The following is a 288,358-nucleotide window of genomic DNA, read 5'->3' as shown; positions in this document are numbered from 1 at the left end:
AAATCGTCGATGAAAACCAACAAACGATACCTAGTTGATAGCTGAAAGTCATAGTAAGAATGTCGATAGATTCTATCATCTAGTATAAAATTTGTAGTAAAAAATGTTACAGTTCACTAAAGTACGTTGAAATCTAATCCGCAAGAACCGAATTGACGATAATGAAATCGGATAGTTTATTTATGTTCTCAGTCGTATTCATTACCAACTATTGGCAAAACTTATATCATAAAATGTGTGAAAAAATCAATTTATCACTATTAGATGAATTGATCTGATCTTTTCGATATCAAATTTGAGCTGAGCGACTCCAAATTCACTTATAATATATGGCTATGGGACGAAATTCTCTAAAAATATAAATTGCGGATGAAGAGAATATAGGTCAAAGGGAAGGGAGGGGGCGGGGTTGGCGTAGAAAGAAGTGGTGTGAGTGGAATTTGAGAGGGGGCTGATGGAGTATGCAACACCCAACCGCATATTATACCCTCCATTTGAGAATTGGTTTTGTGAAAATCGGTTCAGTCATCACCGAGTAATCGATGTGACTAATTCTGGAATACGTCCAGAACCCGAAAATTCCGGAACTGTCGATAGTGGACAGTATATTCAAAGAATCTTTTATTGGCCATCAGTGATAAAGACTTGCAAATAGAAATGGATTTTTAACCTTTGAAGTATTACGATAGGAAATACCTATGTGGTCGCAATTGTAACCCGTCAGGGTAACAATTTAGCACTGGGTGGAAATATACCTATTTGTGCGTACTCTCTCCGTAGAGTGTATTGTTATTGCAACATAACTCACCGCTGCTCATTATGCTCGTTCATGTTTTTGATGTAAATTTCGTTTAAATAATAGTCCATGAACGTTGTTATTAGTCCAGATAGGTGTAGTAATTTTTCTTGTGTATTTGTAAATAAATAGCATAGGGTTTAGTTAGGTTACCGCTCTCCTTTCGCTGCAAAAGTGGTCTGACTATGCTGTGCTATAGCGATGACAGCTATGCGGCGGTGCGTTTTTTTGGTGCTTGTTTGTTGTGGTCGAGTGCGGAAGGCGGCCATCGTAAAAGAGTAGAAAGTGACGAACCACGGCGATAGACAGACGTTCGCCAGATTACGTGTTTTGTTTTCGGGACAGTTTCCCGCCACAATAGTGAAGTGCGCGAGTGCGACGGTAAAATCGCCCGTCGAGATTGCCGGCCCGTGGTTCGGGCACAGTGAAGTGTACGGTGTCGGTTCGCCAATAGGGGTAAGCTAAGTGTAAAGGAGTGCTTTCGCTTCCCCGGCTAAATAATAAGGAACCACAACACCGACCTTTCTCGCTATAGAGGATAAGTCGAACGAGCCTAGCTCTCCTCTATAGCTAATAGCCAAGGAGAACGAAGCAGGGCGGACAAAGGTTCCCCCTGGGAAGTTTACTGCGGTAACTTCCGGGATCGTTTACGGCGAGTAGACGATCCGGCGATTCGTCGCCAACGTCGCTAGGGAGGTTCCAACAAAGGAGCCAAGCTCACCTCCCTAGCTAAACGCCAAGGACCGCTGCCGGAGCAGCCAACGACCAAAGGAGAACGCGGCCGTTGTTGTCCCGGCCGGTCGGAGGAAACCGCCCGCCTTTCCGCCCGCAGCAGTGAGCCACTAGCAGCAGCAGTGAAGTGGAGAGTTTGAGGACAATAAAGTCGGTAAATTTAGTAATTTATTTTGTTTGTTTACTTTTGTTTTTTTGTTGTTACGAAAATCCGAAATTCTGTAGAGGCACCTAGGCCGCCCTGAAAAGAAGGGTACGCCGGGCAAATAAGAACCCGAGTAGTGGGCAAACCCCTACTTACATTTGGCGCACAGCGCAAAACACACTGAAAAAAATATTTTCCTATTTTGGAAAATATTTTTTTCTTCCGGAGTGTGGGGTGCTTCTACTAAATCTAGGATTTTCGTAGAACAGTCGGTGAGGTTTCTTCCGCAATATTGTTCCGCGGTCGTATTATTTATTTATTTACATTTGTTGGCGTATTTTTTCGATTTTTTGTTTTTTTCCTTTTTATTTTTGTCCGAATTTGTGGATTGCGTTGTTTGTGTTTGGTCTGCCGGACGAGTAGTTTGAAGGTTGTTGTCATTTATTCGGTTGCGGTGGCCAATCGCCTTGTATTCTCAATCCGGTTTGAGACATTTTTGGAGCAGCTTGATTTCCTGAAATTTTAAGGGAATCGTTAGTGGGCGAAAAATCAGAAATAATACCGTGTCAGTACTTACATGCTTTGTGTCTTGGTGATTTATTCCAATATAGCGCAAGTTATGATGGCGTTGGAGAAATTCAACCAAGCGTGTGTGTTCATGCGCGTCGATCATTTACATTTCGATGAGCTGGATTTTGAGTTGCTATCTCGAAGCATTTTTATCTCTCCTGATTCGGATCTTTCGGGTGTCCAGCGGCAGCGGCGTCTTCGGGGAATTTTGTCGCATGAGCGGTCGTCTCGGAGGGAATTAGTTCGCAATTTCCGGGGTGACGTGGGTGAAGAAAAGGAGATCTGCCTTGGTAAATTACTAACAATCAAGGAAGATCTCCAGTACCGGTGCCCAAACAAGGAGATTTACCGAACACGGTTGCTTCATTTGGGGTCTAGGCTCCAGGTTATCCGAAATTATGCGGCAGGGGAGGTCAACCAGGAAATTTCGGGGTTGCTGGAGGAAGTTCTAGCAGTTTATGCCAGTCATTTTAACGACGAACAGGCAGCACTTCCTCCCGACAACCAAGAAGGGGAGGATGGAGAGATTTTGGGAGATTTGCTGAGTACAGACGTACCTGCGATTCCACAGGGATCCAATCCTTCCGATAACCAAGGATCTCTTTCTAAACAGCTCGTAGGGGACGACCTGTTGCGTGTCTTGTGCGAGATGAGGGACGAGATTCGACAATTGCGACAGCAATCCGACGATAATAGAGCCCTAGCGTCTCAGGGGTCTGATGCTTTTTCAAAAGCTACTGAAACGCTAATGGGTGGGATTGCTTCACTGACAACCATTTCGTCAGTTTTAAGAAAGACGGTTCAAGAAGTTGTCTCACTTCGTGAATCCGTCAGTGAACTTCGGGCACTAGTACATAAGAAGGAAAGTGCACCCGAGATGGATCTGCAGACCGATCTGGAAGATTTGCGTTTGATGGACGTACCCGATTCATTTGATGAACCAGAGATTCCTCGCCCAACACTGGCGCCCAGTCCCGATCAATTTGTGTTGAAGCGAGGATTCTCGGGTCAACAAAATATACGCCCATCACTTCCAATCGAGAAACCGAAACAGAATACCGAATTCACACCCGTACCAAACTCAGAACCAGCCTCACGTTCCTGAATGGACCGAACAGCGGACGGGACCATCCTATCCGAACTTTTCAATATCTACCAACGCGGGAAACGGATCGATGGCAGCCCCAAGGAATTACTCGCGTAACCCGCAACGCGTCGCTGACTGGAAAATTCGGAAGTATACTGGAACTGATGAAGGAACGGGACTAAATGAATTCTTGGACACCGTAGCGAGTTACGCTGCGTGTGAGCAAATGTGCGAAGACGAACTTTTCAATTCTGCGATGCATTTGTTCACTGGCAATGCTTTGACCTGGTATCAGGCTATGCGTGCGCAAAACCGGTTGTTTAACTGGAACCATCTTGTTTGCGAGCTCAAGGTAAATTTTGTTCATCCTGAACTTGATGCTACGCTCAAAATGAAGGCTCTCCAGCGCCGGCAGATGCGTAACGAATCTTTCCAGGAATATTTCCTGGAAATGGAGAAAATATTTCGTGCTATGACGGTTCCAATGGCACCGAGCGAAAAACTCGACGTGCTCAAGCGGAACCTGAAAGCCGACTATAAACAAATGCTTATCCTCAGGCCAGTGAACACGCTCTCAGAATTGATGAGTCTTGGTAAATCGATCGACGCCTCCAAGACGCCGATTTATAGGAAAGTTTTCGGTTCTTCTCGGGAAGTTGCTGCTTATTCTGATAATCCACCACAAAACAAACAAAAACAAAACAATCAAAACCAAAAGAGAAGTGGACAGAATAACGGCAACGCAAAATCCAAAACGTTTTGGAGCAAGAATGCCAAACCGGCAGGTCTTGATTCAAACAAGCCTCCTGACAACCAGAAAAAGAAACAGCAAGGGAATCAGGATGGCAAGAATCTCGAGGGAAGCAATCAAAAACCGATCGAACCACCGCAGAAACCTATGATGTGCCTAGAATATTTGGTGGAAAAGCATCGTCCTCCAGTGCTCGGCGTCTGCTACAATTGTGGCGACAAAGGACACGAATATGAGGAATGCCGGAAACCAAGGCGGGTCTTCTGCATAGTGTGCGGATTTAAAGGTTTTGATGTTTCTCGTTGCCCTTACTGCCTAAAAAACGGGATCAGAACCAACTGAAGTCGCAGTTGGCAGTAAAACAGCGCTCCAAACAACAACTCATTATTAACCCCCAGATTTACGACAGTTTTCGACCGGCTCGTGATGAGGACTATGATAATTCGTTGTCTGTCGAAACCATCGTCCTTGACGACCCGTTCGATAACCGTCCATTTGCAATTGTCGCAGTGTACGGCAAATCCTTCAAAGCCTTGCTCGACAGTGGTAGTAACGCCACAATTATAACTAAAAAGCTATACCGAAAGTTTTCGAAAAGTCCCTTGAAAAGGTTGGAACGACCATTCGAACTACGTTCTGCAAATGGTCAATCCTTACCAATCATTGGACAAGCGTATCTCCCGTATACTTTTCAAAATTTGACAAAGGTCCTATGCACTCTTGTAGTAGAGCATCTGACCGTCAACTCCATTCTAGGTATGGACTTTTAGCGCGCCTTTGGGATTTCTCCTGATATACAAAACTGTGCTCTGTTGAACTCAGGTCAGGAATCAGAAGACGATGAAGAAGATGAAGTACCGCGTGAGTCGATACTCACTTCGGAACAGTTAGCGCGCGTAGAAGAAGTAAAGAAGTGTTTCCAGGCAGTAGAGCCCGGAAAGCTAAGCCCAACCTCATTCACAGAGCACAGGATTGTCATCAAAGATGAATTCCAAGGTGCGGCACCCGTTTGCCGATATCCTTATCACATGAGCCCAAAGAAACTGTCAAAGGTCTGGGAAGAGGTTGACCGATGGCGGTCTATGGGAATTATCGAGGAGTCTGATTCGGATTGGTCGCTTAATATTGTGGCGGTCACGAAACCAGACGACTCAATTCGCCTTTGTCTAGACGCTAGGCCCACCCTGGGCGAATATTGGGCGGCTTACCCAAGGCGAAGTACCTGTCTACTATAGACTTGAAGGAGGCCTTTCTCCAGGTACCCCTGGCCAAGGATAGTCGCAAATATACCGCGTTCAGTGTTCCCGGCAGGGGTATGTTCCAATTTACTCGTCTACCATTTGGTCTCGTCAACAGCCCCGCTACTCTGGCGCGACTGATGGACCAGGTTCTAGGACGAGGTAAATGGGAACCTTACGTTTTCGTCTACCTAGATGACATCATCGTGGTAAGCGAAACGTTCGAGCATCACATACAGTTGCTCAAAGCAGTGGCCGATTGTCTAGCAAGAGCCAACCTAACCATCAATTTGGAAAAATCCCGTTTTGGAGTCCCCGAACTAAAGTTTCTTGGTTATTTGTTGAATCGGGACGGACTCAAGGTCAATCCTGACAAAATTCAGCCGATTCTCGACTACGAGAGACCGGTTACCGTGACGAAACTTCGTCGTTTCCTCGGTATGTGCGGTTATTACCGCCGCTTCATTGATCGGTTCAGTGAGGTCACTGCTCCCTTGACCGATCTGCTCAAAACGAAAACCAAGAGCTTAGTTTCGAACTCCGAGGCAGAACTCGCGTTCCTTAAAATTAAGGAACTTCTAGTCACTCCTCCAGTTTTAGTCCCACCAGACTTCTCCAAAGAATTCATTCTTCAGACAGACGCTAGTGACGTAGCAGTCGCTGCTGTTCTGGTTCAGGAGTATCCCGAGGGTGAGAAAGTAGTTGCTTACTTTTCGCATAAACTGACCACTCCCCAAAGGAACTATCATGCAACTGAGAAGGAAGGTCTGGCGGTGATAATGGCGGTTGAACACTTCCGAGGTTACTTGGAAGGTTATCATTTCCGACTGGTCACTGATTCGTCAGCGATTACATGGATACTGAAGACTAAATGGAAAACCAGTTCACGTTTGAGTCGTTGGAGTTTAGAATTACAACTCTACGACATGTCTATTGAGCACCGGAAAGGCAAGGACAATGTCGTTCCTGATGCGTTATCCCGGGCCGTAGCAGCCGTTTCAGCTTTGTCCACCTCAGACTGGTACTGTTCCATGAAGTCAAAAGTTATCCAAAATCCTGACGACTATGCCGACTTCAAAGTAGAAAATGATCAACTTTTTAAGTATGTCAACTCGAAAGTTGTTCCGTGCGACTCGCGGTTCAGTTGGAAACTCGTCCCAGCACCCGAGTTCCGTCAAGATTTGATTCAACGTACCCACGAAAATTTGCTTCACGTGGGATACGATAAAACGATCCACGAAGTGCAGTTACGATATTACTGGCCTCGTATGGGATCTGAAGTACGAAAGTTTATTCGAGAATGCGGGACGTGCAAGGAAATCAAAGCTCCTTTCGTCCCAGTCCAGCCCGAAATGGGTCAGTCACGTGCGACTAATGCACCATGGCGAATGGTTTCTGTGGACTATATTGGTCCTCTTCCAAAAAGCAAACATGGCAATCAACACTTGCTTGTCGTCCTCGACGTCTTCAGCAAGTACGTCATGTTAACCCCCGTTCGCATAATCGCTAGTACATCACTCTGTACGATACTACGCGAACAGTGGTTCAATCGCCATGGTAGCCCGGAAATTCTGCTAAGCGACAATGCCTCCACTTTCACCTCGAAGGAGTTCAGTCAATTCATAAAAGAAACCAACGTCAAACATTGGCTGAATTCCCGCTATCATTCGCAGGCTAACCCAGTGGAGCGAACAAATCGCTCGATAAACACCGCAATCCGGGCATATGCTCGAACCGAGCAGCGCAATTGGGATGTCCATATTACCGATGTGGAGCGCATCCTAAATACTACCGTTCATTCCTCCACTGGGTTTAGTCCTCATTTCATTATACACGGGTGTGAAATGACATCTGCCGATGACTTCAGCAGGATTTCCGGTGAGGGTGACCTAGAAACAAGACACCAACAGATAGACAAAATCCGGGAGATTGTGGTCAAAAATTTGGCAAAGGCAAGCGAGGGCATTCGACATCAGTACAACTTGCGTCATCGAAAGTTCTCCAAACCTTTTGAAACGGGACAAATGGTGTACCGTCGAAACATGAAGTTGTCGAATGCACTCGAGTCGTACAATGCTAAACTTGGATCACAATACTTACCGGCTAAAATTGTCTCAAAAAAGGGTGTATCCTCCTACGAGCTGGAGGATTTAACAGGTAAAAACCTTGGAGTTTGGCCAGCAAATCTCCTTAAACCAACATAAAAAAACTTTTTTGTGCCGTCTGTGGACTGACGGTATGCTTTTATATGGATTACTCACTTGGGAGTTTTCCAAAAGCAGCCGTCAGTTCCCGACGGCAACAACACGGACTTTGGTCCGAATAAAAAAACAATAAACATTTCTCCGTCTTCTCTATCTTTATTGTGGAAGACCAACTCTACCGCGAGAAGGTTCTTCAACACCTTCCTGCAATTTTTCAGAGCCACATTCACGCAGTGTGGTAAACAAACATCCGACAAACATATATGAACTGGCACCGGTGACGGTTACGGTGGGTAGAATCCTCTACTTAAAACAAAAACAAGTACACTACACCGTACCGTCATTCGGTCAACGGTTGCATTAACCTGACACTTTCTGCAGTGTTCAGCAAACAAAACAATTCTTTTGCGCCCCACTCGCGCAGTGAGGTAATCAAACAACTACAGTAAACGTATGCCCCGGGACCTGGCACGGCAGCGGCGAAGTGGAATTCCCACACTTTAAAACATATAAATTTTACACCGTGCGAGTTTTTAGGGTCCCGGCCGCATCAAATACATCACTTTCCGCCGTGTTCGGCAAACCAAATTATTCAAAAACCCCTCTTCATGGGGAACACTCGCACCTACGGGTGTACAAAATTATATATAATTTCTTCTTGTTTGGGGGCACCGGAACTTTAAAAAAACATATTCACCTATTCCTACTTCGATAGGGACACACACAAACACTAGCGCGACTAATTCCCGACCGAAATAAAACACGAAATCGCGCGGAATCGTTTCAAAAATCGCGAATGAAAACAATTTGCTACCGCCGATTTCGCGTATTGTTTTGTTTTGATGATGATACCATCATCAATTTTGACAGTTTCCCCGATGTTCGCATCAATGCTCGGCATCATGCAGGTGTAGCCCGATTTGGATCAGAGTGGTGTAAGTGGAAGAGCGAATGGGGTAGAACGATACCGTGTCTTCGATTTCGGGTCGATAGATAAAGTTTTATTTCGCATAATTTTGGGTTTGTGGTTAAACCTGGGATGGTTCGTTTGATTCCAGCGGGAATCATTTTGATATTTTTAAAATTATGCGAAAGACATTCTTTGGTCCCTCTCAAACGTTTCTTTTGCCCTGTACGAAGCGTTTAGAGGCGAAAAGGGACGAATATACAATTTTTTTGTCCGGAATGTCTGTGAGTGGGAGAAACGATGACGTGTTAAGCGGTATGGTATGAGTGAATGTATGAGTGTGGAATCGAACAGAGTGAATGAATGCATGTGTGAATGATAAGATAAAATTGTTTTGGGGTTAATTCGAAGTGCTTATCGGAATGTGAATGATCGAGAAGGCCAGTGATTGAGGATGAATGAATGGGACTGTGTGAATGTATTTGGATTGAATCCCCAACACAAGTGTGTAGTACTGGTATCGTAAGGACACGTAAGACATTTCTGGACAGTCGATGAAAAAGAACAATATAATGCCGACAACCGTTCCCCTGCAAGTTGAAACATTGAAAATTGTCAATGCCACTTGCAGAATTTTGGGAATATCGAGTTGTTACCGATCTTGTTTTCGGATTGGATTTAGGGTTCAACCCATAACCAGAGCTTTCACCATTCATTCAAATTCAATCCGAACGAACCACAATACAGTTCAGTAAAACGCTTGCCTTCACCCCTACCGAATGAATTACCGCTATGGATACCGAAGCAACAACACGAGGAAACAGAAACAGGAACGAATATATCCACACACGCTTGCATAAGCACGTATCATTATAATGATGAACAGTTGTGAGTATCATTGAGAGAGAGGATATCAGTATTCTCTTCTCTCTTGAATAGTGGTTCCTCTTTGCTTGGTTGATTATTTAGTGAAATTCGTTCAAGAACATACAAGCTGTTGAACCATTCAGATTCATTGTGTAATGCTGAATCTGAATATAAAACTCTTCTGGCCATATTAGCGGTTTTCAGCGTCTTTCGCTACGTCAGTTAAGAACATATGGCTTGTGGAGCGGACATTAGGCAACAGGTACCGCTTATTTGATTCTGCTGAGGTTTGAGGGGAAAAAAATTGAACTTGTGTTCACGAAGCATTATAAATTTAGGGAAATCGTAGATATTCAAACATCGATATGCATTTATCAGTTTTTTGGATGTTGGTTCCTCAGATGATTCAGCCCAACACATATAGGTTCATTTTTTTCTAACATTATATCTCTAGCTTACGAATATTTGGAATTTTATAATCGTGAACCAATACGAAGTGGTTACAAGCTTGGTTATAAGTTATTCGCATTTAACAAGGATAATATATGTTTACAACTATGATGTACTACATTCTTTTCCTAAATATTGTACAGACAGGTTAAATGTTAACAAATATAATATTCACTACAAATTCGATGAGCAAGATTTATGACTCCTGATTAAATTGGATACCTACTAACGGAGCGTTTAAAATGTACGTCATATTGTGGAATATTTAATAATCAAAAAATTACTTCGAGCTTCGTCTAAAGTTGAGCAGGAATAGCATAATTACATATGCCTTTTAATCTTTGGGAAGAAATTAGTATCCCGCTTTAATGCTTTAGTAATCTGAACAGATTAGTTCGCTGCAATTATTCCGAGCTTGGCGAATAAAGTTTTATTCGGAATATCCTCCAAATGAATCTTGACAGTTGACTTTAATGCCTTAATTCTAAGTTACCCGAGATTTTTATTGCAACCAGGCAACCAAAAATGTTTTCAAATTTTATATAAATGAAAAAAATCACAACAATATTTTTTTCCTATTCCATCAACATTACTATCCTATCATTCAAAATTTGTCAACTGGTTAATAAAAACTAGACACAATTTAACAAATTGCGTTCATTGACATTTAAATCAAACATGATTTACGAAATTCATAGTCATGTGAAATTAAAATTAAATCTGAAACATTTTTGATGCTCGTATATGTCAGGAGCAGAACACGTAAATTTTTACGATTTTTCTAGTTCTGTGTAATACTAAAAAAACCCCTGAGTTGAACTTGAACAACGACTGGCTTATGAATATTTAAAAATATATTGTATTCCATAAGACAAATTGTTTTTGGTTTAATAATTGAATGTCTTCCAAAACTCGTTGAAATGTAATATGCAAAAGTATTCTGCGTGTTAATGATTTTTTCAGAATTGATAATTTACTTTTTAAAAAGTTACAAAAGTTTTTCTGTGATCGTTTTTTCTGGTCAAGTCTACCCACCGCGGGAGCCTTGACCAAGGCTTGGGGAGCTTAACCAAGAGAATTTTAAAATATCAGAACAAAAACCAATGGCATATAACATGCTGTTATCTTTTCTTCCCATATTGTTGAGGTTCTTAGTATTAGTTAAAAATATAAAACGATTGTATTTCATGAGCTTTGATTTTTTTAATGCATTGCTTTTTTGGATTAACTGCACTGATTACATTGCAGGTTCACGTGTCACAAAATCAGCCTAAAAATCATTAGTGTATCTATCTGTGGTGTCCTTGAACGATTGATTGAAAAGAATTTCTCCTCTTTTTGGAAACGGGAACGATTTTTCCAAAAAACACCACCAAACAAATCCATAACATTAATATGAAAATTTTGACGAAAAAATGGAATCGTTCAAGGACACGGCAGTTAAATTACGAACAAGCAAAAATAAAGTTTTGAAATGCGTTGCAAACTCTTTCGGCACTCGTAGTCACCGCAAATATCGTGATAATCGCGTTTAAAGATTCAAATATAAGCATAAGGGAGCAAGATGAAAAACGAAATGAAGAAGATGAAAAATTAGCTGATGGGATCGAAACAAATATAAAAATATAAAAAAAATTAAGTACCAAATGGAACACGTTATTAATAATTGTTGAATTTCGTGCTTGGTAAAGTCTCCCCATGTTCCCTTAACCCTATTTGTATTTTCACAATTCGACAGATTCAATAGGTTGAAGACAAAACTAAAAAATATTGCATATGAAAAGCGCACAGAACATGTAGGGTGATGAGCCTATTTTCACCATACTAAGCAAGGTGCCTCACTAATTCGGTAATTTCTTGCCTTACAATCAATGGAATGCGTGAAAATTGACATCAACCGCTTTGCTTCGTTGTTAAGAACCAATATAATAACACAAATGCGTTGAAAACAGTAAAATTCTCGTGTTTGAGCACAATGAAAACTCGAATCGAGTGCCCCTATTGTTGCGCTACCATTTGACTCAATGCGTTGAACAAAGATGGCAGACACTGCTCTAACCAACGGCTTCACATGGGTAGGGTGATAATAGAAACATGGCGCAAATAGGCTCATCACCCTACCTATCTCGAAAAAAATAATAAAAGACAACAAACACATTCTCATTATGAGCGCTGTTCTCCGGGGCAGCTGGGCGGCATCATTTTTCGTACCTACATTCGCACCCATCAAGCAAAGAGAATCTGGGTGCCTATGTACAGCTTGCTATGGAGAACGAATGATGCATAGCAGTTGATATCTCTTCGAATGGGAGAGAGAATGAGCAACGGGTACTATTACGCTATGCTCGAAGATTTTTCGAATCGTTGGATATTTAATTTTGCCAAGAAAATTTGTCCAGATTCTGCTCCTGCGCAGAAAATCACTCGCGATGCTCCCACAAGTAACGATTTCATAGATTCGCCTTTGACAATGATGGAATTCTCAATTGCACTCCTCTCATGCAACAATAATGCTCCGGGACTAGACAGAATTAAATTCAACTTGGTGAAGAATCTGCCTGACCTAGCAAAAAGACGCTTGTTGAATTTATTCAATAAGCTTCTTGAGCAGAACATTGTCCCGCACGACTGGAGACAAGTGAGAGTTATCGCTATTCCAAAACCGGGAAAGCCAGCCTCCGATCATAACTCGTATCGACCGATTGCAATGCTATCCTGCATCAGGAAATTGTTGGAAAAAATTATCCTACGACGTCTCGACAATTGGGTCGAGGCGAACGGCTTGCTATCAGATACCCAGTTTGGTTTTCGGAGGGGAAAGGGAACGAATGATTGTCTGGCGCTACTTTCGTCAGAAATCCAACTCGCTTACGCAAAAAAAGAACAAATGGCGTCTGTGTTCTTAGACATAAAAGGAGCATTCGACTCAGTCTCCATTGATGTTCTCTCGGAGAAGCTACATCAATGTGGTCTTTCACCGATATTAAATAATTATTTATACAATTTATTGTCAGAAAAGCACATGCATTTTTCATATGGCGATTTGGCGACACTCAGAATAAGTTACATGGGCCTCCCACAAGGCTCTTGTCTAAGCCCCCTTCTCTATAATTTTTACGTGAATGACATTGATAATTGTATTGTCAGCCCATGCACCTTAAGACAACTTGCAGATGATGGGGTGGTTTCTGCCACAGGACCAAAAGCTATAAATTTACAACAACCATTGCAAGATAGCTTGGATAATTTATCAATTTGGGCTTTAAAGCTGGGCATCGATTTCTCTACGGAGAAAACAGAGTTGGTCGTTTTCTCAAGGAAGCGTGATCCAGCTCAGCTTCAGCTTCAGTTGGTTGGTAGAACGATAGCCCAAGTCCTGATTTTTAAATACCTTGGAATTTGGTTCGATTCTAAAGGCACATGGGGAGGCCACATTAGGTATCTAATAACGAAATGCCAACAAAGGATAAATTTTCTGCGAACAATAACTGGATCATGGTGGGGTTCTCATCCAAGTGACATGATAAGATTGTATCAAACAACAATACTTTCAGTAATGGAATATGGGTGCATCTGTTTCCGTTCAGCTGCGAACACTCACATTATTAAACTGGAACGGATACAGTATCGCTGTTTACGAATTGCCTTAGGTTGCATGCAGTCGACCCATACAATGAGTCTTGAAGTACTAGCGGGAGTTCTTCCTTTAAAAGACCGATTCTGGGATCTCTCTTCTCGTTTACTTATTCGATGTGAGGTTATGAACCCACTGGTAATTGAAAATTTTGAAAGACTTGTCGAGCTTCAACCCCAAACCAGATTCATGACAGTGTATTTCAATCACATGTCACAAGAAATAACGCCTGCTAGGTATGCTCCCACATACGTCAATATACTAGATATTCCTGAATCCACTTTATTCTTCGACACGTCCATGCAAGCAGAGATTCGTTGAATTCCGGATCATCTACGCTCGCGGGAGATCCCTAAAATATTCACAAGTAAATATCAACACATAGACTGCCTTAAAATGTTTTACACTGATGGGTCACGAATCAGTGAGGCCACTGGTTTCGGTATTTTCAACAATAATTTTTCAATTTCTCTCAAACTTGCAGAACCCGCCTCTGTTTATATAGCGGAACTAGCAGCAGTTCACTATAGTTTTCAAATAATTAATACTTTACCCCCGAACCATTACTTTATCCTCACTGATAGTCTCAGCACAATTGCAGCTCTACGCTCAAAGAGGATTGATAATCACGATCCATTCTTTTTGGGGAAGATACGAGAATCTCTGAGTAACCTGACAAGAAAATGTTATAAATTTACCCTAGTGTGGCTCCCCGCCCATTGCTCTATTGCGGGCAATGAGAAAGCTGATAATTTAGCCAAGATTGGTGCACTAGATGGTGAAATATATGAAAGACCCATCGCTTACAATGAATTTTATAGCGCTTCTCGACAGAGGACACTTGCTAGTTGGCAAACATCTTGGGACAATGGAGATATGGGACGATGGCTACACTCAATTATCCCTAAAGTATCAACGAAGGCATGGTTCAAAGGATTGGATGTAAGTCGGGACTTCATCCGTGTGATGTCTAGGCTCATGTCCAATCATTATACTTTAGATGCGCATCTCCGTCGTATTGGGCTCGCTGAGGGTAATCATTGTGCTTGTGGAGAGGGTTACCATGACATTGAGCATGTTGTTTGGTCCTGCACTGAATATCGTGAAGCCAGATCACAATTAGTAGATTCTTTACAAGTCCGAGGTAGACCAATCCATGTTCCTGTTAGAGACATCCTGGCGTATCGCGATCCTCTATACATGGAACTTATCTATCATTTTCTAAAAACAGCGTCTGTCAAAATTTAATTAAATACATCTCCTCATACTCTCATCCAAGGCTAATCATTCACCAATTAAGGTGTCCTAGAATATTTAGTTTTTAAATTCAGACAATAACAGAAAAAAAGTAAATAAATACACCCGAAAATACTAGATCATTATGAAATACAACAATGTAAGGAAAAAAGCAAACAATAAAGTGATTTCAGTGTTAGTTTTAGACAAAGTACTAGTATAGTTAAAATTAGTCTTAAGGATTTTTGTAACGTGCTATGTAAAAAAAGAAACTGGCGTAAAAAGCTTTTGCAAATGCCGTGTCAAATAAACGTATGGAAAAAAAAAATACGCTATGCTCATATACCTACACTATAGAACAGCAATGATTCACCAGCCTCGGTGGTGGTGAACCAAAGCCGTCAACTCCGCAGCTCAGTGGTGAATGGTTCAATAGGGTGTATGTTCGTGAAGCGAAGAACGAATGAAGAGTGTTCGTTCTTTTTCAGCTGATTCGTTTTCCAAGCTCTGCCCATAACCGAATAATGACAATGGCTGACAACCTCTCGCTTCGCGTACGCTGTCAGTATTATCAGACCAAACACAGGCAAACTTTTCACCAATGAGGACATCCGGTCGATTATTTTTTTTGATGAATTTTGATAAATTGCGGAAGAAATAATTAGGTGTAGTTAGTTTTTCTTTGTTTATTTATTTATTTATTCATTGCGTATTATTATTGTATCGGTGTTAGGTGTTAGGTTAGAAAAAAATTGTTGCCAATTTTTTTCCACCCGGTGTGGGCGAGATTGTAACCCGTCAGGGTAACAATTTAGCACTGGGTGGAAATATACCTATTTGTGCGTACTCTCTCCGTAGAGTGTATTGTTATTGCAACATAACTCACCGCTGCTCATTATGCTCGTTCATGTTTTTGATGTAAATTTCGTTTAAATAATAGTCCATGAACGTTGTTATTAGTCCAGATAGGTGTAGTAATTTTTCTTGTGTATTTGTAAATAAATAGCATAGGGTTTAGTTAGGTTACCGCTCTCCTTTCGCTGCAAAAGTGGTCTGACTATGCTGTGCTATAGCGATGACAGCTATGCGGCGGTGCGTTTTTTGGTGCTTGTTTGTTGTGGTCGAGTGCGGAAGGCGGCCATCGTAAAAGAGTAGAAAGTGACGAACCACGGCGATAGACAGACGTCCGCCAGATTACGTGTTTTGTTTTCGGGACAGTTTCCCGCCACAATAGTGAAGTGCGCGAGTGCGACGGTAAAAGGAGAACGAAGCAGGGCGGACAAAGGTTCCCCCTGGGAAGTTTACTGCGGTAACTTCCGGGATCGTTTACGGCGAGTAGACGATCCGGCGATTCGTCGCCAACGTCGCTAGGGAGGTTCCAACAAAGGAGCCAAGCTCACCTCCCTAGCTAAACGCCAAGGACCGCTGCCGGAGCAGCCAACGACCAAAGGAGAACGCGGCCGTTGTTGTCCCGGCCGGTCGGAGGAAACCGCCCGCCTTTCCGCCCGCAGCAGTGAGCCACCAGCAGCAGCAGTGAAGTGGAGAGTTTGAGGACAATAAAGTCGGTAAATTTAGTAATTTATTTTGTTTGTTTACATTTGTTTTTTTGTTGTTACGAAAATCCGAAATTCTGTAGAGGCACCTAGGCCGCCCTGAAAAGAAGGGTACGCCGGGCAAATAAGAACCCGAGTAGTGGGCAAACCCCTACTTACACAATAAACAACCTGAAACTCCGGAACCCAATGGCAGATACGAAAGAAATTCAATAACAGTCCATGGGAGTATTGTATCCTTCATTTGAAACCAAGTTTATAAAAATCGGTCAAGAATTCCCTGAGAAAAAGGTGTGAGATTAACTTACGAACATGGAAAGTACCTGGGGGCATCAAGAACCGTCATAGGTGGCCACTGTGGTCAAAGCTGCTTAGAATGATCATTAGTGATCTAGACCCGCAAATACGAGTTATGTTGCACCCTTTTTAATATGTATTACACCATTTGGACATCGTGGTGTTCTATTTTATATGGGAATTTGCTGGGTGACCGCACTCTTCAACTCGTAACTCCGGAACCGGAAATCCGATCGACAAAAAATTCAATAGCAGCTTATGGGAGCCTTATAGATATGCAACCCATTGAAAAAATGTTATATATCAAACAAAGAATCAGTAATTAGTAACGTTCGATTTGTGGGATAATATTAGCAATTAGTTGAATAATGAGAATGTTATTAAGGTCCAAAGTATACGGAACGCATCCGTTTTTAAAATATTGAAGGGACATTCGGTATAGTAAAGAAAGACGCAAGTCCTGAGTTAAAATAACTCTTCTTTAAAGTTCTATTTATTGTGAAGAAGTGTTTTTTTTTTTAGATTTTCATCTAGCTTAGACCCCTCAGTGCATCCTTCACCTTTTTACTCCTCAAGTGTATGTAGCTTCTTTAATAAATTAACATACAAATCAAACTCCATCAGACCAAAACTCCTAGAATTATTAGGAATAAATGCTTAGCCAAAAAAAGATTTATCACGATAAATATTGATGCTTATGATTTAGAATATTTAAGTTATTTGTGTACCATGCGTCGCACGTACATGCAACTAAACTGCCCCACATCATGCAACATAAGTTGCAAATAGCATTCAACCACGCTAATAACTCTCGCGAAAGTAGGCCCTTTTCACTGCATTCGCGATAGGTGGACAGCTAAAGCGGAAGCGAATGTGCTCGCCATTAAATGTAGCATGTGCAATGCCTGATGTCCTTATTTTCCGTCTAGATTCAATGTTGACCCATCTCCAACCCAGACTGGGCATGGCGCGTGCGTGATAGAGCAGATAGGATGTTGGCTACAGGAAACAGCAGAAATGTTCGTTCTCAATATGGTTTTATCCACTGCAGTACCCCCTGCTGCTGCTGCACTATAGGGAGCTTGATCAACCGTGGCTGACACTCAGTCTGGCCGGGGCAGGATGCAATAACGTAATCAGGATTTTTTGTTCTGTTCGCCACTAACGATGGAATGTGTGAGTGTTACGGCAAAATGAATTTTATGTGAAAAGGAAACGTCGAATGAATTAGCGATAAAAAAGGGGTCGTTCGTGTTTGTTTTTTTCTGTCGGTTATAGGATACGTTAGAAAAGGGCTACAGGGCCATGAGTCATAATTTTAACTTCAATTTGATATTTTTCACGAAATGCGTTTGAATAATAACCTAGTACTGGTTTTAAAGAAAATAGTTTTGTCTGCTCGACTATCTATGAAAGCTGTCTTTCAATGTTCTTTCTCTGGGCAGTCTAAATAAACCGTGTAGTGTCGGTAGTGGTTGTTTCAACCGGCTATGAATTAAACTACGGACTACCGGTTCCGGTGGTAAAACCCACCAAACAAGAAACCCCAATTCCACAGTATCATGCGACTCGTGCTATTCTTCAGGGGGTTTGAAATATTCTCAATAGCGAACGGAGCATAGAAAACGCTGGGCGAACTCCCCAGTATGTTGCATTACGCATCGGAACGAATTTTTTTCACTGATGATCGGTGTCATTTTGCCGGATTTTCCGGTAATTGGTGAGACTTTCGGGTGATGGTCGTTCGGTTAAGTATTGCTGGATTTCGATTATTGAATTGGGATGTGTACAGACGAACCTACCCAGAGGCCGGAATTGAGCAATTGGGTTCCTGATCTCATGTTGTGGAAGGCGACTGAAAACAAGAGTCGGAAAGTCAAGGTGTAGTTCCATGACGAGAACTTAATGGCTAAAGGGTCTAAAATATGCCAGTTGCGCGCGGAGCATTTTATATGTTGCCTCTACTGTGTTATTCGAATCTCTTAAGCAATGGACTGTTATTTTCTTCGCGAATCGTGGGAATCAAATTATGGTCGTGTCCCATTTAAACCGGACATCGCTCATTATATGCGTTTACATCCCAACGAACTTGGTGTACTCTAGTTATTGTTCAATATATGTTGGAAATGAAATGTACAGTTTTCTCTTCAACAATAATGGTTAGAATAGCACAAATCAATCTCCAGCAGAAACGTACACTGAAAAAAATCCAAACGTTAATTAGATTTGCTTCAAACCGCTTAAAATTCATATGAAGAAGAAATGTTATTATCACGCGCACACATACCTTCTATGTGTCAACTGTATAAACTATGTATGCACACACATAAGTTATATGTGCATATTGTTATAGAATGGGGTTTTATGTGCCTAATAGTTATGAAATGTGAATGTAAGATTAATATTTCTTGTAAATACACACATTAGGTTTATGTGCCAGCAAATAGTGTCTATATGCCTCCGGTAATTGCAAAAATCTATGTGTAAAATCAATAGGCATAACGTTTACTTTTTTGAGTGTACAGCAACTATGATTCATTCGTTATCGAGTACTCAGTCGAGATAGAAGTCTTTTGTTGTCGGTCCGTACACTCTATAGCTCCGCGTTCAAGATTATTCGCACACTCTACGCCTAGTTGAGGTTTCAGTATTTTCTCCCTTCTTTTGTGTTTCTGTTTCTCAGTACCGTTAGCCGGTCAGTGACAAGTGAAGCAGTGTTCTTCTAGTAAGCCGTCTGGATACCGTTACCTACACAAGTTAAGTATTAGTTTACGTTACCCCTTCTTGTTTGTCTTAATAACGTGCACTGGGCAATAGGCCCTTGTAAAAATGACAATCTCAAGGTGAGATGGACGTCGAAACAAAATCGGCTCCCCGGCTCAAAGTATATCCGAGCTCGGCCATCGGGTCATTTGTGATCTTCTTTCAGACCAAAGGAAAAAAGTGTTTGAATCTGTTGCAGATTTCTCGAGTTCTGACGGATCGGTATTCGGCCGTGACAGAAATATCGAAAATTCGCCCTGATAAGCTTCGGGTGGTTGTTAACAGTTCAACTCATGCAAACGATATTGCTGGCTACGAGCCCTTTACTAGGGAGTACAGGGTGTATATTCCAGCTAGCAGGGTTGAAGTCAGTGGGGTCGTTTCCGATTCGAGTCTGAATTGCGAGGACCTGCTAAAATATGGGACTGGCTGTTTCAAAGACCCCATGCTTAAGCTAGTGAAGATATTGGAATGCAAACGTTTGCATTCAGCATCAGTCGCAGTTGACGGCAAGAAAATATACGTCAACTCAGACTCTTATCGGGTGACCTTCGCCGGCTCTGTCCTACCCAATTACCTCCTCTTTGACAAGGTTCGTTTACCTGTTCGCCCCTTTGTGCTGCGGGTCATGAACTGTACTAATTGCAAACAATTGGGATACACAGCCTCCCATTGTAGCAATAAATCCCGTTGTGGGAAATGCGGCGGGAATCATGCCGATGATTCCTGTGGTAGAGATGTCGAAAAGTGTCTCTACTGTGGGGGAAACCCACATGATCTCCCTTCATGTCCCGCGTACAAACAGCGCGAGGAGAATCTTAAGCGTTACCTTCAGGGACGCTCTAAGCGATCTTTTGCAGAAATGCTTAAGATAGCTACGCCACCTGTCTCTACGAACATCTATACCAACTTGTCTACTGACGACGGCGACTGTGATGAACCCCATCAGAGAACATCTTCTGCTGTGCCTAGAAGCAATAGAAAAAGGAGGAACATTTCTTCTCCCAAGCTTTGTCGTAAAGGCCAGAAGGTGTCTCTTCATGGCCCCCCTAAAATAACTACTCAAGGAAGTACTGGTGCAAAACCGAAGCAAGTCGCTCCCGGTCTCAGTAACCTGAGCTCAGAAAAGGAGTTCCCAGCACTTCCAGGAACATCAAAAACCCCAAGTGTTCCCATATTTCAGCAAGACAAAGAAAACAGCGCCGGCTTAATAAATTTCTCTGACATTATGAACCGGATTCTTACAGCTTTAAATATTTCTGACCCCCTTAAAAGCATCTTGATAAGCTTTCTCCCCGCAGTAAAAACATTTTTGATGCAGTTCACTGCGAAATGGCCCCTCCTTTCAGCGATTGTATCCTTCGATGGCTAATTCATCGAACGAGGTCACGGATTTTATCACTGTTCTACAGTGGAATTGCAGAAGCATTATCCCGAAAATCGATTCGTTTAAAATCTTACTAAATAATTTGAAATACGATGCTGTTGACGCAACCTACATCAGCTCAGCCAGGCAACCCTATGAAGAGACGACAGCAGATCAGTGCGCCAGTCTATGGTGAATTATATAAGTCGAGAGCGGAGGAAGAAGGAACAAAACAAACCAGAAATTATACCATCGTCTTTAAATCATCTAGATACCACGTGAATTAAAACTTAAGCTAAGAGTAATAAAATTAAATTAAAATTGTTTGAATTGTTGGAGTCAAAATATAGGAGAACTAAAACTGTAAGTGAATGAAATGTGGAAAATTTATAAATAATTGTTAATAAAACTTACAGCTAAAAAGCGATTAAAAGCTAAAAGAGCAGTTCGTTTTATTCAACCTGAGGACAATTTCCAACAATGCATTTGCCCTATGCGAGACATGGCTCACTTCAGAAATAACCATACACTTCCACGATTTTAATATTATTCGCTTGGATCCAAAAGACTCTTACGGAGAAGCACTTTTGGGGATCAAAAAGTGCTATTCTTTCAATGGGATCGACCTCCCCTCGACACCAGGCATTGAAGTTGTCGATTGCCAATCCAGAATTAAAGGCAAAGACCTTTGCGTTGCTTCCACCTACATCCCCCTAGAGCCTCAGTTAGCCACCGACGGCTTTGCGATATTGCGGAACTCCTTCCCGCACCGAGGCTAGTTTTAGGTGACTTCAACTCCCACGGCACGGCATGGGGTTGCCTTCATGACGATAATCGATCTACCCTACTCCATGAGCTTTGCGACAACTTCAATATGACCATGTTGCATACGGGGGAAATGACATGGATTCCTGCCCCTCCAGCGCGTCCGAGCGCCTTAGACCTGTCCCTCTGCTCGACATCGCTGCGGTTAGATTGCATGTGGAAGGTAGTCTCTGATCCCCACGGCAGCGACCATCTGCCAATCGTAATTAATATTGCTAACGGTTCAGGGCCACCGCATACAATCAATGTTTCGTATGACCTCACACGAAATATTGATTGGAAGAGCTACGCATCCGCGATATCCGACAAAATCGAGTGCACTCAAGAGCTTCCTCCGGAGGAAGAGTACAGGTTCCTGGCTGACTTGATTCTCGATACCGCGATTCAAGCTCAGACTAAACGCGTACCAGACGCGAACTCACGCGGGCGTCCTCCCAATCCATGGTGGGACAAAGAGTGCTCAGACGTGTACGCGGAGAAGGCCGCTGCGTATAAGACCTTCCGGGACGATGGGCTGCCAGCTAGCTACCGACAGTACGCGATGGCGGAAACGCGCATGAAGAGTTTGATGAAAGCCAAAAAACGTAGCTACTGGCGCCGGTTCGTCGACGGACTAACGAGAGAAACATCGATGAGCACTCTTTGGAGACCGCCCCGTCGTTTACGAAACCGAAACAGTACTAACGAGAGCGTGGAATATTCAAACCGTTGGATATTCAATTTTGCCAAGAAGATTTGTCCGGATTCCGCCCCGACACAGAAGATCTACCGCGCCGCGTCCCCTCACGATAACGCGAACGAAACACCATTTTCGATGGTGGAGTTCTCACTTGCTCTCTTGTCATGTAACAATAAAGCCAGACAGAATCAAATTTAACTTGTTAAAGAATCTGTCAGACTCTGTCAAGAGACGCTTGTTGAATTTATTTAATAAGTTTCTTGAGGGTAATATTGTCCCTCATGACTGGAGGCAAGTGAAGGTCATCGCCAATCAAAAACCAGGAAAACCAGCCTCCGACCACAATTCGTATCGACCGATTGCGATGCTGTCCTGTATCCGAAAGTTGTTCGAGAAAATGATCTTGTTTCGCCTCGACAATTGGGTTGAAGCAAATGGCTTACTGTCAGATACACACTTTGGTTTCCGCAAAGGCAAAGGCACGAACGACTGTCTTGCGTTGCTCTCAATAGAAATTCAAATGGCATATGCTATGCAAAGAGCAGATGGCATCAGTTTTCCTAGATATAAAGGGGGCTTTTGATTCAGTTTCTATCACAATTCTTTCTGAGAAGCTGCACCAGCATGGTCTTTCACCGATTATAAACAACTTTTTGCTAAACTTGCTGTCCGAAAAACATATGCATTTTTCGCATGGTGATTTATCGACATCAATAATTAGCTACATGGGTCTTCCCCAGGGCTCATGTCTAAGCCCCCTTCTCTATAACTTTTACGTGAATGACATTGACGAATGTCTTGTCAATTCCTGCACGCTAAGGCAGCTTGCAGATGACGGCGTGGTCTCTATTACAGGACCCAAAGCCGTCGATCTGCAAGGACCGTTGCAAAATACCTTGGACAATTTGTCTGCTTGGGCCCTCCAGCTGGGCATCGAGTTCTCCACGGAGAAAACTGAGCTAGTCGTATTTTCAAGGAAGCGTGAACCAGCGCAACTACAGTTTCAATTAATGGGTCAAACTATTGCTCAGGTTTCAACTTTCAAATATCTCGGGGTCTGGTTCGACTGTAAAGGAACCTGGGGATGTCACATTAGGTATCTGAAACAGAAGTGCCAACAAAGGATCAACTTTCTCCGTACAATAACCGGAACATGGTGGGGAGCCCACCCAGGAGACCTGATCAGGCTGTACCAAACAACGATATTGTCGGTGATGGAGTACGGGAGTTTCTGTTTCCGCTCCGCTGCAAACATACATTTCATCAAACTAGAGCGAATCCAATATTGTTGTTTGCGTATTGCTTTGGGTTGCATGCACTCGACACATACAATGAGTCTAGAAGTTCTGGCGGGCGTCCTTCCGTTGAAAAATAGATTCTGGGAACTCTCATTTCGATTGCTCATCCGATGCGATATCTTGAACCCGTTAGTAATTGCAAATTTCGAAAGGCTTGTCGAGCTCTATTCTCAAACCCGATTTATGTCCTTGTACTTCGACTACATGGCTCAAAATATCAACCCTTCTTCATATTGTCCCAACCGTGTCAATCTCTTTCATGCTTCTGATTCAACTGTATTCTTCGACACATCCATGAAAGACGAGATTCGTGGAATCCCGGATCACATACGTCCGCAAGTGATCCCAAGCATCTTTCATAGTAAATTTCGAGAAATCGATTGCAACAAGATGTTTTACACCGACGGGTCAAGCCTCGACGGCTCCACTGGCTTCGGTATATTCAATCAAAACCTCACCGCCTCATTCAAACTCAATGATCCTGCTTACGTCGCAGAACTTGCTGCTATTCAGTATACCCTTGGGATCATTGATGCTTTGCCCACCGATCATTACTTTATTGTCTCGGATAGCCTCAGCTCAATCGAGGCTCTCCGTTCAATGAAACCTAGAAAGCACATTCCATATTTTCTGGGGAAAATCTGGGATCGCCTGCGTGCTTTGTCTGTAAGATCGTACAAGATTACCTTAGTTTGGGTTCCCTCGCATTGCTCCAGCGGACTCTTTAGCTAAGGCGGGCGCTTTACAAGGTGACATATATGAAAGACCAATTAGCTTCAGCGAATTTTTCAGTATTACTTCAGTATTGGCAAACTTCATGGAGCAATGGTGGACTGGGAAGGTGGCTACATTCGATAATCCCTAAGGTATCGACGAAACCTTGGTTCAGGGGGATGGATGTAGGTCGGGATTTCATTCGCGTGATGTCTCGGATCATGTCCAATCACTACACGCTGGACGCACATCTCCGGCGTATTGGGCTCGTGGATAGCGGTATCTGCGCTTGTGGCAACGGTTATCACGAGATCGAACATGTTGTCTGGGCATGCGCCGAGTACTGTTCTGTCAGATCTCAACTATTCGATTCCCTTCGGGCCCGAGGAAGATCACCCAATGTCCCGGTTCGAGATGTACTAGCAAGCCGCGATATTCTCTACATGTCCCTTATATACACGTTCCTCAAAACCATCAATATCCAAATTTAAATGCCCCTATCTTTTCACTTATCATTCCCAGAAGTGCCCTCTTCTGCCTACCGTACTCCAACGATGGTCTGATACGACTCCAAGACGAGACAAAACATCTGTCGAATGAACCAACAACACGAAACCTACAGTACAACATCACACGCGCAACGCGGTGTGTTTCCGATCCGTATCCGAGCCGTACTACGAAATCGTCTGGAGGAACCCCTGACGGCTCGAGGAAAACCACCCGGCGTCCCAGTAGTTGATGCATCCGTTCGAATCTGTAATCCTGGCCGTTGATTCCTGATACCAGAAACTAAAACTTTATGTCTCCCCCCCCCCCCCTCTGCCAGCCTTGTCCACCCTCTCTCCCATGTCTCTGATACACAAATGTAGGACTTCGCCTCCCCCCTTGAATATCTTCCCAAAATTAGGTGCCCCCCTATCTTCTAGTTTTAGTTGATCAATATTTAATCTCGTTAAGAAATGCCCAACAGTACCAACAGTAATAGCCCTAATTAATCCCCCCCCCCCCCAATCTTAATAAAATTGAATCACTCCTAGTCAATAAGCTTGTAAAATGTTCCCCTTAGTTAATATTTAATTGCTCCAAAAATCTCCATTCTAAAAATCATAAAGTGCATTGCTATACAAAGAACACACAAAATGACCCCCCCCCCCCTAATCTTACGAATATCATATTATCCCCTCTTGTATATGTATAAGTTAGCTGTAAAATTCCTTTAGTTTCATTATATAAAAACAAAATTATATTAAATGTGTAATCTCCTAGTTTTAAGCAATTCAAAATATAAAACAAAGAAAAATGGCACCTTTAAGCTAACGTAAACGTGCCTTATCAACTAAACGAATTGAATAAAAAAAAAGCAACTATTATTCTATTTTGATTAATGCAGGAAGGTAAAGGTTTCATAGCATACTTCCATACATCCATAAAGGAAACTTCTGTATTGGAAAGTTACTTAACACAACCTTTATTGATTACAAGAAGACTGGCATGATTATTTCACGTGAAATTAGTCGTGCATGCATTCTTGTAAATAAGGGAATTTGAAAAACCCTTTGAAATCACCATAGGTTGCAGCGGACCTTACGGGTGACCATCAATTTTGTATGTTATCAATATGTTATTTTCAGTTTGTTAGGAAACAAGACTAGAAACTTTAATATGTACTCGGAATATATTTTTTTTCGCGGACCCCCAGCAACGTCTTCACTGTCCCCTAGGGGTCCGAGGATCCCAGGTTGAGAATCACTAAACTAGACGACATTGATCACGTCGTGGAGACGACAAACTCGTACATAGTAGCATCCTAGAAGCTTGTCTGCTTCAGAGCTGCAAATTTTAAACAGGTTGTTTTGAGCTTGAAGGAACGAATCTTAACTCCTGCCCTACTACGTTCAATTCACAGTTGTTCCTTCGCAGTGTTCATTCAAACAGCCGATCTGCCTAATCATTTTCCATTTATTTTCAATTTCATTGACCGTGTGAATATCTTTCTACTGGGATATTGACTAAAATTACTCTGAACATGCTTCTTACTGTAACAATGTTCATGTTAGCATGAAAACGCAAAACATGCCAACATTAAAAAGAGAAAATTTAGAATAGGACGTAAGTAACAGAGAGAGATTCTCTTTGGGGTCTTTCTCTTCTGTTCATCACTCGGCCATTTCTACATTCTCTACTCTACTCTTTGCATAATATTCTAGTAAAAACCGTCGGCTTTAGATATGTACTGGAAAATTAGCACAAAGTGTTATAATGACGTCGTAATAATCGAAAGAGAAATTAAACAAAGAGAGGCTCTCAATGTTACTTACGTCCTATTCTAAATTTTCTCCAGATTTAACTTAAACTGGCCTGTACAGAAGCAGATGACAACTATGGTTGATGAATGAAAACGCATCAACTTAAAATGAAGACGTACGGTTTAGTAATGAAAATCCCGCAAACTTGAAAGTGAATGATTAAGGGAGGCTTTGAATTTGAATCATGGTTGGGTTCGATTGAACTGAAAGTTGACATTTGAAAATAAAAATTTTCACCTCTGGTCCGCTTCGTACTGTTAAATCGACTAGGGAAATCCTTTGGTGGAGGGCTGAGATTGTAAGAATGAAAAATAATATGAGAAGAGCTTGGAGTTGGCGTTAGCATGATGATTCCGGGACTATCAGGTCAGCTTTTAATGCATATAAGAAATATCTTAGAACTGCTGAACCTATGCACTAAGGTCTCTAGTCAGAAAGAGGCTAGCAGGTTAAATAAAAATCTCTCAAAATGGAAAGATTTTCAAAGGAACACTTCGGTTAACGAAAAAATGTTCTTAATTGCCTCTTCGACACATACTTTTCGGATTTAATGCCACTTTAGTTAGTCACGTTCTGTACAAAACCCCTTAATTACTCGGCTTTAAAATTTTTCATTCGTCAGGTCGAATCGAATGTTAAATTGCATTTTATTTAAAAGTAGAATAAAAATTAAGCCTCAAAATAGTCAAGTTAAAATTATGACATCCAGAAGCATCGCTTCTAAGACCCAAAGAAATCAAAAGTCTCTTTTTTGTCGTTTTATCAGTGAATGAATCGAAAGCCTGAAAGCGTTCGACTAGAGAACTGTAACTAGCTGTTCCTCTGAAACCCCTTGCCTTTTTAGGGTTAAACACATTCAAGCATTCGCATATGACCCCCGATGTTGTACTCGGTTCAGTTTACGTTCGAAGCCAAATGGGCTGGCTAACGAACACCATCAGTTTACTTCCATCGTCAAAGAGGTGAGGCTCAGTAATTAGCGGGAACGAATCGCGAACGTGCTTCAGTCAGATGATTTAAAATCGGTTTTCCCGTGTGTTTATGCTAGTTTCAACCCATTATAAAAATTATAATTGGTTAAGGTAAGGGCATCTTGAAAATATTGATTATGTAGAAATCAAAAAGTATTGACATATTGAAGCAGTCTTGTCAATATTATATTGACGATATTCTTGTCACGAGCGGACCACATACAGACAGCAATATTGCCAATAAACCAATTATTGATCAATATATTGATTGTGTAAGGGCATTTTGAATATATTGATCCTGTAGAATTCAATTGCGATTGACGTATTGAAGCTGTCTTGTCAATATGTTTAAATGATCATATTTTTGTCTTGTGTAGAGTCCACTTCGTGTATGGTCTGCTTTAGGGTACACTGAGTATACGTCATCAGTGAATTGATTCATTACCAATGCACCGATTTACACTCGAAATACATCAACTGTCTCATTCCACAGTACCCTTCGAGCACGAACAGTGAACCGTCACTCACAGCGCTAGCGCATCTGCTATGAAAAGTATACGAAACGAGGGATACCTTCTTGCGAGAAGCAGCTTCTTACGCCGTACAAAATTTTAGCACATTTTGAAACTCTAAAAAACCCACCAGGAAAAGTTATTTTGAAAAGGGTGTTGTGGTCAAAACAATTTCGATCACCTTTGGCCCATTTGGAAACACAAAGGGTCCTTTTCAGAATCAACCAATCATATTCTAGTGCGGATGAATTGAAATTTTCTTTTTTCATTGCGCTACAACCTCCCCGCTCCCTTCTCTTCTTTCGGCTGGAATTATTATCAATATTGTTGATGCTGTGCGGCGGGGGCACTAGTTTTCATTTTAGTTGTAGTCAATGCATGTACTTTCGAGTATTGCTTGTGCAGGATCAGAGATAGGACTAAGCATGCCATTTCATATTTTTCTGCTTTGAAATCTCCCAAAACAACAATCGTCAATCAATTACATGTGACGAAAAAGTGCTTTTCTTTAATACAGTAATGTTTCGATTATATCACGGTCGGTCTGTATTTTAGCGTGATATATTCAAAACAAAACAAAAAATTACATTCAAGCATTAATCTATGTATTTATATTAACAAAAAGTATTAAAAAGTTAAAGTTAGTCAAAAAGAATACATCATAGTAGGGTAATGAGCCTATTTTTGCCATGTTTCTATTATCACACTACCCATTTGAAGTCGTTGGTTGGAGCAGCGTCCGCCATCTTTGTTCAACGCATTGGGTCAAACGGATAATTTTTTCCCACACAGTTTCACTTTTCGTATCCCGTACTGTTTATTAAAATTGTTGAACCACCCAAAACTAAACTTGAAAAAATCTGGCGCGTTAAGGTATTTGCCCTTGACTTGACCATTAAATCAGGGTATTCGGAGGGCCTACGATTCAGTTCTCGTTGTTTCAACATCCATAGAAATAGTCCCATATCCAATCGTTGATGTTGTTCTTGCAAAAGAAAAGTATTCACATTAATTCAAGAGAAAACGCATATCTCGGCATACCTACCATATCTTGCGTAACTTGTTTTTTCATTATTTTGTTAGATTTTCCTGCGGATAAATGCGGAATATAAAAGAAGTCGATTTTTTTACCCGCTGCACAAGACGCCTCTTTAAGGACACGGCAAATAAGTTACGAAGAATTCAAAACAAAAATTGGAATCAGCCGAAAAATGTTTGGCCTATCCTAGTCATTGCAACAACGCTTTTGGTAAAACATGATTTTGAGATTATTTACGTTTAAAGCTTCGCGCCACGCCCTCTGCCCACGGTGAACAGCACCATAACTTTGCTTCTACTACTTAGGCCTCTATAAAAATTTAAGATATATTCTAAAGAATCTATACTTTAAGATAAAAGAATAAAAAAAAGTTTGACTTTTTGACCGACCTCATCATATATAAACCCTTAACGCAATAGTCCGAAACCCAATAATAGGCTCATTACCCTACATGTAAATCAGCAAATCAATTGTAAAAATATCTTAAAAGTGCCAGGACACAACCTGTGGCTTAATTGGATCAAAACGTAGTGTGCCTTGTTTGTTTTTCAAAAAGCGTGATATAATCGAGATAAAACCGTGATATAATCGAGGGTGATATAAACGAGTACTGATATAAACGCATAGTGATATAATCGAAACATTACTGTAAATGTATTTGATGAAGTGTATTCTGCAACAAGCAACATTTTATCAATTTTTAGCGCTGATTAGGCTTATTTTGCTTGATAAATAAAAAAACGCCAACGTAGAAAGTAGAAGACATATTGCGTACTAAGCATATCTTAGACGAATACTTTTTTCGAATGATCCAGTGATTAATTTGAAATCTACAATATACAACACATGGTAAAACTATAACCGGTTGAAGATCTATACCGTCACCAATCATGTCATGCTGACTGAGGTCAGTAGCATTCAACGATCTTTGAATTCAAACCCATTTCCAGACCTCCAAAATTTTCATAATGAATAATCCGAAGATTTCCCAAACATGTTATTTGAAATCTAAAAATTTCCCAATCATGTTATTTGGAATCGTGCAATTCCGTTGAATAGTTAGATTTGAAATAACATGTCCAAAGTGTAGTTACGACTCTGCGTTTATGTTACAGACATTACCCACCCATAATTTTATAATTTTCTCAATTCAATTTGATTCAGTCTTCCATGCGTTTCATACCAAACGTAAGCAAATAAAGTATAATTATCCGTCTAAATCAAACAGAATGAAAGTGAATGCAACCAAGCCGGAGAAGGTGTTGTTAATATGAATGGTTGACATTTACAAAGCATAAGTCTAGAGAAACACTGTATCGCGTGACTGCCACCGAAATAAATCATATCCTCCCTCGAAATGCACCATTTATCACTGGCAAACTACAATGCCGCCGTGGCACCGATTACGTCTACCATTCGAAGATAGAGAAAGTCCACTCAAGCTTCCGAAAAAGGACATATGTCGAGGATAACAGGCATGTATACGGGTATTGTCTGTATGTGGCACATTTGTTGCAGAACTGAATCCATTTGTGAATCTCGCGACAATCCTATAAGCAATGAAATAAAAAAACAGGTATTTAAAGTCCAAGCATAAAAACAACAAATTCTGAGATATGTCTAGTCTAATATTTATATATATATATATATATATATATATATATATATATATATATATATATATATATATATATATATATATATATATATATATATATATATATATATATATATATATATATATATATATATATATATATATATATATATATATATATATATATATATATATATATATATATATATATATATATATATATATATATATATATATATATATATAAATATATATATATACAGGGTGTTTGGTTCATGGTTAAGAATCTCTCGGGGGATGATAGACTGCCATATTTGGAGAAAAAAATTGTTCTACACATACCATCAAATCTCAACCGTTACAGATTTATTGAACTTTTTGTGTAAAAAACTTATTTGTCTTGAAATACCCCTAACTTTAAAAGTATACTTCGTATTTTAAATATTTTAATTCCATTCGAAAGGTGAGAAAATTTCCTATTGAATGGTGTTATCGTATCTTTTAAGTAAATAGTTTTAAATACCTTTTAGCTGTAAAGTAGTTAAAAGTTAGTGTTTTTGAGGAGGTTTTTGCTAATTTTCTCGAAAAAATGAAGTATGATTATAGCAATATCCATTATCCAAAAGTTGGGTTTTAGGACAATTCATAATTTGTTCTTGGACGTCATATTTCTATCTCTTCTCATTTCTTTGTAATTTTTTTTTATATATATATATATATATATATATATATATATATATATATATATATATATATATATATATATATATATATATATATATATATATATATATATATATATATATATATATATATATATATATATATATATATATATATATATATATATATATATATATATATATATAATATCCAAAATACTCCGTGCGCAACTGGAATATTTTAGACAATCCAGCCATTAAGTCTTACACACCTAAAAAAATTCTGTAAGTTGACACATCTTCTGACCATGATATAAATATACGAGCATCAAAATGACATTGTCTTACGTTTGATAGAATAAAGTGAACAGACGATCCGGATGAGGCGGGACAGTCCTGGATTTGAAAATATTGTCCCGCATTGTAAAACGTTCCGGAAAGTGTGCCGCTCGCCGCATTTACAAAAAAGTTTAATTCCAAAATACCCCTATTGTTCTTTCATATTGTTCAAAGCACACACAAAAGTTTTGAGTTGCGCTGCCTACACTCCGAACTGTGAGGTGAATGCGAAAATTGAGCCAATTTATTCTGATTGTCTGATCGCCCTTTTCGAAACGGTTCTGAGTGTCAAACAAGTTGTGAAAATGTTTGGAAACGTACGTCGTTGATAAGTTTCTTAAACGCGTCCCTGAAAACATCGGGTTGCTTTGACTTAGGGAATCCTGGCAGCAGGAGTCCACTGGTTCAATTCGATCGGATGCTACACGGCCAGGTTTGCCCGGGGCTAGTTGGCGGTTGGGGTAAGTCGACGGAATCCCTTTTCCTCCGCTTCTATTAGACCAAGTCGTTGAGTTTTTATCACGTCACGTCTTCCTTCGGAAGGGAAATAAAGCCGTTGGTCCCCGGTCCATGAGGTGAAGGATCGATATCTAATCCAGATAGTGTAGTCCCTCTCTGGCGTCGGTAAAGAAGACGTAAAATCCAACTTCCATACTAACTAACAAATATCTCCTCCTCCCGTGATACTTGTGGAGTGCACAGTAGTATATACGGCCTCTAGCAAAAGCAAGTATCAGACTAACATTCCTTCCCTTTCCTTGTGTGAACTACGTTCAGGCCTAGCCGGTGCCGATATTGATCAATAAAATAGTTTAGGATTACCAGGAGTTGGGCATTGAAAGTTGTTTCGCTATTCCCAAGCATAATTATCTACTGATTCTCTGTGCAACTTCAGCTAGTCCAGATCGATAACGGAGTAGCAGCCAGGGGTGGTATCTCAAGCTCAAGCTTTAAGGTGATTTTCAATCTATTTCTCGAATGATTATATTTTTCGATAGTGCGAGAAAACAGCTCTCAGTATTCGTATAGATATAACATCTATCCATGAACAAAAATTATTTTTAAAATAGTTTTCTTTATAAAATATGCGGTTGGGGTATGCTGGTGGTGAAGTACGCGGGGCAAGTTGGTGGTACTATTTAAGGTTTATATTTATATTACTGGAATTCACTCCAAAGTAAGAAAATCTTTTTCTCGTGTATCTAATCAATGCAGAGGATATTTACTTCGGCCAATTGCCTTAAGAATTTCGAAAATTTGCTTTTGAATATGGAGTACGCGTAGAAGTCAAAATGCCGGGATATTGAGACTGAAATATAATACAGTATGTCCCACATTTATACGTCAACCCATTTTTCAGAATAACTTTTTACTATTCAAACAAACTACAACAAATTTTCAGCGTTTATTTTGAAGCTTAATCAACGATGTGGCTCGAAATTTAGAAGCACTGGTACGTTTTGTTCGTTTGTTATGGAAGTTCAAGTGAAAAAGTGGTGTCCCATATTTATATGTTCACCGTACTGGATAACTTTTTCTGTTTAAACAAGCTGCACCAGATTTTCGGCATTTGTTTTAAAGCTTAATCAACGATAATTCTAGAAATTTGGAAACTCTGGCGCATCTTGTTCGTTATGACAATTATATATATTATATTTTCTCAGAATAACTTTTTTATTCATTTAAACAAACTGTGCCAAATTTACTGAGTTTATTTTAAAGCCTAAACAACAATATTTCTTAAAATTTGCAAACTTTGGTGCGTTTTGTTAGTTATGACAGTTTAAGTGAAAAAAGTTGTTCCTGCATTTAAACGTTCGCTAAGAAATAAATATATTTTTTTCCTAAAAAATGCTTTATTCAAGTAATTATTCAATTATAATTAACACTACATGTAGTTGTCTATCGAATTCCCATCATTACAAATTTCATTCGCTTCGGCATTTAATCATAAAGATTTTCTACATTTTTTGCTCTGAGCTTGTCATAAGTTGATTTGATTGCTTTCTTGTACTTCGCAAGTGAAGAATACTGCTGTGCGTTGTCATACACATCGCAAATTACAATACTCGAAATATTTTCAGTCGGATTCACGTCAGGAGGAAGCAGTATTTGAGCAAAAAATATAGAGAATCGTAACAATTAAATGCAAAGCGAATGAAACTTATATTTAAAAAAAGATGGGAATTCAACTCATAAATGTGGTGTTGATAAATACTCGAATAAAGTTTATTTTTGGGAAAACGTGTATTTTCCTTAGTGACCGTATAAAGGTAGGGCACCACTTTTTTACTTAAACTGCCATAACAAACGATCAAAACGCACCAGACTTTCCAAATTTCGAGAAACATCGTTGAACTCAGAAAATTTGGTGCAGTATGTTTAGATGGAAAAAAAGTTATTCTGAGAAAATCGAGAGAAAAGATATATGTGGGACACATTAATCGTTTAATCTCCCATAACAAACGAACAAAACGCACCAGGGTTTCCAAATTTCGAGAAACATCGTTGATTAAGCTTTAAATCTAACCCTGGAAATTTTGTAAAGTTTGTTTGAAAATAAAAAAGTTGTTCTGAAAAAATAGGGTGAATGTATAAATGTGGGACACACTGTAGCAAATGTCGGTTAATAGGGGAGACCGGGGCTAGTTGGCGGTGTTCACAGTTTTCAATTTTTACCGCTTTGATGTAGGTAAATCTTGCAAAATAGAACACGCGGCATGAAAGAGCAGACTGTTGGAAACATCTCTGATTTTTTTAAAAAAGTTTGAAGTATTTTCTCCTTTTTAGAGACAAAAATAAGTGACGCGGAAAACCCGCAAACTTACCCCGGCCCCGGGGTAAGTTGGCGGTATTATGCACCATATTATATTTATTTATTTATAATTAATATCAACAGACACAGTGTGGTCCTAATGATAATTTCTTAATCTATTTAAAAAGTCAAATTGTAATCTGCTACGTGGAATGTGAAGATCGAACTCGGATGACACTCTGTTGAAGGTCCGCTGCAAACCAATGATGGCACCGTTTACTCCATAGTTAGTCCGGCGAAGAGGTAATCGGAGGAATAAATTATTGCGAAGGGCGCGAGGGCGAACGTTCATGTTTATCGCACTGAGAAGCTCGGGCAGTCAATTCGATCTTGCAAAATATCCGAAATCGTCATAGCACGGAATTGATCCTGCCGCACTTGCAATGTATCGAGTCCAAAAAGCAAACCCCGGCTTTCGTAACTTGGCAGCTGGTGAGGGTTGCTCCAAGGCAATCGACGAAGGGCAAACCGAACAAATCTGCACTGTACTGTCTCAATTCGATGGACACCGTTAAGATAATGAGGATTCCACACAATTTAACAATATTCCAGAGTTGATCGAACGAGTGAGCAGTAGAGAGATTTCAAGCAGTAAATATCTGAAAAGTGCTTAGATATTTTCATTATGAACCCCAAACAGCGTAATGCCTTTGCGACAATATAGCTGATATGCTGTTTAAACGTCAGTTGTTCATCGAGAAAAACTCCGAGATCTTTGACACAATTCGCTCTGTCAATCATGGATTCAGTTAGACAGTAATCGAATCGAATTGGCTTTTTTTCCTCGAGAACGTAATGACCGTACATTTCTTGGGGTTTAGGGTCATTCGGTTGATCTCGCACCATTCCGCAAAGGTTACCAGTTGGCGTTGAAGGAAAGCTGCATCATCAGTGTTCCGGATTCTATGGTATAACTTGAGGTCGTCGGCGAAAGACAACCGTGGTCCTTCTAAACAAAAGTTGACGTCGTTGAAATTCAGAAGAAAAATCAATGGACCAAGATGGCTGCCTTGCGGAATACCAGATGAAGCGAAGAACTCTTCGGATACACAATCACCTATCTTGACTGCTAGACGACGATCACTGAGATACGATTGCATCCAACGGAGAATATTAGTACCAAAGCCATGTCTATCCAACTTTGCCACTGCAATAGCGTGATTAATCTTGTCAAAAGCAGCTGAAAGGTCCATGTAGCTAACGTCAGTTTGAAGGCCGTCCGACATGGCATCTGTCACATATGTTGTGAACGACAGAAGATTTGTAGATGTTGAGCGTTTCGGCATAAATCCATGCTGAGTATCGGAGATATACTGTTTGCAGTGGCTGAAGATGGGTTCCAACACAGCCATTTCAAACAGCTTAGGAACTGCGCTTAGCGTTGTGATACCGCGGTGGTTGTCGACTTCCTTTTTATCGCCTTTTTGTGAACTGGAAACATGAAGGAGGATTTCCAGAGTTCGGGAAATACTCCGGTTGTTAGCGACAATCGAAATAGATGACAAAGAGGTTCAATTAGACCGGCAGAGCATTTTTTTAGAATAATAGTTGGTATACCATCTGGGCCTGTCGAGGTTGAAGCTTTCATTTTACCAATGGCCAGTTGTACCATATTATTGTCGATATTGATAGAGTTCAAAGACTGGTATGATTGAGGTACATTGAGAGCTGCGCGTGAAACCTGGGTCGGTGTCAGTTTCTCGTTGGAAAAAACACTCACAAACTTTTCAGAGAATAGTTGGCAAATCTTGGTATGTGAGGATATGCCAAAAACTAAGCAATCAAATGGAGATTCAATTACATCAAGGGTCCTTTTGGAACGTGCTGAAGGTCTTTTCCAGAAAACTGTATATTAACCGACAAACGCTATTATATTTCAGTTTCAATACCCCGGCATTTTGACTTTGACGCTTACTCCCTATTCAAAAGCAAATTTTCGAAATTTTTCGTGCAATTGGCCGGAATAAATGTCTCCTACATTGGTGAGAAACACAAGAAAACGATTTTCTTACTTTGGAGTGAATTCCAGAAATAAAATTTTTTGATGACTTTTTTGCACTGTTAATAGTACCGCCAACTTGCCCCGCGTGCAACACCGCCAACTTACCCCAACCGCATTTTTATTAAAAACTATTTAAAAAATAACTTTTGTTTGTGGATAGATGTAATATCTAGACGGATACTGAAAGCTCTTTTCACGCGCTATCGAAAAATATAATCATTCGGGAAATAGATTGAAAATCACCCTAAATACCGCAAAGTATTTAAAATTTAGAAAATTTACTTGGTATGCTCGAAAACACAATATCGCCCACAATTTCAACAAAACAAAACACATCGGATAATGTGTTTCACATTACTTGAGGTACACAACGAGAGGCAACGCTTTATGTCTAACAGAAATGGAGAAAAGGGGCTTCCGCCAACTTACACCAACCGCCAACTAACCCCGGGCTCCCATATATAGTTTTTTGAAAAGACATTCTGCACGTTCCTGAAATGAATGAATCTCCCTTTGATAGTTCATTTTCTGGCGTATCCATACAAACCATCAACTTACCCCGGGCCGGGGTTAGTTGGCGGGTTTTCCGTGTCATATATTTTTGTCTATAAAAACAAAGACATATGTTACTATGTTTTAATTGCCGCAAGGTTCTACTGTATCGATTTTGTTGGCTATTTTCGGCAAATTTGAGACTAAGAGAAACGAAAGCAATGAAATTGATAGACGGATTGGTATTCTAGAGCGAATCAATTATAAACTTATAAACCCAAGATTTTTTATTGATACGAACGGAAAACTAGGACTAGGCAGGCTCATACGGACATGATCGAAAGGAAATGTGAAGAATTCTTTGCCTTCTGCTAAGTAGGAGTTGGGCGTTGCACCCAAGTCTACCGCATGGTCTATGGTAGAACATAACTCATCATCATGTTTTACCGCCGACGCCGGCGTCGAATCAAGATTGAACATGAAATATAAAAAACTAAAAATTGGCGTAAAGTCGCCATCACAGAGGAGCTACTTTGCGCCAAAAAGTTTTTCCAACATCATGTTAACTTCTTGATTTATTGTTATGGAGTATGCTCGTTATTTATGTGTGAATGCAAATGAATGTCGTGCTCGTAAAAACAAAAGGGTATGTTCAAGAACTGCGTGCCACGCATCCAATAACTTTGTTTTGTAGAGTCAATAAGTCCTACAATGAAAACCAACAAGCCGAGAAAAAACGCTCTTCATGATATACTTTTTCAATGAGCCTTATAAATTAGACAACCATGTTTCAGAATTTTTCTGAAAGTAGTTTTAATTGTGTTCCAAAGTACAAAGGCTTTTCCAACAGAAACGCAAATGGTACTGTTATAAATATAACAATCAGGTCAATTCATCCATCTTCAATACGATATCCATTTCCAATATACTGTGTTACCGTTTGGGTACTTTACCCTATGCAGCTATGGGAAGTGAGTAGTAAGAGCGTGAGAGAGGCACAGGTCATACTGCTGTTCATTACAAATGAGCGCAGATCGATGAGTGCTTATCTGCCATAAAAACACTAGTAACCGGTTATAATTAGTTACATATATACACATATGATGTTGAGAAGAAATAATTAAATAAATGTATTTCGAAAATTATTACTTTTGTAGTTAGGTTAATGTTAATTTTTGTAAATTATAAGAAAAAGATAAAATACTCCACTATAATATATGCGACTAACGGTCAATTTAAAAATCCTAGAACAAAATTTGTTAAACAGTACACTTAAGATTACAACACAAAACACATACATTCACTGACTGATCTGCCGGAAAAGGAGGAAAATACGAGAAGTTGTGGAAAAAGGGAAGAAAAGAGAGGGAATTGGTTAAGGATAGGTGGCTACTGGATTAAGAATTTCATAAGGTTCACTTTACGACCGAACAGCCCAGTGATCAGATGGAAAGTTTAACTGAAAAAGTTAGTGAGTAAAAGAGTAAGGCAATATTCGGAAATCAAAAGTTATTTATAATAAAAGCGTGAAAGCATTTAAAATTATACAAGAATCAGGTATGTCAAAAACAGACTACACTCATGTACCCAGTAGCATAATCTCATTAAAGTAGTAGCCTAACTTTACACCATCCGCCAATTTCCCTCTAACCAGGATCCATTCGGTTTCTTTTACGAAACCTTCGAGAAGTGCCGCACGAGTGGAAATCCCGTGCCTTAAAAGCCCAGGAAACAATACGAGGTCAGGACCTTTCATAACGACCACGCGGGTCCAGACAACCGCTACCCTTGTGGGAAAGGTAATCGCCGCACGTGGAAAACCAAATCCACACATCCAAACGACCAGCTCAAGGAACGCTTCATACGGTCGCTACCGAGTTCATCCGTCGAGTATCCAGCAGCATCGAGCGTGTGTTCATTCGCCCCGTATGCTCAAATAGTCGACCACCCATCCACCCAACAGGTCGAACACCGTCGAAGGTCGGGAAATCGTCACCAGCTGCAGATCCAGTCATTGTCGGCCGGCCCCAAATACACACACACCCATTGTAGGTAATAAAATTTAAGTTGGATTGATTCGAGTCGCGTTCTTGTCGTTCTGATTGGTGTCCCTATAGCCGACCTTGAGAGTCCCGTCTCTCACGCTCGAGCTTGCCTGTGCAAAAGAGGCCGTTGAGAGCCCACCCCAGACGGTCCCCGTGGCTTGACCAGGGACCAGGGGTTTTGTCGAAGTCCGTCTGACCAAGAGGTAACAACTGAGGACCATTTTGTTTAGTACACACTAAAATTTTTTCGCTGAAGGTCAACAAAATTTGGCTGAATTTTCATCAGTTGAAAGTTTCAGTAATCTAAAATGCCGAAAGTTCAGCAATTTGCATTGAATCCATTTGACACATTCACTTTGCCGAAAATCAGCAATTGAGATTGTCAAATTGACAGCACAATCACCAACTTCTCAGTATTTCAGGCTTGATTACTGTGAATTCGGTACTCGCGCTGTCAATTTGACAATTTCAATTTCTGAATTTTTAGTAAAATGTATCTATTAAATAGTTTAAATTCAAATTGCTGAAACTTTCAGCTGATGAATATTTGGGAAAATTTTGGTAAAATCGACACCAAATTTTGGTGTGTAAGGTTTTAGCAATAAGGTCAGAAGCCTACACTGCAGAACTATTCCCTGCTGCACTTTCTGTCATTCCACAACAAATTGCTTCAATACACATATTTTAAATACTTCTAGAAACGATAGCGTTTTTATATGCTTACTCCATTGCAACTACACTACTCAACTTGCATATTATCGATTGCAGTTATTTTTCAAAACAGTCAAACTAAAAAAACTCATCAAAATCTGCTTTGAATTACAATCAAATCCAAAAATAAGAGTAAATTTTAGATCACATGTACAGGTTGTGTAATATAGACTTAAGTAGGGGAGACTGAAGAGACTTGATCCCCGGGGAGATTTGATCCCATCATTGTAACTCAAAGGCGGATCAGAATACATTAATCGAATATACTAGAAAGTTGCGTAGTTTTATCTAAACATAAGTTTCTTTAACACAAAAAAAATAAATTGGACATGTGTTACCGAATTTTTACCGATTTAAAGAAAAAATCTCAGAAGAACTGAAGAAGATTTATTTTCCAAATTTTCAAACTTTTATACAATTGATAAAGTCACCCACTGCATACTAAACTTTTGCATACAGAAATACAGGAGAATGTCAATTCTATGAATACGCTATGATTGAGCTGATTTTTTTTGTTCAACTATATTTGTACTAAAGTTTGCTGAAATAGATGCTATGGGTTCACTTGATCCCTTCAAATTCGTGGAGATTTGATCCCCTTCGCCATGCTTCATACACACTACTGAAAATAACCAAGTCATTGTTGCCATAAAACAAAGTCATTGTTGCCATAAAATAACAAAAAAAAACTGTCAAAAATGAACGCTTCATCATACAAAAACTTAACTGTAAATGTTTACTACAGCATACGTAGCAACCATGCATCCCACATTTGAGGTTCCTCAAACATAATAACGACAGATTTCATATCATTGCACAGAGATTTGGGGAATTCGTAATAAAAATCAGGTAAGAGATGGGTAATATGTAGTAACACAAATAGTAATATCTAATCACAACAATTTAATCAATACCACAATACATTTATAACATTGAATGGGGTTAGGTACCTATTTTTGCCCTATTATGGAGGTTACCACATTATTTCATAATTTATTTTATTATTTCAGCTTCTTTGCTTTGTTATTAGAAGTCATTTTTTTATTTCGATTATGGAGGTTTTAGCCTTAAGGTCAATCGGCTCTTATTAAGACCCAATATAATAACAAAATTGTCTTGAGAATGGTGAAAATCTTCTGTTTAAGCGCAGCAAAAACTCTAATCGAGTACACCAATTATCGCAACACCATTTGAGCCAATGCGTTGAGCAAAGATGGCAGACGCTGTTCTAACCAAAGGCTTCAGATTGTTAGGATGATAATAGAAACAGGGTAAAAATAGGCTTATTACCCTACACGCTCTTTTAAACACGTTTTCAAAAAATAATCAAGTGTCCCCAAATTAGGGATCGAGTCTCCACTAATAAAAGAATTTTCCATTTTTTTGTTGTTTTCCAAAAATGCTCATAGCTCATGTCCAGTATAATATTTCCATGTAATTTTTTCATGATTATCAGTCAACCCTTGAAACAATATAAAACTACAAAAAATACATAGTTTTTTTATCATTCCACGGAGTATAATTGAAAAATAAAAAAGGGGATCAAGTCTCCTCAGTCTCCCCTAAAGCTTGGAGTAAAGTAGCCTCAATTTTAGATAAAATGGACATATGGTCACCAATTAACAAAAAATCAAAAATACGGACAAAAAGTACAAACACAAATACTTGCATTACATTGTCAGGTCAATTTTACGTAATCTATATCATCTTATTTAAAAATTTGACTAGTATATCACACTTTCCCAAGAGAAGTTAAGTTACAATGTTTTTTGCGTATATTTTATATTTCAGTTTTATCGCCTGCTACGATTACTTGCAAGCATTTTATTAAACCTATATCCAATTTTTATATTTGTGTTGAACCAGCGAATAATAGTATGTGTTGCTTTTGTCAAAATATAACTTTAATTTGAACTAGAAGCTCAAATATCATTCTTTAATTTTGCCGTAAAGTAGCCCCCGTGGCGTAAAGTAACCCCTGATGACGGAAATTCGCGGATAGTTTTAATCGCTCCTGCAAACTACTGCATTGTTATTATATGTGGTCGTGTTTTGTTGTCCACAACCTTATAATTTTACATTTTTTTGTTTCTTAAAAACTAATTTGTTTAAAATGTTGAAATTTTCAAGCTTTTCTTAAGTACGTTTATTGTGTTTTGGATTCTTCAATTTAAAATTTTATTTCCAAAAACATCATGACACATGAATTATCGTGCAAGCGATTAGACGAAGGGCTTAGGAATAAATATCTACATTGGAATTGAGATATAGGAATGATTAAAATTTTTATTCTCATCGATTTTTTCATTCAAATTTAATTAAAGGAATCTCCACATAGCTTTCTAGAAGAATCCAAATAAAAATATCATGCGAAACCCTCTCGATCATGAACAAGCGCATAAAACGTTGATCACTTAACTGAACCCTCGTTTAAACGACGGCTCCGATGACGAGGCGACACAACTGTGGCTGATGATTGTTCATGTGTGGTGCGTGGGTGACAAGTTTGTAGGTATGTATAGACACAAGACCGGTTTCCGATGTGAAGAATCACAAAGTTTGTCTTCTAGTGAGACCTGATCGGGGCAGTGTGTTTGCGTGTTGTTTTCCTTATTCAGTCTTTTCTCTCTCCTGGCGACACGGTGGTCGTGAGGAGGCGTTATAGTTAAATAACCTTGCAACCATGTCTGTCAGAAGAAGGAAAAATGACTAACTATGGTCATCGATTGGAACCATCTGTTTATCAAACGATCGTTTTCGTTGATCAACAGTTGACATTGCCAGTTTGGGACGGGTTTAGATATTAATACGCCCTCGTGATGTTTTGTGTGCACCAAATTCAAAACAAAAAGCTTTTGAAAAGGGCAGTTATTTTGAGATAAATCTTGAGCAAATATTTAAATTGTCTAGACCTCAAAAAGCTAAAAGTTTCAATATCAAATAACGGAAAGCATTATCACCAACGTCGCCATTCCTAGCCGTAGTCTGTCAATTATGCAACGAAGAATACTAAAACCTGGCATGCATTTTTTATAGTTTCAGTATGTTATTCCCGGGTGAACCGGCGCCGACACGCCTTTGGTGGTTGGCACACATCGCGGGAGTCATTCAACCCTACCGAACTGAAACGCAATTACGAACAAAAATCTAGATATGGATATGGAATACACACTCCTTGATTATTATTACAAAATCGATACACCCCGTAAAGCGTAGTGAAGCGTAGTTACTGAGGCGGCATTGTTTCATATCCATCAGTTACTGGTTGCCTGTGTTATGGTAGCGCATTTCCCTGCTCAGATATAAGGTGGGTCTGACAGCAACCCGAAAAATAAACGATTATTTGATAGAAATAGGTAAACATATTCATGAACTACATTAGTTTTGACATACCCAGAGATAATTTGGCATCGCGAATGGTGTGTGTCGGTGGAGACTGGAAATAAATACATAATTTCTTGGCATTGAGGACGATTGCTGATTGTTTCTGAATTTCATTTCATTTCATTGATTGCTCTGGGGACCTTGGGAAGCAATTATGTCTTCTATTCTAGATGGCTTGTTTTCTTTTTTACTTAAAACGCCAAAAGTAAATAGAGTATCCAATGTAGCACACCTGCACTGTAAGCACCAAGAACTGCCATTTCGAGAAAAGCTAGCTTCTAAAACGCGTTTAGCCAACGCAATGTTTTGTAGCTAGTGACGCGATATTCTGCAGTCAGATTTAGTGATACAATACAATTACTCAATTAACGCAAATAATCGATGAAACCCTAAAAAAATCGAAAAATCAACGATCAGTTGCGTTTCGGCTTCGCCTCAACAGAAACCGACACTAACTTATTGTCGGAATAGATTAGCGCCGGCTTGACGCAAATCCCTTAAAACTAAAACACACTTTGTGTTTCAATCGAACGACTGATCAAACGTGATATCCCGTTCGAGCAGAAGTTCTGTTTATGCCGATGAGACACAGTGAAGCCGAAACTTGTCTTGGCTTAGCAGGCCTATGCGAAATAAGGATTTGTGCCCTCCTGTACAAAGACTGGTTTTACCAACAAATTTTCACCCTAGTGAGAAATTTTGGTTTTTACCACATTTTCCTCCTTAGGGTGAAATATAGCATAGTGCAACGATCGGGGCTTTTATTAATTCAAGTAAATCAATTAATTGATGTCTATTAATCGACCATAATAAGCATATAGGGTTAGCCAGCGACAAATATGTAATTATATTTCGAGAAAACTGCTAAATAAGTGGGCAAGCATTTAAAAATATCAAGCGACCGTATTGCCTTTCTCATATGAGTTTGAGCTTGTGCGACCACCCCTGGCTGCTACTCTGTTATCGATCGGGACTAGCTGAAGTTGCACAGGGAATCAGTAGAGGGAGTAGCGAAACATCTTTCAATGTGCATCTCCTGGTAATCCTAAAGTGTTTTTGATCAATACCGGCGCCGACCAGGCCCGAACGTAGATCGCGGAAGGAAAGGGAAGGAATTATTAGTCCGATACTTGCTTTTGCTAGAGGTCGTATATACTACTGCGCACTCCATAAGTATCACGAGAGGAGGATATGTGTTAGTAAGTATAGAAGTTGGATTCTACTTCTTCTTTATCGACGCCAGAGAGGTGACTCCACTATCTGGACGAGATATCGATCCATCAACTCATGCACCGGGGACCAACGACTTTACTTCTCTTCCGAAGGAAGACGTGACCACAGATTTTTACACCTCAGAAAAATCTCAACGACCTCGGCTGGAATTGAACCCAGGCCAATTGGAATGAGTGGCGGTCACGCGCACCACTCAACCACCGGCGCCGTCCGTATTGCCTTTCTCATATGTGTCGGATTTTCGACTTTTTAACCGAGGCCCGCAGAGCCGAATCTCTTATACCATTCGACTCAGTTCGTCGAGTTCGGAAAATGTCTGTATGTATGTGCGTGTGTGTGTGAGTGTTTGTGTGCGTGTTTTTTAGAGAGCATTGAAAAAGTTTCAAGAAAACCCTAAGACGGGAAAAAATGTACAAAAAACCAAATGTCCCAGGCAACGAGTTTGGGCTGACCCTGATTTCTCCCCAGCACTACCTTACGGCATTACTTTCTGGAGAGGTTTTTATGTGCATAGCACCTACTCTAATTCTACTACCTAGTAGTTAGGTCCTTCCGTAGGGTTACACCCCCACTCCTCGACACATCACCAGTACTCCACCATCCACACAGACTGGCGATTTCTGCATGGCAGTCGGAGAGCTGGCTGGGAGTCGAGACTTAATGCTCCTCCCCTACGAAGGGCGGCACACTTCAGATTGTCTAATTCACCGAGCCCTTGCGTTCCCTTATGCCATTCAGCACCACGACTTGGCTCCCTTGTGCCAGTTAGCACCGCAACTCCCTTCTCGTACAATTCAACGCCATTTACTCGTAGAGTTCCCGACTTGTTCGCGAACTACTCGGTCTAGTCCCCGACGGTGGACCTAGCCTACTCCGACGGAGAATTCCCCGTCGAGAGAAGTTCTCCCGAAACCGAGCCAACCAGCCAGGTGGAGCAGGGCGTCCGGTTCGCTGGCGCCCTGACGACCCGCGACTGGTGGTGTCTAGTCGCGGTCTACTCAGTCTAGTCCCCGGCAGTGTATCTAGCTTACGCCGACGGAAAATTCTCCGGCGAAGGAAGTTCTCCCGATACCGATTCTTCTTTGGTTTTAGCACCACAATTTCTTGAGCCCTTTTGCTCCCTCTCGTTCCATTTCGCTCTACTTTCCCGATGAACCATTCAGCACCCGCCCTTACTTGTTCGCGAACTACTCGGTCTAGTCCCCGACAATGGGTCTATCCTACTCCGGCGAAGAAATCCCCGACGAGGGAGATTCTCCCTAAACCGAACGGTAGATTTCTCCTGATACCGATGCGCGTTTCCGTGAGCCATTTAGCTCTCCGCGTCGTCCCGATCTACTCGATCTAGTCCCCGGCGGTGGATCTAGCCTACTCACGAGCTACCCGGTAGAATGTCGAGGTCGATTCTGGTGAAGCTTGACGTCCGGTTCACAGGCGCCTGAACGAACCAAAGTCGGTGCTACCTGGTCCCCGGCAGTGGACCTAGTCTACACAGTCGGACAGGTCTCCGACTGCGGAATTCCTCTCGAATTCCAATTTTTGGCTTCTTGTTGGTCCCTTCGCCACTTACACTGGAACTCGGAGAGTTTGCTCGTAACCACTCTGTTAACAGCGTCCTAGGTATGCTCGTCGTGGCGCATCTCTTCGATGATATTGTCACACCAGGTATATCCCTACGAGCTTCTTCGAACCTAGGGCATTCGAAGACCACGTGACCATACTCCGGGCAAAGGGGTGACGAAGCATATCCAAAGCAATGCAAGTACTTCCTGAAGCATCCGTGTGTGTATGTATGTACATACGTATATATGTGCGTGTCAAACAATCGCACCGATTTTTCTCAGAGATGGCTGGACCGATTTGCACAAACTTAGTCTCAACTGAAAGGTACAACCTTCCATCGGTCGCTAATGATTTTTTATTGATACGACTGTAGTGCTGAAGAAACGTTAGCAAATAAGTTGTGATGACGAAGAAACCTTATGGCAATGTTGGCGTCTGCGTTGATAGGGATGCGCTGGATTCTAAGCTCGTTGATACATTCATTCATGAAATGAACAAATTTCATATTTTCTGGCTTTGAAATATCAATGTAAAAATCTCTCGAAACGACCATCGGAATCTTTTTCCTAGCGTACAGAAATGAACACGCTTAGCGAAAAACTAGGGGCGGGTAATGTTCGGGACATAACCACGATGATCATATTCTTAAAATTCTGCTTGTATCTCTTTCAAATGGCTAAATTTTACGCATTAATTTCGATTCACCGGGCTCAGCGAAATTTTCCTGGGGATCCCGTTCGTTAGTATAGTCAGCAAAACAATTTTATTGCCGAATTCTCCGCATTGAATACAGGTCAATAATTACATATAATGATTTCAACAAGCAGACAATGTACTTGTATGACAGGTGGGAGTGTTCTGAAGTGTTTTAGTGGAGGTAACAACATAAAATCGTGTATTGGACATTTTACAATGATTTTCCTTAACCCTGCAAAACCACGGGGTTGGCAGCAGAGGGTTAAGTTGTTTGGAAGAGATGACAGTTAATATATGATAACTAAAAATATAAAATTGTTCTATAAATTGCAAAGTTATTGCGGCGTTGACATGAAAATTTGTCATTTCATTCATATAGGAACAATAATTGAAATTATGTCAATTTATGCTTTGCAAGATTTGAAATAACTTCGAAGTGTGGTCACGACATCCCTGTTATGTCATATACATTACCAACCCAACTTTTTCCATTTTGCATTCGTCCTAATAAGGACGGTTTGTAGATAACTATGTTGATACAAGACGAGAATCTTTTGAAGCAATTCAAACCTTGCCGACGATTGTTTTTACTGCGTACACACATATGATCATTCCCCTTTCGCAGCTCACACCGAATGAGCACGCTTTGCATCAAGGCGTTCCTATTTATAAACTTTTCGATGCAGATGAAAGGCCCTCCTTTTGTGCGATAAATGAAAATATTTTCATCATTCGTTTTGGTGTAGCTTTCGCTTAGTGGTAGAATTGCACATTCACAGATTTTCTTGGAAGGATTTGCAAAAACCTGTTAATAAGGTTCAAAATGTACGTAACGCTTTCGCTAATATGCACTACTATCGCTTTCTCGCTCGTTCTCATTCCGTGCATGAGCCTTTCCTTTCCGTCAGGTTTCTAATGGCATAACTAAAACGAATATGCCGGCTTTCCCCCACCAACTACTCTCGTCAAGCAACCCAATACGAATAATCATAGGAACAAACATGTAGTGGACCTATATTTAAAACTTTTCATCATTTTATTGTTCGGTTGGTGCACCATATTGCCGGCTCTGAGCGGGATGGGCTGAAAATTTTCACTTTTCCGAGTCGTTTTCGAAAGATTTTTCAAAACACTATTTTTCCGTTGATAATAAAGTACAAATATTTTCGACAAAATGCCGAAGAAATTGATTAAATCCATTCAGTACAACAAAAGATATAAGCGTTCAAAATCTTACATCTTTTTCTTTCGAAATTTTGAAAAAGGGCCCCTATTTTGAAAGGTAAGTCGTTAGTCACGACAAAATGGACTTTTGCGTTTTATCGAATATATGATGCTCGTATAGCGATTTGTAAGAATCTGGCATTTACATTTACGTGAACGAAAAGTCACAAGGATGGAACATGCTTTGTAAAACCCTCTTCAAATATCTTAAAATATAAAAATCGAATATAAACATCTAGCGTAAAAATCGTACAGAGATCTTTCAGCATGAGAATCGCTGAGAAAGTTCTCTCTCTCGAAAAATTCGGCAAAGATGAACCTCCAGTATAATTCGCTGGCAGAAAAATCCGTATATCGATACATTCAAGATTTAAAATCGGATAAAGAAGAGTCCTTTGTAACAACCGGATATATTTTTACGGTTTTTATACTGAAGGTTTTTTTAGTTGACTCTTACATCCTGTCCGATTTTTACATTCTAATATATTTAAAACGGATTTTACGAAAAAAAAGTTCTGTTGTTGCGACTTTTATTTTCGGTCACTCATTTACTCCGCAACCAAAAAATTCAGCTCGTGATATGATACATCAAAGAATAGTTATACTATATAGTTACCCTGACTAATAAAAATCACAATAATCGTGTGATGCCCAAGCAACTTTTATTGTGCTTGTTACTCATTTTAGAAGTTGTTTCACTTTTAATGAAGTTAGATAGGTATTCAATCAAAATTTAGTAAATACCTACTAAATTCGGTGAAAAGTAAAAGTGAGTAATATGCAGAAAGAGATAGCACAGCAATCAGAACTCTCACAAATTGCAATCCGAATTCTTTCGGCTGGGGGTGGATTCGCAGTAAGAAACGCAATCGACTTAGCACGTGTTGGAAAGCTATTTAACTACAAAATTGGTAAAGAAATGTGAGATCAGCGATAAGACAATTATTAAATCGACTAAGACTTATCAGAATTTGAAAATTTAAACCATCAGTGGAAACTAATTTACACCAAACCCAACCTATCAATGTAAAACCTTGAAGAACAGCAAACATTAACGTCCTCACTTTGCTTCCTCGTGAGATTTATGGTTTGTAACGTCAGTTAAAATAAGCGTGGAGGCTGTACTACCCCCGTAGAAATCTGACAAAGAAATAAGAACTGAATCTATCAGCAAAATATCTTTAAGACTATTCAACGGTTTACTCTAGGTAGCTAGGAGTAAGCTAGACCGTTACGTAACATTGGGTGGGTGGGCAAAGAAATTTGTGACAATGTTACATGGGGGAAAACGGCGAGTATATTTTGGGCAATTTTTGCGTTACGTAATTTATGAATATGTAGCGCGGCCGTGTTCCCGGTTCTGGCAAAATAATCCTTTGACACGACAAACTTACTGGAGGACGCTTCACGGCATGTGCCACCGATTACTCCTTGACGGGTTATCTGAGCGGAGGACACAGTTGAAGCGGATCACTCTCCCATATGTCACAATTTTTCGTTTCCCCTCTCCACCCCTAAAAGCGTTAGGTAATTTATAAATGGTCCCATAGCGGTACCTTCCGAGCCGTTGCTCGGCCGGAATGACATTTGATCTTTGCGACATACGTTCGGACCTGGCTGGTGCTGGTATTAATCAATAAATAACTTTGGATTATCAGGAGTTGTACATTGAATGATGATTTGTTACTCCCAGGCATTCACCTTTATTCTAGTTTACGACGAATGCGAGATTCGATCGAAAGTGGTTTGAATTCCCGTTTACGACAGCAAAATCAAATGGGCTTACTATTCGTTCGAATCGCTTTCGAACGAATCTCGTATTCGTCGTAAACAAGAATAAGGGTGATTGTCATCTATTGATTTCTGGGCAATTTCTGTTAGTCTCGATCAATAACGGAGTAGCAACCAGGGCTGGTCGCACAAGCTCTACGTTGAACGAATTTGTGGCACTGAGTCAGCATCTGGAAAACTCTTGACCGCTATCGTATCTCTCTCAAAAAACAACAGAAACCCGTTGTCTTGCACATCGACGTCAATCAATAGAACCTAAACGAACAAAGTGGAACATCTGAACATTTGTTATTGTACCGAAATCTCAACACACGGTACTCTAAATAAAATATATTAAACATACCCCAAAGTTAGACTGCCCGAAATCGCAAGTCAGTCCCATGTTCTATGGGATTCCCTATCTACATGGGACTGACTTGCGATTATAGGCAGTGGACTCCCAGAGAAAAATTAATGGAGTAGTCGGATGGAATAACTATCAACAAATAAGTTTAGATTTCTAAGATTTTCACCCTTATTCTTGTTTACGACGAATGGGATATTCGTTCGAAAGTGGTTTGTATTCCCGTTTACGACAGCAAAATCAAATGGGACTATTGGATCGAATCGCTTTCGAACGAATCTCGCATTCGTCGTAAACAAGAATAAGGGTGTTTATACTTCCATCATTTCCAGGCGCTTCAGTCACAAATGCGGATTTTTTAAATTTTCCCCTTCCATAGCAAAATAAATATTAAGCTAGTCAAATTCTTGATCATAAATTCGCATGTTTAAATATCAATAGTTAAAGCACATTTTGTTTTCCATCCAATTGTTTAAATAGTTTTCAGCATTTAATTTTCTTAATGGATACCCAAATGAACATTAGAAACGACCGCATAGTAACTTGCACAAACCAAGCGACCGTTTGGCATAGGTAGGTACAACTTTTAAAATAAATAAAATCCGACACAGGATGAAAAATGGAACGTGAAACAAAGAGATCGAGTGAAAGAAGCAATGAAAGGGACTCAAAGAGCACACTTTGAAGATCGATTTGTCGATTCGGGAAGGTAATGTTTGGGATAGCAAATAATGAAACACAATGGAAAACAAATTGATTGGGTTTTTTTTAAATTTGTTCACTTTTATTTTTCTTTTGCTGAGCTGGCAGTGGTTACAAATTTGCGACTTTTATCCTGCTGCTTTTGTTTTAGTTGTTGAGTGTTTTAGGTTTGCATGCGACTTCCTGTTCTTCACTTTTGTCTCATGTTTTCTAGTAGCTTTTCACTCTGTGATTGACACTTTTCGTGGTTCTTTCCGGGAAAAGAACGTTGCGTTCTCTCTTATCTGGTTTCGTATAGTGATAGGGAGAGGAAATCAGTGGAAGGAAAACGGTAAAGAGCACAGGAACAGAGACTTGGAATGAGAGAAGAGTTTCTAGGGAGAGGATTAAGTAAGGAGGTCAGGTCGATGGATTTGTGTTTGAGAGCTTGATTTAATTTTCATCAACTTCAGCCTCCTGTTCTTCGTCGAATTCGGCATCCTCATCGGCGGTAGCCTCCTGGTATTGCTGATATTCGGACACCAGATCGTTCATGTTGCTCTCGGCTTCAGTGAACTCCATTTCGTCCATACCCTCGCCAGTGTACCAATGCAAGAAAGCCTTACGACGGAACATAGCGGTGAACTGCTCGGAGATACGCTTGAACAACTCCTGGATGGCGGTCGAGTTTCCGATGAAGGTGGCAGACATCTTCAATCCTCGTGGAGGAATATCACAGACGGCGGTCTTGACGTTGTTCGGAATCCATTCGACGAAGTAACTGCTGTTCTTGTTCTGAATGTTCAGCATCTGTTCGTCGACTTCCTTCATCGACATGCGGCCACGGAAGACGGCGGCAACAGTCAGGTATCGTCCGTGTCGTGGGTCGCATGCCGCCATCATGTTCTTAGCATCAAACATCTGCTGGGTCAGTTCTGGAACGGTCAGAGCACGGTACTGTTGCGAGCCACGGGAGGTAAGTGGAGCGAAGCCAGGCATGAAGAAATGCAGACGCGGGAATGGTACCATATTGACGGCCAGTTTTCGCAGATCGGCGTTCAGTTGACCAGGGAAACGCAGGCAGGTGGTAACTCCGGACATTGTCAGCGAGACAAGATGATTCAGATCGCCGTAGGTAGGAGTCGTGAGTTTCAGGGTGCGGAAGCAGATGTCATAGAGGGCTTCATTGTCGATGCAGTACGTTTCATCGGTGTTCTCGACCAGCTGATGCACGGATAGCGTGGCGTTGTACGGTTCCACAACGGTGTCTGATACTTTGGGCGAGGGGACAACTGAGTATGTGTTCATAATTCTGTCGGGGTATTCCTCGCGGATTTTTGAGATTAACAGTGTTCCCATACCGGATCCGGTACCACCTCCGAGCGAGTGAGTCAGCTGGAATCCCTGCAGGCAGTCGCATGATTCGGCCTCCTTGCGCACCACGTCCAACACTGAATCAACCAGTTCGGCACCTTCAGTGTAATGTCCCTTGGCCCAGTTGTTGCCGGCACCAGACTGTCCGAAAACAAAATTATCCGGGCGGAAGATCTGTCCGAATGGGCCCGAGCGGACTGAATCCATGGTGCCTGGTTCCAGATCGACTAGCACGGCACGTGGTACATATTTACCGCCAGACGCTTCGTTGTAGTACACGTTGATGCGCTCCAGCTGCAGGTCAGAGTCACCATGGTATGCGCCGGTGGCGTCGATTCCGTGCTCATCGGAGATGATTTCCCAAAACTGGAAAAGAAAAAAGGTAGAAGAGGAAGAGTTAGTAATGTTAAGTTTTTTTTATCGATGTAATATCGAAAAACGAAGTAAAAAATTGAAAAACTGTGGTCTATTTTACCCTGATGGAATCCCCGATTGCTGGCCTCGTTGATGAAAATTTTCTCTTTTTTTCGTTAACTTTTAAGTTTTCCCAATTCTCGATAGACTATTTTTATTGCACAGATACCTATTAAATTATTATTAATATTTAAGGACGTTTCTGAATCGGCTGGTGTGATTGAAATCTGTCGAGGAATAGCGGAGTTACGTGCAAATCTTACATATTTTCGCTATATAGGAGGTATTTTAGATTTTGTAATGACACCTAGCACCAGTAAATGTTCCAAAAGGATGTACTTATACATCTGGAAAAATTATTTCATGGAATCGGCGTAACAAATAGCAACAGTAAAGTTTAAAGAAGTAATATTTTTGCAACTTATGCTTGATGAACATGATAAAAACATTATGTTTTCATGGAAGCTTTCTATAAATTATATTTTACCTCTTGATAGGTACAGAGAGCTTCAACTATTCTATGGATGTTAGGGCGAGAATGTTCCTTAAAAAAATGACCATCAAAATAACAAATTCATAAAAACCAAAAGATAATGCTGGGAAATTATACCATCGGTGTTGTGATGATTCATCGTCACATCCTTTTCCACAGCCTTGATATAAAAAAAACACGCGACCATCGAGCCGTAAAGGGGACATTCTTAAATCATAGAGGTGGGGTTCCTGGCCCGGATTCACTTGCTCGTGCGATGAGTCATGAATTTTTCATGTTTTCTCCGAACCACCTTTATCCACCCCCTCTCAATATAATTATATGTGATCCTAACAAGGGGGATCCGGTTTGGTCGATGAATGTCCTCTCGTATACCTTCTACCGTCGTCGAAAAATGCGCATCAAAATAGACGGTAACATTCATAGGATCCGTACATTGCGCATGCTCGAAGCTTTTCTTCCTTACTGCACCACAGACAGACTGGGCGGACAGGAATGGGCCTACTGTTGCCATGGAATCGAAGAAAATAGGCCGATGAACCGAGCCCAATCAGACCTTGGATGAGTCATCACAGTGCCATTGTAAGAGAAAAACTAAACTATGGAGTCGCACATCCTTTGTTCCCCAACCCATTACTACTATGGAACTTACTAGCTACTCGGTTTTGGTCAGTAAGAACAGATTTTCTTATCGTTGATTTAATATCAGTTGATTCAAGATTGAAGACGACGAATTGAAACTAAATGATTGAAAAACATGTTCCTTGAGCCCACAACCCAGACGCTAGAAAAAACAGGGGTGGGTGGCCAAGGTAACAGAAAAAAACGAGCACGCCATCGAGACATGCTTTTGAGGACACGATTAGTAATACGAGCCGCAATGGTTCTGCGCCAGACGAATGAAATAATGTAAAACTCACTCCCATGACCATAAATGGAGGAAATGAGCGGATGCATAGAACGGTCTCGACTACTGTTCCTCGAGCACATTATTTATTCAGCAGCAGTACTTTGCGAAAATCATTGGTCGGCAGCAGCGAGCTGTTGGGTCGATGCAGATGATGTCATCGGATGATTCGCACACGCAGTTTGCCATGACGACGGCCAGCAAATGTTTGCAATATTATCATCTTTCCCATATTTAGCACACATCGAAGTATGCGTGCTTAGTAAGGGTGTGTGCACGAGTACCACAGCATTTTAATAGTGACCAACAAAATGCCCCGTAATATGACACTGAGTGACTACAGTAAAGCACACCTCCACCATTCCATCTAACATTTGTCATTTCATACAGTTTTAATTGCCTTACCATCGCAATAAAAAGCAGGTTGTCGCCGGCGGATTACGTAGGCAACAACGTTTTTGCCTTTCTCAATAGAAAGGTATTGCAATTGCTCTGAAAACCGACTTTTTAACGGAGGCCCGGAGGGCCGAGTGACATATACCATTCGATTCAGTTCGTCGAGTTCGGCAAATGTCTGTGTGTGTATGTATGTGTGTATGTATGTATGTGTGTGTATGTGTGTGTGTATGTGACCAAAAATGTCACTCATTTTTCTCAGAGATGGCTGAACCGATTTTGACAAACTTAGTCTCAAATGAAAGGTGCAACGTTGCCATAGGCTGCTATTGAATTTCTAATGGATCCGACTTCCGGTTCCGGAATTACAGGGTGATAAGTACGAACACGCAGAAAATGTCGATTTTAATAAATTCTGCAATGAATGTATAAAGGTGAAAAATTTTCCCAAATATGACCACAACTGCTTCGATTTGTAGTATTAGGTCACTAACATCCATTCAAAGTCTATTTGGCCACATTGGCCACCATCCTCGGTTCCGGAAGCCCCGGCGGAAGTATCTAAATTCAGAGGAACAGTCACATCGGTTTCTCGGAGATGGCTAGACCGATTCGACTAAACTTGGCCTCAAATGAAAGGTATTGCGTCCCCGTAAATGGCTATTTAATTTCATCCCGATCCGACTTCCGGTTCCGGAGTTACAGGTTGTGGCGTGCGATCACATAGCAAATTGTGATTCAAACCGATACTCCGATGAAAGCAAAAAAGGTAAAAATTTCGCTAAAATGTCTCTCAAACAACTTAAATTTGCTGTTCTAGGTCACCGACGGCCAACCAAACTTTCGTTGACTACATTAACCACCATAGACGGTTCCGGAAGTGCCCGGGAAAAGCGGCCATCTTTCAAAATTTACGAACTCACATCAGTTTCCCGGAAATGGTTGGGCCAATTTTCACAAACTTAGTCCCAAATGATAGCTATAATATCCCCATAGATGTTTATAAAATTTCGTACGGATCGCTTATATGGTTCCGGAAATATAGACTAAACCGTCCGGTCACATATGAAATTCCCATATAAGCCGGAACTCAAATTTTTTTTTCAAAGGGGGGACCCCATGAAATTTCAGAAATCGAATTCGTATTTGTGATGCCAAACATCTTTAAAATGCATGAAACGTCGAGATTTTATGTTATCTCGAAAAAATTTTTTTTATAAAAATCGACTTTTTGGGACTTTGCCGATTTTGCACCTTTTTTCAGTTCAATATTACCGTGGCTGTTTTTTCTTTTTCAAAATTTTAGAACTCGAATAATGATTTATTTTCCTGTATATAGTTGTCATGTGATGTATAATAATAAAATGTAATATATGCAATTAAAGCTTTTAATGAATATAAACAACGCACACATTCTCGTGATTCATGATTGAGAAAGGCACAATTGCACCGCTAGGTGGATTAAAATAGGTTTTTGTTCTTTGGGTCAAATTAACCTGAAATGTGAACACCTCATTTTATTGAAAAATGATCTGTTAATGAAGTGACCTTAGTCTGAGTTTCACTGGTTTCCAGAGAAAAAAAACACCAGCTTTGATCGTCTGGGGAAAAAAGCTACGATTGCATTCAGGAAATCAATATTTTTTAACAAACCCATGTTGTTGAAATATTCTTCTTTAGTCACTAGACATAGCCTCATAATCCTTTCTATTTAGTATGAATTTCTCTTAAGGAGGCTTGTAGTGCAAAATTTAAAATATTTTTATTTTTGCATCTTTAAGATAACAAAAAAATAAGGATTTACTCGAATTTGACTTTGTTCGTTTGTTAGAGTCCATCAAACAGATTTTTCCATATGTGGCTGACAAAATCGGGTAAACAGCTTACAAAATCGGTAGCTGATAAAATCGGATTTTTACAGCATTTGTTTAAAGCTGCAATTTACATTTTATCACCCAGGCGTTGCAGAAGTGTTATGCAATTTATCGGAGATATATTAATCTAAATAAGGTTCCTTATAAGAAAAGGAATCCAAGACTAACAATAACGGAAACATTTTTTCAACATTTGCAAATCAGTCAACAGAAAACCCTCGACTTATCGATAAATTTATAATTTTTAATGTTTACAGAAACACCAGTGTTAATTCTATAAAAATGTAAAACTTGATTAAAAAGTATAAGCGTAATACTCGGATTGATATCTTAATGTCGATCTAGATCAATAGGGAGCTTTACTGCCCATAAACGCATAAGAGTCCCATGTGGATTTTTGTCGAATATGAGTTATCCGTTGGATTGTATTCTGTATCACCACTGAATCACACTGCACAAATAAGATTACCGGGTTTGTTCAGAAAATATAAAAAAAAAGATGGGTGGGTAATGTCTAGGACATAACCGGAGTGTCGTGACTACTCGTTTGACTTGTAATTCAAATCGAATGATACTCAATGAAATATGTGGGAATGTTTCAAGTTATTCTTTATAATAATTATGGTGGTTCTGAAAAGAACCTTTGTTGTTGGCGTCTGCGTTGATCGGGGATGCGCTGGATTCTAAGCTCGTTGAGACATTCATTCATGAAATGAACAAATTTCATATTTTCTTGCTTTGAACTATCAATGTTAAAATCTCTCGAAACAACCATCGGAATCTTTTCCGTACAGAAATGAACACGCTTAGCGAAAAACTAGGGGCGGGTAATGTCCGGGACATAACCGCGATGCTCATATTCTTAAAATTCTGCTTGTATCTCCTTCAAATGGCTAAATTTTGCGCATTAAGTTCGATTCACCGGGCTCAGCGAAATTTTCCTGGAGATCCCGTTCGTTAGTATATTCAGCAAAACAATTTTATTACCGAGTTCTCCGCGTTGAATACAGGTCAATAATTTCATATAATGATTTCAACATGCAGACAATGTACATGTATGACAGGTGGGAGTGTTCTGAAGTGGTTTTAGTGGAGGTAACAACATAAAATCATGTATTGGACATTTTACAATGATTCTCCTTAACCCTGCAAAACCACGTGGTTGGCAGCAGAGGGTTAAGTTGTTTGGAAGAGATGACAGTTAATATATGATAACTAAAAATATAAAATTGTTCTATAAATTGCAAAGTTATTGCCGCGTTGACCTGAAAATTTGTCATTTCATTCATAAAGGAACAATCATTGAAATTATGTCAATTTATGCTTTGCAAGATTTGAAATAACTTCGAAGTGTGGTCACGACACCCCTGTTATGTCATATACATTACCAACCCATCTTTTTCCATTTTGCCTTTGTCCTAATAAGGACGGTTTGTGGATAACTATGTTGATACAAGACGGGAATCTTTTAAAACAATTCAAACCTTGCAGACGATTGTTTTTACTGCGTACATCCATACGATCTTTCCCCTTTCGCAGCTCACGCCGAATGAGCACACTTTTCATCAAGCTGTTCCTATTTATTGACTTTACAATGCAGATGGAAGGACGTCCTTTTGTTCGATAAATGAAAATATTTTCATCATTCGTTTTGGTGTAGCTTTCGCTTAGTGGCAGAGTTGCCACATTCACTGATTTTCTTGGAAGGATTTGCAAAAACCTTCGGGTTTGTAGATTGGAAAAACATTTTCTTATGATTCACTGGTAAAAGTACAGAATTACCAAGCGCAAACTTAATACTAGTTAATAAAAGAAACTTTCTAATTAAATTCTTTTTCCATTTTGCCTTTGTCCTAATAAGGACGGTTTGTGGATAACTATGTTGATTCAAGACGGGAATCTTTTAAAACAATTCAAACCTTGCCGACGATTGTTTTTACTGCGTACATCCGTACGATCTTTCCCCTTTCGCAGCTCACACCGAATGAGCACGGTTTTCATCATGGTGTTCCTTTTTATTGACTTTACAATGCAGATGGAAGGACGTCCTTTTGTTCGATAAATGAAAATATTTTCATCATTCGTTTTGGTGTAGCTTTCGCTTAGTTGCCACATTCACTGATTTTCTTGGAAGGATTTGCAAAAACCTTCGGGTTTGTAGATTGGAAAAACATTTTCTTATGATTCACTGGTAAAAGTACAGAATTACCAAGCGCAAACTTAATACTAGTTAATAAAAGAAACTTTCTAATTAAATTCTTTTTCCATTTTGCATTCGTCCTAATAAGGACGGTTTGTGGATAACTATGTTGATACAAGACGGGAATCTTTTAAAACAATTCAAACCTTGCCGACGATTGTTTTTACTGCGTACATCCATACGATCTTTCCCCTTTCGCAGCTCACACCGAATGAGTACGCTTTGCAGTCTTCGATGTTTTGGTGGCATTTTTAGTGGCAGTTACTACCGCTTTTTCAGTGACTGCGTTTCTTAGCCTTTGGCTTTTTGGCCTTCTCACCGCCACCACCTCCACCAACGTTTTTCTGCTTCTCTCCGATGGTAGCTGATTTGATTGGTCGTCCGATGCAGCTTCTCACGACCACGCACGTCTGTTATGCACTGCGTCTTACACACGTCTGGTTTTGAGAAAAACTGCGACACCCCTATTTATAGGTTTTATCATTAATGTTGATTCTCATTTAAAGTAGTTTTTGAACTATTTAAACAAATTTTATATAGCAAACAACGTATCGGTAGCAAGCGTTGAACGTTTTCCTTCCGATTTATGAAACAAGATTGGCAATCCGTTTAGTAGAAGAAAAGTTATTAACGTTCAAAATGTACGTAACGCTTTCGCTAATATGCACTACTATCGCTTTCTCGCTCGTTCTCGTGGCGTGCATGAGCCTTTCCTTTCCGTCCGACTTCTAATGGCTTAACCAAAATTAATATCCCGGCTTTCCCCCACCAACTGCTCTCGTCAAGCAACCCAATACGAATAATCATAGGAACAAACATGTAGTGGACCTTTATATAAACTTTTCATTATTTTATTGTTCATTTGCTGCACCATTTTGACGGCTCTGTGCGGGATGGGCTGAAAATTTTCACTTTTCCGAGACGTTTTCGAAAGATTTTTCAAAACACTATTTTTCCGTTGATAATGAATATCCTACATATTCCAAAATTTAATACAACATTGGTACAAATATTTTCGACAAAATGCCGAAGAAATTGATTAAATCTATTCAGTACAACAAAAGATATAAGCGTTCAAAATCTTACATCATTTTTCTTCCGAAATTTTGAAAAGGGGCCCCTATATTGAAAGGTAAGTCGTTAGTCACGACAAAATACCAAAACATGGTTGTCCCATCCATTTGGCTCAATGGATGGGACAATCTTGAACAGCGTTTTTCTCGGCTTGTTGTTTTTCAACATGGGACTCTTATGCTGTTATGGGCAGTTTAGGGGTGTGCGGATCAAGACATTCTGATGCAGATTAGTACCGTGAGTTAATATTTCAGTCCTTGTATTTTGCTTATGTACAATGTCATTACAGTACTGCTGATTGATTTTTATGAAGTCTAACACACGGTGTGGAAAAAACTGCTTTTTTCGTTTTAGATTTTAGCCCATTCTCTGTTCAACCTTAAATCTACGCAACAACCTCCCTTTCAATACAGAGAACTTTCAACTCGTATGAGTCATCGTTATTAGTACATCCAAATTGATTCCGTTTCTGTCTTGTTCCATTTAAACCGTTTCTCATTTTGAATAAGAAACGCATATTTTTAATCTGGATTTTCACTACGCCCATGTGTGATGCAGCGTTTTAGCTCGACAGCCTATCAAGAAATTTCGCACGAGCAACGATCCCACGATATTGATACGTCTTAGGTACACCAAATATCGTGGAACTAGATATCCAGACGCTGAACCATTTCTAATGGCTATTATATCTTCGTTAGTTCATACACCAACTGAAAGGTAGGAAAATGTTGCACCTAAAACTTAAAATAATCACTTAGGAGCATCAGTGTACCCACTTAAATAACCACAAAAATTGCACCTATTCGTCGAGACGTAGGTAGTACTTTCCCACCGAGTGCATCTCTTCTTTCCCTCCAAGGTGCTCGCCACAAAGAGAAAGTGGTGCGTGATTGCCAACGCTAAAAGTGCATTTCTCTTTCAATCAATTTAATTTATCAATTAATTGTTGCTGGAACTGCAACGCTCCACCGGATTCTTCCCACTTACACGTCCTAAATTAGGTTATAACCGATCACAAGGGGCCATTGCTTTGTTATGCAGGTTGTAATTATTTCTCGGCGGATGCTTTGATGAGTTTACTGCTAAATCCCATGAGAAAGTGTAACCACCGTCGGCACAGACTCCCAGATTGGTAAAACAGATATATGACCATTATTAGGTTCACTTCCATGATGCATTGCAACAAGTTCCACCTTTCTCTTTTACAGGTACGCGACTCACACGGAATCGATGGTTAAAACTTTGAGCTAGCATTTCGTTAAATAAATTTCCGCAACGATGCGTTTCACCTACTGTTGCAATTAGAAGTAGTTCGAAATACCACCAATTGTCGCTTTTCGCTAAAATCTCGTAGTTAACAATTGGGATTAGATTTCGAATACCCTCAAAAATGAAAATACCTATCGTTTCTATCAGTTCGATGGAAACATGAAGAAACTTTCGGATGACGTGTAAGAGGAATTTATAATTCATTTGTTCATTTCTTTCGTGGTTGGTTGAGCCATGTTCCGGAGGCTAGAATTAACTGTTTATAGTCTGATTAGGGTACATGTGGGTCTGAATAGGGTGTAGGAGTGGTTTGTTTTATTACATCCATCAACCAGCAGTTGTGTGGGTAGGATTATTGGTAACGTGGTTGGCCGCACCTGAGCGAAGCAGTCTGTGTCAATTTACTGATTTATGAAACAACTTCCTTCTGTCAGAGCCGTCGGCGGATGTGTGGGATGTGGTTAAAGTAATGTATGAAAGGTAAATTTTATGCCAGTTTCGTTTTTGGCATTGCACTATCCCGATGTAACACTGACTACACGAATTCAAACTCAGATGAAATACGTCTATCTCTTTTTTGCTCTGTCTGCGTAAAATTCATATAAAAATGAATTATATTTAACATGATTGCTATTCGATTTCACTTAACTTTGGCCAAGGATAATAAATTCGACCGAGTGACAGCATGCGGTTTGCAAGGTTCAATGAATTTATACCGCAAAATTCCCCGTTGCGGAAACAATGCGTGGCTGAAAAGAGAAAAAATTGGCTATGTTTGCGCACCAGTCCCGCGTGGCAAAACACGAGTCATATCTTCTTCCGCCTTTCGTGATATTCGCGCATCAACCGGCTACTCACAAAATTTCGCCAGCGAAATTTCTCTGTTAACCCCTCTAAAACATGATACAGAAGCCGATTGATCTCACGTTTTCTTTGCCTGTTGATCCCCAGTCCAATACATGAGACATGAAATACTTTCGAAATGTGTACCCTACGAAGAAATAGCCAGTGAATGCCTCGATTGCCAAACCGACGACTACCAACCTTTCACCTCGATTGGCGGAGGGATCATTTCTTGCCGAATACCTGAACGAAACTTTCTTTTTCCATCGATACGACAAAAAAGAGAATAATAAGCACGAAAGAGATAGGGGCACTTTTACGATGCTCGTTATGAACTGGGTACGAAGATCTTTCACTAATTAGATTATGTCACCGACCGGACATATTGTGGCCTATCCATTTCCGAGGTAATTTGTATAGCTTTGAAATCCATGATCATTGGTCAGATGAATAACCTGACCGAAGCAGCATTTTCCTTTCTCATCTGGATCTAATATCAATGCGTTCTCGTATGACTCAGAGGGATTTTATTAATGAATGAAGCCATTATTCATGTGTTTGAAATAAACCACATTATTTCTTACGCTTTTTTTTACAAAATGTCATCTAACAATGACTCATTGTTTACTTTCTCTTTTGTTAAGAATTCGGTTACTTTAACATTTGCAGCATTCTTAACGTTATAAATCAAAACTAATTTGCCTAATGCTTGATTATTATAAAATATTTCAAATCTGGAAAGTGTCTAATGTAACTGAAGAAATTTTTTATCCAATGCTTTCATCTCATTAAGATTTTGCGATTTAGTCCGTTCTAAATTAATACCGACCATATGGTAGTCAAAACCGCCGGTCTAGCTCTAGATTTCTTGTGATCGTTGAATTGTACACGTGCCATTTCTCGTCGACGAGGGTGCTATCAACAATTGATGGATGGATAAATTGGGTAAAAGTTTAGAAGAAATGCGATCGTTCCTCTCACCGCTACACTTAGGGTGTGCTGAAGTGTGAAATTCAAGCTGGTTAAATTTGGTCTTAATGACTGAAGTGTGTCGGATGGAGGCAAGCCGTTTGGATTGCCCCTCACTTTTAAAGCGAAGCAGCAGCAGAGGCACGGCTACTAACATTACCAGTCGATCTTGTTCGTTACTGCTTAGCTAGCGGTAATGCTCTAATTAATTCACAAGACATGAAGGAAGAAGATAAATAATGAAGCTACGCCGACAAATATATCGTAGAAGCTGGTTTGTGTTATGTTTTAAGAAATTGAAAACGTATTTCAAAAGCTGCAAGAACTCTTACCCCTGCAAACCGACAGCATTATCGATGTCTGCCCGTTTCTCATGAAACCAAACACCCGGAACTCATCGTGCCCTCGAATTAGGTTGATCCGAAAAGAAAAACCGCCCAAAACGGAAAGCCATTATATAAATCATACCAATCCATATTGCGACTAGCTAGACGGATAGAAATGACTGGAGTACTACCTTAAGTCGAACACTTGCTCTTTACCAATAATAAAAATGAGCGACATTTCTCAAATCAGATCTTGATTCCACGATCGCACTGACGACAAATAAACGCTCTACTTTCGTCGTGGAGAGCTCTCGCAAAAACGTAATTTTTGTTCAACTTTCCATATATAGTAACCATCTGTCCAAAGAGCAGTTGTCTTGCATGTCATATCATCTGAAGTCCTCGCCGCAGAAGACAAGTTCGAAAATTACCAGACTTTTGGCTAAGCCCAGACTGAGACAGAGAAGTGGAAAAAACAGTTAACTTACTTCCATCCCACTCACTGAGGTTTGTTGGCAGGGGAACGTGCCAAAGCGCATTCCAGCACGCTGCAGTCATCGTTGTTTCTACCATGAACGGAAAACGTACGGCGATTTGTGGCAGTAGCCAATACAAACCAAGGCTCAGAGAAGAAAAACAACGAAATAACTGTCTCGACTAAAACCCGCTACTACTGCTGATGCGGCGACCAGCGTGATTCGGTTTTTCTTCCATTACACTACAACCGATAGAATGTTGCGTTTTTATTCCCTTGCTAGGAATTGATTTTTCATATCGCCCTCCCGGGACGTACTTCAGATGCATCAGAGTGCTAAATATAGCGATCCATGCATGACGACAGAGATTCTGTATAGATTTTAGAACTACTGAATTTTCTAGCTAGGTGAGGTTTCATTTTACTTCGTTGGGATTGACCAGTTGCTAAGTTTTTTTGTGTGGTCCTAATAAAATAAAATTTCAAGTAACAAAATACCGTATTATCAAATTACTGCATTGACAATCACAGATCTATTTTTGGAAACATCGTTCTTATATAAACGTCAAACTGGGAAAATTTCAATGAAACATATTTAATAAATAGTTCGCGCTTCTGATATTACAATTTTTCCGAAAGCCGCGTTTCCGCCACTGTACAGAAATACTGTTTGAGAGCTTTAATAGAATCCTAGCAATACGGTAATAAAATTATTTAAGAAAAATGCTTTTCATTATTATACAAACAAGTGACTGATCACTTACGGTTTCACAGGAGACTGGTTGAAGCGGATCAATCGACGATTGATAAATGCAGTAAAATTTGGCCCTAACTTGCGAATACTCATTTCACTAAGACTACACAAAAAGTATGCACCTGACGATGAAGTGGACGGCTTCCGCAAAACGTAGTCTTAGAGTAGTGAAAATATTTTTGAGCTCAAAAAAAACATTTGTGTCTATAAAAGATGTTAGGATGTACGAGCATACTGAAAGCGCAATAGTTACAGATGTTTAACAGCTTTTAATTTGATAAATTAATTATCGACTAGGGTTACTGTGCCCTAATTCATCTTAGCACCTCTATTCATCCTACCCATTTGAACACATTAGTTAGAGCAGTATCTGCTCTCTCTATTCAACGCATTGGCTCAAATGGTAGGACGAATAAGGGTGCGTTGTACTCGACTTTTCGCTTCGCTCAAACGGGAGTATTTTACATTTTCCAGGCGTGATTTTTTATTGTACTGCTTCTTAGGAACGAAGCAAAGAAGTTGATACCGATTTAAGACCATTCCAATCGCTGAAAGCCGAGTTATCCGCGAAAGAGTGTGATATCCCGACTAATGAGATGAATAAGGGCTCGTCTACCCTATATACTATCTTCAAGCAGTGTTATTCGTGCTGAGTAATTATTTACTACAGGTGAATTACCACGTAGATGGACTCCAAATAAATAATATTACTTAAAATTTAACAACACGACAATACGCCGCCCAGTGCACAGGAAAAAACTATCAGGTAATATCTAATTTTTTATGACAAATGTTAATAGAATATCCAATAAAAATAATAGAATGCATATCCTATTTCATTAAAGATTTACAATGACAGGCACATAAAAATTCCGTATGCTTATCAAGGTTAAAAAGGGATCGTTGTTTGCCAAACGAATAAATGAACAAACTATTACCTGGATTTGATTTAAGTCATGGCTGCCAAACTAATGAATTATCCCAGTCATGTAAAAACGTTTATATATTTAGGTATACCATATTAAATAAAGTATTCCTAAATATTTAAGTTTAAGTATTTTATATTATTATCAATATTTAAAAGTTTTTACACGACTGGGTTATAATTGATTATTTTGGCAGCCCCATTTTTGCACAAACAAGTGTGAGAAGAGCAAAATAATCATTTTGGAATGTTTTTATGTGAGGCATGAAATTTAATAAATGAACAAATTTATAACAAAAAATAGGCGAATAGGGTATTATATAAAATCTTTCAGAATTCTTAAGGGAAAATAATTTTGACTTAGGGAAATGGTTTAGGTGACCTGAAATTTCGATTTTTGAATTTTTCATACCGGACAATACCTTTCACACATCTCGTGACCATTTATCCCAAATCCTAAACAAGTTACCATTTTATTTATACAATTCAACAATTGTATAATTTATGAACCTTCCTTTTTGACGTTTGAAAACTTTTGGGTTTTATAAAAAAAAAAAATGAGTGCACACTGGTGTTTAGATGTTTTCAGGACGTATGCGATACGCGCTCAAGAAACCTACTAAAGATGTACTTTTCTCAAACATTTACACAACTAGTATGAGAAACTGTTGTTTGGCTTAATTTGCACGTTTCTCACGTAAATTCGTAGAATGGGTAGCACAATTCAAAACTTTTAAGTGTTTATACAATGTTTGTACAATATAGGTATGTTTGAATGAAAATCAACATTTTAGTGGGATACTTTTCGGGACGTTTTACAATGCAGGACAAGATCTTGAAACCTAATCCGGGACGTCTGGTCCATTTAGCATAAACATTACAAATTATTAAGTATTATTCAACAGTCTACTAAGACGGTTTTTATTATATAAAAATAATGGTAGAAAAGTGTGGAAAAATTTACCATGGTGGGTTAGAAATAATGGCATTTTCGTTTTTGACAGTGCCCTACACCGGTTAGTCGGTGCAACACTCATTCAAACTTGGGTGTAATCAGTCTATCTCTTTCTTGGCACTACACCGGTGTAACACTAAGAAAAAACGAAAACGCTATAAGTTTTATCTGTAAAACCACATAGCGACCCTTATACGATCAATATTTACGTCAATACTAGAGAACATTGACAAAAATACTGATGGTGTAAACGAATTCAGTTTGACGATGATAATTCAAATGGACTTGACTTATTGATGAGATTTCCATTAATCCATCAATATATTGAATGTGTAAAGCGAACCCTACACGAACAGAAATATTGACAATAAATCAAATATTAATCAATATATTGATGATGTAAGGTCATCTTGAAAATATTGATTTCCTATAAATCAAATGGGATTGACATATTGAAGCATATTTTTATTAACAATGTCCATGTCTCGCCGTCTAGCAAATCACTTCAAGGGATGGTGTTCTTCGCAAACACGAAATTTCTAATCTGACATCCCCAACCCTATTTAACCTCCGCGCGTACAATTCAGGTGCTGCAGTGTACGTAAAAAGAAGCATCCGTTCTAACTCACAAAAAATAACGGAAATTTTCCCTTCGTTTGTGTTTGTGCTACCAACCGGCGAAGCCTATATCCATTGCGTTCTATCCAAATTTCCATTCGATCAACGGTCACTTTGAAGCATCCGGCGAATGTGTTGGTGAGAAATTCAAATTCCAAGCCGATACTATGCAGCTTTTCGCCAATCTAATGAAGCGAATTTAGCGGGTAGTAAGGACGGGAGATAGTGGCGTCAATCAGCATAAACCGCGATTCGCTGCAATCTGCTGCGACTTTCACCATTCTTCACTGGACCGTAATCGATTGATTGGATTTTTTGCCGGTATTAGCAGTGAATAATGCAAAAAAAATCACCCGCAGTGGTAAACGCATGCGCTTAAATGCTTCGACCGAATTTTCACCAGAAAAAAAAACACTTGAGAAATCTAATTCAGCTCGGTATCCAGAGCATCAAAATCATAATTTCAACGAATATCATCTTTTCGCTGTTTTTCCCTAGTTTTTGCAAATGGCGAGAAGCCATCTTGAGATTCCAGCTCATACGGGAGAGAACACTAACTTTTGTCACATTCAATGCACAGGAATTTAATACGGCGCTCACAATTTTTATATTCCCCACCAAACAGGACACGAATCTGATTACAGGAAAAACAGGAAATTAATAACTCACCTTGGCTCCAATTTGGTTTCCGCACTGACCGGCTTGGATGTGAACGATTTCTCTCATGTTGCTGGTTTTTGTTATCAAGTTTTTAACAAAAAGGTTTTGTTAGCCGTTGACGTTGGCTTATTAGTTTTAAAAACTGTTCTGGTTTTTCCCAGAAAAAAGTAGTCTTTTCGTCCAGCTGCTGGATCTCAACAATTAAAATCGTTCACTCTTCTTTTTTCTGCTTCTTTTTAGCACAGAAAAACGGGAACGTTAAAACACCGAAGACTGAACTCCTTGACGATCACACACTAAATGGGACACTGCGCTGTGAACTGTTCGCTTTTTGCTCTGTCGACAACGCCCCTGACTCGGGTTTTATGAAACCGCACACAAACGCACCGGAATACCAACACACACTTGTGCATTCAAACCCGATCACATCGCCTTCATGAGAATGCTAGAGAGCTTTACACCCACACTGGTGGAAAACCAGTTTAATAGTTGTACACGAAAGCTCTCGCATGAGCCGTTATGCGTAGACCTACATGTCACATATTTCATAGGGTAAACTGCTATATTGTCGTGAGATAATAATATCCAGCATATTTTAGTCAGCATTTTATGCCAGAACAGCGGTAATTTTTTCTTGCTCGGAATAATAAAAAAAACTTAATTTAACAACGCCGATGGCGCAAACCTGGGACGGGACATGCGAAGACGGTCTTCTTTTTCCCTCCCAATATTGATGTTATTTTGCAGGGAAAAATCCGCTTGCCAAACAATTTCAAGCAAATACCGATGATAGTGTTGTGCCGATGCGGCATAGATTTCTGCCGATGAGGTACTGATTTGTGCCGAAAATAATAGAGCTCAAACATGACATGAACTATGTTATCGTTTGTCTGAACTGTGTAAAACAACATTAAACAAAACTGTTGTGCCGAATATTAAAATTGCACGTGCCGTCCGTGCATTTTGCATATTTGTTTGTGTGCATTTACATGCATCTAAACAACATGTAAAATGTTTTCTAAAAACACCTTGTGTTTTAGATTACATTTTACATGTTGTTTAGATGTGGATATTACGATACTACCCAGACACTGTCCATTCCAAGAAAATGAAAATCGTCAAGAAAGGTCCGGTTCGCAATGATAGGCCATTGCCGGTTCGCGGTGACAGTTAATTTGTTTCACTTTGCACGTCCCGTCCCAGGCGCAAACTATTGTCAAACCAAAAGCTCAAATATTACGAACAGAAAATGTTGGCCGCCATTAGGACGAGGAGACGTGATTATGACGTGACGTGATTCTGATGATCAGCCGATATTTTATTGATTTGGACGGTTGAGACGCCTTAAACCCGATTCAGGCGATACATCAGCTTCCATTAACCATCCGTCCATCCGTCACCTTTCCGTCAGGATAAGTTAAATGCGTTTCTTGTGCGCCCGTTCACACGACCCGCACTTCAATATGTTCCGTGCCGTTGATGTTGTGTGCGAATAGGTTCATTTAAACGGATATATCCAATGTTGACGTGCTGTGCCGGTGACGGAAGCTTGACATTTAATGTAAAGTACGATTCAGACGATACATCAGCTTCCGTCAACGTCAACGGAACGTCACCGTTCCATCAGGATAAGATTAGTACTTTTCTCTTGTGCCTGTTTACACATGCCGTACGTCAAAACGTTCCGTGCCGTTGATATTGTGTGTTAATGCTTCGATTTAGCTGAATGTATCTAATTTTGACGCACCGGTGACGGAAGCCTGATGTATCGTGTGAATCGTTCTTAAATCATACTTAACTATCGAGTGAAGCGCAAGGTCGCTTACATAGTGGTGACGAGAAACTGAGCTGGGCTGATACTGACATTAGAATGCGAGATGCGAGAAACCTACTTGCAGCAACTACTCCAGGCAGGTTTCTTGCAGAGATGCCAGATACTTTTTTTCAAATGTCTGTAATAATAATTTTAAAGTCTGAGAAGAACAAAACATGTCAGGAAAACTAGTGTAACCAATAGTCTTTATATACAAAAATCTGTAAATATCTGCAACCAAACTAAAAAATCTGCAAATATCTGCAACCAAACTAAAAAATCTGCAAATATCTGTGTCATCGAAAAAATCTGCAGGTAAATTAAAAGTCTGCGAATTTGCAGATTTGTCTGCAAATCTGGCATCTCTGGCTCGCATCTCGCACTTTAATGTCAGTACCTGCCTTCTCGCGGCCACTCTGTAAGCACCCTTAGGGTTAGCTTTCAATTGACGTTCGATGTTTCGCAGGTGCATCTGCTTTGTATTCGCGGTTGAATTGAAAGTAATGATTTCATAATGTTAGTGTTTTATGGTACTATTTTTGACACTTAAAATGTCTTACTGCACTCTCTGGGGCTGGGTCAAACGATGTCACTTTTTGCGCCACTATTTTGAACGCTAATATCTTTGTTATTTATGGATGGATTTCCGTCTTACTACCAAACAATTCGGAATTAACTGAAATGTTCTTGTCCTATATAGTTTATGTGTTTCAATAAAACACTATTGAAAAGCTCGTAAAAATTAATAGATATCGGAAAACATGAAAACTCCTATGCTTGAGTCATTCTATTCGGGCAGAGCCGTCATTAGGGACCACCCAGTGACTCAATCGAATACTACAAGATTACAAATAGGGGTGCCGCGAGTCTGTTTACGTCAGACGATACTTACATTCCAAACAAGCAACATCATGACGAAATATTCCAGACAGTTCAATAAGAGGTTGACGCTATGGCATTTCTGGAATCCGCACACAGCTAAATCGTGTACAACTTGAACCCGTTTCTTGCTATATACAATGCTCATCGCGCGCTGCGCGAGTTGAATCTTTACATACACGCAAAATGGAAATGCGATAGGTTCAAGTCCTGCCAATGTTGGTAGGAAGGGAAAGTTAGTAGGGTGTGTTTGGATTTGATTCAACACTACAGGATGCGACGTGTGTTTGCTGCTTTTGATTTTGGAATAAATCTAATTCTATACTTGTGAGTGCATTGGGTTGACAAAGTGTTTTCGGCGATTTGTATGTACGTATGGTAATAAGCCTGTCGACACACACGTTTCATATTTTAAATATGTTGGATGCGGACTCAACTCTGTTTGGATTTTTAAAATATTACGCAGCTAATCTATAGCGATTCTTGGTAGTTAACCCAAAGGTAATGCCATCTGACCACGAGAAAACACTGATTGTTTTTTTTTGGTTATCACAGGTTTGCATGTATTAGTATTTTATATCAATCAAATTCCATTGGCCATATTGAGTAGGGTAGTATTTAATACAGGGGTTCTAAGGTAAAATTGGAACGGAAACAGTTGCGTAGATGGCAATAATGAAACACGGATTTCAAACGTTTATCAATTCAAAAGTTTACACAGATTTTCTTAAGAAATTTTGTTCTAGTCTAAATATCTATTATCTGTAACCAAACCAAACAAATTTTGAGAAAATGGCAATAAAGGAGACAAATGTGCAGAGATAAAATTCGCTATAGTAAATTTATTAATTTCACACATTATTTTTTGCAATTTGTAGCAACACATAAAAATTATCTGTCACACATAATTATCATTTGAAAACTATTGAAATTCATGTGGAGTACATCAAAATCATAAAAGTTTGCCACATAGAAATTTGTTTCATAGTAGATTTAACATCAAGTGCATATGTGTGATTAATACAATTTATATTTTCAGCACATTTTAGTGTATACACTTATTTTGTGTGTGGAATCCATAAAATATAAGTTTGGGTTTTTAGCAGTCTATGAAGTGTCCAAAATATATAAATACACCCTTATTAGGTTGGTTACTCTATACACTTTAACAAACCACAATTCTACATTTACCCTACTTCAAAGTATTACCAAGCCAACGCCTTCGTATTAACGCACACACTGCCAGATGGCCACGTGTGGTACACATAACTGGCAGGCATACTCACGAGTTCATATACGTATTGACAGTACTACCAACCTTCGCCGTTCCAGATCGCTTCGTGAGCCTTTCATAAATCTGCTTCGTTTTCGGTATGCCTAGGGTGATGAGCCTATTTTCGCCAATTTTTTATTATCGCGCTAACCATTTTTAGCCATTGGTTAGAGCAGCGTCTGCCATCTTTGTTTAACGCATTGAGTTAAATGCTAGTGCAACAATAGAGCCACTCGATTCGAGTTTTCGTTATGCTCAAACACGAGAATTTCGCCGTTTTCAGGGTATTTATATTATTATCTTGGTTCTTAACAGCGAACTAAAGCCGTTTATGCCAATTTGTACGCATTTCATTGATAGTAATTAATGGATTAGTGAGGCACTTTCCTTCACTTTATGCTATGCTAAAAAGTGAAACAAATGATTTTCCTATGAATTTCCCATGGATATTTTATAAGGTATTTCAAATTATGTTCAAATGAATTCCTTATAAATACCATGTTTTTTCATTGAATGTACATGGATTGTATGTATTTATATGTAAAAAAAATTAATTGATTTGCTTTTCACATACTGTTCGCATGAACTCCATTTGAAAGTCGTATTTTCCACACTTGATTAAATATTGAAATAGCGACCGTGTGTATTTCATGTGTTTGAGGATTGAATTAATTCAATAGTTTTCTACATAATTTAAACATGCTTAGAATTATACATACATTCGAACTGGGCTTGTAGAAAATCGACATATTAATTTATAGCAAAAGAAAAACAAGCAATAATAATCGCATCCAACGTTTCTGCCTTCATGCCTTGATTGTACTGAGCTCCAGATCGGGTGATACACATATAAAAAATATTGGTCATTATGCGCATGAGGATGATGTCATAACATGAAAAGCATAATAAAAATAAAAGGACATTATAAACTGGCGCCGTTCTGAAACATGTATATAGCTATACTACAGAGATGAAAGCATATGTATGCAGCATGAGTGAGAACTGTTATACGAGGCGAAAGCTTGCCAACTTTACAATGTATGCGTGGGGCGAAACGGCATCAACATCATATTATTAGCGCCAATAGTGGGTTGATGTTGCTAAAGCGAAAAGGAAAACCCACTAAACCGCAAGCAGAGGTGCCGTGAAGTTCAGGGTGGCCAGATTGTATTTCATATTATCGTTGGTTTAGGCATTTTTATTGGATTCAAAAACTTGAAATCAACAATGTCAAATCTAATAGCGTTTTTATTTTGTCTTGTAGTGCAAAAAATAGACTGATTACACCCAAGTTTAAACGAGTGTAGCAACGACTACATCGGTGTAGTAAACTGTCAAAAACGAATATGCAATAAAATTCTTTTAGTTCAAAGGTGATTCGATTTTTGGCAGTTACTAGGCAGCGGAGGAGAAAAATTAGTGAGAGTCACCTCTCTGCGTCGGTTTAGGCCGAAGGAAAATAACTAGAACGAGCACCAGCTGAGTATTCGATTTCAGTGTTCTGAATTTTTATTTTGGAGGTCGGTTTCAGACGGTTAGTGGTGCGATGCGGGAAGACGATCAGCTGCATTTTAGTCAAGTTGACACATATCTTCCAATCTGTTAGAGACTTGGTGTAGGCATCTAATCCTTTCTGGAGTTTTGATACTAGTGTGCGCATTGCTCGGCCTTTGTAACTTATTGCCGAGTCATCAACAAAAAGCGAAAGGGCGAGATGGACCGTGATCGGTCTTAGCCGTCTAAGGACAACACAAAAAAAGCGAAAGTATACCTCCTCCAGGCAGGAGCGATATGTCGGATGTGTACAGATTGTACAGACTTGGTCCCAAGATGCTACCTTGAGGAACTCCGCCTGGAATAGGGTACGGTTCAGAGAGCAAATTGCTTATACAAATTTGAGAAGTTCTGTTGTCAAGCTAGTCTGAAATAATTTTCACCATGTATAGGGTTCGTCGCGGTGCGGATGTAGGCGGTAAATGGATTGTCCGCACCGCAACCGCAAAAAAAATAATAAAACCGCACCGCAACCGCACTTTATTTACCGCACCGCTATGTCAAGAAACGCCATAACAGTAGACACCGCTTTGGCTTGATTAATTAGGTTAAAGACCCGTTTGAGTTGATCAACTGTCGAATGGTAACGTCGGATACCGAATTGCTCGGTAATTGTCGTTCGAATCAGTGAGCGCAAGGAGTCTGGTGTATAACAGTTTTTCAAACAGCTTGCTGAGAGACTAATCGGATGGTAACTGGACGGGTTTGTCGGTTCTATAGGAGCTATATACCTAGTTTCAATATGGGTATGACTTTGGATCGTTTCCAGGCCATTGAATAGTACCGAAGACTGCATATCAATAAGACTGGCAACTCTGTCCGGAATCGGGAGACAGTAACAGCCACGCCACTTGCGGGTAAAGGTGGTACTTCCCATAGTGATGCACACACATATACACTTTTACATTAAGCTTCCTACCTTCCTCCAATAGAGGTATTGTAACCTCTGTCGCTTCTCGTTTGTATGGGGAAAGTAAAGAGATATCAGTCTTCTTAATATGTAGTCTTCGATAGTACCCAAGTTCCAAGCAACGATTGAAGAGTGAATGCACTTTCGCCCCCAGATACTTTAAAACAATGTTGAATACACCATCGAAATGCCTTCATATTTTTAGTGGCTTTGATAACGTTTATTAATTCATCCGGAGCAAAAAACTAGCTCCTTCAAGAGTATTCAATGTTGCAGTGCTTAATGTGGAAGTTTCCCGTGACTTAACTTTTTGTTTGTTCCGGGCATACCGCAGCACCGCTCGATGCCCGCTTTTCCACACATTCCGGCCCGCCCAGCAAAGTTCCTACAATGCTACGGCACTTTGCTGATTCCTGAACCCTAGAACGTTTCACTGGGATACAAATGTACCCCACGCCTTCTTTGGAGTCGTGTGAAGATGAGAATGCGGCATTTATTGACCTGGGACCCTAACCATAATTCAATTTAGAGTTCCTAGTAAGAGTAGGAAAAGGTGTTATAGCCAGTTTGCTTATAGCCGTCGTGAAAGCAGGTGTCAAAGTTGGCGTGGGGTACATTTGTACCCCAGTGTACGGTTGCCGTTAGCGTTGCGTCAGGTTTTGTGTTGTCAGCAGAAATGTGACTCGTGACAATACCAGTTTGAATACTCGTTGTTTTACTACGTAAGTAACAATTAGTATTACAAAATAGTTTTTAATCATTTATTCAATTAATTTAATTTAATTTTGAAGTATAAAAAAATCGTTCTCATTTTTGGTGATTTATATTCCGTACCTTCACTTACCCAGTTGTTTTCGCAAATAAAAAACGAAGAATATGATGTACCATACATTTCTTTTGTTTGCATTTTTACCTGCGAAAATTGCGATCAAAGCGTAAGGTACATTTGTACCCCAGTGCAACGTTCTAGGGTGGAAAACGCAAGTGCAACGTTCTCGGGTTAAAAGACACCAATAGACGCACAGGGAATCTTGAAATAGGAGCTTGCGAAGTATTCACCATTTGACGACCAACCTTCGAAGTTGGTTTCGAAATTATGTGACCGTAAGCAAAGTTGGCGAACATATAAGTGTATATTCTTTGATTTTATAACATCAAGTTATCTACGAAGATATGAAAGGTATTCTTTATTATTTTTTCTCATTTGTAGAATGGAATGGTAACTGATGAACTGGTTTTGTTTTTGAACTGTCAATATTTTATTAAATTTACATTAAACTGAAGCATTTTGTAAAAATTAACGATATCCATCAACCCCCCCCCCCCCCCCCCCAAACCAAATTTCTGGCTGCGCCACTGTTTCTATATGTTACTTTTGTCCATTTTACCAAAAAGAAAACGTTAGAAACTTATTCACCTATAAATTAGCCATTTCAACCCATAAACATTCAACACGATATAAAACGTGACTTTGTTATTTTATTCAAGAAGCATTCGTATCTATGTAAATTGTCTTTAATCACAAGATCATTTCATTTAAACCAGCATTTGTGCTTGCAATACAGGCAGTATATATCTGTAACAAGTTATCATTAATTGCAAAGAGAACTCTAAAAATAGTTCACTACAAAACTGCGAACCTTTAGAGGTAATTTCATATACTGACTAGTATAATGGCTGTTATGGTTAGGAAGGTTATGGCATCGCCAATTTTGTCCGAAGACAAGTCACAAGAAGTAAGAACTCTTATGATACTTCAACAAAACTGCAAAGATATTTTCCAAGGATGCTCCTCAAAAAAAAAAAATTCAAAATAATCACAGAGCTATAGGTCCCAGTGTATACATTGATCTGAGTTCCAGTACCAGGCATAGGATCTCACCCGTTTTACGGATCTTCCAGAATGTTTCTACTACACCGATGGGTCCTTGTTCTGGTCACAGACACGATTTTTTTGCAATAATAGTTCTGAAAACAAAACTTTCGAAAAAACCACAGACTTTCAGAAAAAGTTTCGGATCTTCCGGAAGGCCACTACGTTTCCAATTGGGTCCCAATTCCAGTCATAACTACGAATTGAATGTTCCGGATCTTCCGGAATGTTATTATATAGCCAACAAAACATATGTAGGTTAGAAGTACGAACTCATTCAAATGAGAATTTAATAAACAATAAAAAAAACGTGGCTCTAAGGTCAACTTTATGAATTGATCAGTTCAGCGAATGTTCCGTACGGTTCTGCATACATCTATGTAGGCCAAACATGACCTCATTCGGCACCGACTCCCACTGGTTAACATGGTCAAAAACGGAAATATTTACCAGAAATAGAAAATTGAAAATTCAACAAACAATTTAGGTACAATCTATCTAAATGTAGATACGGCTGAAAATATGTATTGAAACTGATTTCGAAATCCGGGTCAATATGACTCGCTAACATCTTATTCATAACTTTTTTCATATAGCCCTTTGGGAATGTCCAAAAATGTTGAACTCTATTGAAAATCGTTGCTCTCTATGAAATAGGAAAAGTCAAGAAATTCCAAACTTTTAGGTGCAAAAAAACTTAAAATGTTATCACATTTTGAAAGTATATTTTGGGTGATATTGACGCCAACACCTAAAGAAGGTTTACTTGGGTAATACATATTTTGCGACTTTACATGGATTTATCAATGAATGCACCAATACAATACGTCGTATCAGAATGCACGAAAGGCGCGTTTCTAATGTATTGTACAATTCAATAGCGAAAGATAAGATGATTCAGTATGAGGTGTCATTTCAGAACCGGTCTCCGGTCTTTTATCTTCCATCCCCCACACAAACTGGTTCGAATGATGACTGACTACTTAGGAACAATTGATTACTCCAGTAAAATGAAGCTGTAGGTTTCTTGTTACTTTGTTTATAATCTGTTACTAAAATTTTCACTAGAACTTTGAGTTGCAAATATATTTTTAAAAATGGTCACAATCATGAGATAGTCTTCCTATCATTCTCATTTTTTTAATATTTGCTAAACATATTTTTATTACAAAAACAAATCACAAATATATTTTTGTAGTCAATTTATTTGAATCAAATCTAATGCGTTATATGGAGCATTCTACGCAATTCAAAAGACACCATACATTTCCGCAGCGCCTTCAAAGGCAATTGATTTTTTTTCTCGACGTTATATGCGACAGAAAAATACATTCATCTTAAAATGACGTAAGATTCAAAACGATGTTTAGACACTTTACACTGTTGGGAGAGAGGACGGAACTGTATGGCTCAATGACATCTGGAATGATGTGTGGGATTTGGGGGTGTATTGTGTACGCTTGACCTCACACGCTGCAGTTTCGTTTTGCGGCTTCATGTCCATGTTTGGATCGATATTCGGGTGGTGTCTTGTTATATGAAAAAAGTATTACTGACCACATCAAGTGAAAACAATTATTTTAGAACTTATTCGGAGTCCCGAATAACAGTGAAAAATTTGGGTTCATTTGTTTATGAACCGACATTCCGCATCGTATTTGAAATTTGCATGGAAATTAGAATGGGAAAATCTTGAGTGCACTGTTTCCCCCTAAAATATACAATCGATAATATAAGTATACAGTACATCATCACCAACTGTACCGAGGAAAGTATGCTGCAAGAATGTTCTTGTAAAATGTTAATTTCAATCAATTTAATGATTCAAACTAGCATTCTTTTGTTCAACACTGCCGGTGTAGAAATGGAAGTTGCATCACAACTACATCGAAGACCCGTTTTTATCAGTCCCTTTGGTGTAACTTTGCTTGAAAAAATGGGGACAATGACAAAACATATTTATTTATTTTCTTTTATAAACCGAAGCTGTGAAAATATTTAACATTATTCCGTATACATAGTCTCATAACTCTGGCTGGTTAACGAAATCGGGTCGAAAAGCTGACAAAATTAGGGGCTGATAAAAACGGGTTTTCACTGTATAGCAAACCATTCTTCAATTATTTTTTTTAGTTTAGTATGTCCAGATGAATTATTCTCGCGCATTTGGTCATGGTCGCATAAACTTTTAATCTAGTTCCATGATGAATTAAACTTGGATGAAATTAGAAAAACTCTAGAAAGAGAACTGCGGAGACTTAATTTTGGGTCGATTGGATTCGCGTTTAGCTGTCAAAAAACGAATCCAATCGAACATTGCCTATCCTTATAACATTGGACGTGTTGCCATACAATGCCGGGGCATACGTTGCCAAAATGCTGTTTTTTTCTCCGCAGTTCTCTTACTATGAGTTTTTCTAGATGAAATATGTTCTTTCTTTTGATACTATGTGTTCAGATATTAATGTCACTATAAGTGATATATTTTCATTAATGTTCTTATAAGAGATTATATTGAGATGATGTTGTCAGTAATTTTGTAGCACTTATTTTGCCTCTTGTAAGCTTTAAAAGTCATAGCACGTTTTCCATTCCCTAAAAAAGGAAAGGCTATGCAATAACTCCAAAAACTGACTTTCTAACTGAGGGCCGAATGTCATATACCTTTCGATTCAGATCATCTAGATAGTAAAATATCTGTGTGTGCATGTATGTGTGTGTATGTGAGTGTCAAATAATGTCACAAGTTTTTTAGAGATGGCTGAACCGATTTGCATAAACTCAGTTCCAAATGCACGGTATAACGCACAAGAGCTGCTATAGAAATTTTGTGTTGATTGAACTTCCGGTTCCGAAGTTACAGGTTGATGAGTGCGGTCGCACAGAAAATTCTCATATAAACGAGGGATTCCATGAAAAACCGGCCGACCGCAAAATATGACCGGCGCCGAATTCGAACGATACTTTGCAGTTTTGCTCAGTTAATGAAACTCTACGATTTTCTCTGAGAGTTGCAATATTTTAATACAAGAGCATTTTTTCAAAAGGGCGTAAACGTTTATGTGTGCGTTACTTTCAAAAAATTCGTTATACTCTATTTTAAACAGTAAAACTATCTGAAAACGAGTACTTCTGTAAGAAAAAATATACACTGAAAAAGATGTGTCGTTTTTCACAAAAAACAAAAAGCAATGTTAAAAATTTAAATTGCAAAAAAAACAGCTTTTGCTTTTTTATATTTTGTCAACAAAAATCTAACGAGAAAAGAAACATTTTGAAAGTGATTGCAACCTTTGATTTAAGAAGTGAGCCCTATAACTTTTTGAAATAATGTAATTTTGCTGCACCTTAGGCTTGGTGCATGAAATTAGCGGGAACCATTCAAGAACAAGCTTAGGTCGGGCGTTTTAAAATCGGGTTTTACGATATGTATGCATCTTTCCACCCATTGGAAATAAAAATAATAGTTGGCGAAGTAAAAGATTTTCAAATTAAATTCCTTTAAGTTATTTGATAGCACTGATAAGGGCAAATTTGTTTGCAAAAGAAAATATTCTCTGGGTGGAAGATTTTTGTTCTAATTCGTCCTAGTGACTACCAAGGACATGCACAAATTAATCCCCGGAGATGAATCCTAATAACCACCTTCTCTCCCGGTGTTGACATATGGTCTGTGGACATCTGACAAGTGGACTCTCTGAAACTGACTGAAATCACAATTCTTTCTGTTCAGGATTTGCGGCTCAGCGTATGAAATTAGCGGAAACCAATCACAAACGAGCTTGGGTCAGATGATTGGAAATCGGTTTTTTTTCACGCGTATGTGTGTATGCTACCTTCCACCAGACCCTGTTCACTTTGACAAAATTCAGTCTTCACTTCAGTAACGCCATCGAACGAGTTCACATAGAACTAATCATATGCCAATTTCACACACACACACACACACACTACTACAGAGTATCGTAATGCGCGCGCATATGCGACCGCTGTCATTTTTTCAAATAAAACGAAATCATCAAAGAGAAAGGAGCACATCCTTCTGAAGCGGTAAAGAATGGCGGGTAGCAACTGGAAAAAGTATACTGAAAGTGTCTGTTTGAAAAGTACTTTTCGGTTCTCGTTTTCATCCTGCGGCTGCCAATACAGAGAGATCGATAGAAAAAAAGTCAGTCGGCCGGCGCGCGCATTATTTTTTTACATAATGAAGTGATCGGTCAGTTCCTTAAAAATCCACACTCCGATATCTTTCCATTATTATATGCTGCCTCCAAAATCTGTAGCACTTTAATACCCTTGGCCTATTTTGGATTTAATTTCCTTTAGAAATGTTCACTATTAACGATATGCTCGAAGATTTTATGAATGATATAAACAGTTCTCCAAACAAAAATCATAGTTTGCTTCATTAGTACAATATATTTCCCAAAAAAGTAGTAGTATTTGGAAATCGTAATTTCTGCACTCAACATTACATGAATATAATATTCGAGATATCGTTTATTAGAATACGATTCTCACAAACGCAAGTCTCATAGGTGCTACCTGAATTTAGCTGCGATCAAGTGTAAATGGATTGATCGTTTCATTCCATTTGCCATTTTTCTCATTCTCATCACGGTGAGAAAAGAACCACACTTCCGAAAGTATCTGACATGCTCGCGCAATTGCATGCTGAAAGAAACTAGTACAAGTGCGTTCTGCTGGTTGAATGAGAACTCGAAAGATGGTGTTGGAATCACCAAAATGATGTTGTCGAAGGTTTGATCGTGGAATTTAACAGTGCACAGTGGCTCAAAACAGCGTTTTGAGGTACTTAATTCATTGGAGTCAAAACTGTCCATATTAGCGATTTCACATATTCTACAATGTTTGTGTGTGTAAAAAGCGCCATCTTTTGGCAATATTATTTTTTTAAAAAAATGATCATAGTAGGCTACAGAAAATTTAACTTTTGAACCGAAAGAGATAGTGCTTGGCTGTCTTCGACAAAGTTGTAGAGGAGAGTATTTTTATAAATTTTGCAGAAGACATGTTGTCTTTGTCACTCATAGTAATCGAGTTATGAGAAGTTCTCTACGGTGAACTCCTTCATTTCCTATTTTTACTTATAACTTTTTTATTTCTGATTTTTCGCATTAATAATGTTCTAAGGTATTTTTTATCATCATAAAACACACAACTTTTCCGAAAAGACCAGATAGCTGTGAATGCTGTGTAATGACTTATAGCTGATTTTGATTTTATTTTGACCTGTTTTTGAACCCGTGTAACTTCACTATCGGCAAAAATTGTAATTATACTATCGATTATTCTAATAGAACTAGGTTTCACCTATAAAACGAAGGTAAAATTGTTAGTCCATAAGCACCCGTTCAAAAGTTATAAACTTTTGAAAACTTTATGTCTGGCCCTCCTGAACTCGCGTGAATGGCTCACTGAACGAGTAGGCGCTGGTGTTCAAAGACGCTTTCGCTTGATTTCCTGAGTGACGCGCACTCTGTGTACTAGCGCGTCTGCCGGAAGGTTAACACTGATATTGAATGATTTTCCAACGGGTGACATACACTTTCATCATCAGCATCATCCCAAGCGCACACAGCACTATTGACTGTCTGGGCAGGTTATTCTGTTTTGATGCTGCTACATTCTACACTGAACGTCATGCGTTTTGTAATTCGTAGTACATACTCGCTGATCATGGATGCCTGAAGGAATACCTCGTTAAAATAATCTGTTTTGGCTCATGGTTACGGCAAAAACTCTCTCTTCGAACATTCCATTGACTATCAATTCAATCGCATGCATTACTTTTGTTTAGTGACGTAGTTGAAAATATTGGGTGAGAGATTTTGTTAAGATTATCATTAGCACTATCGCACATAATACTGCACACCTAGAAAAAACCGTGTAAATTTACGTCTTCTGACCATGACATATACGAGCATCAAAATGACTTAGTTTTACCTTTGATTTTAATATTACATGACGTTGAATTTCGTAAATCACGTAATTTTACTACACATATAGCGTTTGTTCTGAATGGCGGTAAGTGTAATTTTATGTCATTGCGCATGTAAAGTATATTTTTCATGTAAAATTAAACGGAACACAACAATGTTTCGTCGTTTCGTGAATTACAGCTTGTTGAATTGTGTCATGTTTACAATTACGTCAACGATAAAATTCATATTTTTTGGTGTGTACATCTTTCATGTAAAATTAAACAGAACACGGTTATATTTCGTCATTTCGTCAATTACGGTTTGTTAGATTGTGGCAAGTTTGGAATTACGCCGAAAGTGAAATTCATACGGTATAAACCGGACCGAGATGAAATTGTATATCACCCATTGGAAAATCATTCAATATCAGTGTTAACCTTCCGGTAGACGCACTAGTACACAGAGTGCGCGTCACTCAGGAAATCAAGCGAAAGCGTCTTTGAACACCAGCGCCTACTCGTTCAGTGGGTCATTCACGCGACTTCAGGAGGGCCAGACATAAAGTTTTCAAAAGTGTATAATTTTTGAACGGGTGCTTATGGACTAACAATTTTACCTTCGTTTTATAGGTGAAACCTAGTTCTATTAGAATAATTGATAGTATAATTACAATTTTTGCCGATTATGAAGTTACACGGGATCAAAAACAGGTCAAAATAAAGTCAAAATCAGCTATAAGTCTTTACACAGCATTCACAGCTATCTGATCTCTTCGGAAAAGTTGTGTGTTTTATGATGATAAAAAATACCTTAGAACATTATTAATGCGAAATATCAGAAATTAAAAAGTTATAAGTAAAAATAGGAAATGAAGGAGTTCACCATATGGAACTTCTCATAACTCGATTACTATGAGTGACAGAGACAACATGTCTTCTGCAAAATTTATAAAAATGCTCTTCCCTACAACTTTGTCGAAGACAGCCAAGCGCTATCTCTTTCGGTTCAATAGTTAAATTTTCTGTAGCCTACTACGATCATTTTTTTAAAAAAATAATATTACTAAAAGATGGCGCTTTTTACACACACAAACATTGTAGAATATGTGAAATCGCTAATATGGACAGTTTTGACTCCAATGAATTAAGTACCTCAAAACTCTGTTTTGAGCCACTGTGCAGTGGGATATCTTGTACTTTATCATCTTTGTTTCCACCCATCGGAAATGAAACTGATACCCACTGCTAGTAGCACGTAATGACTCACACTGTTTCATACACCAGTATGCAGCTCACAAATATTTCCTTGTCGATATTGTGCAGCTCTCCTTTCGCCCCAAGCAGCCAAAAACAAATGATAATGAAAATAAATTCGTACTGGACCTATATTTCAAACTTTTTATCATTTAAGTGTTCGGTTGGTGCACCATATTGACGGCTCTGACAGAGATAAGCTAAAAATTTTCACCATTTCCGAGCAGTTTTAGAAACATTTTTCAAAGCACAGATTTTCCGCTTATTTTAATTTTAATTTTAATACTACATTGCTGAACATATTTTCGACAACATGACCTGACCCATCAAATCATTTTGTTAATTATAATAGAAGTTATTAACGTTCAAAAACTGACGCGGCTACCACAGCCGATATTTTGAAACGGGACACCTATATTGAAAGCTTAAATATATTAGCTATTAAAATATGGATAAAACTATTACGACCGCGAAAAAATATTGCGGAAGAAACCTCATCTACACTTCCGGAAGAGAAAACCATTTTCCAGGAATTGGAAAAGGTTTTTTTTTATCGTGTATTTTGCGCTGCGAGCCAAATGTAAGTAAGGGGTTATCCACTACTTGGGTTTTTGTTCATTTGTCCGGCGAACCCTGCATTACGGATTTTCGTAGCACGACAAACAAAAAGGAAACAAACCAATAAGTGCATGCTGAATTGAGTCACAAGGTGGCAGCTAAAATGGCTGCCGTCGTTCCTGCTTCTTCTTTTTATATCATCGTCAAAATCAAAACATTGCATTGGCGCGCAAGACAAATCAATTATCTCAGATTGCTTAGAAATTGTGTCACTGTACGTAGGCATGTTAGCACAAGCAGATGAAAATATTCTCTTCACGGAATTTTGATTCGTTTGGGAAATTTGTACCTTTTTATTTTTCAAAACAAATGAAACAAGTGGTGCAAAAATCAGTCAGCTGATTGCTGAACGATACGCTTGTGTGCGTGGCATCTCCTATCGGTATAGAACGTTCTAACCGCACACAGATGCTGAACGTAACCCGAACATAGCCGAACATAACTGAACCTTTGTTGTGATTTTACCATCGCTTCACCATAAACTACTCTTACCGTTTTATTCAACACTAAACTCCCCTTACTGCATGGTACACTCTTCGACGATGTGCTGCTGACGAAGTGTGGTAACCCGAGCAAATACTCGTGGGGTCAAACACCACACAGCTCCTTGAAAAGACCATGAATATGGTCCGTGCCAATTTTCACAACCATTAAAACACCATAAAATGGTCTCAATAACCCACAAATATACCAACGCATGGTTTTTCTATGGGATCTACCGGACCAGGACGATCATTCACCGAACCACGGGTCGGCTGTTTGGACGAAAATCTCTTCCGTCACACACGTGCTCTTCACTTTCAGCTAACATGGCGGAAAACTGTCCCAAAACAATTAATAAATTTGTCAGGACGTCTGAATATCATAGTGGGTTGTCATTTTCTAACATCTCACCCAACTTTCACGGATGATATTATCGATGAGTTAAAGCAAATTTCTAGTGCAGTAAACTCACTGAAACAAAAGACTGCTGCTTCAACCGCAACAGATTCCTCCTCTAGTTTAGAGGCTGAGATGTCCGTCGAGGCAGCCAGTAACTCAGGCTGGCGCTTCCTTGGCAATTCTAAGGTATGGAAGGCTGATTGGTCCGAATATGATGCACGTAAATTGCGTCATCTCAATCAACAAAAAGCAGCGGAGAAAGCTAGAATAAAGAAGAAACGGAATAAACAGAGGCCCGCTAATGCACCTGACACAACCCGTAACAGTAACAATAATACCAAGCGTCGTGATAATCACAGTCACAAGCACCACACAATTTTCGACAAAAATAACGGATGTAATTACAACCACAGCAGATCTGCGCACCATAACATCAAAAGCCGCGACATCGACAATCTTCCCTTGAATAGAGAGCTGCTGGCTGAGGCAAAGGAACGTTTTTCGAGGCCACCTTCAACTTCGTTTAGACCTACCATTGCATTCCAGAGAGGCGATGTTTTAAACTCGTACCCTACCGACCAACTTAGCACTTCACATCGAACAGCTGCTGCTACACCGATGTCTAGGTCTAATTAATTCCCATTCAACTAACATTTCTCCAAGAGAATCTCAATCAATAACAGCAATCTTGGTCTTTTGACAAACATCCAACCGAATGAAAAGTGCAGCTAAGATGAATGAGATCCAAAAGAAAATATTAGGTTGTCATTATTCCGTAATTTTAGCAACTGAGACTAGTCGGGACGAAACAGAGGGAACAGTAGGCCTTGTACAAAATGGAAGCATTTTTTCTTGTTGCTGAAAATTTCTTCAAAAGCATAAATTTGACGTGATTATCTTATGGCTGTGCCTAAAACTGCTTTTTCACACATCGAAATGTTAAGTGTACACGGCTCAAGGATAAAATGTCGAGTTAGCAGAGTATAGCGCGAAATAAAGAAGGTTTACACTAGAAGAAAACCAACCAACTCAAGATCCACAATCCGAAGGATATCAAGTAACTATCTGACAGACGTTTTCGGCTAATCTGCGGATCAAATGCGGGACATTTTCACCAGCAAGAGGAGCGGTTACCTTTATGTCTCTAGAATCAGGTAAAACATGGAAAAGCTTTTTCCTAGTTCCAATTTTGTCGTGACTAACGACTTACCTTTCAATATAGAAGCCCCTTTTCGAAATTTCGGAAGAAAAATGATGTAAGATTTTGAACGCTTATATCTTTTGTTATACTGATTGGATTTAATCCATTTCTTCGGCATTTTGTCGAAAATATTTGTACCAATGTTGTATTAAATTTTGGAATATGTAGGGCATTCATTATCAACGGAAAAATAGTGTTTTGAAAAATCTTTCGAAAGCGACTCGGAAAAGTGAAAATTTTCAGCCCATCCCGCATATGGTGCACCAACCGAACAATAAAATAATGAAAAGTTTATATATATAGGTCCACTACATGTTTATTCCTATGATTATTCGTATTGGGTTGCTTGACGAGAGCAGTTGGTGGGGGAAAGCCGGCATATTAGTTTTGGTTATGCCATTAGAAGCCGGACGGAAAGGAAAGGCTCATGCACGGCACGAGAACGAGCGAGAAAGCGATAGTAGTGCAAATTAGCGAAAGCGTTACGTACATTTCGAACCTTAATAACTTTTCTTCTACTAAATGGATTGCCAATCTTGTTTCATAAATCGGAAGGAAAACGTTCAACGCTTGCTACCAATACGTTGTTTGCTATATAAAATTTGTTTAAATAGTTCAAAAACTACTTTAAATGAGAATCAACATTAATGATAAACCTATAAATAGGGGTGTCGCAGCTTTTCTCAAAGCCAAACGTGTGTAAGACGCAGTGCATAACAGACGTGCGTGGTCGTGAGAAGCTGCATCGGACGACCAATCAAATCGGCTACCACCGGAGAGAAGAAAAACGTTGGTGGAGGTGGTGGCGGTGAGAAGGCCAAAAAGCCAAAGGCTAAGAAACGCAGTTACTGAAAAGGCGGTAGCAACTGCCACTAAAAATGCCACCAAAACATCGAAGGCTGCAGCGAACAAGCCAATTAAGGCCGCCAAACCTGCCAAGAAAGCTGCCCGAAAAAGATAAGTAAATTCACGCGTCTCTAATGTTGCCAATAGTCCTTTTCAGGACTAACAAAATACTTGTAAAGAATTAGTAGTGCTTATTTTCCGTTAGCGCTGTTAATTATAGATGGATTTGTGTCATAGTTGTATGTAAATCGTCCTTAGGATGAATGTATAATGGAAAAAGAATTTTATTAGGAAGTTCCTTTTATTATTTTGTATAATTAAAAATAATTATATAAGAAAATATTTTTCCAATTAATCTACAAACCCGAAGATTTTTTCAAATCTTTCCAAGAAAATCAGTGAATGTGGCAACTCTGCCACTAAACGAAAGCTACACCAAAACGAATGATGAAAATATTTTCATTTATCGCACAAAAGGATGGCCTTCCATCTACAACGAAAAGTTAATAAATAGGAACGCCTTGATGCAAAGCGTGCTCATTCGGTGTGAGCTGCGAAAAGGGAATGATCATATGTATGTACGCAGTAAAAACAATCGTCGGAATGGTTTGAATTGTTTCAAAAGATTCGCATCTTGTATCAACATAGTTATCTACAAACTTTCCTTATTAGGACGAATGCAAAATGGAAAAAGAATTTAATTAGAAAGTTTCTTTTATTAACTAGTATTAAGTTTGTGCTTGTTAATTCTGTATTTTTACCAGTGAATCATAAAAAAATGTTTTTCTAATCTACAAACCCGAGTGTTGTTGCAAATCCTTCCAAGAAAATCAGTGAATGTGGCAACTCTACCACTAAGCGAAAGCTACACCAAAACGAATGATGAAAATATTTTTATTTATCGCACAAAAGGATGGCCTTCCATCTGCAATGAAAAGTTAATAAATAGGAAGGCCTTGATGCAAAGCGTGCTCATTCGGTGTGAGCTGCGAAAGGGGAATGATAATATGTATGTACGCAGTAGAAACAAATCGTCGACAAGGTTTGAATTGTTTCAAAAGATTCTCGTCTTGTATCATCATAGTTATCTACAAACCGTCCTTATTAGGACGAATGTAAATTGGAAAAATAATTTAATTAGAAAGTTTCTTTTATTAACTAGTACTAAGTTTTCGCTTGTTAATTCTGTACTTTTACCAGTGAATCATAAGAAAATATTTTTCAAATCTACAAACCTGAAGATTTATGCAAATCCTTCCAAGAAAATCAGTGAATGTGGCAACTCTGCCACTAAGCGAAAGCTACACCAAAACGAATGATGAAAATATTTTCATTTATCGCACAAAGGATGGCCTTCCATCTGCAACGAAAAGTTAATAAATAGGAACGCCTTGATGAAAAGCGTGCTCATTCAGTGTGAGCTGCGAAAGGGGAATGATCATATGTATGTACGAAGTAAAAACAATCGTCGGCATGGTTTGAATTGTTTCAAAAGATTTTCGTCTTGTATCAACATAGTTATCTACAAACCGTCCTTATTAGGACGAATGCAAAATGGAAATGATGGGTTGGTAATGTATATGACATAACAGGGGTGTCGTGACCACACAGTAATTTCAAATCTTGAGTAAAGCCATGTCAAGTGATCCTCGAATTTTTCGCAAAATCACCGATCTTCATTAAGTATATTTTATTGTATAGGGATTATGGCGATTAGCTTTTGGTATAAATATTTCGTTACAATTCCTTTTTTTCTTTAAGATATTAACCCTTAAACTTTATTGCATGATAAAATTGTAAATTTTGTATCTCAAAAACTACTAAAGATAATTCAATGAATTTTTGCACACTTACGGAATGATATTTGCACTATCTTATAAAAACGATTTTACTTTATAATTGTGTGAATAACGGTACTTTGCATCAATTTAAAATTTTCAATTGTATTTTTTCTTGTGTTCTTCACGCTAAAAATTTTCAAAACGTAGGGTGATGAGCCCATTATCGCTATGTTTCTATTATCACGCTACCCATTTGAAGCCGTTGGTTAGAGCAGTGTCTGCCATCTTTGTTCAACGCATTGAGTCAAATGGTAGCGCAACAATGGGGGCACTCGATTCGTGTTTTCGTTGCGCTCAAACACAAGAATTTCACTGTTTTCAGCGCATGTATGTTATTATCTTGGTACTTAACAACGAAGCAAAGCTGTTGATGCCAGTTTTTACGCATTCCATTGTTTGTAGGCCGAGTATTTAATGATTCAGTGAGGCGCCCTCCTTAGTATGGTGAAAATAGGCACTTCACCCTATGTCAAATTATGCGGCAATCTTTCACCTTCAATAATCTGTATTGATAATTTTTCATTTTTGTTCCTATCGAGAGTTATAGAGGATTTTGTAACAGAGCGCTCTTTCAACACTCGGCCCACTTTGATGCAACCCGCGAGAACGTAAATATTGGCAACGCCACACGTCGCAACGTCCTAATGCGCATCGCTTTAAAGGAGCGTATCTCATGTTCAAAATTGGCATCTCTGAGATTAAAGCAAAAAGACAAGCTTTTCTTTATGGATAATTGAAAGTGATGTTTTCTGAGTAATTTGCATGCTCTTTAGCGTTATTATATTGTTCAGGAGTTATTCAATTTTCTGTCACTCAATACCTCGGACAAGCGCGCTCGGATGTTGCGAACCGATAAGCAAAGTGTTTTAACCTGCGTTGACATATTTTTCGCAAATTGACATACTTCACCACGTTTTGTTTTCAGTTGGTTCTGTCTGAGAGGTAGCACGGTATATTGCGAATCTTTTCTTAAATCCACATAGCGACTTTTCAGCCATGCGCCATCGAGTCGTGCGTTAAATTACGCGCTCATTTAATTTGCATCAGTTCTAGTGAGAAAACTTTTTGACGCTTGTTTTTGTTTCGAGCGCACTTGGGTGTTTTTTCTATATAGAGACAACTCGACGAAATGCTATATTATCTCAAGATAGACAATATTTGCTAAAAAAAATTCGATTGTTTTATGTTATAAATATGGGTCGATCACAGGAATGATCCATTCCGTTAAAAAAAATTCTTAAATATTTTCGTCGTATCTTGTTTTTATGGCATCCATGTGGAGTGATAAATTTAAAAATTATATTGGTCCACACATGTGTAGCATATGTCGTAATGGGCGCAAAAAATACAACGAAAGTAAATATGGACATGAACAAAACACAATTTTCGTTAAATTTTCAATTTTACATCCCATGTTTATAGTAATGGGTTCCTCTATAACGCGTTTAAAATATAGGAAAATTTACACGTTTAATTTTTCTTCTTATAGTGTTTGATAAAGTAATGGAACTGGAATATTCGATGACTCAATAGGTACATGCGGAAAACTGTAACGATGATTTTGAAATAAAGATCGTTGATGATTAATTAAAATTCGACAAAAATAAATAATATCTTACCAGAACTTGGAGAACCACCAATTAACAGAATTAACAGAAGCAACAGTGATATAAAACCCCAACATCGATGCGATTGAATAACAGATTTTATGTAAACTTTTTTCAAAAGACACATAGTTGTTTAAAGGTGAAAATAAAAACGTGAAATAAAATGCTGTTGGAGTAAGATTTTCCATTTTCATATATTAATGTTGTAAACTAAAAAAGAAGTTGGATATAACGTAGATGTATTTTGACTATCAAAAGTGTATTTAAAGATGTTAATTGTCAGTAACGTTAAATTATAATAATGAAAACTATATTAAACAACTATAATTTTTGTTGTACACTTCGGTCAAAAAAATTTAACGCATCTCAAAATATCCGGAAAAAATCACCTTCGATAATCCGTATTGAAAAGTTTACCCTTTTGCGCTAATCGAGAAATGTGATTTCTTTTAGTCATGCGATGCGCACTTCCCACGCGATGCGCATTCTGACGTAATGACGTGCGACGTTGCCAATATGAACGTTCTCGCGGGCTGCATCAAAGTGGGCCGAGTGTTGAAAGAGCGCTCTGTTACAAAATCCTCTATAACTCTCGATAGGAACAAAAATGAAAAATTATCAATACAGATTATTGAAGGTGAAAGATTGCCGCATAATTTGACATACGTTTTGAAAATTTTTAGCGTGAAGAACACAAGAAAAAATACAATTGAAAATTTTAAATTGATGCAAAGTACCGTTATTCACACAATTATAAAGTAAAATCATTTTTATAGGATAGTGCAAATATCATTCCGTAAGTGTGCAAAAATTCATTGAATTATCTTTAGTAGTTTTTGAAATACAACATTTACAATTTTATCATGCAATAAAGTTTAAGGGTTAATATCTTAAAGAAAAAAAGGAATTGTAACGAAATATTTATACCAAAAGCTATTCACCATAATCCCTATACAATAAAATATACCTCATGAAGATCGGTGATTTTGCGAAAAATTCGAGGATCACTTGACATGGCTTTACTCAGCAATGGATAACGGAAACCAAATAGAAGCTCTTTATACAGATTTTAACAAAGCATTTGATCACATCGACATACCCATGCTATTAGATTTAAAGGGATAAAATCAATCCCACATCAAGTTACATCAGCAGTCCCTCAAGGTTCTCATTTGGGCCCGCTATTCTTTATTTTATTTGTTAACGACATTACCTTCATTCTCAAAAATGTAGAAGTTCTTACAAATGCTGTTGAAATCAAACTTTTTCTAGAAATAAGAAATGGTGGAGAATTTCAGACATTTCAAAATGAAGTGAATATATTCTATACATGGTGTAATAAAAGCCTTCTGAAACTGAATGTTAAAAACGCTATTAATCCACCTAACAGTGTGATGAGACATTTCTTATAACTTTTATAACTCTCTTCGGATATTATATCGTTTGAGAACATTTAGAACATGATGCTTCGCGATGCTTTTGATAACACATACTACATGGAATAGTGGCAGGACTCAGAGAATTGCTCAAATCAGCATAGGACAACATCAGCGAAAAAATGGCCCATAAAATAGACATACCAACGAATTATTGTTAATGCCCTGTTAATAAAATATCTAAATTGTGGTGGGAAATCTGAATTTTCCTAAAGGTGTTATATATTGCACTGAGCCAAAAAAATCGAAATTTTTTTTAATCGATTGAAGTTTATACTTTACTCAAATTTCCAACGCGATTGAGAACTAAGAAATCAACGCTTTTTCTTGAAAAGGGCGATACTAGCAGTGATACCATTCAAAGAAAATCTACAGTGAATATTTCCAGACTTGGTTTTATTTCCTATTTAGGAGCTATTGTGTTTTTTTACATCCTAGATTGCATGATTCAGTGATCGAAACCCGAAACTTCATAAAGTATTTGAAATTATTAAATTGAAATTTATTTTTGCTATTCAAATTGACAAAATGATAGTATCGCCCCTTTGGCGATTGTTTACTTTTTCGGTCCCACCTATCAGCATTGAAGTATCGCCCTTTCGTTTTTTTACAATAACTAACGTTTTACACCACCGATTTCGTCCGGGTTTTTTTCAATAGCGATCATTGTTACTATTTACAGCTGGTATCAGCTTAATAATACTAAAAAATACGAAAAAAAAACAGTTTCGCCTCTAAACTGCTAGCAAAAAAAGTATCGCCCTGTTTGTTTGCATAGAGCGTGGAGGGCGAAATTTTAAATAAACAAACAAAATACAGTTTCGCCCATTGTATTTTTGCTGTAGTTTAAGAAAGCAATATCGTAGAATCAAAATTTCGCATGTATGAAAAAGACTTATGTTTACATTTGTAAGTATCGCCCTTTTCACAAAAAAAACTTTGAAATGAAATCGCAGCTCCTGATATCACGCTATATCTGAAGTGCATGCGTGCATAGTCCAAATTTTACTTCGACATCGACTTTTTCTAAAGGTGACTTCCCAGTAGTATCCTTGATTTGAATTATTATCGCTAATCCTAATGCCAAAGAACAAATAAAAACCTCTCGAAAACGAACCGTTTGGGAAAATCACCATCATTACTGGAATTTTCATTTTCACGAATCTTTTCGATAACCTTCCGTCACTTGCGTTAATGCACTGGGTGCACAGTGCTCTGAAAATCTAGCGAAATCGTCTTAGGGCACCAGCGGGTCTAATTCAGAGCTATCTGCGCGGCAATTTAAATCTGTAAAGAATACTAAAAATTAATTTCTATTCCATAATTTTCAGTTCAGCAATTCGAGAGATCGTGCTCACCGCAAGCCATGAAAAATAGACTACGTTGTGAAGCGATGGGCACTATTTATTAAAAAATCACGGTTAAATAAAAAATTAAACTATTAAAAAAATTCAAATAGTTTATAATTTTCACAAACTTATTAGGAAAAGCTGAAAATTTCAGTATTTTCACTATCTGCAAAATATAAACCCTTAAGTATACCAATTAATTGGTATACGAATTGGAATAGGTTCGCCAAATTTTGGAAGAAGTATTTAAAATAACCCTTTGATAGCTACCTAAAAATTGTTGTAGTTCGATGCAATAAAAAAATCCCCAAAAATGAAATGTACCTATTAATGTGAAACACAGTGAATAATACATACAATAAAGACCCATTTTTATCAATCTCATGGTGTATTTTAGGCTGACAAAATGGGGACATTGACTAAATCGGGCATTTTTTTCTTTATAATAAACTGAAGCTGTTAAAATATTCTTCCCGTCCCTTGATGTAGTCTGATAACTATTTCTTATTATGATGAACTTTTTATTTTTGCATATTTCCATCTTCATGATAAGGAAAACATGCTCAAGAAAGGATTTACTCGAATTCAGTCTTGTTCAGTCTGCCAGAGCCCATCAAACATATGTTCATATTTGGCCGATAAAATCGGGGTTTCAATGTGTTATAATAGATATTCAGCATTCGAAGAAGTTTCTTGTGAACGAGTGTTGAACGACTTTGTTTCTACTTACTTGAAGTCAGCGGCGTAGCCAGAAATTCGGTTTGTTGGGGGTTTGGTAAAAATCGATCATACTGTCCAAACGGCATAATTCCGAAACCGTAATTTTTGAAGTTTTATAACTATGCAGAATTAATTTTTCAGAAAATAGTAACAGAGTTCGTGTCTTTAGCGAATTTGTTGAGACTTTATTGTAGTCATGAATATTGGCCTGAGAAAATTCACCATAAATACTTCTTGGACGATATACCGTCAAAATTATTTTATCAAATGATGCGCTGTTTAACGTTTGTAAAACTCATCGAAGATACTAAACCTCCGAAATTGGCGGTTTCAAAATTATGCTACCTTGACCTTAAATTACTGTTTTTAAACATTTGACCTATACATATAATTGGTCATACAACAAAAATCAAATGCTCATCAAAATCGATCAGAACCTGCTAGAATCGAATGGAAATCGTCATTTTTCATAAATTTCTCTCTACATTCGGAAAGTGTTATCCTCGTTATTAATCATATTACGGTTTCGTCTCAACTCGACGCATTCCCAAAATAAAAACCTGTTTTAATCCACCTAGTGGTGCAATTGTGCTTGTTTCATTTGTCCAGACTACAATTCCATGGCTGGTTATGTTCAATACAATGGTGAATATGAATATTACATGTTCAGTACGCTTTGCTCATACATACAATGGATCGACAGCCACGATCTTAAGATACTATGTGATACTGAAACATCGCTTGAAACCAGCGGCGGATCATGGAGAAAGATCCGGGAGGTCCAGGTCCTGCCGAAAATTTTCAACTTGTTAAGAAATTTTAAACTAGTTTTAATTTTAAAGTAGCAACCCCTCACTGCATACTCCCTCCGGGCCGGCATGATTGATGATTTTTAGAGTGATTGCATAACCATTCTATATGAGAAAGGCAAAAATGTACCAAAGTCCAAAAAAGTCATTTTGACGTAGGACTTACGTCTTTCTTTACTATACTGGGTGTCATTTCAAAATTTTCAAAACGGATGCGTTACGTACACTTTGAACTCTAATAACTTTTCTCCTACTAAAGGAATTACTAATTTTGTTTCATAAATCGAAAGGAAAACGTTCAACGCTTGCTATTGATACCTTGTTTGCTATGTAAAACTTGTTTAAAAAGTTCAAAAACTACTTTTAATGCGAATCAACATTAATGCTAAAACCTATAAATATGGGTGTCACAGTTTTTCTTAAAGCCAGACGTGTGTAAGCCACAGAGCAGAACACACGTACGTGTGCTGCTCAACGAGAAGCTGCATTTTGACCACCAACCAAATCATAGCTACTGCCTTATCGCTGCCAACCAAGAACAGTCGTCGCCCTGCGTGAAATTCATTGCTCTCAGAAGTGGACAGAGTTACTAATTCGCAAGCTGCTCTTCCAGTGCCTGGTCCGTGAGATTGCACAGAATTTCAAAACCTACTCTTCCGGAGCTCAGCCGTAATGGCCCTTTAAGAAGCCAGCGAGGCCTGCCTGGTTAGTTTGTTGGAAAATACCAATCTGTGCGCTATCCATGCCAAGCGAATAATCATCATGCCGAGCGGGAAACGGCGAAATGATATTCACAACAAACGGTCCTTATTAGGACCACAAAATCGTTCTCAGAAGAATTACAATTGAAATTTCCATTTCGTGCTTTGGAAAATAACTTCCCTCTTATCGGGTTAGTTATTTTCTATAATAATATCCGAAAAATGTGCGATAAAACCAATAAACTGACCAATTGGACGGAAGCAATAAAATACCTACAACAATTTGAGTCAGAAAAGTGATATTAACGGAAAAATGCTTCGATCGTTTCTAAGTGTTTGGCAGCTGAAGTTGCCGATTTGTTTTCCAACGTCAATTATTTGCGCTGTGCTGTACGGAACAGATTTTTGCGCGATGTGTTGGGAAATAATTAAAACAATTGTGTAGTAGATTCCGTAGATTTTACCGTAAATTTTGATAGAAATGATTTTGTAAAAGCATTAATTAGCCGTGCTTTGAATGGTGGTTTTTGCAAATCTTTCTAGAACATTAGTGAATGTGGAAACCCTGCTACTAAGCGAATGCCACGCCAAAAAGAATGATGAAAATATTTTCATTTGTCGCACAAAGGGATGGACTACCATCTGCACTAAGAAGTTTATAAAAGAGATCGCATTCCGACATACAATGCTCATTCGATGTGAGCTGCGAAAGGGGAATGTTCGTGTATGTACGCAGCAGAAGCGAATTCGGGCAAGGTTCGAATCGTTAGCAAGGATTCTCGTCTGGTATCACCAAACATAGTTATCTACAAACCGTTCTTTTTAGGATGAAAACATAATGGAGAAAGAATTGAATTAGAAAGTTCCATTTAATAACTTGCATTGAGTTTGCGCCTGTCAAGTCTGCTGTACTTTATCAATGACACATATAAACCAATGTTTATCGAATTAATCTACAATGCAAATCTTTCTAGAACATTAGTGAATGTGGCAACCCTGCTACTAAGCGAATGCCACGCCAAAACGAATGATGAAAATATTTTCATTTGTCGCACAAAGGGATGGACTACCATCTGCACTAAGAAGTTTATAAAAGAGATCGCATTCCGACATACAATGCTCATTCGATGTGAGCTGCGAAAGGGGAATGTTCGTGTATGTACGCAGTAGAAGCGAATTCGGGCAAGGTTCGAATCGTTAGCAAGGATTCTCGTCTGGTATCACCAAACATAGTTATCTACAAACCGTTCTTTTTAGGATGAAAACATAAAGGAGAAAGAATTGAATTAGAAAGTTCCATTTAATAACTTGCATTGAGTTTGCGCCTGTCAAGTCTGCTGTACTTTATCAATGACACATATAAACCAATGTTTATCGAATTAATCTACAATGCAAATCTTTCTAGAACATTAGTGAATGTGGCAACCCTGCTACTAAGCGAATGCCACGCCAAAACGAATGATGAAAATATTTTCATTTGTCGCACAAAGGGATGGACTACCATCTGCACTAAGAAGTTTATAAAAGAGATCGCATTCCGACATACAATGCTCATTCGATGTGAGCTGCAAAAGGGGAATGTTCGTGTATGTACGCAGTAGAAGCGAATTCGGGCAAGGTTAGAATCGTTAGCAAGGATTCTCGTCTGGTATCACCAAACATAGTTATCTACAAACCGTTCTTTTTAGGATGAAAACATAAAGGAGAAAGAATTGAATTAGAAAGTTCCATTTAATAACTTGAATTGAGTTTGCGCCTGTCAATTCTTGTATACATTTACCAGTGATTCATATAAGCAAATGTTTATCAAATTAATCTACAAACCCGAAGGTTTTTGCAAGTCCTAGAAAATCAGTGAATGTGGCAATCTCATTCGACATGAAATTTCCAGTAAACATTCATTCAAAAAGTGCATTGGCTCAAATTATCCATGAATGTCATATGATATGCCCAAGTTTAGTCCTACGTCAACACCGCGGTTACGTCCCTGGCATTACCCACTCCTAGTTTTTTGTCAAACATCTCAATGTTTCATGCATTTTAAAGTCATTTGGCATCAAAAATACAAATTTGATTTTGAAAATTTTTCATTTCAGTTTATATGGTAATTTGCTGTGTGATTGCACTTTTCAACTCGTAACTCCGGAACCGGAAGTCCAATCAATGAAAAAAAATCAATAGCAGCCGATGGGAAGGTTGTACCTTTCATTTGAAACTAACTTTGTGCAAATCGGTCCAGCCATCTCTGAGAAACAGAGGTCACATTTTTTTCCACATACACACATACCCACACACAGACATTTTCCGATCTCGACGAACTCAGTCGATTGGCATATGACACTCGGCCCTCCGAGTCGGGATTAGATTGACGAATTTTAGAGTGAATGAGAAAGGCAAAAACATTTTTAGCAAATGTTGAAAGTTATGCATTTTTTTGGTGAGCAGTTCTATGTTTCATAGACATTAAATCAATTTAACTTCGCTTCCTATTAAATAAAGATCCTTATTACAGTACATCTCTACAAAAGCGAGCTCAATTTGAAAAGAAATCTGAGGATTATGATTGATTACAGAACTCTGGAATTTTCTATTGGAATGTTTTCAGGCAGGAATTTGATATTGACGCAATTAGACAACTGTGAAATCAAGACCAATAGATCAGTTACATATCAAGACCCAATTCCGACAACTTATCAAAAGTCCTCATGATGTTTACAACAACAGGTTATCAATCTACGGACCAGATAATTGTTATTGTAACATTGAATTAAATCAGTCTGCATCAATAAATTTTCAACTTCAATTCAATATTTTTTTTGGTGTGGTAGGAGGGGGGCGGGGGTTGTATGGTGTTAAACCCCAAAACCTTCTCTTGGCTACGCCGTTGCTTGGAGTTATTTATTTCGCTTCTCATTTTCCGATATGTTTCAGATCGATCCGATGGTTATAAGTTAGAAAAATTGCAGTCAGAAGGTTCGCACAAATGAACATTTTTGCACTGATAAGTTATCAAGTTCCTTCCAGACAACTTGGAAGTGTTCGGTGATTATTTCTAGCAGTTGTAGATAGAAAAATGAAATACAAAATTTGTTTTATCGAAATAATGTTTGACTTATTTCAATGGATTATTACTAAATTGAGCAATAAATAGGCGACAAAGAGTAATCCACAAACAACAAGCCATAACTTTTAAAGTATTCAAAATAGATATTTGAAGTCTTCAGTAAAGTTATTTGCAAAAGTAAGAGCTACAAATTTGCTGAAGGCATCATTTCGATATATTCACTTGCAAGAAAATTTGTGAAAATATCTCACTTATAGGGGGATTAATCAGCGAAAGCACAATACCAAAAGAAAGGGCATATTGCCTCCATTAAATTCTCCGAAGATACTATTGACCTAGAATAAGCCGTTTTGGCGTTAATAATAGATTACATGTTTTTGGTCATATTTCTAACAATGGGAAATGATAAAAATCTTTCGTCCGCATTTAATGTTAAATATCTCTATTGATAATAGTCCGATTTCAACAATATATAGCTTGTTCGAAAGGTATTCGTTAAAGCTGTCTAAAAACCTATAAATTGTTAATCTATATTGTCAATTTCGGCAGATAGTTCAAAAAAACTGCAAAAAACGGCATTTTTACACATTCAAACATTCATATCTTGGAAACTAAACATCAGAATCAAAAACAAATTAATAGCGTTCATACTGTTTTTTAGTTCTTTCATTTAAAATTGGTTTGGATAAGATCGGTTCAACCATTGCTGAGAAACACGAATGAGAATTTGTCCGTTACATACACACACACAGACATTGTCCCAAATCGTCGAGCTGAGTCGATTGGTATACAAGACTCGGCCCTCCGGGCCTCGGAAAAAATCTTGAAAGTTTGAGCGAATTCTATACATTTCTTTTAAAGGAAATGTAAAAAATGTAATTTCATAACATTGAGTAGAAGAATAATATACAGAACAATAGAGTCTTATTGGGAAAACAACAACTAGAAAACTGTATCGATTTTGTTGGCTATTTTCGGCAAATTTGAGACTAAGAGAAACGAAAGCAATGAAATTGAAAGACGGATAGGTATTCTAGAGCGAATCAGTTATAAACTTAGAACGGAAAACTAGAACTAGGCAGGCTCATATGGGCATGATCGAAAGGAAATGTGAAGAATTTTTTTGCCTTCTGCAGAGTAGGAGTTGGGCGTTTCACCCAAGTCTACCGCATGGTCTATGGTAGAACATAACTCATCATCATGTTTTACCGCCGACGAGATTCAAAAATAACTTTCATAGATCATTATAACATAATAATTAACAAAGCAAACAGCACACTGGGTTTTATAAAACGCTTCAGCTATAATTTCTAAGATCCCTACACAATAAAAACGTTATATATACACACCAAAAAAATCTGAATTTTATCGTTGACGTAATTGCAACATGACTCATTCAACAACTAGTAATTCACGAAATGACGAAACATTACCTTGTTCCGTTTAATTTTACATGCTACATATACTTTACATGCCCAATGACAAAAATTACACTTCCTACAATTCAGAACAAACGCTATATGTGGAGTAATTGTACATGATTTACGAAATTAAACGTCATGTAATATTAAAATCAAACGTAAAACTAAGTCATTTTTGAAGCTCGTATATGTCATGGTCAGGAGACGTAAATTTACACTATTTTTCTAGGTGTGTAGCCTATGTGCGTTCAACACTAGAATATTGTAGTATAGATTGGTCGCCATTTTCAACAACGCATGCAAACCGGATAGAATCAGTACAAAAGCAGTTTTTGACGTTCGCACTTCGTAAACTAGTTTGGACTGGACTATATTTGCTATCTTATGAAACACGGTGCATGCTAATTGACATTCAAACTTTGAAAGATCGTCGTGAATTTTGTATGGTATCATTTGTAAACGACATTGTATCACATCGTATTGATTCAATCGAACTATTATCGAAACTAATTTTTTATGCTCCTTCCCGAAAACTACGTAGCCGCAGTATCTTTTGTACTATTCGCCATCGTACTAATTATGCCAAGTTTGGCGCTTTAAACCAAATGATGACCATTTACAACGAGCGAAACCATTGACTTTACTATGTCGAAAGCAAAACTTAAGCAGCAGTTTCAAATAAATCAAAATTTTAACTAGTGTTAAGTTAGTTTAATAATTACTGCAAGAAACCGGTCTACATCTGATTCACCTTCCACCCAACCAAAACAAAAACGACAAACCGCCTTGGCCCATAGCTGTCATCGCCTATGCACAGTATAGCCAGTACACTTATTTCAACTAAAGGAGAGTATTGGACTATCTAAACCCTATGTTACGTATATACAAATGGTCGGTGTTAAGCCAGACCAGACTAAGTGACATCGTATTGATTTCGAGAACGAGTTTAAAGTTTCAATCGCTGTAATTCGAAATTTATTTTTACTATAATTTATGCTAATTGTAATTTATTGCAATTCTGGCAAAAGTCGAATCTAGCTGAAGGAATTCCTTAACTAGTGCTATCATTATCTCACTTTTTAAGATTTTGCGACTTAGTTTGATCTGACTTAACACCGAACAAATGTTCAACAAAAATTATTACACCCATCTACACGTTATATAATAATGTTCATAAACGCGAAAATGAACAAAAAATTATAACTAAATGGGAACGGTACAGAACAGTGATGAGCACAATGAGGCGTGAACAAATGCACTCTACGGAGTGTATTCACAAAAATGGGTATATTTCCACCCAGTGCTACCCTGACAGGTTACAAATGGTGCCGTGCCTTTTAAAATAAACAGACTGAATATAAAACGAAGGTAATAAACGACTGAAAAAAAACGAAACCCTGGATTGGGGTAAGGAGGAGAGGGTTAAAATTGAGAAATATAAAACCTTTCTTTACTTGGTTATATTTGTAACCCTTATCGACCTTCTTTCGGAGTTCGGATATAGAAAAAACAACATATACTTGGTTTAAAGGATTTATAATGGTAGTTTTGGAATCCTACAAAGTAAAATTCAACATGTAATCCAATAACACCATCTACAATTAGCAAATCTACACCAAAAATGGATCTTCAATACCGTTTGTAGCCAATATATTGTTTGCATTCAGATTTTTTTATATAGTTTGTATCTTCATTTTCGATAATCAAGTTTAATCAATAGTCACTGAGATGTTATTTTCATTCATTTTTGTCATATAATTGCAGAGTCATTTAAGTGGTGTTGTTATGAAATGTGCCATTAGCGCGGTCAATGTTAATCATCATTTTATATAGATTTGTTCTTGTAGAGAACTAATGTTCATCCTTACTATCTAAAGAAATATTATTCATCATGCGCGAATCTACGTGATCATTAGTACAATATCAATGATATATGTAATATTCAACATTTTAAATGCTTTATATTGGCTATATGTCCTACTAAAAGCATATCATTTTAATATTTGAAACTATGTTTAGTGAATCAAAAATCAAATATAATCAATTCAAAATACTTAACCAAAATAGCATATATATAACGGCAGGAATGCTTTATAATGAATTAATGGATGGCTCTAATGATTAAGCTTGAGTTCCCTTAAGAACATATGAGTTTAAACAAGATCGTGATTATTCGGTTTTCCTAAAAAAAAATCGCATTATTTTCAAATAAGAATCATATTAATGATTTATGGGTCACATTCTCGATTGGCACTGAAGTTGCTGCTTGAGATTATGTGAAACCAAGTAATTTGTTTATAAACTAAATGAGTACAAGTTAACATTTTGCGTTAATGAACTTCAAAAATTATACTTTTTTTAGGTTTCAGTAGTCCAATAATTGTTATGTTTATTCAAGCAATCAGGACTTCAAAGTAATGTAAAAATCCCACCACCACTAACTCTTAAGTTTCCGTATCAAAGACCAAGTCCGTTGCATAGTCATCATCGTTCAATTTCTCAAAATCAGAAAATTCGGTTTCCAGATCGAAATTCCTCAGGCTACCTTGAGGCGTTTCACTCGGGACGTTGAACGGAAACGATCCGTAAGTTGGAGCAAACAGCTGGCCCCTGACCTGTGATTTCCTCGTTTCCATATAACCCATCTTGAATCCACTCGGCCAGTTCTCTGCCTCCTGGTCTGCAGTGCAGTTGCTTTGATTTTCAACAGCTAGAAAGTCGTGATCGAAGGCACTGTTGTAGAAAAGCGGACAGACACCGTGTGAACCGAACGAGGACAACGGAGCAGCTTCCTGCTTCTCACCGCAGTCTCCTAAAATCCAATCCTGGTGGCAGCTACTGAGATACTTAGTACCATACTGCCGGCTGGTGTGCAGACACTGTACGTTTTTGGCTGCCTTCCGGTGGTTCGGTGAATTCGAGTAGCTCGAGTCAAACGCCATGCCGATGATCTCACAAACTGATAAAATATGGAAAAGATTAAATGAAAAGATTATGATAAGTTTTTGTATAATTTAAATCATATCATCCGGCAACGAATAGTTCAAAGTGATGGTCGATTCATACATATCAATGCCACATTGAATAACAGATAAAAACTTTCAATAATATAACTCAGCGATTAGTTTGTTTGGTTTTGTCAAAAATTAGGGTTTATGTCTTTAATCGATGAAACCAGCATCTCCATGAACATCAATAAGTTTTTACATGTGTTCAAAATTTGTGTCTGGTGTACATGTTCGTCTCAAACATTGAACGGTGCACATAAGAGTATTTCTATCAAAAAGCTGGCCTAAATTCAAAAACTAAAATTTTAATGAATCCCGTAGCATCCTGTAGCATAAAGTATCGGTCATTTTGAAAATATCTTGAATATGTGTGATCAAAGCTAGCTGTTAAAACTTTGCCATTTTTTTGGCAACTGTATTTTCTCGCAAGTAGTTAGATGAAAACAATTGTTTCGGGGCCTTTTCTTGGAAGTCTTCACTGTTCAGTCATGTTTCCGGTACACAAGAAAGGTGACAAAAGCAGTGCTACGAAATTTCAAAATCAGCTACCTATTTCTGCTTGCATTTACCGAAACCGACATTCAGATTCAACGCCTCCCTCATTCATTCACTTTCCAACTGACTGAAATTTCATGCAGAGTCGAATGCTTGAGTGCAGAAGAAATATAAATTCGTTCACCAACCAAAGCATTCATTTGTTATTATGTGGACAGTTTGAAGGCAGAAGTTAGCATCTCCTACATTTTCGAGCATAAATTAATTGCCTAATCTATATCTGGTGCACTTTTGCTCAATGATCCCTCTCAGAGCTACCATAAAAACAAAATTCATTTTACTTCTGAAAAAGAACATGTCCGAACTTGAATACGCTGCGTCGGGAGAACGAATGACGAGGGAAACGAACCAAAAATTTCATTCATCGCAGTGGGCATGAATTGAATTTTGTTTCACGGTGTATTTATTAGAACAATTTTATGCAAAAAAATTCAGCATCTCTGAAACTTCGGAATATGAAAGAATGGGCTTTCCCCTTTCATTTGAAACTAAGATCAAAATAATCCGTCGGGGGGTCCAGAGCAACTTTTTTTTTTGAAGTTTTTTTTCGTAACAATATAGGTTTTACTACTGGGGATAGTTCATATTTCTGTCCCTAGATGGTGCTTTATACATTCGGACAACACTAAAAGTGAGAATTTGATAGAAAATTTAATTGTCTACAAGTTTGTTGACCACTAAAAACTGATCTGAAATCATCCGGAAAAGTTGTTTAAGATTTTAACAAAGTTATATCTAAGATAGCTTCACACAAGGCCTAGTGGTTTGGAAATATGTTTTCTCGCACTTATTACATTACCAAAAAAAAAATTGGGTTTGGTGGCATGAAAATATTAGACGGGATTCATTACGTTGACAATTCTAATTGAACTTCTGAAAATTGGGATGTTTGACAGAGTCAGAAAACTATTTGTGCTTTTGGTTTGTAATCTTTCCCGATAGGTTCGAAGGGACTACCATTCATCGGAAGGTATGGCTTGGTTACAAGGGTTTGCTTACATTTATGTTTTGTTACACGGGTGTTTTAGAAAGGACCATACGTTGTATAATTTAGGTTATGATCGCTTAAGTCAGCTATTATAATTCCGTTCAAGACGAAATGTTGGGACACACCGTTTCTAATTTAACGCAAACCACAGCAGTAACTGTCCAAATTAGTGGTTAGTGTGAAATGATTTATTCAAATATTCTCCGCAAAGCATATTGTGGCAGTTGGATTTTACGGCGATTTCCTATCAATTATGCGAAATATCGTTACTAAATTGATCCTAGATTATGCGATATGTATTACTTTTCAAAACAAAATATGATTTGAGTACAACAATAACCTTATATACATAGAAGTCCTCTAATATATCCCAAAAAAATTATCTTCATCCAAAAACTCACTGTTTGTCACATTGAGTTAATTTTGAAAACGGGTAATCAGCGTTTTTAACCAATGAAATCCGCGAAATATTGCAATGGTGCGTTAAAAGTTTCATTGAGTTTGTTCAAATATAAAGGTTGAAGTTCAGGACAAGTCAATTTTATACGAAGATGCTAACAGAGTAGGAGATTCATGTAAGAATAGTTATCAGTCATCCCTGAGAACAATCGAAAAAATGAAAAAGAAAGCATACATAATTGAAAAGGCTGTTTCTGCGGGAGGAATCACTTACCATCATGAAAAAGAATATTAATATCATACTAGTTTGGTCAACACTTATCTAAAACTTCTCATCCCAAAAATATGAATGGTGGCCTGTATCAGGGAATTATAATTTTTAGCTAAAAGATGACTTTCAAAGCTCTCAAATTCGGCTGAATTCACTATTGAACTAAATACAACTATTTGGCAAATAAAAAACTAGGAGTGGGTAATGCCAGGGACGTAACCGCGGTGTTGACGTAGGACTAAACTTGGGCATATCATATGACATTCATGGATAATTTGAGCCAATGCACTTTTTGAATGAATGTTTACTGGAAATTTCATGTCGAATGAGATTGCCACATTCACTGATTTTCTAGGACTTGCAAAAACCTTCGGGTTTGTAGATTAATTTGATAAACATTTGCTTATATGAATCACTGGTAAATGTATACAAGAATTGACAGGCGCAAACTCAATTCAAGTTATTAAATGGAACTTTCTAATTCAATTCTTTCTCCTTTATGTTTTCATCCTAAAAAGAACGGTTTGTAGATAACTATGTTTGGTGATACCAGACGAGAATCCTTGCTAACGATTCTAACCTTGCCCGAATTCGCTTCTACTGCGTACATACACGAACATTCCCCTTTTGCAGCTCACATCGAATGAGCATTGTATGTCGGAATGCGATCTCTTTTATAAACTTCTTAGTGCAGATGGTAGTCCATCCCTTTGTGCGACAAATGAAAATATTTTCATCATTCGTTTTGGCGTGGCATTCGCTTAGTAGCAGGGTTGCCACATTCACTAATGTTCTAGAAAGATTTGCATTGTAGATTAATTCGATAAACATTGGTTTATATGTGTCATTGATAAAGTACAGCAGACTTGACAGGCGCAAACTCAATGCAAGTTATTAAATGGAACTTTCTAATTCAATTCTTTCTCCTTTATGTTTTCATCCTAAAAAGAACGGTTTGTAGATAACTATGTTTGGTGATACCAGACGAGAATCCTTGCTAACGATTCGAACCTTGCCCGAATTCGCTTCTACTGCGTACATACACGAACATTCCCCTTTCGCAGCTCACATCGAATGAGCATTGTATGTCGGAATGCGATCTCTTTTATAAACTTCTTAGTGCAGATGGTAGTCCATCCCTTTGTGCGACAAATGAAAATATTTTCATCATTCGTTTTGGCGTGGCATTCGCTTAGTAGCAGGGTTGCCACATTCACTAATGTTCTAGAAAGATTTGCATTGTAGATTAATTCGATAAACATTGGTTTATATGTGTCATTGATAAAGTACAGCAGACTTGACAGGCGCAAACTCAATGCAAGTTATTAAATGGAACTTTCTAATTCAATTCTTTCTCCATTATGTTTTCATCCTAAAAAGAACGGTTTGTAGATAACTATGTTTGGTGATACCAGACGAGAATCCTTGCTAACGATTCGAACCTTGCCCGAATTCGCTTCTGCTGCGTACATACACGAACATTCCCCTTTCGCAGCTCACATCGAATGAGCATTGTATGTCGGAATGCGATCTCTTTTATAAACTTCTTAGTGCAGATGGTAGTCCATCCCTTTGTGCGACAAATGAAAATATTTTCATCATTCTTTTTGGCGTGGCATTCGCTTAGTAGCAGGGTTTCCACATTCACTAATGTTCTAGAAAGATTTGCAAAAACCACCATTCAAAGCACGGCTAATTAATGCTTTTACAAAATCATTTCTATCAAAATTTACGGTAAAATCTACGGAATCTACTACACAATTGTTTTAATTATTTCCCAACACATCGCGCAAAAATCTGTTCCGTACAGCACAGCGCAAATAATTGACGTTGGAAAACAAATCGGCAACTTCAGCTGCCAAACACTTAGAAACGATCGAAGCATTTTTCCGTTAATATCACTTTTCTGACTCAAATTGTTGTAGGTATTTTATTGCTTCCGTCCAATTGGTCAGTTTATTGGTTTTATCGCACATTTTTCGGATATTATTATAGAAAATAACTAACCCGATAAGAGGGAAGTTATTTTCCAAAGCACGAAATGGAAATTTCAATTGTAATTCTTCTGAGAACGATTTTGTGGTCCTAATAAGGACCGTTTGTTGTGAATATCATTTCGCCGTTTCCCGCTCGGCATGATGATTATTCGCTTGGCATGGATAGCGCACAGATTGGTATTTTCCAACAAACTAACCAGGCAGGCCTCGCTGGCTTCTTAAAGGGCCATTACGGCTGAGCTCCGGAAGAGTAGGTTTTGAAATTCTGTGCAATCTCACGGACCAGGCACTGGAAGAGCAGCTTGCGAATTAGTAACTCTGTCCACTTCTGAGAGCAATGAATTTCACGCAGGGCGACGACTGTTCTTGGTTGGCAGCGATAAGGCAGTAGCTATGATTTGGTTGGTGGTCAAAATGCAGCTTCTCGTTGAGCAGCACACGTACGTGTGTTCTGCTCTGTGGCTTACACACGTCTGGCTTTAAGAAAAACTGTGACACCCATATTTATAGGTTTTAGCATTAATGTTGATTCGCATTAAAAGTAGTTTTTGAACTTTTTAAACAAGTTTTACATAGCAAACAAGGTATCAATAGCAAGCGTTGAACGTTTTCCTTTCGATTTATGAAACAAAATTAGTAATTCCTTTAGTAGGAGAAAAGTTATTAGAGTTCAAAGTGTACGTAACGCATCCGTTTTGAAAATTTTGAAATGACACCCAGTATAGTAAAGAAAGACGTAAGTCCTACGTCAAAAAGTGCTTGTGAATTTACAAACCACTAGGTCTTCTATGAAATTAACTTAGACTTAGAATTCGTTAAAATATTAAACTACTTTTCGGAATAATTTCAACTCGGTTTTTAGTTGGTAACAAAGTTGTAGACAATTAAATAATCTATCAGATTCTCACTTTTAGTGTTGTTCGAATGTCTAAAGCACCATCTAGGAGCAGAAATATGAACTAGTTCCATTGTAAAATCTATGTTTTCACGAAAAAAAAACTTTTAAAAAAAAGTTGCTCTAGACCCCCCGACGGATTATTTTGATTTTGGTTTCAAATGAAAGGGGAAAGCCCATTCTTTCATATCCTGAAGTTTCAGAGATGCTGAATTTTTTTGCATAAAGTTGTTAAAAAAAGACACCGTGTGTTTTCTTTCAAGTTCACACAGGGATATCAATTTTTTAAGCTCTGTCCTTTTGTCCAAACAACTGCAGGTGGACACGATCTACACAGATCTTAAGGCTGCTTTCGACACTGTTAACCATGAGATACTGCTAACGAAGCTTGATAAACTTGGATGCACTGCCCGATTCTGCCGTTGGCTTCGATCATACCGTGTTCACCGTAAAGTCGTTGTTCAAATTGGTGACAATGAATCTGAGTCCTTTTCCAACCATTCTGGAGTTCCTAAAGGTAGTACGCTTGGTCCGCTACTGTTTTCACTGTTCGTGAATGATGTGGTTTTCGTCTTAATGCGTGGAGGGAAACTATTCTTCGCCGACGACTTGAAAATATTTCTAGTTATAAGGAAAGAAGCCGATTGCCGTGAGCTACAGTATCTCGTTGATACCTTTTATAGTTGGTGTAAAAGAAACATGATGGTTCTTAGTGTTGCTAAATGCTTTGTTATCAGCTTTGATCGAACGAGGAACATGTTTACTTTCAACTACAACATCGCTGGAACTCAGCTGCAACGCGTTGATCATGTAAAAGATTTGGGCGTCATCCTTGATGAAAGGCTAACGTACACCCATCCCAAGCAACAATCGAAGTTTTATAGCACGCTAGAAGTGCAATCTAAGTTTTATGAGTGGCTATAAAACTACCATAAAACCTCAATTGTTACTAGGGATCACTTCTCAGCGATCATTGACAAAGCTAATCGTTTACTAGGTTTTATGTTCAAAATATCCAACGAATTCCGGGACGTCGTCATTAGTTCTGCACAGTTTCGAAATCGTTTGTTATCACTTTAGGTTAATTGTTTGTAATTTAGTTCATTAAGACTCATTGTCAGATGGACGTAAATTGGTAAATACATACATAAATACATATACCTTTATTTTATAAGATTTCTGCGAGAATTTTCTGCGCAGGGGACAAGATGGTCAACCGGGGCAAAATGAGCCCCTCCTATTAAGCATTTAATATGATGTTTTACCTGAATATGTTCCATTTGGTATATCAGAGCCATAAAATAAAATTTAAATCGTTTAATCATTTGAGCAAAATTCATACGAAGTATTGATATATGCAAATAGATTGATTACGTTATAGTTGTTATGCATACTAAATAATTATTATAAATCGCTTTTCAAAAACAATCTTCATCCAAGGCAGACTGAGCAATATTTACGTGGCACACTGACACCGCCCACCGTAACGTCAAATCAACTGATGGCATTGAAAAAAGGGTTTATTTAGATTCGGCAAGGTAATTTCTCTCGGACGGAGTAACATTCGTGATGCGATCGATCCTATGATATTGAACGAATGTGCCTTTAAGAGAGCAGCTTCTGATAAATCCGGTACACGACAAACTCTCCCGCGATTTTTAAGAAAGACTCAGGAGTTGAAAAATTTGGCCACTGTAAAACTTTTTAAACAAAAACATAACAGTATGAGCTTATTCGTGATATTGTTGATGTTGAGAGCAGCTTTTAAGATATGATTATAGTAGACATACGACGTAAAGCCTAAAATCACAAGAGCCCAAAGTTCCATGCGAGTAACCGCCGGTTATTATTTGAGTCTAGTAAAATGATCGATAATGTTGCGACCACGATCTAGGCCAACAGCAGGAAGCCATGTATTTCCGTTGCTGAATAGACACAATTCTCAAAAGAATGTTTTCACAATACCCATGAGCAGCCTGTCACCAGGCTCGATGAGAGGGGGAGGCAACCAGGGCAATTAACCTGGGGCCCGCGTCGTAGTTGGGGGCCCGCGTTTTTACCCGGAAGATAGGCGAACACGTCCGGTATTCATAGAAGAACAATAAAAATTGCAATGGTAATTTCTTTGTAATCATTAACCTTATTAAATTGTTATATGATGAAAGCTTAAAAAAATTAAAACTTTGTTGGATAGTTGACATTTGTTAAAACAAACATTCACACTGGTACTTTGTGTACAAGTTTATAAAACGAGTTTTATTGCTTGAACCGACGGAATACACTGCAAAATATTGAGAAGCCAATGCAATGTATTTTCGAAGAAAGCGTCAAACAGAAATGCAAGGGCACGGACAAACGCATCCGTCCTCTCTTACGTTAGCTTCTTTGCCGATGGTGCCAGTTGTTGGCTTGGAGACACTGGGCGTGATTGCTGCTGAGTAAATATTTGTTCCTGTCAGATCCGTAGATATTGATTTTGAAGCCGTTTGTGGTTTGGTATAAGATAACGGTATGCTGTTTACGGTTATAGTAGGTGGGCTTTTCTAAGCTGATTTTGCACAAAGTTTTTCATTTTGCAGTGTCTTTTTGTAGAATTCGCGCATAGGAATCTACCATGGTTGCATAACCAGTATTGTCTGATGAAACGTCCCATTTTCGGTTGATCCGCATAAAATGGTTGCGTATGACAAAGTTGGTTTGTATGAAAGCATTCTCACCACAATAACAACGTTAGGGACACCCGGGAAAAAGTTACAGCTTTTATGAACACCACTTCTCCGTATCTTGACATGAATTTGTTAATCACGATGTCAGGGGCGTGTGGAGAAAATTCTTGTAAGCACATCTAGAGCCCTGTGGAGATGATATTGTTAACGTGGCAGCTTTTGTTGGTGTTCTGCACGTTGTTCCGCGAAACAAACGACTGTGCTTCTTAATGTTTGTAATGGGGCATTTGCAGGGCAGGGCTTCTCCCAGATTGAGCACAATCTGCACATTTCGTAATTGTTTCACTTCCCGATCAGCTAGTCTTACAGGACATTTCCAAAAACCAATAGCAACACAATTCGTCTGCATCCGTTTTCTGCCGTGTGTGTATAGCGGAACGATTTTTAGTTTCTACTCTGGACGAGATGAGAAGGTAGACTGACCTTAATTAACCGGTGATTAAAATGGATAATTTTTGTATTTTTGTAGTTCTATAGCACGTTCAAGGAATTTTTCTTCTAAAAGTGCATTGTGTTGAGATAGAACGGTGATTTTGGGTCTCGCGTGCAAAGACGCGTGTCTATAAAAACCTAATTATAATGTGTGAAATAGAGAAATCATATCAGTTCAGTTCATCCAACAGCAGCAGTACTCGGTTGCCCACTATGCTCGGAATAGTTTAAGTTGTTGCGTCTTATTATTGTGTTCTGTGTCTACATTGATGTCGGGTCCTACTTATTCTCACAGCATCTCAAAACCGGCTCCTACGTTAGACATATCACATTGTTTATTAAATAAACCTGTATCAAATATGAGATAAACTTACGTAAAATGAAAACCTTTTTGATTTCATAATTTCAAACGAGAATTTCGAACAGCGTCTGCTACCTTCTCATTTTGCTTACATCAAAAGCTAAAAACTGCTCCATTGCTACCAGCAAATAAATCAATCCGTTTTGTCTACACAGTAGAAGCAAAATATCGTATTCAAACCCCCTATGTCGAATAAAATGAGTGACGATAACAAGCAGAATGTGGCCTATTGTAGTCAAACTGTATTCCTGTTTACTTTTCGAGACGTTTCTTAAGATCTATTGTTAAAAGTAGCTACAGATGGCCAATGTTTACATTCTAAAATTTCACCATGTTAGACTTAGCATGCTGATTATGTTCCAGACTATCAATCAAGCAAAAAACGGAATATATCCGCTCACTGTTAAAATAAAAATTCTAAAACCTTCCGGGTGTTGAAAGTATTATTCCAGCTATTGTATCACCTGCAGATCGTTCATACACCATTCGATTCAGTTCGTCGAGATCGGCAAATGTCTGTGTGTGTATGTATGTATGTGTGTGTATGTGTGTGTATGTGTGTGTGACATTTAAACTCACACAATTTTCTCAGAGATGGCTGAACCGATTTTCGCAAACTTAGTTTCATCTGAAAGGTATAATGCTCCCATAAGCTGCTATTGAATTTTAAGTTGATCCGACTTCCGGTTCCGGAGTTACGGGTTGAAGAGTGCGGTCACACAGCAAATTCCCATATAAACTGGTACCACCATGATGTTCAAATGATGTAAAACATATTAAAATTGATGTAACATTACTCTAGTTTGCGGGTCTGGATCACTAATGATCAACAAAGCAGCTTTGACCACATTGGCCACCTATGACGGTTCATGACGCCCCCGGGGAACCCGTCGATTTCCTAAGCTAATATCACACCCATTCCCCAACGAATTGACTGCTGCTGAATTTCATTCGGTTCTGACTGTTGCTTCCGGAGTTACAGGGGTGTTAGTAAGGATACATTGGAATTTCCCATATAAATCGGTACAATCGTTAAACCTCAGAGGCTAAAAACTATTGAAATGGTCACCAAATTACTTCTAATCGCAGATCTAGATCACTGATTGCCAATCAAACATTCTTTGAATATATTGTCCACTATCGACAATTCCGGAATTCCGGGCATATTCCACAATTAAAGTCACATCGGTTCTTCGGTGATGACTGAACCGATTTTCTCAAACCAAGTCTCAAATGAAAGGCAAAATACGCAGTTGAGTATTGCGTCGCCGCCACTCCCCCCGCCTTGCCCTTACACCTCCCTCCTTCATCAATCCCCTCCCCTTGGACCACCCTCACGCCCGCATTTCCTTCATCCACCCCGTATACCTAAATAAGATAAAGGATTTCTGACGCATCCTCCACTCCCACTCTACTAACCCCCCATTCCCTCCACTTTCAAACCCATTCCACCAACATTTCAAAATATAATCACTTGAAGATAACTCATGCTGATTAAGCTAATTAAATATTATTCTTTTGCCTTTCTCATATAGAAAGGTTATGCAATTGCTTCAAAAACCGACTTTCTAACCGAGGCCCGGAGGGCCGAGTCTCATATAACATTCGACTCAGTTCGCCGAGATCGTAAAATATCTGTGTGTATGTATGTGTGTATGTTTGTATGTATGTATGTATGTATGTATGTATGTATGTATGTATGTATGTATGTGTGTGTATGTGCGGATGTGTTAACAAAATGTCCACATCGGTTTCTCGGAGATGGCTGAACCGAATTTTACAAACTAAGATTCAAATGAAAGGTATAATATGCCCATAGGTTGCTATTGAATTTCATTTTCAACCGGCATCTTGTTCCGGATTACGAGTTGAAGAGTATGGTTACAAAACAAAATTTATTGATTTGTCCACATCGGTTTCTCGGAATTTTCTGAACCGATTTTGACAAACTTGATTTTAAATGAAAGGTTCATCAGCTGCTGTTGAATTTTGTGTGGATCCGAGTTCTGGTTCCTGATTTACAGGGTGATACGTACGATCACGCAGCAAATCCCGATTCTAACGAATTCTGCGATGAATGTAAAAAGGTGAAATTTTTTCCAAAATATAAACACAACTGTGGAATTTGTAGATCTAGGTCACCAACAGTTATTCAAAGTCTCTTTGGCCACACTGGCCACCATCGACGGATCCGGAAGCATCCAAATTCAGAATAACGGTTATATTGGTTTCTCGAAAATGGCTAGACCGATTTGATCAACTTAGTCTCAAATGAAAGGTGTTGCGTCCTCGGAAACTGATATTAAATTCCATCTCCATCCGACTTCCGGCTCCGGAGTTACGGGTTGTGGAGTGCGATCACATAGAAAACTCCGATGCAAACCGATATCGCGATGAATGCAAAAGGTGCTCTTGTATATACTTACCAAGTGTAAGACATTTCCATAATGTTATATTGTACGAACCAGGTATTAAATCATAGTTTGGAGAAATGAGAAAGGCACAATTGCACCTCTAGGTGGATTAAAACAGGTTTTTTTTTAAAAACACGGCTCTATATTAACATTGTTGACAGCCATTAAGGTGCTTCTGAACTAGCTCTATTCTGGCACACTGATTCGCCTTTTTAATCACTAAGTGTGCCTTAATGATCTCTATAGAACTATGAAGCCGTAAAGAGTATGTTTAGTATGCGAATATAGAACATGTCTAAAGCCAATCCTTCCCATCCCATTTAGTCAGCCTCACATGGTATGGGTGAGGCGAGCACAAAAGTAAGCCTAGCAAGGAATGAGTAAGGTGAGCACACAAGTCAGCCTCGCAAGGAACGAAAAAGGTGAGCACAAAAGTCAGTCTGTGGAGTATTTGAGAGTGAATCAAGGTGCGATAGAGAGAGCACCCAAGTAAGCCTCATACAGGACGTATGACCGCGTGAGTGAGAGTGAATGAGTACATTAAGTACAGCCATCCCCCCAGAAGTAATACCGAGAGGTAGTTCCTGGGAGGAACGATGGCGGAGCCCAATGGAGTTTGGTCGGTATTAATGGCAGCGTCACCATTCGAGCCCGACACGCCCCCAGTGCGGTAGCTTGGACCATACAAATAGCACGTGTACTGGGCTAGGACGTAAAGGTCTTCTCCATTGTAAAAAAAATCCTTCCCATCAGAGAAATCACGAAAAAACGATTCATGGCAAGGCACAAATCTCCGATCAACATGGGGAACGTACCATTTGAGCTAGATGCTACTGATTCCTGATTCCTGAGTATCCACAAATTGAAAAACTTGTAGATATGGCAATTTTATCCGAATTGGATACAACGGAATCAGAAGCTATGGAAATTCACATGTCTGGCACGCTATCTGTAGACGTGGCAATATGTGTCAACCGGAGACCAGTAGAAACCATGGACTCACTTACTGAACTAGAGGGCTTAGATTAGAAAGGGCCCGGCAGTAATGCAAGCCTTGGGGCCCGATGCCGCTCTCGACGGCCCTGCCTGTCACTAAAAGTTTCAGACATAAGTTTTTGGATTGGGAGCATGCTTCACCCTGCAGTGAAGGGATTTACTAAAAACACATATTTTTACTGCTTATATTCACCACAAATGATTATTTTTGGCATCAAAAACACTCGCAGGTGATAGAAAAGACCTTTAAGGAGTTACATCACTGTAGCACACGAAAAAATAGGCATATTTTTCTAGACGCAATAAAGAGGTGAAATTTTTTTTTCACGTTATAAGATTCGACTGTGCTGCTTGTTCGCGTGAGCGCGTTTTATTGGAAAGGGTACACGGCTGGAAATTTATCTCCCGCAATTTTTAACCTAACCTAAAACGAATTTTTTTCGATTCCTTATTACAATAACAAGGAAGATTTTTTCGATATCTTGATTTTTCGTGAAATGGCGCATTTTTCAGTAAAAAACGCTAAATGTATCATAAAAATAGATATAAAACTGTCGATAAAAAAACAATAAAAAAATAAAATGCTACGCTCGTCGCTGGAAAAATCAATTTCGAATAATGTTGAGAAAATTTTAAAAGAATCAAAAATCATTTGTTCGAGTTTTGTTTCCGGTCAGCTCAAAAAATGTGGTTTAGAGAAAAACGCAGTTAAAGTTTTCAGCACGCTTGGGGTTTACACAAGAGGCATTGCGGCTGAATTAAAAATTTGAACACTTAAAAATTGATGTGACCTTCGATTTTTTAATATATCATTTTCAAGACACTAAAGCACATTTTAAACCAATAATAAAATTTTTGATTTTTTTTAATTCTACGGTGGAGTACCGTTTTAAACAGAAGCCATTGAGATATTTGAAGAACTTGTTTAGATTTTCACTGAGAAAGTAGGTTTTGAGCTTATGGTGCTCATTTAGCCCCGTCCTACACTAAACCTGTTTTATTGTATAACTTACCGTCGATTTCTCTGATTTTCTTAGCACCAAAGTCTTTTGCAGCGCCGAGAACCAGATTGGCCCCGAAACTGAATCCGAACAGATAGCCATTATCCGGATCAAAACCCTGCTGCTCGAGAAAGATGAGTTTTCGTTTCAGAACATTCTGGATGTCGTTAAAGTTTCGTCTCAAGCGCAGATAGTTGGACACTTGAGAGTAGTTATTGTAGTTCATACATATAACACATCCTCCCCTGTGCTCGGTGAGATCTGTGGAAAAATTAACAATTTAACATTAGGATTTTCGCCAGAAAGTCACCTGGTGCTAAAAACACTAGAAATTGCACTCACTTGTTATCAAATCTCGCACAAAGTACTTTTCACAATCAATTTTCCATCCGAAAACGACGATGGCGAACCGCCCCGCAGGGTGGCACGCGTCGTCATACGGATATGAGTTGTTCTCTGCAAGGTTGAACACATGCATCAACTCTCCCGTAGAGTTGTAGTAGTTGAAAAATATGTTCTCCTCAAACTTATCCGCGCACACAGTCTGGGTTACACAAATACACACAAACAGCACCGTTACGAGCCAATACATCCTATCCTGTCTCATTTTCATCGATAGCATATATTTTACTCTATACACGCATCGAAAAGCGTTACCAACACCCCTTGTTTGTTTGCCCAGCAGGTACCTATAATTGACCGACTGGTTTTTAAATGAGCTGTAGCTTTCTCTGGCAACGGATCGAAAGCTTTTATTGGTTAATCAAATTAACAGACGATCCGGGTAGAACTGAGGGATTCTTTGCTGCTGTGGTCACTTTTATAATTTTTAGTTCGATTTTGTTGACCCCATTCTGAGTTATGTTCGGTGATAGTTTTCAGCATCTGGATAGATTAGGTGGGAAGCAGTCGAAAAAAGAGCAAAGACCCCGTGTGATAGGATTAGATAAGGTAGATGATCCCGTATTCATCTTAGTGTTCAGGGTGTTGCAATATTTCGCTTGATAGTTTAAAACAGTATTAACAGTATTTGTTTCGTCCTCAAGAAAAGCTAGCATGCCATGCACTCTAGGACTTGAAATGGGTAGAATGAATGAAAATACTAATAATATTTATAGAACAGTTACTTGATTACATTGTCAAAAAATTGGCCAAAAAGTTTGTTTTCATTCATTCATTGTTTAAAAATGTAATGACTTCATTTCTTTATCTATCGACTTTAGATGAACACAAAATAATTCGTTTTTCAGTTATGTCATGCTAAGAGTTGCTTAGGAATTGGTAAATAGGAGTTAATACCAATACGAACCTTAATAAAACCTCAACAAAATGATAACCACCTTTGCTGGGCGCCCCATCTCCTGCGTTAACGGGGAATGGTTAAGGATATGGTAGAAGGGTTCGCCCAAAGTAAGCGATGGAAGTTTATTATCTAATTGTTTTTTTTTAAACTCTCGGCATGTTTGGAAGAATTACAGACATATAGGGGAACTGGGGGTAAGACGGACATGTTAAGGTTATACTCAAATAAAACATAGTAAAAGCATGTTTTTGTCAACATGAAATACTCTATGTTGTAGCTCCATATGTTGGCTTTCGAGTGCCCAAAGGGATTATGTTACAAAAATCAACAAGTATCTTTTTTGAAAGAAATAGAAAACAAAGAAATATCTGAACTTTTTCCAGACTGCGGGTGAAACGGACATATGGTGGGGGTAAGACAGACATGTTGCCGAAAGGATGATAACAATACAAAGTATTAAAATTTACTGTTTCTAACGGATGTTTTGGATAGTTTGTGGTTCTTCTTAATATATATGTTCAATTCGAGGTGAAAAATAACGTGTTGGGGTTCAATTTAAAGTTGATGCAAATGATGTATTCTCTAATATCGTTTTTTCCGTTGTCATAAAGAGAGCTATACAATCACTTCCAATGATCAGACAAATCATTTATACAAAACAGGAAAGTTACATATTAAATACGCAATTGGTAACATCAGTTCCTCGATTACACATAGCCAGAATATGGGACCTGCACAAAGTCTTCTACCTTTTCCAGGTCCTAGGAATTCCGTATTCAGCCTCGGTCACATTAACGTACATCTTGCGGTCTACTACATGTGAGACTTCAGCTAACTGGATGGTTCTCCAAGTTTGACTGCTAGAATTTCGTTTCAACACGCGAGACATTCATATAAGGATGAATCAATAGAGTTAATCAAGACTGGCCGTCTTGCCCCACCAGTACACATATTTTTTAAACGCTTGCACTTATTTACTCGTATAAGAACTTAGCTGTTATTTTCCACGAAGATGTCATTTAAGAGTTACATTATCGAAATAAAAGAAAAAATCCGCTAAAAAATTGATTTTTTCCTCGATAAACCTTAAAGTCAGAGACGTAAAAATTACATCCGCACGAAGATGCACTACTGATTATCAATGTTTACTTACATTTTTCGCTTTTAACAATATTCAAGGCCTACTGAGTGCTTCATAATTCAAGGATATCCATGAAGAGAGAGTACTCATATAATTCAATTTAACTTTATATGTTATATGTCTAAAATAACCATGTGCCCGTCTTACCCAACCTGTCCGTCTTACCCACAGTTCCCCTACCATTGCTAGTATCGGGCTGTTGGCACCGTAGTTAGTGTTACGCATTTCAGTCTACAGCAGTTTTCGAGTACGAAGGACACGGATTGGTGCGTAGAGGTTAATTTGTGATAGGAGATCGGGAACATGATATTCGGCGAGAAGAAGCTTAGATACGAAGGTAGCTTGCGACGCGTGTCTACGATCTTCTAAAGTGTGCAGTCCTAGTAATCGACAACGGTCTTCGTATGGTGGCAAGTTCAGCGGATCATTCCAAGGCAATTGACGTAACGCATATCGTATGAATCTGCGCTGGACGGCTTCAATTCTTTGGCTCCAAGTGCTATGGTAGAGGCACCAGACGACGTTTGCGAATTCCAACTGTGAGCGCACCAGTGAACAATACAACGCTTTGAAGCACAAAGAATCCCGGAATTCGTTGGATATTTTGAACATAAAACCTAGTAAACGTTTAACTTTGTCAATGATCGCTGAGAAGTGATCCCTAGTAACAATTGAGGTTTTATGGTAGTTTTATAGCCACTCATAAAACTTAGATTGCACTTCTAGCGTGCTATAAAACTTCGATTGTTGCTTGGGATGGGTGTACGTTAGCCTTTCATCAAGGATGACGCCCAAATCTTTTACATGATCAACGCGTTGCAGCTGAGTTCCAGCGATGTTGTAGTTGAAAGTAAACATGTTCCTCGTTCGATCAAAGCTGATAACAAAGCATTTAGCAACACTAAGAACCATCATGTTTCTTTTACACCAACTATAAAAGGTATCAACGAGATACTGTAGCTCACGGCAATCGGCTTCTTTCCTTATAACTAGAAATATTTTCAAGTCGTCGGCGAAGAATAGTTTCCCTCCACGCATTAAGACGAAAACCACATCATTCACGAACAGTGAAAACAGTAGCGGACAAAGCGTACTACCTTTAGGAACTCCAGAATAGTTGGAAAAGAGCTCAGATTCATTGTCACCAATTTAAACAACGACTTTACGGTGAACAAGGTATGATCGAAGCCAATGGCAGAATCGGGCAGTGCATTCAAGTTTAGCAAGCTTCTTTAGCAGTATCCCATGGTTAACAGTGTCGAAAGCAGCCTTAAGATCTGTGTAGATCGTGTCCACCTGCAGTTGTTTGGACGAAAGGATTCCGCATAAAAGGATGTGAAGGAGACCAGGTTCGTCTTCACCGATCGACCGGGAAAGAATCTATGCTGACAAGTGCTTATGTAATGTTTACTAGCAGATAACAGCATCTCGTTGATAAGCGATTCGAAAATTTTTAACTCGACTCTCAGCGAAGTGATTCCCCGGTAGTTCTCGATGTTGCTTTTGTCACCTTTCTTGTGTACCGGAAACATGACTAAACACTTCCAATCATCGGGAAATTTTTGCTGCTAAAGTGACGCATTGAAAAGGCGCGTCAGTGGAATCGCTAAAATATCCGAACATTTTTTCAGAACAGCTGAAGGCAGAGCACTTAGTCATGGCGCATAAGACGATTTCGTTTTTTGTATTGCAGAGAGAACGGATTGTTATGAAATGGTGAATACATCCATATCCACAGCATCAACGGGAACATCACGGGACACGTTATCGAGCTCGATGGTAGTTGGCGCATCAGTCGTGAAGACACTCAAGAAGTAGCTGGCAAATAGGGAGCACTTTGTCGCCGTCGTAGTCGCTACTTCACCATTGTAGACCATCCTAGACGAAAGACCCGTTTCCTTTCTCTTCGTATTAACAAAAGTCTAGAAGCCCTTCGGATTTCGAAGTTTTGTTGGATGCGTTTCACATATCCTTTGTACTGCAATTTATTGTAACAGCGGTACTCATTACTGACTATTGCGAAAAAGCGCTTGAGAATAGGGCATCGTCGATTTGTGTACGCACGTAGAGCTTTGGCACGGATGCGTTTCAGATTCCGAAGCATTGCGTTCGACCAGGGAGGCTTCCTGGGAGGTTGATAATTTCAAACAGATTTTTCAACACAGTCAAGAAGTAACCGATTATAGAGATCAACTGCAACATCTACATCCACTTGATCAAGTAGTACACTCCAGTCAATCAGCAACGGTGAGTGGCGTAGAGCTACTAGATCAGTTTTGCGAAAATTTCGACGATTCACAGCTAAATCTTCTTCATATAGTGGTGAACTAATGATAGAAAGGAGGGATGATAGTTATCCAAAGGAACGACCACACTGGAAGCTTCACTCACAGAACACTCAGGCAAAGCATTCTCATTGACGAAGACAAGGTCAAGAAAACGAGATTGATGGTTGGAAATCGTGCTTACTTGACTTAGTCCGTGAAAAGCCATCTCGTCCAGAAGTAAGCGGAATGTAAACAGTTCCGATAAAGTAGTTCTTCGTTTGCGTAGTAATCTTCGTCCAAACTGCTTCAATGCTTGATGAACTATCCACACCAAACTCACAGGAGGCAAGTGTGGAAGAAACAGCAATCAAAAGCTCCCGCTGCGACCATGGATACTGTTACGAGCACCTCGATCCGCACGATAAACCGCGTAAGAATCCCCGAAGAGCTGCATCGATGTAATACGATCATCAAGCCAAGTTTCCGTTAGAACGTAAACATCGTAGTCGCCGTCAAGAGCAACCAAGTACAAGTCCTCGATTTTCGTCCTTAGCCCTCTGACGTTTTGGTAGTACAACCGCAAACCATCGACCACGTGCCAAGCGTCCCGACATATTGCAAGGACGTGATATACCCGATAGCAAGCTGGAAACCAGGAGGTTTTCAAGAAGCGGATCATCATTTAAAGCAAAATATTCGCCTGAGCAGGCAGTTGGGAAGACCCCCTATGCGACCTCCGAACGCAGCGCCGGGACGACTAAGCTGGTCGCTGGCTGGTAGCACGACTGCGTCGGAGCGCTCGGGGACTTCCGTAGTGCGGCATAACAGGCGTCCCGGTGATGGCAGCGCAGCGTGAATTCGTTTGTGCAGTCTCGGCGATGACAGCGGAACAATGCTTCTTCGTAACGGTGGCAAGTTATGCAAGAAAGGAATTCGGAAGTCGGCGATGTAACGTGTACTATTTCCCATCAGCTACTTAGTCACCATTGGACTTTCCAAATTCTCAGTATGATTACAGCCGCTTGGAGTTTGGAGTCGGTTTAGTCCGGGTCCACGATTGGGTTTTATTGACATGTCGATGAATTCTCGAAACAGTAGGCCCTCGGGTCAAATAGACGGAGTATGTGCTATCTGTTTTAGTACTGGATCAAGGCCAATCTTAAACGACACGAAGGACAAATTTGTCGTGTCTTTACCCTTTGGTACTAAACGCACGATATCAGTGGTACCTTCAACATTCAAACAACGAAGAAGGATTTTCTAGGCGTCACTGTCGGTGATCATAGGGTGAAAACCAGACAAGTATAACCAGAACTTTGGCGGTTCAGGAGTAATAGACGTAACGGACAGATCACTAAGGTCAACCACATTTGTTTCATGGTTAGCACGCACGTGTTGCGCTCAAACACGAGCAATTTAGAGTGGCTCGCGGTTGTATGGGAAAACATCAAAATGATTTAAACTAGCGAACACAGCACTTTTTGAGTTCCTTTTGTGGTTCCAAATGCCGGTGCAAAATTTGGTAGCGGTTGGTTGCTTCCCGGGTTTGCGCATTCCGTTCAAAGTTTGCATGGGATTTTATATGGGGAAATCAATTATTTTGCATTTACGCTAATAAAGATCGCTATTTCAATGAATATGAAAAACCAGCTTTAAAAACCTGTAGTTAAAACCTTGGTTAACAACTTTGTCGAAGAGCGTAACTAGCTACGAGTTTTCAAAAAATAGTTATAACGATTTTAAAACTTATGGTATAATTCAAATGCAGAAATTGATTACTTTTTCCAACACTGTCAGTAAACCACGACACCTATACTTTAAACTTAAATAAATGAAAATATAGTCATCGCAAAGACTTGGTACATTTTAATGAAATTTGCAATCTTGGTTAGAGAAAATAATGAAAATTTCTAATTTTTGTTGATCCGCTACATATATAAACCGTTAAGTGGGTGTCCTACAATCAGTGATGGAGGGTCTGGACCCCTTCCAAAGATTTTCAACTTGTAGAGAAATTTTAAATTAGTTTGAATTTTATATTAGTTTTAAACTCTAAATCTTTTCAATACAAATTTGACCACCAACACTGATTTTCATTAATTGAGGTGTTACGTAATACGTATTGTACAATGTTCATTTTAGAATCGAAATTTCGAACCCTTCTCCCGATTTTTTTTTCTGCATCCGCCCTTGCCAACATGATCAAAAAAATCGATTTTTTTGCTTATATCAATAGATAAATTTAAGAATATATCACAATAATATTTCACATAGCATTTTTAAGATTCTATCAAACAAAATTACCAGAAAACCGGTTTAACCCATTTCTGTTGCACGATAAAATCAAAAGTTCATGCCAAAAATGCTTGTTTTTTAGAAAACCACGGAAAAACTTACGCAAAATCTAATCTTTTAATTTCAATAATTTCAACCAGAATTTCGAACTGCACTTTTCCCGCGAATTAGGTATTACAGTAAGAAAATAGTCCTTGATTCCGCCATTTAGTAAAGTTTTTCAAGGAAAATTTTTATTTTAGCTTTTTAAATGAGTTTACAAATATACATACATTTTCAAATATCTTGAACTTTTCCTTCCCTTTCCAAAAATCACGAAAAAAAAGTTTCTTTTTAGTCTCCTATGATCGGATATTTGTCCCGTTTTCTATGGGATTATCTTTATGGGACTGATTTGCGATCATGGGCAGTAAAGCAATCCACCCCCTTAATTGTACCTAGTAATTTAGGAAACATTTTTAACATAAACTGCCCTAACATACAAACGAATGAGAAAAGATTTGTCAAATTTTGGAAGAAACCGCTAAATTAATCTTTTGACAAGCTACCAAAAATTTGGTGTAGGCAATTGAAAAAATATAATATATTTGAAGATGTTTCTTGTGGACGAGTTTATAATGACTTTGTTTCGACTTACTTGGAGTCATTTATTTTGCTTCTCGTTATCCGAGATATGATCCTGATCAATCTTCGTCTCCTAAGGTAAAAATTACTTGTCAGAAGGTTCTCGTAAATGAAAGTTTGAACACTAATAAGTGATCAAGTTATCATCAGTCTATCTTCTGATTTCACACAAAGCAGAAGCAAAAAATTGCTATGCTATAGCAGGCTATATGCACCAGTGAAGCGTTTTGTTCTATATCAGTGCATAAACAATATTGTATCGTTGCCCCGGCTGCGGAGTGAAATGAGTTGGCCAAATGAAACGAAAGTGCCCGTGCTACGGGATAACATGATCTCGATCGACTTTTATAAAACGCGTGTTAGACCCACAGTTCAGGAAGTGGAACAATTAGTTAAAGTGAAAATGAAGCTTAATCTCGCTGAAGCTACGTACATTCAGCTACACCACGTAAAAAGCTGTGTTTTGATCACGTTTAGATGCTTAGCACAGGCAGAAAACTTCATTGCAAAGAACAACATGCAACACTCTAAGTTTAATTTAATAACACCAGGGTTGGCATTGCGCATCTCGAAACGAAAGGTTTATTGTATGCAAGCTTGTATGAAAAAGTCGAATCGAAATGGTTCCATAATGTCACCCCAGATTCAAGATCCCCGTGCATATGGAAAACGACATGGTGGACGTGCCTATCCATGATTTGGCACCGCGGCCTGAGTAAGATTACATCAAACGAATCATGTCACAATTATGAATGACACCTGGAGAAATTTCACAGGCATTCCTAACGGCGTTCGTATTGTGAGGATGCGAGTGACTAAACCAATACCTGCTGACATGACTATCGAATGCAAATCACCGAGGGAAGGCGTAGCCTATAAGCAAACAACGCTAATCACATATCCCGGGCAGGCCCCAACATGCCAATTCTGTAACCATACAGCCCACTACGGAAAAACATGCGCTGAAGCAACTAGTCAAAACTCATCTAGTACAGCCAACTCTAACAAGCAGCCATCGACGCTTACAGATAAACCAAAACAACGATCCAATAAACTAATAATGCAGGTACAACGACCACGACAACCGCTCCTAAATCAATAACTAGCATCGCCAACTAAGCAAATATATATGAAGATGGATTTACAACAGCGACCCGTAAGAACAAGAAACAAATATGAACCTCTGATCAGCAAATAAGAACCTCTAATCAGCAAGAAAGCAGTACCGATGATGACATGGGTGGGACGAAAACGTGAGAGAAGGCAGACTGAATGACCCCCCAGCGGCTTCACCGCTAAGGAAAAAGGATCTCAACACGCAGCAACAAACTGCGTCAACAAGATCTGGCAGATAGACATTCTTAATTCCATTTTGTTTTTACTTTTATTGTAAAAACTTAAAAGATCCACGGCTCAGTTGTGCTAACACATTGAGCCGTGTCAAATAAACCTTAATAAAAAAAGTGATCAAGGTATATCCCGAAAACTTAAAATTGTTCGGTGGTTATTTCTACCGGTGGTAGATAGAAGCATGAAATACAAAAAAATTCCTGATATTGTCTTTTTCCGTTTCATCGAAATAAAATTCGGCTGGTATATTAGAACGGATCATTAGGGGAGAGTGGGTACACTTGAACTTTTGTTTTTTACTTATAACTTTTCAATGAAATAAAAATTTCAATTTCAAAATTCTCCATCTTGTAGTTAATTCGAATTGTAAGAGCTGTGAATAATGTGTAAATCGGAAAACTATGTCCTGTCAGTAATATGAACAGTTTTGAAAATCATGCCAAAACGAGGTTTTTGTAAAATCGTGTGGTAACTTGATCCCCCGCCTACTAGGGCTAAAGAAACAAAGCCCACTATTACCTATAGATACGAAAGTTCAGCTAACCAACTATCCTGACAAATTAAATAAGACTACATTTTTAGATTCACCACAAACTTTAACCACAGTAGAAGGTCGAGACAAGTATTTGCGGTTAATCAGTGCCTTTTAACTGGCTTTTTCAACCTTCAATAACTTATATCATCATTTGTTCACGAAAAAAAAAACATTTTAGACCAAAGAATAGTGTCAGGTACGTTATGAAAATGATATTTTGCTATTTCTATACATTTCGGAAGTGTTTGAGAGAACTAATGATAGGGATCAAGAATACCCAGTGTTACAGGGATCAAAGATACCTGTTGTATGAGATGAACAAAATTTAATTTTTTGCATGTGTAGTGAAACTTTTAATTCGAAATACGTGTTTTTCTAGGCAAAAGCACTTAGAAAGTAACCGTACTTGAAACTATTCATAAATAATTAGTTCGACGATCTCATACAACCGTTCAAAAAATTTGTGAAAAGATCTTCGAGATGGTAAATCCATCTCGAAGATCTTTGCACAATTTTTTTCTAAAATATTATACAACTTTTCCAAACCAAATGTAATACATCAGATTTGTTTTTTAAACATAATAAACGACCAAATACTTCATTTTCCTTCTATATTGTGATAACTTTATGCGTATAGATTAAGAGATATGGCCAAGGAATCAAATATCCCCAAGGACCAAGTGTCCTCACTCTCCCCTACTATGTTGAACAATAAATAACATGCTATAACTTTTAAAGCCTACAAGATAGACACTTGGTATCTTCAGCAAAGTTGTTTAAAAAGAAAGAGCTACAAATTTGCTGAAGACATTACCTCAAAATTATTACTTAAAAGAAAATTAATGAAAAAATCTCACTAATAGGTGGATTAATCTGTGAAAACGCAATGTTAAAAGAAAAAGCATATTACATCCAATAAACTATTCGAAGGTACTATTGATCTAAACTTAACCGTTTTGGCGATAATAGTTGTTTGGTTGGTTTGGCATTATTTCTAGATACTGGAAAACGGTAATAATCCGTCATCCGTATTTAATGTTAAATATCTCTTTTTATAATAGTCCGATTTCAACAAACTATAGCTCGTTTGAAAGCGTATAAGCTATCTAAAGATCTATAACGTGTTTATCTATGTTATCGAATTCGACAGTAATTTCCAAAAAAACTGCAAAAACCCGTGTTTTACACATTCAAACATCCATATCATAGAAACTAAACATCAGAATCAAACACAAATTAATAGCGTTCTGTCTGGGTGATAGGCCTTTCATTTGAAATTGGTTTGGATAAGATCGGTTCAGCCGTCACTGAGAAACACGAATGAGAGGTTGTCCGTTACATACACACACATACAGCCATTGTCCCAAATCGTCGAGCTGAGTCGATTGGTATATAAGACTCGGCACTCCGGACCTCGGAAAAAAATCTTGAAAGTTTGAGCGAATTCTATACATTTCTTTTATAAGAAATGGTAAGAAGGAAAAAATCCTACATATGCCGCCTGCTATTTTTCTGAGCAATCGAAATTAATTTAGGAAAAAATAGGGGTGGGCAATGTCCAGGACATAACCACTGTGTCGACGTAGAACTATTCGTTGGCATATCATATTATTAGAGTTCTGCTTGTATCTCTTTCAAAAGATTAAATTTACACATTGAGTTTGATTCACCGGATCTAGTAAAATTGTATAAGACACATTCTTTCGTGACGAATCTTCATTCGACAAGTATGTTATAACTTTATCAAATGAACGCCTACATCAAAACTTATTACAGATTCGGAAAGTAGACAAACTTTCATGAAAGATTCAATCAACATAAACTGAATGTACTTGAATTTGATGATTTGACTTTTATTGAAATACGTTGAAAGATCTATTTTGTCACGCGTTGTAACGCCACGTTACATTATCGGTCATAAAATAATCCTGTTCCAGTATATTCTGTTAATGTTGATTGAATCTTTCGTAAAATTTTGTCTTCTTTCAGAATGTGTAATAAGTTTTGATGTAGACGCTCGCCTCTTTTCGGATTAAACAAATCTCTTTTTGGATAAGTCTCTAACCCTATGTGCGGGGTTGGAAATCGAATCCAGGTGAGCTGCGTACAAGGCAATCGGCAATACCAACTACGCTTTGCCCGTCCCCTTTACCAAAAGACTTGTACACCCAGGTTTTTTTACGCGGTTTTTTGCGCGGTTTTTACGAGGTTTCTTTACGCGGATTTTCCAATTAACGCGGTTTTTTTACGCGGATTTTCCAGTTAACGCGGGTTTTACAAAAATATTCTAAGTCCTTTTGAATGCAAAAGACTTAGACTATTTTCCGAAAAAAAATTCTAAGTCCTTTTAAATGCAAAGAAGTTTTTATTTCGCGCGGATTTCGCAATTAACACGGTTTTTGCAAAATATATTCTAAGTTTTTTTGAATTCAAAAGAAAGATGGAAGAGACGGGTCTGCAAGACTCCTTAAGGCCCACACCCCAACAATATGTGTATTTTCGGAATGGTCTTGAAGAGTAGGTGCCAGAAATTGATTTTTAACGCCATTTTGAAATCAAAGATGGCGACTTCCGGTTTAGCTAAATTCGCTATAACCCAATCAATATGGGTTTTTCGGAATGGTCTTGAAGAGTAGGTGCCAGAAATTGATTTTTGACGCCATTTTGAAACCAAAGATGGCGACTTACGGTTTAGTGAAATTCGCTATAACCCAATCAATAGGGGTATTTTCGGAATGGACTTGACGAGTAGGAGACAAAGATCGATGTTTGACGCCATTTTGAATTCCAAGATGGCGACTTCCGGGTTATATATATATACTCATTTTTAGAATGATCTTAACGAGTAGGTTCCAGAAATTGATTTTTGACTCCATTTTTAAATCCAAAATAGCGATTTCCGATTTAGCGAAATTCGCTATAACCCAATCAATATGGGTATTTTTGGAAGTTGTTTTAATTAAACAGTTGAATTTACTTAAATTTAAGCAATATGTTTAATTTGAATAAATTCAAACCCCCAACTCACACCACATCCACATATGTCTCTTTCTTCTCTGTCTTCTATTCTCACCGCACTCTTCTGGATGAACACATAAAAATATTTTGCATTTTGCTGGTTTATGATTAAATCTTATATTTGAGGGTGATTTAGATGATTGCCCAGATTTTTCATGCGGGAATTTCGGTATACCGGAAATCGCCGTCTAGAATTTTAAAATGACGCCAATCATCGACGTTTGTCTGCTACTCGTCAAAACCATTCCGAAAATACTCATGTTGATTGAGTTGTAGAGAATCTCGCTAACCCGGAAGTCGCCATCTGGGATTTTTTTTCTGCATCCGAAATGGCGCCAAAAATCAATTTTTCATGGAAAACCTTGCGGGGAAGGTGCAGATTTATTCATGTCTGGCACCTACTTTTCAAGACCATTCCGAAAATATCCATATTGATTGAGTTATAGCGAATTTCGCTAAACCGGAAGTCGCCATCTTTGATTTCAAAATGGTATCAAAAATCTATTTCTGACACCTACTCGTCAAGACCATTCCGAAAATATCCATATTGATTGGGTTATAACGAATTTCGCTAAACCGGAAGTCGCCATCTTGGATTTCAAAATTGCGTCAAAATCAATTTCTGGCACATACTCTTCAACTCCATTCCGAAAATATCCATATTGTTGGGGTGTGGGCCATAAGGAGTCTTGCAGACCCGTCTCTTCCATCTTTCCGAAAATCTTCTATGTCGTTTGCATATAAAAGGACTTAGAAAAATTTTTCAGAAAAAAGTCTAAGTCTTTTGCATTCAAAAGTACTTTAAAAGGAAGAAGAATATTTTTGAAAAACCGCATTAATTGCGAAATCCGTGCAAAAAAGCTTCCAAAAATATTCTTTTGCTGAGAGTTTTTTACGCGGATTTTCGAATCAATGCGGTTTTTACGTGGATTTTCCAATTAACGCGTTTTTTTACGCGGATTTTCCAATTAACGCGGTTTTTCACGCGGATTTTCCAATTAACGCGGTTTTTTACGCGTTTTTTTACGAGGTACGTATCCCCCGCGTAAAAAAAACCTGGGTGTACACAAAATAATTGTTCTACGTCAATACCCCGGTAACATTCTGGACATTACCTACACCTCGTTTTTCTTAAATCCCAAAAAATCTGTTATTGTTTTAACCGTGAGTGTATTGAGGCACATTCTCATTGTAATCGCTCAATAATGTTTTCAGTCGACTCGACATTTATTTACCGTGATACTCATAGGCATGTCATTGATTTGGGTTTGCTTGTCAACACTGTGGAGGATCCACAAAGCGCATGTTACGGTCAAGGTGATTGTAGTCGGCAATAGTACAAGACTACAAACTTAGCATACTGCCACGCAACGCAACTTCCGGAAACTGTCCATAATTATCTAAATAGGGTGATGAGCCTATTTTCACCATACTAAGCAAGGTGCCTCCCTAATTCGGTAATTGCTTGCCTTACAATAAATGGAATGCGTAAAAATTGACATCAACCGCTTTGCTTCTTTGTTAAGAACCAATATAATAACACAAATGCGTTGAAAATAGTAAAATTCTCGTGTTTGAGCACAATGAAAACTCGAATCGAGTGGCCCCATTGTTGCGCTACCATTTGACTCAATGCGTTGAACAAAGATGGCAGACACTGCTTTAACCAACGGCTTCAAATGGGTAGGGTGATAATAGAAACATGGCGCAAATAGGCTCATCACCCTACATCTTAAACGCGGAGGATGATCATTGGAAGTTTGTTGATATCTTCTACCTCTGCATTAAGCAGTTAAAAGGAACACTCATTAATTTAAAAATTACCTTTACACAGCCAAAAATTCATTGCATCATGTGTCAACATTTATTGATATAAATAGGAAAAAAAATGTCTAAAAGAACTGCACTGGTTTGATTATTACACGTTGCGTCTATAGCACTTTGGCGTTATAGGTCATTGAACACCGTGAAAGGAAACCGATCCGTTGTCTGAGCATACAGTTCACCTCTTACTTGTCTGGAATAAAAGAAGTCAATGTTTTGTACTGTTTTAAACGCTCTAAATAGTTCTCCAACTCACCCCTTTCTTCTCTCCAAATATCCCATTCGAAATCCGTTTGGATACTCAGCCGTAGGCTCTCGCAGCATGGTGCATTCTGGTGGTCGCTGTTCAGCCAGAAATTTTACCTTGAATGCCAAATTATAAAATACTGGACAAAGGCCATGCGATCCCAAAGGTGGCTTTCCCGCAGCCGGTTGTCGAAAGCCGCACTGTCCCATTCGCCAATCCTGGTGACATTTATCCATCAACTTAGTGCCTTTGTCAGTGCTTGTATGAATGCATTGCACATTCTTCGCCGCATTTCGAAAATGAATGCCCTTAAAGAAGCGATCCTGATCAAATCCTACACCTGCCATGTCACAAGTATCGATTGATTCAATCGCGTTGTATCCTATCTGATTACCGGCATCCAATACCAGCTGCCCGCCGAAACTAAAGCCAAACATGTAAAGATTGTCGAACTGCAGCCCCTCGTATTGTAGCGTTCGAAGAAATTTCAGCAGGACCGCACTGAGATCGTTGAATCGCTTGAACAGATAGGGGTAATTGTTACTCGCAAACGTCGAGTAATCTACACAGATGATGCAACCACCCCGATGGATGTTCAGATTTATCTCCAGATCCTTGATCCAAAATGTTTCATAACAATTCTCACGCCATCCGTGGACGATGATTGCAAATTTTTGTGTCGTGGAGCAGGATGTCTCCTTAAGAAGCGGTAGTTTATTGATGGTTGTGGTTTTGGTTAAATTTCCACTGTACGAAAAATAAAATGATTACTTTCGAATATAACAAAACTGAATAAATCTCTCTGTGTAAATAAATGTAAATGTGTAAATTGTGTGCTTAGCCAATTCAATGATTCTCCAACGGCATACAAGCGAACCGTAGAGATCATTGTAGGTTTATCTAGGGAAATCGGAAAATCAGCCGAAATGCTGGCTGGTTCTAATTCGCAGCCCGGCTCCAGTGACACAACCGATTCTAGTTAGAATCGGTTGTGTCACTGGAACCGGAATACGAATTAGAACCCGCCAGAATTCCGGCTCATTTCCGGTTGAACTTTACTGGGAATATGTACTACCGCTCTTCTCTTTCACAATAAACCTCTTCACTTCGATATGTGTTGCTCCTATACGTGCATTCTACTCCATGGCTGCACACCACAAATAGTAGAAATAAAGAGGCTCTTTAGTGTGCATCTTGGTCCCACGCGCACGGAAGCAGAGAAGGCAACAAAAAAAAAATTAAAAACGTTCTTCCGATCAAACTTTATCTGAATTGTAGTTTGATTCGCCTTCCTACCTGCTTTCCAGTGAGGGAAGGCACAAAAAAGTAGCTCTTCAAGGTGACTCTTTGAACGGAATTGTGCAGCTCTTGGTGTACAGATCCTACTCTTTTTCGTTTTCAAGTTTCTCTTTGTGCGGTTGTTCTGCACATCGCAGTGTTTTGTGCTGCTCTATTTTTAATCGTTGTATTTCGCTCTTTGTGGCACATTGTGTGAGCAAATAACAAGGCTAAGTACAGGAACATATACATTTTTTGTATTAAAACAATTTTAGTCCACTAAGTAGAGAATTTGGTCTACTACTTCTGCGCGCGAAGAGCGCAAAACCATTACTAATTTAGTCATAGTTTGTGTTTCCTTCAAGTGCCAAAACAGTCTCACCCTATTTCTCTTTAGTGTATAAAACTTGTTTTTTTCGTCGTAGGGAGAAATATAGCATAGGTAGCCCTATGCTAAACTTGCTAAACTGAAAAAAGTTTCCATTTCATTGGTTTTCATCAGCTTAACCTGGACACCTTTTATTGTGGGATATCACGCTTGACTAGTAGCCTCCTTTTCTTATGGGACATCACCCTTGATAGGAGGCATATTGTGTCTCAGTTTCTGGAGCTAACGTCAATTCGGCGCTAGTTTTGTTTGTATTCTACCAGGTAACTGGCAAGCATTTTGGCCTCGGTCGAATAAAGTACGCTACGGTACGAAACAAACTAGCTAATAAATGTTCATTTGGAAATGGCATGTGAACCACGAATTGCAACAGTTGTTTGGAGAACTATCCATCGTTCACACTGCAAAATATGCGCGGCTGCGGTGATTAGGGCACTTCGTCAAAAAAGCGGACGACAACCCGGTAAAAATGGTTCCCAAAATTAGTCCGACTAGCACAAGTAGGCACAACGAGCAAGATGAAGGGAACCTGAGGAGTCTTCGTGCTCTGCGCAGCTATCGACATACGACAATCAATCGAGTGAGTTAGAGATGACTTATAGATACAGCAAAGGGTATTGAGGCATTAGACTGATGGGTACGGCAGGTAACAAAAGAGGTTAGTGTCAACTACCAAGATCTTGGCATTGTTAAAACGCCATTGCAACAAAATAAAAGCAATCTCATATTTACTTCAGAGTCATCCTAAATGGTGCTCCTACGTCAACATAACCAGACGGAAAAATTGAAACTCGGATTTTATATGAAATAACAAATATGTAGAATAACGAATCCCTTGCAAAGATTTGTTTACAATAAAATTGTTAAAACAACGCACAGTGGAAAAAATGGACACAAAATGCGAGTTTTTTGAAAAGGCTGGTTTACCAGGAAAGGTTTTTCTTATGTTAAAAGATCTGCAAAATTGATTGCTAGTATTTAAAGGGTGAACACGAAATTATTGCGACACATTCAACAGGGCATAACTTTTTTACCATTGGGTAAAAATCAACCAAATTTTGCACACTTTCTCATTGATGTGTATTGTTTACATGCCGTCAAACTCGAAGTCGTGTTTTTCGATTCAACGAAAATGGAGGTGGGCCAACGCGAGTCGAGAGAACAAATTCTTTCCAAACACCTGGAATTTACTGACCTGTCGCACCGGCAGTTGGGAAAAATGTTGAACATTCACCATTCAACCGTCTCCAGAGTGTTGAAGCGGTTCCAGGAGCGGTTGACGTTGGACCACGGCAAAGGAGCTGGAAGGAAACTGGGACCGGAGTACAAAAAGACGGAGGGAAAGGTGAAGCGGATGATTAAAGCAAATCCCAACGTCTCAAGTCGTGATTTGGCTAAAAAGATCGGCATGTCGCAGAGCTACGTCCAGAATGCAAAGAAGAGAGCTGGACTACATACATACAAGGTACAGAACTTCCCAAACCGCGATGAGCGGCAACAATCGACGGCTAAAACTTGAGCACGGAAGCTCTACGAGAAGATGCTGACAAAATATGGCTGCTGTGTGATGGACGACGAAACGTATGTAAAAGCCGATTTTAAGCAAATTCCGGGGTTGGAGTTTTTCACCGGCAAGAGCAAGTTCTATGTGGACGACAAATTTAAGAAGAAGAAAATGTCGAAGCTCGCCTCCAAATATCTCATTTGGCAGGCCATCTGCTCTTGCGGACTGAGGAGTGAGCCTTTCGTGACAAAGGGCACAGTAAATGGCAAGATCTACAAATCTGAGTGCCTCGAGAAGCGCCTTTTGCCGTTCTTGCAGCAGCACGTCGAAGCTCCGCTATTTTGGCCAGATTTGGCATCATGCCACTATTCTAAAAGTGTCCTGGAGTGGTATGAGGCCAATTCTGTCCATTTTGTTCCAAAGAACATGAATCCGCCAAACTGTGCGGATCTGCGCCCGGTGGAGCAGTACTGGGCAATGATGAAGCGGGAGCTTCGGAAGAGCAAGAAGACAGTCAAAGATGAGAAGGACATGTTAAGAAAAAAACTGAGAAACTGGTACCGGATGACACTGTAAAGACTTTGATGGAGAGCGTCAAGCAAAAATGCGTTCAATTTTACACTCAAGGCTCCATCGATTAACTTTTCTTTAGATTTTTGAAGTAAATATATGTATAAAACTACCCTGAAACTTTGGTTTGATTTTAAGCATTATAAGAAAATTGGCATGACATTTTCGGTGTCGCAATAATTTCGTGTTCGCCCTTTACAACGATCGCACGGTACGCTATTATGTCCGTTTTGTCCCAATTCCCCCCTTTCGTTTGAGTTTATGTTCAAAACTGAATTTATAACTCGGAAGAAAGTTGAAAACAGCTGACAAAAATTAGTACTTCTTACAAAAAAATTCCAGAGAATCGATTGGAGATAATTAGAATAATCTCACGAAATGTATACTCCCATTTTACCCCAATTCTCCGCAAAACTAAAGTTTGAAGTTAATCCTGGCTTTATATTTTGGTAAAAGGCTGTATGCGGCTGATCAAAAGTGATGATTCTTATGTATAAAAATCCAGGTTATCGCTTGAATATAGTTAGACTGGTCATCCGAAACGTATGTACCCATTTTACCCCAATTCCTCCCATAACTCAAATATAAAGTCATCATTTCAGAAAGAGGCTGTATGCGGTTGATCAAAAGTGGTATTTTTTATGCTTATCACGCAGCATTGGAAATTTTATCAAATTGCAATTGCATAAAACTGCACTAACTGAATTATGCAGCTAAGTAACAGTATCTTCGTGTAATACCGTAACACATCTCTAAAATAAATTACTGATCTTGTAATTTAAGTCGAAATATGACGTTTCGGAAAACAACATAAAACGTTGCATGCACCTTCACTAAATATGTTGTCATTAAAATAGTCGAATACCTTCACTCAAACAAGCAACGATCATTACCCATTATAGAACCTAAAAATCACATTTTGCTCGAAGATTGTTCTGCGAGGTGCCGTCCGGTACTGGCCCAAGGCTGCCTCCGTCAGATCACTTTCACTTATTTCGACGTCATGGTAATCCTCGTGAGGCGATTCAACTGGGTACGTATTGTGATTGTGATGAGTGATGTTATTACTGGGCAGCGTGTTAGCCTGATCTTGTAACCCAAACATTATCGTTGGAGCGAACTCGGCCAACTCACGCAGCCTGTGCCTGCGAACGATTCGTTCATCGCGACGAGTTTTCCAGTTTTCTAATAATCGACCGGAAGTATTTACAGCACCGACCAAAACTGCAATCATCACCACCGAAAGTGCCAAATTTGATCGTATCATCTTCAAGTACGCGTACCGACTAGCAAGCATTCGTCGATGTATCGATAAATGTATAAAGCTGTTTTAATGTTTCGGCACCCCAAAAACAGTGACTGCAGTGGTGGTGATGGTGGCGAATATAACATCATGTAGAACTCAGTGCTAATGATTGTAAACGAGCTTGTCTGTTCGCGCCGAAAATACAAAAACAAAATTGAATCATCTAAAGTGACATGCTGGCGAAACCTTGCTGTTTAAAACTGAGACTGTTGACTCCGTTACGCTTTGCATAATTAATTTTTTTATCGAAACGAGTTTTTCAATTCAAATCATGGTCATACTAAAACGTTCGAGATATTATGCTAATCATCGATGTATGGCTGAAAATATGCAGCGTATGAGAAAACAGTGCAGTCACAATAAAACTAAACCAGGGCCGTCTTAAGACCATTCGGGGACCCTGGGAACTATTGAACTAAAGGGCCCTTATCATTGAACAGGTGTAAACAGATGTAAACAGATGTATACAGTGGCGTAGCCAGGGGGAGGGGGGGGGGGGGGGTTTAGGTGTTAACCTCCCCCCCAACCAAAATTAATTGAGTTGAAAAAAAATTATTGGTGGTGACCAGTTTAATATAAAAAAAAATAATTTTTAATGCTTAAACAATAATTTTGGAAGTACAGGTCAGACTCGATTATCCGGGGATTTCAAAAAAATCTCACCCCGGATAATTGAATCACCCGGAAAATCGAATCAAACTTTTTTGTGTGTTATTTTATGAATTTAAGCTTCATTCGTGGAGAAATAGAGAAAATAGAAGAGGGTCAGGGTAAATTTTCCTATCATGGTAAATGTAAATGTACCTATTTTGGTCCTAGTCGTATTTTCATAATTGCAAGGTGTGATTTGTATTTTCAGTTTGTTTTCTTTTATTATTTATATTGGTATCGATTTAACGGTACGTATCAGTTGTTTACAGCTATTTGTGTAAGAATTCTTTTATTTTTTCAGCTTTCTTTGCTACCCTAAATCGTTTCTAGTGACTACTGGGTCTCTTATCAGAATATTGTTAACCCTTTCTTGACCAACTTTCTTCATCTGCGTATATGGTTCCAAAACTATTTTTAGAACTGTTGGCGCCATGAAACGCGAAAACCCTGGTTTAATAAAGAGAGGTATTTTGCAGTGATAGAAGCAAAATTTACCTTCCGATCTAGTCCAATTACATGAAAACTGTAGATGAAGGTAGTTAAAATTAGAAAATTTTATCAGTTTTTAATAATATTGCCAGGCTACGAAAAAATTCCAAAATTTCATTTTTACCATTAACAGAAACTATAGCTGGCTGCTTTAGCGGAACCCAATCAGATTAATTGTAATAACTTTTGTGCCAATGATAATATTAATAATTGTTAGTGCTCAAATGAAAGATATTAGTCCCATAATAAGCCTTTACAGGAAATCAAAAAAAAACTTCAAAAGATACACTTAATTACAAAGAAAAGCGGCAAAGAAGTGTGATAGACTTGTTTTTTCGTGTTTTGGAATAACGACAGCAAAGCAGCGAGCGCAAAAAGGATACCGTGATAAACTCATTCTCCGGCTGTTTTATTTAGCCGGAGAAATAACACGTTATATTTATCCGGAGAAGTTGTGTGAGTGCCAATAACTTTTCGTGTGAAAATGTGAGTTTTTATTGTCGCAGAAGCAGACTATCCGGGCGCATTTACTCATATGAGCGTTCGATGGAATGCCTGGAGAAGAGCAATATTATGTCAAACAGGAACTCTGAGCAGGATATCATCCATTAGAGTTTTACACCGCATTTAATTGAAAATAAGAACATGATTCTATCAGCATCTTAAACAAATCATAATCTTCAACAGAATTCTATCTTGAGAAGAATTTCACCAGACTTCTAAGAAGCTTTTTCTAGAATCCTGCATCAAAATTAAAAAAAAAAAAACGTAGAAATGCGGATAAGAATTCAATCAAAATTCTGAAATATATGCCATTGGAATGCTAAGAAAACTTCATCAAAATCCTGGAAACTATCCAAACAGAAACCTGACAAGCATGTCTTCAATATTCGAAAATAGTGTCAGAAACCTACGGAGCCAAATAGATACGATGATATTTTATGTGTTAAAAGGACCTGCACTAACCGATATGTGTATTACGAGAAAAATGCACTCTTAGCTTAAAATTAAAAAGTTGCATATTTGGCAACACTGCCGTTAAAAACTAGTATTTTTCCTAGATTCCTTGAACAAATCGTTCAAAAATCATCCCGCTGATTGATTCTAGTACAAACAGTTACAGATACATAATCCGAAGAAAAATATTTTTTTAAACAATTCATTATAACTAAGAGTGTTCCCATTGACCGAGGGGTGCCTCAAACGACAGAATAATTTAGATTATTATACATTGGCTATAGATGAACGATATCTTCAAAATTGGCGCCAATCCGTGAAGGTCGATTCCAAGTTTTGTTTTTTGTCAGTTTGCATGGAATAACCCCTATATAAGCTATTTTTGAGGCTGGTGAAAATTCGAGATGAGATTAACCCTGGATCCTCCATTCCCCGAAAAAAAGTTCTATTGACTGAAATGATCGAATTAGCACTATTATCAGACATTCTAGTTGAAATTTGATTTTTTCAAAACACCCGAATCATTTTCCCCGGATAATCGAATCACGGATAATCGAATCCCCGGATAGTCGAATCCCCGGATAATCGAGTCCGACCTGTACTACGATAGGATGCATATGAAAAACGGAATGCGGAGACGGCGTATGAACAATGAATTGCAACAGTAGCTTGGAGAACCACCCATTGTTCGCTCAGCGAAATTTGGGCGGCTGAATGTTTTCAGAATGGTGAATAACTCAGTAGGGGAGACTGAGGAGACTTGATCTCCTTTTTTATTTTTTAATCCTACTCCGTGGAATGATAAAAAAAAAACTATGTATTTTTTGTAGTTTTATATTGTTTCTAGGGTTGACTGATAATCATAAAAACAATTACAGGGAAATATAGTGGACATGAGCTATGAGCATTTTTGGAAAACAACAAAAAAAATGGAAAATTCTTTGATTAGTGGAGACTTGATCCCTAATTTGGGGACACTTGATTATTTTTTGAAAACGTTTTTAAAAGAGTATGTAGGGTAATAAGCCTATTTTTACCCTGTTTCTATTATCATCCTACCCATCTTTGGTTAGAACAGCGTCTGCCATCTTTGCTCAACGCATAGGCTCAAATGGTGTTGCGATAATTGGGGTACTCGATTAGAGTTTTTGCTGCGCTCAAACAGAAGATTTTCACCATTCTCAAGACAATTTTGTTATTATATTGGCTCTTAAAAAGAGGCGAATGACCTTAAGGCTAAAACCTCCATAATCGAAATAAAAAAATGGTTCCTAATAACAAAGCAAAGAAGCTGAAATAATAAAATTAATAATGAAATAATATGGTACCTTCCCTAATAGGGCAAAAATAGGTACCTAGCCCTATTCAATGTTATAAATGTATTGTGGTATTGATTAAATTGTCGTGATTAGATATTGCTATTTTTGTTACTACATATTACCCATCTCTCACCTGATTTTTATTACGAATTCCCCAAATCTCTGTGCAATTATTTGAAAGCTGTCGTTATTATTGTTGAGGAACGTCAAATGTGGGATGCATGGTTGCTACGTATGCTGTAGTAAATATTTACAGTTAAGTTTTTGTATGATGAAGCGTTCATTTTTGACAGTTTTTATGTTATTTTATGGCAACAATGACATCAATTGTTCTGGTGTGAATTTGGTTATTTTCAGTAGTGTGTAAATCTTCACGAATTTGAAGGGATCAAGTGAACCCATAGCATCTATTTCAGCAAACTTTAGTACAAATATAGTTGAACAAAAAAATCAGCTCAATCATAACGTATTCATATAATTGACATTCTCCTGTATTTCGGAATGCAAAAGTTTAGTATGCAGTGGGTGACTTTATCAATTGTATAAAAGTTTGAAAATTTGGAAAATAAATCTTCTTCAGTTCTTCTGAGATTTTTTTCTTTAAATCGGTAAAAATTCGGTAACACAGGTCCAATTTATTTTTTTGTGTTAATGAAACTTATGTTTAGATAAGACTACGCAACTTTCTAGTATATTCGATTAATGTATTCTGATCCGCCTTTGAGTTACAATGATGGAATCAAGTCTCCCCGGGGATCAAGTCTCCTCAGTCTCCCCTAAAATTGTTCTAGAAACTAACCGTTCTCAACACGTTGCATTCAAAATCACTAAGCATGTGTTGATCTCCCGCCAGCATGCTCCAGGTTTCTTGACTATAGATGTGGAGAAGATTAGCTTCATCCGGAGCCGTACATTCGATCGACGGGTTTTTAGAAGCCCAAAACAACAACGTTCACCTGCTAGAGTACGTTTCTAAATTTCTCTGTTGGCGTCATTATTGGCGGTCATTATTGAGCTCAACTACACGAGCTCACCCAATAAACGAAATGGCGACTAGGCGGGTTAAAACATGCCGACGAGCACTAGGAAACATTGTTCTAGGCAACCCGCTGTAACTCGCCAACACTCCGCCATAATTGTGTGGGTATAAACCAACTCGATATCATCGCCATCGCTTCAACCGTCAGTCGGATGTACGTTCCCACCATTGTCTCAAGATTGTGTGCCACAATATTGACGTTACCGGAGAAGCTAAAAAGCTGAGCAGACTTCCGGAAAACCGTGTCAATCCTAACTTATATTATCACACCTTACCGTAGCCCTTTCCGAGTTTCAAAAGGACTCGAAAGTATTTCTAATACTTATTACATATCACTCGATCTATTTTCGCTGGTCTGGAAATCCGTATTAGGGCATTATATGCTAGTTTTCTCAACGGAAGCGCTTGCTTACGGCGATAGGCGGCGGCTAGGAATTTGGAAGAACACCTTTAGCAATATTATTGCTCGATTATTATTTGCAACAATCCCACTTAACACCCTTTTTAAATATGGGACATACTACTTCCTCCATCCAATATTCCGGTGAAATCTGTTTCTCCCAGATCTTTAAAACCAACCAGTGGAGTGCTCTACACAACGCCGCTCTTCCGTGTTTCAGCAGCTCACATGGCAGTTGATCATTGCCAGCGGCTTTATCAGTCCTCAACCCGCGACACCCTCGTCGTCTACTGCTATTTCGATGTTCCTCATAATACACTTATCGATCAGTTCTCACTCGGTCGTAAGAAGGTCCCTATTAGTATCTCTTCATATGTCAGCCTGTGGCACATAGCCTTTGCTCGAGCGATTTACCTACTCGTAGAATTTTCATAATTCTGTACAGATGCTCCATCGCCTCGGTATCCCGATGTTCCTGAAGCCGATTTCGAATCTATATTCACACTGTGGAAGGTGCGCATATTTGTGATGCTGGAGAAAAATTTTCCGCTCATTACAACATGGTCGATTTGATTCTCAGTTTGTTAATCAGATGATCTCAGGGGCGGGGTTCATGTCGCTGATGAGGAGCTTCACATTCTGTCGCGGGCTCCAAATGCGCGTAAAATGCATCTTTCTCGTTCTCATGTCACGCTTCGTGAGGGCAGTGCACGTTAACGATGCTGTAGTTGTATAAGTGGCCTTTGATCTACACACATTCTTTCTCTGATCGCCTGGTACTTGATTACGCGTTGACGCATCTTGTCCAGCACGACAAAGCTTTCCCAACTTGTTTGTTGTGCCGTCGCTCTAGTAGAATGTAACCGCGTGATGCCCATACATGCCCATTTCCATACATTCTGTCCTGCCAATCAAAGTACCTACAATGCTACGCCTTTGAAGTTGCGAGTTTTCAGCTTATTGTGTAGGATTCGTTCGAACCCAGGGAAGCAAAAAGACTTACAGTTCGATGTGCCAAGTTTACAATCGTAGTCCTTTTTTCGTTACGTGGGCTTTGATCGATTATTCCGATCCGCTCTGTCCTCCTGATTCTCCGTAACGTGGTGTTTTTCGGGCAGGTTGTTGGGTTTAACACAACCTCCTGTCTCCTCGAATAGCCGCGCGGGGTATCTTTGCCACCTCACGTATTCAGTTCTGTCTACGGTAGGGTTATAGCGCACATGTCCACTCGCACCTTCTCATTTTGCTTCTAGTGCACAAGATGGTAGTACCCAGTCGATGCCGGACTACAGATTAAATGTCATCAATAGACGCACAGGAAATCATGAGATAGGAGCTTGTTAACACTGGGAAGTATTTGATGACCAACCTTCGAAGTTGATGGTTTCGAAATTTTGTGATGTTGACCGTACGATACATTCCATTTTAAAACTCTATGAAGATATGAAAGGTATTCTTTATTTTTTTGGAATGGTAACCGCTGAACTGTTTTTGTTTCTGAACTTTCAATATTTTATCAAATTTACATTATATTGAAGCATTTTCGAAAAATCAACAATTTTCGTCAAACCGCCCCCCAAACCAAATTTCTGGCTACGCCACTGGATGTATAGTAGTACAATTTTGAGCCAAGTAGGCAAATAATTGAGTTTGTATAGGAAAAACCATTAACATATATGAATACATGGTTATAGATTCCACCACCAGGTGGCATTATATACGCAAGATGTCATGAAAGTTTATTAGTAAACGACTCTGTCATGCGCAGGTTTCAAAAAATATCAAGGTTTTGGACACATTTTGTAGAGTTACTAATGATTCAAAGCATAAAGCAATATCACACAGAAGATTCTTGCTTCAAATTAAGATTTCCAAAAAGAGACATATTGTAATGGCCACTGAAAAGATAAAGACATTTGAAGACTAGATAATAAAAGATATTGTTTAGCGTTTCTCTTCTGTACGCATACGAGGCGACAGGCCACACGCCACAAAAATATTCACTATGGATTTTGCTCCAGTCATTCCAACGCGGCAACAGCCATGGCGTTGGAATAGCCATAGCGAATATGTCCTGTCGACTCATGTACGCACAGCCTGAATAGTAGTTGCATAATGTAGCAATAACCTGACGGAATTAACATGTAGTAGTCTGACTTTCATGGTTGCATGACGCTGTTTGAGAATGAAAAGTGCCTTGGGGATTGCCGAAGTTGGACGGGTTTACCGTACACCATTTGAACGTTGTCTTGACCAGAAAAAATCTTTATATTTCGTGATGAGTTTAAGATGGCTTTCGTAAGTAAAGCACGAAATTTCCAATTCCCTGAATGTTTTTAAAAGTACGGCTTTCACGTGCTAAAATCGAGACTGTCAATAGTTGCCAAACGTCGTTAGTATATGGGCGAACGTTGCTATTTTAGAGGATTAAGTCAGGTAACACATTCTAGTTTGCACAATGCTGACCAAATATATAAGCTTTATTCTTAATTTTGACCGTTGTTCGTTATTTTTGTTCGGAGTTCTCTTCTCTTAGCTCCAGAGCTAAATAATGTCCAATCTACAAGAAATGAGGTGTTTTGTTTCGAAATGATCTATCATAAATTGGAAATGCATTTTGCTAAGGAGTAGTAGTCAAGATAATTATTTGACTGTGCATAATAAGTAGGGTTTAACGTTTCGAATTCGTCAGATCAGCGAATGACAGCAACCTTAATCGCGATATATGCAAACAATAAAATTAAATATCAAGCATAGTTAACTAGTTTCTAGACTACGGGGGTTACAATAGTACGCAGCAGCATTGTCCTGTTTTGATTTGTTCTTGATTGTGAGCAGTACAGGTAACCGAGGAGAGTTCAAACAACGCCCAATGCTAGTGAAACCATGCCGTTAGAAATTTGGTAAAGAACTTTTGTTGTACATCTTTCCTATATGTCTGACAAAAGCATTTTTGCAAAATTCCTAACGATGTGGTTTTGTTAGAAATGGGCTATGTTTGAACTTTCCTCTGTTTCAACTCTCCTCGGTATCTCCAACAACATTCCACTTCACCGAATTTGAAATCAATCGATTTAATGTTGATTCGAAGCGCACATATCACCTTGAAGTTCATTCATGTTCCGTCCTCGCTGTAGGAATAGAAATAATGGCTAAGTTTAATTCCAATATAGGTCACTGGAATTTTCTAAGATGAAAAATTCAAATCTTTCGCTAGAGTCGCTCAATTTCAGCAGTTTAGCAGTATTCCAATTTATTTTTAACAATTTGAGATTTTATGTCTTCTAGATGCAAGAGCCAAATTATGGAATGTTTCAAAATTGAATTCTTTTAAGTCAACAAACACCATTATCTATTGTACCAACTTACGAGGGTCCAGTCATAGTGAAAGAGCAAAATTTGGAGGAGTTTACTATTGTAGAGTTGTCCGTTGAGGTCCCGAATGGAATGAAAGCCTGAATCATTTTGGGACATCCGAACAACACTTCTTCCGAACTTTGTGTACTAATCAATTCATTTATTTATTTATTTATTTCGTCAATCTATGTAGACTACAGATTTCCTTAATTACTAATGTGTATATTTCGTGAATTTAGTATAAATGAAGCAATTTCAGCTTTTACAGAATCATCCTCTTACGCGTTAGAATTTCTTTTGTGCATAAAATATTGCTTTAGTTTCAGTTTAGACATTGTAAAATCAATTGAGTCGCAATAGTGATTATAAATAGACATCATTCGATTTATGGGGCTATATTTTGCATAGTTTGTGCGAAAAGGAGTTATTGAAAATATACTTCGATTTCGTAGCTGTCGTGAAGGTGCATAAAAGTTCAATTTGGATAAAATTTCAGCTGAATCGATACGATGCGAAACGATATTATTAATGAATGAGAGCATTGCAAATTCGCGACGCTCCTTTAATGTTTGAATATTGATAAGCAAGCAGCGTGCTTCATAAGATGGCAGAGGGAATGCTGTCCATCCTAATTTACGAAGGGCAAATAATAAAAACTGTTTTTGTACCGATTCTATTCGTTCTTCATGTCTGCTTGAAAAAGGGCACCAAATAATACTGCAATATTCCAATATCGACCTAACATATGCAATATATAATATTTTTATTGTATAAGGATCTTCAAAATGATAGCTAAAGCGTTTTATAAAACTGAGCATGTTGTTAGCTTTGTGTATAATTGTGTTATAATGATCAATAAAATTTAACTTTGAATCTAATATAACACCTGAATCTCTAATTCTTTCACACTTTACTACAGTCTGATTTCCTAAAGTAATCTCAACATTCGGTGTTTGTCGTTTTCGACTAAAGGTTATTGAATTACACTTTTTCACGTTCAGTTGTAAGAGGCTTTTTTGACACCACATGTGGAAAATTTGTATTTCGTTTTGAAATGTATTAATATCCTCGGCATTTCTTATCTCCAAATAAAGTTTCATATCGTCTGCATAAATTAGTATTTTCAGTTTTTTGAGAATGAAGGAGATATCGTTCACGTATAAAATAAACAATAGAGGGCCTAAATGAGAGCCTTGTGGAACTCCTGAGGTGACTTTAATTGGATTAGATTGCTTTCCTTTAAATTTAATTATTTGCTGACGTTCGGAGAGATATGATTCTAACCATGTAAGTAGCCCAGGCTCAATGCCGATCTTTGTCAATTTATAAAGTAACATTGGGATGTCAATGCGATCAAATGCTTTACTAAAGTCTGTATAAAGTGCCTCCACGTAGTTTCCATTATCCATTGCAATCAGTGTATAATTAATAAATTCTAGTAAGTTTGTTGAGGTCGAACGACCTTTGAAGAAGCCATGCTGGAGGTTGGAAATTCTGTTTTTTATTTGAAGAAATATTTTTTCGTTAATGATTAATTCGAAAAGTTTCGGAATACAGGGGATTATGGCTATCCCACGATAATTACGTACATCAGATTTTTTGCCAGATTTATATATAGGCACTAAAAAGATTTTTTCCATATTTTAGGGAACTGTCCAGATTGCAAAGACATATTAAACAGCCAGAACAATGGGGCAGTTAACTCGGTTGCTAGGTTTTTCATAAATAATGGTGGGATTCCATCAGGGCCAGAACCTTTTGATACATCTAAATGTTTTAGAGAATTGAAAATGTCTTCCACTATGACATGATTGACACTAATATCCAAAGGAAAATCGGGAAGAAAAGCGAAGTAATCGCGATCACGGTCTTGTTCAGAAAAAGTCGTATATATTTCTTGGAAGAATGTTGCAAATAGGTTGCAGATTTCTTCCGAGCTATCACGTACGTTGTCATCCAAGTGCATTGTTGATGGGAAAATGTCTGATTTTAATTTAGTTTTGACGTAGTTGAAAAAATTCTTTGGACAAGATTTGATCTGCTGTTCCGTTTTTGAGTTATAATCCGCAAGTGCAGAATCTATGGCCATATTTAGTTTATCGCATGTCGAAATATTTTTCCAAGTTCTCATTATTTTGGTATTTCTTATATAGCTTATGGGCTTTTTGCTTCCTATTTTTCAAACTCTTAATTTGTCTATTATACCAAACGGGAAGCTTCGAGTTGCCGTGTCGTCTTTTTTTCTTAATAGGCACCTCTTCATAAATTATCTTGAAAATAATTTTGTAAAATACGTCCACTGCGGTTACAATATTTCCTTCATTTCTAAGGCTATTTTGCCAATCGACACTACTTAGCTTCCGCCTGATATTGTCATAATTGGCTTTATGGTATTCAAAGACTTCCTCAAAGTCACAATCGCTGGATTTTTGAATTTCATGGATGAATAAGGAAAATTCAATAGCAGTATGAAATGCTTCATTCATGCTTCACTGGACTATATGTCATACTTTTTGCTCAAAATAAATTGAAAATTAAATCGAAATGTTTGTGCGACGCTTGAATTGGTTCAATGCCATCCTGAGCTTGATGTGATGCGTTTCCTGCCGCTAGTATCATTTTGCTCGGTTGGCTGACGCTCGTTGAACGTTTGATAACATAGGATACGAATCAATGTGCTGTTCCGAATCGGTCTTGTATAAGCTCTAAACTATAATTCAAATTTCTGCCTTTTTTTTGCAACGCACTGAAGAGTTACAAATATTTGAGTATACCTTTTTTTGAAAACAGGCGTTAGTGTGGATTTATATCCATCCTCAGTGCGGGGCCTCATAAATCCAAGGGCCCCTGGCCCATGCCCAGTGTGCTCCTACGTAAAGACGGTACTGATACTTCAATACAAACAGAAACAAACGCAGGTTTTATCTTGTGCCAAACTTACAGACGGTGTGTGACAAATTTCGCTACGTGTACTGTGAATACATTTATTCGTCATCCGGTTTCTTACAGTGAACAATGGTTCCAAACTGGAATTTGTTACGCCCAAAAAGTTATACTTTACTGATATCTTCAGACAAGTTGATACTAAGTCAAGGTGATTTCAATGGTTTGGGAGTTTAAAATATCACACAAAATTGTAAAACAACTAATTTAAAGCCGTTTTACTGAAAAAACCCCGACCAAATCCACCTAACAGTGAGACGAAATATTTCTTACGCAGTTCTTTGTTGGATTACTTATTCTCTTGTAGAACTCATGCGAAGTAGATATATCTACTTCGCATGAGTTCTACAAAAGAATGAGTAATCCATACCCAACTAGAAGCGAGATGAGTTTTGATGTAGGACTACGTCTTTGTTTTCGATATAGGGGTGCACGTTGCAAATTCTACAAATATGGTATGTAACGAAAAGTGGTCCAATTTTAAACGCATATAATCCGGCCTCTCACGACAAATTTTCAAATTTTTGGCGCATATCGCCCCGAAATACTTCTAAAAATAGATTCCAATAGATAAACCCAAAGATTTTCGATATCATGGCATTAAAAATTTAAATAATGAACAACCTAGTCAAAATATCGCGCATTTACACACAGAAGATATCGCTTCCCTAGTCCAGCACGACATATTTGTGTACCTAGCGCGCTACGCTTCTATGAATGACGTCATCATCGACTATTTAAACGGACGGATTTCGCCGAACACGCTCAGTTGCCTGTTGAGCGGCAGGCGAAGCAGATCACTACGCTGTGTTTTCACAGCCAGTGTAGCTGAGTTGGAAGTCCGTTACACTGCCTGTGGATGTACGCTACCCAGTGATGCGACTGAGCTTGTCCGTTCAAACACTATGCTATCTTTTTTGTTGTGCTCGTTTCCAGCACACTTTTATGTATAATTATTCGCACACAAAATAGTTTGTACATGTGAGCTCCATTTGCAAACACGGTTAACATAGTGTCGTGGTATTAGTTGCCTCTTTCGCTCTAACCATTATCAACGTTCATTCATTTTGCTTTGTGCGCTTGGGTTTAATGTTTCAGGCGAATGTGTAGGTAGGTAGATCTAATTTGTTACTAAATTGCACAATGAAAGTTTATTATTTACGTTCGATCAATTCATTGATTCATTTCCCCTTCACGTGATTCATTTCCACTCAGCCTATAGTATTTAGATTCTACTAATAGGTACATACATTTTTCTTCACTGGTCCGGATTTTTTACCACACACAATCGAAAAGTTTTTACAAGATAATCTTATGCTATAAATATTTAGCTCCAGATATTACTTCGGTCACAGTTTTCTGTCTTCTTTCTTCAGATCTTCTTAAATAAGTTTAATCGGATTCGATCACCTACTACAAATGAAATGACCTGATAACCAAGAAGGTTTGGTTCAATATGTAATATTCGATGTTGATTGGTTGTGATTAAACCATACGTAAGAAATATGTTTGATTTATTATTACTATAAATGTACAAAGAAAATAAATATTTTACATTAAGTAGTATAGTCCTACGTCTGCAGCTCGTGCAACCCCATAGGGCTGCCCCATAGTTTTTAGTCCTGTTCGAATAAAATCTCGAAAGAACTGAATAGGGGAGAGTGGGGATACATGAACCACGGGTATAGATGACCCACTAAGGATATTACGTCACATTCTACCTATTTTAGTGCAAAACTTATGCCTTTTGGTAGCTCTGTCGATAAGTTAACCTCACACGCATTTGCGATAGCGTCAAGTGTTTGTTGTCACTTTTACAGATAATCAAAGTTATTGTAGATTAAAAGTTGCCTCAATTGGCATTTTTTTAGAAAAAGTTTTTGGTCTTTGAGACTAAACATCATAAAACTTTTCGTTATTGGAAGTAGATGCAGAATATTATTTATATGAAGAAATTTACAAAAGTAAATATTTCCTGCCAGCTTAACATTAATTCTAATTTGCTTATGGCATGTGGGGATACATGAACCACTTTCTGCGGGAATATATGAACCACTTTTAGGTTCAGATTTTCGTAATTTCTTGCTAAGGGTTGTCAAAATAATGTGCAACTATAAACGCTAAACGCAAACAGACTTGACTATGAGTGTAACTATGTAGATCATTAATGACCCACCGAAGGCACTTCGACCACATTGGCCAGCTATGGCGGTTCTTGATAACCCGGGGAACTCACAAAGTTCCTAAGATAATGTCATACCTATTTCTCAGCGAATTCTTTACCGATTTTTACAAACTTGGTTTCAAATGAAAGGTACAGCATTTCCATTGGCTGCTGTTGAATTTCCAATTGATCCGACTTCCGGTTCCGGAATTACAAGATGATGAGTACGAACACGCAGCAAATCCCGATTTCAGCGTATAAGGCGATGGATGTAAAAAAGTCATTTTTTCCAAAAGTTATGTACTCGGAAGATCACATCGACTGTCGATTGGTTCTGAGCTCTATTTCGTTTGAACACGACCAATAAATGTTTCTGGGTTGCTATTAATTTCTTCTGATGCATAACCGGAGTACATATTCATATTTTTCTTCCTAGTCTGCATCAGATTCATCGTCGGAAGCAATATCATTCACATCTTCTGCCTCGCTTTGCAAATCAGTTTCGGAATCGTCTGCTGTTGAATTTGCTCGAATTTCTTCCATTATTTCAAATTGGGCATATCGTCTTATAGCCATTTTCAATTTTTTGTTGCTTTTAGATCCTACAATTTGAATAATTACGACAACTATAATACAAAGAATAGACAACAAAAATAGACAATAACGACAGAGTTAGGTTATGTTGTATCCAAATAGTGGGTGAAATAAAAGTATTTACCCAAAAAAATATGACACACGTCATTATTGTATGCTATTTTTACATTTCTTATAAAAGAAATGTATAGAATTCGCTCAAACTTTCAAGATTTTTGTCGTGACTAACGACTTACCTTTCAATATAGGGGCCCCTTTTCAAAATTTCGGAAGAAAAATGATGTAAGATTTTGAACGCTTATATCTTTTGTTGTATTGAATGGATTTAATCAATTTCTTCGGCATTTTGTCGAAAATATTTGTACCAATGTTGTATTAAATTTTGGAATATGTAGGATATTCATTATCAACGGAAAAATAGTGTTTTGAAAAATCTTTCGAAAACGTCTCGGAAAAGTGAAAATTTTCAGCCCATCCCGCACAGAGCCGTCAAAATGGTGCAGCAAATGAACAATAAAATAATGAAAAGTTTATATAAAGGTCCACTACATGTTTGTTCCTATGATTATTCGTATTGGGTTGCTTGACGAGAGCAGTTGGTGGGGGAAAGCCGGGATATTAATTTTGGTTAAGCCATTAGAAGTCGGACGGAAAGGAAAGGCTCATGCACGCCACGAGAACGAGCGAGAAAGCGATAGTAGTGCATATTAGCGAAAGCGTTACGTACATTTTGAACGTTAATAACTTTTCTTCTACTAAACGGATTGCCAATCTTGTTTCATAAATCGGAAGGAAAACGTTCAACGCTTGCTACCGATACGTTGTTTGCTATATAAAATTTGTTTAAATAGTTCAAAAACTACTTTAAATGAGAATCAACATTAATGATAAAACCTATAAATAGGGGTGTCGCAGTTTTTCTCAAAACCAGACGTGTGTAAGACGCAGTGCATAACAGACGTGCGTGGTCGTGAGAAGCTGCATCGGACGACCAATCAAATCAGCTACCATCGGAGAGAAGCAGAAAAACGTTGGTGGAGGTGGTGGCGGTGAGAAGGCCAAAAAGCCAAAGGCTAAGAAACGCAGTCACTGAAAAAGCGGTAGTAACTGCCACTAAAAATGCCACCAAAACATCGAAGACTGCAAAGCGTACTCATTCGGTGTGAGCTGCGAAAGGGGAAAGATCGTATGGATGTACGCAGTAAAAACAATCGTCGGCAAGGTTTGAATTGTTTTAAAAGATTCCCGTCTTGTATCAACATAGTTATCCACAAACCGTCCTTATTAGGACGAATGCAAAATGGAAAAAGAATTTAATTAGAAAGTTTCTTTTATTAACTAGTATTAAGTTTGCGCTTGGTAATTCTGTACTTTTACCAGTGAATCATAAGAAAATGTTTTTCCAATCTACAAACCCGAAGGTTTTTGCAAATCCTTCCAAGAAAATCAGTGAATGTGGCAACTAAGCGAAAGCTACACCAAAACGAATGATGAAAATATTTTCATTTATCGAACAAAAGGACGTCCTTCCATCTGCATTGTAAAGTCAATAAAAAGGAACACCATGATGAAAACCGTGCTCATTCGGTGTGAGCTGCGAAAGGGGAAAGATCGTACGGATGTACGCAGTAAAAACAATCGTCGGCAAGGTTTGAATTGTTTTAAAAGATTCCCGTCTTGAATCAACATAGTTATCCACAAACCGTCCTTATTAGGACAAAGGCAAAATGGAAAAAGAATTTAATTAGAAAGTTTCTTTTATTAACTAGTATTAAGTTTGCGCTTGGTAATTCTGTACTTTTACCAGTGAATCATAAGAAAATGTTTTTCCAATCTACAAACCCGAAGGTTTTTGCAAATCCTTCCAAGAAAATCAGTGAATGTGGCAACTCTGCCACTAAGCGAAAGCTACACCAAAACGAATGATGAAAATATTTTCATTTATCGAACAAAAGGACGTCCTTCCATCTGCATTGTAAAGTCAATAAATAGGAACAGCTTGATGAAAAGTGTGCTCATTCGGCGTGAGCTGCGAAAGGGGAAAGATCGTATGGATGTACGCAGTAAAAACAATCGTCTGCAAGGTTTGAATTGTTTTAAAAGATTCCCGTCTTGTATCAACATAGTTATCCACAAACCGTCCTTATTAGGACGAAGGCAAAATGGAAAAAGAATTTAATTAGAAAGTTTCTTTTATTAACTAGTATTAAGTTTGCACTTGGTAATTCTGTACTTTTACCAGTGAATCATAAGAAAATGTTTTTCCAATCTACAAACCCGAAGGTTTTTGCAAATCCTTCCAAGAAAATCAGTGAATGTGGCAACTCTGCCACTAAGCGAAAGCTACACCAAAACGAATGATGAAAATATTTTCATTTATCGAACAAAAGGACATCCTTCCATCTGCATTGTAAAGTCAATAAATAGGAACAGCTTGATGAAAAGTTTGCTCATTCGGCGTGAGCTGCGAAAGGGGAAAGATCGTATGGATGTACGCAGTAAAAACAATCGTCTGCAAGGTTTGAATTGTTTTAAAAGATTCCCGTCTTGTATCAACATAGTTATCCACAAACCGTCCTTATTAGGACAAAGGCAAAATGGAAAAAGATGGGTTGGTAATGTATATGACATAACAGGGGTGTCGTGACCACACTTCGAAGTTATTTCAAATCTTGCAAAGCATAAATTGACATAATTTCAATGATTGTTCCTTTATGAATGAAATGACAAATTTTCAGGTCAACGCGGCAATAACTTTGCAATTTATAGAACAATTTTATATTTTTAGTTATCATATATTAACTGTCATCTCTTCCAAACAACTTAACCCTCTGCTGCCAACCACGTGGTTTTGCAGGGTTAAGGAGAATCATTGTAAAATGTCCAATACATGATTTTATGTTGTTACCTCCACTAAAACCACTTCAGAACACTCCCACCTGTCATACATGTACATTGTCTGCATGTTGAAATCATTATATGAAATTATTGACCTGTATTCAACGCGGAGAACTCGGTAATAAAATTGTTTTGCTGAATATACTAACGAACGGGATCTCCAGGAAAATTTCGCTGAGCCCGGTGAATCGAACTTAATGCGCAAAATTTAGCCATTTGAAGGAGATACAAGCAGAATTTTAAGAATATGAGCATCGCGGTTATGTCCCGGACATTACCCGCCCCTAGTTTTTCGCTAAGCGTGTTCATTTCTGTACGGAAAAGATTCCGATGGTTGTTTCGAGAGATTTTAACATTGATAGTTCAAAGCAAGAAAATATGAAATTTGTTCATTTCATGAATGAATGTCTCAACGAGCTTAGAATCCAGCGCATCCCCGATCAACGCAGACGCCAACAACAAAGGTTCTTTTCAGAACCACCATAATTATTATAAAGAATAACTTGAAACATTCCCACATATTTCATTGAGTATCATTCGATTTGAATTACAAGTCAAACGAGTAGTCACGACACTCCGGTTATGTCCTAGACATTACCCACCCATCTTTTTTCTTATAAGAAAAGGTAAAAAGATAAAATCAATCAAAACATGAAAAAAATTCTTGCTAATATGAAGATGAACTCATCAAAATGTTTTTACAGATAAATATTAATGTATAAAACCCGTGGTATTCCTAGTAAATATTGCATGCACATCGGGCCTGCCAGGCACGGGTTGCCTTTTTGTGCATGTAAAAAAATCAAACATAGCTGCGCATCACTCCTTAGATAAAAATTTCACATTTCTTTATTTTTGTTATAGATTTCAAAGCTACTTATCAAAATTATTAAAATTATAAAACGAAGAAACTGAATTAAATGTATGAACTGAAAAATCAACACAATAGGGGACACCGGGGCTAGTTGGCGGTGTTTTCAGTTTTCATATTTTACCGTTTTGATTTAGGTAGATCTTGCAAAATGGAACACGTTGCATAAAAGGGCAGACTGTTGGCAACATCCCTGAATTTTATTAAAGTGTTTATTGCATTGGATTGGTTTTTATAGACAAAAACATGTGACGCGGAAACCCGCCAACTTACCAGTCCCGGATGCGCCAGAAAATAAGCAATCAAATGGAGATACAAGTACTTCAGGGATCCTTATGGAACATGCTGAATGTCTTTTCAATAAAATTGTATCTGTATTAGATGACCCACTAAGGATATTACGTCACATTCTACCTATTTTAGTGCAAAACTTATGCGTTTTAGTAGCTCTGTCGGTAAGTTAACCTCACACGCATTTGCGATAGCGTCAAGTGTTTGTTGTCACTTTTACAGATAATCAAAGTTATTGTAGATTGAAAGTTACCTCAATTGAGACCTGGCATTTTTTTGGAAAAAGTTTTTGGTGTCCCTTCTGTGAGACTAAACATCATAAAGCTTTTCGTTTGATTTATCCTTCCTCCAATTCGCATCAGGCGCTCAGGGGATGATAGCATAGGATAAAACCATTTGATTCGTGATTTCGTGGAATTCTTGATTTATCTCTATTCCTCCGCAAAGCATTTCTGTTGAACGAGTCTAATTAAAATTGTTTCTGCTTCTTGTGTTTCATTTACAGTAACGCAGGTGTTCTCTGGTCGATTTTCCCTTGCGAGTTGGCAGTTTCGAGTAAATCTAAGACAATACGCGACGATCCGCAGCATTCATTGATATTGGGAGAATCTACCGACGAGCTGATCGATGAATGGTTCGGTTTCTGCCGGTGCTACTGTGCAACTTACTTTGCGCGCCTCAGTGGATGCTTCAGGGTCCTTCGATTGCGAACGGACATTTTATGGGCCTTTCGACGTCATCAAGGTACAACCAGGTTATTCCCTGCCACCCGTTGACACATTCTAGGAGTGCCTCTGCTGTCATTCCTCATGATAGATGGTCGGCAGTATTTTCCTTGCCTGCTACATGTCGCCAGGTACAATTCATCGAAGCTTGTTGAATTTTGGAAACACGGTTTGCTACGAAGGTGGTCCAAGCTGTGGGTGGTGATTTGAGCCAGCTAAGTACCGTAGTTGAGTCCACCCAGAGGAATATTTGGACTGGTAGTTGAAGAGATTCGACGACCCTTTCATAAAGTTGTGCTGCTAATAAGGCCCACACAGTTCCAATCGTGAGATGGTTTGTTGCTTGAGTGATTGCAACCTTTGATTTAGTTGGCAAACTTGATGGTGCCTGCTGAATTTGTTGACCGTACATACACACATGCCCCGTAGGGACGTTCCGAAGCATCAGACAACAAATGTAGTTGAATCGATGTTGGATTTGTGCATAGCACGCAGCGTTCGATGCTCAGCTCGTTCAGAAGGGGAAGCTGAGATTGGTAGGCAATCCAACGTTCTATCATCGCTTTCGGGAGTACCTGATCCCATTCCCAGGAGTGTCCATCTTCATTATTCATCGTCCATAGTGCTTGCATGTAAAGTTTAGCCGTTGTAACAACTGGACCCACCAATCCAAGTGGGTCGAATAATTGAGCGATTTGTGAGAGTGCGATTGGTTTGGTGAGTGAGGTGTTTGTATCCGAACTGGGTAATTGGATTTTGTATCGCAGTACATCTGAAGCCGGTTCCCAGTGCAAGCCGAGCGTTTTGATGCATTGGTCACGATGGAAATCGACGGATGGCGGAAGCGCACAATTTTCGTTCGGGATGCCTTCTAGAACTGCTTCTTCATTCGATGCCCATTTACGCAACGTCGTGTTGTAGCTTCAGCAATGTTGCGCGCGCCAGTAAATAAGTCGTCTACGTAAAAGTCCTTTTTCAGTACAGCAGTTGAAGTTAGTTCGTTCGTTTTCGGCTAGTTGTTTCAACACTCGTGTAGCTAGGAAGGGGGCGCTAGCCGTTTCGTAAGTAACGGTGTTGAGTTCAAATGTGTCGAGGGATGCGTCACTTGAATTCCTCGAAACAATTCGTTGCTGAGGAGTGTCCTGCCCGTGCAGCAAATTTGCCGGTACATTTGCTTAATGTCTGCGATGAGCATTACAGAATGCTTCCGAGAACGCATGAAGATGGACCTTAACTCATCTTGCACGATTGGACCTATCATCAGAGCGTCATTCAAAGATGGTCCACTGGCTGACTTACATGAAGCATCGAAGACGACACGTACTTTTGTTGTTGAGCTGCTCTCACGTACCACGGCATGATGAGGGAGGTGAAAACACGGTTTAGTTATTTCTTGCGGGTTGTCGACACGTTCCATATATCCGAGAGTATAGTATTCGTCAATAAATTCGCTATACCTTTGACTATACGTCTGATAGCAGTGCCGCTATTGTCGCTTATGTTGGCTAGTGTGTCCCGTTTTAGTGGGGGTCTGTCGATGTGCCGTCCTTCTGGTGCACGAGAAACGGTTTGGCGGAAATGCTTTTCGCATTCCGCTTCTTCTACCGAGTAGCAGCAAGAAGAATGACCTTCCTCTAATATCTAAAATTTTTCCATCAATCTAGGAATATCAGAAATTGTAGCTACGTTCGCCACGATGGGAGTGATGGGCTTGCAGTGCGTGGTCTTTCCCGCTACTACCCAGCCAAGTACTGAGTTCACAAGCACTGGCATCGAGTCGCCTAATCGAATTCTGTCTTGAAGAGATCGAAAAAGACTTCGACGCCTAGGATGAGGTCGACTGGATTGGCCTTACAAAATGATGGATCTGCCAATTTGATTTCAGGTGGGATTCGCCAAGATGTGATGTCAACAGAAGTTGTTGGTGAGTCTACGGTGAGCCTTGGGAGGACTAGAAACTCTACATTAGCAGTGTAATTGCTGATGCGTGACCGTACTGATGATTGCCCGATCCCCGCGATCGGGAGAGATGTCCTTTTACGCTGAACTTTGAGTGTTTGGGCGAGAGCCTCACTAATAAAGCGGAGTCTAAAAGTGCCCTTGCAATGTGCTGGTTTCCGTTGTCATCTACTAAGATAACGACGGATCGATGTCGAGTAGTTGGCAGATTCGACGACAGTGGCTGATACTGACGGTGCTGATTTCTGTTCGGAGATCTGCGAAGGTGATTGTTTGGAGGCAGACGAATCTATTGACTTCCCATGGTACACCCCACTAGCACACAATTGAGTAAGATGATGACCTTGACATTTGCGACACGTACTGGATGACGAACAATATTTGACTAAGTGTCCCCTACGCAAACAATTGCGAAACAGCTGATGACGACGTACTTCCCTATCCTTGTCTTCTAAGGGCATCTTTGAGAATGTTGAACACTGCTATAACGGATGATGCTCACTGCATATGACACACTTTCGGGGATTAATCTGACTAGCTCCGTTGCTAGCAATTGGACGAAAGTTTGGCTTCTTCACATGATTATTTACTGCTGGTGCTTCGACGGCTTTGGGGTTAATATTTTGCAGCACAGTCACGCGAAGCTGAATGAAAGCTGTGAGGTCGTTGAGCGATATTGTGTCCTTAGTTGACGCGTATTCTTCCTAGTCTCTCCGTGTGGTTGAGTCCAGTCGTATACTGAGCATGCGAATAAGAATGATGTCTTTGCGCACCGAATTGTTGCAGCACCTTAACGTTGGCTTCGAACTTCTCCACGAGTGAATGTAGGTCTGACGCAGATTCTCGCTTGATGGTGGCAAAGTGTGTTCCAGGCATCAACATAGGTCTGCTTCAGCCTCGCAGGGTTCTGGTAGTGGTCCACTAGCATGTTCCAGGCTACCACGTAATTGTTGGCACTAATGGGTATCGCTTGAACCAATTTTAATGCGTCTCCAGATAGGGAAGAGCGTAAGTAGTAGAATTTTTGTTTGTTCGACAGTTCATCCGATGAGTGAACAAGTGATAAATACTAATCATGGAAGTTGAGCCAATTGTCTAAGTTTCCATTAAACACTGGGAGTTTTACATCGGGCAAGCGCACGTGCGATGCCGATGCAGGGAAATGACCAGCATAAGGAGATCTACAAGCGGCATATGGTGTAACGGGTGTTTTATTACGATGAAGTAGGTATTGAACTGCTGTTCAATACCGACTTCATCGAGTTATTCAAGCTCCGTTTGTACCTTGTTGAAGTCTGACCAGAGCGATACAAGATGCTCTAATCGCACCGGAACTTGGCTGGCGTCAGTATCGTCCTCGTAAGAATTCACGAACGCCTTGATGAGATCGAAGGACGTCTGGATACTACGCTGCCGTAGTTTGAACGATTTGATACGTCGTTCCGTAGACATTTTGTACGGGAACTGCAAACGGAAGACCGCGTAGCTCAAACGAGACGGGTAAAACTTAATGGAATACTAATTACCTTTTTGAGGCAATAAATGTGCCTTGTACAAATGAATTTCTCCTGATGGAGTTGAATACAGGATGGCGGCCGATTCCCAGCCGAGTGGATTCACAGGATGGCGGACGTAAGATGGCGATTCGATTCGCCACAATAGGATGGCGGTTGCAGACAAGTGGAGTTTCGACACTTAGCCGGCTCGAAGGATCAGATGACGGCGATCAGCGAAAGCAGCGGAGTTGGACTTACAGGTGAGTTAATCCCTTTTCCTTTCCAGGTACGGCGAATGCAGATAAGTGACGACGATGCAGATGTGACGGGCTTTCGGCACGAACGGCGGCTCAAACAGCAGGTAAGTTAAACTAATTTTCTTATTTCAGCTTTTCTTCAATAGCTACATAACTCTCTTCATATAACTATAATTTTAACTCCTTATATAAACTTAATAAAACTATTCTACATCGAATAAATGACAGTGACGTTTCACATAACAGTGGGGCAAGAAGGTTGCCCATTGCTGTCATTTCTCCTTTTATAGTGACTCAGTCGGAAACTCTTCTCTCTGGTCTAATTTTGGGCATTTATAATGACAGCTAGAAGGCGCTGGATTCTTCTTCGTATGCGAACAGGTTCCAATTTAACTAGGAGTGACTGTCTGAATGCTGCATATTTTTTCAACACTCACATCACTCGACTCGAGTACCTTTCCAGTATTGTGATGTGACGATTCTACGTAAACAACAAATATTAAAGAAAATTTCTACCCTTATGGCGAATGTGATTAGCAGTTAGAAAAACGGATGAGGTTTGCGTAGTAATTCTTGGCACAATTTATTGGCTGCTACGAGTGCAGTTAGAAATTAGCCTATTATGACAACGAGGACCCATGAGAGAAAAGCCGTTCTAAAAACAAATACTTTTAGTTTTGCATTATTCGCATCTGTTGGTTTATCTACGCGGAAGGCATAGACAATACACAAAAGAATAACTTAGAATCTATATACTGCCGTTATAAGCTTAATTGTCCCATGTTCTATGGGATTTCCTATATACATGGGCTATTATGCGTAGAATGGCAGTACAAAAACTATCCTTTAATTTGGGTCTTCTTGCAGACATTTCCGCTTATGGCCGGTGACGACTGGATTGCATGATTCTCGATCTCACGATGGTCACTTTTAACCCTCCGGAAGTCGCGCTTATGGCCCACTGAACGAGCTAGTGCTCTAAGACGATTTCGCTAGATTTTCTGAGCAGTGTGCACTCAGTGCGCTGGCGCGACTGCCGGAAGGTTAAGCTTGCTCTCCTTTTTAGACTTGTCACTTTTGGCGGCCGCCGCATTCGCCGAACGTTCCAAATGTTTTCCCGCTTCGATCTCAGCACGTTGGATATGAAATCATAGATCAGATAGCCTTACAGGCTGAAAATCGTAGTCAGCAAGAGACCATGTACAGCTTTTGAAGACAAAATACACGGGGTGTTTTCTACAGTGTTTTTTCCGTGATGCAATATGATGTGGTATACGCTTTACCACCCCATCCCACCTCCTACAGACCCATAACTCTCTCATTCCCATCGCCTTCTCCCACCAGGCATACTAAAATAAGCGGGGGAGGGAGGGCGGTGTCTCTGGGTTGTGGGTTTTTCATCTCTCTTACACACCCACCACCGCATGCCAAAAAAGTGTGCAATGCTGACTAAGCTAACTAAGTATGATATATTTTTGTTTAAGTGTTTCAGCGTCAACACGTAGATTACCAAGTTCGATATAAGTTTTCTAAGAATGTAATAGACATTTCCACAATTATATTGAACATAACCCGCCATGGAATCGTAGTTTGGAAAAAAGAGAAATGCACAATTGCACCACTAAGTGGATTGAAACAGCATCATCCGTCCGGTTGAAGTACGAAGATATTATCACACGACCATCGTAAATAAGAAAATTTCATAGCACTTTAGCCTAGTATAATAGAAACAGCAGTGTATTTTTCAGCATCAGAATGTTGTGTGACCGACCGCCGATCGTTTGTTGCTGCCGGGAGAGACGGACAATTACGACGTCTCAGAATTTGCCAAGGTCTTCATGATTTATGCCAACTCGAAATAACTTCTACTATCTATTGAGCCGCTACTATATTGACCATTTTCAGAGCCCTCAATACAGTGCGTAAAGATTGTTTATTTGATTATTTCCTTTGGAGTTTTCGATGGCACTTAGCGGCTTAAGTTACAAGGTGAATATTCCATTTCCAAAACGTATTCTATTTCATTGCGGTTATTCCTCTAACATTACACATCCGTCGTTTTATTTTTTTTGTAAATTGTCGCTTTCAAAAATAGCAGGGGGGCTCGGGCTTGGTGCAAATTATCAAACAATCCCATGCAAACTTCAACTACGATTGATCCGGTAGCTAAACATTTTCGATATGGCTAAATTTTGGAGCAGATATACCTGGTGGGCAGAGTGATCGACACAGGCGTGGTGTAATGATGGTCATTTTTCTTCACACTCTAGTGTGCACACAGAATATTTTATCAGCAAGCGATACAATAGACCTTTATCGATATTGGCAGTTGTATATATCAGTTGTACAAACTTCGATCCCGTTTCTTTTTCACGTCATATCACGATGTGTGTAGTGTTTTCACATGTAGGTACATTTTCATTCATATAGGATATTTCGGACAAAAAACAACTACTTTGAGTAAACATTTGTATTGTAACAGTAAAACTTTTTTTTCTTGGTAAATAAAAAATTAACAATCGCAACTATCGTATCAAGTTTCGAAAATTTGTTTTTTTGTTGCTTCGGGAGAATAGAACAACTACCTAGTAATACGTCACAATACAAAACAAAAAAATACTTATTGAAATCGCTAGAAAATTGAATAGCGATAATCGACTTCCAGTCTACCCTGTTTTTTGTTCTTATTGCCCCCTTTTGTTTATTAAATCTTATTACGAAATCGCATCACAATGCGAACAAACACTATCGTGCTTTTAAAATTATAAGAACAGAACGTGTGTGTTTCCAACATTTCACACGAATGATAAACAAAAACCTATATAGAACTGTAAAGCCACTATCAATTAAGAATAAGCATAACGTAGTTCAATGAAACATTATTAAAACTAGATTCAGTACGTATTTCAGCACTTTTTTCACAAGTAGAAAGCTTTAAGTTTCACAACGGGTGTAGTTTGAATACATGGACAGTGTTTCACGACGGGTTCCAAAATTTCACTAGTAGAAACGAGTTAAATTCAAACGATTTTGATACAGATCTTCTAACAGTAATTTCTTCATTCCAAATGTGTACTCGATCGTACTTCATTCTTAGAACTATCTACCTCAATATACAAATCAGTCTCTATTCGGTTCATACGTTTTTTAGTTTTTAGCCTACGTACCAAACGATGATTCCGACTACCCCTGCCACACGCAACGGTAGCAGATCAGGCTATCATCCAGGGAATTGTTAATACATTACATACTGACGTGTAAGAAGTTGATAAAGTTTGGTGTAAAACATATATCTTTTATAGTCTACGTGAGAGTTATAATGGTTTTAACGTTGGGTCCATCTGGAGGGGTAGGGGAATGGTTCTGGTGGTTTCGTTAAGAGTATGTTATAGTAGATTATCAAATGTTCCCGGGTTTCTTTTTGGTATACTGGCTCGGAGCACCTTAACATAATTTTGAACAAATTGGTGTTGATAATGGTTAGCTTTGCAGTGATCTGGTTAGGAATAAGGCAGCGTTACTTTCCACTAATAAGTGTTTGGTATATCGTGTCCATTTCGAGGACAACACAGCCTAACATCGATAATGCTTTCAAGAAACGAACTCAAATTCAGTAAACGTGTTTTTGATAAATTGGATGCGTTTTTTGAAATTTTGCAACGTCACACAAATTTGGAGTTATGTTCAATTTCAGGAGAAAATAGAAAAAAAATCCTCTCGAACTCGTAGTTTTCATAGTAGAACAAATCAAGCTCGACTGACTGAAATAAGAAACTGCAAAACCTAACCCAGAATCGCCAAATTTACTGCCAAATATATTTTAAAGCTGTTATAGCAATCTACATTATAGCAATCCACAGAAAAACAATAAATACTTGAAATCGACTCGAAAAATTTGAAAAGAACACATACAATTTGAATAGTCGAACCCTAGTAATTTGCAGAATGATACCACAGCTTTAGACATACCACGGATTGCATCAAAGTTTTATTCCGAAGCCATGGAAATAAAGCCCATTAAATTAAAAAAAACTGTTGGCAATGGTAGGAATGTAAGGTAGGATAAAAATGTTGTACAGTAACATTAATTATTTCCGTAACGGTGGAAATCGTTTCATAGCACAAATTCAATTTTAAGAACTAGAAGTAAATCAATATAGTTTTAATATAAATATAAAGAAATCTTTGATATATAAAAATAAATTAACAGCTATTGAACAGTTAAATAGTTATAAAAATCACTTCTATCAATCACAAATATATGCTAAGTGGTCGTCGCGTAACACCATTGGTTTGCGTCCTAACTGCTAGCAGTTTGGCGCCACCGCTTTTCGAAATAACGGATGCGATAGCATTTGAAATAATTCTCGTATTTCAATTCACGATAATTCCATGAAACAAAACCATTAGATAAAATGGTAGGAGCTCCCGAAGAGCGTCCTTGGGTGTGAACAACATGACTATTTATTTATTACACGCAAATTCATATTCGAGAATCCAGAGCGTGTCTCAAACAAAAAACAAGCGCACCGCCCGACCAGGAGCTCGTCAGTCATTCTCGGTCCGTTTGTGGAGTGAAGAAGTAATGCTTAATGCACCACCCGGAATGAAACGGACGAAATTATCCCCAACCAGTGGTCCCATGGCGTACAAACCTTTGTAGGGAGTTCTCAATACAACATTGGTATACTTGTCTACTTCAATTGGATTACTTTTGCAATCTACTGGTTTTGATGGATCTTCACCTAAACCTAATCCAGCTGCACTAATTTGATGTTCGCTGGTCGTGACTGCAGTCGGAAGTGTACATTCGCAATTTTTACCTAGCAAGCTTAGATTATGGCCACAGTTAGAAGACTGCTTCTCTTCATTTGTTCCGAACCCAGCTAGCTGATAGTGTTTGTAGCGGCTTCGATCACACACATTTAAGTGTCTGCACTTAGCGCAGATGTTCTTAAACCAAAATAGCTTTCTTCCCAATCGGGATGCCAGGAATTGTTCAGCTATAGACAAAATAGCTAACGGCTGAATGGGGCGAGTTTCGCAAAGCGTTGAGTCTTTCTCACCAAAAGTAGTACGTTTGTTATTTGAAAAACGAGCATCGTGTCCGTTCTGAGTGGCCGTTCGACCTTTGAATAGCCCTGCCATAAACCGAAGATCTGGTCGAGATCCTATCAGAATAGCACAGAATGAAACGTCAATCTCTCGTCGTTCTCCCGTTTTCAGATGTTGTACTGTGACTCGATGCGAGTCTTTTTGTCCAGGGTAAGCTGTCTGTGTTAAGTCTGTAATCGTATGTTCAGGTAACGGTGTGTACAGCTCATACTTCCGATTCGAGTCCTTCATCATTCTATGCACTTCGTGGTACTCGGGGTAAACATTTCCTGGTAGCATCTTATCCAGTCCGGCTGTTCGATTGCGGTACACATGTATCACTGGGATACCAGAGGATCGGCAAATCGTTACGGCGTCGGCGGCACTCAACCCTGCGCCCACTATAAGTACTGGTTTCAGATGAGACATTGCATTGTCGTCGTACTGTTCCAAAACCCGCTCCAGATGGGGAAGTTCATACTTTACCCAGGGCATATCCAACCCTTCGCCTTTAACTCCAAGTCGATTGGCTAAGTCGGAGGCTCCATTGGCCATTACTAAATTTTGGCACACTATGGTGAATTTTCTACCAGAGTTCTGGTCAAATCTGAAACGAAAGGAAATACGTGAAACATTATTGTGATCTTAGTAAGTTTTAACTTTGTCTTATTAAAATTAATTTATTTATTTCCCGGAAACCATTTTCTGGGTAGGCTAAACTGCCCATAATCGCAAGTCAGTCCCATGTTCTATATGATTCTATGTCTACATGAGACTGACTTGCGATTATATGCAGTAAAACACTACCAATTTAGAATCGGTACTCTTTAAATCGGAAATATCTTAGAATGTATTTGATTTAGAATAAAATATGAATTCATCGTAGTTTAAAGATACAATTTCGCTTACGCAATTTTTGTCGTGACTAACGACTTACCTTTCAATATAGGGGCCCCTTTTCAAAATTTCGGAAGAAAAATGATGTAAGATTTTGAACGCTTATATCTTTTGTTGTACTGAATGGATTTAATCAATTTCTTCGGCATTTTGTCGAAAATATTTGTACCAATGTTGTATTAAATTTTGGAATATGTAGGATATTCATTATCAACGGAAAAATAGTGTTTTGAAAAATCTTTCGAAAACGTCTCGGAAAAGTGAAAATTTTCAGCCCATCCCGCACAGAGCCGTCAAAATGGTGCAGCAAATGAACAATAAAATAATGAAAAGTTTATATAAAGGTCCACTACATGTTTGTTCCTATGATTATTCGTATTGGGTTGCTTGACGAGAGCAGTTGGTGGGGGAAAGCCGGGATATTAATTTTGGTTAAGCCATTAGAAGTCGGACGGAAAGGAAAGGCTCATGCACGCCACGAGAACGAGCGAGAAAGCGATAGTAGTGCATATTAGCGAAAGCGTTACGTACATTTTGAACGTTAATAACTTTTCTTCTACTAAACGGATTGCCAATCTTGTTTCATAAATCGGAAGGAAAACGTTCAACGCTTGCTACCGATACGTTGTTTGCTATATAAAATTTGTTTAAATAGTTCAAAAACTACTTTAAATGAGAATCAACATTAATGATAAAACCTATAAATAGGGGTGTCGCAGTTTTTCTCAAAACCAGACGTGTGTAAGACGCAGTGCATAACAGACGTGCGTGGTCGTGAGAAGCTGCATCGGACGACCAATCAAATCAGCTACCATCGGAGAGAAGCAGAAAAACGTTGGTGGAGGTGGTGGCGGTGAGAAGGCCAAAAAGCCAAAGGCTAAGAAACGCAGTCACTGAAAAAGCGGTAGTAACTGCCACTAAAAATGCCACCAAAACATCGAAGACTGCAAAGCGTACTCATTCGGTGTGAGCTGCGAAAGGGGAAAGATCGTATGGATGTACGCAGTAAAAACAATCGTCGGCAAGGTTTGAATTGTTTTAAAAGATTCCCGTCTTGTATCAACATAGTTATCCACAAACCGTCCTTATTAGGACGAATGCAAAATGGAAAAAGAATTTAATTAGAAAGTTTCTTTTATTAACTAGTATTAAGTTTGCGCTTGGTAATTCTGTACTTTTACCAGTGAATCATAAGAAAATGTTTTTCCAATCTACAAACCCGAAGGTTTTTGCAAATCCTTCCAAGAAAATCAGTGAATGTGGCAACTAAGCGAAAGCTACACCAAAACGAATGATGAAAATATTTTCATTTATCGAACAAAAGGACGTCCTTCCATCTGCATTGTAAAGTCAATAAATAGGAACACCATGATGAAAACCGTGCTCATTCGGTGTGAGCTGCGAAAGGGGAAAGATCGTACGGATGTACGCAGTAAAAACAATCGTCGGCAAGGTTTGAATTGTTTTAAAAGATTCCCGTCTTGAATCAACATAGTTATCCACAAACCGTCCTTATTAGGACAAAGGCAAAATGGAAAAAGAATTTAATTAGAAAGTTTCTTTTATTAACTAGTATTAAGTTTGCGCTTGGTAATTCTGTACTTTTACCAGTGAATCATAAGAAAATGTTTTTCCAATCTACAAACCCGAAGGTTTTTGCAAATCCTTCCAAGAAAATCAGTGAATGTGGCAACTCTGCCACTAAGCGAAAGCTACACCAAAACGAATGATGAAAATATTTTCATTTATCGAACAAAAGGACGTCCTTCCATCTGCATTGTAAAGTCAATAAATAGGAACAGCTTGATGAAAAGTGTGCTCATTCGGCGTGAGCTGCGAAAGGGGAAAGATCGTATGGATGTACGCAGTAAAAACAATCGTCTGCAAGGTTTGAATTGTTTTAAAAGATTCCCGTCTTGTATCAACATAGTTATCCACAAACCGTCCTTATTAGGACGAAGGCAAAATGGAAAAAGAATTTAATTAGAAAGTTTCTTTTATTAACTAGTATTAAGTTTGCACTTGGTAATTCTGTACTTTTACCAGTGAATCATAAGAAAATGTTTTTCCAATCTACAAACCCGAAGGTTTTTGCAAATCCTTCCAAGAAAATCAGTGAATGTGGCAACTCTGCCACTAAGCGAAAGCTACACCAAAACGAATGATGAAAATATTTTCATTTATCGAACAAAAGGACATCCTTCCATCTGCATTGTAAAGTCAATAAATAGGAACAGCTTGATGAAAAGTGTGCTCATTCGGCGTGAGCTGCGAAAGGGGAAAGATCGTATGGATGTACTCAGTAAAAACAATCGTCTGCAAGGTTTGAATTGTTTTAAAAGATTCCCGTCTTGTATCAACATAGTTATCCACAAACCGTCCTTATTAGGACGAAGGCAAAATGGAAAAAGAATTTAATTAGAAAGTTTCTTTTATTAACTAGTATTAAGTTTGCACTTGGTAATTCTGTACTTTTACCAGTGAATCATAAGAAAATGTTTTTCCAATCTACAAACCCGAAGGTTTTTGCAAATCCTTCCAAGAAAATCAGTGAATGTGGCAACTCTGCCACTAAGCGAAAGCTACACCAAAACGAATGATGAAAATATTTTCATTTATCGAACAAAAGGACATCCTTCCATCTGCATTGTAAAGTCAATAAATAGGAACAGCTTGATGAAAAGTGTGCTCATTCGGCGTGAGCTGCGAAAGGGGAAAGATCGTATGGATGTACTCAGTAAAAACAATCGTCTGCAAGGTTTGAATTGTTTTAAAAGATTCCCGTCTTGTATCAACATAGTTATCCACAAACCGTCCTTATTAGGACAAAGGCAAAATGGAAAAAGATGGGTTGGTAATGTATATGACATAACAGGGGTGTCGTGACCACACTTCGAAGTTATTTCAAATCTTGCAAAGCATAAATTGACATAATTTCAATGATTGTTCCTTTATGAATGAAATGACAAATTTTCAGGTCAACGCGGCAATAACTTTGCAATTTATAGAACAATTTTATATTTTTAGTTATCATATATTAACTGTCATCTCTTCCAAACAACTTAACCCTCTGCTGCCAACCACGTGGTTTTGCAGGGTTAAGGAGAATCATTGTAAAATGTCCAATACATGATTTTATGTTGTTACCTCCACTAAAACCACTTCAGAACACTCCCACCTGTCATACATGTACATTGTCTGCATGTTGAAATCATTATATGAAATTATTGACCTGTATTCAACGCGGAGAACTCGGTAATAAAATTGTTTTGCTGAATATACTAACGAACGGGATCTCCAGGAAAATTTCGCTGAGCCCGGTGAATCGAACTTAATGCGCAAAATTTAGCCATTTGAAGGAGATACAAGCAGAATTTTAAGAATATGAGCATCGCGGTTATGTCCCGGACATTACCCGCCCCTAGTTTTTCGCTAAGCGTGTTCATTTCTGTACGGAAAAGATTCCGATGGTTGTTTCGAGAGATTTTAACATTGATAGTTCAAAGCAAGAAAATATGAAATTTGTTCATTTCATGAATGAATGTCTCAACGAGCTTAGAATCCAGCGCATCCCCGATCAACGCAGACGCCAACAACAAAGGTTCTTTTCAGAACCACCATAATTATTATAAAGAATAACTTGAAACATTCCCACATATTTCATTGAGTATCATTCGATTTGAATTACAAGTCAAACGAGTAGTCACGACACTCCGGTTATGTCCTAGACATTACCCACCCATCTTTTTCCCTTTCGAAAGTAAACTCGGGTTTAATACATGCCATCAACTTCTGCGCAAACTACTGGTCAACCTCACTGGCAGCTATTTTTCAGTATCTGACCATAGAAATTTGCAACCTTAGCCATCTTTTCCTCTACCTGCCGAGTAACTTGGTCGATACTTTAATGCAATTCGGTTTGGGAGGTTTTGGTGGTTCATCTCATTCTCAATGACGGCTACATAATTATCTACTATTGCTAGGATTACCAACCGTCCTTATTTCAAAGGACATGTCCTTATTTTCGACGACTTTGAAAAGCGTCCTTATTTTACTTCAAATGTCCTTATTTTAGACTTCAGCCGTGGTAGGCAGATTTGAAATCTTTCAGATCAAATTTATTACGAGAGAATTAAACTATTCAATCATTTTCATTCTTCACTTCTTTCCAACGAGTTTTTTGTCAATGAATATGGCTACTTTTGCAATGTTGATATTGACCAATTTAACAAATTTTACTCATGGTTGAGTTAGTGTTTTTCACTGCAGTAAATAGCGGCGGGTAAACAATTACGACAAAATTTGTTTTCTTTTTTTATAAGTCATGGACAAGCGTGGACTTTCTTGTGACCCCTACCCTCCCCTATATTATCCACGTGGTATTTGGATGGCCCCAAAATTGATTTTCCGGTAAATGGTATAAAGCCATCAACATCACCTCAGACACTCACCCCGAAACGATCCACCGTCCATTCCGCAATCGGTCTGAAACTGACCCACCAACTGTCGTCGAGTCCAGTGGTAGCACAGTTGTAACGATCGTATCATTCATAAAATATTTGGTCAGGCTCATTTCTCCAACGTAGCTCTCGTAGTACTCTGCCACACGTGAGATCAGCGCCCTCGTTTCAACTTCTTTCGACAGTTGTCTCTTCAACGATAAATTTCTTCGCGGTGGTGGGCAAAGTTTTATGTTGATCTTTCCATTTCGTTCCTCATAAGCAACGCTATTTTGCTGCCACCGAACGTGGTTTTGATTTTCCAAAAGCGTTTTATTGTTGTTTTTACTGCTGATGTGACATCTATTGCAGGTTAAGGGCACTTTTTGCTGCTGTGATTGATGCCGGTTTAGTTGACTACATCTATCACATGAATCATTTGAATTATGTATAGGTCTAACGGCATTGCCACCGTTAGGTATCTTTCTGATACGATTACTGCTAGTACCATGCTGACTGTTTGATTTGAGGATTTTGACGCCTTCGTTGCTTTCGGGCGGCAGGTACTGATTTTTGTTATTACTTAGAAACCCTGAGGTATCCAGCGGGTCCTCGGTTGGGCTGATGCTTGACGGGTGCGTCTTTTCCCACTCGGTGAATGATAACCCGGGAAGAGACATCCACGCCGCAAGGGATAGCGTCCGTAGGTTTGGATCCATCCGATGCCAGGAACCGCCGGGAGGACCGCGCCCTAGCACAATGTGGTCGATCTGTGAATGGTAATATAGTACACCATTAGTCAAGATAACCGTTAGAAAATGTGTTCTTTTCATGTAGACGTTGTGCAATGCCCCTATTTTCGCCATGTTTCTATTATCACCATACCCATTTGAAGCCGCTGGTTAGAGCAGCGTCTGCCGTGTTTGTTCAAAGTATTGGCTCAAATGGCTCAAAATAATTGGGGCACTCGATTCAGCATTTCTCCGTTTTAGGTAATTTGATATATTACATTGGTTCTTAAGAACGCAACAAAGCTTTTGATGTCATATTATGTGCAATCCATCGATTCTAGGCCGAGTTATTGATGAAATAGTGAGGCGCCTCCCCTAATAGGGCACCTTACCATATGTTAAAAAAATGAGCAATATACCTCACTTTTATTGTGCACTGAGCTTCTGTTTTGTTCATTTTCGACATTTAAAATGTCTTACTCCACTATCTGAGGCTAGGTGGCATTCTAAAATCTAAAACATCTCCTATGTAACGAAACTATGTAAGGTTTGCACACTTATAACTCCTCTATTACTATATGGATTTTAATCGTTCATACACAAGCCTATTCAGAAACGCGTAACTTGAATATTGGTAATAATTTAAGATCTGTACAATAAAAGTGGTCTATTGATTCTCGTCGTCAATAGGAAGCACCTAAGTGGCTCAATCAAAAACGAAGGGTTATAAATAGAGGTACAATAGGATTCCGTTTTTGGCAACAATTTTTTTTTTCAGTTGCCAAAAATGTAACCGTGCCAAAAATGGAACCATACCTTAAAAGCTTTTATTTTCAATTTGTGACATCATAAATGTTACAAGAACATTAATTATATAAGAATATGTGAAATTGCATGAAACAATAGAAAAAATCAACAAATTACAACAAAATGATTATTGAGCATTATTCAGAAGATTTACTATGAACAAAAAAAATGTTGCTAAAAACGGAACTGTTTTGTTGCCAAAAGTGGAGCATGACCAAAATGGAGCATGCCAAAAATGGAGCATGCTAAAAACGGAATCTTACTGTACCACGTGGCTGTTTGAATCAGTTGTTGCTATTATGCCAAACGAGTAACAACATGCGTTTGGCTCCCTTGCCATAAGACAAGAGTTCGTTTTCGCCACAGATAACAGACGTTTAGGCTAGAACAAAATATCTTCAAAAACCTGTGTAAACTTTCAAATTGATAAACGTTGGAAATCCGTGTTTCACTATTGCCATCTGCGCAACTGTTTGCTACACGTATTTGACGGCTGCGCTCTAACTGCATTGTATCGATCACTGTGCCATCTGCAAACGTTTGCCAATCGTGTTTCAGACGTCTGATTTATTCGGAATTTCAGTAGCGGGTATTTACACACGATTCAAATAGAGCCAAAACATTTGTTATCTGTGGTTTTCGCTTTCTCGTCAGCAAACCAGAGCTTCTGATTTGATTCCCGGGACATCACTCGGGACAAGTCAGTTGCTTTCGACGTTCACATATCGTCGCTGTTGTGCTATCTTATGACAAACGCCATTTTGCGATTTTTTAGATATGCCACATTACTTGTTTGAAAAATCTCTACAAAGTGTCTTTTTAAGAATTTTGAAATTCTGCTTGGTTACTGATATATAGCAAAAAACGTGCTGAGAAATTGTGAGTTTTTTGCTTAATTACGGTGTTAGGGGGTTGGCACAAGTTATCTTGACGTATTAGATGTTTTTCTGAGTAAAACTATCTGAGGAACACAATGGCATAATCATTTTCAAAATAAAGATACACAAATTGTGAGTTGAATTGCAGTTTAGGTTTTAAATTAGAATTATAACATATTTGGCAACACTGTAACCAAAAATTACTATTTTCCAGATTCCCTGACTCATTTCCTTCAAAATGCATCTCACCAATTGTTTATGGACCAAATTAAGCCAAAGATATGAATAAAAGTTAAAAATTGATGCTTTACTTGTATGGAAAATTTTCCATGCACGATTATGACACGCCATACATTTTGTCATCAATACACTCCTATGACACGTGTGACTGCGACTTTTGTTTACATTTTTAGTAAAAGCTTGCGATATAGGCAATCGATCTTCATAATATTTGAGGAATTAATACAGAATAGATAGAAGCATTGATTGTCTTCTGTGAATTGTGTGTACTATTTATAAATTTCAAGATATTACATTTCAAACTTTAAAAATTTGTTTTTCTCGAAATGTGCTTAATGGCGTTTGTCATAAGATAGCATAACAGCGACGATATGTCGTGTGAACTATTTGGAATTGTTTGTGTCTAACTAGAAACTCAGATGGTGCTAGTTACTGATGAGATGAATTCAAAACACAAAAAAATCTCAAAATGTATATTAATTGGAAATCAAATCAAATTAACTTATGCGAAGAAAATAATCGCTCTGAAAAGGGCAGCAGCAGAACGGCCTGAATGTTAGGCAGCACTCCACCCTGGGCAATGGTCACACTGGAGAGAAATGTTTTCAGTTCTTCGTCCAATACTTCGGCTACAAGAAATTCTATCACTTTTGGTAAATAAACGAGTGCTTTAGCACCGACACACTCGGTGTAGCGACCATTTCGTAACAAACGATGGATTCGACGGACAGGAAACTGGAGACCGGCACGAACCATTAACCTTTCCTCCTTCACCGCGTTCAGAAAGCGAGAGAATGATTGGTAAACTAGCACGAGTGTAACACACGAATGATGCCGCACTCGCATACAACCTTTGCTTTTGTACTCGGTTCAGTTTACGTTCGAAACCAAAGGGACCGGCCATCTAACGAAAACCAAATCAACGCTCGCGTTCCTCGCATACTTTCCCTTGCCCATGATGTCCGCTGTGCTCGGTTCAATTTACGTTCTATTCTATTCTAATCTAACCCTTACACAGCCAGTGTTGAAAAGCATACTGGAACACACTGCAATGATTCTGTAGTGTTTTTCTTGTCAATATTAATATTTGAAGCATATTTTGATATATCGCAAATATTAAAACGGCCAGGCCAACGGTGCAGAGTTGGGTTTGAACATGTTTCAAAATTAGACAGCAATTAAATTATTCATTTAATGAATAGTTTAAATAACGAATTGTTACCGGACAACCGTTCCGACCGTTTCAGTTTCAAGGGGATATAATGAATCGTTGGGAGTGACTTGGCTAACAAGGTTAATGTCACTCCTTTGGTATTTTGTGATGGGACAGGCGTGTTTACACTTTGCCCTGGCTAATAAACCTAGGTTAAAGCGCCTTTACTCGCTCTCATTATTGATCAGAATCGATTGGGAGCGCAAAACGTTCATTGGAACAACATGTTTGGAAATAACATGATGAGCCACATCGTGTAGTCTAAATTGATTCCTACATGCTGATCAATACTGACAACGGCCACGTCCGAATGCACATCTTCTGGAAAAGGAAGAAATGTTAGTCCGATACTGACAGGTCTCGTACTTGATTCGAATGAAACCGATAGATAAATGGTTTACTGTAACTTCGTTGAAATAGTTGAAATAAATAAACGGTTTTCTCTAGAGTTGATAGTTGAGAATATTTAAGCTCTTACGGTGGAAAATAATAGTGGGCAACGAATTTTTCACATAAATCATGTCATTCTTACACCAGATACGGTGGATAATTGGTGCATCAGGGTGATCATTGGCGAAAATTGGGCATTTTGCAGCATGTCATATAAAAAAAATATTTAACTCTAAAGCTTCCTTGTGATTACCCAAGCGCCAATCACTCATTAGCAGCAAAACAAATAAAAATCTCATCTAATTGCTTTCGCCGTCGATTTCGTTGACCACCGCTCGGTGAATGTTTACACTGTAAAGAGCTAGCCCGGTATGTATAAGCCGTGATGGACCCACTCAACTTAAAACGCCTGGTAACAAGCGCGTAAGTGAACTACTCCTATAGCCTCACTCACTCGAAATGGAAACGCATTTCACAGATGAAAAACTTCTGATTGTTTTAGGTTCAGTTTCGAACGATATGATTCCGATAGAATAATATAGATATGGAATGTATATCATTCTCACCAAGATCCATCACATTTTATGTGCCATCCCGGAAGAGGCGACAGTAGAATTCATCCTCACAATCATATTTCTTTGTCCAGAGATTGCGTTGTTCTACTCCAAATATGGCTTTCTGCAAACTGTGGACAACCGTAACGGACAGAGCATTATCCTCTTTGAACTCTTTGCACTTCACTCCTGTACCCTTATACATTAAATTTATAAAAAGCTAATTCCGCAAGTAGTTGCAATTTTTGGAAAATTTTGTGCGACGGTTGAAAAATTTCACGTCTTATGCTCGGTACAATTTACGTTTAACTCAAAACAGCCCCAGAATCGAATGAAAGCTAAATCAATCCATTATTTCCGTTATTTTTAGTAAATGTGAATTCTACGGAATTAGTAACAAAATTATTTTCCAAAGAACCTAATTGATTCATTCAGTGCAACGGCAAATATTCACGTTAAAAAATCGGATACAATTCCGGCCAAAAATTTTGAAACTGGTCCTTTATATTGAAACATTGGAAGTATTCTATTTCAAAACTTTCAAATTAATCGGAGGGGGAGCATGCGTCGGAAACCACCTAACTTATTTTGGTGTACTGGGTGGACGAAGGGAATTCGGGGTTGAGGTTGGTTTGAGAGGAACGGGGGGGGGTGAGATAATGGGGTGTGGGTTTGAAAGGAAGGAGGAGTGTATGGGGGGTGCAACACCCAACTGCATATTATAGGGGATCATGGGGAGACTTGATGAGGTTTTCAGTTAAACCTGCATAGATCTCTAAAAAGTTTTGAATGCTTCAAAAGTCATTGCAACATAATGTGCAAAAGTGCGTGTTAAAGATTTTTTGTATAATTTTTAATTTACTTTTTCAAACGTCACAAAAGTTTTTCTATGAACCTGGCCTGAAACGCAAGTCTCCCCAAGAGAATTTTGAAAAATCAGAACAAAAAATAAAGGCATAAAAATACTGTAGGTTAATTTGGGGAGAGATGCCGCACATTTCTAAAAATCGATCCTGCATCAAAGTAAACCATTCAATATTTGATGAAATCATTTTTATCATTTGCGACAAGTTTATAAAATACTGTGTAATCTGTATCGTTTTTTGGCTATTTTCTGCAAATTTGAGATTGAAAGAAACGAAAGCAATGAAATTGAAAGATAGGTATTCTAGAGCGAATCAGTTATAAACTTAGAACGGAAAACTAGGACTAGGCAGGCTCAAAATGAAATGTGAAGAGTCTTTTGCCTTCTGCTAAGTAGGAGTTGGGCGTTGCACCCAAGTCTACCGCATGGTCATTGATAATAATTTTTTATATGAGAAAGGCAAAACTTTCTTTGCACGGAATAAAATCAATAATTTCTTATTTCATGGGTAAGAAATTTAACTCATTTAATAGTTTCGTAGGTGCTGTAGAACTTAACCACTGACGATTTTGAACAAAATTTTAAAAAGTTTCACCCGTCCAAACAAGGAAGAACTGCCAAATTTCCGCATATTCTTATTTCAAAAAATTGAGAAAAGCTTGCTCGTTTTATTAAACTGATACATTCTCAATGTCACCAATATCCACAATCCCCTATTTTTTCTTCTCAAATCGCAAATATCAACGAATAGCATGTAAACTATCAATTAACGGAGTCGCTTTATTAAAGCACACGTTTGCAATATTCAAAACCACCGACAGATCGTCGGGTAGCAACGCAAGCAACCGATGAGACTAATCATCTTTTCTATCAGCCAGACTTGTGAACAACCGTAGAAACATTGTAACTAGATTTACTTATCAGCTAAATTTCAAACAGCACTTCATACTCACTTCCTTCTCGGGATGGTACATGTAATCCACCATGCACGGCAACTCCATGCCAAGGTCAGCACAGGGATGCTGTAGGCTGTCCAGCTAAAATTTGAAAATAATTAGGACGACTTGAATGAATAATAGTGAGTGGTATTCGATAAAGCGCTATGTTGAGATGTTAAGAAATAACGAACTTTTTTTGACTGTAATTGACTCCTAAGATATTTTTTCGTTTGATGTATGCTTCCAAATTATTAATAGAATTCAAACTGAGGCAGATACTTTTATGACTGAGACACCTCTATTATTAAAAAGTGATAAAAATAGAACCATATTAAAAAAATCATTGTGGAGAATTACCGTAACGTTGAATAGCTAAGCTTCAACATCCAATAGTAAACTTACCAACAATGATACCGGATTGGTGCTACGGCCCTCCAGTCCGTCAGCTAGGCTGTAGAGGTCATGCTCTACCAGACTCTTCTGTGCATCGTAATAATTGAGGCGGGCCCGCAACAGCTCATCCGGATGTTTCTGAATTTGCTCAGTAGACCAATATGGCCAATTGCCTGCCAGCATGTATGATAACGATATTCCGCTTGGTCCATTACCTGCGCAAACAAAGGTGGAAAGATGGGGAAGAAGCATAAGGTATGAGAATAGTAATAAGAACCAATAATAAATCAAATCACTCGAAACCCATTTATATTGATGTTGTGGAGTTGCAGTGGCAATTGTTTTGATTTAGCGCGTTGTTCTACATGTACAACAAGTCAATAACACACGGTAATTGACTTGTCAGCAGTAAATTTGCAGCGACTTGTTTCTTTTTGCCCATTCGAACCGAAGTTAGGGTTGCACAGAGAATGCGCAAAATTCGCAAACGAAAAAAGCAGTTTTTTTCCACACCGTATGTCAGATCTTCATAAAAATCAATCAGCGTATGTAGAATGTTGTTACAGTACTACTGATTGATTTTTATGAAGATCTGACATACGGTGTGGAAAAAAACTGCTTTTTTCGTTTGCGAATTTTGCGCATTCTCTGTGCAACCTTAATTTATATTCACACTGAATTGACGTGTTCGCTCAGGTTTGAAACGGAATCGCGTTTCGTGCGAGAAGAAATTCTAGATACGAGAGACAGAATACCCATTTATTTATAGTACATGTAGAGTAGATTAAAAAACAGCACAAGCGATTGCATCCGAGCAGCAGGGCTTTTACATAGCGACTGAATTGACCGAAAATATTGAACACGAAAAAATTTGATGAAAGATCTCTTACTAGTTTGTTACAGTACGTTCGCTAAAATAAAACACCGATTATATACAGTTAGCAGTAAGTTAAAACCTTTTATAATAGAATAAATCCATTGTATATTCAGTTTATTTGTTGTTTGAGTGTTGTCCTGATAGAGCTGTAGAGCTGGGTTCTCGGAAGGGTTCCCCGTCAGAATCACTCACTACAATTACAGACGAGACGGGCAATGCCACTTACTAAAACACTGCTTAAGGCCAAATACAATCGGTGCGGAGATGAGCGTTTATTTGTGTGCGATTGAGACCGCGTTAATCAGTTCATAAGGACTATAGCGTTCACTAAATCATCGGAGCGTTTTTATGTTTGCGAAATCTTGGGTATAGTTGAGCGTGGATGATCACGTTTGCATTTTTGTCTCCGTGTATCATCGCGAAGTGTTTAGGCGTTTGTAAGTCAACGTGTTCGATCGGGTGGGCGTTTGTATATCGCTTGTGCTGGCGTGTCTGTAGCTTCGCGTGTATTATTAATTTTATAAGCGTGTGGCCATTCGCATAGTCACGTGTATTTTTGAATGATCGCGATTCGACCGTGAATCTGATACCTAAATTTTAGTGTATGGTCAGATACTAGTATAGAAAAGACCGATTTATGATCGCGCGAATAGTGGGTTAATGCTTGACACCGCGTTTGTAAATTTATAGGTGCTAAAACGTTCACTTAATTACAAAGGTATTTTAATATTGGCAAGACTGCGGGTATGTGTGGATGATTGCAATTGCATGATCACATTTGTGACCAGATTTGTGTTATCGTGAAAGCAAGGAATGTTTGTACTTTTGGAATGATAGAGCTTGTGAGTGTATATGAGAGAATATGCAGTTGATTGTGTTAGTGAGTGTTATTATGGATCTAATTTAAGATATAGTAAAACAAGGAAAAATAACATGCCAAATAAATAAAGATTAAGTAGAAGCGCATAAATTAACCAATATAATTTTTGGAATAAATGAGTAGTGGTAAACCAAACTAATACAAGTACAACAAAAGCAGACTAATGAAGTAGAAGAAATGAACATATGTAGCATGCAATCAAACTACTTGAACTCATCCAAATGCCTTAATGATTCATGTGCGTCGGTAAATTAATCGTGCCTTAATTTATGCAATCCGATCTTCCTGAATGAGTCGAATCGAATGCTCAAATTGAACACTGACTGGAAAAGTGACCTGCGAATGTGTGTATGTGCTGCTTGTGATTTTAATTGTCTGCACACGAGGCAAATATTATTTTTATATAGATCTACTTGACTATGGTGATGGTTTTTCATGGGTTTATCTCATTTGAAACGTTGAACTGTCTGGGACTGCGTGTCATTCTATTATCTAAAATCTGTCGAGGTCACGTTTGTTCGTCACTATTTTGAACGCTAATAACTTTGTTAATTATGGATGGATTTCCGTCTTTTTACCACCAAACAGTCAGACGTAGCTAAGATTATGTTTTATTACTACTTTGTTGTTGTTTTTCAATAACACAATCGTAAAGCAAGTAAAATTGGATAGTTCTTGGAAAACGTGAAAACTCTCACACATGAGTCAATCTATTCCGGGCAGAGCCGTCAATAGGGAGCACCCAAGTGACTCAATCCGATATAGAGAGATGATCTATAGAGGTTCCTTTGCTTTTTGAACTAGGAATACCTGGAAAATAACGTCCGAATGGAGCGATAAGTGGGACGCGCCATGAATTTTCGGCAGTGTTGGCATGGCAAACTTTGCATAGACGAACTGATTCGTGTATGTAAAGTTTCAAATTGCACAGCCCGGTGAAGAGCACGTGATGAAGTTTGAACACAGCAAGAAAACTGGCGCATCCGAAAATTTTTCTCTCGATTCAACAGTGTGCGATAAGTTCGAGTCCTGTCCCCACGATGATTTGCGAAATGGGTGGGCGTGTGGATTGAGTTCAACACTGCAGCATGCGATGTGTACGTGCTGCTTGTGAGTTTGCGTTGGGACTGGGACAAATTGATTTATTTTTGCGCTTGTGTGCGCGTTGGGTTAACTAGACGCCAAATGTTTTGTCGGTTTGTATATACGTAGGGTAATGAGCTTATAGGCACCCGCTTTATATTTCGAAGATACTTGACGCATTTATTATCACTAAGGTACCTGATGTGTTTCTGTAGGTATGTCTAATGCATGGGGAGACTTTGGGTTTACGTCTGCTAAAATTCGGGGATGAGTTGAAGATGTAGGTGAGTGGGGGCATTATGTTTAGTTAGGGTAGTTTCAGTGTTGATTTTTGTTTTGAAATGGTTATCCCAAAGCGATCTTTGGTATTTAACCTAAAAGAAATGAAATTTCGTAGTTCGTAGCAAAATTTCCTGTAGTGAGCGTGGGCTCTCAATAGAGCGCTGAGTCGATAGATTATTGTTCACATAGTTGCTAATTGCAATCGATTAATGCCAAGAGATAATTGATTAAATGAAATATATTAGTTTAAAAGCATAGCACAGAACATGGTACTGATATAATAGTACCATTCATAAATTTTCAAACGAGCTTGAAATAACGTTGATTGAACGTAGTTATTCAGTGCACTGTAAAAAATGATATTTTGGTGTAAAGCTAGCTTTTGCTGTATGAGGCAGATATGTAGACAACCTGATTTTCTAGTTTGGCAATTTCAAATGTAATCATTTGTTATAAATTGACTTTAAATTTTAAAGTTTTTTTAAGTGAGTAAAAGCAATGTTGTTTAATTAGATTGAGTCTCGCCGCTCACAATGTTTCATTATATTCTGATAGGGTGCTGCCACTTCAATAGACGAGATAAGTTGGTTCGCGGCTATTTTGTTCTAAATCCCAATTTAATTGCTCCCACCTGTTTCCATAGCTTCAAAAACACACAATCGAATTGCTAAACTAAACAGTTACAGCATGCCAGATCAATAAAGAATCTATAACGGTCCCGTATTTTCTCGTGCATTAAATCTATCAATAATGAGTTTGCGTGTTTTCAAATCACGCAACACCGAAAACAAATATAGATTATGTAAGCTTTCCAGACTTGACCTAAAGTCGCATTATTGTTAGATTATCTGGCAAGCAACAAATAAAATTGCAGAGCTAAGCTGACAAAAAACTTCCAGTAATAGCCATAAAACACAGGGGAACCGAGCTTATCTCTCGCGACCACTTGTGGTATTTCTTTCTATATGTATATTTTAGGATGCGCCTCCGTCTTATCAACCGTCAACTAAGCACGAAAAGCCACAAAGCGTACATTTGTTTACCCGTCCGTTTCATTCATACACAACGAGCCTCCCGTGAACAATCAGCGGGAGTAAAGTTGCCAATATTCTCACGCTAACGGTCAAACGCCGTATCGCCACAAGGGAATTCCTGTTGACGTCGGAAAGCTGGTGGTTGTTTTAGCGAACACAGCGATAGGTTTCATCGCAGTAGAGGAGACCGGGGCTAGTTGGCGGTGTTTTCAGTTTTCATTTTCTACCTCTTTGATTTAGATGAATCGTGCACAATACAACACGTTGCATAAAAGGGCATACGTTTGACAACATCTCTAAATTTTATCGAAGTGTTTGTTGTATTCTCTTTGTTTTTATCGATACAAATGTGTGACGCGGAAACCCCTCTCCCCTCCTCCTCCACCGCAACTTACCCCGGCCAATTACTTCAGGGGTACTTAAGCAACGTGCTGAATGTCTTTTCAATAAAACTATATATTAACCGACATTTGCTATTGTAATTCAATCTCAATACCCCGGCATTTTGACTCCAACGCGTACTCCATATTCAAAAGAACATTTCTCGATAAACCTGTGATTGCAGCTTAAAAGCCAAAGGTCAAAATTCACTTTGAGGAGAAATTGTGGACAAATTCTTATTACCCAAGCACGGTGAGCAGAAGTTAACGAAAGAGAAAACTTTTATCTTTTGCTTGCTATCAACGACAGTGCTGTACGATTAAAGGTTCTTTCGGAATTTCCACCCAAAGTGAATTTGACATTTTGATTTTGAGCCCTAATCATATATTTGTCAAGATTTTAGAAATTCGTCTGAAAATTGGCCGAAGTAAATGTCCCCTGCATTGACAGGATACACAAGACAAAAGACTCTCCTACTTTGGAGTGAATTCCAGAAATATAAATTGAAAGGGTTGTGTACCAGACACGACCACGATGAAATTAAAAATGGAGCACTTTGTAAGCAAGCAATATTGTTCGTGGTTAAATTTAAACCCGTTAGTGTTATTGACTATATCACGCAACGCATGATATTGCTCATTCGAGATAATTTGCTGAATTTCCAAGTTAAATTCGATAATCTGTAATATGATGAATTGATAGATCAATTTTAAATAAGTTTTATTTAATTCCCCATCTGCATACATGTCATGTAACACGCGATTTTTTTTAAATAAATAGTGCTCGTAAACAAAACCTTACATCTTTACCACCTTACAACCCTTTACAACTTCAAATACCTGTTACCAAATTGAATGTTTGAAGGCGCGATTGGAAAATCACTGTAGATAAATAAAATTAAATTCTAATCGGTGCCAATTGACTTTTCATTACAAGCTGAGATTGTGATCGAGTTTAGCAGCTTATGGAAGCGTTGTACCTTTCATTTGAGACTAAGTTTGTGTAAATCGGTCCAGCAATCTCTTCGAAACTTGTGTGAATTTACATGACACACACACATACACGCATACATTTTCCGATCTCAGCGAACTGAATGGCATATGAATCTAGGCCCTCCGGGCCTCGCTTAGGTCAATTTTTGTAGCGATTGCATAGCCTTTTCTATATGAGAAAGGCAAAATCGCTTTATGAACAACTTTGAACATTTTTTTCGATTCACGAACCAGCAACGGACGTCCTCAGACCAACAGAGTTAATCTACATCTTAATTACGATCATTGTCTACATACTAAGGTAGTGTTCAAATTATATTTGATAGCACAATGACTGTGTACATCTATAATCGTTGCACGTTCGAAGCCGCACACTTCTTATCAGTGACTATCAGTGGTCGCGTCTTGGCTGACCAAACTGCGCTTTAAATTGGAGCATTACGATAGGGCAGTGAAAAAAGTCTATCGAAACAAAGCTCGTGACTACCTGATCGTTATCGCTAGCGAGTGTTCTCGTGCTTTAAAAGCGCGTTATCGCAGCGTCATCATGAATAATATTAAGATACTAACCGCGAAGGATAATGTTGATAGTTTTGATTTTGTTTTTCATGTTGAAGAGTGATTTAATTATTTATTCATTTATTTATTTATTTGTTCATTTATTTATTTATTCATTGATTTATTTATTCATTTATGTATTTATAATTATATATGTTTATTTATTTATCTATTTATTTATTTATTTATTTATTTATTAACTTTTTGTTTTGATTACAGAGATTTTACCCTTCTCAATAGAAAAGCGTAAGTGCTCGGAAAATCGACTTTTTAACCGAGGCCTGATGTTAATACCCTCTCGTTTTAATTCGTCGAGTGCGACAAATGTCTGTGTGTATGTATGCGTGTATGAATGTGTGTATGGGCGTCTGTCTGTGTTGTGACCAAAAATATCACTCGCCTTTGTCAGACATGCCTCAACCAATTTTACAAACTTTGTGAATGAAAATCAAATGAAAGGTAGAGTAAGGTGGGGTAAAAGTGCGCATAGGACTTTTAGAAGCACACAAGTGCTAGAACCTGGCAACTCTGTATGGATTTAGTGTATCATTAAGTCAACTAATCGCACATCTAAGTATAAAAGGTTTGAATATAGTGGCTTGAAATTAAGGAGGAAGGACCATTTTTCGCTGCTTTGATGTAATTTTTTGAATTTTGGGAATCAGAAATTGGGTGTTTGAATAAATCAGGATCTATAAAACTACAGTATCCTAAAAATCTGCAACATACGGTTTGTTGCGAGATATATTTGATTTGATGAAAAAAATTCAGTAATTTTCGTAACAATTTAATAAGTTAAAAAACTGACGGTGGGGTAAATGAGCGCATCGCATATCCGCCCCAATAAAAAGAGGCGAATGAAGCTTTTTATATCAAAATTGAACTAATTCTTCCATGGTTTAAAGAAGGGACCAGCATCTTCAAGAACTGCAACCTCAACGATCAAAAGACGACTGATATGAGCAGTTTAGGAACAAAAGCACCAGCATAACTGGTTCCAAGGGAAAATATAGAGTGCCGAAAGCTCAGAGTAATTAAACAAGAAACAAAAAACTATGAATATGTAAATAAAGATGTATATCTATCTTCTATCTATCTATCTATCTATCTATCTATCTATCTATCTATCTATCTATCTATCTATCTATCTATCTATCTATCTATCTATCTATCTATCTATCTATCTATCTATCTATCTATCTATATATATAAAAGTCAAAGTTTGTATGTATATGATTTATAGACTCCCAAACGGCTTAACCGATTTCCGTAAAAATTTGCACACAGTAGGTATTAGGTATGGGGCGTGTTTGTGTGCTATTAGTTGGAGATTATCTGCCCGCCAGATGGCGCTTTGGAACAAATTGTGTTTTCCTCCTATTTCGCAGAGTGTCGCAGCAACGCGCGATGGGTATTAGCTAGTCCAATATAAATAGCATATTCGCAAGAATTCTTGTAGTGATCCACCCATCTATGACAAATAATGATATTACGAGGGGTAACAGTTTGATCATGAACGACATTGTCTAAAAGATGAAACATCCAAGTTTTTTCAACATAATGGAAAACTGAACAACATCAACCGAGGCAGAGGGAAGAGTACTTTCTTTTTAGTTATGAAGGAAGAGTAAGAGGGGATGGATATCCTAAAATTGATTAGTTCAATTTATGGGCGGTAATAAATCGGCTATTTAATCAGTACGCACTTTTGCCCCGTGCTATGGGGCAAAAGTGCGAATTTGAGTATTTATAAGAAAATAATTATTTCTCGGATTACAAGCAAAACCAAGAGGTATCTAGTATTACGTTTTAAAGAAGTGTGATGAGAGTATTAATTTGTAATCATGCCGATTTTCTAGTGCTTTTCTACCAATAGTTATTTTACGAAAACTGTTAGGTGCGCACTTTTGCCCCACCTTACTCTACAACGTTCCCATCAGCTGCTATTGAATTTCTAATGGATGCAACTTCCGGTTCCGGATTTACAGGGAGATGAGTACAATCACACAGCAATATTTGATTATAGCATATAAATTTCTTCAAAATGTTACAACAACTTCTTGGATTTGTAATTCTAGGTCACTAACAGCCACAGAAAGTCTCTTAGGTCACCTTGGCCAACATTATCGGTTCCGGAAGCCCCCGCGAATGGATCTACATTCCGAATAACAGTTACATCGGGTTCTCGGAGTCAGCTAGACCGATGTGACCAAACATAGGCTCAAATGAAAGGTGTTGCATCCTCGTAAATACGCCATTAAATTTTCCGATCAGAAGTTACGATACCGCGATGAATGCAACAGCCTAATTTTTTTGCTACACGGTTCCGAAAGTGCCCGAGATAATGGCCCTCTTTCAAAATTAACAAACTCACAACAGGTTCTCGAAGATAGTCGAACCAATTTCCTCAAATTCAAATTATATATATATATATATATATATATATATATATATATATATATATATATATATATATATATATATATATATATATATATATATATATATATATATATATATATATATATATATATATATATATATATATATATATATATATATATATATATATATATATATATATATATATATATATATATATATATATATATATATATATATATATATATATATATATATATATATATATATATATTATCCCTAGAGACTGCTATAACATTTTGTAGAGATCGGTTATATGATTCCGGAAATAAAGATTGAATCGTCCGGTCATATATGAAATTCCGATATAAGCCGAAACTATTTTTTTAAATGCAATGCAATTTTATATATCGAATTTATATTTTTGATGCCAAATATCTTAAAAAACATGAACCGTCGAGATTTCATATTATCTCAAAAAAAAACTTTTTGTCAAAGATCGACTTTTTGGGCTGATTTCGCATCTTTTTTTGTATTTAATCTTACCGTTGAGATTTTTCTAATGTGAAAAGAATCTCTGGCGTCGGTGTTTGGCCTCGTAGCGGAAATAGACCGACGAAAAATAATCAGAACTAGAAGAAGAAGAAATTACTCTGTACGTCCGCGGAGCTGGTTGAAACAAAAAGTGAAACGTTCTCAAAGATCAAGGATTATTTAAGCAAAATTTCCTACTAAATTCGGATAATCCATCCTTAAGATGAAGCTGCAGTCGAAACGACTACTTTGATTTGCTAGTACGAACTACATTCACATTATATTATTTCTGTACACCCTCGGTTTGGTGGAAAAGGATGGATGTTCCTATTATTGATGCTAGTATATTGATGAAGTATTGAAAAGGAATGCGAATTAACCCAAATAACATTATTGTATAGCTAAATCGAGTTTCTAATCGTAATAGTCGTTATCAAGCCTTTCTAATATTAAATATTGATAATAACTATCTATTATCGATTGCTGGCGTCATTCGAATCGATCAAAATTCACTAGAATTAATTAAAAATGTAGCAATGAGGTTGCGGTAAACATGACAATGCTAACATGCATATTAGTATAACTTTCAATGAAAACGATTGCCAGTCATCAATTTTCCCATTGGAAAAAACAAAGCAAATTAAATTAATCCCATATATACATACAAGAATCGGGATATCTTTTACTGCGTCACCGTGAGAACATGCTTTGCACTTATCTGAACCGATTTATCTTATCACTCCCCTAGGGGTCTCGTAATCAACTTTGATTACCACCAACACACCGATTCGATCTGGAAACAACTGAGCTTAGTAATTTTCCGCAGCAGAGTGGGCGCGAGAATGTCATTATGTCAAATGACTACCCGTCCGACATACCTATTGATTCTGATGGATGAGGTATTCTGATGGCCTCATTCAGGATTTATACCATTATTGGTCGTAAAAAGCTACTTGCGCAGTTAGATAATTTGATTTCTCAGTATGATATCATTGAGAAAATATGTTCACCGTTTTTTACAAGAGGTTCCAAACTCTGTTTATTTTAACGGTAACTTTGTTTCTCATTCAATCGACTGAGAATTAATACTAAATAAATCTTAAGATTTCAGTTCACTAATTCTTCTATGCTGTCGCTCACAAAATACATTTTCAATCTTATTATGCTTTCCTATCTTAATAAAATACTTATAATTCAACCCGAGAAATTCGCACTAAAAATATTACTTTTATAGCTTGAGATATTTTATTCAACCAGTGTGTTTTATACTGCACCGATAATTTTGGATATCTTTAAATAAGACAAGTATGTTTTAGATTTGAGGTATAGTACCGAATACACCGAAATAGTGCTATACCAAAAATTAAAACTTCATTAATGCAGTAAACCAACCTTAAAGTGATAACCAAAGTAAATATATTACGCCTTAAAAATTACTTTTCTATTACTGATAAATACAGGTAACATATGGCCACAAATAAGAAAAAATACTAACCACTTGATTTTACGTATCATTTTTGTTAAATAAGCAAAGTCCACCCCCATATTGAAAATAAAAACGTAGTTCTAAGTCAAAAAACATGGGTACACCCACAGCTAGGGCGTAATACCTTTGCGGCAATAAGAAAAAAATGCTCTAATAGCAAGACGTTTAATACTAAAAAGGTACCAAGAAAAAATTCCCTAAACGGCAGTATCAACAAATTCAAACTCCTTCTGTGTAGCACCCATATGAGATTCTTCGCACTTCATCTTTCTTATAAAATGCGTATAAACGCATCGGATCTTCTTAAGGTTCAAAGAACTTTGGGTGAGCGTTTATAACAATTGAACACTTGATAGCATATGTTGAAAAAAAGTGTTCAGCTTTGCCGCCATATAAATATAAATATATAAAACTATACAAAAACTCTAAAAGAATATCAGTGGATTTGTTAGATCGTCACAATTCAAATCCCACGGAGGCGGCTGCACCCTGATAATCGTCTTCTCTTCCGGTATTGATATGCAGACTCCCGAAAAGAGGGCATCCAACCGACAAAGTTGAAGACCAGCATTCAACTAAAATCATAAGTCTTTCTGTTCAAAGTTTGCGGATCGATGCATGGAATTAGCAGGAACCAATCACGAACGAGCTTCGGTCGGATGTTTTAAAATCGCCGTGTGAAATCTACTTTCCACCTATCGGGAATAAAAATAATAGTTGGTGAAGTAAAAGATTTTAAAATTTTAATTCTTTTCACTGGTTCGATAGCGCTGTGAAGGGCTATTCTGTTTGCTCAAGAACATATTCTCCGGAAGGGAAATATTTGTTCCAATTAGTCCCGGTTATTAGCACGGAACTGCATAAACTAAATGATGCTTCAGTTCGACTAGTAACATTCAACTAAAATCACAATTCGTCTGTTCAAGGTTTGCGGCTCGATACATAAAATAGCAGAAACCAATCAATAACGAGCTTCGAACGTGTATTTTAAAGTCCGGTTATCGATGTATGTGCTATTCTTCAATCGTCAAAAATAAATATATTGTTCTCGTAGCGACACAAACTAATTGAATCGCAATTCCCAAATCATGAATAGCTCAGAAATATTTCCATGCCGGTATTGCGCAGCCCTTTGAAAAGATGCTCCGTTCACTCCAAGCAACTCAAAACGAATGATAATAGAAACAAATCTGTTACGGAGTTTTATTTTAAACTTTTCATCACTTTAGTGTTGGTACTTCATACTGATGGCCATATTGATGGCTCTGACCGAGACGAGCAGAAAGCTTTCACTTTTTCCTAGTAGTTTTTGAAAGATTTTTCAAAACACAGTTTTTACGTTACTAATGCATGACTTACATACTCCAAAATTTAATGCAACATTGCTACACATATTTTCCGAAATGGGGGAAAATTGATTGATTCCATGTAACACAAGAAAAGATATAAACTTTTCAATGCTTACACGACTTGTCTTCCCAAATTTTGAAAAGGGGCCCCTATATTGAAAGGTAAGTCGTTAGTCACGACAAAAATTGTATGCGTTCCACTAAATATGCTAATAATGGAACAAATGAATAGAAGTGAATAGTACTTGCGTGGATATACTATCAGCTAACAATTCTAACGATGGTTTCGTTTTCTTGCTAATTTGAAAAAAAATCTAAGCCCCATTCACCACCACTACGTCTTTTCCAATATTGTCGAAATGAACTTTAATTGATGCATAGCACTCAATAGCATTTTATGAAACATATATAACATATAAACGACCAACTCACAGTTAGTGAAAGGATCTTAGATAAACGAACCCGCCAACACATACGAAACTCTGTGTACCATGTGGTTAGAGAAGCGTTTATCGTGAACCATTTAGCGAAACCACGTTTTGCGCGGCCTTCACGAATAAACGTGTTCCGATTCAAATGATTTCATTAGCGATGACATGTAATTTCGTACATCACACGATACAATACTACTGCGAACACTTTAAATACAGATTGTACAGTATAGCTGCTACTTACCAATTATAACAACCTTCTTATAGATAGTATCCTTATTAATTAGGTTCCTACATGCGATGATATCCTTCATTTTGAACTGGCGATGACTTGCACTATCGTAGTTGGGTATCGTACAAATTAGTTTCACAGTGACCCATGCACACGCAAAGTAAAACCTTTCGTTACTGGCACTCTGAATTAGCAATTTCTCACTGAAGCTGTGCAAATCATAAAATTGCAGTTTTTTGTGTACGAAGTCCTTTTCTTGGCCTCTAGATGGCTTCCTGCCGCGTCGTTTTCTCTCGAGTATTAATTAATGGATCAGTATAGGCAAGAAAAAACTACTAAAGTGTGTTTTCGCTTGATTCCTTCGTACAATTTTTTTTCTCAGGAACTGGGAAGACTTGCAGTAGCATGAAAGGTTATAATTAACTCTACAACAGAATTCATTCACGGCCGGCACTGAACTGTTGGTTTGCGGCCTGTCAGACGCCGTATATACTTTGCGCTTCGCTCGCGTATCCACTTACTCACACAGAACACTCTGAAGTGGCTGAGTAATAAATCGCCGGCAAGGCAGCGGTGGAGCAGTCCCACGATGAGAGCGAGCGACCGGGTAGATAGGAATATTTAGAGAGCCACCGTCGTCGGTGCAGTGCAAAGCGCGAGTTGCGGTACTCCACGTGAGAATGTTGTTGTTGGTACTTTTGACTTTTTAAAGTATGCACTGATGATAGGATCCGTTGGACTCTTTTGTCGATATGTATTCCGGTGTCGTGTAATGATAAGAAATCTGCTTAATTCCGTTGATGACGTTTATAAATCAGCGATTAAGCAAGATAAGAGTAAAATGTTGGCTAGCAGCTTATTACTGGAATCGGAAAGATAAAATAAAGACAAATGATTATTTGGTGATATCAAATACAGCAAAGTAATGATAAAAAGAAAATGAGAGATTTTTTAATTCCTGCAGTTGGAATTAGGTAAACTGTAAGGGAACCCGGGTACACATAAAACACACAAAGGGCAGCTAGTTTACTGCCCATAATAGTAAGTCAGTCCCATGTAGATAGGAAATCCCATAGAACATGGGACTGACTTGCGATTATGGGCAGTTTACTGCATCTCAGGATTGTAATCGAAAGCTTTGGTAAAATGAATTTTTGTTTTAAACACATAAGTTGGGTAATGGGCCTACATTGACCGTATTAGATAGGGGGCCGCACAATTGTTGAACAGCATTAAAATAAGTAAAACAGCAGGTAGTCACGGATAAAATTCCGGCCGAATATTTTGAAATGGGCTCCCTATATTGAAACGTAAGAAGTATTTTATTTCAAAAAAAGAATTGATCATTAACCAGCACAAAGTTAATACATGTAAATATAAACAATTTTCTAAGTCATTTCTTTTTCCATTACCGTCGTGCAGGGCTACTTTGGATATGTGGGGCTACTTTGCACACTTTAGTTTTTCAATATTTACTAACACACGCGCTTTTATTAGTTTTATTATACTTTTGACATTTGCAGAGCCATGACTTTTAAACATGTTGCATATGCCTTTTGTAATTTTTCTTAACACTGTTTACCAAAACAAACAAAACACTTAAAGGGTCGATAAAAGTGATTGGAGGCTCGTAAAATAAGAATGCTCAACAAAACAGAAAATCTTAAATGTACCGAGACCGCATACTGTTTTTCGGAAAGAAGAAGAAAAAAGATGAAAAATTGTGTTTTCCGTTTGTTTCTAGTACGTCAGGATAGGTTTTTATGAGCATTTGAAGGATTTTGTGTGATGAAAAATGGCGTTTTTCGTTTGTTTCTAGTATGTAAGGATCGATTTTTATGAGCATTTATAGATTTTTGTGTCTTTAAAAAAGTTGTTTTTTAATATCATTTTCAACAACTTTACCGAATATACTAAGCCTTTAAGTAATGTTTTGAGTTTATCCTCCATAATTATGTCCAAGAGAATTAATTACCAAAATTGTTTTTTTTTCACGAGATGCTCTGTATTATGTTGTATAATTTCTTTGAAGACATTGAACCTCCAAAGTTGGTGGTTGCGAAATAATGTGATGTTGGCCGTGAAAAAAAAATAGTTTCGAACCTTTATTTCAGAATTCTTGACATAAAAATGCATAACTTGAGAACGTGGCCTTGTGTACTAATTACGCCATCAATTTAGCACTCAAATATACGCCCCTTATTTCACTTTTTTATTTTGCGAAATTTTCAATCTCACCTGGCTATTTTTAAAATTGATTATTCAAAAAATCTTTAAATGTTCTTAAAAACCTATTCTGACATACTAGAAATAAACGGATATGTCCATTTTTTCATCATTTTTCTTTTTTTCTATGCGAAAAACAATATGCAGTCTGAAACCCACTCAAGTTTTTCTGACAAGTAACGTTGTAAATGTTTAATTAAAATGAATCCCTTATTGTGGAAAATGCGATAAATGCGTGATGCTTTATTGTTGAAAATGCCTCTGATATGAGTATAAATTAATGATATTTCAATGAATGTAAATAAAACTGGTTAATTTTTATTTTATATCGAATTCAAGAAGTGTGCAAAGTAGCACCCAGCTAGTTCACAAAATATATTTTTGAGCGCTATATGAACAACTTTTTTATGTGTGAACCTATTCTGCTCATATTTGGCATAAATAATACATACACGGTGACAATAAATCTATGCTCATATGATACAAATCCATCGATTAATAAAGGAGTTATAATTCGTCAAAATTAAAAAAAAATGATAAAAAGATGGGTGGGTAATGTCTAGGACATAACCGGAGTGTCGTGACTACTCGTTTGACTTGTAATTCAAATCGAATGATACTCAATGAAATATGTGGGAATGTTTCAAGTTATTCTTTATAATAATTATGGTGGTTCTGAAAAGAACCTTTGTTGTTGGCGTCTGCGTTGATAGGGGATGCGCTGGATTCTAAGCTCGTTGAGACATTCATTCATGAAATGAACAATTTTCTTGCTTTGAAATATCAATGTTAAAATCTCTCGAAACAGCCATCGGAATCTTTTCCGTACAGAAATGAACACGCTTAGCGAAAAACTAGGGGCGGGTAATGTCCGGGACATAACCGTGATGCTCATATTCTTAAAATTCTGCTTGTATCTCCTTCAAATGGCTAAATTTTGCGCATTAAGTTCGATTCACCGGGCTCAGCGAAATTTTCCTGGGGATCCCGTTCGTTAGTATATTCAGCAAAACAATTTTATTACCGAGTTCTCCGCGTTGAATACAGGTCAATAATTTCATATAATGATTTCAACATGCAGACAATGTACATGTATGACAGGTGGGAGCGTTCTGAAGTGGTTTTAGTGGAGGTAACAACATAAAATTATGTATTGGACATTTTACAATGATTCTCCTTAACCCTGCACAACCACGTGGTTGGCAGCAGAGGGTTAAGTTGTTTGGAAGGGATGACAGTTAATATATGATAACTAAAAATATAAAATTGTTCTATAAATTGCAAAGTTATTGCCGCGTTGACCTGAAAATTTGTCATTTCATTCATAAAGGAACAAGCATTGAAATTATGTCAATTTATGCTTTGCAAGATTTGAAATAGCTTCGAAGTGTGGTCACGACACCCCTGTTATGTCATATACATTACCAACCCATCTTTTTCCATTTTGCCTTTGTCCTAATAAGGACGGTTTGTGGATAACTATGTTGATTCAAGACGGGAATCTTTTAAAACAAATCAAACCTTGCCGACGATTGTTTTTACTGCGTACATCCGTACGATCTTTCCCCTTTCGCAGCTCACACCGAATGAGCACGATTTTCATCATGGTGTTCCTATTTATTGACTTTACAATGCAGATGGAAGGACGTCCTTTTGTTCGATAAATGAAAATATTTTCATCATTTGTTTTGATGTAGCTTTCGCTTAGTGGTAGAGTTGCCACATTCACTGATTTTTTTGGAAGGATTTGCAAAAACCTTCGGGTTTGTAGATTAGAAAAACATTTTCTGATTCACTGGTAAAAGTACAGAATTACCAAGCGCAAACTTAATACTTGTTAATAAAAGAAACTTTCTAATTAAATTCTTTTTCCATTTTGCCTTTGTCCTAATAAGGACGGTTTGTGGATAACTATGTTGATTCAAGACGGGAATCTTTTAAAACAATTCAAACCTTGCAGACGATTGTTTTTACTGCGTACATCCGTACGATCTTTCCCCTTTTGCAGCTCACGCCGAATGAGCACACTTTTCATCAAGCTGTTCCTATTTATTGACTTTACAATGCAGATGGAAGGACGTCCTTTTGTTCGATAAATGAAAATATTTTCATCATTCGTTTTGGTGTAGCTTTCGCTTAGTGGCAGAGTTGCCAGATTCACTGATTTTCTTGGATTTGCAAAAACCTTCGGGTTTGTAGATTGGAAAAACATTTTCTTATGATTCACTGGTAAAAGTACAGAATTACCAAGCGCAAACTTAATACTAGTTAATAAAAGAAACTTTCTAATTAAATTCTTTTTCCATTTTGCCTTTGTCCTAATAAGGACGGTTTGTGGATAACTATGTTGATTCAAGACGGGAATCTTTTAAAACAATTCAAACCTTGCCGACGATTGTTTTTACTGCGTACATCCGTACGATCTTTCCCCTTTCGCAGCTCACACCGAATGAGCACGATTTTCATCAAGCTGTTCCTATTTATTGACTTTACAATGCAGATGGAAGGACGTCCTTTTGTTCGATAAATGAAAATATTTTCATCATTCGTGGCAGAGTTGCCAGATTCACTGATTTTCTTGGAAGGATTTGCAAAAACCTTCGGGTTTGTAGATTGGAAAAACATTTTCTTATGATTCACTGGTAAAAGTACAGAATTACCAAGCGCAAACTTAATACTAGTTAATAAAAGAAACTTTCTAATTAAATTCTTTTTCCATTTTGCCTTTGTCCTAATAAGGACGGTTTGTGGATAACTATGTTGATTCAAGACGGGAATCTTTTAAAAAAATTCAAACCTTGCAGACGATTGTTTTTACTGCGTACATCCGTACGATCTTTCCCCTTTCGCAGCTCACGCCGAATGAGCACACTTTTCATCAAGCTGTTCCTATTTATTGACTTTACAATGCAGATGGAAGGACGTCCTTTTGTTCGATAAATGAAAATATTTTCATCATTCGTTTTGGTGTAGCTTTCGCTTAGTGGTAGAGTTGCCACATTCACTGATTTTTTTGGAAGGATTTGCAAAAACCTTCGGGTTTGTAGATTAGAAAAACATTTTCTGATTCACTGGTAAAAGTACAGAATTACCAAGCGCAAACTTAATACTAGTTAATAAAAGAAACTTTCTAATTAAATTCTTTTTCCATTTTGCCTTTGTCCTAATAAGGACGGTTTATGGATAACTATGTTGATTCAAGACGGGAATCTTTTAAAAAAATTCAAACCTTGCAGACGATTGTTTTTACTGCGTACATCCGTACGATCTTTCCCCTTTCGCAGCTCACGCCGAATGAGCACACTTTTCATCAAGCTGTTCCTATTTATTGACTTTACAATGCAGATGGAAGGACGTCCTTTTGTTCGATAAATGAAAATATTTTCATCATTCGTTTTGGTGTAGCTTTCGCTTAGTGGTAGAGTTGCCACATTCACTGATTTTTTTGGAAGGATTTGCAAAAACCTTCGGGTTTGTAGATTAGAAAAACATTTTCTGATTCACTGGTAAAAGTATAGAATTACCAAGCGCAAACTTAATACTAGTTAATAAAAGAAACTTTCTAATTAAATTCTTTTTCCATTTTGCCTTCGTCCTAATAAGGACGGTTTGTGGATAACTATGTTGATTCAAGACGGGAATCTTTTAAAACAATTCAAACCTTGCAGACGATTGTTTTTACTGCGTACATCCGTACGATCTTTCCCCTTTTGCAGCTCACGCCGAATGAGCACACTTTTCATCAAGCTGTTCCTATTTATTGACTTTACAATGCAGATGGAAGGACGTCCTTTTGTTCGATAAATGAAAATATTTTCATCATTCGTTTTGGTGTAGCTTTCGCTTAGTGGCAGAGTTGCCAGATTCACTGATTTTCTTGGATTTGCAAAAACCTTCGGGTTTGTAGATTGGAAAAACATTTTCTTATGATTCACTGGTAAAAGTACAGAATTACCAAGCGCAAACTTAATACTAGTTAATAAAAGAAACTTTCTAATTAAATTCTTTTTCCATTTTGCCTTTGTCCTAATAAGGACGGTTTGTGGATAACTATGTTGATTCAAGACGGGAATCTTTTAAAACAATTCAAACCTTGCCGACGATTGTTTTTACTGCGTACATCCGTACGATCTTTCCCCTTTCGCAGCTCACACCGAATGAGCACGATTTTCATCATGGTGTTCCTATTTATTGACTTTACAATGCAGATGGAAGGACGTCCTTTTGTTCGATAAATGAAAATATTTTCATCATTCGTTTTGGTGTAGCTTTCGCTTAGTGGTAGAGTCAGGGTGGCCAGACCTACCGATTTATCGGTAGTCCTACCGATTTTGGTCTTCCCTACCGATTCACAGACGACCAAGGTAAAACTACCGATATTTTGTTATTCCTACCGAAAACTACCGATTTTTATTGATTGTGGACACATCCAACATTCATTTTTTGGGTTGGATTTGGTCTGAGATCTGTGTTGTCAGTATTTTACAATTCTATGTCAATACTACGTTTTTGGGACAACAACCCGGCCTACCGATAACTACCCATAAACTTTTAGTGACCCTACCGATATTAAGGAATTCTATTTGGCCACCCTGGGTAGAGTTGCCACATTCACTGATTTTTTTGGAAGGATTTGCAAAAACCTTCGGGTTTGTAAATTAGAAAAACATTTTCTTATGATTCACTGGTAAAAGTACAGAATTACCAAGCGCAAATTTAATACCAGTTAATAAAAGAAACTTTCTAATTGAATTCTTTTTCCATTTTGTATTCGTCCTAATAAGGACGGTTTGTAGATAACTATGTTGATACAAGACGGGAATCTTTTAAAACAATTCAAACCTTGCCGACGATTGTTTTTACTGCGTACATCCATACGATCTTTCCCCTTTCGCAGCTCACACCGAATGAGTACGCTTTGCAGCCTTCGATGTTTTGGTGGCATTTTTAGTGGCAGTTACTACCGCCTTTTCAGTGACTGCGTTTCTTAGCCTTTGGCTTTTTGGACTTCTCACCGCCACCACCTCTACCAACGTTTTTCTTCTTCTCTCCGATGGTAGCTGATTTGATTGGTCGTCCGATGCAGCTTCTCACGACCACGCACGTCTGTTATGCACTGCGTCTTACACACGTCTGGCTTTGAGAAAAGCTGCGACACCCCTATTTATAGGTTTTATCATTAATGTTGATTTCATTTAAAGTAGTTTTACTATTTAAACAAATTTTATACCAAATTTTATATAGCAAAGAACGTATCGGTAGCAAGCATTGAACGTTTTCCTTCCGATTTATGAAACAAGATTGGCAATCCGTTTTGTAGAAGAAAAGTTAATAAGGTTCAAAATGTACGTAACGCTTTCGCTAATATGCACTACTATCGCTTTCTCGCTCGTTCTCGTGGCGTGCATGAGCCTTTCCTTTCCGTCCGACTTCTAATGGCTTAACCAAAATTAATATCCCGGCTTTCCCCCACCAACTGCTCTCGTCAAGCAACCCAATACGAATAATCATAGGAACAAACATGTAGTGGACCTTTATATAAACTTTTCATTATTTTATTGTTCATTCGCTGCACCATTTTGACGGCTCTGTGCGGGATGGGCTGAAAATTTTCACTTTTCCGAGTCGTTTTCGAAAGATTTTTCAAAACACTATTTTTCCGTTGATAATGAATATCCTACATATTCCAAAATTTAATACAACATTGGTACAAATATTTTCGACAAAATGCCGAAGAAATTGATTAAATCCATTCAGTACAACAAAAGATATAAGCGTTCAAAATCTTACATCATTTTTCTTCCGAAATTTTGAAAAGGGGCCCCTATATTGAAAGGTAAGTCGTTAGTCACGACAAAAATGCGCAAAGAAGCTCCGCACGACGGTACGTATTCGTCCTAATAAGGACGGTTTGCTGATAACTGTCTTTTGATTCAGGCCGAGAATCCTATAAATGATTCGAACCTTGTCGGCACGTTATTGCTTACTGGTAAAGATACAGAATTAACCATTAACAAGCTCCAAGATAAAACAAGTTCATAAAAGGAATTTTTCTAATCCAAATCATTTCCATTACGTATTCGTTCTAATAAGAACGGTTAGCTGATAACTGTGTCTTGTTATTCGGGTCGCGAATCCTATGAAATGATTCGAGCCTGGTCGGCAGGACTAATAAGCACGGTATAAACCAACAATACGCCATCGTCGCTTGGAACTGCGAACAACAGAATCGTTCCAGTACACACAGAAAACGCTCCGCCTCCGTGGCTCATATCAAATGAGAGATATACCAGTTATCCTACCAGAAGCATCAGCGATAATCTACCAACAGAGGCAGGGCAATGAACCATTGAAATACACAAACAAATTTGATAACAATTTTTATTGGCTATTGTCTGAATCGATTGGTTTCTATGAACAATTAACAAAACGTAAGCGAATAGTTTGTCTACTTTCCTACATCACAATGTTTTTACAATGATACGGATTTTTCAATAGTGCGCAGTTGAAATACCAAATTAAAGGTGCAATCAATTTTTAAGTTAGACTTTTCTGATTCGATTAATATGTGACGCAAATCCATCAACAATTAACAGAGCCTCGATTTCCAACCCCACACATAGAGGTTAGAGATGTTTTCAACGAGATTAGTCTCATTGAAAACAGAGATGAATAACCCTAAGGTTGAAACCTATTTTAACCAAATAATAAAAAATAATAATATACTAATACTTCATTATATGATAAGTCATAGATAATATAGCTTTATTTAAAAGTTTTTTAATAAATAATGCGGAACTATCCCTAATAAGCATAAGCATAAGCGTAAGCATAAGACGATATAATACGGAACTATCCCTAATAAAGCAAAAATAGGTGCATTACCCCATTATACGATAACAAAATCGAATTTATGTTACACGAAAACGCCATTCTTCTCATCGTTACTTGATTGTCGACCTGGGGAGAAAATTATGATGACACTTTTGGTGATATTACGTCAGTCAAAAAAATGTATGTATATATTATTCATATCAAAAGGGCATATAAAGAAATTTTCGCTCATCCCACTCCACCATAATTGCGGGACCAGAAGCTCTCATCGTGTTGTGTAACTACGCATTTGAATTCATTATTATTCCTGTCAATCATACTGATACCATCCCATGGGTTAAACCCAGCATAAAGCTCCACACGAATTTCGGTCTTCCCCAGCGTAGTCAGTTGCCTGTAAACTTTAAATAAACAATATCGATCTCTATCGGTATGCAGGTTTTGTATACAAACCGGCGTTATCGTACAATTTGCTGGTGATAAATGGTAGTTATGTTTGATATCGAATTGAAAATCATTAAGCTCAAATGGTTTCAAAATTCGTTGTTGCACTTGAGCCGGACTTTTGATGGAAGCCGGACAAAATTCTGATTCAATTTCCGGATGAATTGATTAAGAATGGTAAAGGCACTTTACAAAAAGATGCTTTCTAACATTTATCAGTATATCGACATTGAGTATAAAAATCGGTATAAATACCAATGCTTCGGTGTAACTGGCAACGCTGTTGACAACATCGGATTGTCTGGACGAGGGTACAGGACAGACAATTCTTTGAAATAAGTTTTTCCGACGATAGGCAGATGAATGATGTATAAATGGACTGATACAATACGTCATATGTGCGTTTGATTAAAATCAAAACAAACCTCCAGATACTTATCAATACAACGAGGATCTTTGGTCGACCAAAATAGTGGTGGCATGTGTTGATTTTGCTTTTGTTCTGCTATGTAAGTGATTGAGGATTCCAAGAACCCTTTGATTGGAAATAACCGGACACATCATTGTTATTTACACAGTATGCGCCATAAAGATACGAATATATTTGCAAACACATTGTAATTCTATCAAGGCTATGTATAAAATAGGGTGATCAAATGGTCTGAGAGCTAGTAATAGATCCAGCGGTAGATGATGTAAACAATTTCAATGAATTTTGATGAAACTATTTGTAGGGGAGACTGGGGCTAGTTTGCGGTGTTGTCAGTTTTCATTTTTTACCGCATCGATTCAGGTAGTTCTTGGTAGCTTACCGCATCGATGCATCGATTCAGGTAGTTCTTGCAAAATAGAACACGTTGCATAAAAGGGCAGACTGTTGGCAACATCCTTGAATTTAATCAAAGTGTTTATTGCATTGTCTTAGTTTTTATAGACAAAAATATGTGACGCGGACCCGGTCCCGGGGTAAGTTGGCGGTATGTATGGATGCACCAGAAAATAAGCAATCAAATTGAGATACAAGTATTTCAGGAGTCCTTATGAAATGTGCTGAATGTCTTTTCAATAAAAACTGTATATTAACCGACATTTGCCAATATATTTCAGTCTCTTGGCGCCGGCCTTGTGACTTCGACGCGTACTCCATACATGTTCCCTGCATTAACGAGATACGCAAGAATAAGATTTTCTTACTTTGGAGTGCTCTCCAGAAATAATAATATTTGATGTCAGTTTTTGCACTGTAAATAGTACCGCCAACTTGCCCGCGTGCGCAACCGGCAACCCAACCGCATATTTCTCAAAACACTATTTAAAAAATAACTTTTGTTTGTGGATAGGTGTAATATCTATACGGATACTGAAAGCCCGTTTCACGCACCATCGAAAAAAATAATATTTACGGGAATAGATTCAAAATCACGTCAAACAACACAAAGAAAGTAGTAACACAATATCGCCCACAACTTCTACAAAACAAAATGTTTTGCAACAAAAATACATTGTATAACATGTTTCATATTACTTGAAGTACACAACGAGAAGCAGTGCTAAAAGGGGATTCCGCCAGCTTACCCCTACCGCCAACTAGCCCCGGGCTCCCCTACTTTGAATATAATATTACATCACTTGATGTAACTTCAAGTCATTTAAACAATATAGGGTAATTTCGGGAGAGATGCCGCACATTTCAAAAATCTATCCTCCATCAAAGTGAACCATACAATATTTGATGAAATCATTTTTATCAATTGCGACAAGTATCTAAAATACACTGAAATAGTTTTTGTAATGGAAAAAAATCATCAAATTCCCATGAACATTTTAGAAAAATAGGTCGAGTCGGGAGAGACGCCGCATGTGCGGGTGAGAGGCCGTGGTGAACAAAAGTATTTTCTAGCTGGGATACTCCCATTTCAAGAAACACTTTTAATCTAATGATATAACCATATTTTTCCTTTTGCGACGTTTCGTGTAATGGTTAAGTTGGAGTAACTTTGTAAAGGGCACTATTTATCTATGTTTGAACGATCGATATACATCCTTAAAATCACTTTTCTGACGGTTTTTTTCCGTACACTACACTTATACGCTTAGGTTTACCTTTGAAAGCTTCATTTTGAAGAAAGTATGAATTCGTTGAAATTTTCGTTTTTATCCCAAAATTAACATCAATACAAATTAACGCGTCACGAAAGTTAGTGCATGACTTTTTAAAGATAAACCAAAGTAACCAACGCTATATATCGCCCGTTTAAGTATATTGATAAATAGACTAATTATATGTCACGGTACTAAGTCCGTTAGTTTGTGCATATATCATATCGAGAACGTATACCAGACACCAATGTTCATTTAATAACATTCCGATGTGAAAAAAATATATTTTGGCTACGCATTCTCCACCATCGAGTGCGGCACCTCACCCGCAATTTTGATACGGCATCTATCCCAATTGTTGGGAAGAGATGCCGCACGACGACATTTTCCTCTGAAAGTATAGATGACGATGTTCATGAACAGAATGCCTTCTAAAAGGTCCCAACTATTCAACTGATACACGATTTACCAAAAAATCACGCAATTAAAAAAAAAAATTTATGTGGTACTGAAAATGTTCGCTACTCCGCGATGCAACTGGACGCACATAATAATTTATAATATTTTTTGTGGATTAATAGTATGAATTAGTTTACATCTCCAGTGTTGTAATTGCTTGACAGACAAACTCGCAATATCATATTACCATCCTAAAGTGACTATATACGAGATATAGAAATTATGGCATCTCACCTGACGCGGCATCTCTCCCGAAATTATCCTAATGGAAAACTTAATGATTTAAGCTACATTTCTCTAGTAAATATCGATAAATCCATCTGGTACCCGTATTCCTAAAATAGACCCGAATATGAAGTCCATCATGCGCCGTGTGGACCCGGGGTCCATTATACGCATATCAAATAATTAGTGCGTGAAATTGTATGTTTTCAATCTTTTAGACTCTTTTGAACTGATTCACTAACCGGGATATAACCTCGGGATGACGTAGGACTATTTGTTGGATGATATACCAACAATCATCCGTTTCGTGCAAAAAGAGCTCAACCCAAAATTTGTGAATGTTCTGAATAAACTAGAGATTACTGGTTACGGAATATTATAAAAAAAATTACAGCCTGTCGGTTCTCAAGGTAAAGAGGGATAAGTCTCTCTTGGCCGTGTGACGTTTTGGTAAACCCTAGCGGTTCGTAGTAAACTCTGCCTAAGCTTGACTCCAACCAGCAGAAGACAAAAGGTTACTCCGTAAAATTTTAAACCAGCTCCTAATGACCCTGTAGCTTTAAACTTCACATCTGAATATTTCAAATCCTTGCTCTTACACTAGTACTATGGCTCTAAAACTTGCGTAACTTTCCCTACACAGTAATCTCTAGTTCTAAAAAAGTTTATCCTAAGACAGTTACACGTTTCCATGGTCCCAATATATTTTTTTTTATTTCGACTATAGAGGTTTTAACCTTAAGTTTGACTGTGTAGATTATCCGTTGACGGTCCCAAATGTGATGAAGACCAGCATCATTTTGCCTCATCCGCAAAATGCTTGCCAAACACAAATTTGTTGGCCATCGTGTTTTGTTTGTCACAACGGTTCAAACTGTGGATATGTTTAGTTCAAACATATCATTCTTTTGCTCAAAATAAATTGAAATGTTGAGTGACACTCGGATTGATCCAATACCATCCTGGCCTTGTTGGACCCCGTTACCTACCACTAGTATATTTACGCTTGGATATCCGATGCTTTTTGAAAGACTTGATGACATGGGATATGACTCAATGTACGATTTAGAACTACTCTTCATCGATAAGATGCATGAGGATATTGTCGAATCAATGATTTCTTCCACTTTTAGTAACACACTAAAGAGTTTCAAATAATAGAGCGCACTTTTCTCATGTACATTCATTAGTATGGATTTATATCCATCCTCAGTCCGGGGCCCCCAAAATCCAGGGGCCCCTCGCCAAGGTCCAGTGTACCTATGCGTAAAGATGGTACCGTAAAACGGGGAAACATTGATCAATTTTTCTACAGTTTTTTCGAATAACTTTCTTCAAATCAGGTAGATGAAAATGTTTGCATTTTTAAAACAAGTACTGGTACCCATAGATTGAAAACGTCCAAATTGTTTGGTAATTTATTTCGTTTTACTATTAAAATAAAATAAATTTGTTGTAAATTTTCATTCGTTGTTTTCGGGGTAACTTTGATCAGCAAAATAGGTGTATTGAAATAAGAAATAACCGTTATTGACCCGTCTCGTAAGAAAACAAAATTGCCTGGAAGGATACGACCGACTTTTATCGAACTTTCTCAGGAAAATAAAATAAATTAGATAGCATTAAAAATCTCGGATTTTTTAAATAAATTATTGGACAAAAATATTTACGTAGTTTCCTAAAAAGTGATCAGTTTAAGTTGGTTGATTTGATTTATATACAAAAATTGTTTGAACAGATTGAAACGATGCATGAAAGTTGTATCATTTTCAATTTGAATTTGTGTTCGTATAAGGTACATTAAATGACGAAATAATTGTTGCTGGTAGATGCTGAGCATGTTCAGAATATGGTTTGTATTTTGTTATGATGATTTCGTTAGAAGGAATCATCTTATCGTACGTTACTGAAAAAAGGCTCCTTTGATCAAACTTACCCTGGTGATCAAAGATACCCCGTTTTACGGTACTGCATGAAACTAGTCTTTACTGACATCCGCCAAACCTCTCTCCGCACCATTAAATATTTCGCCTCTCCGACTAACAACGCCGGTTTGTTATCGACTTATACGAGCAACTAGAACCGCACGGTCATTTGTATTGTTATACAATATTTATACGGTACCAGTAACTAACTAGTTCGCGACCAACCTTAAACACAGTTAGGGTGGATGTACCAATAGTCGCATACTTAAGGAAAACTTTTGATAAAAAATCGATGAATAGACCTATGACCTATGTTAATACATTAACAGGGCCGGCGGAAAGCGTGGGTAGTATGGGTAGTACTACCCATACCGAAAATAACCGAGTGGGTAAGCACCCACTCGAAATTTTGAACAATTTCAAAAAATTTAGATGCGCAACGCATGTATCTCGCACTACACACATTTGAAAGCATCGATGTACCACAATTTCATTTGCATAAACGAACGTGATTTAATGTGAATGTAATGTAAGCGTGTGCATTGCGAAAAGGGAAAAATCGTTACTAATGGACCCCTCACCCTATGCTTTCTACCCACTCGGGCGTAAAGTTTTTCGCCGCCCCTGTACATTAAACGAAAGCTTTCAGTCCCTACTTCATAGGAAAAACATAAAGATGGTTTAATAATCAATTTATGTATTCAAAACCGCTAGTACCACTATAGGAACACATGTACCAATAGTGGTGCAATCGCTAATTTCGGTTCCTATTGTTGCAAATCCCATTGTTTTCTTGTGGGACTTGCAACTATAGGTACACTATATCAACTATAGGTGCAAGGGAGCTCAAAATTCTAAGAAAATATTTTTTTCAATAGTTATTTGAGCAAATTTCAAGGATAACAGTTTTATTGTCGCATAATTTTAGTGCGATGAATCGATAAAAAAAAATTGTTGATGGTTGGTACCTTAGTTAGGCGTATAACCCACTACTGCAACTATAGGTACACCTCAACTATAGGAGCACCCACCCTAATGCAGGTCATCAGCAAGTTCAATCGTTACACGCTAGCCAATCACTCGGAATAACTCAAACAAATTGCTCGTTTCGTCCATTTATGGCAGTATGTTAAACTAAATTTAACTTTCAAACTGGATTATAAAGTGCAGTAAGCTTCAATATCACCTGATATCAGCCACTTCTGTTAACCTGGTTAACTCATATTACAGATCAGTCACGGGATTTTTTAAGATTTAATAAGGCAATTGAGCCGTTACTTTTCTATATTTAATTTTGTATTTAGTTCACATTAAATTTCTAATTCAATACATTGGGTGCTCACTGCTCATCAGTGATCACTTGACATATTACGCCAAAAATCAAAAATCTCAAGATAAATGGTTACACCATCCGGATCAAACATATATCAAAACCGAGCTGATCATCTGCTATCATGATACAGCCATTCCTGCAATGACAGACATTAAACATAAACAGCGGATTAAACGCAGGTTGAAAACCTATGAACTCTATATACTATGTAGGCTATGATAATACCAGTATTAGCCGGACCAGAGCTAACTACCAAGAGTCGTAAACACGACAACCGTATCAAAGAATTGTTTGTAGGGTGATGAGCCTATTTTGGCACCATTATGCAGAGGGTCGCACTATTTTTTGAACAACTTAAAAAGAAGCCATATTACCTATAACCTTTTTCAGAATAAAGTATCAATGTACTGTTTCTTAAACATCTGTATAATGCTTATTTGGCAGAATTGTCTCAATTTTCAGCATAAATGAAAATAAATGTTCTATTCTGTGCATCTATTCCCACCTGAACGTTCCAATTATCGCCTCATGGGTGTGCCGATTTCCACCTCATCGAAAAACAATCTAGTTGAAACGCAATGCCTCATATTTCATTTGCGTCGATTCTAACTAGGTATCCAGATCATGGACGCCAACGCGTGATTTGTAAAACGAATTATTCTGCTTTTTTCAGCCGATCAAAACAAACGTAAACATTACGCACACGAAAGAAACTCATCAGCTGTTAGTAGAAGAGCGCCCAGAACTGCGCATGCAGGAAATAACCATGCGAAAGTTAACAACTGGAATATAAAGTTCACATCACACATTACTTCCTCCCGATCCAAATTGTATGTGCAGATGAAAATAAAATATCTGCGATCAACAATTAGTTGAATAACTTGAAATAATTGATTACTTATACCTGAAATTGCATAACATTATGTTTTCAAGTTCATGTTTTGGTTTGGCCGCACTGGTGATTCTTTTCTGTATGATGGATGCAAAAAGTTGGTTTTGATTGTGGTAGTGTATCAGCAAAACATGCCAATAATAGGAACCCCCGTATTTAGTTTTATCCTATTATAACACTAGGCCTATTCTAGTGTTTGACGAGTGCTTTTAAAGTGAAATAATCGTAAAAAGGTTCTCCAGCTAAAATAAAGGTATGTATCAGTGAAATATTTAATATATTTGTGCCGGAATAACGAGATATGAGGCGGTAAATGCTGGCTCAAAAGTGTTTATTTTGCTAAGCGCCGTTGCGTCCTGTTTCGGTTCACTACGCGAGTGAGGCGGATCAGCAAATATTTCAATAAGGAGATTTTGTTTTAATTAAAAGTTGGATTTAGTGGATAGTTCTGAATACGTATGTGCACAACAAATAAAGAAATTAACTTGAGCTTTTTTTGCACACCTGTTTTAGCCAAATCGATATTGTCATTATCTCATATGCTTGGTTCGAAACCAAGGGGTACGAAATAGGGTCACAATAGGCTCTACTGCCATAATAGGCACATCACCCTATATTGGTATTTTTACTTATAATGGGTTTACATCAGCAAAATATGATTCGCTTATTTCCAACCTTTGGAAAAACACAATGAATAATCGTTCGTCAACTGATTCGATCGGTTATACCATTTAATATGCTGACTAGTTTGATCTGGAATATTTGTTTATTTACTTGTCAGGCATATTGGATGACATTTTTATACATTCCACCAACACTGTTATAGTGAAAAAAATTCAGCTGTTGACGTATAATAATTTATACGTGCTTCTTAGAAATCTTACATCGTCTTTTAAAACATGCACAAGTTCGCGACACATATATCATCGGATAAGCTTCGACAATTTTCTATTCATCGACAATGAAAATGATGTTAACGATGATGATCGTAATGAAGCGTGACTATAATTTACATATGCAAAACTAGATGTAATCAAAGAAAGGAATATTTGCGTGAAAAGCAAAATTGTTTCAAATGACAGACTGTGAAGTATACCGTGAATGACTATTCACCGTGAATACTCAGTTCTAGGTTGTAATTTATTCGACATTTCACATAGTAAGCAATAAATTATCATCATATCACCAAACTTGTGAATGAGAGCTGAATTGAGCTTTTTTTATTGTGAGTGAGCCTCCGCTCTCTCTCACACAAAAAAGCTCAATGTTGAGCCTTCTGGTAATGCACACTCAATTCTCAGCCATAGTTAACGCGGAAACTTACTAGATTTATAAATAATACATTTAAGATGGCTGAGAATATTTTTAATTTAAAATCAGCATAAAAAAGAGAATATTACTAACAAAACAAATAATGTGCTTCTGGTGGTTACGGTATCCTTTTGAAGAAGTACAGAAAAGGAAAAAAAATCGAATATAAAAAAATTACTTAATTTCTACTAAGAGATAATTAAATTTAAGTCAATAATTTAAAAGTTAGATGACGTTAATGTTATAATCTGAAAATCTCTAGGCAGGTTGTTATATTTTGCAGGGCCTATGAAAGAAAATCGTTTCTGGCCAAAGTTTGAATATGTGCGAGGTCGTGAGAGATGATTAATTTGCCTGGTGTTGTGCAGCCGAAGTAATACGTTTATGATTAAGTTGTGGATACTTGTAGGGTTGTGCATCAAAAGCAATGTCTGCTCTTCACACCTGGCTTGAATAGGTAATATTTTATGAGGAAAATCTGTGAATAACCTTACCGATGAAAACAGAAAAGGTACGTTATATATTATTTTTAATTCATCGGTTTTGTAAAATTTGCAGTTTTTTAAGTTTTGATTTACAGGCTCGACCCCATGCAATAATTAGATGGTTTAGCTGAGAGTGAATGTGAGCAAAGTAGAACATAAGCAAACCCTTTCGAGGAACCAAAGCTACTAACACGTTTTAGGATCCACACATGCACGAAATTTTCCTCGTAATTTCCTTGATATGTTTATCCCAAGACAAAGTGTAATCTAGATGAACACCTAAATATTTAAATGATTCTACTTTCTCTATAATGTTATCGCCCATCACTAAACTTGGAACATTGGGAAGGATTTTCCTTGGGGATCGAAAGATCATATATTTAGTTTTTTGCAAGTTAAGTGAGACTGTATCGATTTTGTTGGCTATTTTCGGCAAATTTGAGACTAAGAGAAACGAAAGCAATGAAATTGAAAGACGAATAAGTATTCTAGAACGAATCAGTTATAAACTTAGAACGGAAAACTAGAACTAGGCAGGCTCATATGGGCATGATCGAAAGGAAATGTGAAGAATTTTTTGCCTTCTGCAGAGTAGGAGTTGGGCGTTCCACCCAAGTCTACCGCATGGTCTATGGTAGAACATAACTCATCATCATGTTTTACCGCCGACGCCGGCAAAAAATACTTCACAAATCCTCGCCTAGAACGACCATGCGATCATTCTTCTCCCTTTCTGCTAGCATCAAGCCGTGACGTATGCATTCAATCGACACCAAGCTATCGGTGTCGCACCGATCCTATTGTGATTGAACTACTTATTTATTTTTTCGTTCCGCACACACGGATGGCTGATAGCAATTAATGACACAGCTCAGCTAGCAGAAATCGAATTTTTATCTACTTTTTTACCAACTAGTTTATATGTTACTATGTTTTAATTGCCGCAAGGTTCTACTGTATCGATTTTGTTGGCTATTTTCGGCAAATTTGAGACTAAGAGAAACGAAAGCAATGAAATTGAAAGACGAATAGGTTATTCTAGAGCGAATCAGTTATAAACTTAGAACGGAAAACTAGAACTAGGCAGGCTCATATGGGCATGATCGAAAGGAAATGTGAAGAATGTTTTGCCTTCTGCAGAGTAGGAGTTGGGCGTTCCACCCAAGTCTACCGCATGGTCTATGGTAGAACATAACTCATCATCATGTTTTACCGCCGACGCCGGCAAAAAAATCTTCACAAATCCTCGCCTAGAACGACCATGCGATCATTCTTCTCCCTTTCTGCTAGCATCAAACCATGACGTATGCATTCAATCGACACCAAGCTATCGGTGTCGCACTCGCTTGATGCTAGCAGAAAGGGAGAAGAATGATCGCATGGTCGTTCTAGGCGAGGATTTGTGAAGATTTTTTTGCCGGCGTCGGCGGTAAAACATGATGATGAGTTATGTTCTACCATAGACCATGCGGTAGACTTGGGTGGAACGCCCAACTCCTACTCTGCAGAAGGCAAAACATTCTTCACATTTCCTTTCGATCATGCCCATATGAGCCTGCCTAGTTCTAGTTTTCCGTTCTAAGTTTATAACTGATTCGCTCTAGAATAACCTATTCGTCTTTCAATTTCATTGCTTTCGTTTCTCTTAGTCTCAAATTTGCCGAAAATAGCCAACAAAATCGATACAGTAGAACCTTGCGGCAATTAAAACATAGTAACAAGTTAAGTGAGAGTAGATTATCGGAAAATACTCCTGGAGAATTTAAAGATCATCATTCATGCTTGAAATAGTCGATCTTGGGTTGACATAAGGATAAAATAAGGCCGTGTCATCAGCAAATAATCTTGGAGTTCCAGTAAGACGAATTGGGGTACACCGGTGCTTATTTGTCTTAGAGAACTTATTTCTCAGCCGTACGAGACAAATTGTGTTTGCAACTCCTCTAATCCCATAAGATTCCAATTTTCGCAGCAAAATATCATGATTCAGAGTATCAAAAGCCTTTTTCAAATCCAAAAACAAGGCACCTACGCATCGCTTGGAATCTGTTTCCTCCAGTATTTTGTCTACAAGGTCCGTTATAGCTATGTTTGAGTAGTTCCAGTTATGTTTGAGTGGTTCAGATAAAATTTACACAACAAACATCCATAACATGAACAAGTTTATAAAATCTTCGGTGTATTCAAAATTAAATATTGTGCATCCTTGTCATTTGAAATGTTTGTAGTGGACGGCTCTCCGTTGTTCCAAACTCAGAAAGGTAGTTAAAAGTATCATCTGGATTTCAATTACGTTTTCGTTAATCAGTGTCTTCTATAAAGTTGCATGGGGCTTCATTACACATTTAAAAGAGTTTATATCTTAATTTTACTTGAAAGGGTGATACCAATATAAAATTGAGGATTACCATAACATTTAATAACAGTTAGTTTAAGAAAACGTTGTTCAAATTATTGTTGATCCATTTAATAATTCGGGCGAGATAAATCAATCTGTTATTAAGGATACTTAAATGCTTCAGACACCAGCAAAATACATAATTTCGTAATATCATGTAGTAAGTATGCAAAAAACGACTATTGAAACTAGATTTTCACCCACTTTTTATAGCTGTTCACTAAATATAGCACATCTATGAGCAGATAAATTACATTAATATGCCCCGTATTATTAATCACAATGAAAAAACGATTTTAATCCGCCAAAGAATGATGAGACATTTCTTATAACTCTTATCTTCGGATAGTAGGGTGATAAGCCTATTTACGCCATGTTTCTATTATCATTCCACCCATCAAAAAGTGTATTTATTCCCACGCTTTTTTGAACATTAAATTAATACTAACAGTAAAAGTACTGCAATATGTAGTACCGGGGATAAAACAGGAAGGCGTCGAAGGGACAGGTAGAGCCAGTGCATTGCACGTGTATATAAAACAAGTATGTTCCAGAGCCTGGGCTACAGAAGATACTTAATTCAGTGGGGCGTGGTGCATTTTATATACAAATCATTCACGAATTTGTTTCGTTTCTTTTATCTTCAAAATCAAAAATTACGTTAACGATCCAACGGCATTTTTCAGACTCTTTGCTATAGTAGCTGCATTATATCAAATAACAGACTCTCTTGTTCAGCAATGTTGAAGCTTACAGCTTATATTTTGCTTATAAAAAAGATACAATAAATCTTCCGAATTATGTACACATGATGAAACTTTGAAGTAAACGGTTTTGTGGGATACATTTGTACCCCAAACAAATTTTAAGCGGACACTGTTAAGTTGGTCCAGTAAAACAAATAGGTTGCACCTACTTTAATAGAAGTTGATTCATGATAAAGATTGCTTGCAGTTAAAATAAGCCGTAATCGAATAATAGGGATTGCAAACATCTCTGGAGTACAAGTGTACCCCACAAAACCGTTATAGGGTTAAAGCATGAGAGTCCCGTATCGAAAAACAGCAATACGAGTAAAACGCTGTTCACGATTTACGTTTTCATTGAGCCTTATGGAAGGTATAACCATGTTTTGGCATTTTTTATATTTTTTAAACAAACCTGGTAATCTTATTTGTGCATAGTAATTTAGCGGTGATTCAGAATACAATCCAACAGATAACTCGTTTTCAACAAAAATCCATATGGGACTGTTATGCTTTAATGCATCGGTGGACCCCTTCGTAATGGGTAGGATTGTTGCGGACCCCCGCGGCTTAACATTAATTTTTTGTACTATCCAAATATTATTTTCAATCAGTTACAAAAAAGGTCATTCCGAGATAAATAATTTTCTTCGCGGACCCCTGGTAACTTCCGCAGACCCCAGGTTGAGAATCACTGCTTTAATGGGCAATACAATATACATGTGGTGCTGGGCCAATAAAAAGAAAAAATATTGCATATATTTAAAATGCATATTCTCAATAGCGTTTACTAAAATTTTCAACGCAACTGAGAACTAAAAACCGAAACTGCAGCTCTGAATATGATGCTACCTCTGAAGTACATGTATGCATACTTCAATTTCGACATCGATTTTTCGAAAAGTAACCTCATAGTGAGCAACATATTTTGAATAGGTACCCTTGAACCAACTGAAGGTTCCCAGCAGTATCTTCGATTTGAAGCATTATTGTTAATCCATAGCCAAAGAACAAATTAAAAAAAAACTATCAAAACTCGTTAGGTAAAATCATCATTATTACTGGAACAATTTTTTTTTCATTTCAGTGATTCGCAAAAAACATGTTCACCACAAGTCATGAAAAAGAATCTGCGTTGTGGAGTAAAGGTCACTACTCCATTTCTCGATCCGCGTCATATATAACGAACTATCGTAGCAATGGGAGTAGGTTCGCCAAATTTTGGAAAAAGTCATTAAAATAGCCCCTTAAAAAACTACCAAAAGTTTGGTGTAGTTCCATAAGGATCCATAGTCTAAGTTGGGACGGGTTTGTTTAAAAGCTGATATATTTTTCCATGACAATATTTTTCAGTTTATAGTACACCATTTTGTAAATATATTATGTGGCTTATTGTCTGCGAATGGAAGATTTTTACTTGCAATTTTCAATAAAACTGATGATCATTTTTTTGCATGACGGCAAAATGGCCAACAAAAATTTTATCATATAAGTTGGGACACTTCTAACAATTTAAATAATTCATGACAGAAATTAATTTCAATGCAGTATATTCATTAATCTTTGCCTTCTGTTAATGAGGGTCGAGCTTAGGCAGAATAACTACGAATCATCCGAGTTCACTAACATGTGTCCTGATAAAGGTAGACGTATCTATCTTTACCGTGACCTGACAAAAATTAAGCCACGCAAGATCACCACTGAAAGGTAAAAATAGATACGTCTACCTTTATCAGGACACATGTTAGTGAACTCGGGTGATTCGTAGTTATTCTGCCTAAGCTCGACCCTCATTAACAGAAGGCAAAGATTAAGCCCGTACGATATTAAGCCTGTTCTAATGACCCTGCCACTTCTAGTTTTCCGATCTGTTTACTTCACATCCTTGCTCTCACTTGAGTACTATGGCTCTAAGTTTCATAACTTTCCCTACCCAGTAATCTCTAGATAATTGAATGTCGTTAAAACGTAAAAAAGTTGAGTAAATATATATTCAAAAATATGCATGAGACAATTTTTTTTTCACTTGCTGTTTCCGTTCTCAAAAAAGTCTTCAAAACAACACCTTTTTTGAAGTACTGATGAGGAGGCCCCATTAATTCTGAGCTAAGGATACAACTGGATAACTGACGTTAGATGGTCAATATGTAGGGATAAATATATTTTCGTTTGTCAACAAACGACGGAAACAAACATAAAAAAACTCATGTGGCGCGTTAATCCTATAATTTAGCTATTTTAATATAATCAAATGAATCCCAAAAGCATTTATAATTTGGTAAGGAACAACATTTGGCATTTGGTTGTAGTTTTCAAATTATTTCTTTACTTTCCCAAGGATTAAGGAAAATATGGAATTTTGAAAAATCCACTATGCAAAAAGGGGGTGAAAAATTAAATAAATTAATTTGATGTTAAATGATATGTAAAACTCAACATGGATCAAACCTAACCTATCCAACAACGAATCAATTCCGCTTTGCGCACTTTCAGCTAGATCACCTACTAGCGCACCGATAAATATCGTGTACAATAAGTCGAGGTTGTAATCATTTAGCACCAATAGCAAAGAAAAGATATAAATCTTCCCGAAGTGCAAAAACTGTGAAACAGGTTTGCTATATATTATTCCCTTAAAATTCATCGTCGCTGCCGCAACGAACTTGCAGTTTAAAATAATAGAAATGGATACACAACAAATTATCGCCGTTCCTTTTTGTGGGATTTCCGAGTTGACATGGATTGATCATTCTGCGATTATTGTTTTTAAAACATAAAATTTTAGCGGAAAAATGAAATGGACAATAGAAATAAGTAGCCGGCCGTATTGATTACAATGTCGGAAACACCAAATCGACATGCAAAATCTAATCATGCCGAAACCGGTCCCGGCTATTTTAAACGATTCCCGTCCGAGTTCACTACTCGCTGTGAGAACCAGAAACATTCATTCGAAAAGAATGTGATCATATACATATATCTACACTAAACATACAGTTGGACGTCTGGTTTTACGCCAAGCGAATGCAATGAAGCCGATGTTGAAACGGTAGAAAGACGGAGATTAATCACTGAAACCGGCTTGTTAAGAAAACAAGTTGGTTTATCCATAATATTGCAAGTCACGTGCCGCACTGACACGTGATTCTTAGAATGCTCGGTTTAATTTTTTTTCAAATTCTGATACTCCTGGCTATAATGCAAATATTTTTTCAAGAAACTGAACGTTAGTACTACCGCGAATTATGTGTAATTTGCTGTAATGTAGAATAATAGGTACTGGGTGTTTGGTTCATAGTTAAGAATCTGGGGTGATGAAGGGCACCATTAGAGAGAAAAATCATTCTGATGGGAGGTGCAACCAACTACATTTTACACCTTCCATTTGATACTTGATTTTGTGCAAATCGGTTCAGTCATCACCGAATCATCGATATGACTTTAGTTCCGAAATGTTCCCACATCCCGCGACTTCCGGAATTGTCAATTAACGTGGAGAGTGGACAATAACTTCAAAGAATCGTTAATTGGCCGTCAGTGATCTAGATCTACAAATTGAAGTAATTTGATGTTCCTTTCAATAAATTTAAACCTCTGAGGTATTACGATTGTAACGGTGTATATGAGAAGTTTATGTGTGACCTTACTAACCAACCTATAACTCCGCAACCAAAAGTCAAATCCGAAGAAAATTCAATAGCAGTCTATGGAAGTGTAGTATCTTTCACTTGAAATCAATGGCAAAAATCGACAAGAATTTGCTGAGAAATAGATGTAATTAACATATTAACAATAACATATGTGCAGGCATTGCATTTATCGCTCATATGAGTAAATGCGCCCGGATAGTTTGCTACTGCGACAATAAAAACTCACATTTTCACACGAAAAGTTATTGGCACTTGTTCGCGCCTCTGTTCAGCTCTAATAACTGCCAAGTAAAATTATTCACACTATTTCATCACAATCGAGCAGAATCTCCAACCGGTAAGAACATTCCAGAATAAACTGTCAGATATTTGACTCGCATACAACAGTAGCAACAATAGCAACAGCAGCAGGCGCGGTAATGCATCATCGTCAGTGAGCGAATGTTCCACGCGTTTCTAGAACGCGTGGCGTGTAATATAAATGCGTGCGTTCTGCGCATCGCAGGAACCAGTTTTATTTCAACAAGTGTGAAGTACAAGTGAAATGTAAAGTACAAGTGACAGAGTGAGTTTCCAAATAAAGTGTAAAGTGCAAAAAGTGTTTTTCCTTCCAATAAATCACACCCAGTTGCAAGTGGTTTTCCAAAATACAGTCCACATAAGTTGTTTGCGGTTTGTTTTGAGTGGTCCATCCAAGAGTTTTATTTGTCTGCGGACAAGTGTAAACATAGCCAGCCACCAACAGCAAGCTGCAAATTTTCCACACCAAGGGCCACCCCTAGGCCCAAACATTGGTCCTTCGAACCGGATATTAGGTCCATCGTTCCTATTGCCACCGTGACTTCTGCTGTGATTACTGAGTGATTAGTGATAATCAGTGATAAACAGCCAACATGCCGCCCAAGAGAACTCCAGTGAAAAATGCTGATGTTGATAGTGATGAAGATGTCAGTGCGCTCATTCACTTCCGCGAAATGGCGCAAGCAAAGGTGCTCCGGATTGAATCCATACTGCAGAATGCCAGAGTGGAGCAAACCGAGCTCACTCTTCCACAAATAAAAACATTTGTGAAGAAGTTAGAAACAGCCTACGCCGAGTTCACTAGCAATCATCAGCGAATCATTGAAAGTATTCCTGCAGCCAAAAGAAAGGAACACAGTCAGTGCTATCTGCAATTTGAGGATCTTCACGACAGTGTATCCATTTTGCTCGAAACATGGCTCGAGAAAATTTCCAAGACACCAGTAGTTCCGCCACCCTCACAGTCCATCGTCAATCAGCAGCCGGTGATTGTCCAACAGCCACTCCCACGTGCTATACCTACATTCGATGGAAAATATGAGCACTGGGAGAGATTCAAGATAATGTTCCGGGATGTGGTGGACCAATCCAACGAATCCAACCGCATCAAACTGTATCATCTTGAAAAAGCACTCATCGGAGATGCTGCAGGTATAATAGACGCAAAAACTATCAACGATGGAAACTATGAGCGGACATGGCAGCTGCTCGAGGAACGCTTCGAAGATAAAAGACGCATAGTTCATCTACACATTGGAGGTCTCATTAACACGAAGAAGTTGTCCAAGGGGAGCTACGATGAATTACGAACGCTCGTCGAGTCTTTTGTCAGCCATGTGGAGAACCTCAAATTTCTTGGCCAGGATTTCTTTGGAGTTTCAGAGCAGATTCTGATATACATACTGGCTAGAGCGCTGGATGGCGAAACTAAGATGCTTTGGGAGTCCACAATCAAGCGAGGAGATATGCCCAGCTACGACGAAACCATTGCTTTCCTGAAACACCGTGTCTACGTACTAGAGCGATGCCAAAACCAACTACAAAGCAACGAATTTTCCATCAAGCCACAGCATATCAATCCCGTACCACAAACCATCAAGACATCATTCCATAGAGCCTACACAGCTACAACACAGCCAAAACAAGGACCTCAGTGTGACTTCTGTGGGTGCAATCACTTAAATTTCAAGTGTCCGTCATTCAGAAAGTTATCGATCAGCCAGCGTTTCGCAATGGTGAGGAGGAAAAATATTTGTTTTAACTGCCTCCGAGTTGGACACCGATCGATACAATGCCACTCCACTAAGTCATGTTTCAAATGCAAAAAGAAACACCATACCATGTTGCACTATGAAACTCCGTTGCAGAATGTTGCGCCACAGGGAAGTTTTGTAAGTCAATCAACAAGCTCGTCGATTGCATTCGAATCAACTCGCAGTAAACGATTTGGTAATGAGCCATCTTCGCACAACCACTCCCAGTTACAGAAAACTCCTATGCTTCTTACGGCCGTCGTCAATGTGCGAGATTGCAAAGGAGGAGTTATTTCTTGCCGCGCCTTGCTGGACAACGGTTCCACGGTAAACTTAATTTCTGAATCAATGGCGAACCGTTTAGGCCTGGAAAGAAAACCAGTATGCATCCCTATTACTGGCATAGGAGAATCAAAAACGTATGCTAAAGACATCATTCTCGCAGAAGTTCGATCCTGAATCAGCAATTTCAGCATGGAGATAGAATGCTTGGTCGTTCCCAAAGTAACTGGAGAGATTCCCTCAACGAAGATCGATATATCCAATTGGACGATACCAGTAGGTTTTCAAATGGCGGATCCGCTGTTCCATGCGCCCAACTATGTTGACATGCTCATCGGTGTATCCAAGTTTTTCCGTTTGCTAAAATCGGGATTTTTCCAAATGGCCGATGACCTTCCGGATCTTCGAGAGACCCATTTCGGATGGGTAGTCGCTGGAGAAGTAGAAAATTCCTATTTGAGACGCCCCACATCAAAGCTATCCATTCTTCCGATTGAGGACAACCAGTTTCCTAAGCATGAACATCCTAATAATTCTGGGAATCCATCCCAGCCCGGGGGAGTATGTTCGCGCCTCTGTTCAGCTCTAATAACTGCCAAGTAAAATTATTCACACTATTTCATCACAATCGAGCAGAATCTCCAACCGGTAAGAACATTCCAGAATAAACTGTCAGATATTTGACTCGCATACAACAGTAGCAACAATAGCAACAGCAGCAGGCGCGGTAATGCATCATCGTCAGTGAGCGAATGTTCCACGCGTTTCTAGAACGCGTGGCGTGTAATATAAATGCGTGCGTTCTGCGCATCGCAGGAACCAGTATTATTGCAACAAGTAAAGTGTGAAGTACAAGTGAAGAGTGAAAATAAAAGAGTAAAGTGTGAAGTGCAAAAAGTGTTTTTCCTTCCAATAAATCACATCCAGTTGCAAGTGGTTTTCCTAAATACAGTCCACATAAGTTGTTTGCGGTTTGTTTTGAGTGGTCCATCCAAGAGTTTTATTTGTCTGCGGACAAGTGTAAACATAGCCAGCCACCAACAGCAAGCTGCAAATTTTCCACACCAAGGGCCACCCCTAGGCCCAAACAGCACTCACACAACTTCTCCGGATAAATACAACGTGTTATTTCTCCGGATAAATAAAACAGCCGGAGAATGAGTGAATGAGTTTTTCACGGTATCTTTTCTTCGCTCGCTGCTTTCCTGCCGTTATTCCAAAACACGAAAAAACAAGTCTATCATTTTTCTTTGCCGCTTTTCTTTGTAATTAAGTGTATTTTTTAAGTTTTTATTGATTTCCACGAAATTAAAATTTTATCACCTTCTCCGGTGAGAAGGAAAAAGTCAAATAAATTTTATCCGGAAAATCATTCTCATGCTATTTGTGGAGACGGAAAATTTTGCGACTCATCTTATCTCGGAAAAGTTGGACATCGGATAAGCTTCTTTTCGCGTGAGTGAGAGAGAATTACAATGCCTGCATATGTGAGATTCCAGAAGCTTAGTTCCGTTTAATTCCCAAATCCCGGTTGGATCACGGATCCAAACCAGTTCATGGATCCGAACAAGGTTAGTCTGAATCAGGACCAGTTTCAGTATGCGGACCTAACTCATCCCCTTTCCTCTTACCAGAACCACGCCTGAGCATAGCCCAGGCTGGGTTTAGATCCAGACAAGCATCAGGATCCAGACCCTAGGTTCGAAAACGTGGATCTAAACTGTAGGTCTTGCTTCTCGTACAGAAAGGGAAGGACTGATTATATGTGTGCACTCGTTACCTTGTTGTTGATGTCCAAATAGAAAAGCGATTTCAACTCTACACGGCACGAAAAACTCCCCCACAATTTCGAATCGGTTTCTCGTTTGACTGTGCTTTAAAGCTGGCCAATGCGAGCTGATCTGCAAATACAAAAAAACGTATGGTGAAGAACGAAATCCATCTTTCTCCAAATTATGTTCCCTTTGCATGATGCGCAATACACTGACAAGCGAAATGCTGCACACTAAGAAGATCCAAAGCATTTATAATAGTATAAGAATTGATGAAACCTATTCTACATGAGTGAGACGCAAAGACGATTTGAATGTTTAGGGAATTTGTCTTGGCACCTTTTTAGTAGTATTAGAACATTTTTTTCTTATTGCCGTAACGGTATTGTGGCCTAATTTTGGGTATATACTTGCTGTGTGGTCGCACTTTTCAACCTGTAACTCCGGAACCGGAAGTCCGCTCAACTAAAAATTCAATAGCAGCTTATGAAAACGCTATACCGTTTATTTAAACATTAGAAAATAGAATCACACACAGACACACCCATACAGACATACTGCGATCTCGACGAACTGAGTCGAATGGAATATGAGACTCGACCCTCCGGGCCCCGGTTAAAGACGGTTTTCAGAGTGATTGCATATCCTTTCTATATGAGAAAGGCAAAAAGAAAAAGGAATCGGTGGTAATCCATCGGTAGCGGCGAGTAGATCACTGTTGTTGCGCCATCAACTTACACTCAGCTGCCAGCCCGGAAATCTTGCGTGACTTCTATTTGGTCGGTTCTCATGGTAAAGAGGGACAAGTCTGCTTAGAGTTTGCACAGCTCTTGTGGGACCCAAGGGGAACCCGAAAAATTATTTAGAGCACGACTTTATTTTATATAATCGTATTCCACTCGTATGCTTTTATTGCATATAAACAACAAGTGTCGCGTTTAGGTTGGCAAAATGTGATCACAATAACAAGTAAACACTAACAGTTATAACTTATAAGTACTAACCGTAGAGCTACAGCCATTGTAATAAGTCTGATTGGATCACACTGCAAGTGCTGCAAGAAACAGTTTTTGTATAAAATTAAATTTTGGTGTATTGTCTTGATTGATGATTTATTATCTCTATTGTCCTGAAATATCATTCAAAACCGATCAATTTAGATGGTCTTCAACTACTTTTTCTATAAAGTTAGATTTTTGTAAATATTGTAGGAGAAAAATCTTTCTTCTTATTGAGCATTGAAAGGTACATCCATCTGGATAGAAGCAGGTTTATTCGGTTTCTTGTTCCCAACAGTTTCACAGAAAGATAGTTTTGGAATGAATTGAAACAAGTTGGGTATAAAATAGTTATTCATCCTAAAAGTTTCACAATCGTTTCAAAGAATTGTATACCACTTGTCTATTACGCCTAACGTATATTATGCCCAACGTATGTATGCCTAACGTCGTGCACCCAGCCTAAACATTGTTATACGGCTTTCTAAGGTTCACTGCTCTGATCTTTATTGTGTACCTCCCCGGTTGTGGCTGTAAACAATTACTACAATCGAAGGTTGCTGCAGCACATGCAACTTCGCAATTTAGTAATAATTCACTTTGCTGATTCCATACACGACAGTCTATGGCAACGACGCGTCAGATCGATAGAGGATTTCTGTGGTCCTACCGTGTAACTATATTACCATGAAAAATGCTATTTGAAGTCGCATGTTTTTCAACAAACGTCAAATTGATGATAGTATTGATTTTCCATGCATGATTTCAATGGCATGTGTGACCTCATTAGGTAGCAGGTGCATATGGCTCGCATTGCAAAACAACTTGGGTGCGCTTCGTTGGAGAGTAAGGGTGCATCGAAGAGTATTTACAGCGAACGGATTGGTTCTATATTACATAATCGAATCAGACCCTATATTGCAACACAATTTACAAGCGACTAAGGTAAGCTACCGGCTTAAAATATTCGTAATAAATCGGACAAAAATAATAACATTTAATATCAAGAACAGGAATATTAAAATAAGGTAAAGCTTTGCTTCACATCCATTTATAAAAATCAAACGAAGCTACGGAAGATCTGATTAACGGTGCGGTTCCTTAGCAACACTCTCCCCGAATAGAAATAAATCTTGTAGGGTAAATGATATTGAGTGGGACTATAGAGAAACTGATCAAAATTGGGACTATTTGAAAAATATGCAACAAGAAATATTAAAATGAAGTAAACTGTTAAAACCATCATATACTGCAAAATTTAACATATTTTGATCAATCTCCAATCCATGGTCACATATAGCTAGAAATATTTTTAAAACACCGAATTTTCTGAAACAAAATTCCTTCTTTTTCTGATACATTATGTCGTCTCGAGTGAGCTTTGTTGAACATGCTTGCTTATGATAAAACGCTCGAAAATTGAAGCTTTGTATATTCTAATGTGAGCAAACACCAGTACATGTTCAGATTGAAAGTACTACGGAGGATGCCATAAATTAAATTTTAAATAAAGTATGATCCTATGGTTTTTTGATATTAAATCGCATCACAAATAATCGTGATTGATACCACCAGTTTCAGCTATTCACTCCTAGAGGAACTATTTTTGGTAGCATTCTGAATTTGGGGGTTATTGATGCTGTCTTTGGAAAAAATCTAATTTGCTTTTGGTATGTTTTGATAGAAAAAACTCTCGATATATTTCATAGAAATTTGAGCATTAGAACCTATTAAATCATTCCAAAATATCCGTCCGTTTGGGATACCAATAATTCATTTAAAACATGTTGGAGCTTTTAAAAAGGGCAGAAATTATAGTCCTAATCAAAATGATTTTTGCTTCCATTCAAGATAAGTACATTCCCACTCAATATCAATATTCTTCAGTCAGTAAAACTGTTATTCTGGCTCTAACCACAGTTTAATTTAAATTACAATCCACAAATCATCTTTTTCAATATTAAGAGTCAAGGGAGAGCAAGGAGTTGAAGGGAGAAAGTTTAGAAAAGCGTGGAAGGATCATATATGCAAGCTTAGGTCGGTTCCGACAGCATGAAGTAACACGTTACTTTACGCTTGTCCGGACATGCCGTAGACTCAGGTGATTCACATTTCTAATGCCAAAAGATCTTGACTCCTATGGTAGCAGACAAAAAGTTAAGTCGCCGGTGAGCTCTAAGCTTGCATATATGATCCTTCCACGCTTTTCTAAACTTTCTCCCTTCAACTCCTTGCTCTCCCTTGAGTACTATGACTCTTAATATTGAAAAATATACTTCACCTTCCAGTCCTTTGCTAAATAAATGCCGTAACAACTGTTGACAAATTGACTCAATAGGTCGTTAACAAAAATAATTAACAAAAAAATGGTAAAAACACAAATCATCAAAATTATTAGTTTTACCTGTCATTTAATACGTGTTTGCTAAAATATTTTTCAAATTTCATGCCGAAATCGAGACATCTGCCGACGATAATGCAGAAAAAAAACAACAAATTGTCCCACTCAAGATCATTTACCCTAGTGAATGATTCAAATTATACATTCTCCATTCCAGTTATGATTATCATAAATCATATAATTCGTTTACAATACAGCGGGTTAATAAATATAGAAGTGTCTTACATAACAGCTTGCAGATTAAACTGAATGATAAATGCAAGATATTTTGTAATTCAATTTATCATTTGCTAATTGATCGGTGTTAAGTCAGACCGGACTAAGTCGCAAAACTTCAAAAAATAAGATAATGACAATGCTGGATAAAGAATTTCTTCAAAAATGTTTTCTAGTAACGTTATTGTATGATACCATTCTATTCGGGTCGTAACCAATAAGTAAAGCAGACCTTCATTGGCATGTAGAAATGAACAGCGCATAAATATAATTGACACTAACTTAAGGTCATCCGTTACCGTCTGCTGCGAAACGAAAAAAATATGCACAAACGTTTACCCTGATAGTGTTGCTTTGAATGCACCGGCAAAAACATCACCAACAGAGGCTTGTCCTGTGGCGATTTTCTAAAAATAGCCACACATTTAGCTTATAGTATGTTGAAGCCTCACATCATTGCTCCACAGTGGAAATGAATAAACATTTTATGTATCTAGCTCGTTCGTTTCCATCCCTATTGCTATCATGATTGGTTAGTTTCAAAATCATTTTCATAATTTTATTCTGAATCTTCATGTCCAAATTGTTACATTGATGAATCCTTATAATCAACCAAGAAATTACTTTAGTTTTGTAATGCTAGATCAATGTCAGTTTTATTTTATAAATGATTATCATGATTAAAATTATTCGATTTGTGATAATAAAACACTGAGTTAATAAAATTGGGAACTGCTTCTTGAGAAAGCGAGAAAATTACTGGAAGGATATACCCTTTGACTCAGTTAAGTTTTTATTATGGTAAGGTTTAAAAAGCTTTAAAAGCTTGGCCTGTAGTGTATTGGCACTATGTGGAACTCATGACTTAGTTTAGTGCATTACCACTAAAACACTCCTTACTCTTTTTTCGCCCTTTTTCCCCACGGAACTATACCAAGGTATTATTTCATGGGGGAGGGTGAGGGTACCTCGTTATACTTTTTCGCACCTCGTCATTAAATCCTCGTCCCAGTGAGCCGTTTAGCTGCTGATTTCCTAATCCATTTGGCTTGTTTGCGTTAGTAATTTAGTTACCAGCCTTACCACGATCAAATTGGATAGCATCCGGCGGTGAACTCACCCTACACCGAATGAGAGTTCTACGTCGGAGGAATTTCTCCCGACACATATACCCGCTTTCTTGAGCCATTTAGCTCCCGGATTTGTTGTTTCACGGTGGCTTTCTAGTCGACGGTGCTGCTTTGTTGATCCCTTCGCCACTTCCTATGCAGGAGAATATACTCATCACTTCTCTGTTGACCGCATCCCATCTTTTCGACGATATTGTCGACTGTCACGTCGAGCATACCCCTTCGAACTTCTTCGAACCTAGGGCATTCGATGACCACCTGTTTCAACGTCTCTTGCATGATCACGCACTCCGAGCGAAGGGGTGACGAAACATGTCCAAACCGGTACGAACTTCCGGAAATACCCGTTCCTGGACAAAACTGCGTCAAATGCAAGATTACCTCTCCATGCATCCTATGCACCCACGCCGACACATTTGGGATGAGTCGGTGGGTCCACTTTCCTTTCTCCGCGTTCTCCCACTCTTGCTGTCAATTAACCAATGAGTCTGCTTTGGCCAGTTTCCTTCCATTTCGTGTATTCTCATGTAGCATTTCACGTCCTCAGCCAGATTGTTGCAAATGAGAATCATCCGCATACCGTCTCCGACGATTACCAGTCTCGTTGACGTTATTAATTTGGATTATTTCATCGCAATCATTAATTTCAATTTCCGTGGCACAGTGGGACGAGCCCGGACTTTAGACCATATATGAATGTTATGCGATATTCTCGTTAGTATTTTTCTCCTATCAGCTAAGCCATCAGAGACTTTTTTGCGAGATTTTAAGTGATTTGAACGTAAAATGAATTTTTGGCAGCTTTTTAAGGGTATATTTCAAGTGTTTACATAATTTGACCATAGGAACTACATCCGGTTATTTTCGTTTTTCAAAGAAATGGTTGATTTTATGCATTGCATTACTTCACCAAAATTATCCGCGTGATAAAATTACATCGTAAAATCGCCAAAAATAAGTCACCAGTTGGTTTAGTTAGTGTATAGATAACTGTTTGTCGTGATTTTTTATTGAATTCGAACTTCTAATGCGATAACAACAACGACACCCGTGAATGCCCGCGGTTACACTATACTCATTCGAAAGCTTTTAATTTTCTCTTTAAAATGAGTCTATACTTGTTTTGCGAAAACTTGCGATAAGCAGTCAAAATTTAAAAAAAACTGTGAATGGAGACGAATGGTTATTACTGATATTGAATTTGAATAATTACTTTATAGCTAGAATAATAATCCGAACACATGCACAACTTTCAAATATCATGAAGAGCATGATCAACAAGAGTTTTACTAGTGATCAAGAGTAAGGAGCCGAGTGCGAAGTATGTTTTTTAAGATGGTAGAGGTATTAAAAATGTTTGGAAATCAGTAAATATTTTCAACCATCTGAAATAGGTTATAAAATGTTTCTGGAACCATTTCTTGCTAACTTGCGCAATAACTGTCAAATAGAGTGAACACAGTTGAGTTCTAGTCATTTGGTTAGACCATTTTGATCCGAATTTGCATAACACTGATATAGCTTAAGGGTATGCGATATTATCCAAATAAAATAACACCATTTTTAAATGAACCATGTACACGAAAAAAGGGTTTTGGATTTATTTTCATTTAAGATATGAAATAAGCAATCTAAGTAACTTAAAATACACCTACGAAAAAAATCGTTAACCATCTTGTTGGGTAGTGAATGTAATTAAACATTCCACTAAGACGCTCAAAATGTTTGTTTTGAAAATGATAGAAAATGTAGCTTTCATATCAAGTAACCCACTAATGAATCAAATATTCCAAAATTAGTCGAACACATCTTATTTGATCCGTAAAAACAAAATAGTCGTTTCTGAAGCCTCATAATGAGATTAATTCGTTTCAATAATAAAATAAATTCCAAAATTGCTAACGAAAAAAATCATTATAAAAGACAAAATACTTACATTTGAGCCACTCTAATAAGTAGCAAAGTTAATTTATGTTTTTATAATTAAAATAGAAATTCAGCGCACAAAAATTTCTTTAAAAAATTTTTGAACCATCGCAAACATATTTATTTTTTTAGCCACCCTAACGTACAATGAAAAATTGTTTTACATGTGTTAATATCAATAACGATTTAGCACACGAAAATTAATATACACAAATTTTAAGAGCGATTTCGAAAAAAATATTTTTGAGACACACTAATGAATAGTACACGCTTATTTTTGAAATGTTTTAATATCAAAAACGAATTCAGCGTACCAAAATTACATAAAATCGTCCTATTTGAACCGATACGACAAAGTTTGGACTTTAGTCCACCTTTTGTTTTAAGTCGTGCCACTGTGCGTGGGTGTTCACTTGTGGAATTGTCCTTAATGCGAAAAACTGCTTTAAGATTGTTTGCGCAAAATTTAGGTAGCACTTCCAGATCATTTTCGAATAAAAAATCTCCTTTTTCCTTCGAAACAGGGAGTTTTTTGGATTGAATGTTGTGGGATGGTTGCTGATAAAATTTCAGGATACTTTCTGTACATTACATTTTTAATGATGTATCGCAAATATAGATGGTATTTTATGGGGTATCTTTGTTAGCATTCGATTCTTGCAAGGTCTCATAGCCTATGGGACCGTCGAAGTAATTGCGAAAATCGAATAAATGAAAAATGAAGTCTTTTTTGCTAGTATCTGGGAATGGGTTGAATCTAACGTAGCTGTCAATCATTCAATTTTTGTTGGCTCCCTTGTCTATCAGGAGCTTTAAATCAAATCCTTGTTTAATCGGTGGCCTTACATAAGCTATAACTACGGGTTTTGGTGATGCTACCATTTAAAAATTTGGATTGTTCGTTGGTTCTTTCGCAGAGAGTTCAGTTACCGTAATTTCTGTTGCATTGCTGGGTTCTCTTTGTGTACTTTCATCGGGAGAATTATGTGCACATTGATTACAGGGATAATAAGAATCGTATTGGTGTGACTATTCGGTGGTGTAATCATGGCTGTAGTAGTAATAGTTATCATATGGATTAGAAATCTCAGGTTCTTGTTTTAAGTTCTTGAGCTTTTCTATCTGGAGCTTGGGGAGTCCGGTATGAGAGAAGAAACTTTGTTGCCGTGGTGGAAATTATTACGGGTCGATAATGGCTTTTGTTGGGCGGGTCACATAATTCACTTGTCGTGATTGCATGGATCTGTAGACATCCATAGGTATCGGGTTGTCTAGCAGAAAAAGATTTTGGTGCAAATACATTTCCATTTGGAACTGAAAGTCTTGAAATTATCGGTAGTTTAGACTACTGCTGAAGGTGATTAAGGAGTTGAAATCCACGTGGCATTAAAGGTGGTCTATAATTTCGAGGGCCTTGAAAATTTGAGGAAACGGGTTTGGGGAACGAGTCGGGCCCCATGTTTGTTTAAGGGGGGCGTCTGGTGAAGTGGGTAAAAAATCGAATTCTTTTCTATTCGCTTAATTGTTAGTATTGAACCAGATTTCAATCTATCATCAACTTTAACAGCGTTTATCTCGAAACCGCATTTCTCAAATTGGCGGATACGATAACTCAAAAACTATTTTATGAGAATGCGTACTATGTGTAGCCAGTCGATGAACCACGGAAAACGGAATAAAAAAAAATTCTCCAAATTGTTTTGAAGAAAGGTGAGCGAATTTTCATTAAGGGAGAGTAATGGTTTCAGCATGGAAAAAACATTTATTTTGCGAATGTTTTTAGAACTTTGCGTGAAGCGAATTGATCAAAACTTTCGTACATTATCACTATAATGTACGAAAGTTTTGATCAATTCGCTTCACGCAAATTTCTATCATTACAATAACATTCTGTAATTTTTCTATGCAAAAATATCGACAAACGACTCGGAGACGAAGTTTTTTGTAAAACACCATTCAAAAACTACCTAACCGATTTCTTTCAAACTTTGCATCCACATTCTTTGTAAAAACTACCTAACGCCTACATTAAGTTTTTGAGATAAATTTTCAATTAAAGTGTTTTTTACTCATTTTAAATAAAAAAAAATTCAAAAAATTTTTTATCTCATTATGAGTAAAAACCCCCTTAATTGAAAAATTATCTCGACATAGGGGTTAGGTAGTAGTTTTCGAATGGCAGGTAACACCGCAAATCATGTTTTTTTTTCAGAGACGTTCTACAAAAAGCTTCCTCACTGAGTAGTTTGTCGATATTTTTGCATAGAAAAATTACAGCGTGTTATTGAAATAATACACTATAATGTACGAAAGTTTTTATCAATTTATTACACGCAAAGTCCTAAAAAAAATCGCAAAAGAAATCTTTTTTCACGCTGAGACACTTACGTCCCCTTAAAATACGAGGCAAATAGCAATTCATTCTAAGACATCGGCATTCCGTGATGCAAGAAAAGGTTTTGTTCGTTTTGAGGAATGTATTGCGGCATTGTCATTTAAAAAAATAAAGCTTCTCCCCACAAGTTATCGTCCAAATCAAGCAGGTCATTCTCATATGTGTGATATAATACAAATTAGAGTCTTGCCGTTATGTTCAAATGTGACCCAACTAAAAATAGAGCCCCAACGAAAGTTTCGAGAATTACGCGTCTCAGGTCCTCTTGCAATATCCCTTAGTTGATACAGATCGCATTGATCCTTTAGTGTAGCTTCTTGGTGGGATGGAGCCCTTACGACTGGAGCAGAGTCCCGCTCGTTTCGAGCCGGTCTTCCGTTTCTTGTCTGTCGAATCCACCATCTGCTGTGAAAGGGCAACAACGTCGAGCGTTTCTGGGCATCTGTCTAGTTGGCGGCCATAATGCTATATTTCCCCGCCGAAATATTAGAGCTGGCAGGAAACGCAGACCGTGAAAACAAAATGACGAGGATTATCTCCTGTCATCTGCAGCTGGCCATTCGAAATGATGTATGGTGGTTCAGAAAAGAACCTTTTATGTTTGTGCTGGTGTTGATAGTTGAGGCGCTGAATTCAAAGATCGTTTGATGCTGCTGAATTCTGTCAGCATGACATTATTAGTGCAGGTATAAGTCGTCAACCGGTTATAATTTTACCATGTATTGTATTTCGCAAATTTCAAATTTGACCACTGGATTAATTAAATAAAGTATTGGTCTCATATAGGAAAATTACGAAATATATCTTCTACTTTCTACATTGTTTAGTTTTTTTCTTTACCAAGCCAAATAATCTTTATCAGCGCTAAAACTAAATATCACTATGTATTAAAGAAAAGCAGTTATGCGTTACACGTATTTTATTGTCTCGAGCAACGAACGAGCGTATTGCGATCCTCAAAGCTGTTTATGAAGAACTCTCTCGTGTTTTGTTTGAAAGACTGCAGTCGTTAGCTGAATCCTTTGCCAGCGAATACAACAGCAAATTCAGTCGCTCACTATCTATTTGGAGTTTCAAGGTGGCGTACGATTCAGTGAAACGAAATGAACTATGGCAAGTTGAGCTTTTTCGTAAGATGCTGGGATGGGTTAAAATCAAACACAAATAGACATTCTACTCGTTTGTGCCATACGAAGGATTGAATCAGAATAATCCACTCTCCAATCTATTGTTTAACATAGCGCTCGAAGATGTGCTACGAAGATCTGATGTGAAAAGGAACGTAATCATCAAGATTCTTGGCTTTGCGGACGACATTGACATCATTGGATGACATTGACATCAAAGCAGTTTTAGAGGCTTTTTGCATTTTAAAGGGAAGGTTGCGAGAATCGGACTAACTATGAACTCAGATAAGACAAAGTACATAGCAGCAAGTAGAGAGTGAGGCAGTCCGAACGATGTTGGTTCCGAGGGGAAAATCGATGGGGCGCGGTATAAGTTTGTCGACGAATTCATATATCTTGGAACACTAACCGCGAGCTAAACAGGCGTGCAGCGGCTGCGAATAAGACTTTATATGTTTGGGCGTTGTCATCCAAAATTCTATAGCATCAAGAAGCGCACAAAACTCGCTCTACGCAAGTCACTGATACTCCCTGATTCTCTGTTCCGTCATGAGGCATGGGTATTGAAAGAAACAGACATGCGAGTGCTCGGTGTGTTTGAGAACAGAATTCTGCGTTCAATACTCGACGACGCATTGGAACATGGAGGACGGCACAGGTCCATGCACAACCAGCTGCACCAAGTATGCCAACATATCGATATCGCAAGACTAATGAAATACGGCATACTACAGTGGGCTGGATATGTATCACGAATGCCGGTAGAGATACTATCTAAACCAGCCAACTGACATCCTTATCTCTACATACAGAGCTTGACAATAGGCAACATTGTTTTTCCACCGATCGATGGAGATCAGTTTGACAACGTCAACATCGCTTGAAATGTCATCTAGAAACGGCAGCAAACAAAAGAAAAAAATCTCATTCGTTATCGAGCACTCAGTCGAGATAGAAGTCTTTTGTCATCGGTCCGTACACTCTATAGCGACAAATAGTGTTAATCCGCGTTCAAGGTTATTTACACACTCTGCGCCTAGTTGAGGTTTCAGTATTTTTTCCCTTCTTGTGTGTTTCTGTTTCTGAGTACCGTTAGCCGGTCAGTGAAGTGAAACAGTGTTCTTCTAGTAAGCCGTCTGGATACCGTTACATACACAAGCTAAGTATTAGTTTTCGTTTCCCCTTCTTGGTTGTCTTAATAACGTGCACTGGGCAATAGGCCCGTGCAAAAATGACTTCCCCTGACGGCGGTTCATCTCAAGGTGAGATGGACGTCGAAATAAAATCGGCTCCCCGGCTCAAGGTATATCCGAGCTCGGCCACCGGGCCATTTGTGATCTTCTTTCGGACCAAAGAAAAAAAGTGTTTGAATCTGTTGCAGATTTCTCGAGTTCTGACGGATCGGTATTCGGCCGTGACAGAAATATCGAAAATTCGGCCTGATAAGCTTCGGGTGGTGGTTAACAGTTCAACTCAGGCAAACGATATTGCTGGATACGAGCCCTTTACGAGGGAGTACAGGGTGTATATTCCAGCTAGCAGGGTTGAAGTCAGTGGGGTCGTTTCCGATTCGAGTCTGAATTGCGAGGACCTGCTAAAATATGGGACTGGCTGTTTCAAAGACCCCATGCTTAAGCCAGTGAAGATACTGGAATGCAAACGTTTGCATTCAGCATCAGTCGCAGCTGACGGGAAGAAAACATACGTCAACTCAGACTCTTATCGGGTGACCTTCGCCGGCTCTGCCCTGCCTAATTACCTCCTTTTTGACAAGGTTCGTCTACCTGTTCGCCTCTTTGTGCCGCGGGTCATGAACTGTACTAATTGCAAACAATTGGGACACACAGCCTCCCATTGTAGCAATAAAGCTACAATGGGAGGCTGTGTGGAAATGCGATGGGAATCATGCGGATGATTCCTGTGGTAGAGATGTCGAAAAGTGCCTCTACTGTGGGGGAAACCCACATGATCTCCCTTCATGTCCCGCGTACAAACAGCGCGAGGAAAATCTTAAGCGTTCCCTTCAGGGACGCTCTAAGCGATCTTTTGCAGAAATGCTTAAGATAGCTACGCCACCTGTCTCTACGAACATCTTTACCAACTTGTCTACTGACGAAGGCGACTGTGATGAACCCCAGGAGGGAACATCTTCTGCTGTGCCTAGAAGTAGTAGAAAAAGGAAGAACATTTCCTCTTCCAAGCTTCGTCGTAAAGGCCAGAAGGTGTCTCTTCATGGTCCCCCTAAAATAACTATTCAAGGAAGTACTGGTACAAAACCGAAGCAAGTCGCTCCCGGTCTCAGTAACCTGAGCTCAGAAAAGGAGTTCCCAGCACTTCCAGGAACATCAAAAACCCCAAGTGTTCCCATATCTCAGCCAGAGAAAGAAAACAGTGCTGGCTTAATAAATTTCTCTGACATTGTGGACCGTATTCTTACAGCGTTGAACATTTCTGACCCCCTTAAAAGTATCTTGATAAGCTTTCTCCCCGCGGTAAAAACATTCTTGATGCAGTTCACTGCGAAATGGCCCCTCCTTTCAGCGATTGTATCCTTCGATGGCTAATTCATCGAACGAGGTCAAGGATTTAATCACTGTTCTACAGTGGAATTGCAGAAGCATTATCCCGAAAATCGATTCGTTTAAAATCTTACTAAATAATTTGAAATGCGATGCATTTGCCCTATGCGAGACATGGCTCACTTCAGAAATAACCCTACACTTCCACGATTTTAATATTATTCGCTTGGATCGAGAAGACTCTTACGGAGGAGTACTTTTGGGGATCAAAAAGTGCTATTCTTTCAATCGGATCGACTTCCCCTCGACACCAGGCATTGAAGTTGTCGCTTGCCAAACCAGAATTAAAGGCAAAGAACTTTGCATTGCTTCCACCTACATCCCCCCTAGAGCCTCAGTTAGCCACCGACGGCTTTGCAATATTGCGGAACTCCTCCCCGCACCGAGGCTAGTTTTAGGTGACTTTAACTCCCACGGCACGGCATGGGGTTGCCTTCATGACGATAATCGATCTACCCTACTCCATGAGCTTTGCGACAACTTCAATATGACTATTTTGAATACGGGTGAAATGACACGGATTCATGTCCCTCCAGCGCGACCGAGCGCCTTAGATCTGTCCCTCTGCTCGACATCGCTGCGGTTAGATTGCATGTGGAAGGTAGTCTCTGATCCCCACGGCAGCGACCATCTGCCAATCGTAATTAATATTGCTAACGGTTCAGGGCCACCGAATACAATCAATGTTTCGTATGACCTCACACGAAATATTGATTGGAAGAGCTACGCGTCCGCGATATCCGAAAAAGTAGAATCGACACAAGAGCTTCCTCCGGAGGAAGAGTACGGGTTCCTGGCTGGCTTGATTCTCGATACCGCGATTCAAGCTCAGACTAAACGCGTACCAGACGCGAATTCACGCGGGCGTCCTCCCAATCCATGGTGGGACAAAGAGTGCTCAGACGTGTACGCGGAGAAGGCCGCTGCGTATAAGACCTTCCGGGACGACGGGCTGCCAGCTAGCTACCGACAGTACGCGATGGCGGAAACGCGCATGAAGAGTTTGATAAAAGCCAAAAAACGTAGCTACTGGCGCCGGTTCGTCGACGGACTAACGAGAGAAACATCGATGAGCACTCTTTGGAGTACGGCCCGGCGCTTACGAAACCGAAACAGTACCAATGAGAGCGTGGAATATTCAAACCGTTGGATATTCGATTTTGCCAAGAAGGTTTGTCCGGATTCCGCCCCGGCACAGAAGATCTACCGCGCCGCGTCCCCTCACAATAACGCGAACGAAACACCGTTTTCGATGGTGGAGTTCTCACTTGCTCTCTTATCATGTAACAATAAAGCCCCAGGGCCAGACAGAATCAAATTTAACTTGTTAAAGAATCTGCCCGACTCTGCCAAAAGACGCTTGTTGAATTTATTTAATAAGTTTCTTGAGGGTAATATTGTCCCTCATGACTGGAGGCAAGTGAAGGTCATTGCCATTCAAAAACCAGGAAAACCAGCCTCCGACCACAACTCGTATCGACCGATTGCGATGCTGTCCTGTATCCGAAAGTTGTTCGAGAAAATGATCTTGTTTCGCCTCGATAATTGGGTTGAAGCAAATGGCTTACTGTCAGATACACAATTTGGTTTCCGCAAAGGCAAAGGGACGAACGATTGTCTTGCGTTGCTCTCAACAGAAATTCAAATGGCTTATGCTAGCAAAGAGCAGATGGCATCAGTTTTCCTAGATATAAAGGGGGCTTTTGACTCAGTTTCTATCGAAATTCTTTCTGAGAAGCTGCACCAGCATGGTCTTTCACCGACTCTAAACAACTTTTTGCTAAACTTGCTGTCTGAAAAACATATGCATTTTTCGCATGGTGATTTATCGACATCACGAATTAGCTACATGGGTCTTCCCCAGGGCTCATGTCTAAGCCCCCTTCTCTATAACTTTTACGTGAATGACATTGACGAATGTCTTGTCAATTCCTGCACGCTAAGGCAGCTTGCAGATGACGGTGTGGTCTCTATTACAGGTCCCAAAGCCGTCGATCTGCAAGGACCATTGCAAGATACCTTGGACAATTTGTCTGCTTGGGCCCTCCAGCTAGGTATCGAGTTCTCCACGGAGAAAACTGAGCTAGTCGTATTTTCAAGGAAGCGTGAACCAGCGCAACTACAGCTTCAATTAATGGGTCAAACTATTGCTCAGGTTTCAACTTTCAAATATCTCGGGGTCTGGTTCGACTCTAAAGGAACCTGGGGATGTCACATTAGGTATCTGAAACAGAAGTGCCAGCAAAGGATCAACTTTCTCCGTACAATAACCGGAACATGGTGGGGTGCCCACCCAGGAGACCTGATCAGGCTGTACCAAACAACAATATTGTCGGTGATGGAGTACGGGAGTTTCTGTTTCCGCTCCGCTGCGAACATACATTTCATCAAACTAGAGCGAATCCAATATTGTTGTTTGCGTATTGCTTTGGGTTGTATGCACTCGACACATACGATGAGTTTAGAAGTGCTGGCGGGCGTCCTTCCGCTGAAAAATCGATTCTGGGAACTCTCCTATCGATTGCTCATCCGATGCGATATCTTGAACCCGTTAGTAATTGCAAATTTCGAAAGGCTTATCGAGCTCAATTCTCAAACCCGATTTATGTCCTTGTACTACGATTACATGGCACAAAATATCAATCCTTCTTCATACTATCCCAACCGTGTCAATCTCTTTCATGCTTCTGATTCAACTGTTTTCTTTGACACATCCATGAAAGACGAGATTCGTGGAATCCCGGATCACATACGCCCGCAAGTGATCCCAAGCATCTTTCATAGTAAATTTCGAGAAGTCGACTGCAACAAGATGTTTTACACCGACGGGTCAAGCCTCGACGGCTCCACTGGCTTCGGTATATTCAATCAAAACCTCACCGCCTCATTCAAACTCAATGATCCTGCTTCAGTTTACGTCGCAGAACTTGCTGCTATTCAGTATACCCTTGGGATCATTGATACTTTGCCCACCGATCATTACTTTATTGTCTCGGATAGCCTCAGCTCAATCGAGGCTCTCCGTTCAATGAAACCTAGAAAGCACATTCCATATTTTCTGGGGAAAATCTGGGAGCGCCTGCGTGCTTTGTCTGTAAGATCGTACAAGATTACCTTAGTTTGGGTTCCCTCGCACTGCTCCATTCCAGGTAATGAAGAAGCGGACTCTTTAGCTAAGGCGGGCGCTTTACAAGGTGACATATATGAAAGACCAATTAGCTTCAGCGAATTTTTCAGTATTACTCATCAGAGAACCCTCGAAAGTTGGCAAACATCATGGAGCAATGGTGAACTGGGAAGGTGGCTACATTCGATAATCCCTAAGGTATCGACGAAACCTTGGTTCAGAGGGATGGATGTGGGTCGGGATTTCATTCGCGTGATGTCTCGGCTCATGTCCAATCACTACACGCTGGACGCACATCTCCGGCGTATTGGGCTCGTGGATAGCGGTATCTGCGCTTGTGGCAACGGTTATCACGAAATCGAACATGTTGTCTGGGCATGCGCCGAGTACTGTTCTGCCAGATCTCAACTATTCGATTCCCTTCGGGCCCGAGGAAGATCACCCAATGTCCCGGTTCGAGATGTACTAGCAAGCCGCGATATTCTCTACATGTCCCTTATATACACGTTCCTCAAAACCATCAATATCCAAATTTAAATGCCCCTATCTTTTCTCTTATCATTCCCAGAAGTGCCCTCTTCCGCCTACCGTGCCCCAACGATGGTTTGATACGACTCCAAGACGAGACAAAACATCTGTCGATTGAACCAACAACACGAGATCTACAGTACAACATCACACGCGCAGCGCGGTGTGTTCCCGATCCGTATCTGAGCCGTACTACGAAATCGTCTGGAGGAACCTCTGCCGGCTCGAGGAAAACCGCCCGGCGTCCCAATACTTGATACATCCGTTCGAATCTGTAATCCTGGCCGTTGATTCCTGATGCCGGAAACTGAAGTTTATATCCCCCCCCCCCGTTCAGTCTTGTCCACCCTCTCTCCCATGTCTCTGATACACAGATGTATGTCTTCACCCCCTTCTCCCCTTGAATATCTTCCCAAAACTTATGTGCCCCCTATCTTCTAGTGTTAGTTGATCAATCCATTCGAATCTGTAATCCTGGCCGTTAATTCCTGATGCCGGAAACTGAAAGTTTATATCTCACCCCCCCCCCCCTTCAGCCTTGTCCACCCACCCTCCCATGTCTCTGATACACAGATGTATGACTTCACCCCCTTCTCCCCTTGAATATCTTCCCAAAATTTATGTGCCCCCCTATCTTCTAGTTTTAGTTGAACAATATTTAATCTCGTTAAGAAATGCACAACAGTACCACTACTTTAAAATAGTCCTAATTAATTCCCCTTAATCTTGAACCACTCTTTCTAGTTATCTCTAGTTAATAAGCTTGTAAAATGTTCCGCTTAGTTAATAATTATTTTTTCTACAATCTCCCTTCTAAAAATCATAAAGTGAATTACTATACAAAGAACACACAAATGACCCGTCCCCCAAATCTTACGAATATTATACTATACCCTCTTTTATATGTATAAGTTAGCTGTAGTTTTTTTTTAGTTTTATTATATAAAACAAAATAATATTGAAATGTGTATCCCCCTAGTTTTAAGAAATTCAAAATGTAAAACAATGAAAAAATGGCACCTTTAAGCTAACGCATACGTGCCTTATCAAATAAACAAATTGAAAAAAAAAAAAAGAAAAAAATCTGCATTTTCTCTAGTGTGATGCAAACTAAAGTGCTCCTCATTCATATTAGGAACATATTTTTGTTAATTTGCTTGCAAACAACATGGTTATGTCGACTATGACTATGTGTCACCCTCTTGAGTCGTCAGGTCGTCGACTTCGGGGCAGTTTCCGCACTCGGTGGCTGCGCACAATCAAGGAAGATGCGCGTGCGTTCAAGGAGACTTGAAAATAACGGCGCAAAATCAAGTAAGCACATATTTCCGTCTACACATGGAGAACGTGGCATTTGATTCTGATTACTAAGGATCGACTAACTCGTTAATCTAAAATATGTTGGTCATCATTCGAAGCATTCGGATTGTTCATCCACGACGATGATGATAATGTTGTGATTGTATTGTGTCATCATTTTTAGCTGGTTTTCCTTTCTGTTTGCTTTTCCTTTCCTTCAATGAAATCAGAAATATGATTAGACCATATGGCAACCCATGAATCTTCGAATAAAATGGGGACCGATTTAAAGAATTTATCCTGATCGCTGATTCATAAAACATTTCGAAAGGGAGTGGATGTTGTCGCATTTTTCAATCTCCAATGTTTACCAAAAGGATATGACTTTTAGCCTGCAGTAATTCAACTTTCAACCGATAAATTTAATGAAATTTGAGGCCCATATTGCACAAGAAATTTATCGTAGGGTTTCGGGAACTGTTAAACTTGGTTAATGCTACTTTCTATTGTTTATTTGACACGGCTCAATGCATTAGCATAACTGAGCCGTGGGTCTTTTTATAGATTTTTACATATTTGTAAAAAATAAAAGTTAAATTTCACTACGCCTGTCCAGCGGGTCCTGTTGGCGCAGCTTGCTGCTGCGTGTTGAGATCCTCTTCCTTGGCGGTGAAACAGCTGCGTTGTCTGCAGCAACTTGAGGGACATTCACTTCGCTTTCTCTCGCGTTTTAAGTTCACGTCCATGTCGTCATCGGTACTGCATTCATGTTTCTCACGATCGGATGTTCTTATTCGTTTTATGTACTTACTGGTCGATATTGTAGTTCGGTCTTCATCGGTATCTGATTCATTTTTGGTGGTAATCGATGTTAGTTTAGAAGCATTTAGTGTAATCGTTGTAATTTCGTTGTTCTTAACGCTAGTTGGTTTAGTGGTATTCAGCCCGATCGTTAGCGTTTGTTCAACAAGTTATGGTTTGTCAATGCGTGGTCCGCAGTCGTTGGTTCAACAACCGGTTTTGATTTAACATACGACGACTGTGTACCATTCTTGATCATAGCAGATAAACTTCCTTTAGCAGCCTGCGAACAAGGTTTTCCGTGGTGTAGCGGTTAAACTGGCACGATTCCACTTCACTGTATTTTAGCATGAGTTGCAACAGCGGCATTAGTAAACGATGCCAAATCATGTAACTAAACTTCAATAGTGTAACGTCTATGTATGTTGGAATGTTGTATAAAATGGCATTACATTCGATAGCGTGTTTCAAGTTATTCTGCATAGCAAATGATTCTGCTAGGTTAATGTTTTTGAATATAAATCAGTACTTAATGGCGTAAATGGTGGAATTGCACAGCATTAACTTCTGCAATGTTGAGCTTCATGTTCACCTTCAACACACTTCACGAATCGATGATCTTACCGGACATTTTCAAAAGTCAACAGCAACGCAGTTCAGCTGAACCGGACAATAAACTGGCTTGGCATTGTCACTCATTGCAACTAGACAAAACGGCGCACGAGTAAATTTGATTGCCTGCCCTGCTTCAAGAAGCGTGGGGGTTTTAAATCTCTATATTTTACTTGGACAAGCATTATTGTGAGCATATTCATCAACCGGTATTTCCGGAACAGGAGATCGGATCAGAAATAAATTTCATCGCAGCCTATTATACCTTTCGTTTGAAATAAGCATGTACGAATTGGTCCACAAAAATCTGTGAGAATAATATGACACTTCTGCCAAATACAAACGCTAGTCACTAAGTGATTCTAACAATATTTTGGCGGGAGCTAACTAAATTCAATGACACCTTATAGTTTTATAAATAAACCATAAAAATAACTGTTCATTGAAAATACGCAGAAAGCGATAACTAAACCTGTTACTAGGGTTTGCCCATATGAAAAATCGGTAAAATACTTTTCCTACCTTCACGTACATCACTACAAATGCACACAAATAATTGATACACTATTATTACACACCACGTCATACATAAATTGAAACGGCTAACAAGCTCACAACTTTGAACACCTGTGCATTTGACATCACTGGTATGGTATTATGCAACTTAATTGACTCGTGTTTGAGGCGCTAATCTAAAAACTGTGTTCTGTTCAGCACGTCAGTGCAAATTTTCAGCTCTGTTGTATTACATTCCACATATACTAAAAATATTCCCGGGTACACGACGATAGAAATGTTTTATATTATTTATTCACTACTGTTGATACAGGTTCCGTCAATTCCCAAGAACATCTAAACATTAACCGACTAAGAAAACACTCGCCAAATATTAATACCTTGTCTCTGACAAAAGTTGAAAATTGCGATACTACGAAACCATATATTGCTTCCTATAACACTTCCGCGAACAGCGACGTAAGAAGAATACCAAGAAAGAGTAGGAGCTCAATCCGCACTTTTCCGGTCTGAATGCACCAGGGCAACTTTTCACCGGCACGTGTGACTCCCAATATACTATTTCACATTTTATACACTTCCCACTGAGAGGATATTCGAATACTGCCAAGACCAATTAATTATTATCAACACTTACAGGTAGAAAGTATATTGCATTCTCGAACAGACATCCAATTAATTTCAACCAGAAATGTGAGAAAGCGGCGGCACTTCTGCTTTTCCACACGTAAACGTATGTTCGTATATTTGCAAATCATCAAATAAAAAAAGTTGAAAACACCCAAATAGTCACTCGACTGCAGGGCAACTTAATTTCCACAGCCACAATCACTCGCGTTCCGTGAAATTTCCAAGCGAAAGAGGCGACGTTCTGATTACTGCCACTGCACTTTGCACGGGTAAGGTAGGCGTATTCCCTGCAACTCGGTCGGCGTATAACTAACTCGACATCTGTACTTCGCGTCTGAAGCACATCGTACTCGGCATGTTACTGAGGATCGGTCGGTTTCAAACTATCTAAGGTGTGTGAATATTTTTCACTCAGTCACTGAAAAGCTCTCTGCAGGCCTGGTTCGGCATGGCCAGCAATCAGCATGTTTTCCGACCGAAAATACCCCCTTTTCCCAGACCATCCGCATTCAAAGCTGTTGCCGAGAGACGCCAGTTTGAGAGAAAGAGCGTACTCGATGCACGAAGCCGTGTGGAAAATTCATACTGTCAAAACATGAGAAAACTGCTGCCACTTGTCCGTTCGAGTTGGCCCTTGATTAGGTGCATTTTATATGTGTATATTTTCTGCAGTAAAAGAGATGGCGCATGTTTCAATATGATTCATTTTCGGCAAGCAAATTCGGCCTTGTGAAACATCTAGCTCGCACTAAAAAATCTTAACGAATAATTGTTCGAAATTTCTGTCACAGATTATTAGGGTCCCTTACGCCGGCATTTATAGTGTCATTACTAAATAATGATCTTTCTAAATTACACGCGCAATAATAGTGTCATTAGTAAGTAATATCATTACTATAATTGTATAGAAATTCTGTCATTATTAATCTTACAGATCAAGAAATTACTACACAGTACACACAACACAGTAATGACATTAATAACGCCTGGTGTAAGGGTACCTGTTCTATTACAAAGCATTCGACATTCCCATTAGTTCTTTGGAAATCAGAAAAACCCTTTAGAACTATAGTTCTTATGATGATGAATTTTGATGCATTGTTTAGCCAGACGTAGCAGCATTACTGAATAATGTCATTTCTGAAATTTAATCGAAATTCCGTTTTTATTTGCCTGACACGATCATTTAAAGTGACAATACTGCTCAATAATTATTACATTACTAACGTCTCGTGCAAGGATACCCATTTCATTACAGAGCCTTCATCATTTCCATTGGTTATGAAAACCAGAACAACTCTTTGGAACTATAATTCTTCTGATGGACTTTGATGCATTGTTTCTACAGATTTGGACTACAGGGCCGCCGAGGAAAATCCAAAAAAAATGAATTATTAAACTTCCTACATCTCATACTATAAAAGACTATATTAATTAAACATTCAATACATACGCTAATATATGTTCCCGATACTAATATATCTGCTTTGAACTTAAAGTACCTGTTCAAACTTGGATCAGGCCTGACTACACGAGCGTTTTGCTTCCCTCTTGTTTAAGTTGGTCATCATCTCTAAGCTGATGGACGTTAGGGCTTTTTTGTGTTGAGAGATTTCGTGTTAGTCTTCTTTACTAGAGATGGTTTTTGGACCCGAAACCCGGACCCGACCTGACCCGAACCCAACGGGTTTTGGGCCGGATTCGGGTTAAATAAATTTAAACTTCCCGGGCTCGGGTCGGGTTCCGGGTTTTCAAATTTAGAATTCTCGGGTTCGGATCGGGTCCGGATTATTTTTTTTCGCGTTTTTCAATTTTGGAATTTTCGGTTTCTGGTCGGGTTCGGGTTTTGAGCAAATCACACCCAACCATTTCCTGACGCTGTTTATGTCTGTAGTAATTAAGTTCGTGATATGAATGGATGACACATATAAACGAACTAAATTTTACCACCTTTGAATCACTAGAATTTGTCATATTTTCTGGTGCTCAAATATTGTATTTTTTTAATCATGTGTAAAATTTCTTCTTTTCATATTCGCAAACTTTCTCGAATTATATTATTTTTTAAACGAGCACTCATAGAGGAGCACTAATTAATAAATATTTTAATCTAAAATGTATGCGATTTATGCGGAGCAAAAGCGTGATACTTAGCTAAAGCGTACAGCAAATCAAATGCAAAACTATCTATTGATCCTCTCCTGATTAATCGTTTTGACAGTATCAAGCATCGAAATGTTTTCAATAGTGTCGCGAATGCTCTGAACAGCTCTCCTTTTTTGTACACATTGAATTAAAATTGCACATTAAGTTTTAACTATGCATATTGTTACCCTTCGGGCAGTCGCGCTAGTTCACTGAGTGCACGCTGCTCTGAAAATGTAGCGAAATCGTCTTAGAGCAGCTGCGGGACCTCGTTCAGTGAGCCATTTGCACGACTTTTGGAGGGTTAACATAAACATAAATTAAAATAATAAATAATTTTAAATGCATCACGATTTGTATATTCTTAGTATAGGTGCGATCCACGAGATGCTTTTAAATCATGAACAATGAAGGCACTCGTATGGTGTTGGTACACTAGCGCCATTAACAAATCAGTGGTTTTTTCGAGAGTTGTCCTACTGGAGCTGTAGAGCTAGGTTCTCGGAAGGGCTCCCCGTCAGAATCACATACTACAATTTGCAGACAAGACAGGCAATGTCGCCCACTAAAACACTGCTTTAGGCCAATTGTAGCGGGCCGTGATTCTGAATGTGATATTCATTGTACGGTTCAGGTATGTGCAGGCGTAGGGACTCGCGATCGCGCGTATCATCGCGAAGAGCTCGACCTTGTACGTTAACGTGTTCGATCGCGTGTGCGTTTGTATGTCGCGTGTGCTAACGTGTATGTGCATGTATTCTATTTTATAACCGTGTGCCTTTCGCATATTCGCGTGTGTTCTTGGATAATCGCGCGCGGACCGTGAATGTTAATACAGTGAAGACCCGTTTTTATCAGCCCCTTGGTGAATTTTAGTCTGATAAAACCGGGTCATTGATAAAATCGGGACAAATATTTTTCTTTCTTTTTAAGAAACCGAAGCTCTTAAAATATTCTTCTTTAGTCCCTAGATATAGCCTCATAACCTTTCTGATTATTTAGCTTAAACTCCCCTTAAGGGGGTCTAACAGCGCAAAATTTAAAAAAATATATAATTTTTTTTGCATATTTCGGATCTCTAAGATAAGCAAAATATGCTCAAGAAAGGATTTGCTCGAATTCAATTTGGTTCGTCTGCTAGAGCCCATCAAACTACCAACTATCAATTTTCATATGAAGCTGATAAAATCGGGTCAAAAAGCTGATAAAATCGGGGGTAGATAAAATCGGGTCTTCACTCCACTTTATTTTTGGTGTACAGCTAAGATGCTAAAAGAGAGTGAGATCTTCCATATCACTAGAGTTCCCGGTGATGTCGCCATGGAACGTGTTGTCTAGTGGATATGAGCTTTATTTTTTGATTGGTCCTACTGCATGTATGGACCTAAGTTTTTGGGACAGAGAGTAATGGTTTCCGGACGTGACTGATTCATGAGCGCGCGAAAACGGACGTTTGTAAGTTCGCGTTTGAGATAGCGTTTGAAACTTCGTAAGTGCTAAAACGTTCTCCTTATTACCGGGGTGTTATTAAGTTTGCGCGGTCGCCAACGTAGGTGTGCGTTGTTAATCGCGAAGGGCTCAAGCATTTGTATATTAACGTGTTTGTCACGTGTATGTGACTTCGCGTGTATAATTTCTATCTTATAATGATGTAGCGTGTATTCTTGTCTGATCGCGCGCGAACCGTGGGTCTGATGCTTAATTTTTAGTGCATGGTACAGAGGGTAGAAGAGTCCGTTTCCCCATATCACTAGAGTTCCAGGTCATGTCACCATGGAACGTGTTGTTTAGTGAATATGAGCGTCACTTTTTTGATTGGTTCAACTGATGACATTAGTCCAGACTGCTAGGACCTAGGTAAGACTTCTTGACGTGACCGTTTCATGATCGCGCGAGTGGTGGAATAATGTTTGAGACCGCGTTTGGAAGTTTAAAGATGCTACGTTTACTTAACTAACGGGATTTTTTCATGTAGGCGAAATCGCGGGCGTAAGTATAGGTGGATTATTGCAATTACATGGTCGCGTTTGTGACCATGTTTGTGTTATCGCGAACGCCCCGAGCGTTCGTACCTATATGAGTATAGATAGCGTATAGTAGAGAAATACTAATAAAAGGAATCATAACATGCCGAATAAAGAAAAAAAGATGTAAAGAGCTTGATTAGAAATGTATAAATTGACCGATACTATTTTGGTATACATCAATAATAGAAAGCAAACTTATAGATCTACAAAAGAAACAGACTAAGGAAGTAGGATAGAAAAACACATGTAACATGCAATCAAACTCGTTTAAATGCAGCAAATGTTGTATATTTGCCATTAACGACAATTGCATGCTGTTAGACTTTCATCATGCTATGCTAGCCGGGAATGGATGACTCACGTGCGTCGGTAAATTCATTGTACCCTAATTTATCCAATCCGACTTTCCCGAATGAATAGAACCAAATGCACAAATTGATTACCAAAAGTATTAGCCACTGTTCTACCATATACGCCAGTTCTGCATCCATTCCCTGACCCAACTGCCACAAATACTCAGACGAACACATACATAGATAGACATACGACTAGCACATAACAATTGTACAGTAGTACGAAAAACTACGACTATTACAAAAGCGACAACTAATAGGTTTCTACTAATATATTTAATAAATTAATTCAATTATGAAATTAATTTAATTAATATATGCACGATGACGAATTCGACCGATAAATGGACACACAATGACTCTCACTGTGATCCCCGTCCACGAATACCGCCATCAAATTGTGTAACAATATTTGCAAACACGGCACACAGCAAAAGTCAATGCACGTCGACCCGTCAGTCGGCCACATCACCGCGCACAAACCAGTGGTTGAGCGTTTGTATGCGCAGGTGCAGAGTATGAAGAAACATAGAACATAAAAAAGGCGCATAAGCCCTCTCGGTCTCCTCGATGCACCACTATCGAGGCGTAATGCAACAACCATCTTAAAGCAGCTGTTCTTTAGCGCTGATGCGCGCAATATGCCTGATGATGTTTGCAATACCGTCAAACCCCTCAACCTTGGAGAGGGGAGCACGACAATCATTCGCATTCACACATAAATAACGAGCATAAACCAAAACAATAAAGCAAGACGTTCATATGATTGTGGAAAAAAACTTTTTGGCGCCAAGTAGCCCCCTTGGGGGGTGACTTTACGCCAATTTTTAGCTCTTTATATCTCATGTTCAAAAAAAAATCTGATCCGTGTACGAGAGCTAGGTTTGATTTTTTCTTTATTTCAAGTTCAATTATCCACTCAATGTACAAACTACACACCAAAAAAATCTGAATTTTATCGTTGACGTAATTGCAAACATGACACAATTCAACAAACCGTAATTTATCAAATGACGGAATATTATCGTGTTCCGTTCAATTTTACATGAAACATATACTTTACATGCGCAATGACATAAAATTACACTTCCTACCATTCAGAACAAACGCTGTATGTGGAGTAAAATTACATGATTTACGAAATTAAACGTCATGTAAAATTAAAATCAAACGTAAAACTAAGTCATTTTTTATGCTCGTATATGTCAGGGTCAGGAGACGTAAATTTACACTATTTTTTCTAGGTGTGTACGTTTCGGATTACTACCACGTCTTGGTGTAGTCTTAAATACTATACTGATGATCGTGGTCGATTTATAATATTGGGGTTAAAGGGACAATAATATTTGCAATTTTGGATCAGTTCTTTTTCTCGTTTGTAGAATTTTAGCATGAGAACTCGTCATTTGTACAAGGATAACTATCTGAGACACGAAACCGAATGAAGTCAATGTGAAAAATTGTTTTGTTGAAAATCTTTTTAAACTTGTAAGAATGTAGCATGAAAATTGTTAAATATTGGAGGTAGCAGCACAAAGTCTGGATAAAAATTATAATTACTCAATTTTTTAAATAAAACGATCGTTTTCGACGCATTTTTATATAAAAAAACCTTACTGTACGGGCAATTTATGTGCCTAGTGTAGAGGAGAGTGGGGATAGATGAACCACGGGGATAGGTGAACCACTTACTATGTCACATCCTAATGATTTTTACGCCCATATTATTTTTCTTGTTAGCTCTTTCGGTAACCTAACCTCATACGATTGCGATAACGTCAAACGATTGTTGACGCTTTCAAAAATAATTAAAGTTTTTTGTCGTTAAAGTGGGGATAGGTGAACCAGGGGAAAGTTGAACCACTATGAATGTTTTTTTTTTGGATGTCGTACCACAGCATACAAATTAAATAATATTTCGTACTTTCAAAATAATAAACAAAAAGAAAAAACAATAATTCTTCATGTGGGTTTACGTGTTTTTATATTTGCTGGAAGAATGGTTAAACTTTCCTTTTGGGGTGGTTCAAGTATCCCCACCCGTGGGGCATAAATGTAAAATACTAATAATCATGACCACAGGTAAATTTTCATTGCCAGTGGTATTATACAAATTCAAATTCATGCACAGAGAATACTGCATCTAACAAGGCCTAAGAATTGTTGCAAGTAACAAAAAAGTGGTTCATGTATCCCCGTTCCCGCTACATATAGTAAATGTCATAGTTTTTTTTCGAATGCGTTTATTTGACACGATATTTCCGAAGGCATTTTACGCCAAAGTTTCTTTTTTTGCATACTATGTTACAAAAATTCTTATGAATAATTTAAACTGCAATTTGTCAAAAATTAACACTATAATATCACTTTAATGTTTACTTTTTTTCTTGGATCCTTGTATTTCATAATTATATAATATTTTTGAGTGTATTTATTTACACTCCTTCTGTTATTGTCTGAGCTTAACAAAACTAAATATTATAGAACACACTAACTGGTGAATTATTAACCTAGGATGAGAGTATGAGGATATGAATTTAATAAAATTTTAATAGACACTATTTTTAAAAAATGGTAGAGGAAATCCATGTATAGAGGAAAGCGGTAAGCCAGGATGTCTCTAACAGGTACATGGATTAGTCTTCCTCTGATTTGTAAAGAATCTACTGATTGGAATCCGACGTCATAACGTGATAACCCTCCCCATAAGCACAATGATTACCCTCTGCGAGCCAAATATTACGGAAATGCGCATCTAAAGTATAATGATTAGACATGGGCTTAGATATTACACGGAGGAAGTTCCGACTTACATCCAACCCTTTGAACCATGCCTTCGTTGATACTTTGTGAAGATATAGATCTAGATAAATCCCAAATAAAACCATATAACTGATTGTAAATTATCAATGCATGTCAGTAAAACTCGCCATATCGCACATTTGGGGATTCATAAAAATCTCTAGGGCTATAGTACAGTTTTGGCATGAGTCAACTGTACGGTACTAGTGGTGTGGTGACACTATGTCAGATAATAAGGAATCCGCATGAATGACCGTTGAAGTTTTTTAGCCACTCGTCCCAAGATGTGCCGCCAAAACTTTTTGGCTACATCTCAAAGCAAAAATCATTTGGCAGTGACGTATATAATGAATTGTCGCAATTTCATATCCAATCCTGCGCAATATTACGATATTTATACAGGTTGAAGCAGTACTTGATATGTCTGCCAAAATCGAGATTTGTCATATTTTTATACGGAGAGCGATGCTTTCAGGATTAATTTAAACCGTACAAACGCGTCACATCTGCCATTTGTACCAACATTCTATTGTGAAATATCTAGAATGATTTATTTTGCCATTAAATATCATATCTTACACTGTCCTTTTTAATACTCATTAAGCAGTAATTAGCTGTCCAGACGCAGTTGGTGTCTACATCAGACACTTGAGGAATTTTCCGCATGAAGAGCAAAACGTTTTTAGGGCACCACACAACGTAATGTATCCAATGCAATCGGCATCTGGTAATAATATATAGAGCAAAATGCAGTGTGCCAAGACAGTATTAAGCATACCTTGGCTTTGTTGCCAACAACGGTGCCAGAAACGACACCGATGTCTGATCTATTTTCGTTAAAATGTGGTTCATTGGCACCGACAGGTGGCGTTGGTACTTCTCTGTTCATTGAACGTGGAATGGCTCACATAAAATTTACAATCAAATCTAGTTGCATCACGCGAATAGTGGCATAAATTTGAGAGTATGCTTACGGCTGGTGTCGGTCAAAGTGCGCAGTTTATGTAGGAGAAAATAGAGAAAAAATCTTGTTTTATGTTCATTGATGGTGGGATGTCGACCAAACGGAAGTGATCAATTAAAATTTTAATGGGTTTTCTTTTCGTGATTCAACATGTCGCACGAACGTTTCTGGCATGTCGCCATCTTTGGCTCGTATGAATGAACTTACTATCGAAATCAATGATCTGCCAATAAGGCGGATGCCCGACGGGAAATGACTTTTTTGGAAAATATTACTGTTATCTTTTCATTGCGATCAAATAGTTTTACAGATAACCACACATCTGTTTCAAACTGACGACAAGAGCCCACCCCGACAATACAAGACCTACAACAATGTGATTGAGACCATTGCACAGTGAGGCAAGAGCGAAAATTAGTAAGACAAAACCTCTAGCGCTGTGGGAGTGCATTTTTTTAGTTGCTATGTTTCGCAAAGTATCTTGATTTTATCTGCGCCTAATTTCTATTATGTAGATTAGTTTGGATTTTCACCGCATAGGTGGCGCTGGATGTTAACTTTTTCATTTCGCATCCTAGCGGTTTGGTGTATTCGGTAAAGTTTTAGAACGTTCAAAACTACGACAAGTTGTCTAAAATAGTTAAGCTCTATGTCTTCAAGTAGCGAAGTTATAGCGATTATTATAAATTTCACTGAAATTCACGTTTTTTAAATAATTGCTTTTTCATTAAATTTATCACTGACAACATTACGATTTTATCAAAACTGATTATTTGCGTCAATTATAAAAGACTGTGGATGTATAACACGTTTTAAGTAAAATATGAGCAACAATTTTGAAAATTTTAATGATTCTTAAACCAATTTTCTAAAAAGTTGCAAGTTTTGGCAAACAATCATCAACGTTTCTTAGTATACCATATAAAAGACTACCAAATGTGAAAATACGCCGGATACATATTTTAATATATTTGTGATATGTTTTGAAATTTTTATAATTAACTGCCCGGAAGCCGTGTTAATGGATCCCTCAGTGAATTCGCGTGACAGTCGTAAGGTTCAACATCTATCTCAATGGAATATATTCATACCCGCTACATCAGTGTTATCCTAATGGATCGAAACTAGTAAGACAATACTTCTAGCGCTTAGGGAACCATGGTTTAGTCAATGTGTTCAGCAAAGTATCACGTGTTTACCAGCGCCATATTCAGGTGATGTAAAATTGACAGTTCGAGTAATTTTCTATATTGGTGCCAGGCATGGGAAAAATCATTTCACGAAACGATCAATTTGAAATCATTCACCAACATGCTCTTACTGTGAAACCCGATCTCGGCAACCCTTCTTGGGCAGAGTTACGCGTTCATGCGAAAGCGAGAAGCAAAACACAGAACTGAAAAAAAGTGACAGCGCCCAACTATGATTCATTCTCCATCGCATACGTAGTGTTTTGAATGAAAGCAGAAAGGATCGCAAATGAATGCATTCTTTCATTCGCAAAGATTCATTTCAAAACATTCACCGGATCGTTCTAATAAAAAAAACTTGTCGTTCTTGTTTATAGACCTATGAAATTTTCGCTTGGTGATCTCTTATTGTTGAATAAGTAGTTTGCAATGTGCTGGTGGAAAAAAACTTAAAACGATTCCGTGCATATCACAATATCAATTTCAAGTGGATTGTAGTGCAATCTACTTCTCAACATTGATTATAGTGTACATTTGCACTATAAAGTTGACCTAACCCAACCAGAGAATACAATGTCACATTCATTTGTGAACTAAAAGTTGATTCACTTGTGAATGTTTACAGTACAATCTTCCGATTCAATCCGCGAATGAAGAACACGATCTTCTTCATTCAACATAGTACGTGTCATTCTTTTACTTGGCTCACATCTTCGGAAGTTCATCTCTACCTACGTTCAGTTGTGTTCTTTTGGAGAGTTTTAGTCGGATCGTGAATGAACGACTGGCTGCTGTCAAAGCAATGAGCGGATTCGCCAAGAATCATGCGAATGAATGATAATTCCCATCCCTGATTGGTGCTCATATTTTACTTAAAACGTATTGAAAATCCACAAAGTCTTCTATGACTGACGCAAATAATCAGGTTTGATATAATAATAATTAATATAATGAATGAAAACAATTTTACAATGATACGCATTTTGGTTCAGCTGATTAATTATGCAATGATGATATAATTTTCAAACGTTATTATTCTTGGAAAAGGCATATAACTGATCATGAACAAGCGCAAATGTAAATCAATTAAAAAGAGGAACTTATCTAATTCAATTGTTTTTCCATTATTTATGTGCGTGTATCTAAAGAAACGATATGAACCGGCCGCTAATTTCAATAATTTATGGAATACTTGCTATTAATATTATTATTCAGTGGTTCAGAATTTATCATTAACAAGTGCAAAGGTGAATCATGTTAATAGACGGATTTTTATAATTCAATTCGTTTTTCTATAAGTATTCGTCACAATAAGGATGTTTGCTGGAAACTATATTTTGTGATTCGGGTTGAGTATCCTTTGAAACGATTTGAACCTTGCCGGCATGACTCATACGCACAGTATCGACCACTTATTTCGCCATCTCGCTTCTGTTGCGCCACTATCGCACAGTGTTTTTTTTTGCCAGAATCGTGCGATCTGTTAACTACGCCTAAATCGTTAAATTTTAGTCAATGACGTCTTCGGAGGAATTTGTGGACATTACAAGCCCTTTCATATAGTGTTAGTATTTTAATGAGTAATCTCCCTAAAAGCGAGATATATTTGCCAACTTTCTTGTAAGTTCATATACTAAAATTATATCTTCGTCAAAGTTGTAGAGAAAGTTTTCGCCAACAAACATTGCTGCAGACACAAAGTCTTTATTTTTAATATCTTCAACATTATTTCTGCTTGCTGGATGATCACTTTAAAGCCAATTCTTTAATACAACTTTTTGTCATTCTGACAAGTTCGGTATGTTTCGTAAAATGGTTTGAATTATCAAAATGAACAACTTTCTATATAACAGCAATAGCTCATCTCGGGTATTTTCAAAGAAATTTGACATTTTTTGACAAATAAAATGTTTCAAATGGTGATTGGTTGTTAACGTGGAAGCGGGTGAATTTACGTCAATACGGACTACTCATCAAAAATAACAAGGTTTGTTATTTGCTGCAATGATTTTCGTGATTATTCCTCCTATAAGTGAGATTTTCCAACTATTTTTTTTATAAAAGAAATGAGCCAACGTCCTCGGAAAAGTTGTGGAGATCGGCTTCACAAATATTATTGCTGAATACATGAAGTCTTTTTTTTAAATACGTAAGAAGCTATAGCTTGTTATATTTGGATGACCCTCAAAAATACATTTTTTAAATATCTTTTCAATTATCATTGCTATAAGTTTCATGTATTCTACGAAGTTATTCGCCAAAATACACAAATTTTATTAACGCATAATTTCACTTATCTCCACTATTTTCAAAGATAGTAGCCCTTTTTGGAAAAACGCTAGATTTTTTTTCCAATCATATATAACTTTACTGGAGACAACGAGAGACAAGTGAGCTCTATTGAATTTTATAGTGTTGATGTTGGATTTCTAATTGCAACTAGTGCTCGCTGCCTGATTTTTCCCGTTCAAAAGTTATTACTTTTAAAGCTTTTGCTAAATTAACTAAAAACAACCCAATAACTTCTACACGATTAAAAGGGAAACATAAGAAAAAATCGTTAGTTTGCGTTCTGACGTTGTAGACGTAGCAGCTGCTGCGTTTCATGTCAGCTCGCATTCTGCGATGGAAGATAATACATCTCATGCATGCGACGACACACAGCCCAGAAAAAGCAAAAAGCTCTTTCTTTCGGCGCTGAAAAAATGGATTGGCGATCGAGTGGTTCGGTGCGAGAGAACCGCACTCTGTTGCTCTTAAAATTATGTTTCAGGTCAGGTTCGTGCACTGCGGGGTATACATTGAAGTGTGCACTGGTGTGTGCTCTTTGGTTCGTTTTCCTCTGACAAGCGGTAGTGCAGGTGCGATAGACGATTTGATAAGCACTGATTGTTTCGTTGTGTAAAGGAGATAGTATTGGCTTATTGCATGCTGATATGATTTTCTGCGAATGATTTGATACGTGTTACTTCGTAAAGCCTACGAGTTTTTCTCACTACTTGAGGAAACTAGGATTCGATGCAAATTGGAAAAAGTATTACATAACATCATGCTATAAACAAATTGTAGTAACGATCCGTAAAACCAGATTAATTGTATAACAGGTTGATGTATGACGAGATTGGTACATCCACATAGAGATCGGCTTATATTATGTGCGGCTAAATGGCGAATTGCGAATTTCACGGCTCAAGTTAAAGGGGGAGTAAGGGTTTCAGCGCAAAAAAACATTTTTTTTTGCGAATGTTTTTGAAACTTTGGGTAAAGCGAATAGACCAAAGCTTTTGTGCATTAGAATGTATCATTTCAATAACATTCTGCAATTTTTTCATGCAAAAATATCGACAATCGACTTGGTGACGAAGCTTTTTGTAGAAAGTTCTGGAAAAAAACACGATTTGCGGTGTTAACTGCCATTCACAAACTACTTAACCGATTTATTTCAAATTTTGCATACACATTCTATGTAAAAAATACCTAATCCCTACGTTGAGTTATTGAGATGATTTTTCAATTAGAGATTTTTTTTTCATTTGAAATAGAAATTGCCATTTTCGCGAAAAATCCCGCCATTTTAAGAGTAAAAACCCATTTAATTGCAAACTTATCTCAAAAACTCAACGTAGGGGTTAGGTATTTTTACGTGGAATGTGTATTCTCTCTATCTTTGAAGCTTGTTGAGATGTGGGGCATTATTTGTAGAAGGCCCCTTTAAAACAGTGTTTTTCATTAAAAACAGTTTTTTTCATCATAAGTTTCCTTCAAAATTTTTCCCATTATATAAATATTTTAGAACATTGGACTGTTAAAATGCATTAATTTGCCGATTAGAAAATCATCTCAAAAACTCAACGTAGGGGTTAGAAAATTACAGAATGTTTTTGAAATGATACATTATAATGTACAAAAGTTTTTATCAATTTGCTTCACCCCAATTTCTAAAAGAATTGCGAAAATGTGTTTTTTCATATTGAAACCCTTAACCGCCCCCCCTCTCTTGAAATTAATGTTCTGGCAATCGTTGTGGACTTTTATGATACCTGCCAATCGCAGGGTTATTTCGCAAAATTCCACACTAAGAAACCTGTTTGGTTAAAGATTGAACATATTAGTTTGGGGGTGGTGTAAAACGCGTCCCCAAAGGAATCACAACTTAGCTATAGAGCATTAGTTGGGAGAATTTAATTAATGATATCATTTAACAAACCTTTTCCCTGTAATCGCGATCATAACACTTTGCAAAATATTCAACAACATGAAAAATATGCAATGTTTCAAAATCATTACAAATTACACTTAGAATAATGGGCAAGGCAAAACGCACTTGTGCAGGAGTAAACATCATCACAACAAGGGGGCATAATTCACTACAACAACGGGGTAGAAAGCTCGTTGGACAAGCACGTAATTTTGTTTTCTATCGGGATTTCACAAAACTGTAGCATTAAATCGCCTTAGGTTATGCAATTATTAGGTTTTCAGAACAATGTTTCTGTTTTAGATTTAAAAGAATGGGTAGGTAATGTCAGAGACATAACCGAAGTAGCATACACTTTAGGTTGTTAATACAAATACTGAAAGAACACTACACGTATATCCGATTTTCTGCTGTTGCCAAATGAATTGTTTCACTATCATTAAATGCTCTTTTCAGGGTTGCCATATGAGGATCCATGTGCTCGAATATTTTAGATTTCGATGTGCGTGTATTCGATTTCAAATTATTTTACAAATGAAAGGAGAAGTTCTCATTCCAATGACCAAAAAGTAAGCAAAATTTGGATTTTGGAAAAAAAAAACATAGAAGGAAACAGCAGTTTTAGGATTCAAAAAGCTTTATGTCTTCATTTACAAATTTTTGTCAAGATGAAAAAACAAAATGGCACCCGCGGTTACCGAGTTTGTTTTGTCTACCAAGTGTATAAGCTTAAATCCGCTGTTTTTTGTCAAAGAACACATTTTTTATATAGAAAGCAAAGAATAAATTGTTCAAAGTATTTTCCTTCGCTAGCTATACATTTTTTCCATCTCTCGGGCAATTTGTGTATATTACGCCAAAAGAATTTTTCACCTTTCGAGACAAACCACGTCAAACCATTTTTAAACGTTTTCGTACGAATAGAAGTGCTGTTCTCCGAGCTCGTGACCCATCGATAAAAACAGATGATAATCGTAAGGGGTCAGGTCTGGTGAATTAGCGGAATTAGGTGGCACATCCCAGTTAAGTGTCTCCAAGTAGTTTTGGACCACTTTTGACTTGTGCGATGGGGCTTCTCATGTCTTTGTTGATAACCTGGCCTTTCACGCAAAGCACGGCGCATTAACAGTTTCAGTGATTGTTTTATTTTTTATTATATTTGTTCGAGAGCACCGTCGATACAAGACTACAACCCTGTATCGTATGCCATTTTACCCGTTATACCAACACCATTGATTCTTTGGCACTGATTTGATCTCACAACCTATGCACACAAATAACTAGCTTAGAAGTATTACAAGGAGACTTTAGTAATGAGAAGGAGAGATACAAACAATTCTCTCACTCCGAATCAAGTGAGACTAATCATCATTTGTGGAAAAATATTCGTCTATAAAAATTGTATTTTAGTTGGCATGTAGATCGTCGTAGTGAATGGGCCTCCGGCCCTATATTTAACGTATATTTGTACAGTTTTAAATACATGTAAAATCTCTTAACCGAGAGTTTAAACCTTCAATAATCCGAAGACTACCAACCAAATAATGTACGAATAGTGACTAATTTTGGATAGTTTAGTCAGATTGTGATTGGAGAATTCTACCCGTTGGATAGTCCGCAACCTACGATTACGGCTTTAGTTATTTCGTTGGGAACTTGTCCTCCACCTGCTCTACGCTATCGAAGGAAGATAAGGAACCATTTCCCAACATTGGTCCTTCGAACCGGAAGCTAGTTATTTGTGTGCATAGGTTGTGAGATCAAATCAGTGCCAAAGAATCAATGGTGTTGGTATAACGGGTAAAATGGCATACGATACAGGGTTGTAGTCTTGTATCGACGGTGCTCTCGAACAATATTTTTTTATTCTTTTTAAATTTTTTAATTTTTTTTATTTTTTTTTAATTTTTCGATAACGCACTGTCACTATAGGCCTCTCAAGCATTCGATGCGATTAGAAAGACGATTTCTTCAAATTTAAGCAAAGAAGTAGCCCGCATAAGCTCTTTTTGTGACACAAACTTAGCCATGATTACGCAAGGGAAAATTACATTGTTGTATGAAATCACTGATAATGTGCAATGATTGATGTAAACAGGTGTCGAACTAACACAAAAAACGTATGACGTTTCTATGGTAGCTAAATATGCTTACTAACGCCATCTATGAGCAAACAGGGGATTTAAGCTCATACACCTGGTAAGTCATGATTTTTCAAAACTGCGTACAATCTCATTTGAAAACGGTTCAATTTAAAGATTTCATCTTTTGATCTCTCGAAAGAAAACCTTTTTTATTGGAAAAATCTACAAATTCTTTGTATTCACCATTTTTAGTGAAGCCTTACAGTGGAAAAGGACTAAAAACTCGAACTCAAATTTTCAGATCGCCTCATTACGTCAAATTAGGTAATTACTCCTATAAATTTAGTTTGATTTAGAGTCTTATTATTAGTTTCGTGTATCAGATCGATCCTGAGGCAGCAGCCTGAACGTAGTTTTGGAATTCCACGTGCACCTAACCTTAGGCAGAACGCTACCATGGGCGCCGTTTTGTTTTTTTTTTCAATTTTCAAATGAAGACAAAAATAAAAGCTTTATGGATCACAAAACAATTTGTTTCCTTCTACGTTTTATTCAGTGGCATAAAAAAATCTAAATTTAGCATACTTTTTGGTCATTTGAATGAGAACCTCTCCTTAAAAATTTAAAAATTATAGACTTCATCAATGAAGTTAAGTATTCCGTCCAGGGTGATAAGTCTGGACTGTATAAGGAGACTGGCAAATAATGGACTTTTTTCGAAACACCGCTCAATCGAAAGGTGATTAATACCATAAACCTTTAGCTAAATATAAACCGATTTCTTCTGGTTAGGCACAGGGCATTGTTAAGTTTGTATGTGAAAATATAAGAAAAATCAGCAATGTAAATAATAAATTCAGTAACAAGTGACATCTTGGGCATCCCAAAATCTTCAGATATAGAGGTTAAGATTAACGGATCTAGATTGCCAAATACCGTAAACCGGGGTGACATTGATCACTTTTCGAAGTAATCATTACATATTTTTAGACTCAAAACATTTTTTTCAAGTTTAATATTTTTAAACCATGTACTGATGTATGGAGAACAAGATTGGATGGTTTTACCAAAAATTGTCCGCTTGCAGCTATTTTTCCAAAAATAATTTCAAGTTGAAGTTCGTTTTCGTATTCCGGGGTGACTTTGATAACCTACATGTTTACCCACATTAAGTTATTGATGTCAATGTTTTTCATTCAAATGTTTGTTTAAGCTGTCTCTGGAAAGATACTCATTGTTAAATAGATGTTAATTGGTATTATACAAAGCATTTCAATATACTGTAAAATTCGAGTAACCAAAATTCGTATAATTTGTGACCAATTAGAATAAAAGATTCTGAAAACCTTTAAAACTGCTAAAATTGTTTTATTTCAGTTCTTTATCAATGTACATAAAGTTGCATTCATTTTAACACGTTGGAATATTGAACAATAAAAAAATGCTGTGAATTTAAACATGAAAAAATTGAAATTATAGCCAACTAGTTTCACAAAAAATTGTATTTAAAATAAGCAAACTCTCAAAAGTAAATTTGGCACATCCCACTCTAAAGTAAAATAAAAACTCGCTTGTAATTTATTACTCTTGCTCAAATCTGAGATTTATTTGTTTTATAAAAAATAGCCACTTTACGAAGCTCCGTAAAAATAAGGTAAAGTTAAATTTCGGTTTTTTATAGTTTTTGTACCCAAAAACCGAACAATATACTCAAAAAGTATAACAAATCAGTATTTAATAAGTTTAGAGTAAAAAATCATTTCAAATTAAAATGATTCGGTAGACTGTTCTGGTTTAATAAGCGATCTACAAAAAAAATTTCGAGTGATCAAAGTCACCCCGATGATCAAAGTCACCCCGGTTTACGGTACTGCAAATTGATCCGATTTTACAGTAAAAAAATATTCTAGTATAAAGTTATGTGTTGCCAGTCTTTCTCACACGTAATTAGAAAATTTTAAAATTAGAAATTTATTGCCCTTCAAAGTTAAATAACTTTATTGGAAAACTTCCTACCTTTGACAAAGCTGTATGTTGTAAAATAAGCTACGCAACTTTAAATTTGGAGGTATGCAGAGTTACTGTGGAATGTTTTTTATTGACTTTTGAGTCAGTCACGTCACCTCGGGACTAGAAAAAAATTTACTCACTAGGTTATTCTAGTCAGCTGAATCAAATTATTTTCAATTCTAATTGCGACAAGAAAAGATCTACAATATGATCAACGAGTGAATCTTAGTAAATTGTTTAAGCTGTATCATTGTGCAACAAGAGGCCTCCCTATATAGTCATTCACATCTGATACAGAGATCTTATCCCTTACCTTCCCCGCGGTACCAGCTGGGGTACGAGCAACCTTAGTGTAGATCGTAGGTAACCCACATCGGTGGGATCTTTGTTCGTATGCTAGCAGGGAGGGTGAGGAGTGTCTGCTGCCCATGTTAGGAGCGGCTAGAATCTGCGTCTGTGATTCTTCATGACAATATCCAAAACGGCAGTCCCATCATCAGGCTTGTAATCGCAGCTCTAGAAAGGCGGCATGCCAAATCTTCAACCAACAACCTACAAAAAAGTAAATAAAGTCTAAATTAAAGAAATGGAAATTAAAAATGCAATGAAAGCTTTCAAATGAACGGAAAATTTGTTGACAACAGATCAAGCAATTTCATAAAAGTTCCTCATTGAAAACATTTGTGTAGATATTTTAATTTTTAAGAATATTTTTAAACTATGCACTGCACTACGCTATATTTCTCCTTAAGGAGAAAAATTTGAGCGAGCAGTATTTTTTCTCAACAAAAGAGCAAACACGTACCCCATGCTATGCAAACTTTTATCAATGAGGCAAAGGTTCGTATTTAAATAATAATATTAAAAAGTTTGTTTTTGACATTACGAACGTAACAAAAGAAATTCGAGAAAAAGGTGATAAATTAGAGTGCAATTTGGTAACTAAACCGATCCTTAGTTATCTTACAACAGCTGTTAGTTACGCACTGCTGTTTATATCACAGAGTTCCGCATTTCAACCTGAATACCCCTACCGCTAGACCGTGGGCAGATGCTTATAACTTCCGTATTTACACACGTGGTGTAAAGTCATGTATTCACAGTCCACTATCATGATCGACCTTGCTCAGTTGAGCAATCTAAACAAACTTGTTTCGGTTGTCTGTGGATGCGCAATGTCGACGCAGTTTTCGTTGGAAATATCCATCACAGATAACAGTATTTCATATGGGTTCAATATGGTCAATCAAAGAATACATATTTGAAAGAAAATGATACACTATAATATATTTTGTTATATTTTGTGATTGAAAGAGCACTCTAACAATGTTTATTTTCATCAAACCCGTACTAATGTACTGTTACTAAAGTGATCGATTGTAATATAGCGGACGCACGAGGGCAAAGAACATATTACATAGATACTAATTTACAGATCGCAGTCAGCGAGCAGTGAAACCATGGCGAACATCACGTCAAACATTATATGACATTGACTGTTTATGAGCATTGGTTCTAGTTCAATAACGCTCGATCATTTTTACATTTCTTATAAAAGGATGGTATAGGATTGTCTCAAACATTGACAACTTTTTCCGAAATGGGATAATGTCTGTACGTGTGTATGAACGTGTGTGTGTATATATGTATGTGCACCAATATCGCGTAACTAATGCTGATTTCGTTTTTAGATCAGAGTTGCTCTAGGTTCGCTCGGAACTGTCACTTTTGCATGGATGTTGTAAACATTAGAGCGAACCTAGGGCGACTCGACTCTAAAACCGAAAACAGCATAACTATCTTAGCAATGGCTGAACCGATCTTAATGAATCTGATTTCAAATGGAAGGTCCGATATAGCAATTTTTGTTGCAAGTTTTGAAATGTATTTTAAGCAAAGAGATTGGCACCGTTACGCTGACGCAAACGTGCCGGATCAAATAAACGAACTGAAAAAAGTGCAAACATCGTACAATGAAAGTAACTAACTTTCAAAAACACTACCTTCTGTTTCATCTGAAATTGTGAAAAGAGGCCCTTTTATTGAAACGTTAGTCGTAGCCACAGAAAAAAATCCCCAATCGTTGTTTCACAGTTACCCAATGAGGCTATTTACGGAAATAGTGAAATTATACAAAACATTGACAAGTTAGCAAAAAACTTTGTTCGCAGCAAATGTTGAGAATAAAGTTGGTAGGTAATAACTAGCCATAGACTAAACATTTATTTGATGAACGGTGGCACATAAAAATGGAATAATGATATTCATTGCACATTTACTGAGTATCACAAAACAAACAAATATCCATTACAAGAGATAGAGTTATCAGAGGTCTACCAACATAATAATAATAATAATATTAAGAAAAAATTAAAAAAAAACTGTCCGGGACATAACCGCAGTGTCAACGTAGGATTGTTTGTCGGCGTATCATATTAAAATTTTGCTTGCATCTCTTTCAAACTGCTAAATTTAAACATTAAGTACGATTCACCGGGTTCAGTAAAATTTCCTGGGGATTTGAATAGTAGTAGTAATTTCTTCCGATAAAAGTTGAGGAATACTGACTAGGTCAGTTATTCGAAAATTAAATTTGGTGAAATACCAGTAAAAATATCATATTTTAGTCAGGATTATTAAGGTTATACAGAAAACTTGCACACAAAATAATTGTCCTACATCAACTCCCTGGTTATGTTCCGGACAATAACTACCCCTAGTTACAAGCAGAAATTTTAATATGATACGCCAACGAATAGTCCTACGTCGACGGCGCTGTTATGTCCGGGACATCACCCACCACAAGTGTTTCCATTATGTATTCGACCTAATAAGGACGGTTTACAGATAAGTATGTTTGGTGATAAAGGACGAGAATCCTTCGAAACGATGCCGGAAATTCACTTCTGCTGCACACACAGATATGAACATTCCCCTTTTGCAACTGCTGTCGAATGATCACTCTTTGAAACAAGGCGATCTCTTTTATTAACTTTTTGGTGCAGATGGAAAATCATCCTTTTGTGCGACAAATGAAAATATTTTAATCATTCTTTTTGCTGTGGCTTTCGCATTTTTATTAGGGGAAACTTTGTAATTGCGACCACTATTCAGATTATCTTTTGTGGCTGCCCCTATTTGCTCTACATGTTACAAATTGCCCGAATCTAATGTAGTTGGAAGCGAGTCATTTGTTTGTCCAAATGTGTCATCCCAACCGGGTAGCAGGGGAACATGGGGAGACTTGACTAGGTTTTCAGCAAAACCTGCATAAATCTCTAAAAACGTTTTCAGAACGCATTGAGATCTGATGTGCAAAGGCATTGTGCGTATTCATGATTTCTGCAGAATTTTTAATTCGCTTTTGCAAAAGTTATAAAAGTTTTTCCGTGAACGTTTTTTTTTTTTTTTTGGTCAAGCCTCCCAACTGCGAGGAGACTTGACCAAAGAAGAACCGAGTACAACACGTCATAGCCAATAATAAAATTTTGCGCTTGGTCAAGTCTCCCTATGTTCCCCTACATTATTAATGTAGCTGAGGATCCGTTTGGGACAGGTATGCCAGACCTCGTGAGGCGTCGTAAGATGCGTTCCGAAGTATCGTTCCCTTTGAAGAAATAGTACTGCAGAATGGCAGAGAATATGTTTCGAGCTCTCGGGCTCGTAGTTACATAATCGACAAATGTAATCTTGACTTTTGCCATTTTTTTCAGATGATACTTAGCAGGACAAGGTCCCCTAAAAACCTGTGATTATACGTAAATCTTTTCGTTTTATATCCATTAGTTTTTTGACTCTCGTTGTATCTGGATGTATGAATTTCTTAGCTCGTTGAGCGCCTTCTACGTTACGCCACTCTTTTAGTAGTTGGTCTCTTGCCCAAGCCGATCTAATTTGATGGCACAGGTAGATGTACTTAGGAATGGCTCTGGTCCAACAAACATGTTTTATGAAGTTCCTTAGTGACCAGGAACCCAGAATATCTTTACTTTATTCCGAGTTGTTGTAAAGATGTGATGCACTCCCATTCCCAAACCAGATTGGACTCACATTTCGGCGACCTTAATGCCAACAGTACTGCTTGGCTGTTCGAAAAGATAACGATTTTTGCATGTTTGTAGTTTCCTTTCCTTCAGACCTCCGAGTAGGTGTATATTGCATTTTCCTCTACACCTACCCATTGCTTCTTCAATTCTTGGTCCGTAGACTCCTGAGCCTGTCAGTACATCCCATATCTGACGATTCACTATGTGAACCTCATATCGTCGATGCTGTGCTATCTTATGACAACCGCCAGTTAGCACATTTTGAGAAAAACAATTTCTGAGTTTGAGATTGAATATCTTGAAACTTATAAATGGTACAAACAATTCAAAGAAGACAATTGATGCTTCTATCTATTCTGTATTAATCTATCAAATATTACGAAGAACGGTTGACTATGTTGCGAGTATTTACTATAAATGTTAAAAAAGTTGCACTCACTCGTGTCATAAGCGTGTATTGATGACAAAATTTATATGACGTGTCATAATCGTGCATGGAAAATTTTCCATAGAAAAAATCATCAATTAATAGCTTTTTTTTCATACCTTTGGCTTCATTTGGTTTATAAACGATTGGTGAGATGCATTTTGAAGGAAATGATTAAGGGAATCTAGAAAAAAAAATAGTTATTTTTGGTTACAGTTTTGCCAAATATGCTATATTTCCAGTTGAAAGCTTAAACTGCATTTTTCTTACAATTTTTTATTTTGAAAATGATTATTCCATTGTTTTTTTATTTCGATTATAGAGGTTTTAACTTTAAGGTCGTCATTTTATTTCGATTATAGAGGTTTTACCTTTAAGGTTCTTCGAGTTAGAAAATCTCTTATGAAAAATTTCTAACCCTATGTGCGAGGACGCCCGTTTGCAGAAAATGCTTATGGGGAGGATTTTGATTTTTGTACGTTTCTCATAAAAGAAAGGTTAAACTCTTAAGATTTTTATGAGACCTGGAAGGCTGAGTGTTGTGTTCCAAACGACTCAGCTCAACTCAAATTGAATAAATGTCCATTATCGAGAAGGAAAGGAATTGGTTAGTGGTAGTGTCTGATGGGTTTGAAGAAGTTAATCCTACCGAATAAAATTAAACCTCATGTACCTTGACATCCTCATCCATCCAGGGCCACCGTTACACCGTAAAAACATTGTTCCTAAAATCGTGAATAAAGTACCATGAATTCTGGAACATTCACGTTTTTACGTTACAAAAACAGGACTATGAACAAAAATCATGTCTTTTATAATTATGTTCAATTTCGCTTCAGTAACGCCCTCATAACACTTCTATTAGTGGAAATATTTGTTTTTGTTTTGTGAAATTCAGTCACAGTTTCCTTGTCATTACCAAATCGCTTTTCTGTACGTAGACTAGTTCACAGCTTTATGATCATTAATTTTAGTTGACGAATGATGTTATTCATAGATAGTTCTCAAAATCAAAACATTGTGGATATCGTGCTCTATTTCACGAAACTCGGAATTTTATTCATGAATCCATTCAATCCTCCTAATTCATGATGCCTAATATATTAGACCCGACTTACCATTCGTGCTCCTGAAATAGTTCACAAAATCATGAAATATTATTTATAAAAATTATTAAATTTTATTCATGTCGTGAACTGGTTCATTTTATCTAGTATAATAGTCGCAAGTTACCATTCGTGCTTGTGAAATAGTTCACAAAGCCATCAAATATTATTCATGTAATCGTAAACAGGCTCATGATTCCTAATATATTAGTCACGATCCAATATCCGTGCTCGTGAAATGGTTCCCAAGGTCATTACATATTATATTTTTATTCGTGATCTGGTACATGATTCACAATCTATTTTGCGTGAAGATATCCCTAATCATATTCAATTTCATGGAACATGATAATGAAATTTTCACGTGAACTAATTTCACAAAGTTTGGAGTATTAGTCGTGGAATCATTCTTCTACCGTGCACTTTTTCATGAAATATCTAGCTGCTAGCGACCAAGAATAGGTACGAGCTGTAGATACAAAAACAACTATTAGGACTATTATCGTCATTCATTTGATGCGGTTCAGTGTGATGTGCTAACTGCCCTTTGCTGTGTAGCTGATCTACTCATAACTAGTGCCAGTATCGAAACATGCCGAAACGTGAACCGGCCCAGAGATGCCGACCAACATAACTTACATCACCTTCCAGCCACCTGCGTGGGGTTTCTTCCTTGATCTTGTCAACGACTTGTTTCTAGAGTGACTGAACTCGAATAACACGGCTCGTTGTATAATTTCATCCATGAGCAGGAAGTTAATAAATATTTAAAGTAATTCAAAACCCTCATGGGAGGGTTTGAACCCCTAAAACCCTCCCCTTGCGCACAGGCCCCGGACTCGAACCCAGGTGCGTTGCGCACAAGGCAATCGATTTACCAACAGCCTTAATGTTGAGATGCAGAAAATGAAAGGAAAAATGTGTGCTCACTAGTGTCACGTAGCGGGTAAATCCAAAATATTATTTACGTTGACAAACAGCAGTTGTCCTCCTGGAGAACTTTACCGCAAACAGCGTTTTCCTAAATTATTAGACTTTAGAAATAGATCTACAATATTAAGAAAGTTTCATTCTCATTAGCGCCGACTAGTGGGCGAGTTCTGAACTAATTTCTTCGCCATAGGACAGAGCTCGACCTGCCTATGAATATTGCCAAAGACACTACCCTTCCAAACGATCACGATCTCGAGATACATGATTTGAAAAAAAAAAGCTCACTAGCGCCGCCTGGGTGTTCCATTTTAGTTTAATCTATACATAATCGAGTAGCCTTTGACCTTCTCGAGAACTTTGCCGAAAACACTATCTTTCCAAGTTATTAGACTTTTGAGATATATCATAATCTACCGCTGAAAGGTAGCGCCGCATAGTGAGAGTATTCCAAACTAATCTGTTATCATTTGGTAGTTCTCGGCCTCTCGAGTAACTTTGCTGAAGACAGTCTATCTAATCACGATATTGAGATATAGAATTATTTTAACATGTGATGAATATTTGCATTAGCACTAGCGCCGCCTGGTAGAGTTCTGGACTTCTTTTATAAATTCTCCGAAGACACCACCTTTCAAAATAATCAGTGTCTTGATATATTTGACATTGAATCTATTTAATAATAGTCGAATTTACGACGAGAGTTTGATTTATTTACTCTTTCTTCATAGCACCCGTGGCGGCATAGTTCTCAACTAATTGGATACCTTATGACTCTAAGTTGTAGGCCCAAGAGAATACAACAACTTTGCCAAATAAAGTATCCCGAGCAGAGTCTGACAACAAATTGAAAACTAAACTTGATGTTGTGATGTTCGGCAAATGATTACTCAGGTTGCTGTCGTTTTGGTCGTTTTAACGGTTAAAAGATCGAAATTAAGAGCAGCAAAATTGTCCTACACCATCAAACAGAAAACTAATTCTGCTATCAGATTGAAATTGAATCAGAAGTAAATTGAAAGTTTTTCCCTTTTTTATTTCGACTATGTTAGTCACATTTTCTTTTTAAATTTTAACGACATTCAATTAGCTAGAGATTACTGGGTAGGGAAAGTTATGGAAATTAGAGCCATTGTACTCAAGTGAGAGCAAGGATGTGAAGTAAACAGATCGGAAAACTAGAAGTGGCAGGGTCATTAGAACAGGCTTAATATCGTACGGCCTTAATCTTTGTCTTCTGTTAATGAGGGTCGAGCTTAGGCAGTATAACTACGAATCACCCGAGTTCACTAACATGTGTCCTGGTATCGATAGACGTGTCCATCTTTACCGTGACAACCGCTCTAATTTTCATAACTTTCCCTACCCAGTAATCTCTAGCTAATTGAATGTCGTTAAAATGTAAAAAAAGTAAATTGAAAGCTCATTGAGATATTGAATTTTTTTTTGATAACAAAATTTGTATTCCCTTTGATGTTTCAATGAAATATAAACATAGAAAATTCTTCTAAGAAACAAGGATAGCAAAATGAGATCAAAATTTGATGTCATATTTAAAAAATCTAAAACTGATAGCAAAATAAGATTTCATTTTGATGCTAATAACAAAACATGATTTCTACTTGTTGTAATTTTGATGTTCGACTTTGCTTGGGATGGCGCTACATGTTGACGCGGACGAAATAATCGGTCACAGCCCCAATTAGTCGAAATCCCATAAGCTATGGGTATTCTACAACGCGGATTCCTTTTTCACGCCCCCAGTTAATCATGTAGTAGGAGACCCGACTGTGATTGCAGAAACATTATTTTCATCATTCATAAATTTTTAAGCAGTCAAATGTGGTAGGGGAACATGGGGAGACTTGACCAGGTTTTCAGCTAAAACTGCATAAATCTCTAAAAAAGCCTTCAATCCCCCAAAAATCATTCAGATATAAAGCGCAAAGTTAGTGCGCGTCTTCATGATTTTTTGTAGAATTTTTAATTTAATTTTTGAAAAGTTACAAAAGTTTTTCTGTGATCGTTTTTTCTGGTCAAGTCTCCCCATTGAGGGGAGACTTGACCAAGGCGTAGGGAGACTTGACCAAGAGAATTTTGAAAAATAATAACAAAAAATAATGACATAAAACATACCGTAATTATTTTTTCCCTATTGTCGAGATCCTTAGGTAGCAGTAAAAACTATAAAATAGTTGCATTTAATAAATTTTGATTTTTTAAATGCATTTCTTTTTAAGGATTAACTGTACTGCTTGCATTGCATGTTCACACGTCACGAAATCAGTCCAACTATGGCTAACTTTGCTTACAAATTTTAAAATATAAAGACTTATGTTTGGGGTGGGATTTTTTTATGGCCTGATTAACATTAACAGTAGATACCAAAGCATAATAAATATTAGGAATTTTGTATCTTTCTTCAGCCGATCGCCACTTGGTCAAGTCTCCCCATAAAATCTTGGTCAAGTCTCCCCAACATTAGTTATTGCGTTCAATTTCATGCGAATTCTAGTAATAACTATTCCAATGTTCCAGTTTATGTAAAATCATTTCACTGCTTCACAAGGATTAAGATGGTATATTAGTCCTTTAATAGTAATTAGTAGTCGAGTAGATATGTCCATGCAAAGTTTGATAAAAAATTACATCATTTAATGCAAATTTATTAATCACGTAATATTTTCTGCAAGGAAAGGATTTTTTACTCCAAACTTTCAAAATTACCTTAAGGGATCGAAACAAGTATAAAATATTTTTGAAAAAAAATTAAGAATCGAATAGAAGACGCCATAGCCGAAAATAGAATTTTGCGCTTGGTCAAATCTCCCCATGTTCCCCTACACCAAGGAGTAGAGCTTACATTTCCCGGGTGCTTACAGCTTTCCGGGATTCGGAAAATATAGCGAAGTGGAATATTTATTGAAAGAGAAAAAGTGTATTCCGTAGTAGAATTTCGACTGTGTTTAGTTTTATCAAATAAGGAATATTCTAGATACTGCTCATATTATACAAGTTAAGAATAACACTGAACCGAACAATATAACCAAATACTACTCTAAGTCTTGCCAATAATTAAATCCAAATTGTATATAAAGCTTTGTCCGGAATATTCTTAACTCTTACTAAGAGAAGAGATCGCCAAAAATCATATGGCAGTACTAACGAACAATGGTAGCATCGACAACATATAATTGTTTTCATATATTTTCCGTATTGTGTGAATCAAATAATTTGTTACTTGTAATTACTAGTTATCGATTCGTAATACTCTGTTAGATTACTAGTACATTTTGCCTTATTCTAAAAACCGTAGATATGCTGAAATAAATCATAAATGTTATTTATCATTTTTATCAACTGTAATTCTATACATGAAGAGCTGGTCCCTGAATGAGCTTGATATTCTAGATAATGTAACTTCATTTAAAAGTTGTTCCAAAAATAGTGCGACCATCTCCCCAATAGAACCAACATGGGACCATTACCCTTTTAAACTAGGTAACCATTCAAACAAAATTAACATAGCAATTAAGGTAACAGCGTTGTACATTTTTTCGTTATATATAAAAGGTTAGTAATTAAATTAGTGGGGAGAACAATAAAAGAGTCCATGATTCACTCAGTCTGCAAAAATTTGAAATGACAGGGAAAAAAGACGTATGAGCCAACGCAAATGTCCTCCACACCACATTTTTCAAAACATTATGCGCTATATAATAATACTAACTGCTGGTGAGTGTAGTATCCACAATTGCGTAATATGTTTTTGTTTTCGGAAAACAGACGCTTTACACACCTCCACTACAATTTGAAAATTATTGCTTTTTGTGCAACACGAGACATAAGAAACGAGACAGTAGTTATACACCAACCGAGAAGACAAAAATAGAAAAATATACAAAGATTTCAGTGTGCAAGAAAACCTAACGGAACATTCGGCAATTTGTCGTTAGAAAACATTGCAGCAAACAACTGAACGAAATGGGAGGAATATGGGGCACTTAATCATCCATTCAGTCCTAGACGTATATAATTTTTCTTTTTTTATTTATAGAGGTTTTAACCTTAGAGTCATTCGGCTCTGTTGTCGGGATAGGAAAACCTCGTGAGCAGCGTACAAGGTAATTGATTCACCAATCACGCTATGAACGCGTCCTGAAGGTATATTATTTTTATCACACTTTTTGGGAAATTGTTATAGAAAATAATGAACTCAATCAGAAGGAAGTTGTTTTCCATAAAAAAGCAATATTAAAATTTCAATCCAAATTCTTATAAAGATGGTTTTGTGATCCTAATAAGGTGGCTGCATAACCCATCTCGAGTCGTGCAAAAGGCTTGTGGCTTCTGCGACGTTCAAACGTGAACTGGAGATTTTTTGCTATACACATTTGGTTTTATCTTTCTCAAAGATGCTTCATCGTGAAATGGGAGGCGTTGACAATAAAATAAAATTTACGCTAGCTAGTTGAATAGTAGTCCCATCCCCCCATCAAATCAGAGCTAATGGCTGCTTTTGCAAAATCATTTTTATAATAATTTATGGTTATCGTATCCTCTACGTCAGTGATAATCAACCTGGGGTCGTTGCTGGGGGTCCGCGAAGATAAATATATTTTCTAAGTGCATATTGCAATTTCAGGTCTTGCTTCTTAGCAAACTGAAAATAACATTTTAATAGCATACAAAATCGATGTTTATCAGTGGGGGTCCGCGACAACCCAGTGTGATTTCTAAGGGGTCCGTGGTATGAACAAGGTTGAGAACCACTGCTCTACGTAGTCTGTTACACAAATGTCCCAAGCAACCAAAAGTTGGTATAAGGGAGCTGCATAAGCTTCTCGTTTTAAGTAATTTTTCAGTACGTTTTATGTTCTAATAGCGGCTTAAGCAGCTTTCAAGTTCCATTAAAGCTTAAGCAGCTTGAAAGTTCGCTAAGAACTTTATGTGAACTTTAAAGTGTGCTTTTTAAGTATTATCCGAACTTCTGGTTGCTTGGGGTATTACATATTCCATAGCGGATTGCACAAAAATCAATTTATCCTGTTCAGTACACCGGCAATATTTTGAAAAACAACACGGAAATTTCAGCTGTTAAACATCTAGAAGCAGTAAAAACGTTTTACCGCACAGGTCCCTTTCCTAGGCCAAATTTTTATAGGTGCTTTCTTACTAATTGGACAGTGGTGAACTATGACCGTTACTTATGCATATCGAATACAAAACGTAAAGGGACGATCTATAAATGACGTAGCATTTTTTGAGTGATTTTTAACACCCCCTTCCCCCATCGTAGATGGCTTTTCGTTGGCGACTGCTGGCGGCCAGCGTTCCTTCTGAGAACTAACAAAGCGGATCACCGGCGGAAAAATGCTTGTGGCTTCTACGTCGTTCAAAAGTTTACTGGAGAATTTTTACTACAGACAGTTGGTTTTATCTGTCTCAAAGATTCTTCATCGTCAAATGAATAATAAGAATGAAATAAAATTTATGCTCGCTAGTTAAACAGTTGACCATTAGAGTGGGACCTGGTTATTGTCATTGTCATTTCTCAGCCCACACCCTGGCAGACGTTCATCCGCCCATCTAGACTCTGTCAAGATGAGGACCTACAAAGCCTAACTGTTCGTATGTGCTAGTCCGTATAGCACACCAGTTTCTTCCACAAGCAGGCGCCGTCTGTTAACCAGTCCCACAAGTTTCAGATACATTACATAGAGGATAGTTGGAGACAGAAAATGAAAATATAGTAAAGAGATTTTGGTTTGCTGAAACGAGACAAGAAAAGCAAAATAATTGTGATTAGCTTTTTTTTATCGGGCAGATGGGACTGCAGCTTAACGTAACGTTCTCTATTTTGTCTGGTCCAATGTATCCTGCTCCTAACAACGCGTGCTAAGTCGTCAGTGATGCAATTAAAACTTCGCATTGATTTCGCTTCTATTTTCTTCCTGATCTCCTCATGGGTCCCCTAGGTCAGAAGCGGATCAATCGACTGTTAAGTAAATTAGAGATCGCAGTCAGCCGTGATGTCCGCGAATTTCATACATACATACAAACTATTTGGCGCAAGTTCAGAGCGTGTAACGCCGTTTTGCATTGAATCCGCTTCTGTCTCTTCCTAATCTCCTTTTTGTCTGCTAGGTCCGAAGCAGATCAATCGACTATTAACTGAAACGGTAAACATACTAGCAGTATTAGTCCTTAGCCGCGAATACTTTTCCTTCAACTGTGCTGTTTCTTCTCTATCTTATAACATAACTCGATTATCCCTGTTTTAGTCAATATACATATTCATTACATTATGGACCAGGCAAACCCTTTATTTTTCTATTATTATTATCCTGAGTAGCTATACCAGTGAAGGTATTTTAGGATTTCGCAAAAAGAATCTCTGCCAATAAAGGCATAAGAAATATTTATCCACTATTAACCATAAACCGAATGTCCGCCTGGTTCGACTCGAATAGACCACACCGACCCGAAAGGGTTGCTTATCATTTCTGAGAGCCGGTGTGCTTGGTCGAGTTTAGTAATCATAAGAACAAGTCCTGAATAATTAACTATCTCTTAGGTGCCAGTCCTGCACTCCTTTCCTGAACTAGCCTCATACTCACGATCAAAAGAGTCGACAACTAGTAGGATCCACATGTCCCCCACCCAAGCGAATTGATCAACTTGCAAGTAGGAGCACATATCTACCAACCAGCCAAGAAGACTTCCGAATCAATGAGAATGGACCATGCCAGTCGAAGGCCACAGGCCCAGCGCCATCTCGTACAGTGTCATTGTCATTTCTCAAGATGAGAACCTACAAAGCCTAACTGTTCGTATGTGCTAGTCCGTATAGATTTTGGTTTGCTGAAGCGAAACAAGAAAAGCAAAACAATTGTGATTATTATCGTAGCTATAATAAATAAATAAAAGATTTCTCCTCTGTTGTCGGTTTCCCTGTTCGCAGTCCTCCCTCCTGTTCCTGATCTGTTTGGGCCACTGGTTTTCCGTTTCCTTGGCCGTCCCGCTCTCCCGCACACATCGTAGCAGGAGAAACAAATGAAAAGACAAAACAAAACAAAATGAAAATAAATGGAAGTCTGCTATCTGTGCCTAAATTGATGTTGCTTCTCAGTTTTGCACGACCCAGGGGGGACTTGGCCTTGATCCCAATGCTCTGTCACCGATGTTACGTGATATTCGTTATGGAATATTCTTTGTTTGTTTGGGGGCCATTCATAAACAATGTTGTACGTTTTTTATCCCTGATCCGCTGATATGTCTAAAATTCATTTTTAGTTTTTTTTATCTCGTTACGTGACGCTCTTCCCTATTGTCAATATCCAACATCATTTATGAATGGTCCCCTGGTGATATATTTAGAGCAGACAATCCAATGAGAAATAGGATTGACAGGATTTTAGTGCGTTCTTGGCACCTTGTGTCACATCTTCATGTTTGTTATACATACTAAGTATACCAAAGCATGCGATGTGATGACCGGAAGATTAGAGAAGCAACTCCTCCCCTTCCCCCCCAAGAATTGAAATAAAATTTATGCTCGCTAGTTAAACAGTTGACCATTAGAGTGGGACCTGGTTATATGAAAAAAATAAAATTTTGCTCCGAGTAACTGTTTGTGTCCCATTTAGCTCCCAAAACAACTCTGCAAATTTTTAGCTTGATCTGTGAAACTATATTTTTGCGCCCACGGTTTAAAGTTTATATAGGATTTCATATGGGGAAATCGTCTTTAGCAAAATATTTCTTCCAAGAGGCCCCCGTTATCTCCTAAAAATAGATAAATGGTTTATTTTTATAGGAAATTTATCAAGGAAACAAAGTCTAGAAGACCGCGAAACGATCAAAGGCTTGTGGAAAAAGTTATTAAGCAAAAACTGATTGATGCCCTGAAGATTGATGAAAATGTCACTTTTTATAGCATCACTGACGGTCAAATTATATACCTACAAAAATTTTAACTTTCTCTTATTATGTACAAAACAAGCCTCAATTTATCCCTCAAAACCCATTAGAAGTGGACAAACAGTTTAGAAATATAATTTGGACACATTAAGAGAAGATCAAAAGAAAATTGCATATAATTGGACAACCAACAGCAGTGGTGCTAAAAACAAAGAAAATGTTATCAATCGTCAGAGCATCAATCGGTTTCAGCTTAATAACTTTTATCTCAAGCGTCAGATCGTTTCGTGGTTTTCGAGATTTTGTTTCTTTGTTAAATTTCCTATTAAAGGCACATAACGATTTATTTTTAGCAAGAAATGGACGACTCCAGGAGGAATTATTTTGTTAAAGTTAATTTTCCCATACAAAAACCCATGTAAACTTTAAACAGTGGACGCAAAAAATAGTTTCATGGATTGAGCTAAGAATTTGCACAGTTGTTCTAGGACCCAAATGGTACCTAAAAAGTTGCTCGGAGCTGGAATCTAATTTTTGTCCCACCCTATTGACCATCAATCAATTCACAACTAATGGCTGCTTTTACAAAATCATTTTTATCGTAATTTAGGGTAATCGTATCCTCTACGGAATCTGTTACAAAATTGTTCATGATACTCCCTAGCAGATAGGGTAACCAACTATTTATCCTGTACAGTACATCGATAATTGATGTTGAAAAACTAGGGATGGGTAATGTCCGGAACATAACTGGGTTGATGACGTAGGACAATTATTTTATAGTTTTCTATATAACCTTAAAAATCCTGACTAAAACATACGACTTTTACTGGTAATTCGCCAAATTTAATTTTCTAATAACTGTACTAATGGCCATTCCTTAAATTTTATCGGCAGAAATGAACCGAAAGCTATCAACTCTTATTGACAGATGTTTAAATATATTTTATGCGGAGACCTCTTCAATAAAATCATTTTACTGAAGTGATTGCCGAATGGGATACTACTCTAATCTCCAGGAAAATCAAATGAATATGTAAATTTAGCAGCTTGAATAGAAGCCCTAATAAACATCTTATGATCCAATAGCCTGACGACATGTTCAGGGTATAATCCAAACAATATGTGGAATCATTGGACTATATGGGTTAAAGTTCGTGCATATTTTTTTTATTAGAGAGAGCCGTTTGGATGCAAGCAGAATTTTAATAGTATGCGCCCACGAATAGTCTTACGTCAACACCGCAGTTATGTCCCGCATGTTATCCACCCCTTTCTTGTTTTGAAATTTTCAGAACAAACGCTGCCTTTCGAAGAAATTTATGAAAATATATTTTATATTATAACATTTGGTGACGAAAAGTTGAAATCTATAAAAGGCGGCGTGGAACAGATATGCTTGGAACGACCGTTTATAATATTTGAAAAATGAGTGGAATAATTAACACTCAAGTTCACGAATAAAAGTTTTCATTTTCAGACCTTTGGTACGGCATGATTTTTAGTTAAAAAAAAACTCCTGGAACCATACTCACCATTACAACGCATGGAAATATACTCGTCAAAGAAAAGAGTATGTCTCCAGTAAACCTTGGTCCTTAGATTCTTGGCTTTTTTAGAATTTCGCATAAAGCATAAAGTTACGAATATTCTTGTTCAGGTTTTCTAAAACTTAAAGCAATAATTTCACCATTAATGAAGCCTCCGGAAGCCGAACAGTGCACTGAGTGCACAACATTCTGAAATTCAGGATCGTTTATCGTCGAATAATATGGAAAACATTCTCCAGCAATTAGTAAAACCATAGACTAACAGACATAGCACTCGAAAACAATACACACTCCATTCGACTCGGAAATTTTCCAACAGCCGGGTAGTTAGTAAATTTAGAAACTAAAATCTCAGTAAAGTGAGATTTGTTTGCTAATTTTCGGTGAAATCTTTTCCGAGTCTCAGCTATCAAACGCCACGTTTACTGAGATATCACCATAAAAATTGAGATTTTGGCAAAAAATGCGAAAAAAAACTGAGATTCAGCAGAAAAAACTTAGTGTGTACTTCGTCCGCTTTAAAGATCATTTTAAATATATTTGTAGTTGGGACTGTTGCCGCATTTGTGATGATGGCGCTACTGTCATACGAACAAGCATGCGGAGATGGACCACTAGTGAAAAATTGTTCCCAAGCCTGAGGGGTAACACTCAAGCAAATGAGTGTTTGGGACCGTTTAAAAAAGTTGGAGCTATTGTTCTAGCACAAAAGCAGATCGTATTTTTAGAGGAATTTCTGCATAGTGTAATGTCTGTTAGTCTTTGGTAAAACCGTGAAAGAAATAATGCAACGTGCAGTACCGCACGGTTTATCTATTTCATTCGTTTCCCAGCTGATCTACGCCCATATATCAAACGTTTTACATAGTGTTGTGCCCAGTTTCCAATAAATGTTGGTTCGCAGTGGGGTATATAAAGGAGTTGGTAATGGTAATGGATTTACCTTGTACGCAGCTCACCCACTTTGCATTCCCTCAACCCCGCACATTAGCTAAGATTTTTCTAATCCGAAAAAGAGACGAATGACCCTAATGTTAAAACCTTTAAACTCGAACAAAAGTATCTGTTACAACACATACATTATATATTCTACAGCACAATATTGTTAGTTTTAATCAGCGAAAAGCAAAGAAACGACCGACGAGTCCAGTTACTTCGAATTTGTCTTTGGGATCATCCATAAATGACGTAGCATTATATGGGAAAGGGGGGTGTTTTGTATTTTGTGATGTTGTGTGACGACAGGGAGGTAGAGGGTCATGTCGTACCTTTTTAAAGGGGAATAGGGATTGACCTGATATCACGACAATCATATCTGTTTCATCTAACATCGTTTTTTTTACAGTGTCAAGGGGGGGGGGGGAGAGTTAAGCTACGTAATTGCCAGGGGGTATTTAGAGGTTTGTGACGAAATGCTACGTTGGGGGAGGGGGTGTTAAACATCACTCAAAAAATGCTACGTCATTTATGGATGGTCCCTTTTCGACTACATTGGCTGTTCGTAACATTGCGTCTACTGTTCTACAATAACATGCATATTTACAAATTTAGGTACCATTTAACACGATGATTACAATCACATAGCATCACAAAAATTGGCACTAAATTACGAGATCTGAATTGTAAACAGATCACCCAAAGCAGCCGTCTGAAAAGCAAAACAAAGCAATTATTTTCCTAAGAGCAGCATTAAAATGGCATTTTCCTCTAAACCCAATCCGCCCGAGATGCACTTCTTCTGACGCCACTCTACGCTTACCCTTCTTTGGTTAGTTGTAGTGTAACACGCAGGCCAACCGGGTGTCGAAATAGCACTCGCTGTGTGTCACTTCCTGGTTCACCCCAGGAGTCAGTAGGAGGGACACGAGATGAAAGCGCATCACAGATTGCGTCACCTGCGCTGCAACGGCAGTTGACATATTAAAAGTATTTTTTGCATCTAAAAAATAAAAGCACCATCACATTAGCCAAAATGTTTTGTATTTCGCATGACTTAGTTGTGGTAGCCAGAGTAGGATTAAAATAGATGGTGTTGATAAATAGCTTGAAGTATAAAACTACTATAATTTTTGAATAATAACATTGTATGCGCCAGCAACGCAGTCAGACGCACGGTCGCGAGATTAGTAATATTTTAATTGTTATTTTTGACGAAAAACTTTCTATACAATATTGACATTTAAAAACTTTAAAAACGGAAGTATTACGAACATTTTTAATCTCAAAAATATTATTCTTATTCAACCACTTGCTAAACTAATTTTCAACGAAGAGAAATGTTGAATGGGGATACCAACTGCTCTGATTTTAAAATTAATGTGCGTAATATCGATGATTTATGGATGTCTTTAATTCAAATTCAAAATATAGTATAGGGTAATGAGCCTATTTTGGTCCGGGTAGTGATTGTCGCGCTATTTTTTAGCAACTTTTGAATGAAGCTATATTATGTATAGATTTGCACAGAATAAATCATCCCTGTACTACTCTGATAATGGTCAACGTTATGGTCAACTGCTTCACACTTAGATCTGTATTATAAGATAAGCTACATGAAATTCATATAAGAAACACTTGCGATTCAGTTAACGTATTCACTGTTAATCAGTTATAACGCTGTGTGTATGTGTGTGTATGCAATCCATTTTCCACTGTCCGGTAGTGTTTTTATGGAGGTAACTTATCTGCATCTATGCAATGACATATTTGTTTTCATCGATAGATGTACACATGTTTAGTTCTGGAAATGAAAGGCGATAGCTCTACTGTACATCCAACGACCCATTTCAAGAATGTTTGTTCATACACGTACATTCTGAGGCCGCCTTCATATATAGTATTTGCAATATATTCGCACGTCCAGAATGAATAATATTGTTGATTCTGGCACGTATTTACAAAATGAAAAATATTTATGGAAACTAGCATTGAAAAATGACATGAAACGATCTCATCATCTCTGAATAAATAAATTCATGAGATTTCTGTGAATAATTCACCTCTATCCGTGAAATTGTTGCATCTGCTACTCAGGTCCAGGCGGCGCTGTAGGCGCTAAGCGGAACGAACGGGCGTATTTTTCGCGGCTTGCTTCACATACTTCAATGGCCAAGTTTTGACGATAAATTTCTATTCAAAACCACACTTTTCTCGCCATATTTCAACCTACTAACACGTAACTCAACAGGAAAAACTACCTTCCAAACGAATTCATTTTCCTGTTGAATATACTGTATATCACTGAAAAACTTTGAAAAATATTGGACGCTAACGACAGCACGTCCGGGCGATTCACCAGTGCTGCCCCTTCTAAAACTTCGTGAGCCCATTCAGGGTGCCAGATAGAATTCCTTAATATCGGTAAAGTCACTAAAAGTTTATCGGTAGGCCGGGTTGTTGTCCCAAAAACGTAGCATTGACATAGAATTCTAAAATACTGAAAACACAGATCTCAGACCAAATCCAACTCAAAAATGAATGTTGAGTAGGATGTGTCCAAAATCAATAAAAATCGGTAGTTTTCGGAAGGGATAAGAAAATATCTGTAGTTTTCCCTTGGTCGTCTGTGAATCGGTAGAGAAGACCAAAATCGGGAGGACTACCGATAAATCGGTAGGTCTGGCTACCCTGCTCATATTATGCCGAAATAAGTGTGGGAAAAAACAAAATAACCACTTTTTAACGGTTTGTTGCTTATGAAATTTCATACCCAGGGCTGATAGGGTATCAAAAAATCATTACAGAGAAAATTCAGCCGACATCCTTTTATTTAGCATAAAATCGAATAATATCTTCAACATTGCGATGTTCTTTATTTATCAGCTTTTTTGAATGTCTGTAAAACTTCCCTCCTCTCTCGTGCCGGTTCATCTCATGATAGGTTTCTCGCATCAAACCGCCTTTCCCTCAAACATTGTAATTATTTTAAGACAAAGAACATTTGCTAACGAGAATTTACATAAAAATATATTCTGGTTAGAACCAAGAATAATTTGCAACGTACTAAGCATTTGTTAGCCTTGAATGCACTGATTCAGCGTTAAAATTAGCGAGAAATTTGTAAATTCCCTCCGGGTCCTAAATAGTAAATTATTTCGCCTTAGAAAAAAATCGGTTCAGCCCAGAATATGCGAAAAAATAAGCATATTTAAGCCAAAAATTTGTGTTATTGAATCCAATCATTTATTGTTTATTAATTCAAACAACAAACTTATTGGTCTGAAAATTGAAAATGTCTTACTCCACTATCTAGGACTAGGTGTCATTCTAAAATCTAAAATATGTCAACTCCGCTATTACTAGATAGATTTTAATCATTTATATACCATCCGATTCAGAAACGCCTAACTTAAATATTGATAATTATGTAATATCTCTGCAATAAAAGCAGTCTAGTAAGCAGCATTTTACGCAGAATTTTTTTTATACATCGATTAGCATAGTAGAAACTTTGCACACCACGTCTGGAGAGTACGGCGCTCAGTGTCAGTGCTACTTGAGAGCAGTGATGGCATTTCACCCTAGTGATGCACTGGCGCGTAAGTGTGACGCCTACACAGAGGAAACAATGATCACACCCCACAGAAAAAAGCAGAACTCTCTTTCTTTCGGAGCTGTATAGACCGATTTCAAATGTGCGCTGGTGTTGAGGTAGTTGGGTGCGAGATAACCGTGCTCTCTTGCTCTTTAAATTCTCTGTGGCGCGCTCAGATAAAGTCACCACCACGCGCGCCCCAGAGTCGCTGTGGTGTATTCACTGGCGTGTATTCACTGGCGTGTGATCTTTGGTTTGTTTTCGTCTTAAAAGCGGCAGTGCGGGTGAGATTGATTTGATTTGCATAGGTTGTTTCGTTGTGTTGTGTTGATGGTGGTGGCTTATTTCAAGCTTATATGATTTTCTACTGAAGATTTCATACAAGTTGCTTGGTAAAGCGAACGAGTTTATAAAGTATTGTTACACTACCTGCAAAACTAAAAGTACTCGGTCCTCGGAGCAAATTGGGAAAACTTTTTACGTATCATCGTATAGAGAGTTTTATAATGATTAGAGGCACCTGATCTGCAAACTCGTTATGTTATCCTACAAGTTTAAAACGAAATCTTAGATTTCGTCGACAGGCTTGACATATTCAGTAAAATTAGGTATACGCTTGTGGCGATAATTAATTTACATACAACATCACAATTGAGCATACACCCGTTATTCATTCGTTCATTTGTCTATTATTTTGCGTGGAAATCGTTTAAACAGCAGGCGAAAGCGAATGTTTCAAGAGCATGGGAGCTAGTAAGGGGATTCTGCGCGTCAATGAGCGAAATAAATTGGCTCAGTTTCGGGGTCAAGAAAAAAGGCCACTAGTGTTCACGCTTATTTTAAATGAACAATGAATCTTGTGTTCCATAAAAGGATGTTATAAATGGGTCAGCAGCAACAATGTTTATTATACGTATTCTCGATTTTTGCGTCAGTTAGTATTTTAGACCGTAATTATAATGCACGGATTCATTGCACGTAATATCAACAGCAAAAAAAGTATTAGGTATCTGGTAGTATCTGTCGGAATCTCTGTCAATCTCTATGAAATTTTCGTATTTTCAAGTAACAAGTAAGGTGTTTCCTCAAGTTTAAACAAGCGATTTTTGTGTGATAAATTATTCCTCATTATAACTTTCTTGAATGAGTTGTTTTATCAAAAAGATACTAGGAACCAGTGTTGGGAAAATATCAAAATATCAATGTTCACAACAGAATCTTTTCATCGCCGATTTTCTAATAAAAAGTTCACTGATATAAAATATCACTACGGAAAAAAATCGTCAGTGAACCTCAAGAGTGCCGATGTTTGGGAACATTATTCGGTTCAAGCAAATATCGGAAGAAGAAAAGATCGCTTGCGAACTTTTATATCAACGAAAATATAGAAAAAAGTTCGCCTTATGAAAACATCTTGCACGATCTTCGAACAAGGGATTTCCGACGGATTTCCAAAGATTCCAAAAACCTGTAGATTAACATGATATAAAAAACTACGTTCTGCAATATTACGGCGATAGCTCAATGGGATAAAGCGTCAGGCTACTTTAGTGTCAACGAAGCTTTTTTCATAAGCCATCGTGTGAAAAAAAAAACTTTTCATCAATCGACAGAATTAAAATGGTGCTTGAATGGTATGTTGTCAATATATATATATATATATATATATATATATATATATATATATATATATATATATATATATATATATATATATATATATATATATATATATATATATATGTATATATATATATATATATATATATCTATATATATATATATATATATATATATATATATATATATATATATATATATATATATATATATATATATATATATATATGTATATATATATATATATATATATATATATATATATATAGAAAAAAAAGCAAATTCTTGTATGGTGACCGGTTCTTAACAACCCGTTGTTTGTATGACCGAGTATGAAAGTTTCATATGCAATCATATTTTCAATGTGATGTGCAAAGCATCACTAAAAGCGTTTTTCGCTTCCGAATGTCTCTCTTTCGATGTTGCTTTGGGCGAACATTCTTTCAAGAGATTCACTGAGGCAGATGTTCGTGTGCGAACTTCGATGCTAAGAATCATTGAATATTTGTCTCAAGAATGATACATTCGGATGCGATGTTTGGTTTCACAGATTTTTGTTTGGAAATGTTCTGGGAAAGATTGATTCGCGAATGAACCTGGAATGAACTTTTATTGATAATGATTTTCCCAACACTGCTAGGAATAATGAAAAGTTCCAATTGCAAGCTTGGAAATTTGCTCAAAAAACAGTTGAAAAAAATTGCGTTAAATTTTGAGCTCCCTTGCACTTATAGTTGAGCTAATGTATCTATAGCTGCATGTCCCATAGGAGGCGTAATTAGCAATGGCTACATTAATGATACATGGTAGTGGTAATGGTACAAGAAGTTTCACATACATAAATTGGTTAATAAACAATCTTAACATTTTTTTTATCATTTTTGGGATTAAGCTTTCGTTTAATATATTGACATCGCCCATAGAACTTTTCATCGATTTTTTAGCAGAATTTTCACTCAAATATTCTAGTTCTTTGCACACATACCAAAGATACGTTGAACGATTTCCCATATTTGCAATTAAAATTCAAGGACAGTTCATAAGCCACGTAGAACAACTTTCAACATTCCGCTTTTATTGTACTATATTATCAGTCTAACTAATGCTATCGTTGAAATGCAGTACAAGTGTAGATTTTGAAAAATTTTATATTAGAATTAGAACGAAATATTTTTTTGTATCGCTACGTCGCTCGATAATAGCCAAAAAAGCGTAAAATATTTGGCTTTTACTGACCCAAACATGACTAAAATGCGACTCACACCTAAAGTGCAGAACTATTAAACTATTACGTACTTCATACTATGTTGCGTTTCGGCTTCGCCTCATCAGAAACCGACACTAACACAGTGTCGGAATAGATTAGCGCCGGCTTGACGCAAATCCCTTAAAACTAAAACACACTATGTGTTTCAATCAAACGACTGATCAAACGGGATGTCGCGTTCGAGCAGAAGTTCTGTTTATGCCGATGAGACACAAGTGAAGCCGAAACTTGTCTTGGCTTAGCAGGCCTATGCGAAAGCACTATGCTATATTTCACCCTAAGGAGGAAAATTTGGTAAAAACCAAAATTTCTCACTAGGGTGAAAATTTGTTGGTAAAAACCAGTCTTTGTACAGGAGGGCACAAATCCTTATTTCATACTATGTTGCGTTTCGGCTTCGCCTCATCAGAAACCGACACTAACACAATGTCGGAATAGATTAGCGCCGGCTTGACGCAAATCCCTTAAAACTAAAACACTGTGTTTCAATCAAACGACTGATCAAACGTGATGTCCCGTTCGAGCAGAAGTTCTGTTTATGCCGATGAGACACAAGTGAAGCCGAAACTTGTCTTGGCTTAGCAGGCCTATGCGAAAGCACTATGCTATATTTCACCCTAAGGAGGAAAATTTGGTAAAAACCAAAATTTCTCACTAGGGTGAAAATTTGTTGGTAAAAACCAGTCTTTGTACAGGAGGGCACAAATCCTTATTTCATACTATGTTGCGTTTCGGCTTCGCCTCATCAGAAACCGACACTAACACAATGTCGGAATAGATTATAGGTTTTTACCAAATTTTCCTCCTTAGGGTGAAATATAGCATAGTATTACGTACTTACTTTGTTAGCATTACTAGAGCATTCGAAATTGATAAATTTTGAGAAGAAAATGGAATATGTTGAGGATAATTAGTATTGTCTGATACAATATTACTAAATATCCATAATACTTATTTCATCATGAATAAAATCCTATATTTCTGTTTATCAGAAAATTTGAATCGCATTATTGGACTAAGAATAAAAATCACGGGAGTGTACTCGATTCGAAGTGTATGCATGAATACATACAGGTGAATTGATTAATATATGTATACAATACGACGTTTACGTTAATTTTTGGGATAAACGTAGATCGTATTCCTTTTTTCGGATCAAAATGAAAACAAAAGCACATCCTCACGTCACGAAATCAACTATAGGTTCAAGGTTTACACAAGAAGATTTTTATTCGGTGAGGTCATAAACATCCTCTGATACATAAACTTGATATTATAAGTTTTACAAATTATAAAATCACGTTAAACAGATAAACGTTCCTTGGAACAATTTAGTATGTACTGCAAAGACGGTGGATTTGCCATTTTGAACTTCTTTGCTATACTCGAACATGTTAGGTTTTTATTTTAATTCTCTCTCTTATTATTCCATCGCGTGGAAATTCGAGAGAAAACCATCTAATTTATTTAAATGATGGCACAGAAGAAAAATACCGTCAAAAGATTCCAGAACTAATTATTGAGGGGTTACGCCACTATAGAGCACGAAAAATAGGCATATTTCGGGAATTTATCTTGACGCAATAATTTATCTAGCGAAATCGTCTTAAGGCATCAGCGGCTGCTCGTTCAGTGGGCCATAAGCGCGACATCCGGAGGGTTAATGAGATATATAACATAAGTATTGAATTGCAAAAAATGATTTATTCGAGTAATTTCATCACAAGATGGCGGCTGTGCAGCACTTTCCCGTCGGGAAGTTTTTTTGGAATGGTCCACGGCCGGAACTCTGTGTCCCGTAATTTTTGATCCAGAGCCAAAAACCAAAGCTTAGAAACTTCTTAGAACGACAGCAAGCGGCGTACATAAGATTTTTTCTATGTCTTAATTTTTCACGAAATGGCACATTTTTCAGTCGAAAAACGCTGAAAATGTGTTAAAAAACCACCCCAAAATTGCTTATTAAAAAATTATGCAATGAAAAAATTAAATCCCACGTACATCGCTGGAGTAAGTAATCTTGAACATGCTGTAAACATTTTAGGCTGATCAAAAATCATTTGTTCGAGTTGCATTTCCGGCCAGATCAAAAAAAAATTATTTCGAGAAAAACACGGTTAACGTTTTCAGTATAATCGGGGTATACATTTATTGTTTTCGCGATTCATTTTTTGGAATATCATTTTCAGCATCCTAAAGCACCAGTAAACAAAATTCAATCAATAAATAAAAATTAAATGTTCTAAAAAATCTACAGTGCTGTAACCCCTTGAAAGTACTGTACTGGTCAAATAGAAGCGCTTCTAAATTGGCACGTCATTATTGTTAATAACGCGCTACAGAAAAAAACAAGTAACAATGTGAATTCTCGTGAAATTTATCTTGTTTTATGTGGACTTTATCTCGGAAAAGTTGGACATCGGATAAGCCTCTTCTCGCGTGAGTGAGAGACAATTACAATGCCTGCATATGATAATAATCGAAAACGTGTGTAATACCAGGACATTACTTGTAATGGATCACTTTACTTTTTGGCGTCGCCAAATTCTTTTTTTTTCGAGAGTTGTCCTACTGGAGCTGTAGAGCTAGGTTCTCGGAAGGGCTCCCCGTCAGAATCACATACTACAATTTGCAGACGAGACAGGCAATGTCGCCCAATAAAACACTGCAATAGGCCAATTGTAGCGGGCCGTGATTCTCAATGTGATATTCTTTGTACGGTTCAGGCATGTGCGGGCGTAGGGACTCGGAATCGCGTGTATCATCGCGAAGGGCTCGAATATTTGTACGTTAATGTGCTCGATCGCGTGTGCGTTTGTATGTCGCGTGTGCTAACGTGTAACTTCGCGTGCATAAATTCTATTTCATAACCGTGTACCTTTCGCATATTCGCGTGTGTTCTAGAATGATCGCGCGCGGACCGTGAATCTGATACTTAATTTTTTGTGTACGGTTCAGATTCCAGAAGGAAGTGGGCTCTTCCATATCATTAGAGATCCCAATCATGTCGTCGTAGAACGCGTGGTCTAGTGGATATGAGCTTTATTTTTTTTTTTTGATTGGTCCAACTGAATGTATGGACCTAAATTGCTAGAATAAAGGTTAAAGATTTCCGGACGTGACCGATTCATGATCGCGCATTTGCGGGTTGGCGTTTGAGATCGCGTTTGTAACTTCGTAAGTACTAAAACGTTCACACAATTGCCGCAGTGTTATCAAGTTTACGCGATCGCGGGCATAGGTGTGCGTAGATGATCGCGAAGGGCTTAAGCGTTCGTATGTTGACGTGTTTGTCCCGTGTGCTCGCGTGTATGTGACTTCGCGTGTATAAATTCGATTTTGAAACCCTGCGGCGATTTATATATTCGCGGACCGTCATTCTGATCTTTAGTTTTCGGTGTACGGATCACATTCTGACAGGGAGAGAGTTACCCCATATCACTAGAGTTTCCGGTCATGTCGCCATGGAACGTTTTGTCTAGTGGATATGGTAGTTATTTTTCAATTTTATTATTTTTTTAATAATTAACAAGGACCTAGATTGTTTGTACCGAGGATAGATACTTCCGGACGATCCTGATTCATGATGGCGCGAGCGCGGGAGTTTGTAGGTTGACACTTGAGATCGTGTTGGTAAGTTTATGAGTGCTGAGATTTTCACCTTATCACCGGGGTGTAATCATGTTTGCGAGTTCGTAGGTTGCTTGGAAAATCGCGAGGGGCTCTAACGTTTGTGCGCTGACGTGATTTTGTAACGTGTGTTCTTGAATGGTTGCGCGAACCGTGAGTCTGATATTAAATTTTCAGTGCGCGGTTTGAATTCTGGCAGAGAGTGGGATCGTTTATATCGATAGGGTTCCCGGTCATGTCGCCATGAGACGTACTTCAAACACTACTAATACTTGAATAGCCAATCACCACACATAGCACATCCTTTCTCAATTATCTATTTGTTACTGGTTGATTGTTGGTTATGAGCTGGTGAATAGAGGAAAGGTATAGAACAGACAAAAGGCTCATATCAGCCCTCCCGGCCTCCTCGACACACCACTATCGAGGCGTATTGTAATCAACATCTTGAAGCGGGCTTCTTATATAAATCAAATCCTCAGTAGTCATAATGTTTGGTGGATTATTAACATGAGAACTAATTAACCTCTAGTAGTAGAACTTGGTGCAAATAAAAACTAAAAAGAGCGAAGGTCCTTATATTTAGATAACTCTATTGAATATATTGTGGCTTCATGATGTTTACAATACCGTCAATCCCATCAACCTGCGAGAGGGTCTTTTTGGCGTCGCCAAATTCGCAATCAAAATAAGTTAAATTACCATTGAATTATTCAGTCGAACAAAAAATAGGCCGGTCCTAATGTGTATGTACAAATCCCGCCGTACATCTGTTATACGATTAATCTGATACTACAGATCATTATAAAACTTTGTTTATACCAGCCGATACATTGATACGTAAAACGTTTTCCTTGTTTGTCCCTAGGCTCGAATACTTCAGGTTTCCCCCGGTAGTGTAACAACACTCTATAAACTCGTAAGCTTTACCAAGCAACTTGTATGAAATCTTCAGTAGAAAATCATATAAGCTTGAAATAAGCCACCACCATCAACACAACACAACGAAACAACCTATGCAAATCAAATCAATCTCACCCGCACTGCCGCTTGTAAGACGAAAACAAACCAAAGATCACACGCCAGTGAATACACCACAGTGACTCTGGGGCGCGCGCGGTGGTAACTTTATCTGAGCGCGCCACAGAGAATTTCAAGATTTCCACACTCTAGATCGTTCCAGTGTTGGGTGTATGAAAATTTACCTCTGCCATCAACATGCGCTTACACATATCAAATACGGTGGTGTATATGAACGAAAGAGAAGCGCTCTCGTTTTGTTTGCCAGAGTGTGGGGAGTCATTTCAATTTCTCTTTACTGCACAGAGGATAGGGACATCACTGCTTGAGAGCATGCCGTTGCGATGAATCTAGTACCGCGTTGCTGTTTTCTACACTAGAGTTTTTAATTTTCGACAAAAAAACAAATCGAAGGTTCACAAGTTTGGAAAACCGATTGTATTGAGCTTCGTGGAATACCTTGAAACTCGGTGTATTTACACCGGCACACTCTCTTGCTCATTTCGGTGCGTGTCGGAAAGATTTGATTTATTTAGTTTAGGTACCCGTTCCGCATAAAAGATTAAAATCTCGACTAATTGATTCAAACGTATTGCAAATGTGGAGCCCTAGTTAGCCCGACCCATATTGTAACTCTTTTTTCGGCGAATTTCGACCCCTCCCTCCCCCTCGTAACATTTTGTCATAATAGTCCCCCTCGTCACACATCGTCACAAATTGGCTATACCTACAATGTTACGTCATTTATGCATGGCCCCATTTGAAGCTGTTATTTAAAACGGTATGCATTAAGTTCAACGCATTGATCGAAATGGTAAAGCGAAAATCGAAGCGCGATTTAAATATTTGCTAATTTAAAGTCATTTAAGGAGGAACGAACAATGGGAAGAAAATCAAAAAAACACCGTTTCTTTATGAAAATCAATCAACTTGTGTATAATATTGTTACAGTAAAAATGTTTTTTTCGTTTTCGATTTTTGTCCGTTTCAACCTAAAACAAAACTAAAGAGTTATATTGTAATTTAACTCGAAGTTGAACTTTATCGACTCAACAAAAGTATACCGAAATAAGATGAAGGATTTCTGGCCCATCCTCCACTCCCACTCTACTAACCCCCCATTCCCTACAAGTTCAAACCCATTCCACCAACCTTTCCAAATTATAATCACATGAAGATAACATTGAACTCATGCTTATTAAGCTAATTAAATATTATTCTTTTGCCTTTCTTATATAGAAAGGTTATGCAATTGCTCCAAAAACCGACTTTCTAACCGAGGCCCGGAGGGCCGAGTCTCATATAACATTCGACTCAGTTCGCCGAGATCGCAAAATATCTGTGTGTATGTATGTGTGTATGTATGTATGTGTGTATGTGTATGTGTGTATGTATGTGTGTGTATGTGCGGATTTGTTAACAAAATGTCCACATCGGTTACTCGGAGATGGCTGAACCGATTTTTACAAACTAAGATTCAAATGAAAGGTATAATATTCCCATAGGTTGCTATTGAATTTCATTTTCAACCGACATCTTGTTCCGAATTACGAGTTGAAGAGTATGGTTACAAAACAAAATTTGTTGATTTTTCCAAATCGGTTTCTCGGAATTTTCTGAACCGATTTTGACAAACTTAATTTTAAATGAAAGGTCCATCAGCTGCTGTTGAATTTTGTGTGGATCCGAGTTCTGGTTCCTGAATTACAGGGTGATACGTACGATCACGCAGCAAATCCCGATTCTAACGAATTCTGCGATGAATGTAAAAAGGTGATTTTTTTTCCAAAATGTAAACACAATTGTTGAATTTGTAGATCTAGATCCCCAACAGTCATTCAAAGTCTCTTTGGCCACACTGGCCACCATCGACGGATCCGGAAGCATCCAAATTCAGAATAACGGTTATATTGGTTTCTCGAAAATGGCTAGATTTGCTCAACTTAGTCTCAAATGAAAGGTGTTGCGTCCCCAGAAACTGATATTAAATTCCATCTCCATCCGACTTCCAGCACCGGAGTTACGGGTTGTGGAGGTCGATCACATAGAAAACTCCGATTCAAACCGATACCGCGATGAATGCAAAAAGGTGCTCTTATATATACTTACCAAGTGTAATACGAATGAAAGACATTTCCATAAAGTTATATTGTACGAACCAGCTATTAAATCATAGTTTGGAGAAATGAGACAGGCACAATTGCACCTCTAGGTGGATTAAAACAGGTTTTTAAATTTCATTTGTCACAGTTTTCTTAAATCGTTCAGTTCACGAAATTCTGATCTTTTTTTCATGAATTTATGAATGGATTTTTTTCCGTGTGTTAATCCAAATCCCTGCGAACGGACTGCAAACAGAAACTGAAGCTTCTAGAGTAGACCAAACGAGTGAGAAATATAGTGTGAAAGAGATTGCCGAGCACTTAGATATACTAAGAGATTTCGATTATAGAAATCATCTAGATGTCGCTGAAGTGCAGCACAACATCATTGAAGAACAGAGAGAATAGCAAAAGTATGACGTTGCTTCCTTGGGATATCCTTGACATATTGATAAAACTGTAAATGATTCATTATTTAATCGGAGGAACGATCGAACACAGTTTTCAGATCCGTAAACACTTTGTCTACCATGGATCCTTCATCATTATTTGGTCCTTAGACCGCAGAATGAGAGGGTGCGAACAGAATGAGAGGGTGCGAACAGATCTAGTCGAGAAAACATTGCCGTAAAAATGAATAGTTGATCGGAAATTAGCCCCAATACGACTAATCTGACTAGTATCTATGAACACGGGTCAATACGTATTGAAAATTCGCCGCGTCTGTTTTTATGAACCTAATTTAAAGCTCCGTTATTGCTAACAAGCCCGTGCATCAGGTTAACAATCCTTTATATTTCCCTTCAATGTTCGGTATTATCGCTCGTATACTTGTATTCCACAAACAATCCGATATGGAAAATAAGAAATACTTTCCTTGATTTATAACATCTCTCGTTATTTTTGCCTGTATAATGTGTTATCACTCGGTAGTTTTCAAGCCAATAAATATATCGTAGAGAAGAAGTAGCGAATTCCGTCCAAATACTGTTGCAATAAATAGTGATCCGGCCCATTACGCGGATAAGATTAGCTTTTCTAGGCAATACTCCCACGGTCGGCCGTGTGGAGTTCAAATTGCTTTTGTTTAGGGAACATAGTATACTCTCGGTAGCCGGCTGCCCAGAGTTTAAAAATAACCAAAAACTAAACAAGATCATCTCTTTTTCGAGTGATCGTGCACTCGAAGACTAACTAAACAACTACCTAATAAAACATGTTTTACAGGTCGCATCGTTTGCTTGGAGCGAATCCTAGACCTGATACCCTTCCAAACCACCAACTCCGCGACACCTATGGAAGAGTCTGATGAATCGTCGTCCTTCCGTTAAGTAGGTGGAGCATCAACACTTCCCGTCTACCTTATCCTTTATCCTTCCCCGTGAACGATGGAGATGGGGGCGGCCGGCAATGATGGCTATCATGCTGTTGAGGTTTTAATATGGGTCGGATTGGTATGAATTCCTACTTACCACTTCCTAAGCAACTCTTATTAGATAATCAGCAGTCAAACATGATGAAGTCAGTGTGCAATCCGCCAAAATCATCGTCACAACGCAACGCAACGCAACGCAACAAAAGTATAATTCAAAGCAATTGTTTAAATGAGCAAAAAATGTATAAATAAATGCATATTATATGCATGGTTTCGTACCGTCTAAGTAGTTCGTTTTAGCTTTCATATATGTACGGAAAAACTGTACATACTTTTGATATGATGACCAACGATGTAAAATATTTGAAGCATTTGTACACGCAGAAAAAATATTTGTAGGTTCAACAAAAATATGGATTAAGTTCAATAAATAAAATTATTGGTCAGGAGATAATAAATTTATTTATTGAATTCAATAAAATTTATGTATTGTTTCAATAAAAAAAGTTATTGTACCATTTTTTTAATAAATATTTTATTAAAATTAAAACAAAATTACTGAAATTAAAAATGTTTTTATTGAATGCACAAATTTATTGTAATTGCAATAAAGAGATATTTTCATACCAATAAATTTGTTATTTGAAGTAATAAACAATAAATGTTAGCATTCAATAACACATATTTTTGGTTTAAATATGCTTAATTTTTCTGCGTGTAAAATGTAACGCTGTTTTATCCATTTCATATAGATTAATACACGTATGATTACACTCAAGTTTTTTTTACGCGGTTTTTTTTGCGCGGTATTTTTTACGCGGATTTTGAAATTTACGCGGTTTTCATTTACGCGGATTTTGAAATTTACGCGGTTTTCATTTACGCGGATTTTGAAATTTACGCGGTTTTCATTTACGCGGATTTTGAAATTTACGCGGTTTTCATTTACGCGGATTTTGAAATTTACGCGGTTTTCATTTACGCGGATTTTGAAATTTACGCGGTTTTCATTTACGCGGATTTTGAAATTTACGCGGAATCCATCAACGAGGTTCCCTTTAACGCGGATTCTTAAATTTAAGTGGTCTTCATTTACGAGGATTTTGAAATTTACGCGGTTTTAATTTACGCGGATTTTGAAATTTACGCGGTTTTCATTTACGCGGCCTCTATCCCCCGCGTAAAAAAAACCTGAGTGTATATACATCCAAACACAAAAAATATGTGCGCGTTTCGTTAGCATTCAATAACTCAATTGATGTTTGATAACCCGGTTGTCAGTGACTACTCGACAAAATGAAAACTTTGACCGCCCATATCCGTGAAGAGAGTAAACGTGCGATATTTCGATTATGGTATCGATTTTGTTGGCTATTTTCGGAATTAAACTTAGGTACATATCAGGACAAGGAAATACGCTTTGGATATATTACTTGATTAGAACAGATAAAATTTAAAGAAACTTCCCAATGACTATTACAGTATAGTAACTTGTGTTCATTTCGGAAAAGTAAAAATGCAACAAAATATTTATTTCGCTTACCTTTTCAACTCGAGATAAGAAATAAAATCGATTATATCTACATTTTACTTGAAAATCTCCCCTTTGGATCCAGAAAATATCACTCGTTTCTCAATACCCACAGAACTACCGACCTTATCACGAAAAACCCGTAATCGAATCCAAATTCAATCGCTCTGGTACATCAGTAATTACTTTAATTATTACTATCCCGCATGAATTAAACAATGATGTAAACACAATAATATTATAATTTCGGAAATTGGAAGATATGCAAGCATATAAATAATATATACAAATTTTTGTCCATGTGGCAAATCACTTCGACGTTCGAATGTCAGTAAAAAAGAAACAAGCCTTTTGTTATGTTTTTAATAAAAGCCCTACACGCAACCAGAAAATAACCTACAAAATAAGTTATTTTAACTTAAATTTAGGTACTTTTGAGCTGTGCGTCGCTTTCGCACTTATTAGTGTTGTCAAAAACAAAACGAGAGATTCGACTCAGTCGAGGTCTTCCGTGCAGCAAGGTACTTTTAAGTTGTTTGAGGTATACTCAAAATTAGGTAAATTCAACTTAAATTTAAGTAAATTAAACTCAAGGTTGAGTTATTATTTTTACTGTAGTTAAACGGAAACTACCTTCAACACGGTTTACCTAATTTTACCTTCCTGCACGATATCACGAGATTGAGTCAAAAGTACTGAATTTTAGGTAGTTTTTCGGTAGCGTGTAGAGATGCGCGAAGACTGAAGCCAAAAGTTTCAATCGAACCAAAAACAAATCTCTACAAACATGTCAAATGGTCCTAAGTGCAAATGAGAGCCTCTCTTTGTTTACTTTCTCTTTCGATTTTTACGGCGTCACTATAACACTTTTCACTTATTTTACAGTACAGATCGAAAGACGGTGGTTTTAACTAGCATATTATTCAGAGTTGACGGATAAATGTTAAAGTGACCGAATTATTAACAGAAGAGAGATTAAACAAAGAGAGTAACTCATTGCAGATATGTCTATTTGAAAAAA

The 288,358-nt window shown here is 38.0% G+C and overlaps 4 protein-coding genes across 9 annotated transcripts; all 4 read right to left on the bottom strand.

Annotated features, from left to right (window-relative positions):
* Window positions 1–50,594: 50,594 nt before the first annotated feature.
* LOC131686766 (tubulin beta-1 chain) lies at window positions 50,595–67,378 on the bottom strand. The gene is made up of 2 exons (XM_058970748.1): window positions 67,054–67,378; window positions 50,595–52,258 (listed from the first exon to the last, which is right to left on the bottom strand). Exons 1-2 carry the CDS (start codon window positions 67,108–67,110, stop codon window positions 50,972–50,974), a joined length of 1,344 nt encoding a protein of 447 aa, XP_058826731.1. The 5' UTR covers window positions 67,111–67,378; the 3' UTR covers window positions 50,595–50,971.
* A 33,181-nt stretch (window positions 67,379–100,559) lies between these two features.
* On the bottom strand, window positions 100,560–115,689 carry LOC131688607 (uncharacterized). Its single transcript, XM_058972973.1, has 3 exons — window positions 115,425–115,689; window positions 115,095–115,343; window positions 100,560–101,998 (listed from the first exon to the last, which is right to left on the bottom strand). The coding sequence occupies exons 1-3, from the start codon at window positions 115,687–115,689 to the stop codon at window positions 101,484–101,486; spliced, it is 1,029 nt and encodes a 342-aa protein (XP_058828956.1). The 3' UTR covers window positions 100,560–101,483.
* Window positions 115,690–129,474: 13,785 nt separating this feature from the next.
* Window positions 129,475–134,791, bottom strand: LOC131691527 (uncharacterized). The gene is made up of 3 exons (XM_058978032.1): window positions 134,320–134,791; window positions 129,696–130,433; window positions 129,475–129,632 (listed from the first exon to the last, which is right to left on the bottom strand). The coding sequence occupies exons 1-3, from the start codon at window positions 134,721–134,723 to the stop codon at window positions 129,563–129,565; spliced, it is 1,212 nt and encodes a 403-aa protein (XP_058834015.1). The 5' UTR covers window positions 134,724–134,791; the 3' UTR covers window positions 129,475–129,562.
* A 24,806-nt stretch (window positions 134,792–159,597) lies between these two features.
* LOC131693620 (oxidative stress-induced growth inhibitor 2-like) lies at window positions 159,598–287,595 on the bottom strand. 6 transcript variants are annotated; one of them, XM_058981569.1, is made up of 8 exons: window positions 287,350–287,595; window positions 254,590–254,828; window positions 216,227–216,347; window positions 187,095–187,944; window positions 174,591–174,796; window positions 174,204–174,287; window positions 167,585–168,342; window positions 159,598–162,843 (listed from the first exon to the last, which is right to left on the bottom strand). In XM_058981569.1, exons 4-8 carry the CDS (start codon window positions 187,162–187,164, stop codon window positions 161,691–161,693), a joined length of 2,271 nt encoding a protein of 756 aa, XP_058837552.1. In that variant the 5' UTR covers window positions 187,165–187,944; window positions 216,227–216,347; window positions 254,590–254,828; window positions 287,350–287,595; the 3' UTR covers window positions 159,598–161,690. The 6 variants fall into 6 exon arrangements, with proteins under 6 accessions (XP_058837552.1, XP_058837550.1, XP_058837553.1 ...); XM_058981567.1 differs by lacking the exon at window positions 216,227–216,347; XM_058981570.1 differs by lacking the exons at window positions 254,590–254,828; window positions 287,350–287,595 and adding an exon at window positions 236,511–236,879.
* Window positions 287,596–288,358: the final 763 nt, after the last annotated feature.

This window comes from Topomyia yanbarensis, chromosome 3 (genome assembly GCF_030247195.1).
Source record: "Topomyia yanbarensis strain Yona2022 chromosome 3, ASM3024719v1, whole genome shotgun sequence".
Classification (NCBI taxonomy): Eukaryota; Metazoa; Arthropoda; class Insecta; order Diptera; family Culicidae; genus Topomyia; species Topomyia yanbarensis.
This window is presented reverse-complemented; position numbering and strand designations above follow the sequence as displayed.

Excerpts from the sequence above, each read along its gene's own strand:
- LOC131686766 (XM_058970748.1), bottom strand. The coding sequence starts at position 67,110 with ATGAGAGAAATCGTTCACATCCAAGCCGGTCAGTGCGGAAACCAAATT. Across the intron at positions 52,259-67,053 it reads GAAACCAAATTGGAGCCAAG|TTTTGGGAAATCATCTCCGA; the intron begins GTGAGTTATTAA and ends TTTCTTTTCCAG.
- LOC131688607 (XM_058972973.1), bottom strand. The coding sequence starts at position 115,689 with ATGAGACAGGATAGGATGTATTGGCTCGTAACGGTGCTGTTTGTGTGT. Across the intron at positions 115,344-115,424 it reads TGTGCGAGATTTGATAACAA|ATCTCACCGAGCACAGGGGA; the intron begins GTGAGTGCAATT and ends ATTTTTCCACAG. Across the intron at positions 101,999-115,094 it reads GAAAATCAGAGAAATCGACG|TTTGTGAGATCATCGGCATG; the intron begins GTAAGTTATACA and ends ATATTTTATCAG.
- LOC131691527 (XM_058978032.1), bottom strand. The coding sequence starts at position 134,723 with ATGCTTGCTAGTCGGTACGCGTACTTGAAGATGATACGATCAAATTTG. Across the intron at positions 130,434-134,319 it reads ATTTTTAGGTTCTATAATGG|TGGAAATTTAACCAAAACCA; the intron begins GTAATGATCGTT and ends TTTTTCGTACAG. Across the intron at positions 129,633-129,695 it reads TATTTGGAGAGAAGAAAGGG|ACAAGTAAGAGGTGAACTGT; the intron begins GTGAGTTGGAGA and ends CTTTTATTCCAG.
- LOC131693620 (XM_058981569.1), bottom strand. The coding sequence starts at position 187,164 with ATGAAGGATATCATCGCATGTAGGAACCTAATTAATAAGGATACTATC. Across the intron at positions 174,288-174,590 it reads CCAATCCGGTATCATTGTTG|CTGGACAGCCTACAGCATCC; the intron begins GTAAGTTTACTA and ends TTCAAATTTTAG. Across the intron at positions 168,343-174,203 it reads TGTACCATCCCGAGAAGGAA|ATCGACCACATTGTGCTAGG; the intron begins GTGAGTATGAAG and ends TACCATTCACAG.